Here is a 288,358-nt window from a genome sequence, read left to right on the forward strand (position 1 = left end):
TCTCCAATCGCTCGATCTATCCTGTCTCTTATTTCTTTGGGTCATACTCCCTGCTCCTCCTAGATCCTCTTCACTATCCCATTCTATCTGTGGAGTAGGGTGTATTCCTAGCTGTTCGCAGAATTCTCTGAGATCCTCCGGGAAACGTAGAACCGCAGATCGTCCGTCTTTTTTCCCTATGAGACATGCCGGAAATCCCCATTGATATGGGATCTCGGCTGCTCTCAGTAGTTCCGTTAGTGGTTTCAATCTTCTCCTTCTTCCAAGCGTCTCTCCCGCTAAGTCGGAATAGATCTGCAGTTCCGCGTCCCCGTAGGTCACCCCTGGCTGTATTCTAATTTTTCTCATTACCTGCATTTTTTCTGCTACGTGATGAAATCTTGCTATGACATCTCGGGGGGTTTCTGATCTAATTCCAAAAGGTCGTGTCATTCTGTGTATTCTATCTAACTTTAATGGGGCTGTGGCTTCTCTGTCTAATAGGGGGTTGAAGATCTGTTGGGCTATCTCTCCAAGGGTAGATGCGCTAATTGTCTCAGGGAGACCTTTTATTCGTAGGTTCTTTCTTCTGCTTCTATTCTCCTGATCTTCTAATTTATATCTAATTATTCTATTTCCCCTACGGAGAGCTGTTACCTGTTCTAGGATTCCATCTATTCTATGCTCCTGGGCCTCTATTTTGTTTTCCACCTCCTCTACTCTCCCCAAGACCAAGCCTATGTCCTCCCTTATAGTTGCGATATCTGCCCTTAGAGAGACCTCCATTCTCATGAACATCTCTGAGAGCATCTCCCTAATCTGTGGAGACTGGGGGGTTTCCCCTTGTCTGTCTAGACCCCTTTCTCCTACCCCCAGATGTTCTGACCCCTCCCTTCCTTGAGCCTCATTCTGACTACTATCCCCACTTTGAGAGTTTGTACTATTTTTTTTTTCAGTTGGCTTAATAACCGGGGTTTTTGTCCCTCTACTGTCTTCTCCCTTCTGTCTACTTGGGCCCGAGCGGAGCAATTTTTCCATCCTGGGGCTGCCAGCCTCTTCACCTGCCCTTATACTAATGTTCGCGGCCATATATTTTTGGATTCCGACCGGACTTGCGGCAGGGGTTATTTGTTTGTTTGTCTTGCCTGCTTTCCCTCTCATCCTGGCAGGGCTATCAAAGCTTGACTCTCTTCCCACTATGACAAGATATTGATATAATTCTTTACCACCACTTTATATACCTCCCCTTCAATAGACCCACCTAACCAAAAAACATCAATCACAATATTATTACATTCGTTTGGTGGTGATCAGTACCGATTCAATTTCATCAACCAAAATGTCCACAAAAAAAAAAAAAAAAAAAAAGGGGGGGGGGGAGGGGGTATTACTCAATAATCAATAACCTCCTGATGTCTCGAGCGTTGTTCAATTCCTAGTGACCCCAAAAAAAAGATTATTTCTTTTCTTTCCCTTCTTCTTTCAAGAAGGCCGTTTGATGGAAAACAAGATTTATTATCTTTTCCGCTGCTTCCACTTTTCTATATTGGGCACGTCTAGTAATTAACAATATCCATTGGATATGTCCATATCGTAGATTCTCTAAACCATAGAATATGTTTCCGGGGGTATCCTCCAAAAAAAAAAAAAAAAAAAACTCAGGAAAGTGCAAATCCTCTTGTCAGCAGCAGAGGCTATTACAGCTGCGTTTAGATTCCTCCAGCAACTGTTATTAATAGCATAACAGGTTTCCACCTGCAGATTTTATATAGCTGATTGTATACATAAAAAAACTGTCCCTTATAACCAGGGGGGGAGGGGTGTACAGAGAGAACCCCCTTTAGGTAACAATATCTTTTCCTTTTCTCTCCCCTGGCAGCAATACCATCTAGAGCCAGATCAAACAATCATTCCATATGGGATTCTGTCAGGACAGCTTATTCCTTAGGCACGGAAAGAGAGAAGATAGGGTAGGCTCCAGTTTACCTAGGGGTATACCCCCTTATCTAGCACAGTGTCTATATCCTTGCCTCTCACCGATCCAGCAGACACTCCAGCAGAAACTCCCCCACTTCCCCGTCCCGCTGCTTGCCTTACCGCTCTACCGGGTCTGTAGGGACTTGTGTCAGACAGCCTCACCCTGTGCTCCAGTATGTTCTAGCAAGGATCCTCACCCCCCTTCAGGGTATGCAGCTCAGGTCCCGTCCCGCCATGTATCGGCGTCTTGCGGTGCTCCGCCGCTGTACTCCTGGGCAACCGTTCCACTAGCGCGAGCTGCAGCTAGGTTTGGCAGGGTCGGATCTCGTTCCCTGGAACCGCAATGTCCGGAAGGCTCGGGCGCGACTCGGGAGCGTGCAGTGCAGGCTATGGGGCTGTGAAGAGGTGCGTGGCGGAGGGAGGTAGAGTGAGCGAGGGCATCAGGAGGCTCGGACGGACGCTCAGATGGACGCCTGTCTCCTACGTCATAGCTCCGCCCCTTGCAGAGTTCCCACTGTGCAACTTCTTAATGATTTATGAGTAGCAACTTTGTTGAAAGAACTTGCATTTGAAATAGGGTTTCTGGTCTGTGTAGAGCAACAGAGAAGACAGAAGTATTTCCACACCATGGGTAGAGGTCGTGACGATAAAGTTTCAGGTTGGCACTGACATAGCACATTGGTAAAAGGGTGCACTCTAACTAGATCATGATCTTATACATCTTCTAAGGTGTGCCAAGACGTACAGTGCCTTGAAAAAGTATTCATACCCCTTGAAATGTTCCACTATTTGTCATGTTGCAACCAAAAACGTAAATGTATTTTATTGGGGTTTTATGTGATAGATCAACACAAAGTGGACCATAATTGTGAAGTGGTAGGAAAATGATAAATGATCTTAAATTTTTTTTACAAATACAGTAAATATGCAAAAAGTGTGGTCTGAATTTATATTCAACCCCCCGAGTCAATACTTTGTAGAACTACCTTTCACTGCAATTACAGCTGCAAGTCTTTTTGCGGATGTCTCTACCAGCTTTGCACATCTAGAAAGTGATTTTTGTTCCCATTTTTCTTTTCAAAATATCTCAAGCTCTGTCAGATTGGATGGAGAGTGTCTGTGAACAGCAATTTTCAAGTCTTGCCCCAGATTCTCAATTGGATTTAGGTCTGGACTTTGACTGGGCCATTCTAACACATGAATATGCTTTGATCTAACCCATTCCATTGTAGCTCTGGCTGTATGTTTAGGGTCAAAAAAGTTTCATCAGCGCTAAAACTGTGTATCAAAATAAATAAAAATGCCATACATTTTTCCCCTATTTTGTAGATGCTATAACATTTGTGCAAACCAATCAATATACACTTATTGAGTTGTTTTACCAAAAATATGTAGAAGAATACATATTGGTCTATATCAATGAATTAATTTTTTTTATATATATATATATATATTTTTTGTTTTGGGATATGTACTATAGCAGAAAGTAAAAAATATTGGGTTTTTTTTCTCAAAATTGTCAGTCTATAGCACAAAAAATAAAAACCACAGAGGTGATCAAATACCACCAAAAGAAAGCTCTATTTGTGGAAAGAAATGGCCTGGTCATTAAGGGGTAAATCCTTCCGGGGCTGAAGTGGTTAAACCAAAAGGTGGTTCAATAAAATACTCATATAAGGGGGTGATCCTTTTTCCAACTCTGTGATTCTATTTTGATTTTTTTCTGACATATTGTTATATCTTTCACTTGGATGACATAAGTAAATACAGCTGGATAAAACAAAAACTGTGTCTATCTTTATTTCAGTCTGCAAAGCAACAACATGTGATTATTTTAAAGGGAGGTGATTCTTTTCTATACCCACTTTAATGTATAGATTGCAGGGGTCAGGAGTAAGTAACAAACAACACAACATCTAGAGTACAGCAGTCAGGATGAGTGCCATGTTCACATCAGAGCCCTCCCTTACATCATAGTCCCCAGCATTCTCCCTATACATCTCAGTCCGCAGATTCCCCCTTACAGTAGGGCCCCCAGAGTGCCATCTTAAGCAGAGCCCCCATAGTGCCACCTTACAGCAGTGTCCCCAGAGTGCCACCTTACAGCAGAGCCCCCAGAGTGCCACATTATATCAATGTCATCTTGCACACACCTTTTCACCCTTATGCTTTGTCCGGAAAAGACTTTAAAAAACCTACCTGTTGCTGGCTCTGAATTGCGCATGTGCAATTGTGGAGCCAGCTGAATGGTGAACTGCTGTGGTCGGCTTCGGATCGGCAGTGGGGTATGTGAATAAAAGTTGCGTTTGATTTTTTCTGTGATGTCACTGCAGAGCACGCGCCCAGACCTGCCCTGCTGCCTGATCTGAGGCTGAGCTTGGCAGTTAACCAATCAGATGGCTCTGAGTGACAATAAGTGAATTTTTAAAGGCATTTTTCTCCTCTCTGTGGATGGTTGGCAACACAGCAGCTGATTGAGCAGCTTTTTTCCGATATGTCTGTTCAACAGAAGTCAATCAGCAGTGGGCACAAATAAATAATACAGTATACATACACATAGACATACACACACACACACACACACACACACACACACAGACACACATAGTATGCATATACACGCACACACATAGTACATAGTTACATGGTTACATACAGTAGTTACATAGTAGGTGAGGTTGAAAAAAGGCACAAGTCCATCAAGTCCAACCTATGTGTGTGATTATACATCCCTGTATGTTCTGGTCGCTCAGGTGCTTATCTAATAGTTTTTTAAACTATCGATGCTCCCCCGCTGAAACCACCGCTTGTGAAAGCGAATTCCACATCCTTATGCTCTAAGGAACCCTCTACGCAGTTTAAGGTTAAACCTCTTTTCTTCTAATTTTAATGAGTGGCCACGTTTCCTTCTGCAGAAAAGTTTTATCCCTATTGTGAGTTCCTCAGTATGGTATTTGTAAATTGAAATCATATCCCCTCTCAAGCATGTCTTCTCCAGAGAGAATAAGTTCAGTTCTCGTAACCTTTCTTCATATCTAATATCCTCCAGTCCCCTTATTAGTTTTGTTGCCCTTCTTTGTACTCGCTCCATTTCCAGCACATCCTTACTGAGGACTGGTGCCCAGAACTGGACAGCATACTCCAGGTGCGGCCGGACCAGAGTCTTGTAGAGTGGAAGAATTATCATTTTATCTCCAGAGTTAATCCTCTTTTTAATGCACGCCAATATTATGTTTGCTTTGTTAGCAGCAGCTTGGCATTGCATGCCATTGCTGAGCCTATCATCTACTACGACCCCCAGGCCCTTTTCCATCCTTGATTACCCCAGAGGTTCTCCCCCCAGTGTATAGATTGCATTCATATTTTTGCCACCCAAATGCATTATTTTACATTTTTCTACATTAAACCTCATTTGCCATGCAGTTACCCACCCCATTCATTTGTTCAGGTCTACTTGCAAGGCTTCTACATCCTGCGGAGAAGTTATTTCCCTGCTTAGCTTAGTATACCATTATCCGCAAATACAGAAATTGAACTTTTTACCCCATCCTCCAGATCATTTATGAACAAATTAAATAGGATTGGTCCCAGGACAGAATCCTGGGGGACCCCACTTTCAACCCCTGGCCATTCCAAGTACTCCCCATTTATCACTACCCTCTGAACTTGCCCCTGTAGCCAGTTTTCAATCCATGTACTCACCCTATGATCCATGCCAACGGACCTTACTTTGTACAGTAAACGTTTATGGGGAACTGTGTGAAATGCTTTTGCAAAATCTAGATACACCATGTCTGCCTGCCTCCCTTTATCTAGATGGCAGCTCACCTCCTCATAGAAGATTAATTGATTGGTTTGGCAAGAACGATTCTTCATGAATCCATTCTGATTATTGTTAATGATATAGTTTTCATTACTAAAATCTTGTATATAGTCCCTTCTCATCCTCTCCAAGAGCTTGCATACTATTAATGTTACGCTAACTGCTCTGTAATTCCCAGGGTTGTATTTTGGCCCTTTTTTTAAATATTGGTGCTACATTGGCTTTTCTCCAATCAGCTTGTACCATTCCAGTCAGTAGACATTCAGTAAAAATTAGCATTACTTGACTGAGTTCCCTTAAGGACCCTCGGGTGCAAGCCATATGGTCCCGGTGACTTATTAATGTTAAGTTTTTCAAGTCTATTTCTAATTCTGCCCTCTGTTAGCCATGAGGGTGCTTCTTGTGATGTGTCATGAGGATAAACATTGCTGTTTTGGTTACTGAAGCCCCCCGATTACCTAATGAAGACTGAGGAGAAATAAATTCAATACCCTCACCATCCTTTGTAACTATATTTCCTTCCTCATTCTTTATGGGGTCAATATGGTCTGTCCCCCCCCTTTTTCTGTTTATATACTTAAAGAATTTCTTAGGATTTTTGTTTGCTCTCCTCGGCTATGTGTCTTTTGTGTTTTATCTTAGCTGCCCTAATTGTACCCTTACATAGTTAGTAAGGTTGAATAAAGACACCAGTCCATCCAGCTCAACCTGAGTGAGTGTCTACAATTGTCCCTATCCCTGTACATTGCACACTCACATCGGTCCCTACCCTCAACGAGCCCACAATCCAAGGTCCCCATTCATATACCAGGGCCAATTTTGGACAGAAGCCAATTAACCTACCTGCATGTCTTTGGATTGTGGGAGGAAACCGGAGTACCCGGAGGGAACCCATGCAGGCACAGGGAGAACATGCAAACTCCAGGCAGGTAGTGTCGTGGTTGGGATTTGAACCAGCGACCCTTCTTACTGCTAGGTGAGAGTGCTAACCACTACACCACTGTGCTGCCTTACATTGCTTGTTGTTTTCTTTGTAAAGTTTGAATGCTGATGATGATCCCTCCGCCTTGTATTTTTTGAAGGCCTTCTCCTTTGCTTTTATATGCATTTTTACAATGGAGTTAAGCCACCCAGGACTTTTGTTCACTCTTTTAAATGTATTTCCCAATGGGATGCACTGGCTCGTGCCCTTATTTAATATGCTCTTAAAGAAAACTCATCTCTCCTCTGTGTTCTTTGTTCCTAAGATTGCATCCCAATTAATATCTTCTAGCAAGGTTTGTAGTTTAGGGAAGTTGGCTCTTTTGAAATTCAGTGTCTTAGTATTCCCGTTATGTTTCTTATTTGTGTGGTTTATAATGAAGCTAATTGACCTGTCTAAATTGCGCAGTATTTCCACATCCGTGAACAGGTCTGTATTGTTGGTAATTAGTAGGTCTAATAATGCTTTGTTTCTAGTTGGTGCATCTATCATCTGACCAATGAAATTGTCCTGCAAGACATTTAGGAATTGGCAAACCTTAGACGAATGCACTGTTCCTTCCACCAAGTTTATGTCTGGATGTCTGCATATAGCACACTCCCACTATTACTTTCCCCTTAGTTTCATCATTTGGAGCTCTACCCATAACGATTCCACCTCCTTCGTAGCTCCCTTAGTGATGTAATCTCTCACATTCCATTGTACATTATTCTTGATATACAGGCATACCCCTCCCCCTTTTTTACCCTCTCTATCCTGCGTTAAAGGGAATACTCTTGAACAGTTGCCACTCATGAGAGCTGCTGAACCAAGTCTCTGAAATTCCCACAAAATCGAAATCCTCCCCATACAACAGTATCTCTACTTCTCCCATCTTGTCCGCCTGGCTCCTAACATTGGTGAACATGCCACGCAGTTTAGACTACTGTCTTTTTTTTTTTCCCCGCATACTGTCTTCTTATTGGGTGTTCCAAGGTTGCAAATAGGACTTGTTATTATACTTACCTCGGGTTTATGTGCTTTAGTCAACCTACCACTAATGCCCCCAATATTACCCTCTGGAATATGTTCAGCGCTGACTATCTCTACCTCTGGACCCTGCCCCCCGTTGCCTAGTTTAAAAGCCCTCCACACGGTATACATATGCCCTTCACACGGTATACATATGCACAGACATACACACACAAGGTACACATATGCACAGACATACACACACACATGCACACATACACAGACATCCATGCACATTCACACATACACAGCCATGCATGCACACATACACAGACATACACACACACATGCACACATACACAGACATACATGCACATGCACACATACACAGACATACTGTACATGCACACATACACAGGCATACATGCACAGATATACATGCACACACCAGCACCTTTCATCTAAATATCAGGCTGATCAAACACACTGCTGCTGCCACCTCTCCTGGCATGCTGGGACTTGTAGTGCCCCAGCATTTTACAGACATGCGAGGTGGTAGTGCAGGAGAGGAGGAGGAGACTGTGCTTGTTTACTGGTAATCAGGCAATGAGTAGGGAGGTGTAGCAGAGATTGGGGCAAACAATGCAGTGCAGTTCTCCTTACACGTAAAATCAATCCTCAGAGACAAGAGAAGCCCTGCTAGATGAAACACAGCCTCCCCCTCCCCCCTGCTCACCAAGGTAAACCACTGAAAAAATTACATTTAGCTCAGCTTGCCTTCTCCAAGCAGGCTGCAGCCCCTCCCACACTGCAGACTGTCTATTCCTCCCTGTCCTGTCCTCCACCAGTCAGCATCTCCTCTTCTAAAGTCAAATAGGCCACACTGGGGAAGGGGGCAGGTACACTGTGTTCCCATTGGCTGAGGAAGCAGTGCAGAGGCGGAGCAGCTATAGCCTCAGGATTGTTACAGACAATGGATGACAGTAACTGACTTTTCAGAGACAGAGATAAAAATCTGCGATAGTAATGAATTTAGTAATGAACTCAGTAATGAATTTACTGAGGTTAGCAAAACGATGGGGCCCCCGAATGGCCCCGGGCCCTCAAGCAGTGCCCCAATGGTCAGTCTTCTCTGAGTAGAACTGGGGCTTTACAGTTTCCCTTCTTCTTTTTATTTCCCTGGGATATGTCGGACTTTACAGCAGGTGCCACCTGGCCACCTGTCCATTAGACTTTATCGGGCGGCAGTGGCACCCTTAGAGCAGTGATTCCCTGTGTGGGTGACATCCCCCATTGTGCCCCTTTTGTTGCCATGCCAGGGATATTTGCCCCCCTACACCCCCCCCCCCCCCCAGTTTAGGCCCTGAGTGCAATACTTAAAGTTATTATAAAAATAATATTTTAGCAGTCTACACTATTGTTGTTTATGCTTCTTTTCCTTTTGGTGGCCTTCACTCCTAGGAGTCTGATGATCACTGACATAAGTAAGTCTGGAGAGGGGCAACACGGGTTGATATACCAAACAGGCACGTTTGACTTCCTACCTTGATTGAGGGGGTTCTAGAATAAAGGTGAGGAGATACCGATGAGGTGGGGTGAAGGGCACTCGGGTGCTGTATCTGTGTTTTTGCAGTAAGACTTGTCAGAAAATATCAGATACGGATTTGAGGTTTGTACGGAGATTGCATGGTGTATGGGATTTTCACATGGGACATATTAGGAATTGTATATAAAAAAGTTTTTATGATCACATATTTTTGGGGTACACTGATATATGGAAATTGAGTGTGCTATGTACAATATATATATATGTGTATATATATATATATATATATATATGTATATATATATATATATATATATATATATATATATATATATATATATATATTTATTTATTTTTTTATGACAAAAAAATGGTTGGCATAATGGTCTGACAGAAGTGGGGAGGAGACAGATAAGCAGAGCTTCTAAAGGCTGAATATTTGTTTTACCTTCATGCACCTTCATGCAAACCTTCTGTTTGCAGCTCCCCCTCCAGCCCCCCTTATACTTACCCAAGCCCAGTCTTGATCCAGCGATGTGCATGAGAACAGCAGCTCTCCCTCCTCATTGACTCATTGGCTCTCGCTGCTGTCAATCACAGCCACTGACGGAGGGGGGGGGGGGGGTTGGCTGAACCATGATCTTTGCAGTGCCCCAATAGCAAGTAGCTTGCTACTGGGGTAGTCAACGGGGGGACAAGCCAGAAGTCATAGCCAGTAGTATATATAATACTGATTGTGCAATTGTGACAGGCAGATCATTTACAATAACTGTTCTAATATTACTAGCTTAAAAAATGTTTAGTGAATTTTTTCTGGGGCCAATGAAAAATGACAAAAAAAAACAACAAAACAATATTATTGTGAAGTGTAACAAATGTATGTTAATATATTGTTGCTGTGCTGGTGTAGTTGTGACAGACAAAATGTTACTACAGCTATTACAGTATTCCTATTTTATTTATTTTTGTTAAGTGTTTGTTTTATGTGGGGTTGTTTTCCTGGCAAAAGAAAACTGTATAATAACAACAACAAAATATTAATAATAATAAATATTATTATATAAAGTTGTAATTAATGTATATATACATTTTGGTGATTGTACACATTTTACAATTGCGGGTTTCTTGCTGGCCAAAGAAAATGACATAATAGCAATAATAACAACAAAATAATAAGAATGGTAGTAGTAGTATTCCTAAAAGTGTGCTGAAGTTTGTACCAGGTCAAAGAACAATAAAATAATGATAATAATAGTAATAACAAAAATAACAAGAATTGTAATTAATATTTAATAGTTTATATTCTGGTTATGGTGTAATTGTGACACAGAAAATATTACAATAATAACTGTTGCACAATTTTAGTGGGTTTTCCTCAGCCAGAGAAAATGACATGTAAGTAAAGATGAATGTGAATTGTATCATGTATGCAGTCTTAATGTTCCTGTGCCTTGCCTTTTCTGTGCTTCTCCCATTGGAATGTGGCTCAATGAATGTGCTTCCTCCTCCCCCTCACTTTAGTGCATTCCAGTCCGCATCCCACATATTATCCACTCCACATCTTCTTTCCAGCCCAAGTAACCACAGACAGCATGCTGAGAACTGAGAATCCTCTGGGTCTCCCCATCCCAACCACACACAGTGCCTAGTCTGACTGCTCAGCCTTTAACGTATTCCCAAAAATCAGAGCAAAAGACTCCAAAAGCAGAGGAAATGCTACAACTTTTTTACTGTTAAGAGACAACTGTAGCTTGGAAGTACAGGAAAAGTTACAGTTTTAATTCCTGAGCCCAGGGAGGAGGCAGAATTCAGAGAGATCAGCTCACTCCTCTCCTGCTTCAGGGTGGTCCTCCTGTGAGAATGAAATATTTATAACTGCAACCAGAGGACAAAACAAGCACAAACTTTGCTGAAAACTCTCTGCATCTTAAAGGGTTAACACCAAGGGAGCAAAGGCGGCGCAAAAGTAAACATTTATTTTTTATTTTTTGTTTTTTTGATAGTTTTTCAAATTTTACATACTTGTGCTGGATGTTTCATTCATTTAAACTTGTGCAAAAAGTGGATTTTTAAGGATCATTGGACCTCATATGAGTTGGAGGACAAGCAAAGTGACACTGGAGTGAAAAGTTGGAAGCCACTCTACTTCTTCAAGGTAAGATAACTTGGCAATACTTGTGCAGGACAGGGAAGAAGGGCTTCATCCTCACATGGGCTGTGTTGTTGTTTTGCAAGCTGATAAGATAGGACTTTTTTTTTGAGTCAGTGGGGTACTTTTTCTTTTTTGTTAGGATGTTCAAACTGTTATGGCTGTGAACAGTGAAGTCATACATACTACATGTTAAATTATGAAGTCATGCCACTTGTCAGGAAGACAAGCACATTTGCACGTGGGTGTACACTTTATCTTGGTGAAGTCAAGTTGTTTGTACAATGCCAAATGTGCTTAGCATTAATATAGTCTACTGGTTTGCCACCAGCATAGCTAGTAAGAGAGGTTCTAAAGATAAAGGTATGGACTGCATATTGTACCGGGATATGTTAAAACATAATCAGCGCGGTGAAGAAGTTAAGCTGGCCATATCCTTTGCACGTCTTCAGATGATTACGACAAGAGATCTGAGGACGCTACGTCATAATGGTCACTGTAAAAGGCAGTGGGGCCTATTTACAAAAACTGGGGAAAATAAAACCACAGCAAAAGAAGAGCAGTTGACCACAGTAACCAATGAAGCTTCAGCTTTTATTCTTTGGGTAGATCCGTAAGAAAATCTGATTGGTTGCTCATGGTGACAACATAATTTTCGCTAGAACTTTCTTTTTTCTTCTTTTCTGTTTTTATTTTTTTTTATTTTATTTTTTTATAAATCTCTCCCACTGAGTTTTGCTTGATCACAAGCAATTATTTTCTTTTCTCATATTTTTCACATTAACTTCATGCTGGTGTGACAGATTTGTTTCAGGAGGCTGGGTAATTTAACAATAGAATAAAACCATTTTTATCACTTCTGTGCCTTTGTTATCATTTGTTTGTTGACTCATGCAATATCCAAATGGGAAATTGTTGAATTGCTTGCAAAAGTCAGTTTGTTCATCGATCAATTCTGCCTTTATAATCAGTAGGTGCCTTTGCTTAATAATTTATTTAATTATATATTTATTATTGTTGTTTTTACAGAATATTCACACAACTTTCACTCATTTTGTAATGGATTCAAGTGAAAAAATGTGTAGATCCAGGGTGAAATTTGCGACTCTTGTGAAAACATTTATAGCTAGACCCCATGTGATTACTTCTATACAGTATGGTTTTATGGTTTGTCTTTAGATACCTGCTTTGTATAGTGTCTACTATGTGTCAAAATACATTTTGCGCCAGACTAACAAACCTGTATTGTTCTGAAGGAAGAGTTAAAAAAAAAAAAAGAGTTTTCACTTTAGCTTGATTGAGGGTTTGAATAAAACACAGATTAACTGCACTTAAGTAAAATTTATAGGTGCACCTTAAGAAACCACCTTCTTTGTTTCTAACATTTATTAAACTCCTCCTGGTAGTATAAACTGTTACACAGACCAACAGCTACAAAAAATTTTCAGTGACAGTATGCCTTCTAGGTTTTGGCAAGTACATTTCAGATAGTCCGTCTTGTCTCAGTGATGGTAAAACTTCACCTGTTGTCTTTCAGGGGGGTCTGCTATGTATTATTACAGGCCTAATTATACAATCCCCTGGCCTGCTTAGCAAAGCTGTCAGAAAGTATAGCGCATATGGTCAATAATCTACAGTCTCCAACAGTACTTGACGCCCATCAAGAATTTTTTCACTTTTACAGTTTGAAGGCTAGGATATTACAATCAGTGGAAAGTGCTTGTGAAGGATACATACTGTCCATGTGTCAGATAAAACCAAGGTTTTATTCTAAATCCAGAGTGTTGAGGGTTTTTTTTTTTTTTGGTCTTCACTAAAAAAATAAGTTTCATGGATTGGCTTTAAAACTGTGACTTGCTTTTATTGCTAGTTGGAATTCAGTTATAACGTTGTTTTGGTTCCTTGCCATTTAATGCTGCAAAATTCTTACTGAGGATAAGCAGTGTGAAGGTTCAGTGACTGGTAAACAAGAGGTGTTTAATATGCTTTCTCTTCTAAGTGCGTCACTATTATGCGAGATGTTGGAGGAGGATAAGGACCACTTGGCCAGCCTCTTTATCAGTCTATCATTCAGATTTATAGTGATACTACAGCCTTCTAGACTCTCCACTTCTCTGTTTTTTCAGTGGTTTTTGCTGACTTACAAAGCCCCTTTTTAAAACAGACCCAAGGTACCATATTGAATAGACAGTGAAGCAAAGGAGTGAAAAGAATGCACTTTCATAAAACAAATAGAAATCACACGTTCTGCATTAAATAAGTGTCTGTGGTGGCTCTCGTAACAAGCTACTCACGCCTTACTAAAGACTGAAGTTGTTCAAGAGGTCTGACCTATGACAGTTTCATAAAATGAGCACGTAATGCCGATTAAACCAATGTTCAACCAATTAGAACAAAAAACAAAAACGTTGGTTTTCCTAAATATTTTATTACGTTATTTCTTCTAATACCAGTTGGTAGCATGATTCTGCAATAGGTAGGACATGTGATGGTATTTGCAGTTATTGTAATGAGGTAGCTCCAACTTATTAGCAGTCAATTATTGGAAAGCAAAGTCTCCACTTGTAGGGTATTGCCTACTTATTATATAAGTACATTATAAAAGAAAAAGCTAACGTCTAAGAGGTTTTTTTATTTTAACTAAATTAAATTGCTAATGGAAAGAAAAGATAATGTGGATTTTTTGATATACCTAGATATTTTATTTTTATTGCACAGGCAATCAGTGCCTCCCCCAGAAGGAGCTTACATTTTAATGACCCTACTAAAGTTATACATCAACATAGACTAGGGCTAGGTAACCCACCCGTCTGTTTTTTAGATAGGGACATGATTTTAGTGTACTGTAAGAAATCAACGGGGGGGGGGGGGGGGGGTTACATTTACAATTTACACAAATAGGATCCATGGAGTAAATTCAACCCAAGATCCCAGTGCCAAAAAGCCATGATTTTAATTAGCTAGCCAGTAAAGCAAATATGCGTGCTTTCCTAGTATCGTAAGATAACCCAGTCTTCACCCTTTAATTCAGATTTTTTTTCTACTTTCTCTAGTCTTACGACTTCCTTTTATAGAGTTATTTGCTTTGATAAGCACACTACCCCCACTGCAGTGCTGTATCCTTGTGTTTACAGTATGGAAATGGGAATAAACAAAGCAGGCACTGGATAAATAGACCAACTGCATTAGTAAAATAAAGTATGAAGTCAACTGACATTTATTAACTGTGAGGTTGTAACAGTTACATGTTGCACTAATATTATAGATAGGTTGAAACAACTTGCTAGTCGCTGACTTATAATACCTGCAGTGGATTCTTGTTGTGTCATGCATTGTCATTGTAGTCTACCGTCTATAAGCGTACAGTAAAAAGTTAAGCTTGCCAACAAGAGGAAAATAAATTGATAAGTCAATAAACATTATAGCTAAATAAGAAGGCCTTTATTAGCAACATATTATTATTTCATATATCCCTATAGTTAGGTATACCCTTTAACTACATTGAAAGAAACATTAAAATATAAAGTGGAAGCATATTTTACGTTGTGGATGGATTTTCTATGACCATATTAGGACTCAAGTCCATAAGCCAAGGGTTTTAGATGTGGCCACAGATCTCCAAGGTGACCCATGTGCAGTTATTGTATGCTACAACATACTAGTTTTCCAATCAGTACTAAGTTTATGACCTCAAAACTCATCTATTATTGAAAATGACTAGGGAAAGGGCAATAAGAAGTCTGATTTTTAAAATAGATGATTTCAAGGTCTTGAACATATTGCAAACTTAACATACCGTATATACTCGAGTATAAGCCGAGATTTTCAGCCTCTTTTTTGAGGCTGAAAGTGCCCCCCTCGGCTTATACTCGAGTCATCGCTGTCTGCCCGCTCGATCAGCGTGTCGAGCAGACAGACAGCGGCCATTCTATTCAAAAGCCGCGCCTCCGGCTCCGCCTTCGCCTGTGATAGGCGGAACACTGAATTTCCCAGCAGCCTGTGTTCCGCCTATCACGGACATCGTATCATCCTCGTACTACGGACGAGGATGATACGACGTCTGTGATAGGCGGAACACAGGCTGCTGGGAAATTCAGTGTTCCGCCTATCACAGGCGAAGGCGGCGGCGCAGCTTTTGAACTTTACAATGGCCGCCGACGAAGAGGGCACGGGACGGCACGGCACGGGACGGGACGGGACGGGGGCAAGGCAAGGCACGACACGGGACGGATGCAAGGAGGCAAGGCACGGCACGGGACGGAGGCAAGGAGGCAAGGCACGGGACGGAGGCTCGGGACAAAGGTAGGCTGGACACACACACACACACACACACACACACACACACACACACACACACACACACACACACACACATGGATGGAGACACACACAGGGATGGATGGATGGATGGATGGAGACACACACACACAGGGATGGATGGATGGATGGATGGATGGAGACACACACACACAGGGATGGATGGATGGATGGATGGAGACACACACACACAGGGATGGATGGATGGATGGACACACACACACACAGGGATGGATGGACGGACACACAGGGATGGACGGACACACAGGGATGGACGGACACACAGGGATGGACGGACACACAGGGATGGACGGACACACACACAGGGATGGACAGGCATGTCTCACCCTCGGCTTATACACGAGTCAATAAGTTTGCCAGTTTTTTTGGGGGTAAATTGGGGGCCTCGGCTTATATTCGGGTCGGCCTATACTCGAGTATATACGATAGCTATTTCAAAAAATAGCAGAGTATTTTCAATTTCATGGAGCTTTGGATATTCAGCAATAATGGTACCCTCTTATAAAGGAAATGTGTTTGTCATTTTCACTGTGCCTCTGATTTAAAGTAGTATGACCCAACATTTGATGGCTTATCTTGTAATTATCAGCCAGCAAAAGTTGAACTGCCAAAAGGGAAAAGGGAGATAAACCGATGAAATAAAAAAAGACATGCTTAGGTTGCTTTCAGGAAAGTTTCCTCTCCTCTTACCTTTTGCACTAGGGTGGTGTACATATTATCAGTTTTGCTCTGTGCACAAAATGATAGGCAGTCCTTACAACTTATATATGTGCAATTATACCCCACATTTTTTTTTAACAATATATGATAAACAAGGAAAATTAGGGAAAAATAGCCCATAGCTGTCTTACAGACTGTTAGACAGAAAATTGTATTTCCAATGAAGCAGCAATTCTGTTTATAGCAGGCCATAGATGACTAAATTTATTTTCCTTCAACCATGGGTAGATGAAAAGAAAATGACTTTCCTCCCCCATTATTACAGCCAGTGTTGATAGGGGAATCCCTCCCACAATGCTATTGTGTTCTGTCAGCAGAAGTCTTCCCGCCTGGCAGAGAACAATGATTACTGCTAGCGGCAATAGCCATCAGAAGTACTTGCATGTAAGAAATCCAACAGGCTGGTCGATGGACTGACTTGGGTACAAGCAACCTGCCCATAGGTGTATCAAATCTCAGCTGAGCCCTGCCAAAATTCAATTAATCTATGGCTGTCTTAAGCCTCTTGATCTTGGGCAATACTTATATTTTGATTTACTTCTTTCTCCATTGATTTTGAAGGCTATATATCCTAAATACAAAGTTCAAGAATGAGAAGTCATATCCGTGCTACCTTACCCTACCAGTCTGAAAATAAAAGATCAAATACTTGTTTAAGGACTAGTGGGTGAACATGCAAATGTCATTGTGGCCAACTGTGTATACAGAATTGGTTTACACAGATAACCAAATATAGTGAGCCAAATATTCAGCTTGCATACAGCTGTTTTGAGTTATAAGGACTCATCAGTACATGAAATGCAACAATAGCTTCTTTGGTGTGGGGCGTCCAGACACTACACCCACTCAAAATTGTCGTTAAAGGGAACCTACCACCAAAGAAGATAATCATGTGTATAAAAAAATGTGATTGAATCAGTCGTTACCAGATCCTCTATACTAAATTCAGTTATGTCACTGCCCTTACACTGTACTCTGTAATGAAGAAATAGCGGCCTACCTCATAGCCTTATATTTTGACTCAAACAGAATTTGTTTGCAGGGAAACTGCAATATTTAATATTTTTTATACATGCATGTGAATTTGATCAAATCATTGTGTGCTCATAAAATCTTGCTGGAATGTAGAGTTGGTGATAATGCAAATATATATATATATATATATATATATATATATACAGGCATACCCCACTTTTATGTACACAATGGGGTTTATTTACTAAAGCCGAAAAGGGCAAAATCAGGCTCACTTCTGCATAGAAACCAAAGAGCTTCCAGGTTTTATTACCAAAGCGTAATTGAACAAGCTGGGGTTAGAAGCTCATTGGTTTTCTATGCAAAATTGAGCCTGATTTTGCACTTTCCAGCTTTAGTAAATAAAACCCTATTGTGTACTTAACAGTGGGGTATGCCTGTGTATATATATATATATATATATATATATATATATATATATATATATATATATATATATATATATATATATATATATATATATATATACGTATATATATATATATACGTATATATATATATATATACGTATATATATATATATATATATATATATATATATATATATATATATATATATATATATATATATATATATTAACATCTCAATACATAGTCACCATGGAGAAGTAAGTGAAAGTATAGAGGAATATACATCCAGAGGCTGCAGCACCAACATGAAAATGTATCAATCCAATATGCAAGTTGCTCATGCGTATCTGCTTGCATGTTGGATCAACACATTTTTTATGTTGATGCTGCAACTTCTGGATAATTTATACAGGATATATATATGTATGTATATATATATATATATATATATTAATATTGTAAGTTAATTGCACATAATGTGATAGGTTAAGCTGGTAAGGCCTTTCCCTACCTATTTTCCCTATGTTCATTTTTTCAGTATCTGAATAGTAAGGCGTCAGATTAGAGTGCCTAAAAATTGCAGTCATTTATCCTTAGAGAACTGTCATATGTAGACAGCGCACACCATAAGTACAAATCCACATGTATTTATACTGACACATAGAGAGTTTTTTATCTATTGAAAAAATGGTAATAAAGCAAATATTAGCATGTTTCTTGACAATGCTGTTTGTTCTGTCAACATTTATGTGGAGTGTGTTTGTAAGACACTTATAGTATGCTGTATGTAAATACTTGAACAGGAAACAGTAGATAAAAGCATTGATCTAATCCAGATAGCTGACACTTCATCTAATACTGATCACTAATCATTCCTGCTTCTGTTTGTTGATGACATAGAAGCTATACATTGGAGATCTCCTGCAAGGACAACAATTTTGTTTGAAAATGTAGCTTTCAGAAATATGTACCTTATACTATATTTGACAAAAAGCACTTGCCACCATTGAAGTGAATTTGGAACAGCATATAGGAGTGTTTTCCGCTGCATTCTTTGCAATAGCTTTCAGACCACACAGCTTACAGCCCATCAGTAAAATATTTTATTTTAGATATTTCAGTTCAAAACTAACTGTACACGTGAAGTCTCCAAAGTGTCTTCTCACGCAGTATTACATAATTGTGCACATAGTTAAAGTAAGACAGAAAAGCATTTGTTTGTACTATTTTTGCCTTTATTTCAAGACTTAATCAGACATGTAAATAGCTGCACCTTGCATGTAACTACTACAGCCAATCAGAATCAAGCTTTCATTACCTCACTTGTGATAGACAGAACAACACTATTTGGTGATTGGTTACACGTTAGAACAAAACATCTGTATGCTCCTATATTTTATGATTGTCACAGTTGCTGGACATTTTATGTTTCTCTTCATGTTTTGTTCAGCTTTAAATAATCCTGTTCTTGCCAATAGCATAGGGTTAAAGCCGAACCTTTCTTTTTTAACATTGCAGGAAATATGCCTAAATTCCAAGCATAAACAAACACAAAGTGCGTCATGTTGAGTACACGCGGCTGGCTTGGAATTAATTCTAGAAGGAAAATGGCAGCAGCTTTAAAGGAATAGGTTTGGCGGCCTTGTGGTTAGACCATTCACTTGTGAAGTGGTAGATTATGAGCTCTGTTACACCACAACCAATGTCATTTCATTTTTGTAAACCCTGTCTGGACTTAAAAAATGTACCCATAGCATTCGTTGGAGAACACCACCTCTCAGCAATATATTAACCATACATGTTAACAGTTCAAGCGATGTGCCAGAGACTGCACAGAGAGAACTTGCAGAGCATTTACTTTAAATTATCTATACAATTATTATGGGAATTATGGGAATATGGAACATATCAATGACTTTTCGACTGCACAGATTAAAACAAGATGAATGAGTACATAAACATAAAGTATACATAAGTGAATGTAGCATTTATTTTAGTCTTATGCTTATTTGCTTCCAAAAATATTATGTGCGTTAATGTAATTTTGAAACAATAATAATTGAAGTGTATCTAAGGCCAAAACCTTTTGTAAGGTCTAAAAAAAAGTGGAAAAAGCCCCTTACAGATTTACTCTCTTTTTGTATTAATGTCTATTTTCTATTTACAACACTTCACTGTCATCCTTCCTAGACAAGCTCACCCCCCTCACTACACACAGAACTAGGCAATGTCCCCTACAATCTTGGCAAACAGATGCCACTAGAAGTCTGAAAAAACATAGCCACGCACTTGAACACCTGTGGCGTAAGACTCAGAAAGATTTCAACCATTATAAATCTGCTCTACAAAAATACAATTCCTGCCCCTCACTGCCAAGCTGACCTATTTTATTACTCTCATTAACAACTTATCATCCCGTCCCTGTCAACTCTTCTCTACCTTCAACTCTCTACTTCGTCCTCCACTACCTCCACCCACTAACTCACTTACTGCCCAGGAGATCACCAATCACTTCAAACATAAGATTGATGCAATTCGCGAGGAGATCTCCACTATACAAATGCCTTCTCCACCTAACACCCCGTGTCCAATCATTACTTACCTCATTCAACCCCGCCACTATAGACAAGGTTTCTAAACTTTTCTCCTACATCCATCTTTCTACTAGCCCCCTGGACTCTGTTCCCTCACAATTGCTACGTTCACCTTCTAGCTCTATTCTACATTCCCTAACTTACATCTTCAATCTCTCCTTCTCTTCAGGCAGCTTACCAAACTCTATAAAACATGCATTCGTCAACCCCATTCCTCACTAGACCCCACCAATCTTAACCACTTGCCTACAGGGCACTTACACCCCTGCTCCTGCCCAGGCAATTTTTCAGCTTTCAGTGCTGTCACACTTTGAATGACAATTGCATGGTCATGCTACACTGTACCCAGATGCCTTGTAGCTTCACAGCCAGCTCCCTACTGCTCATGCCCGAATCACGCTAAGCTCTGTGAATGGCTCGGCGGTGGGGGGAAGGAGGAGGACGGCAAACTTCCGGGGGACCTCGCCACATTGCCAAACAGATACCTGCTCTCCCCCAAAAGGTGTCAAATGTTGCAGTGGAGGGAGGAGGAAGCAAACAAGTGGATCTTCTTTGGGTGGAGCTCCATTTTAATTGTATTTACTATTTTATTTATATGTAGATCAGTAACTCCATATTAACCCTTAGTTAACAATTATCAGCCATTATTACCGCTTCCTCCTTTGCTACCCTTAGCCATTCGTTTTATCCAAAAAAAATTCTACTTTTACAATTAATATTTATTTATTTTTGTTTGCATTTGTTTTGTGTTGCATTGAAGGAAAAAAAAACGTTTTTTATTTGCAAATAACTTTTGCCATCCTTTGTACCAGAAATTGCTCTGGTCTTTAATTTATGTACAAGTACGAGAGCTGAAGTGGTTAAAGGATAATAAAACCTTTTGTAACATGCTACATGTTATACCCATATTCAGGGTGTAACATGTAACATGTTACAAATCCACCATCCCCCGCACATCCCTGGCCCCACGATGTCCAGGGGCGGCAGGGAATCTTCTCACCCTGCTCTCTGTGAGAATTTTCAAAGAAAGTGGCAGCACGGTGCTCTGCCGCCAATGTCACTCATTTGCAGTGTTCTGTGAATTGAAAACTACAAGGCCCAGCAGCCTTTGTGGCTATTGGCTTGTAGTTCTCAATGAACTACCCCTGCTCTCTTGAGCGCTGTAGTAGTTCATTGATGCTTCCTGTTAATGTGTAACTGCTTGGCTGTACGATGTATGGCCAAACAGCTTATGCACAGAGCCTGCAAGAGCCCTGCATAGCACTCACAATCTGCTGATTGTCCAATGCTTTCCAGGTTCCCAATAAAAAAAATATATAAATGCACATTTCTACCTGCAAAAAGATGTGCATTTATTATTTTATTTTAAAAGGTAAACTCATCCTTTAAGGAAAAGGGTGCAGCTCCTCAAACAGACTGTTGCCTATGTGGCCTCCTCATAAGTATGGTCCTATTGAGTTCAAGCCATTCTAAAATAGGGAAACACCTTTTTTTTTCTTGTTTTACTGATAAAGCTGAACTCTATTCAGATATAAAAGACACACTCTTCAGCTCTGCAATCAGTAAATACATCATCACATGTATTTTTTTAAATACAGACAGTGTATGTACCTGAGTGTGACCTGGAATCAGCCACTTGCATTCTTACATTCCCTGTAAAGCAGACGAAGAAGTGAGCAAAATAAGTAGAACAAGGTGCCTGTCAGTTCATGTGCTGACAAGAAGTGTACTTATAGGAAGAGAAAATAGACTGACAGAGATGAGCTCATCATTTTGCTGCTTTTTCTTTCACTGTCCAGTCACAGGCTAGGGCAGGTCCAATCCAACCGGGGCTCTGTGGAAATGGGTTGAATGATGATAACCATCAGACTGAGAATATTGAATGGCAGATAAAAAATACTGCAAGGTAAATCTCTAAATTGAAAAAGAATGCAGCATTTTTTTTAATCTAATCTATTCCTTTTCATCTTTTATTTTTGTTCTGCTTTAGTAACATTAAACTTGTTTGTTCTGTTATCTTCCTAACTTTATTTGATGGTAGACAACTGATAATTTTGAGATGAAAATTTAAACCCTGATAAACTATTACACTAATTCTATACAAAACTATTAGTCATTTTAGGATGTAGGGTGCTCTAAGACTGATCTAGTAGTCTAGAAACATAGGCATTTGTCAAAATATATTTGATATTGAAGGCAACACGGTACCTATAACCCATATTCCTTTTATAATTGGTGTCTGTTGTAGGGGTTGATTTACTAAAACTGGAGAGTGTAAAATCTGGTGCAGCTCTTCATAGAAACTAAAGCTAAAGTTAGAAGCTGATTGGCTACCGTGTGCAGCTGTGTCAGATTTTGCATGCTCCAGTTATAGTATAGTATATAATATATATATATATATATATATATATATATATATATATATATATATATATATATATATATATATATATATATATATATATATAGTATATAAATTACCCCAAAGTGTACTTTGTGTTGAGCATACAATTTTTTATTATTATTAAATGCTTAAAGCCGGAGTAAACGCGCTGACTTTTTTTTTTTTTTTTTACCTGCAAGGGAAAAGTCATAATGAGCTAGTATGCACCAAGTTAATCCGGATAATCTGACAGTGTGTGGGCTCCATCGGACTGTTTCCGTCGGAGTATCCGACTGACCAAGTTTTCCAGCTGGGCTATAAAATTGTCCGACAACATGATCCAATCGGACTTTGTCCGATCATGTGTATAGAATTCCGATCGGACAAAGTGCCACGCATGCTCGGATCAAATTCCTAGACCAAAGCTATTGGCTACTACCCTGAACGTAGTCCCATCCTAACGAAATAATGTCATCACGTTAAGTACGATCGGATTTTCTGACAACTTTGTCCAACTGTGTGTATGCAACAGTTTCGGACAAAATCCATCGGACAAAATCCGTCAGACAAAATCCGACGGATTTGGTTGTCGGAATGTCCGACCGTGTGTACAATGGCTAAGAGTCATCTAGATAAATGTGTGACACGATTTTCAAGTATAGGTTCCTTCAGAGTTTATGATACACCCAGTGATATACAGACATGCAAGTAATATAATATATCCAAACTGGTCTTGCTTGGACCCTATACCTCATGACAAATGTAATTGGCTATGACATATGATTTGTTCATACTGTACCATTTCTACTCCCCCACCCTCCCCTACTCATTCTTCCTTCTGTACCCTTGACTTGTGATATGAAAAATCTTCAATAAATTCACATTAAATAAAACTTAAGCCTATCCCCGTGGCTTCATTCTGCCATCTGCGATATTGAAGAGTGAGAGGGGATGGAGATAGCTGATGGGCATACTTCAACAAAGGGGGGCTTTAGAGAAAAATATCATTTTGAATTATGACTTATATTGAATGTTAATACAGTTTTGGTATTCTACCTGAGAATGTATACTTTTAGGTTGTGTTTATCTGTAAAATGTGTTCATCAGGTCTGTGCCTGAGAATGCTGAAAGTGCTAAGTGCATCCAGATGTTTATAAATCACTATACGAGCAAGTGATAACTGTGCCCTTTTCCAAAAAATAAATAAAGCTCTAACATTGCTCACCATGCATTTGCTACCTGTATCAACATATCAACCTGTTGGCCAATTCTGGGTGAATACTGCAGTGGGTTTTCGCTGCTTCTGTACTTTTCAATATATCATTTCATGCTGATAGGTAGACCTGCTCTAATGTTTTAAATGGAACTGCGTACTATTCAAGTTTCATTGCTTTTTTTGTTAAGAAGTTGATTGGTTGCAGAGATTTTCTCACAAGCTTCAAAGTTTCTGAAAGTGATAGCAAACAATCTTTTTTTTTCAAAAATGCTCCTTATTACTCAGATGCTCAAATAGGTCACCTCATTTGACAAAAAAAGTGGATGCTGTAGAAGAGTAGGGCACTGAGTACAATGTAATTGAGGACTCATTGAAGTAAAACCAAAAAAGTAAAAAAATAAGCATTGTATCGCAATGGAAAGTCATGTGATATCATCATACAAGTTTGGCACCACAGGTTTCCAGCACAGCCAGATTTAGTTACAATGTTCTAGCCTATATGCATCCACTGAAAAGGAGGCATAGAAATTGGAGAAGGTGTGTGTCTGGGGAAGGTGGGGGGTTTGCAGGGGTTACTTAGTTACTGTCATGCTAACATTAACACAAGATTCCCATTTATTGACAATAAGTCTTCCCTACCTCTGTTGCAGATCTAATGTTTCCCAAACTTGGGGCATGCCCTAAGGTAACCCTTTCAGTAAGAGAAACCAATTTCAGTTTCACAATCTGAACACAGACCTGTATGCTTCTATAACAGTCTGTTATATAAAAGATGATAATGATAGCTGAACTCCAGCTATATATATATATATATATATATATATATATTTCTCACATCATACAGGAAAAACTATAGTTATAAGTTTGCATTTTGGTGGCTTTTTTACCACTATTATTTTTTGGGGCAATGCACATTTAAAGATTGCTTGTTTAAAGCGGGAGTCCACCGGGACTCCGCGTTTTTTTTTTTTTTAAAAGCCAGCAGCTACAAATACTGCAGCTGCTGGCTTTTAAAATAGTGACACTTACCTGTCCAGCGCGCCCGCGATGTCGGCACCCGAAGCCGATCGCTAGGTCGTCTGTCGGGTCCTGCCGCCGCCATCTTGGGTATGGGAATCAGGAAATGGAGCCTTTCGGCTTCATTTCCCGGTTCCCTACTGCGCATGCGCGAGCCGCGCTGCGCAATGAGGACGGTCCCCGCTGCCTCTGGGAGCTGTGTGTTTCCCAGCAGGCAGCGGGGCACTTGCTGAAGGGGGCGGGCGCTTGCGGAAAGGGGCGTAACGTACGCCCCTTTCCGCAGAGAGCTAGCCCGGAAGTGGGTGCAGTTACCTGTATTATCCAGGTAACTGCACCCCCCTCCCCCCTGAAAGGTGCCAATTGTGGCGCCGGAGGGGGGGAGGAATCCGATGAGCGGAAGGTCCATTTTAGGGTGGACCAGTGGACAGTTTATTGTCATAAGTTAAATGGAAGCCAGCGTTTAAGCAAAGGTTAGGGTGTTTATTGTCAAAATTTTCAACACCCAGCTTAATATGTTCAATAAGCAATTTACAGATTGGCACTCTTTTACTCAGCATTGATTAGGCCAGGAAGGTGATCTTCCTGGCACAGCCTAGAGAATCAGTGAAGTCACCCTATTTAAAGTGATTCTAAAGCTTATTTATTTATTTTAATAATAGGCATGTCATGCTTACCTGCTGTGAGCAATGGTTTTGCACAGAGCTTTCCCAATCATCCTCTTCTGGGGTCCCCCGCCACTGTGCCTGTCTACTCCTCTTCGGCGAGTGCCCCATAGGAAGTCACTGCATCTCAATCTCCATAGACACAGACAGCACAGCTCGGCTCAAGTTGTCTACCAAAACCCCTCGGACTTTGAGGCAGCAACCAATCTCAATCTCCATAGACACAGAAAGCATAGCTCGGCCCAAGCTGTCTACCAATACCCCTTGGGACTTTGAGGCAGCAACCAAACAAAATTAAACATCTTTAAAAGAACATCATTTCATTTGTACATGGTTAGAAGTAATTACAATGGGATATCCTAAAATATGTGATTCCAGTATGACATATTCACAATACAATATACATTAGTCCTGATAAAATATTGGTGATCATGGGTAGAAAACGAAGTCTCATAAAATATACAGGTGAAAGGTTGACACATTTTGTTTAAAAGATTCTAGATCAGAGAGCATGGCTGGATATCATAATGCACATAAACAATGAATGAACATGACCAGAAATATTAAAAGAGCAGACACCCCCTCCGAACCACCGAGCACCAAAGCGGACCAGAATACCAAACAAGGAATCCTCAAATAGTGATATGGACCCAATATGCTAATGGGGAAAGAACAAAACCACCCCCACGCAACAAATGCAGAAGACAGGCATATTTAGGTCATCTCATGCACACAATTGTGCGTGGCCGGCGGAGATCGTGCCCACAGGCCACGCGCATCGGGTTCCCCACCATGCAGTTGCCACCAGAGAGGCAAGTGGTTAAAACTCCATGTTGAAAGGATTTAATCATTTTTGAAATCCCAAATACACTTGTCTGTATGTGCTCAGGTAGTGTGGATCCCTTGGAGAAAGGCCCTGCCCCCTGCTCCCTTATCACAGGATTTGACTGACAGCAGCAGGAGCCAATGGCTTCTGCTGCTGACACTCTCCTGTGAGGAAGGAGAGATCAGAGAGAGCCAGAGCTCTCTGGCATAGCTCTGGCTCGAGATTGGGCTCAGGTAAGAATAAGGGGGGCCAGGCGGGATCCTAATAACAGAAGGTCTTTTACCTTAATGCAGAGAATGCATTAAGGTAGAAAAAAACTTAAAATTATTGTAGTCTTGTTTTTTTTCCTATAAAATAAGCAAACATGTTATACTTACCTGCTTTGTGCAGTGGATTTGCACAGAGTATCACAGATCCTCCTCTTCTGGTGTCCCTCTGTGGTGCTTCTGGCCCCTCCCTCCTGACAAATGCCCCCACAGCAAGCAGCTCGCCATGGGGGCACCTGAGCCGAGTCACAGCTTCTTGTGTCCATTCAGACATGGAGCTGTGGCCCGGCCCTGTCCCCTCTCTCTCCTGATTGGCTAACTGACTTTGAATGACAGCAGTGGGAGACAATGGTGCCACTGTTGTGTCTCAGTCAATCAGGAGGGAGAGTCTCGGAAGGCCAAGACACTCATGGATATCGCTGGACAGAGATGGGGCTCAGGTAAGTATTACACACAGAAGGTTTTTTTTTATCCTAATGCATAGAATGCATTAAGATAAAAAAAAAACCTTCCTGCCTTTATGCCTTAAGGACCACTTTAATGGCATCCTGATGCCTTGCCTCATGCCATGCCATTTTTAAAGGAATAATGAAATGGCCCCAATATTATTCCTTCATGTGGCTAGCTTTTTAGTGATCCACACTGAACAGTGAACATGGAAATCTCCTCTCATGAGTTAAAATTACATGCTGATACCCAACATTCTCTAATATGTAGGCAGAAAGAATTTAAACATAACCCTTTTTTCTTATTTATCATCAATCAACTTCATAAGAGCGCACTTCTGCCAAAATTCCCAGTTATTCTCAACTTCTTACTGCTGTGTAACTCAATTCATTATGTTTAATTGGTTTACATATATCAAATGATCATAGATAAGTTTCACCGCAACTGGAAATCACCCATGTAGCCTAGCCCCCTTTTTTTTAAACATAATCAAGCTCATAATTACAGTAAAAAAGTAACTAGAACACATAACCACCTGATCTGCTACCATCAATCTTTGAAAAAAATGTATTCTATGTTTAGGATCAAGCTGTCACCAATTGAAGTAACTTCCCAAATTATATTGGAGTATTCAGAAAAGGACATAGGGGTTAGTTTGCAAATCTGTTGGATATTTGCATGTGACTTTCTCCCTATTCCACATATTTAGGAAGTGAGCATTAAAACTTTAGAAATCTCATGTGAACTGGCCAGGCACTCCATGTTGCTCCACACCTGGAGTCATTTGTACACCTATTGACATGCAATGAAAGTCCTGCCTTAGGGGTCTATTGTGTTCTAATGTCCATCAGTTGTATGACAAAGGACTACATTAGGAAGCTTGGTGCTGCAAATTAATGACGATCCCTCCCACCACATTCCAGCATTAACCCCATTTTTGTACCACTTGCATGTTATCCCTTCAAGGAAGTTGTCAAGGATTTGAGATGAAGAGTCATTGTAGTAAATGATGGGAGGTAGCAGAATATGGATAGACATCATGGATAGCATTAGACAGGATGGCCTCTGCCCAGGGAAGCACCAGGAATTCCTAAGGTGGCTAGACTATGCTGGGAAAGGTTGGGACAAGGTCACTTACAGGTTTCTTAAGTGTTCAGGAAATGACCTCCAGAGGGATAAAATTAGAGGCATGTATTGGTGTTGAAAAGGGTCTTCATTTTTAACAGGCTATATTCAAAACCATCATATTGTCTCGTACTATGTTCAGATTAAGCTACAGTGTGTACATTTTACACTTTAAAATGTTTACGGCACTTTTAACTGATCACAGTTAACGGTAAATTGTAAGCATCATACTGAATACTTAGAGTGTCCTCCTGTCGGAGTGTGTTTCCTCTGGTTACTTAGACTTTCTATCTCAATTCAAAAACCTATGTGAGTACTTGTTTGATAGGTGAAGAGCTATATTCTTTATTATTATGAATACCGTATGTAAAGGGAATTGTTTCATTGTAGTCTTTAATGTATACAGTATTCATAAGGCACACAGTAAACATATTGTACGTGCATTGCAAACAATAAAGAATATCAAATGAAACAAAAGCATTAGAGCTTAGGTTGATGAGCAAATGTTATGGTTTTTATTGGTGTTATAAATGTGAATATTCACCTTTTATTGGTTGTAAAAAGTGCTCAAATATACGGTATATGCATTTCACAATTCTCAGACTGTTTACAGCCTAAAAATCCATCCCCATTATTGTAAACAATACTGATGCCCGGTAACATTTTTGTTACTGTCACTCTAAAGCTTAGTACACACAATGGGGTTGATTTACTATAACTTGAGAGTGCAACATTTGGTGCAGCTGTACATGGTAGCCAATTAGTTTCTAATTTCAGCTTGTTCAATTAAGCTTTGAAAAAAAAAAATGGAAGCTGATTGGTTTCAATGCAGAGCTGTACCAGATTTTGCACTCTCTGGTTTTAGTAATTCATCCCCGCAATGTGTCAAACAAGTGTGAAAAGTGAAAAGTGACAGTGGCAAGGGTTGAGAGAAATTATTAAACAGTTAGGGTGCATAAGCAGTTGCAGCAAAAGTAAAAAAAAAAATCCATGAGCATGAAGGTTCCTGTTTTACACAACCCTGGAAGTATCTGCTGGACAATTTCACACCCCTGTAGCGCATCTGCCCCCCCCCCCCCCCAACTTCAACTATTGACTAAATCTCCTTCATGCTGGTTCTAATTTGCCCCCACTTATCTATATGTCTTTCTATTGGTTAATGGGGAAGTAAAAATAATAAAACATATTAGGTAGGAATGGGTAGGCCCAGCATCAAGGACATCTTATTGTTACTTATAGGAGGTCAGGGTTTAGGGGTCCTTGGATACACTTTAGGGAGAAAGAGGTTATCTGCAGGCACCCGGTAGTACCTGCTATGTACATTAAGTGCCAATTTAGACAGCCTCCTGAATACTTAGACTGAATATTTTGATTTTTACATCCACGACTGGTTCTCTTTAATCCATTAGAACATTACTTAGAAGCAGTGGGGTTGATTTACAAAAACTGGAGAGTGCAAAATCTGGTGCAGCTCTGCATAGAAACCAATCAGCTTCCAAGTTCTTTTGTCAAAGCTTTAATTGAACAAGCTGAAGTTAGATGCTGATTGGCTACCATGCACAGCTGCACCAGATTTTACACTCTCCAGTTTTAGTAAATAAAACCCAATGCATCCTATAGGAACAAAAGTGTTGTGTGATCATGCAAAATGAATAACTACAGTAAATAGACCTTAGGCAGATTGCTTTATAAATGTAATAGAACTCAGAGGTTCTATTAAAATGAACAAACTCGGTATTTCTGGTGTGATTGTACACTCTGCTCCCGAGGCACAGCTTACGGGTCTTGTTTTCTCTGCTTCTAGGTAAGAGCACAGGTATGGTAATTATTCACAGTTTAATGAATTACACAGTCATTATTTCTGTTAGATTCCAAACCTGCTGTTGTCACACCACTTTTTTCCTTGCTAATTTTTTTATTCAGTGACTCTTGTACTGTCATGGTATAAACTGTGCCTATACTTAAAAACTATATTGTAGACAATGCAAGTTTTTTTACCAGTTGCTAATAATTAAAAATAATGATAATACCCAAAGAAGGCAAACAATATACAGTGTTTACTCAGCTGTTGCAATTGTTTCTTACTATATGACACAGAGAAGAATCCCCCTATACAAGTGTCTGGGATCTCTCCATCGTGCTATTATGTTAATGAGGTGTATTGTTCTTAAGTGATTCTCTCTTCCTCCCAGTAAAGTAATGCATTGTCCTTCCTCTCCTTTCTCACCTACCCCTGCAAATTCCCATCACAAGTGGAAGCAGCTCAGGTTCCTCTAATCTACCCATGGGAAGTTACAGTAGCTTCTTTTGTAGGCTTCTTAAACGCTGTTTGCAGTGCGCACCTTGCCTTTCTTTTAATGAAGTGTCAATGAAGGGTGGAAGGGTGAGACATCATTATTTATTCACCGATAGATAAATATAAATTCATGTATTGGTACAGTGATATTGAAGTTGTAAGGTAGACATATGACAAGCATAGCTCAGTACATATCTTTTTCTTAACACATGTATTCAATATTATTTAAAAGCTTATGATCTTAACTTGCTTGATGACCAGTAGCATAGATATTTAAAGATGTTTTTCCTACATATAATGCATATTTAAACCCAAGAACAATTGAATATACAACAACATAATAAGGTACAATCAAATAGAGGGGGACATTTTTTTTCTAAATTACATTCAAGGTCTTACCAACTCGCCCAAGCCCCCAGGATAGTTCAGGTGACTGAGGGAAGCCTCCCCCGGTGGCTGGGAGAGGTATTAACCCCGACATTAGCCGATATCTGTGTAAAGATATTTATGTTGACACTTATTGATTCGTAAACTTGCCTCAAGACATTTCTCGAGTGACAAAGAGTGTAAAAATCATCTCAACCACCAAAGATGAACCAATATGGTTGAGAGAAAATAGATGTGCTTGTGAAATAGGAAAAACCACGTGGCTGCCCACGGGTAAAAATTAGTGTGAACAATGAGTAAGACCACATAACTGAGGCTACCCATAGGTGAGAAGTGGTGTGAAAAAATATAGAACACATCATGAGAGATAGCTGTGAGTGTGAACACGTGAGAAAAGGTGAACACATGCCAAAGTGAGAAAATCAACCCCATAATAAACGGTGTATAAGACAGACCATGATAGAAAACCACAGATGTAAACAGAAATGATGAAAAAAAAGGGGAATATAGGAGAAAATACCCCATGAGTATGGTGAGAACAGAATATGATAAGTGAGATATTGGTGAAACCTACGAAGGTAGGGGCAAGAAATCAATATCATTATACATAAAATGATACACGTTAGTACCTTTAGGGCCCGGAGGGGGTAACGGGGCTGTCCACCCATCGATAGATAAGCAAATCAACCCCGCTAGCGCGAACAGTGTACAAAATGGAAGAACATCCGCGACATCAAAGTACTCTATATATGGGGAGTCATCCGTATAAACATTAGCAGGGTAATCTGTCAGTCTATAAAACATTACTTGATATTGAAGATCACCATAATAGCGCCCAATCCAGACTGTACTAGCTTACCGATCACAACACACCCTAGGTTCACCGGGTCACATCGGCATACAGGGTAGCGGAAAAAACGCTATAAATACCCCTCAACCCCGCTAAATGACTCCAGCGCCATGTCGCCGGCGCACAGCGTCACGGGGTCATGGGGTCAGTGATGTTGACAAATGTTGTTGACAAATGTTGACATTTCTGGTTGGGGACCAGATTTTTCAAAAAAAAATTACTCTACAGTCATTAACTGAAAAAGAAACAGCTGTGTGGGAGGCCTAAAACTGGATGAGGAACAGCCAGACTCTGCTACTAAGCTGAGGTTGTGGAAGACAGTTTCATGTCACAGGTCATACATCATGGCAAGACTGAGCACAGCAACAAGACACAAGGTAATTACAGGCATACCCCACTTTTAAGTACACAATGGGGTTTATTTACTAAAGCTGGAAAGTGCAAAATCAGGCTCACTTCTACATAGAAACCAATGAGCTTCTAACCCCAGCTTGTTCAATTAAGCTTTTGTAATAAAACCTGGATGCTCATTGGTTTCTATGCAGAAGTGAGCCTGATATTGCACTTTCCAGCTTTAGTAAATAAACCCCATTGCGTACTTAAAAGTGGGGTATGCCTGTAAACTGCATCAGAAAGGTCTCTCTTAGGCAAAGATTCCAAAGCAGACTGGGGTTTCAAGATGTGCTGTTCAAGCTCTTTTGAAGGAGCACAAATAAACTGGCAATGCTGAGGACTGTAGATGCAGTGGTCGGCCAAGGAAACTTAAAGTATTATTAAAGGTAGAATTGTTTTGTTTAAAATAACAAACATGTTATACTTTCCTGCTCTGTGCAGTTATTTAGCATGGATCTTATTCTTCTCCTGCCCCCCCCCCCGCCCATGTTCCTGGCCCTTCCCATCTGCCAAGAGCTCCCAGATTACACAGCTTGCTGAGGGGAAACCCAAGCAGGCTCGCTTCCGATCTGCTGCTCTGTGTGTCCATTCAGACACAGAGGCATGGCTCGGCCCTGCCCTGCCGCCTCTCACTTTTCATTGGCTCACTGGCTGTGATTGACAGCAGCAGGGACAATGGCTCCAACTGCTGTCTCAGCCAATGAGTAGGGAAAGTCCCCAGAGAACCAAGGCTCTTGGTGCACATCACTGGATTGAGGTGGGGCTCAGGTAAGTATTATTCTGCTGCACACAGAAGTTTTTTTTACCTTCATGCATAGAATGGGTATTCCTAGGGTATTCTGCCATTAATCAGATGATTTGAACATACTATATGATTGAAACTTGCTATATGTCTACTATTACCTCTATTGTTGCAAATAACCCTAAATAACAGTCATTGGACACAGATGGGTAAATGTTAATACTGTTGACGGCTAAGTCAAAGGAGACATTTTCAGTCTACACTTTTTTTATTCAAAAATTTCCCACATGGCTGATGAATGCTCCATCATTTCAGATTTGAGGAAGTTGGTAAAAAAAAAAAATGTACCGGTCCTATAAGACATGCATCTTACTTTGGGAGAAGACCCTCCAGCATCTCATTGGAATTTAAGTATGAAATCGTAGGAGTAGAAAGCAATCATGTAACTTTAGCTAATTATAGTCTAACGTTGGCAGGCTAATGAATGCTAATTCTTGACTGGTTGCTATTGTTACAATACGCATTTGATATTTCTACGCTATTATTTAGTAAGTCCATCTTTAATGACATGGTGTTTTCTGAAGAAAGTTATACTCCAGCTCCATGTATTGTAGATGTCTTTTAAAATATCCGCTCTTCCTCTTTGTGCCCTCAGCTGTAGTCTTCACAGCAGAAGACTCGTGTGAGAGGTTATTTTAGAGGAAACTTTCACTTCTATGAGTGCTGTGTTTGTGTTTGTATTGCAAGCACTAAGAGCTAAGTCCTTCAACAAACACTCAGTACCAACAAGGGAAGCAGCTTTCTCTTCTGCTCTTTGTTGACCTGCTTTCTTATATACTTTTGCAGTAAAGTTATCGCTTTTTAAAGGCAAGTGATTAAGTGGCACTTTGCCAGAGTTCCTCTTTGCTGACCTGTGCGTTGAGGAACTCATCCTATTCTTATATACAGTGAGATTCCCTTATGACAGCCACCCTACTTTTAATGAGATGTGCAATTTAAAAAAAAAAAGTTACTTGGTACATTTACGGATTTCAATTTGAGTATTTCTTTTTCTATATGCCACCAACAGAACGATTTATTGAAATGAGCAAATCGTATTAAAATATATTTTTAAAAAGTTGAGAAAAAAAGAGAAAACGAGAGTTGAAGATGATAAAATAAATAAAATACATCACTACCTAAAATAAAGTGAGTTGCCGTTTCTTTGGACTCTTTAATATTAGAGGCCCTTTGATATGTATGTATTAGACACCAGATATGTTTTTGTGATTTTGCCCTGCAGTTATATGTCTTCTAGCACATTTATGCGTTTTGCAAAAAAAATATTTAGAAATCTTCATATAACATATGTTGATTGAGCTGATGCTTGTATGTCCATGGAAAGAAATCAAACAAGTCCAAAGGTCTGTTTTTTTAATAAAAATTGCTATATACTACTATCTACTATATATATAGTGTATATGGATTTTACAGTCCCTTGAAAAAAGTATCCATACCCCTTAACATTTTACATATTTTCAAAAGCATAAATGTATTTTATTGGGATTTTATGTGATAGACCAACACAAAGTGGTACGTAATTGTGAAGTGGAAGGAAAATGATAAATGGTTTTCAAATTGTTTTACAAATAAATATCTGAAAAGTGTGGTGTGCATTTGTATTCAGACCCCTTTACATCGATACCCCTAACTAAAATGTAGTGGAACCAATTGCCCTAAGAAGTCACATAATTAGTAAATAGTCACATAATTAGTCCACTGTGTGCAATTTATTCTTATTAAATACAGCTGTTCTGTGAAGCCTTCAGGGGCTTGTTATAGAACTTAGTGAACAAACAGCATCACAAAGGCTAAGGAACACACCAGACAGGTCAGGGATAAAGTTGTGGAGAAGTTTAAAGCAGGGTTAGGTTATAAAAAATATCTCAAGCTTTGAACATCTCACAGAGCACCGTTGAATCCATCATCCGAAAATGGAAAGAGTATGGCACAACTGCAAGCCTACCAAGACCTGACCATCCACCTAAACTGACAGGCCATGCAAGGAGAGCATTAATCAGAGAAGTAGCCAAGAGGTCCATAGTAACTCTGGAGGAGCTGCAGAGATCCACAGCTCAGGTGGGAGAATCTCTCCACAGAACAACTATTAGCCATGCACTCCACAAATCTGGCTTTTATAGAAGAGTGGCAAGAAGAAAGCCATTGTTGAAAGAAACCCATAAGAAGTCCCGTTTGCAGTTTGGTCCGGTAAGACCAAAATTTAACTTTTTGGCCTAAAAGCAAAACACTATGTGTGGCGGAAAACTAATACTGCACATCACCCTGAACACACCATCCCCACCGTAAAACATGTGGATGCTTTTCTTCAGCAGGGACAGGGTTGCTGGTCAGAGTTGATGGGAAGATGGATGGAGCCAAATACAGGGTAATCTTAGAAGAAAACCTGTTAGAGTCTGCAAAAGACTTGAGACTTGGGTGGAGGTTCACTTTCCAGCAGGATAACAACCCTAAACATACAGCCAGAGCTACAATAGCGTGGTTTAGATCAAAGCATATTCATGTGTTAGAATGGCCCAATCAAAGTTCAGACCTAAATCCAATTGAGAATCTGTGGCAAGAATTGAAATTGCTGCTCACAGACACTCTCTATCCAATCTGACAGAGCTTGAGCTATTTTGCAAAGAAGAATGGGCAAAATGTCACTCTCTAGATGTGCAAAGCTGGTAGAGACATCCCCGAAAAGATTTGCAGCTGTAATTGCAGCAAAAGGTGGTTCTACAAAGTGTTGACTCAGGGGGGCTGAATACAAATGCACACCATACCATTCACATATTTATTTGTAAAAAAAATGAAAACCATGTATCAGTTTCCTTCCACTTCACAATTATGTGCTACTTTGTGTTGGTCTATCACATAAAATTCCCATAAAATACATTTAGGTTTTTGGTTTTTGGTTGTAACATGACAAAAATACTTTTTCAATGCACTATATAAAAAATACAAAGCAGATAATAATTTGATGGCAGAGAAACAGGAGTTCCTTATTCCTCATGTCTTACTGACATGATTGTATTTTATGAATTGGCAATTACAATACATAAGCTAGAAAAACATTCAATATTTCCCTCATAAAACTTGGTTTAGAAGTTGTGGATGCTGGGACTAAGGAAGAATGTCTGTTGAATAAAACTTAGAAGACATTTACTGCAGGAATAGAACATAGAATATTCACTTTGTAAAATGTATGTTTACGTAGCTTAAGGAATGAGGTTAAGCTGTGTTTGCTTGAATTATCCAATCATTTACAAGCAAAAATCCAATTTTTTGGTATTTTCCATGCATATGATTGGGTACTCAGTGTGAACACATATTCACTCAATCTACTAAGCTAAGTGAGCATACATTTTGTAGAGTGATCATTCAGTTTGCTAAGTAAACAGCTGCTACTCCTTTAGTAAATCACCCCAAACAGTCATCAGAAAATAAACATATTCAAAATGTTCTCACTTTAGCCAAATTGTGATTAACAATCAGTAATTGATCAATTGTTTTTTATTCTTTTAAATAAACAACCTGGTGGATGAAATTGGAATTGCTTTTCTATTTTTCACAAAAATTGACTCAACCCTGGGCAGAATTATTTTGATTCATGTGGTGGAGCAATATTACAGAAAGATCTTGAGAAAATGGTAGCATGCAAAGTTAAACTTGTAGATAAAATCTGAACGTAAAGAGGAACTGCAGTTGGCTCATACAATTTGTTATAAAACATCTTTGCCATTCTGAAGCTTCCCTCCAACCACTTTGCAAATTATTTTATATATACTGTGATTCTGTACTTGCCAAATATGCTGCAGAAATCTCCCTCCACTGAGTCTGGCTGCATCCATTTTAACTGTGGGCAGCTGAAGCTGCTGCCTGTTCACTTTCTGGATTTACACAGACACACAGAGGCACACCTCCAGCTCTGCAGCACTGCAACTCTCATTGGCCCTCTAATGAGACCCCCCCACCCCCTTCCTTGCAAACTCTCACAAGCGTGAGAGAGAGAGCTGTACATAATTTCATAAGCCTAGACTTTTTTACCAGACAAGAAACAGGAAGTAGACTGTATAAGGTATTTACTGGCAGAAAAAAATGTTTTACTATCCAAAGTTAAAACAACAAGGGCAGAAGATTTAATAGAAGGAAAATTGAAATAATTACTGAAGGTCTGCTTTAATGAACCTAGGCCTTTGCAATAGCATTTCCCATGCACAATGCAATACAGTTGGGAAAACAAAATATTTGGGAGTGCTGGCTAAGCAGCAGTGCGCAATATCAAGTAATTCCCTCAAAAGTAAGCCAAAACTGTGTATAAAAAGGGGGTTAAAACATATGTTGCCTGTCCTCTTTTGGCATCCAGTCTTATTTTTCCATGTTAGTAAAGCAAATACAGTATGATCTGTTTGGTTGTTATCTATGAGCACAGGTATTTCCTTCTTCTGTTTCTTTCATACACTTGGTGCATTCAATGTGGAAATCAATTGCCATATTTTTCAAGATATTGGCCATAGTTGTCAAAACAGGGGACTCTTTGTCCCATATTTTTCAAGATATTGGCCATGGTTGTCAAATAGGGGACAAAGAGTCCCCTGTTTTGACAACTATGGCCAATATCTTGAAAAATATGGCAATTGATTTCCACATTGAATGCATCCTAAGGCCAGGTGTAGACAAAATATATTATGTATTCATTTTATATTCAGAGTTTTTATGAGCATTCAGCTTCACTTTCACTGTGTGATATTGAAATAAACACAAAGGGCATCAGCTGTTGGTTCCAACACTACATTCCTCTTTCATTAGCATTGTTCCTGAGGAATGAACCTTTTCCCATAAAGTAAGTGTTTGAAAGCATCACCACCATTTTCCTCCTGGCGCTAAATGTGCTTCTGCATCCAGCATCTCAGTGTAATTAGCCCAAGTTTGGACAAGTGTGTTATAGGTCTGTTATAGGAGTCCAAATAAATGTAAAGCTCAGCAGAGAATTTGTCGGTAGGTTTAATAGCTAGTTGTTGATGAGAAATAATGAGTGTGCTTGTCATATTTAGCTTGAAATACCTGTGATGAGTGGTTCTGTTCTTTATACAGTATAACTTTGTACAAAGATCCTGACCTATCCTAATAGCTGTATACACGTTAGTTCCGTTGCTTTTCTTGATGTTTTTATTTGTATATTCTTTTGGGTCTGTAGATTGTCTGTAAACAGCCTGGAGCAGAGCTCATTCATCAGCCTCCACCGTTATGACATGCGAGTTTCCACAGCTCATTGAGAATTCTTTGCTCACAACTTTCAGTCTTTGAACAAGCAGGAAACATGTTTTTTTCAGCAATGAAACTAACGTGATAAGGTAAAGAATATGTACATCCCCCCACACACACCTGAAAAAAAAACCACAACCACCAAGAGAAAGATTCATGTAAGACTATAAAAAATTCTAATGTCCAGACAACACAATCTACTCTTCTACATTCACTAGGCTATTCAGATTTGGGCAACTATGAAGTATAGCCAGGGCTTTTTTTTCTCTAACAATAGGCGGTGGAACTTAACCATGGCCCCAAAAAACCCCTCCACCTGCACACACCCTTTAAATGACATCAAATAGTGGGTGTGTTTAGTCAAATTTCACAAAAACAGTAGGAAGGTCTTAAAGGGGCATTAAATACCAGGATTGCATTACATACAGAGTGCACAGCCGTCACTTGTAAACACAGAAACCAGACTTCTGTGTTTACAAGTGATTGTGGTGAGCAGGCACCAAAGGGTCTAAACCAGACGTGGTGGAACTGATTTCCCTCAAGTTCCCCCTGAAAAAAAAGCCCTGAGTATAGCATTCCTTTTCCATCATCAAAAGTTTTTTTTAATGTCATCACTGTTATAAGAAAAGAGCTTTTATTCTACATTTACATTCTATAAATCTCTGTGGCCAAATGTCCATCCAGGAATTCTGGTTTATAGTAGAGATATAGCCTAAAATACAGGACCAGTTTTATTATATCAAAATAGTGTGATTATCATCAACAGGTCCTGAAAAGCCGATGCCTTCAAGCGCATGCCCTAAATTTTGTTGGATTACTGGTTACAATTTCTTTGAAGAAAAATTTATATTTCAGTTACATAATTTTGGAAAGTCAAGCTTGAGGGATTACATTTCTGTTCTTCCATGTTCTGTTACAGATATATTTTCTGGCCTTCCTAATAGTACTCAAAAATACATGGATAGTATTATTGGTTGCTGCCATTCCATGTATTATTGTATTGTTGCGATGTGTTAGTGGTGCTTACCATCTTATATTTCATTTTTTCTCTGAAGGTAATCTACTAATTTTCTTTTCTGAAACTATGAGCTCAGAGCATTGTTGTTTGTTCATATAATCTTACATGTAGGCCAATTTGTCTTGCAAACCTGCCTAAATTATGAAATTTTCCATTTCAGCCAGCTTTCAAGCCAACTTGCTGATCCCTCGTTAGGGCTTATTCACACTAGTGGCTGCATCATACTGTGACTTTTCACAAATTTTGTTTACAGGGGAGCATTGTGATGTGGGTACAGTGTGTGGCAACACCCTGCATTTAAAAAAAAAGTAGTGTGCGTTCTACCTCATTTCAGAGCTTGGCAAGGCAAAGGTGTGAATCAGGAAACACGGCAATTTGCCTTATCTATGCATAAGGACTGCATTGTGCGCTGTATGAATAGCATATTGTATAGCCCCATACACATGTGCCAAATGCCAGGTGGCATCAGTCGGTTCAGTAGAAACCAGTCAACATTCGCTAAGTGTGTACTGTAGCCGGTCCGATAGAAGTTGTCGAAGGGGCATGGCCGAAAAAGGTCTGCCAACTGGCTCATGGTCAGTGATCTCATACAATGGCTGAGAGCACTGACCAGAGTGTTCTAATCTGTCAGAACACAAAATACAGCATGGGAGATCGCTGTACTAACATTGGGTTTTTAATGCAGCAGCTCCGACCTGAGCCGTCAGTTATTTTTCGTTCAACCCAGCGGGCTGAATGAAAAAAAACTAACAGTGTGTACTAGGCTTATTAACAGGCCCATAGAAGCACAATACGTTTTTGACAATTAACCCCCCTGGCGGTATTCCCGAGTCTGGCTCGGGGTGAAAATTCAGAACCATTAGCAGTAACCCCCCGAGCCAAACTCGGGATTGCATCGCAGGATCCAGCATGAGTGTGCTTACCTTATCCCCTGGATCCAGCGATGTCTCCCCGCAGTGCGAGCGGATCGTCCTCCGCTCGATTCATCACGGAGCCAAGATCCGTCCCTGCGAGCGTTGTGATGCGCGGGGACAGAGAACCTCGTCAAATTCAAAAAGTGAAACACACACATTACATACAGTATAATGTAATCTGTAAGATGACATTACTGTATGTAATTATTTCACATCCCTTTTGTCCCTAGTGGTCTGCCCAGTGCCCTGCATGCAGTTTTATATTATAAAAAACTTTCTTTCTGCCTGGAAACTGGAGATTGTCCATAGCAACCAAAACTGTCCCTTTACATCAAAAGTGGTTTTAGACCAGCTTGAAAACAGCTGTAATAAATAAGAATCACAAGCAGAATTGAGTGATAGTGATTTATGGGGAGATCCATCATCAAACACTGAACATTAATGACAGCGACAATTCTGCAGCTGAGCAAATTTCAGTGTTTTTGATTTGATTACATTATTGAATAATTTTTATTATTATTATATTATTATTTGGTATAATTATTTATAGTTATTTGTTATATTTTAATTTATGATTTTGTTTTTCAAATGTTATCATACCCGGGATGTCTACTAGACTCTGGTTTGGACAGATTTAAGTGAGTTATTCCTAAGAATTACAGGACTACAATATAAAACGCCAAATTTCCATGCAAAACATTGTACCTCTTTTAGCACCTAAAATCCAACATAATCATACCGCCAGGGAGGTTAACCAATGCAGGTAATATATATAATGTTAGTATTTAGTATAATATTAATTTTTGCCCAGTAAAAGTAACAGTGACAGCTATAACACTGTCAGTCTTTGCAATTACTATTTATTAATAATGTTTAAATCATATTTTAAATAAACTGCTCAAGCACCCCTGGCAGATTTATAGTTTGTCCCACCCTTGTCACTTTTATTGGACAGCTAGGTCTGCATGTAATTGTGGGGGAAACATAAATAAAGGAATATAAAATGGCTTGGATACTAGAGTTAAATGCAGTATATTTTTATACATTTAAATAAAGTATTTTCAGCATTGCTTCAGAGAAACCAGATTCATACTTTTATAGTTTTTTTCAGCTGTTATTTTCCAGTATTCAGTTGAATATGATTGACTACTGAGTGGTAATAAGGAGATCTTTCTGAAAGGCAATTTGTTAACTAAGACCCTATTAGGTCCTAAAGTGCTAAGTGCAAAGTGTGATAAACCATTCACTTCGATTTAGTTCAGTGAGTGGCCACAGTAAAATACTGCTTTTACAGTTTTTATCATTATGCCTTCATTTTGCCTATATGTTAAAATGAGTGTGTTCAATAATCCCGAACCATCCTAGTAATAAAGTAATACTAGGCTAGCAGTGGTCTTCAGGACTAGGACTGGACCCCCTGAGAAGGAGCTTAGGCAAGAATCCCTTAAAAAGTCCAAATGATCCCTCACCAATGAGCTGTAAATGCTTAGATAAGTAATTGTGTGGCACACACCTTCCAAACTGATCTGGACGGAAACCCTCTATTATAAACTCCTAAATCCTTTTGTCAACTTATTAGAGAAGGCGTGAACAACTGGTGTGATCCTTGCCTTTCCCTGAGGATGTTATGGAGTCGCTGTGTGGTTTATAACGGGAGGTGAATTTGATGGGAAGTGAACTCTCAGGTTGCAGTTCAGCTAGCTGTCATAATGAAGTTACATTTGCTCTAGATGGAAAGCCAATTTGTAAAGCTAGATTGTAAACATTTGCTTGTCTGAAAGTTAATCAGGGTTATAAGTTATACAGGTTTCTTGGCTTATTAAATCCAGTCCATGCCTTACGTGTGTCTAATCAACCACAGAACTAAAAAACACCCATCAATCCAGTTAAGATTGGCATTACACAACCATGTGTATTTCAAAATGTTGTTGGTATGTAACAAGGGGGTTGATTTACTAAAACTTGGGAGTGCAAAATCTAGTGCAGCGGTGCATGGTAGCCATTCAGGTTCTAACTTCAGTTTGTTCAATTAAGCTTTGCCAAAATCCTGTGAATGTACTGGTTTCTGTGAAGAGTTGCACCAGATTTTGCACTCTCCAGTTTTAGTAACTCAACCACAGTGCTTGCCTTGCCAATAATGTGGCACCATTCCATCCATTGACAATGATGGGGCATTATTCCTCCAACTCATACTAACACTGTGATACTATTCCTCCTAATAAAACCAATGATGGGGCACTGTTTACTTCCACTGATGCTGGGGCATTTTTAACTTCCACAGTCCAGCCCCCTAAAGACTGAAGGACAGTAAACTGGCCCTTTGGAATGTTTTGAGACCCCTGGCCTAGATCAGTGGGGGAAACCCCAAAGCACAACTAATACTTTTGTCACTTATATTTTAGCCTTTTCCAACCATATTGGTGGCAAAAAGGGCAATGAATCCCCTTGGGAGTCACAAGGTTATTCTCTGCTCAAGTAATATGCAGCCATTTTGTCCTGTTCTCTGCATGTAAAGCAAATTGAAAGTTTCCTTCACTTATACAATCTGGTTATCAGGAAACATGGCAGGTGAATAGGGCAATGTGTACAAAAGTATGTTATTATTCAAATTACTAGGGATAAAGACCTGTATAATATAGCTCTGGATAAAACTCTTATGTCCTACATTGCTATGTAAGAATAGCAATAGCTTTTAGCTCCATGGGATAGGTATTGTGATGATGTGGTGCACAGGCTCCTGGTGCATGAAAAGACAAGAAGAAGTGGTTATTTGGCGTTAGGGATTTGTTTAATAGTGGGGTTAGATTAGTGTTAGGAGCAGGGATCAGACGATTTTGTTTTGCTCTTATGCCCTGTACACACGATCGGAAATTCCTCCAGCAAAAGTCTGATGTTCTGGTTGGAAATTCCGACTGTGTGCATGTTTGGACTTTTGCTGGTGGAATTCCCGCCAGCAAAAGGTTGAGAGCAGGTTCTCTATTTTTCAGTCGGAAAAAGTTCCAATCGGAAATTCCGATTGTCTGTACAAATTCCGACGCGCAAAATTCCGACACATGGTCGGAAACAATTCGACACATGCTCGGAAGCACTGAACTTTATTTTCTCGGCTTGTCGTAGTGTGTATGCAAGTTAAGCTTGACCAGAATGCCATCGGAAAAACCATCCATGTTTTTTCAGACAGAAAATCCGTCTGTTCGGGTCATTAGGGTTAAAATAAGTGTCAGATTATAGTTTCAGGTAAGTGTTGGGGAATTTAGAATAAGGACTTCACTTTAGTTATTAAATATGAATACATTTTTGTTTATTGATATTATTATTATTGATACTATGTATATCTTTGTTTTACTCTTTGCATAAAATCTTTATTTTGCAAAAAAAAATTTTGCTAGAGACAGAACAGCAGTAATGAATTGCATTCAGGCTGTCTCTCTATAGATGAAAGTCAGTGGAAAGAAAGAAGGGGATGAGTGTTGATTCCCTCCTCTGACAAGGTTTGAGTTATTGAGATCTGTAAACAATAGATTATTTTAAACAAAGCCGTTAATATACTCAAGTAAACACGTTAGAAGAGGCATAGTGCTTCACCTGCTGTTTGAAATTGAAGATCTGAATTGACATATGATAGTTCATATTTACATGAGAATATTTATTTTTTTAATGGAGGATTAGGGTCAGGGTTTAAGGGTTAAGTGTTGGGGGAGGGCTTAAAAGTTAAGGGTTTATTTTAGGGACTTGGTTGGGTGCTACGTCATTGGGTAGCAGGAGGGATAAGTGTTACAGACATACTTTAGTGACACTTTGGGAAGCTTGGTGACTTTACTTCAGCCTGTTGCTGAAATGTAACATTGTTAGGCTCCCAACACTGAAAACTAACTTATGAAATTTGTGTTCTTGTCTGTAGACACAAGAAATAACACATAGGGCCATATGTCCTATTAGTAACACAGACTTTATGCTTTCAATCTTCCTGTATTAAGTAAGTGCCTTGCTGAAAGATGAGACTGAAAGACATCTATGTGTGTGATTTGAGGTTACCTTGATGTGGTGTATAAGCTTATCATTCTCTGCAAAAACTATGTAACTGAAACCTCATGTTGAACTAAATGCTATGTTGTGTACAGCAAACTGTCTATATGAATTAGCAGATGACAATGCGCAAAAACCTTGATTTAAATTTTTGCAATGCTAATCCTTTTTTGTGGAGGGAATAGAGTGACTACTGTTAGTGTATACATGTCTGAACTTCTACTGTTATCAGATGCTGTAAAACTTTAGCTGTACATTGATCGGAATTCATACAAATACTTTCAAAATTAAAAAAAAACATACAATCATATTCATTTCTCTATACTGCATGCTTAAGCATAACATATAGAGAGGCAGATACATACATGCATAACCATCCCTGTTTTCCTCTGCATTTTTTTCTCTTTGGACCACCCTGAATACTCGCTGGCTCTGTGCCCCTTTACTCTACAGGATCAAATTCCTTACAGACTCCCTGAACCATACACAATCTGCTTTCAGGCAGCTGTCCATCCTGCAGAGATTAGTAGCTCAGGAGAGCTCTTAGGAGGGGCATGGAAGTAAAAAAAATGGTGAGGATAGGACACCTTCCACACTTCCAGGAAAGTTCACAAGGCAGTTTGTGTTTTGACAGGAAAATAGATAAAAAAAATTTGAATCATCAAAGACATATGCATTGTCATCCCCAGCAATGCAGGAGGTACTAAATGAACACAAGCAAAGAGAATTTCCAAATTTATAGCAAAAATGAATTGGAAGAAGTTACGTGTTCTGTCTCAGATTGTAGTAGGCTTTTTGGTGTATTTTTCTAGGCTTTTTGCATGTAGGTGAAAAACAGCCACATTTGTAGCATTTCTTGTTTTTTTTTCTTTTGTTAGGACAATGCCCACAGCTGCGTAAAGATGCCAACAGCTGCATAAAGATCTGTAATGCAGCGATACGTTCAGAGCCTTAAAAAATTGAGCATTTTATGTTTGTGTACAGTAATTAATTGGCAGCTAGAAGAGGATGAAAAAGAATTCTAAGCTTGTATATGCAAACACACATTAACACACCTGTACACATGTATACACAGTGCCTTTACAGAACATAATTTAAAGTGGTTGTAAACCCTTTACAACTACTTTATACTACAGGCAAGCCTATAATTAGGCTTACCTGTAGCTACACTGGATATCTCCTAAACCTGCACGGTTTAGGAGATATTCTGTATGCACATGTGCCAACATCATCGGCACATGCGCACTTAAACAAACTGAAGCAATGGCGCGTACGTGTCGTTGCTTGAAATGTACTGTGCCATTACCAGCGGCTCCCGTGCGCATGCGTGGGAGTGACGTTATCATGGCTCCGGCCAATCACAGTGCCGGAGCCGCGATACCTGGTAATAACCTCCCAGGGAGATGACGGCCGCCGGAGTAGTGAATGAGGACCACTGCGGGGGCTTCAATCTCAGGTAAGTAATTCATAATGAGCTAGTATGCTATGGATACTAGCTCATTATGCCTTTGTCTTGCAGTTTTGTTTTTTGGATTTTTTAAAAACGGGTTTACAACCACTTTAATGTGTAATTTTTTACTCAGGATCTTTCTGCCAGCCTCTGCCAGTGAGATCCTGCAAGACCTATATAAAACTTGTATTCACAATACTTGAAAGGTTGAGGCTACTTAATCTTTCTACCCCATCCTTTCTTTAGATTGTAAGCTCCTCCTATTCCTTCTGTATTGTACTGTATTGTAATTTTACTTTCCCCCTTTATATTGTAAAGCGCTGTGTAAACTGTTGGTGCTATATAAATCCTGCTTAATAATAATAATAATCCTTTTGATAATGGGTTTTTGAAAATGTCTAATTTCAAATGTACAACCACCCTAATTTCCACAAATTTCAGCTAAAGAAACATGTTTTTTTATTAAGCAACTAATCAAGTCAAACCCCCATTTAGCCAACTGTTACACGCTGTATTATTTTCATTTCTGAAGCTGTTTTATATTTTTGTTTTCTTTCATTGTATTAGGCCTGATTCACAAAGAAAGTGCAAGGCTCTGTTATTTAACCATGTGACTGTTATTTTCAAAGCTCATTGGACTGAAAACAACTGTCACTTTTTAACATTAGTACTAATATTTGGGTGTGTTAGCTTTGTAAATTGATCCTATTGCATTTAAATACCCAACTTTTTTTCTGAGTGATTTCCTATACATCAAGAACAGTGATGTATTATATAGCGTTAGATACAGCGTATGATCAGTCTTTATGTTACATTAATAGCATTATAATGTCACTAGTCAACTAACCCAGTCAGGGTGGGCTGATAACAGGCCATGGAAATAGGACAATGTTATTCCTAGGACACCTAAGGTTAAATCAATCAGACTGACCCCAAGGGGTTTTGTTAGGATAGCAGAGGTCATGACTAGAATTTGTCTGTTTGGGGGAAGCCGGGTAGTATAGCTGATTGGACCTCTAGATTTTTTTACAGAATTTTATATGGCCTGAACTAGGCAACACATAGCACTCTCTATAAATAGTTAGAAAAAATAAATAAAAAACATTGGCTTTAATGCTGAAAGAAGGCAACATTACTGTAGAAATAACACCTTTCCATCTTAGTTTCCTGAACAGTGGTTGGAAATGTGTTTGTGGTCAGCAAAAAATCTTAGAAGTCTACCCAAAACATGAGTTAGATAAACTGGGGTTGGGTTGAAGCCCCTGCCAGGTTTTTATGGCTGTCCAGTCCCTGTGGGGGAGATATCACATTGTGGGAATCTGCAAACAATAAGTTTACAAACTTTAACATTGTTCCAATTAATATAAGTAGGCTAGATTGAATTGAATTACAATGTGGAAATTAATATATTATTTTACATTTTGACCATAGATAGTGAGCAGAACAGTAGTGCCATCACTAAACCTCACCCCAACCCTCATGAGACTGGCAATCAGAGGCTCAAATGCCTCTCCAATTGCAGGAATACAGCTAAGATTCTCAAGGCATGGGAAGTGCACTTCTATTTTTCAGGAGAAATCAAGGCAAAAAGCTATTTTTGCAGGAAAATGATTAGGCGTAGGGAATATTCCCAGATATTCCCTTTAGCGAACCTTCACTTTGAGTTTAGGTCCACTTTAAATGTCATGGCTGGCCCATACATAAACAAACTGACATATAACCTCTAAAATGGCTATTTTCTCTGATAAATGTCCATGGGTGCACACCTTCAATGATATTCACAATCGGTGGAACTTTAAGAAAGAAACTCAGACTTATTTTTTATTTTTTTTTATTGTTTTTAGTTAGAAAGTTTTTCTTACAATACAAATCAGAATATAAAAGTGTATAAGGAGTACAAAGGGAGGAGTGAACTCTGTAAGGCAGGATAATAGAGTCATTCTTATAGAACAGATAAATGTAGGGAGTAATCCTATTATATTAATAGTATTGCAATAGTATAGAAATCAAACTAACAGTGAAATAATAAGAAAGTGGAAAAAAAAAGAAAAATGAACATAAATCTAAAAGTAAAATACTGTAGGAGTCAATATGAATATACAATGAAGGTGGCGTGAGGTGTACATTAGAAAGCTATTAATTGGATAGGAAAAAGCTGTTGTGAAGAGGTGTACTTGCAGTTATCAGTACAATTCCGTTAGAGCAAGTATATTAATGATCTATATAAAGCAATTCCCTCCAGATCTTCCACTGTTCATCAAATATCTTCTTGATGTTATAATTGGTAGAAATGAAGGATTCATAAGTGTAATGAGATTGCGTCATGTCATGGACGTCCCATACATTAGGTGCAATATTGGATTTCCAGTGTCTAGGTCAGTGATGGCGAACCTTGGCACCCCAGATGTTTTGGAACTACATTTCCCATGATGCTTCACTACACTGGAGAGTGCGTGAGCATTATGGGAAATGTAGTTTCAAAACATATGGGGTGCCAAGGTTTGCCATCACTGGTCTAGGTATTAGTGACCTAGCTGCAAGTAAGATATGTAAAATCACTGTGTGAAAGCATGGAGGGAATTTCTCAATACCCAGGGTTAATAAGGCCTTCCTAGGATCTGGAGAAGTGAGGATTCCTGTAATAGATGAAATTTGCCTGAATATGCCATTCCAGAATCTGGTTAAGTGTTTACAGGACCAAAACACATGCATAATGGGTCATACCTCACCACAGTCTCTCCAGCATAGAGAGGAGTTAAATTGGGATATTTTGGACATGCGGTATGGTATGAGGTACCATGTCAGTGTTATTTTTTGGGAAGATTCCCAGTGGTTGAAAAATCTGGAGGCTTTAAAGGCTGTTCTAAGGGCAGATTGCCATTGTAAAGGTGTGTAGGTTTTGTTCAAGTCTGCTTCCCATTTTTGATAGGGCGGAGATTTGATAAATGTGAGTTTGTTTTGGAGGAGATTGTAGAAAAGGGATATTCCTTTAGGGGGGTATGGTAGATGATGTGTAGAATCAAAACTCAGATATTTTAACATACTAACATTTTAGCAGCAACTGGGGCTAAGGTATAAGTAACAGAGCAAAAAATGGTAAATTCCCCATAACATTTAATCAAACTCCAGCCATTTGAAACAATGAACTGAGCTGAGTTTCACTGACTCATCAGTGGTTAGTCAATCAAGTAAAGCATTATTCATGCAGCACAAACCTAAACTGAGCACCTGACATTTAGCTGCTGACTTTCATTGACATACATGTGCTAAGCAGTTGTTTTGTCACCCTTGTACATCTACCGCAAAACCTCAAATCTTTTCTTCATCCTTCTTATCATTCTAGCTTATAGGAGTCAATACACACCATCCAGAAGTTACTTGGCACCATGATCCATCATTGAGCTATATATGATCTCAAGGTTTCACTAACAAATAGCTATAGCCAAACTATGGGATACATAAATAAAGTACATAAATAAAGGCAAATGCTTAATTCACATTAATTTTATAGGAAACCTTTCATGTGGAAGTATGGAAGCCGGATACACCTAGTCACCTAGAAGTAGGTTGACAATTGTCTCCTTTATTTTATCCCTCAAAAAGACTGAATGCATAAAGTTGTTGACTATTTATTCTCCTTCCACAGACTGGGGGATAGGTGATATGATCAAACTGTTCAATTTTTTGAAAAGTAACTGAATACTGCAGGGAGCCCATTACAACATCATCCAAGGTGGCACTGCCTAGCTCCTGGTTCCTGCAAAGGGAAGACACTATGGTGTTGATTTACTAAAGGCAAATAGACTGTGCACTTTTGCAAGTGAAGTTGCTCTAGAGCTTAGTGAACGAGGGAGAGCTCTGGTGACTTCCATCATTCAATCAAGTGCAAGCAAAAGTGCGTTTTTATTTTTATTTTCTTGCATGTGATTGGGTATTCTTTGCAAAGTGAAGCTTTACCTCATGTACTAAGCTCTGGAGCAACTGCTCTTGCAGAGTGCAACTGCACTTCCAAAAGTGCACAGTCTTTTTTGCCTTTGTTAAATCAACCCCTCTGTCAGCTTACAACAGCTATAATGCTACATAGTTCTTTTACATTTTATTTTTAAATTGTCTGAGGCCCCATTCACACCTGAGCGTTTTGTAGCTTGAAGTCCAAAGCTACAAAACGCTGGAGGGGAAAAAATCTATTATTCTCAATGGAGATGGTTCACATCTCCACTCCAAGTCGCCTGAAGCCAAACGCCTGAAGCTCAAACAAGTTGTGGACCCTTTTTTGTCACTCGAATCGGGCAGATGTGGACATTTTTCTTCTTTTTACATTAGTGACCTTTCGCCCTGCACAAAATCGTGTCAAAACACGGTAAAAAATGTTTCAGAATCGTGGTAAAAAACGCAGACAGAAAACGCTGCAAAATCGCGGTAAAATTTCCTGATTTTCTGCCTGAAAACGTTATGCTCAGGTGTGAATGGGGCCTAAAAGTGCCTTTTCTTTTTGTTATTATTATTTAATAAATATATATGTGAATATTTTCTGCTTAAAGCAACGTCTGCTTCCTGCTTAGTAATATAGCACCGATTGTATTTTTCTGCTCTTGTGGCTTTATGTATGTCATTTTCTCTGTTAATACATTCTAAGTGGCGGGGCCAGTAAATTATTTTATTTCAGGACTTTGTCAGAAAAGGTGATAACCGGTCACATCTAAAGCTGGCTATACATGTAGATAATTTTGGCCAATTCCTGGTGAATTTTTTTATGGCCTTGGGAAAGCTGACTGCCTGATCTGCTCTGCTCTGAACATTGAAGGAGTTGAGTAGAAAATTGAAAAGCGGCTGCATCCAGTCAGTTCCAGTCAATGTTCAGTTACACTGACAGCTATGGGTGCCAGCTGTCAGCATACAATAAATGGTATGGGGAGATTCCTCCATCCACTTTGATAGGGTCCATTCACACCAGGGTGCTTTGTGGTAAAACCACTTTCCTGTGCATGTTTTCTGCACTGTGTACAAAACGCTCTGGGTGTAGGATCTATTGCTGTGGGTGTCGGTGTAATCCTTACTACATCCCAAATGCAGGTCTCAAACACAATGCTTTTGCCTGCACCAGGTCTCATGGTACTATAGCATTATGCAATCCAATTACAATGTGTTTTTAAAAGTAGTAGTAACACTACTTTCGGTGCGATCCAGTGCTATTTCAGCCTATTCAAATGAATGAATTGAAAATTGGACCAGAATTGCACTGGGATCACACAGAAATGCAGAGCACATTTACTGTTGGTTAAACGAGGGACATCTTACAATGTACGGAGAGCGTAAAGCATTTGTTAACCCCCCCAAAAAAAAACATATCCTGTTCCCTTAAAGCATGTTTTACAGCACAGTGCTTGTGCTGGGCAATTTGGCCCCCTGTAACACCTAAAAATCCTGGCTCATCCTGCCTGGGTATACCCTCCCCCCGTAAGCTGAACATGGTGTATCATGGCTGCTGAGCCCTGACACTGTGGTCAGTTTACGTGCCTCCATCATCCGCAGCCCTACTCTGTCCTCCTCTGTCCTCTCCCCCCTCCCTCCCTGCCAGTCTGCTTGTGTTAGCGCCCACCCCCTCTGCTCCTGTTGCTCTCATAATTAATATAAAATTCTCCTATACCTCTGTAATATAACAATAATTGTGTCCCTGTGCCTGTGTTATATAAAAAAAAATGCTTATCTGTACCTATAACACAGCGGCTCCCAGCGATCACATGACTCCTCGGATCTCTCTCTCTCCTCTCCTCCCCAGCTGATGTCAGCTGCAGTGCTCAGCCCCGCCCACTGGAGCTGTCAGCCAGGCAGAGGAGAGAGCCGAGAAGTTACCTGATTGCTGGGGAACGCTGTGTTATAGGTACAGATAAGCATATTTTTTATAGAACACAGGCACAGGAGCTTTTTATAGAAGTGAGTTAACAACCACTTTAAGATCAAATTTTGCCAAGCTGGCTGAATTGGTGCCAACAGGACTACCCACAGTTCGAATTTTGGGCAACTCAGCAGGACCTGAACAAAACTGTAGTAGTGCTTCTATCTTAAATGCATCAAACTAGAGAATAAAATGCATATTAGCATGGTTAAAATAACAATAAGGCCTCATTTACACAGTCATACAAAAGTGTACACCAATGTGAGAGACATTTTTTCCTGCTCAGAAATGCACAGGGGTTTGGAGCATCCCTGTGCAGGTAGTCCCATTCATATCAGTTTGGGCACAACGGCTGCATGGACACAGCAGATGCTCCCAAATTTTCAGTCCAGGTGCATGCGGGTGCATGTCCCTAATGCCTACAGTTTGGGGACACGCGGATGTCAAACTGGGAGCAGAAGCCTTTAACGTGCCACCAATGGGGAAAACACAACCCTCGCATAGGTGTACACAAGTAAAGCAATGTGAAGGAGGCCTAACAACTTGTAATGCATTTCCATAAAAAAAAACAAAAAAACACTGCTGCTTCTCTTTAAGATTATTTGCGTCATAATGAATGGTGTTTCACTCTTGTCAGGCCACACATGTAGAGAGAACTGTATGATCTCACTTAGTGTGATCATATCACAGATGCAACACATTCATTCTTGTGCAGGTAACTTTACATTCTGTCAATAGACTAGCACAACATTTACCCACATACCAATGAAAACCAATGCAGGTGTTTTAACTTGGTATCTAACAATATGCTGCAAAGAGGAGACATAGGTAGATCCCTGACATTAATATGTATCTGAATGTCGTGACAATTTGTGAAGGCCCATACTTTTATTCTTCTCTTTATACTAAAACAATGATTCATTTGCCGTGTGTGGAGGAAAAGGATCTTTTTTTCTCATCTTGAGAAAGCTCTATGACAAATGCTGTTATTGGTTTGGGCAAGTAATTTAAATCATTTATCTGAAGTGTTCAGATTCAAAGCTGCCAGCTCTGTCCAAGGAAAAAAACTTTACATTTTTGATTACTTGGCAACATGGCACATGAAATTTAGAGACATAATTCTTCTTCGATTCTACTTTGATCTTGTTTCGTGTGTGATTTATTTGACTTGACTTGAAATGACTTATGCTAAAAAAGGAGCATTTATAAATATATAAATATATATATATATATATATATATATATATATATATATATATATATATATATATATATATATGCACACACACATAAACACACACCCATTTCCACTTGCAAGCAGCGTAGCACAGGCAAGGCTGTAACTTGTAACATTCCCAGCTTTTGACTTCATGTTGCAGAGCAGGCCACACAAGTTGAAAGCCTATGGGCATAAATCTAAGAGCAGTTCTGAGGCCTTCAGACGCAAGCAAGCTCTTCCCCTGCCTGTTCCCCAGCCAAGAATCCAAAATGAGACACACTCTCTCCTCAGCTTGCCTGCCAAGAAGGGGGATGTACCTCCACCTCCAGGAATACCAGGCTATGAGCAGTGAAGGAGGACAGACAGGCAGACTTACGGACAAAAACAAAATCTACTTATGGAGTTTGTGCCAGCCTTGTTTTTTTTTTTTTTTTTTTTTTTTTTTTTTAAGTATGTGAGTAGTTTGTGGTTTATTATACAGATTGGTTCGGTGAAGCCCTTCACTGAACAGCACAGAAACTTTCTATTGCTGTGATCATTTTTGCACACCAGTGTGGTCAAAGTACGATGAAAAAAATCGAAGGGGTCTATTTTTACTCTATTTCCTCACACGTATTGGAATTTTGTATGCTAGATGTTTTCTTCCACACTTAAGCCCCATACACACCATCAGATTTTCTGCTGATTTTTTGCTTCAGATTTACCAAAACCATGTAATATGAGGTCATACCTTAGGAGTTTCAATGTGTATGCAATCAGGCAGGCCCTTGCACTACATGGTTTTGGTAAATCTGAAGACAAAAATCAGCAGAAAATCTGATAGTGTGTATGGGGCTTTATAAAGGTTCAAAGATCCTATCTGACATAATGAAAAAAAGTAGGGTGGAAAATGTTAACAAAACATGTTGAAGTAAAAAAGTGCTGAATTTTGGTTTAAAAAAAAGGGGCAAAAACACCTGCCGAACAGGAGCAACCTTGCTGAAATTAGAGGATGTGGGAGAGGCTGTATAAGAAGTAATTTTGTCCAACAGTGTCATAATGCCCTACTAAACCCAGGGAAATTCGATAAAGCATTCACAGCATTTTTCTGCCAGTAGGTCCCTTCAAAACCTGTGCCTACCTCAAGCAAGCATATGCAACAGTTTCTGTAACAGTATATATGCAACTAATTCAGGTAGTACTTACTACCAACACTTTAAGAAGCTGTCACTTTGGCTCCAACAGATTCTTAAAGAATTACTGTCAGTTGGCATATTAGGAAACTGGTAGCAAATAAGATCAATTCTGAGCCGGCATACAGAGAGACGCCAGTGCCCAGAGTGGGGCATTTGGTGTTGGGAAGCTGTCATGAATGTGCATATGCTAGCTAGGGTGCTGATGACCCATGGCTTCCTACCAACCGATGACTCATCCCTAGCCCTATTCAGCTTCCAGCCGGGAGATTCCTTGGCCAAAAGCTGAATTCAAATAAAGAGTATGGGGACATTGCCTGATCCCCCATCAGCCTCCACCCAACTACATACCTGTCCACTACCATGCACTGTCGATCATAGGCAACGCAGACCTGACGGAAAACTATCTGTCTCTATCCAACCCACTGCAAAACTCCTCATCTATCTATTATGGGTGCAGAGGCTGTGGAAGGAGCTCAGTAATATTGAGATGCACTGAGGACTGAGTGTCTGGTATTAGTATTTGAAATGCAACAGAAGAAGAAGGGGGGTGGCATTAACAAAACCTAAAATTTGTTTAAAAGAGAAGTGCAGGGTCCTAAAAAAAACAAATGTACATACTCACCTAGATGTTTGCAGCATGGATCCAATGCTGCAGCTGTCCCCTGCCAGCTCTACACAAGAACTGAACGATCAAAGACCACTGATCACTCAGTTTTCATGGTCCACTCTGAGCACAGGGCAGCTGTGTGCTCTGCCCCTCCAGAGCTTACTAGAGTGCTGGACTGTGGAGGGGGTGGGGTGGCTGGCCCTGACTCTAAGCCACATGTTGAGAGGCTGAGCCAGCTTCCGGTCAGGCATGTGGGTGGATCCCAACATTAATTTCAGGATCCCTACAGAGCTTGGAGCAGCTCTGTGATGTTATTCAACAGTTGACTTGTAGCCTGCTGTCGGCTGAATCTGGGTCAAAAGAGTGCAGAACTAAGTACACTCCTGTTAAATTACAGGAGACGTATGGCCAGAGCTTTGGTACCACATTCGGACAAAAACTCCCTATCCTACAAAGAACTACAGGACTTTAGATAGCAAACTATACATTAATCTTTTTGCAAAATCTAATTTTTTACTTTTTCAATGTAAAACTTAAAAAATATATGCTGTTTATTATATAAACATCTTAGAAAAAACATAATTTTTACATTTCTGATCTCTCAATACCTTGATTTACAGATCATTATATACATATTTCCATAATAGATATGTATCGGGAAATCAAACTTCAACACAATTCTTGGGCCAATGCCAGCTTCTTCAGGAAGTTGGGGAAAAAATTTCTCAAGAACAACAATGAAATACTCAATGCAAAATCAAAATAACAGGACGATGTTCTCCACCAATAACAACGTCGATCTCTCCAGTATATTGACCACAGAGAAGGGGCTCCATATGCCAGCCAGTCATTCTCTGTGCTACAAAAAGTGTTATCGTTTCTTTGTTTCCATTAAAGGGATTTCCTTCCCTTCCTGTCCCTGTGACAATATCATCAGGACATAATAAGAGAGTAAGTGTTGGTTCACACTACCGCGACTTGGGATCCGACTTGTCAGCCCTCAAGTCGCCCCAAGTCGTTTGACATTGGGAATTACATTATAGTCAATGAGAGCCGTCTTAATCAGTACACTACAGAAGTCACCAAGACTTCAGAAAAGGTTCCTGTACTTCTAGGCGACTTGTACCCATAAAATTTAATGGAAGTTGCCTCCAAGTCGGATCTCCATCTATATTGAAGCAACTTTACAGGAAAATAAATGAGTTTACCCAGGCAAACCCCTCCCTCCCAGAGAGCTGATTATTCTGTGATTGGCCACAGCATAAGTCGCCTGTCCTGGAGGCAACTTTAAGTCGCGTTGTAAGTTGCTTAAAGTCGCGCTGAAGTCCCTTCCAAATCGCCTTGCAAAGTCGCGCTGTAAGTCCCTGTGTGAACCGAGCCTTAATTCTCAAAAGGCGGACACAGGAAAAATTAGACAGATTTCTACTTCATTTAGAACTAAAAAAAAAAATTTTTGCCAGAGTTTGACTTTATTAGCAATATAAAAGGTACATATGAGTGAAGGATTTAAAAAAAAAAGTCTGCAATCACTCCGTCTCCTCCTCAGTTGAGCAGGTCTAAACCAGTAAAATGGTAAACTCCAATAATGCAAATTGAGCTGTCACATGCTTTATGCAATCGGTGTGTAAATCAGTAAGATGCAGACATATATAGATATTTATCAGGGTGTCACATCCTTAGCTGCGTATTAGCTTATCTCCCATGGCAAGGAAAGGCTGGATTTCAAGAAATTTCTAAAAAATTAAAAATAAAGATTTTGATGAATACAGAGCTGGCCTACAGCAGTCTAATACATGTAGGAAGTTGCTGCAAATCCATCCGTAAACAAGATGACTCAGCTCATAATAATGTTTCTAGAATTTAGAAAAGATAGGAGGAAACACAAAGTCATAGGCTGTGTTATTTTTTTTTCTTTTTGCCTCTTGCACAGCAAAAAGAAGGCAAAGCCAAGTTGTCAATCAGAGCCCTAATGTCAAAGACACATCTGTCCTTCTCATGACAGTCATGAGTTACTACTCAGTGCAAGCAGTAGGCATATGTTAGTGGCCGGGGGGTGGGGGCGGTGATTAGAAACGGAGAGGTGGTTAAGCGTTTGACTTTTGACAAAAATGTAAATTTGATACCAGCGCTGTTATGTGGTAAAAGAATGAGCAACTATCAGTTCATGTGCTGACCAGGAGCATGCAGATAGGGGGAAAGAGCAGGGTGACAGAGAAAGAGAAACAGAGAGATGAGCTCATCACTGTACTGCTTCTCCTTTCATTTTACAGTAACAGGATGGGGCAGGTCCAGGACAACCTGGGCCCAGAGGAAGCTGGTTGTTTGATGCTGGATGTCAGACTGAGGACATCTAGTAACGGAAAAGGAGTACTTTTGGGGGGAACTCTGGATTGAAGGTGAATACTGCAACAAAATATTTTTTTTTAAATTTATCTTTAAATGTGTTATTAAAAGAGAAGTATGTTTTTTTTTTTTCCGAATCATACTTACCTAGGTGTCCCCCGTCAGCTTTAAAGTGATTGTAAATCCTAAAAAAAAAACAAAAAAAAAAACTGCAAGACAAAGGCATAGCATACTAGCTCATTATGAATTACTTACCTGAGATCAAATCCCCCGCAGCAGTCCTCATTCACTGCTCCGGCGGCCGACATCGTTCCTGGGGGTTACGTGGCTCCAGCTCTGTGATTGGCCAGAGCCACGATGACTTCACTCCCGCGCACGGCAGTGTAACTGAAGCAACAGCACATAAGTGCCAATGCTTCAGTTTGCTTAAAGTGGTTTTGCCACCAAAAAATAAAAAAGTGTTTAAAATTGTTAAAAAAAATAATAATTGGCAAAAAAAAAAAAATGTTTTACTCACCTCTAAATACCTGTTGCTAGGGGGTCCTCGTAGTGTACCTTCTTCCTTGCCCGGGCTGGTGACATCACTTCCCCACGCACCGCACAGTCATCTGGGACCTGTCACGTGTCACAGGTGACTGTGCAGCATATCACGGCGCCCTGCACCGCTCGCGCATGTGCAGTGGGTGTCCGGCTGTGAAGCCACAGCCGGGTGCCCACAGTACGAATGACGGCGCCGCGAGCAGAGCGGGGAACAATGGGGGGCTTCGTTCCCCCGCATCGCTGGACCCTGGGATAGGTAAGTGTCCGATTATTAAAAGTCAGCAGCTGCAGTATTTGTAGCTGCTGACTTAAATTTTTTTATTTTTTTTTAGGGGCACCCCAATTTAAATGCGCATGTGCCGATGACGTCGGCACATGCAAATACAGGGGATATCTCCTAAACCATGCAGGTTTAGGAGACATTCAGTGTAGCTACAGGTAAGCCTAATTATAGGCTTGCCTGTAGTAAAAAGTGGTTGTAAAGGGCTTACAACCACTTTAACACTGAGAACCGAGTGATCAAACACCGCCAATCACTCAGCTCTAATGGCTCCCTGAGCAGAGAGCCGGTGGCCGTCAGTGGAGCGCTGGGCTGTGGAGGGGCGGGAGCAGTGGTCTCAGGCTCTTAGTGACTCGCTAAGAGGCTGAGCCGGGTGGCGATCCAAACACGTGGGCGGATCCTGACTTCATTAATGTGATCATGGCCAAGCCTGGACTGGCTCTGTGATGTCAGCTGACAGCTTCAGCCCGCTGTCTGCTGAAAATGGGTCACAGAAGTGCAGAACAAACTACACTCTTGTGATCCACAGGAGGAATACAGCCAAATGAGCTTTGGCTGTACTTCTCTTTTAATTTAGTTTTAGCTGAAGTTAGCCATGTTATTAAAAGGTGAGTGGTGCAGCGTAGCCATGACCACATTTTGCTGACAAGGGTGTCCCGAGGCCCCTGCACGACTTCTCTGGCCAAAAAAGCCTCAGTAAAGCTACACTGTATGACTGATCACTATCTCATTTATTTCTTCATAACTACCGTCAGTTATAGAACAAGGAAAATACTACAGGGTTCCATTAAAAACATTGAAGTAGAATGACTGCTACAAATAAACATGATTGTTAAGAGGTTATATCAATATTATATATTTATTTTACGCTACAGTAGAAGGAACAGCTGCTAGGAGTTTAGGGTATAAAGCAACAGTTACCCTGTGAGCGCATTGCAGGCCCCAGCTATACAGGAATATAACATATTTACCATAGCCTGCTTACAGTCTAAACATTGCTGTCCACAGATGTCCTCTGGGGCCTTTATCCTAACAACGTGGTTTCACCCTTTCCCTTCAGAAGGCTTTTATCACAAGTTTATGTGTGTCACACGAGATTCTACAAACCATTGTTATCTGTCCTTTCCTCATAAGCTCACTGGCAACCAATAAAAATAGTGCCTGTATAATAAAGGGGCATAATGGCATTTGTGCCAAACCTACAAGTAGGGCTATAAGCATATAGTGTGTAGAGGCCCCATTACCAATCTGTCTGAGCCCTTGTACACATGGTCAGAGATTCCGACAACCAAATCCGTCAGAGTAATTCCGACGGATTAATTCCGGAAGAGGTCTGGAAGTGATGTTGCATACACACGGTCGGACTAAATTGTCGGAAAATCCGATTGTACATAACGTGATGACGTTATTTCGTTACGACGGGACTACGTTCATGCTAGTAGCCAATAGCTTTGGTCTAGGAATTTGATCTGAGCATGCGTGGCACTTTGTCCGTCGGAGTAGGCTATACATGAGCGGAGTATGTCTGATAGGAGCATTTTGTCGGAAAATTTTACCGACAAGTTGGAAGACTTGGTCCGTCGGATATTCCAACGGAAACAGTCCGATGCAGACCACACACAGTCGGAATATCCGACAAAACGGTCCGATAGGACACATTCCGTCAGAATCTTCGACCGTGTGTACAAGGGCTAAGGGTTCCCTATTTCTTATCTTCATCTCAAATCAAATCCTCTCGTGATACAGAATATTAATTGTTTTCATAGAAATAATATAGAGATTACCTAACTATATTTACATTCATTTTATTCAAATGTATTTGCCAAATGTTAATGCAACCTACATACAACATTATGTAGCCAGACAGCTCTGCATCTTTTGTGCTTCTGGGCTCCATAGCCTTTGAATGGTCTCTTATGTGTAAAGATATGATATATAAAAGGGGAGGAGCAGTTCTATTGACTTGTATGTGGTGCTACAACTATGTGAAATTGCAGCTACACACCATACAGAGATAGGGACAGTTTCAAATGATTTGTCTTGTACTGATCAACACTGAAGCCAGCAATACACACAACCTTATACCCCGTACACATGATCAAACTTTCCGACAACAAAACCGTGGAATGTTGTTCAAAGGTTGTTGGCTCCAACTTGTCTTGCATACACACAGTTACACAAATGTTGGCCAACAATTACGAACGTTGGTGACATACCAAATGTACTACATGGCTTTTCAGGTCTTTAGCTCCACCCTTTGGGCTCCTTCTGCTAATTTAGTGTTAGTAGAAGTTTATTTTTGTGGTTTTTATTTTGCGCTATTATTATAATTATTATTATTCTTCTTGATATCACTTGAAAAAAAGGCTTTGAAAATTTGTTTGCAATAACTCCATCAGTATCACCAGCAAAGCAGCTTCATTATTATCCCATTAAAGAAGAGAATTGTGCGCTGCATCTGGAGATTTCCTAATTTGCCACGTCACAAATGTTAATTCTCCATTACGAATGATAGTTTACAAGACCGGCCGCTTCTGTTCTGAGCAAGCGTGGACTTTTGTGCGACGGACTTGTGTACACAGGATCATAAAGTCCGACAACAAAAATTTGTTGGTGGAAAATTTGAGAACCTGCTAGCCAACATTTGTTGGCGGAAAGTCAGACAACAAATTTTTGATGGAGCAAATACACGGTCGGAATTTCCGCCAACAAGCTCACATCAAACATTTGTTGTCGGAATATCCGTTCGTGTGTACGGGGCATTAGACTTTTAGTACAGCATATCATAATACTACTGTGCTGGGCGGCACAGTGGTTTAGTGGTTAGCACTCTCACCTAGCAGTAAGAAGGGTTGCTGGTTCAAATCTCAACCACGATACCACCTGCCTGGAGTTTGCATATTCTCCCTGTGCCTGCGTGCTGCGTGGGTTTCCTTTGAGTACTCCAGTTTCCTCCCACACTCCAAAGACATGCAGGTAGGTTAATTGGCTTCTGTCCAAAATTGGCCCTAGTATATGAATAGGGACCTTGGATTGTGGGCTCCTTGAGGGTAGGGACCGATGTGAGTGTGCAATGTACAGGGATAGGGACAATTGTAGACACTCACTCAGGTTGAACTGGATGGACTGTTGTCTTTATTCAACCTTACTAACTATGTAACTATAATGCACAGTTAGTTATCTAAGGCAAGAGAGTTTTTATTGTCAAAGAATTTTTGAGTTAACGTTAGAGGCGTTGTATTATGTTATTTTAATATGTGTTGCTTGAAGACTTATTCTAATTAAGTCATAAACTTTCCACAATACAGTTTTGTATGCACTGAACTTCATTTGTACTTTGAAATGTGTCAAATATTTTTTCAATGCGCCTGTTTTCCTAACACATTTCTAAATATAAAACATGAACCAAATGATGTGACTTTGGTCATGCTCATATTTCTGAAAAATTTAAATCTATCTCATATCTAAACAAGGACTAATAGCACTGTAGAGCTATTCATTCCTGTAAATTGGCTGCAAAGCAAAGGCAACTAACACAAGATTTACCAAGTAAAGGAACGCAAGAAGACTTACTGAGAGAGTAATGCATTCAGTGCATTTTATTTGCACTAGTGTTTGCCCTGGGCTACTGCCAATGAATACTCATAAATGAACCTAGAGGCACAAAACAAGGTCTGTCGTATGTTTACAAATGTTTGGCACTTCCAAATATCTGCTGTGAAATACATTTTGCTTATCATTTTTTTTTCATAGTGTCCAGAATTTGTTTTATTCGCGTTTTTTTTTCTTGTTATAGCATGGTTAGAGGTGTTCATATTTAAGATGATTTCCCATTTTATATTCTTGTTTCTTGTCATTAGGCATTTGTATTGTGATATTGGTATGATAATTGATGAATTCCTGAATCCTGAATTAACAAAAAATCCCACCCGTCCTTTCCAGGGATCTCTGCTAACCATATATGCAGGGCCTCATGCTGAATAATTGGAGACAGCAAAAAAAAAAATGAATGTGTTGCCCATAGTAATTAATTTATTTTTTGCATGCATTGCAAAAATGTAAAAATTACATCATAGACTTTTAGGGGAATATTTAAAAAGCTGGCATTCACCAAACATATACTGCAGGAGAACCTTCCTAGTACATGCTTTACATGATAGGGATTGATTCATCACCAGTGAATGGTTAAATTAATATTCACTACTTGAGACAATTTTGTTATATTTTATTTATACATATTTAAACAGATTTTTTATATTATATATATTTATAATATATAGTATAAACATGACAAAGTATTCCACAAATACTGTAGGTTATTTAAATCGAAGGTTTTTCTCTTGATTCAAAAGAAGAATTAAAAGAGAAGTTCAGGATTAAAAAAAAAAAAACACTCACCTTGTTGGATGCAGCATCGATTCAATGCTGTACCTGTCCCCCACCCGCTCTATAGTGAGAACTGATTGATCAAACACTGCTCAGTTCTTCCCCCCCCCCCCCCACTCTGAGCAGAGAGCCATGGATGTCAGTCAGCTGCTCTTTGCTCCCCCCTCCAGTGCTCACTGGAATGCTGGGCAGTGTTGAGGGGAGGGTCTGGCTCAGGCTCTTAGTGGATCGCTGAGAAGTTGAGCCAGGTACTGGTTCAGGCTTTTGGGTGAAAACTGACCATATGGTAGGAATTTTTTTCTGAGCCGGGACCGGCTCTGTGATGTCAGAAGACAGCAGGCCTCGGCCCTTTAGTCCCTTGTTGGCTAAAAGTGGATCACAGGCGTACAGAACAAATTGCACTCCTGGGATTCATAGGGGAAGTATAGCCAAAATAACTTTGGTTAAATAACACTTTGGTATAACAGAGATAGATATCTTTTTTTCACATTTTACGGTATCAGTCAAGACAAGCCCTACATATTAAACTCTGCGGTTAGTAATAAATGTATTGCAGGTCCCTTCCTATTGCAGAAACAGCATTAGACATGGTTGAAGTCGTTATTTCAAATACATGTTGAAAAGTCACAAATAAGAATAATATACCAATTTGGCTGCATAGGTTTGTTAGTGCACATTGTTACCAGTTGACATCTTTGTTGATGTTTTGTTTTCACTCTCCATAACCAGTTAGGGAATTGTGGATTTGGTCTTTTTACTATATCTGAGGGCACATTTAGAGGATACCTTTATTTGAGAGACACTGAACTCTGCTACAACAAAGTACCTTCTATTACTCTCAGTCTCTTTGAAATCCCCAGATACCTTTTTTTTTTTTTTGCTGTTAACTTCCTGTTAGAGCATGGCTATGTTCATTCTCCATGGTCCCACTGGGGTTGATTTACTAAAACTGGAGAGTGCAAAATCTGGTGCAGCTCTGAAAGTCATCTTCCAGGGTTTTTTTTTTTGTCAAAGCTTAATTGAACAACCTGAAGTTAGAGCTGATTGGCTACCATGCACAGCTGCACAAGATTTTGCACTCTCCAGTTTTAGTAAACCAACCCCACAGCGTGTAGGAATGTAGCCACCCTTTCTTGCTCATTGTACTATGGAAATTTAGTAAATAGTAAATTTAGTAAATTTGTAGTGTGCATAAAGCAGCCTTTTTCAACCAGGGTACCTTGAGATTTCTTCAGGTGTGCCTTGACAAAATGCCTAAAAATTGCCCTCAAATTGTATACAAGTGGGTGAGTGGGTGAAACCTGCCTTTTAGTTACAAAAAGCCACAGGTTTTCATGGTGCACCATTACAATTTCCTAGCTGTCAACCTCCTAACGAAAAATTACATTATCAGTTGAGGAGGATGTCAGTTGCCTGCATATTATCCTTGTTTGACCCTCCCTTCTATCTCTCCGTCAGCTTTGGTGTCTCATTAGTTAAGTGATGAAGAAAAACCAAGGGAGAAGAGAAATATTGGCATACTAGTCAGTACCAGTTTGCAAAAGTGTATTTGCTTTGGAAGAATATTGATGTTGGTGCATTATGAAAAACCAAAAAAAATCGGAATAGTTTTTACATTTTAGAATAGGGTGCCTCAAAACTGTTCATAATTTTGGAGGGTGCCTCAAGATTGTCCATAATTTTAAAGGGTGCCTTGACTGAAAAATGATTGAGAAACATTGGCATAGAGCAGTGATGGCAACCCTTTTTGAGCCCGAGTGCCCACACTGCAACACAAAACCAACTTATTTATTTCAAAGTGCCAACATACTGTATACAGAACTTGATGAGAATGTGCTGTGATGTCTGGGGGTGAACATGGGACACATCAGAAATCATTGGGCTGTGTCCTGATGAGGAGCAGTGATCTGATTATAGCTATGTATATGTGTAGCCCCTTAACAAATACAGTATATAATACGCCATATTAAAAAAAGTCCATTATTCAATGATCTCCACAGTCCAGTAATCACCCCGGCCCCAGAGCCCTTTGGGAGATATAGTTCTATGGGAGGGGGTGTAGTGTGGACTAGATATATCTCGTATAGGATTTTCTCCCATGCTCACAGAGAGGGCTCTGCGTGCCAGCTGTGGCACGCGTGCCATAGGTTCACCATCACTGGCATAGAGCAATGCACATGCCCACAACTAATGTGCACTGCTCATTCCAAACAAACACAAGTGACAAGACAAAAAAGGAGAGGTTTGGAAACTCACAGAGGATGTTACAAGGGTTCATAAAAACACAGTAATAAACAATTTTATGGAAAATAGATTACAGAGTCATTCAGTAGTGAGTGCGTACGGATTATTTTTGGAGAATCTGGTTATTATTTATGCAAACTTTCAGGATAACTCAGATCCCTTCATCAGGCTTTTTTTTATCTGTACATTTCTAAATGTAAATAGCTTGATGATCTGAGTTATTCTAAATGCTTGCATCTTTAATAACTCAAGATCCCTCAATCTCCAAACTTGCAGCATTGCCCCTAGAATCCTGTTCTTCATTTCTTTTGTAAACCTTGCACTAGAGAAAAAAAAAGTTTAAACTGATTGTTATAACCAACACAGACACTATCCTTTCAAACTCTCGTTGCTATCTACAGCATGTGGCCAGATTTAGAGGTGGAAAAGTAACATATGTCCATTTTGAGCAGAAGCTTACACTTGCCCCTCCTTTTCATTGTCCTATATTGAGGACAGTGGCTGTTTAGTAGCCCGTCTCTCACCTGGGAGATGTAAACGATGGTGAGAAAACACATAGAAACTCAGACACCACCTGGTCTGTTAGATGTCACCGAAGTGATCCACGCATAGATGAACAGGTGGGGCTAGCTTTTGTCCTCAGCAAATAACAAGGGACACAGACTGTGTACATGTGAACATCCCTCACTCCTCTCACTCCTTTGATTTGTGTTAATGTTTTACTAATGGTACACTTAGAATAAAAGATAAATCAAAAAAACATAGATACCAGTAACTTCTTAGAATTTGTATTACTAATGCCACTTAAAAGAGGCATTCACTCGAATATTGATCATATATACAAGAAATGCATGTGAATGCAGTTACAGAAAAAATATCTGCTTATCAGATTACTATGTATGGTTGTTTGCCATCAGATTAGTGTAATTAAGGCACTTAACAAGGTTTTTTGGAAATAGCAGAGATTTGCTTACAAAATTCTATTTCGTGGGACTCACTGCACGCAACATTATGTTCTTACTGATTATACTGGAGTGTAATTTGTGCTATCTTACTTTTTTGTCAGCTTTGTTTACTTAGGAAAACCATGTGTTCCCTTTTGGTCTACCCTTAAGAGCCTTCAGTCTCTCTCTGCATGTCTTTTTCTATTCCTTTCGCTGTGCAGGTCCGTATTTAAAGTGCATACGCCCTAAGCACACTAGACTGAAAACATAGCAGCAACAGATTCAACAAAAATACAACACCTACAACTCTAACAAAACCATCAACAGAAGAGTCACATCAAACATGCCATATCAAGCATTTAGAATCATTCAGTCAATCAGTTAACCAGATAAAGTCTTTTCTGCAGTGCCTTATTGGATATTCTTATTCTTTGTACGCCATCCCTAATTCAGAAAGTAAATTAATTGATTCTTCTCCTGTAATGTTGTATTATTTTTTTATTCAGCTCGGCTGTGATTGGCTCTGCCTGCACAACCATGCCATTCATTAACAGATCCATTCACACCGATCTGTGAATACTACAAGTACCATCTGCCTTCACTACAGAGGAACTTGTAATTCTCAAATAGCACAGGTGTGGTGATTTTATCGCACTTATAGTCGATTGATTACTTCCTGCAGCTCCATATCCCAAGGTCCTTACCTATGTCTGAACCTGGGGCTGGAAACTTTGTAATACACCCACAATGCACTGATCACGCTTGCAATGTTCTACAGGCTCTAATGTAAAAAAGATAATAAACGACCCAACCATGACACTCCTGCCTGGAGTTTGCATGTTTTCCCTGTTCCTACGCTGGTTTCCTTCAACACTCCAAAGACATGCTGGTAGGTTGATTGGCTTCTGTCCAAAAGTGGCCCTAGTATATGAATGTGAGTTGGGGACCTTAGATTGTGGGCTCCTTGAGGGTAGGGACCGATGTGAGTGTGCAATGTATATGTGGAGCACTGCGTAAATTGACGGCGCTATATGGGTACCTTAAATAAATAATAATATAATAGATGAGCATCTTAATCAGACACAGTGTACAGGGTGAGGGACAATTGTAGACACGCACCCACAATCACTCAGGTTGAACTGGGTGGACTGGTGTCTTTATTCAACCTTAATAACTATGTATGTAACTATGTAAATGCACAATTTTTCTATCTGCAATATGGCTGCATTTATTATTATTATTATTATTATTATATTATTATTATTATTATTATTTTTTTTTAGAAAAGGTGGCATATGCCTTTAAATAACATTTTTGTGGCCAACATGATGCAGGCACTGGCTCCAAAACACACACGTAGCAGAGAAACTTTCAAGTAAATTAATCCCTGATTATTGTATTGTAATAGTGCTAAAGCACAAAGACTTTATCAGTGATTTCTCCTCAGCGCTAAAAGGCTACCTTCTGTCCTCTACTTATGTGCCACAGCAAAGGAAAATGGACAGAAGGTGTGGTCTAAAAGATTAACATTTCTCCCAGCCATTTAAAATGCTCTAAGTCGAAGATCAAAGACGATAATGCTGAGACCCTTCCTTGTAATGAACAATTCCTCAGCGGCCTCGTCCATTCACTGGCTACCCCAGGCTTAGCAGTATTATATTCTACTCCATCATACATTACGGCAACCTGCTTCTCCCCATGGCTAGCCTATTCTTCCACATGCTAAATCTTTTCTTATGGGTTTAATCAAACCAGGGGAAAGTATAATTCCCTGGCTTTAATGAAAAATCCACTTGAAGATAAAACTTTTCATTGAAATTACACTTCACCTTTTTTTGTATTATGTCTGTATATATACTGTACTCACTGTATTCAGTTTTAAAACAAGGGCCTTATGCCGTTGCTTATGCTACTACTTTTTTCACCAATATATTTATCTAGGGATTCAATCAAATTACGACATCTATGCATACAACTTTCTGTTTAGAAAAACTCACAAATAATTATGATCTTGAATTATCGCTACAATTATAGTAAACATACCCATTACGGGTTTAGGAAATACAGAAAAATCATAGCAAAATCCAATAATCCTTATTGTTCTTATTTTGGGTAACATTTTCCATTCTCAAAGTAGTTACAAATGGTACTGAATATGAAAACGAGTCTGTTTCCTCTATGGAAAGCTCTGTTTGGCCTGGTCTTTCCTGCAGATCACCAAGTTGTGTATGGGCTAATAAGTGAGCAATAAGCAAATTCCCGTTTAAAACAATTTCTAGTGGAACCATTGTTCACTTTGTAAGATTTTCACTTGTTCTGGTGACAACTGTAAAATGTTGAATTTCTCCTTACTTTCTGTTGTGGTGACCAAAGCAAATAGAGAAGGTGAATCTTCTTAGCAGGGACACAGACAGCAATAAAAACTTGACAGAGGTTGGAAACCTTCCCTACTCTAATAAAAACTTTTTTATTTTTACATTTGGAAATGGAAATTGGAAATTACGCCTGCAGTTCATTCTGAGACCACAGTAGTCCTGACAGTTTCTTCACAGGATGGGTAATTCCACGAGCAAGAATTTGAAGCTTGCTCTGGGAGTTAGCATCCAGCTTTTCTTTTGCACACACTGGGGTTAATTTACTAAAATTTTTGCAAAATCTTGTGCAGCTGTGCATGATAACCAATCAGCTTCTAACTTGAGCTTACTCAATTAACCTCCCTGGCGGTACGATTATTTCGGATTTTAGGTGCTAAAAGCGGTACCATTATTTTGCATGAAAATTTGGCGTTTTATATTGTAGTCCTGCAATTCTTAGGAATAACTCTCTTAAATCTGTCCAAACCAGAGTCTAGCAGACATCCCGGGTATGATAAAGTTTGAAAAATTAAATCATAAATTATAATATAATAAATAATAATAAATAATTGTACCAAATAATAATATAACAATAATAAAAATTATTCAATAATGTAATCAAATCAAAAACACTGAAATTTGCTCAGTTGCAGAATTGTCACTGTCATTACTTTTCAGTATTTGATGACGGATCTCCCCAAAAATCGCTATCGCTCAATTCTGCGAGTGATTCTAATTTATTATCGCTGTTTTCTAGCTGGTCTAAAATCATTTTTGATGTACAGTGACAGTTTTGGTTGCTATGGGCAATCTCCAGTTTCCAGGCATAAAGAACAGTTTTTATTATATAAAAGTGCATGCAGGACACTGGGCAGACCACTAGGGACAACGGGGATGTGAAATATTTACATACAGCAATGTAATCTGTAAGATTACATTATACTGTATGTTTACTGTTTGTTTCACTTTTTGAATTTGGCGCTGATCTCCGTCCCCGTGCGTCGCAACGCTCGCAGGGCACGGAGATCGGCGATGTAATGCATCAAGCGAGACACGGCTCGCTTGCACAGCGGGGAGACAATGCTGGATCCGAGGGAGAAGGTAAGTAAACCTCCTCCTGGATCCAGCGATGCAGTCCCGAGTCTGACTCGGGGATACCGCTTTTGGTATGAAAAATCCACCCCGAGTCAGACTCGGGAATACCGTCAGGGGGGTTAAAGTGGGAGTAAACACGCTGAAATTTTTTTCCCCAGACCTGTAAGGCAAAAGGCATAATGAGCTAGTATGCACCACACTTATCTTAGAATGAGGCTCCAACATCTCACCCAGTGTGTCTTCCAGGTATCGCAGCTCCCTCGGCGTGTCTTCCAGGTATCGCAGCTTCCGGCGCTATGAGTGGTCATTAGAGAGAGAGAGAGAGCATTAGACACATAAACATGGCAAGTGACTGAAAGGGGCATAGGACATGTCCAAGGAGGGGGATCAGGTGGCTGTTAATGAAGTAATAATTGTGCACTCCCCGACAGGAAGTTCAGGGAAGCTGCGCACACAGAAACACAAAACTGCAGCAGTAATAAAATATAAAAGTAAGTGTTTCAGAACTTATTTTTTTTTTTATCAAGGCATACATTGGGGGTTATTTACTAAAGGAAAATCCACTTTGCTCTGCAAGTGCACTTGGAAGTAAAGTCGCTGTATATCCGAGGGGGACATGCAAGGAAAATAAAAAACAGCATTTTAGCTTGCACGTGATTGAATGATAAAATCAGCAGAGCATCCATTTATTTCAGATCTACCTCTTATGCCACGTACACATGATCAGACTTTCCAGCAGACTAGAATTCAATCGTGCGTGGGCTCCAGCGGACTTTTTTTTCCCAAAAGTCAGATTGACCTAGAAATAAAACATGTTTCAAATCTATCCGACGGATTCAAGTCCGACGGACTAAAAATCGGGAAAACCGTTCGTCTGTGTGCTAGTCCGACGGACCAAATACGACGCAAGGGCAGCTATTGGCTACTGGCTATTGAACTTCCTTGTTTAGTCCGTTTACGTCATCACGTTCAAAATGAATGGACTTTCGAACGGACTTAGTCCGGTTGTGTGTGGCCAAGTCCGTTTCGTTCAGAAAGTCCGTCGGAACCTCCGCCGAAAGTCCATCAGGAAGGCCGTCGGACCTAGTCCATTGAAAAGTCTGGTCGTGTGTACGCAGCATTAGATTTAGCGCGACTACACTTTCAAGTGCACTTGCAGTGCAAAGTGGATTTGCCTTTCATAAATAACCCCCATTGTGTTGTGCTGAATTTGTCTATACTAATTTATTTAAGAAATAAAAACTGAGCTTTTAACACTACTTTAATAATAGAATTGGCGGAATCTGTTGTAGAAAACTCCTGCCTCACCAAAAACTGGGTAAAGCATCCATCTGACATCTGCTTAAGGGATGCATGTGGTACTAATTTGGTGAAGACACACAGTAGGGGTCAGGAACCCCTGGCTCCTAAAATTTTACTGTTGTCTGGTGTTTAGATATTTCACATCCATACTATTTTCGAGATTTTCTTACTGATGGAAGAAAGGATGTCTAGCAGTTTCTATTTTTTCCCTATTCTAAAAAATTACATTTATGCAACTCACAGTGGGTTAACACCGTATTGACTTTGTTGGCCAAATAATATCTTCTGACCTTATGTATAGCCCAAACTTTTTTTTCTAGGGATGGATGATCAAAACCCCTGTCAGCTTTTTATTACTGTCTGTGTACTGGAGAGTCACCCCTGTTTTTGTCCTGGTGACTACCGGTATCATCGTTGAGACAGAAAGTGATGGGAAAAACACAATGGGGTCACCTGTTCTGGTGACAACTGCTTTAGAGGGAAATTTATTATACTTTGTATGGACTTGCTCTAACTTACTTATTAACTTAACTTACTTACATTAACCAAAACTTAAAAAAAAAGTTTGGGCTATACACAAGCTTTAAATTTCCTATGTGAAATATGGAGCCTTAAAGTGTAACTACTGCCAAAACATTTTGTTACATATTGGATAGAAAGGTTAGGCCTGCTAAAGCCATGGTAAGGAAAATTCACATATATACCCATTGAAGTGACTGGCCTCAGGTCACACGCAGAGATGAAACAAATCCTTCTACATAAGTTGGACCTGTTTATTTGCAGCCATTTGTCCTGTACATCCTTGTAAAACTCAGAGATTAAAATAATTTTTCAGATTTAGGAAGCTGCAGTTACATACTTTACAAGAGCTCTGACAGTTGAGTTGAGGCTGTCAATCGCAGATTGATCCCTCCCCTGTTACCTTTTTTCTCTTGTTATCAGGAAAAGTTGGCGGAGGTGACACATGCGGATAACAGAGGAACTAGACAGCAGAGAGAATTGCCCCCCATTTACATTGACTGTGGCTTTGAAAACGTGCAACTCCATCTGAAATTGCACAATTTAAAGCACATGTCAATCCAACTATGGGTGTGACTTGGAAGACATCTGTGCGGCTTCATGCACAGATGTATATGCAAGTCGCTCCCAAAATCAGCAAAAGTAGTGCAGGAACTATTTTTTCATATCGGTGCGGCACCGCAAAGTCGGTTTTGCACAAAGTGATTGCCGGCAATATGGTGTGACTTGTCATGCGATCTGACCTGTCAAAGGGCTCCAATGTGAACGAGGGCTAAGTGGTTTGGTGAGAGGCAAGTAGAAACAATAGAAATATGTGCTTTATTCAGATTTCATGTCTGCGGGTTAACTACTTAATTTTGCGGGTCTGAGAGAGCTTGTAAATTGCTTGCATTCCCACATCTGCAGCTAAAACGTTCTTCGGTTTAGCAGACATGCGATTGTGTCATAAATTCTTAATGCGACACCCCCACACATCTAAAAACATGCTGCATTTTTGGGTGTGTAAACTACATGGTGCCGCAGCACCGCGCAGTTCCCTGTGGCTGCTCTACGGGTGCGTTTTGGGAAAAAGTTTGGGAATCTTTTTTTCTGCATTTCTCACAGGTACAGCAGTTCATTCAAATAAATAGGATACTGTGCTCATGCAAACTCACAGGGCCACAATAGGGCCACAATAGCGTGATCCTAGCCAACGTGAAGATGTGTCTCTCTAAAAGGGGCAACAACTTGGAAAAAACACTTTTTTTTTTTTTTTTAGCAGAGTGGGGTAATGCTGTAAACTTTGGTTTTTAACCTCCTGCCAAGCAGCCGCTGCAATTGTACTACGGCAGAATGATACGGGCTGGTGAATCGCCTTCATGTTACGTCGTTCCTTCTGGTGGCCACTACGCCCACAGCTCGCCCCCGGAGCCTCTGCGAGTGCCGCTGGGCTCCCGCGATCGCTTGTAACATGGCAAGAACTGGGATCTCTGTGTCTAAACATAGAGATCCTGGTTCTCTTAGGGGAGAAGTGACACAAAGTATGAACAGCGATCTGTCATCTTCCCTAGACAATCCCCTTCCCCCTCCAGTTAGAACACCTCCCAGGGAACACAATTAACCCCTTGATCACCCCCTAGTGTTAACCCCTTCACTGCCAGTGAAATTTTTACAGTAATCAATACTTTTTATAGCACGGATTGCTGTATTAATGCCAATGGTCCCAAAAATTGGTCAAAATTGTCCGATGTGTCCACATCGAAGATCGAAGATCGCCGCCATTACTATTAAAAAATAATAATAATAATAAAAATGCTATAAATCTATCCCCTATCTATCCCCTATTTTTATAACTTTTGCGCAAACAAATCAATATATGCTTATTGCAAATTTTATTACCAAAAATATGTAGACGAATACATCGGCCTAAACTGAGAAAAAAAATTAGCTTTTTTTAAAAAAAAATGGGGATATTTATTATAGCAAAAAGTAAAAAATATTGTGTTTTTTCAAAAAAAAAATTGTTTATAGCGCAAAAAATAAAATCCACAGAGGTGATCAAATACCACCAAAAGAAAGCTCTATTTGTGGGAAAAAAAGGACGTAAATTTTGTTTGGGTACAGCGTCGCACGACCGCGCAATTGTCTGTTGAATCGACGCAGTGCAAATCGCAAAAAGTGCTCTGGTTGGGAAGGGGGTAAAATCTTCTGGGACTGAAGCAGTTAATTGCGGTCTGTCTCTCTATAGGAGATTCAAAAAATGTTAATCATTATATACATCTAAACTGACAAAACAATGTGCTGTAACTTGAGAAAAATCAAACCTTTTCTGCAAAAAAAAAAAAAAAAATGCTGTTTCTTCAAGTGATTCCTATAGTTCCAACAGTGGAAGAATAAAAAAAAATAAGGCTGTGTGTGGCCATTCTGTCTCGTCAGCTGTCAGAGGTAGGGGAGGGCCACAGACGTGTCACGTCACCCACTGACTCACATTGATCTTAAACCAAAGCATGCACAGGCAGCACATTATTCTGCCTGTCTGGTACAGGAGATCAGTAGATTTGCATATTAGATACCCTCCACTTTTCAGAAACTGGAACAAAATTGCTAACGGGTTATATTGAGAGATCTAAACAATTAGAAACTATAGTAAAGTTTTTGTTTTGGCTTTAGTTTGTAACTACCGTCTGGAAAGACTTCTTAGTCCTATTAACAGTGTGTGGAAGCAATCAGCTTCCACTGGTACCAAACAATTCAAGCTGGTGCCCTTAATGACATTGTGGTGTGTCTTTAAAGAAGACGTATGCTTTCCATATGCTGGCAAGTCCTTTCCTTTATATATATATATATATATATATATATATATAGCGAAAGATCAAATATTTTTTCCATTCTAAAAAAAAATCTTTTTTTTTCCATATAGATATATTTCCAATCTTCTCTGTTTTCATGTAGTTGCCAGTAACATGCAAATACGTGTTTTGAAGCAAGTATCCTGCAAATGTATTTTACCCAAGAGTCTGGGAGTCCAAGAGCACTGATATTCCACATACAGTAGTGGTAAGCCGCTGGTGGCTAAATGAAAAAAAAAAAAATCCTACTAAGGCAATGTCATAATGTGCTAGTATGAGAAACTTACCTTAGAACTAAGCCCTCCTGCGCCCGATGTCAACGCTGAGATGGCTGACATCTTCCCTCTGTCTTCCTTCTGGGTTCGTGGCCTCTGGCTACATGTGTGGCCAGGGGCGCGATGATGTCACTTCAGTGCATCACAGATGTCAATATATGCATCAATACTATATTTATTTATATACGCTCACTTTATTGCCCTGCCCCGGTATATCCGCTCAGCCCCTACCCCAGGGGTCTTCAAACTATGGCCCTACAGTTGTTCAGGAACTACAATTCCCATGTCTGTGAATGTCAGAGTTTTACAATGCCTCATGGGATATTTAGTTCCACAACAGCTGGAGGACCGTAGTTTGAGGATCCTTGCCCTAACCTGTCTACCTTTAGGAGTACTCTGCAAACTCACTTATTCAGGGAAGCCTATCCCATACCCACCTAACAACTGTCCCTGAGCCACCCCCATCATTCCCTGCATCTACTACCTTTTGTACCACCACCCCCTCCCTTTAGATTGTAAGCTCTGTGAGAAGGGCCCTCCTGTCCCTTCTGTATTGAACTGTACTGTAATTGTGCTGTACCCCCTCTACATTGTAAAGTGCTGCGTAAACTGTTGGCGCTATATAAATTGTGAATAATAATTTATTTCTAAAATTACTCTGAAATTCAACACATAGCTGGGTGTAGTAAGATGTCCGCTGCCTTCTTCTGACTGCAGGTGTTCTGTCAGATTAGCAAACCTGGTAGCGGTGGAATGCATGCGCAGCTCACGGAACATCACTTCCGTTACATTATCTGACGGCTTCGCTCATCTGACAGTACACCGGCACTGTAAGCCGGATCTTCAGAGCGCATGTGCTGATGATGTAATTAGCTACATGCACTCTGAATATCTCCTAAAATGTTTATGAGATATTCACAGTGCCTACAGGTAAGCCTTATTATAGGCTTACCTGTAGGTACAGATGGTGTAACAGAGTTTAGTACCACTTTAAGATGATATTTTCTAATTAAAAGGAAAGAATAATGAAAAGAAAATACAAAGACTGACATTTGCTGACCTCATACTGAAAAGGTACAGTGAGGGTTATTTACGAAAGGCAAATCACTTTGCACTGAAAGTACACTTGCAATTGCAGTTGCTCTCAATCTAAGGGGTAGATCTGAAATGAGGGGAAGCTCTGCTGATTTTATCATCCAATCATGTGCAAGCTAAAATGCTGTTTTTTATTTTCCTTGCATGTCCCCCTCAGATCTACAGCGACTTTACTTTCATTTTTATTTTATTTTATTTATTTCAGTTACTTATATAGCGCCATCAATTTACGCAGCGCTTTACATATACATTATACATTCACATCAGTCCCTACCCTCAAGGAGCTTACAATCTTTTTATGTGCTCATCCTTGATCTGCCTGTCCCTGGCCATCCTCATGATCTTACACACACAAACTTCAAACATGTTGGAACCTCTGTAATCAGTCACCGATTGGTCTCATAACTTAAAGTTGAACTCAGGTCTCAGTTTAAAGTGATTGCAAATGATCACCTTGTAAAACGACCTTTTCAGCTTAAAATATAAATGAAAGGCAAAACGTTTTTGTATATAGAAAAACAAAACAAAAAACTTTCTAAATATGCTTTTCCCTTTTTTATAAGTGATCACATTCCCTTTGTTCTCAGCTGCATTAGAGCGGGGCGGAGAATAAGCAGCACACTGAGCTTGTCAGTGAATGGCTATGCAACGCAGTGTTAATTTCATTGACTAAAATATTTTCATTGACTAAATTATTCTATTTTAGTCGACTAAAATACGACTGAAACTAAAACTATTGAAATGACTAAAATACAACTAAAACTAAAATAACATTTTAGTCAAAAGAATAAAATAGGACTAAAACTAAAATGGCATTCTAATCAAAAGACTATGACTAAAACTAAATTGAAATTTGACGTCAAAATTAACACTGCACTGCCACATATGAATATACTAAGCTGCTAAACGAAACAAAAAAAAAAATTAAGAAAAAGTATTTTCTTTTTTTATTTTCTTTATATTTAATGTCGGTCATATATTCAGGTAATATGTGCAATGGTATTACAGCTAAAATAGTTAATTTTTTGGGTTTTTTATATTTTCAAGTTGTACTTCTGATGAAATGTTGAAAGAGAGGTGAGAATTGCGGACTTTGCTTCCGCTTTAACCCAAAGGGAAACAAATGCATGAAGTGTTGAAGAATTATTTTTATTGTTGACTGCAACATAGATACCTCTCTATGGGGTTGATTTACTTAAAGTGGAGTTCCACCCAAACATGGAACTTCCACTTTTTGGAATCCGCCCCCCCCCCCCACCCCCTCCGGTGTCACATTTGACAAATTTCAGGAGGGAGGACGGAGCAGATAACTGTCTAATACAGGTATTTGCTTCCAATTCCTGGCATAGATCACCGTGTCGTTCACAGTGACCTATGCCACTTACTCTGTTCTCCCCCACTGTCTTCTGGGAGACAGAAGACAGCAGGGACCAGTGAGGACGTGTAGCGCGACTTGGACGTGTATGCGCAGTAGGGAACCAGGAAGTGAAGCCTTATACTTGATTGGATTATGGAAACCAGCAGAGCCAACCCCTCATTTACTAAGCTCTGGGGAAAAATTCAATTGCAAAGTAAACAGTTTATCTTTAATAAATCAGCCCCTATTTGTCTTGATGCCTGAATTGATAGTATCATGTCACATTCGGCTACCCATCAAATTTTGGTACCCGCTGGAGTGCACATGCGTGATGCTGCCATATGAGTTCCAGCACTGGGCCCCTCAAGGGCTCGCTTTGTTCGACACACTTCGGGCATAATTATATTCTGACTCTATGTCCACTTGGATGGTGGGGCTTGAACCTGGACTCAGGGGTGGAACGCATATGGCGTCGTTGTGCATGCACAGTCCAGCGGGGAGCCAAATGTGATGGGTCGCCATATATGACGAAACACTGGCAAATACAAAATCTTCCAATAGGGACATCTGTTCTGGTGACAACTTTCTACTATGGAGTCATTTCCTTTGATGTCTCCTGACAGAGGTTTTAACTTTCCCCTCCTCTATCCAAGACTAAAAAGGGACTTCAATTGGCAGAATTTTGTCTCCAGTGATAATTACACTGTAAGGTTTATCTCAATTCAAAACCAAGACTATTGGTCCTTGGTGTGGTGGCTGCATTTATTTTCTTTTTCAAGCCTCTTTTGCTTTATTTTCTCCTGGCAATCCTGCAAATAACACAGTTCCTGTCCCTACATCACTCCTCTATGGATCTGTGGATAAAGCCATGGTTGCTACAACTAGGCTGCTATCCTGAACTGCAAACACGTCTGTAACTCTTCATCTCCATTACATAGGCAGGGCAATTGGTAGTTTACAACTAGAAGGGGAACGTATTCTTCAGGGCAACTCAGAGGAAGTGACAAGAACATTGCATTATTGGCAGGATTAAGAGGCATTTTCTGTATTTTCTAAAAATGTTCTTAGCGTGAAAAAAAAGGGAAAACAAATTCAGCCGCCACATCACAGGACTGTACACTGCAGTATATTACATTTTTGCTCTTGCGTTCAGCTATCCTTTAACATCTAAAATTCAGACCTGCTGCTTCTGTAACAGTAAGTAAGCTTGTAAAAAATCCAGGAAATATTTTCTGCATCTGTTTATTCAGACATCCAGACTGCGTTTCCTAAATGAAAACAGTGTGTACATGGTAAAGTAGATGCAGCTGCCTAAACTGAAGTTGCTCACTAAGCGATAAACAAGCGTATTTTGTGAGGGGCATAAAGAATTTTAGTAAATAAGGCGAAGTTGTTGTGAGGCCAATTAACGTCTTCGTAAAAAAATAAATAACCACTGTGACTTTTAAAGCAGCAAACGAGTTAAGAATTACTGGTACCTCATAAAAAGAGAGGGAAAAAAAACAGCTTCCAATGATCTGGAAGAGAAATGTCACCACCTGGAATAACACAGCAAACCACCCTGAATGTATGGCACAGCAACAGGCAGAACAGCTAGCCCACCTCTGCAAACAAATGAAACCACCCTTCATCTGGTTCTCATGAAACCTATTTCAAATCTGATGCAAGGGTTGGGGAGTTAGTAGTGAGTTATTTATATACCCATATTTACATCCTTTGGCCTAAATCTGACATTTGACACTTGCGTCTCTGAAGACTTAGGTTGGCAATACGTGTAAAGACATGAAAAGCATAGATTCCCCCATCCACACTAAACCTAAGTGGATGGATGAATCTTCTGCTGCTGGCTATTGCAATCTGGCACCTAGCACCCCCAAGTGTTACAATACCCAAACAATGGGTGCAGCTGATTGGCTTCAGATGTTGTTTGACCAACTTTTTTGTGCCCTGTAACTTTGATTTCCCACCAGTAGTGTATTTAGGTTTTGTGCTGCCTAGGCCTGACTAAATTTGTCCACCCCCTAATTTTATTATGACCCACCCCTTCCTATCAAGGTCACACCCCTTCCTGTTTAAGACCCGCCCTGAAATTTTCGAGTAGGGACACTAGTTCTGAGGACCGGGCAGTGGATACCCTTAATTTGCATAGATTTCCTCTCACTTCCTGCTTGGCTATAGGGCAGGAAGTAAAAGGTAATCTCTGCAATGGGATAGTAAAAAATAAAAAAATAAACTGGCAGGGGTCATAAACCTCCCTTACTCTATCCAAAATAAAAAATAAAAATGTTGTTTATAGTTCTACTTTAAGCACAAATTTATGATCATTTTATGGAGAGGACTAAGAAGATATATCCATGCCAATGGTGCAGCAGAAAACAGCACAGTGAGGAAGGTTTTAGGGGACAGTCAAAATTAGAAGCGGCGCTCCACCCCCACAGTTGCCGAATGTCAGCCGCCTGCATACCGGAAGCAATGAGGCCCTTTATGGGGGTGCTAGACTAATTTGCCTCTCAGCCCAGCCCATAAGACTGGTGCTACACTAACAGTGTAGCGCAAGCCGGCTGGGACTCTTTCCCTGCTGCCCCCCTGCAAAGTTGTCGGCCTAGGCCAGGATACAGTGTTGTTTCCCAGTCTAAGTTTGTCAAGCCAGGTTGTGTCTGCAGGGCAACTTACAGCTCAAAATTCAAGCCATGTTTGGCCAGCTTAAAGCAGATGATCTTCACCCTCCCCTCAAATTTTTTTTTTTAAAACCCGTTTTTACCAGATGGTGTGTTCTGCAAAACATTTTGCCTTTAGTTACACTTTTAGAGCAAACCCCTCATTGTAAGTGACAGTTAGAGGTTTTAGCCCTTGTACACACGGTCGGACATTCTGACAACCAAATCCATTGGATTTTGTCCGACGGATTTTGTCCAAAACTGTTGCATACACACGGTCGGACAAAGTTGTCGGAAAATCCGATTGTACATAACGTGATGACGTTATTTCGTTAGGACGGGACTACGTTCAGGCTAGTAGCCAATAGCTTTGGTCTAGGAATTTGATCTGAGCATGCGTGTCCGTCGGAGTAGGCTACACATGATCGGAGTATGTCCGATCGGAGCATTTTGTCGGAAAATTCTACGGACAAGTTGGAAAACTTTGTCTGTCGGAGTCCGATGGAGACCACACACAGTCGGATTATCTGACAAAACGGTCGGATAGGACACATTCCGTCGGAATCTCCGACCGTGTGTACAAGGGCTTAGAGGCGTCTGTGACAACAACTCTAAGAAGAACTATCGCAAGTATCTCTCCTGGGAAAAGGTAGGTTTACAACTAGAAGAGAAGCTATTAGGAGACGTTGGGAGGGTAATGGAAATGCATCAAATATTAGATCCAAAAGGAACTCAAAGACACATTTTACTGCAGAAATATTACGACACAATAATTACACATGTGACACAATCAAAAATTTACTCCAACATTGTAAAGGTCTTATTGAACTTCAAACCAAATGACCCAATGTGTGAGCCTCTGAGTCTCTTAGAAGGTGTATAAGTCCTCAATGCCAACCGCTATGAGTGCCAGTCTGGGAAGGAGCTCAACCTGACTCCTGTAATCACTGGGTATGAGAAAGGTCTCCCTTTAGCCGCACATCGGAAAAATACATACGATCAATGTTTTAGTGGCAACCTCAGCCAGGACTCCAACCAGGCCACGCCCCCAACATTTTCCACTCTGCCCCTTGGAGCTTAATCATTTAACATCACTTTCCTTTTCACCCATTAGGGCAATATTTCTTTATGACTTTTTTGCAGAAATAGCAAATATACTTCAAATGTGATAAATAAGAACAGAATTTTTCATATACGTTGATACTAACAATGGAAAAAATCACAGGTTTACATGAATTTTTAATAGCCCCATTGTGTTTTAGGTCTTTATAACTTCATTTATGACACGGAAAGAAATCCTGAGATTATAAATTTCTTTATAATCACTGGAATGGGGAGAAAAGTAACTATTTTACACAGGCACTCAGGGGGGTGCAGGCATCCATTAAAAGTCAACACAGTGGTTAGTATCACTAGGGTCATCAGTAAAAATCCCAAACAGGGCACTACATGCCTAGAATTTGTATGTTTTCCCTGTACCTGTGTGGGTTTCCTCTGGGTACTCTGGTTTCCTCCCACTCTCCAAAGACATGCTGGTAAGTTAACTGTCTCCTGTCTAAATATGGTCTTGTATATGTATGTATAAATGGGAGTTAGGGACCTTAGATTGTAAGCTCCTTGGGGTCAGGGACTGATGTGAATGTACAATATATGTGTAAAGCACTGCATAAATTGATGGCTCCAGTAGCGGCTGATCCATAAGTGGCGCAGGGGCGCCGCCCTCCTAATTTGCATGTGGGGATGCATGTTGGGCACCAGACTCAGAGGTTTCTATGAGTTTTGTATTTCTGCAAGCCACATGATTAAAGCCTGAGGCTATAATTGGCTTGAAAAAAGCTTGGGCTTGGGGCGCAGAGCACTTTTGACACTAGCGAATCAGTATCCACTAAAGTCTTCTGGCTTCTCCTCCCAGCCAATCAGAACAGGAGGCGGCGCTGCCACCTGGGACCTGGGTGAGTGCAGACCTCGGGGGGTTTGTTTGCCACCCCCCCAAACAGTTAAGCACCATCCGCCACTAGATGGTGCTATACATAAGCACCTGTAATAAATAAATAAACTGTACTAAGACTACAGCAGTCCTTTAAGTCCTGTTGGGTCTTTAAAAAAACAACCACATGATCCAGTACACTAAAATAAATGCAATCAACTATTTACTTACGTTTATTTTGTATTTCCTCATAACAAACACAGGCATGGTGAATCAGGGTTCTGCTTCTAATTAGCAGCACAAAGATATGTTGAGCATTTTTTCAAAGTGTGAAAGTTGGGTTCACACTGTTATGCTGTGAGTGCAGCCTAAAAGGAATCCAAACCAGACATTGAATTATGAGTGATGGCAATACATCTTGTGTGTGACATTGTATGACAAGATAATACAGCTGTCAGCATTGCTACACTAGTTTATTACTTCATGCTAACCATAAACAGGCAGATTTGCGGAAAAAAAATTAAAGTGGAACTAAATGTAAAAAAAATTAAATAAAAAATGAGAACGGGCAGTATATTTATTGCAGAAGAGACATGCAACACTTACCTGCACTCACCTGCCTATTTGCAATCCTCTGTGGAATATACACTGAAGTTTGAAGTGAATTCACAGCACCAAGAGAGATAAATGCTTCTTTATTAAATACCTCCCCGAACCTTGCACGTGATTGCGTTTGTTAAATGAAGCCTTACCTTATTTACTAAGTTCTGGAGCAACTGCACTTGCAGAGGACAGTCTATTTGCCTTTAGTAAATCAACCCGATACAGTTGATAAACATAAACTGAGTTGTGCTCTCCAAGATTCAAGATACACTAAAGGAAGAGCTAATCGGATGGTTCTACACAACTACACATGTATGCAAAATATACTATATGTTCAAAGGCTTTCTTATTCGAAATATATACATAACAAATATGTCAAGGAGTCTACAAGGTATCTGATCTGTGCATAGACATCTCTAGGTGCCTGTTATGCATGGCTACCTGTAGTGGAGGGGGTTTATGGTAAACACGGGTTACCTTTAAACCAGCCATAAACAAATATTTCTTTAGTAACATTGCATAATCAGAACAGTCTAATACCCACAGCAAACCTGTGAGTTCTTATTAGAAGTCATATGATTATCCTTCTGCTGCTCCGCTGAATGAATTGCACACACAATTTCAAGCATGCTGAAAGATTTCTTTAACTGTTATTATTATGTTTAGCCCACATGCACACTAGGTGTTTCACCTGTGTTTAGGCAGGTGTAGTCTTCTTTTTCCCCTGCAGGTGGCTCTCAAACTGCAACGACATTGCAGAGGGAGAGGAAGTCAAAAGGAACAAGGTTCCTCTATGGTTCATGGGTCACTGGGGCAGCTATCCGATTGGATGCTGGCTCTTCATGTGACTCTTGTGACCATCTTGGGTCAGGCAGAGTCTATTTAGGACACAAAGCATGCAATCACTTCCAACGCTCTGATATCCACCAAAGACAAAAAAGTACAGAAGATCATGGATGGCAAGGGTAACATTTAGGAATGCTCCACCAGTGCAGCCCTCCTCAGATCAAGGAATAGAGTGAAAACTACAAAAAACGTGCTGGTCAACACAACGGTTTTGTTTGTCAGGCTACGCGATTTCCACACTGGATTATGTGTCATAGTTTTAATGCCTTCTACTTTTGTGAGTATTCATTTACATCTTTTACAATAAATCTCTGGTAATGGACTAGGCGTTTGCGCCCTCCTGTGTGTTTTTTGTAAAGTCTATTTAAGACCCTGGCTCCCAGGCTTGGCATGCATTTTGCGTGTGGGTAGTGTAGGGACAGGTCACCCATGTGTCAGGAACAGTGTTTGGCAGCAAAGAGAAGTTCCATAGGGAATATGCAGGGACATGCCATGCTTCCTGGAAGCCTCCCCTTGAGTACGGACTGGCCAGGCCCCATTCCGCTCTTCAAGACAGACACAGTGGCAGTACGTAAGACCTACTGCAGAAATTTGAGGTCGCAGTTGCCCTGCCAACACCACCTGGCTGTGTAAATTTTGAGAAATTGAAATAATTTGGCTAAGAAAAGTCAGCTGAACAGTGACTGAAACCTATTCAGATATTCTGGCAGCCACAGGTGACAGTTTTCAGAATACAATAGCCAACAGTGGGTGATTTGTTCATCTATGGTATTTAGAATAGTTGGGAGACTCTATGGATGGTGTGTGTCACTGAGATTGGAAAACAGACAAAAATGAAAATTTGACAGATATTTTAACCTTTCCCCACTCTATTAAATATGTGTGCTTTTCTGTCTGAGAGATATTATATGTATTCCTGTCATTCTGGCACATTATTACTGCGAGGGAAGTGAGAGTAAATCCCCTCAATGGGTACAATGAGAGTAATAACAATCTAGAGATGTTCGAACCCTTCCCCACTCTATAAAATGCAGAACGAAAGTTTTGTCTGGAGTTAGTCTTCATATGACCTCATATGGAAAACACATGAGTAAACAGATATAGAAAACGCTGGACAAGCATATTGTCACCATCTTGTAATTAACAAATCTAAAAATACTAAAGTAATAAAATAACTGCTGTAACTGTCCACAATTGAGGTGTCCAGCCGTGGATTAAAATCCCAAATTCCTTTTTTTGTGGTTAATAGAATAAATACTTATAGCATTTATTTTGTTGGGAACCACATCCATTTCTCACACAAAAACAGCAAGCTGGACCTTAGTGCCCCTACAACTGCAAAGGTTTTGAGGACCTCTCATCTAAGGGATTCTTAATTTGTATTACTTATTTTCCAATGCGTCTCAAGGTTTGTGAGTTCCTTCAAAGCATTTAGTATGAGCCCCATATGAATGACATTCACGTGCAGAGGCCACAGAGAATTTTGAGAACAACAAAAGCCCATCAAGTGGAATGAAGGCTCTGAGAACTTACACTCTTAACCATCCATTCTTATGCACACAAGATTGCCCACTTAAGGCCAAATACCATATAGTCCAACATCTTGAGGTTTTATTTACAAAAAGATACATTGAAATCGTGTGGAAATGAATGGCAATCAAGAAAGCCAAAGTGGCAACAGAACATAGGCTGACATCCTCATACAGATTTTGATTTGCTTGCTTGACAAGGTTTTCAAAACATTGAAAACCAATTAGGTTACTTTTATTATTGACTAGAAAAAAAAATAAGTAATTCATTGAAGTGGCAGGTTGAGTTGAAAGAAAGTAAAAGAAATGGGTTAAAAAGTGAAGTAAATGGTAATAAACGTCCTCTACAATTAATTCTTGTAAGAATGCAGCGCTTATTAGCACCCCCTTTACCGCACACTGAGAACATGGGCTGAAATTTTTCGTGAAAGAAACCATTTTAGAGCAACCAACAAGCAATGAGAAATGGTATAAACAAATCCCTTTTATTTATAAAATGTATTATCTACCCATCATATAACAAAGAGAAAATGGTACACAGCTCATCAGTATGTAACTTGCAAAGGGGGTCCAGCATTCAGTCTTGCTCTACAGTAGAGGGACCTAATTAAAACCTGCTTCTAGCATAAAGATAAAGACTGGGTTTTAGGTAAAATACATTTGCAGATATACAGTATCTAACTGACATTTGCCTCAGCTGGAGCTAGGCGCTCACCAACAAACTAGCCATTTTTTTGCTAGCTACCTGCAGTGTTGTGAGGCTGTGCACCAAAGCAAGTAGGGGCAAAGGGGGGGGGGGGTGGTGTAGGCATCCTACACTACATTACAGATAATGTCACAGGGAGATAGGACAAAGTACTACATGTACTGTGTCAGTGCTGCCTTGGATCTTTACAGCACTTTGTAGCAAGCTCCCCTGTCATATACTGCTGTAGCGGGAGCTTCCTTCTGATTAGGGATGAGGTTCAAGTTTGTGATAGCACCTAAAGGCATCATTGGTTGCTAGGACAGCAGCTGTCGCACAGTCACCAATTTTTATGGTACATCATAACAAGCATGCATCCTGTCTGGCCAGAAAAGGATGTACCCTTCCCCCTGAACCATTCCAGGTCCCCGGCAGAGATTAGAGACATGGAAGACAGGTAGTTCCAGATGTGCCATCCAAGCTGTTTTGCAGATGCACAAAACACTAACACAACATTGAGGTAACATTGAAAACGAGGTAGTTGTCAAAGGAAACTAATGCACATCATGCTGACTTCCCTTTGCAATCGGAAGATGTCCAATGACACCATGAGCTCAGATCTAAAAGAAATTGATAGGACCCAGGTACACCCGTAAACAGTCTGGGGAGGTCTGATCAAAAATTTTATTTTTGAAAGATTTGAGGCTGAAAAGTCATATCTCTGACATAGATAGGACAAGAAACTTGCCTATACCAAAAAAGAACAATACATGACATACAGATTAATAGACAGCAGGTTCTCTGGACTGTAAAAATTTGAAATGTTTGACTGTAACAAAAGGACATTTGTTCACCAAAGGCGTAGAGAGCAGACATGGTTAAGTGTCTTCAGGCAATAGTGAACCATGGTGGAGGTTAATTGCAGGTTTGGGGCTGCATTTATGCACATGGAGTTGGAAATTTGGTCAGATTGTCACTCAACACTGAAAGGTATAGGCTGATACTCATCCATAATTTAATAACATCAGGGATGTTTTTGATTGTCTGACAATTGTCAGTAGTGAGTGGAAAATCTTTGTAATGGAGCCCCCGATAGAAAGGTTATAATCTTTTCCCACTCTATCCAAAAGTAAGAAAATATGTTTTTCTAGACCTACATTTTAGGTTGTCCGCTTCCGAACCACCCCACGCACATTTACTGCGGCGGGGCAATCCCCAAATCACGTACCACGCGCCGCCGATGTGTTGCTTCCGCTATGATTGGACACAGCGGGAGCCAATCAGTGGGTCCAATGGCCATGATGGCCACCGAGACCCACAAATCGTTCACAGGAGAGACAAATCAGCTGTCTGCCTGTGTAAACAAGGCAAACGGCGGATCTGTCAGGAAGGGAAAGATCTTGTGATTCAGCTAAGCTGAATCATGAATTTCTCTTTTCCTTCAGTGTGACACTGCCCCACACAGTTAGAAAGCACCTCCCTAGGGAACATTTAACCCTTCGATTGCCCCTGGTGTAAACCCCTTCCCTGCCAGTGTCATTTATACAGTAATCAGTGCAGTTTTATAGCACTGATTACAGTATTGGTGTCACTGGTCCCCAAAAATTGTCACTCAGTGTCAGATTTGTCCCCAAAAATGTCACAGTCCTGCTAAAAATTTGCAGATCGCTGCCATTACTTTTTTTTGTTTAATAAATGTTTATTAGAACATTAAAAGGCAATCTACAGACAATTGCAGAGAATATGCAAATTTTACATGTAAAGTGCAATAGGTTACCTGAACAATTTATAGCCTCTAGTAACCAGATGCAAATACAAGTGAACGCTATGCTTATTAAAGTTTCCGCACCGGTGTGTATGATGTTTGGTCAGGTAAAAGTATGCTTCTATGCATATATTCGAGGCAAAGAAGGTATATAGAGTTTATCAGGAAAAGGAGAAGAAGTTCAGGGAGTGAGATGGGAAGAAATGGGAGAGCAATAGGGAAAGGGGAAGAAGGGGACGGGGATAAGGGGAATGGAGGTAGGGCCGTGGCTTGCATGGCAACATATGGAGAGTAGGAGTGACTAAACCCTTAGGGTCATGTAAGAGAAGAATCAAGCCTAGACTTTGAGAAAGATAACCTTCGGGCAGAAGGAGCAGTCAAAACATTTTTTGGGAAGGTGGTCGCATCTCAATGAGTTTGTGTTATGAGATCTGTGAGGAGTAGCTGTGAATTCCAGCCAAGGGGTCCAAGTTAAAGCATGTCTCTGTGAGGTATTCTTATTGTTGTGGGTAATGTCTTCCATAAGGTGCACTTCCGTTACCTTTTGCAACCAACTTTTCATTGATGGAATCTTGGGTTGGCCCCAAAGGGCGGGTATTAAAGCCTTGGCCGTGTTTAACAAGTGAGGGACAAGTGAGCGTTTATATGTTCCAATAAGTTCCGTGGTAGCATGGAAAAGGATGATCCAAGGGTCGTTAGATGCCTGAAATATGCCGTATAAGTTGTATAATGTTGGATCAGAAAGGTCGGATGCTTGGGCACGTCCACCAAATATGTGCATGGGTTGCTTTGATCCCACAATTCCTCTAGCAAAATGGGGAATGATCAGGGAACATCTGATGCAGCTTTGATGGGGTGTAGTGCCATCTGGTGAGTAATTTATAATTGACTTCAGCCATTTTTGAAGCGAGGAATGAGACGTGGGTTAATTGTAAAACCTTGCTTTTTTGGTTGTCCGTGAGACAAGATTTCAGATCTGATTCCCATTTGGCTAGATACGACGGATGTGTATTGTTTTGGAGTTTGATAAGAGCTTTGTAGAAGATTGAGATGCAGTGTAAAGGTGGATCTTTTGGGTTGAACACTTCTTCAATGTCGTTTAAGTCTTCAAGTCCTCTTAACGGCTGGGGGAGCGTTCGAAGGAAGCGTTGTAATTGAATGAACCTCCATTTGTCTAGGAATGTGGTTGGTTTAGAGCCGAGGATTTCAGGTAAAGGCTTGATGGTATTCGCTCAAAGGACATGGTGTAGTAAAAGGGGTCGGTCTGGAGACCATGTCTTAAAACCTGGGTCTAATAAGCCTGGTAAGAAACAGTTATGGTTAAGAAGCGGTAATCGCCGCCATTACTAGTAAAACATAAATAAAGTAAAGTCCCTAAATCTATCCTGTCGTTTGTAGACGCTATAACTTTTGTGCAAACCAATCACTATACACTTATTGGCATTGTTTTTTTTGGGGGTATGTATTATAGCAGAAAGTAAAACATATATATATATATATATATATATATATATATATATACATATATATATATATATATATATATATATATATATATATATATATATATATATATATATATATATATATATATATATATATATATATATAAAAAATGTTTTAAATTGTCAGTCTTTTTTTGTTTATAGTGCAAAAAATAAAAAGTTAATAGGCAATCAAATACAACCAAAAGAAAGCTCTATTTGTGGGAAAAAATGTCATCTATTTTATTTGGGTACAGCGTTGCATGACCATGCAATTGTCAGTTAAAGCCATGCGATGCTGTATCGCAAAAAAATGGCTTGGTCAGGAAGTGGGTAAAATCTTTCGGGGCTGAAGTGGTTAAAAACCTGCATCTTCAGAACTGCAAACCCACAGAGGATTTAGAGAAAGGCAAAAACCATTGTACCGTATGATACAATTTGCTTTACAAATTCCTTCCTGATCTCCAAAGGCAATTAGATACAAATCTAAAATGTTATTTCTAAACAACAATAATAGTCAGTTATGTTTTGTGCATTTTAGAAACGTGTCTAGCCTTTTTCTGTAGCAATCTACTGAGTTGGCTAGAACTACCTCCCGTGGAAGCTTCACAGCTTTCACAGCTTTTACTATTAAGAATTATTTCTGTATGTAGAGGTTTAATGTCTTTTCCTCCAGTTCTTCAAGTTTTGCAAAAACTTAGGCTAGGTTTGTATCTATGCCCAGTGTTTCGTGTGCATTGATATACATGTTTAATTGCGTATACATACACTATATTAGGACAGCCCGTTCTTTTAAATGGGCCGCCTACCACACCAAAATCGCACCAAAAGAAAGGCATGTACCTTTTTATAAAAACATAGTGCACCACAACGCATGGCAATAAATTACCATGCAATGATGTGCTCTGCAACACACATGCATTTGGGTGGCTTTAAACATGAAAGACGCCTCAGCGCACCAACAACAGAAACACTTGTTTACAGGTAGTGTATTCCCACAATGCAAAGATGTGAATGGAGCCTTAAATTAAATGACTTTATGCTTTACTACGGTGGACCATTATGTATTTATACTAGGAAATAATATCCACCCTTAATAGTCTGTTCTAAAGAAAGAATAAATTCAGTTTAGATAATATTTCCTCGTAGTTGAAGTCCTAAATGTCATGTATTAATGTATTTGCCATTTTCTGCACTCTTTAGTTCTAAAACATTCGTTTGTGATTGTTGTGGCCTTTATGTTTTTTTTTCATTGCCTTTAAATTCATAGAACCATTTCTGGTAATCCGGTGCTTTTATTTTTTATTTCCATAGTCCTACAAATCATTTCCACATGTCCAACATTATAACCATTTGGCAGTGTCTGTCTACACATATCAAGCATAAACTTCACTATAAAAGTGCCACTCAGCCCACAGAGGTTATACACAAGGAATCTTTTTAGTTCCACCGTCTTAAGATAACTGATCTGAGCATTCACATCTAACAGGAATGTGACTGTTCATCTGCAAACACCTATAGCAGCCTTTCTGAATCTTTTCAACACGGAGGAACCCTTGAAATAACTTTCTGATGTGGCCCCTGTTAAAGCGGAGGTCCACCCTAAAGTGGAGCTTCCACTCATTGGAACCCTCCCCCCCCTCCGGCGCCACAATTGGCACCTTTCAGGGGGGAGGGGGGTGCAGGTACCTGTACAGTACAGGTATCTGCACCCACTTCCGGCGTAGATTCTGCAGAAGGTACGCCCCTTTCCGCAGAATCTACGCCCCTTTCCGAAGGTCCCCCGCTGCCTGCTGGGAAACACACGGATCCCAGAGACAGCGGGGACCATCCTTATTGCGCAGCGCGACTCGCGCATGCGCAGTAGGGAACCGGGAAATGAAGCCGCAAGGCTCCACTTCCTGATTCCCATACCCAAGATGGCGGCGGCAGCACCCGAGAGACGATCGAGAGATCGGCTTCGGGTGATGACATCGCGGGCGCGCTGGGCGGGTAAGTGTCATTATTTTAAAAGTCAGCAGCTGCAGTATTTGTAGCTGCTGGCTTTTAAAAAAAAAAAAAAAAACGCCGGACTCCCGCTTTAAATATTATTGTGTACAACTCATGATACATTGATGTGATGGTCAGTGGGAAGAACGTTCCTTACACTTGTGGTCTGACGGAAGCTTTTCATCGTATATTCTGATCATGTGTATGCCCCATCTGACTTTTTTTTTTTCAAAAATTCTGACGAATCTATAAATAGAACATGTTCTAAATATTTCCGACGGAACCAATTCCTATCAGGAAAACCGTTCGTCTGTATGCTGTTCCGACGGACCAAAAAGGAGGCATGCTCTGAAGCAAGTATGAGACAGAAGCTATTGGCTACTGGCTATTGAACTTCCTTTTTCTAGTCCCGTTGTATGTGCTGTACATCACCGTGTTCTTGACGAACAGACTTTGGTGTGATCGTGTGTACGCAAGACAGTTTCAGCGGAACTCCATCGGAACTCAGTCGGAAAAACCTTCTGAGTTTATTCCGACGGGAAAACCGGTCGTGTGTACAGGGCATTACCCTCTTTCAGATGGCTAAAACGATCAGTGGTGTCAGTGGGAACTTATCTGAGAAATGGAAATTGCTTATTGCTCAAGTAACCCCTAGCCATCTCTGGAGGAACCCTAGTATTTCTTAGAACCCTGGTTGAAGAGCACCTGACCTATAGGGATGAGATTGAACCTTGAACAGTTACTTAACCCCTTGTCTAAAACATATATATGAACAGCACTGTATAGACAGGAACAGAAAAGATACAGTGAAGACACAGCTGCTACATTATTACTGAAACCAAAATCTATCCATTTCTGAGGATGTGTCTATGGGTGCCAGCTGGGGGCACACATGTAAAGGTGTCTCCATAAGACAGTGCAAGGCAAAGGTGCCAACCGAAATCTGGACATCGTAGCCAGTGCTATGAGAACCATCTAATTTGAATGGAAAGGCAAACTTAACAAGATCAAGGAGGATTACACTCTGTAAGGTAATTCAACAGCATTTGAAATAGATACAAAAAATATCCTTTTATATCTTAATAATTTAAAGAACTACTTAATATCTGACAGCAATCTGAATGACAAAAGAAATAAAAAATGTACCTTAACAATTGACATCAAATTCCTGGATGTTAGTAATGCTGGACAACCACATAGGTAGTCATAATATAAAAGTAATTGTAGTGACCAATGCTCAGTCATTCTTGTGTATTTTTTAAAAACAAACTGCAATGTTATAAGAACTAATATATAAAAACATAATTTAATATCCCATGTTTGACCTTTAGAGGAGTAATCCCTCACAAGTTACGGTGAAACATTTGTTATTCAGGGGGCATGGTATGCACGTGGTGCCCCTGTGGTTAATACTCACTGTCAAGCCTCAAGAGGATATAGCGGTGTCACTAAAGGCTAGGTGTCAAGTGTTCACAAAAGTGGGAAGTACAGAACCTTTGTACAAACAGTGTAGCTTCAATCCAAAAGATATCTGTTACATTATATCTTTACAAGGAATTCTGCTTGCCTATAAAACAAGACCTCGACTGCTAAAATAAACTGGCTAAAACAGATCTGTGGTTCATGATATTATTTATTATATGCTTAAAGGGTAACTCCACTTTTGTCGGGGAAAAAAAATAGAAAATAAAGAATAAATAGTATAGCATATATAACTGCGACACAAGTCATATTGTAATCGAATGTTACTAAAAATTACCTTTCTTTTTCAATCTTCAGCTCTGTCATTTTCTGAAAATGCAATGCAATATGGCTACCTGGGGGTGTTCTGTACACAGAATGTATACAGAACGCCCCCCCCCCCCCCAGAAACATAATTTCCTGCTTGTGTGATTGGCTCTCTGATTTTCTCAGAAGTCTGCACTAAGGCTGGCATGGTCAAATTTCAAAATAATTATTTTTGAAAATCAGAAAATGTGTGCATTTTGTAATCGGATGATGCCACCATTGATTTCGAAATTCGGCCAACTGAGCCTTCAATTTCACCGCCTGTTGCTACAGAAAAGATTTTTCGTGGCTGGGAATCTTCTTTTCTTTTCTTGCACATGCGCATTTCTTTTTTGATTACATTTCTCATACGATTCTCCCATCAATGATTAGAAAATCTTTAATTTTTCAAAAAATTTCCAATATGTTCGATTACTCAAATTCGATGGCCGCACAGAAATCGGCTGTTGCTGCAGCCCACTAATGCTGCGAAATACGAACGAAATTAGATAAGATAATTAGATAAGATTTTTTAAAGAAATTTTTTTTGAAATGCAACCCATGTATGGCCTGTCTAAGATACAATTTGGATTTCAGGCATCCCCTGGAACAAACATTTCTTTTTTGGTGAGATACTCCCAATAGGAACACGTCTAAAGGGATGCAGACCCAGCAGATTTCCTCATTAATGGCCTGCAGGTGCACAACTGATTGATAATTATGGAACCACTCCCATTAGATACATTTTCCCACATTGACACTGACAAACACACATGGATTTCTTCAGAATAACAAAAGGTAAAAATCTGCAACAAAGTTTGTTAAAATCCTTGTAATGCACATAGAGCACTCAGAGGGGAATGCTTTTTTCTCAACAAAAGTGGAGTTACACTTTAATTTTGAAGCCACATTATTTAAAAGGAAAACTTGCTGTTTTGTGTATATCCGATTCATAGATTTATGTAAACTAGACAAATAAATTAGGGCTGTTATTGATTAAAATTTTCGTGTTCGATTAATCGATTTTTTAAAATCTATTTTAGATTAATTATAACGCACATACAGATCCAACTACTTTTAGCTGATCTCTTTGCATTGCAACTCTGCATTAGATAGTGGTAAATGTGGTATACACTATATACAATCACCCGACACTAGTTCGTTTCCACAATTCATGACTTAACTTCACAGTTCACACAAATATGTTTTAAATTCAAACTGTAGCACTGACGTAAGTATTTTTTTTTCCACAGTAGCATGACAATCCCTCCACCTCCGGTCTAACTAATCACTCTCACCTTATGGCATGGACCCCTGTGCAAACAGGTGGTCATGCAAGCAGGCATCAAAAGGGTTAACATGGACCATAAACTTCTCTCATGTCTCCTTAGATCTCAGCAAGGACTCCAGGTCATGGGTAGAAAGAAAAGACCTAAGTGCTCACCGCTTAAGATTTAATTTTTGTGTTCAAACACAAACTGCTCACATAAAGATGATAAAAACACAGCATGTAAAGCCGACAATCGTGTTAGTTCAGTAAGGCAGCAGCGGGTGACATGGGGAAGGGGGGAGGAGTCCAGTGATGTTGATGTTCGTGACGTCACTGGATCTCTGAACACCCTGAAGACCCGGAAACCGGCGGAGAGGTGAATACCAAAACAAAATTAATAGATTAATCGAGGAATTAATCTTTAATTTCCACAACCAGACTTATAGAGTTGTTGTACCTCTAAAATGCTATAGCTTATCAATTGTGTATGTATAATATTAGATCCCTTTAGTAGCAATATCTGCATCAATAAGTACCTTACCAGTTGAATTGTTCCTCTATTTCTAGATAACATCATTTACAAAGGCAGGCACCCTGCATATAGTATTATTAAAAAAACAAAAAAAAACATTACAGGTAACTCTTTAGATAAGTAGGTGCCCAGGACTCACCACTGACATAATATGAATGAAAAGGATATCTTCTTCTGTCGTATAACACTGGAAACACTTTTTATATATTGCTTGATTTCCTACCCTTTATATATACCGTATATACTCGAGTATAAGCCGAGATTTTCAGCCTCTTTTTTGAGGCTGAAAGTGCCCCCCTCGGCTTATACTCGAGTCATCGCTGTCTGCCCGCTCGATCAGCGTGTCGAGCAGACAGACAGCGGCCATTCTGATTCAAAAGCCGCGCCTCCGGCTCCCCCTTCGCCTGTGATAGGCGGAACACTGAATTTCCCAGCAGCCTGTGTTCCGCCTATCACGGACTTCGTATCATCCTCGTACTACGGACGAGGATGATACGACGTCTGTGATAGGCGGAACACAGGCTGCTGGGAAATTCAGTGTTCCGCCTATCACAGGCGAAGGCGGCGGCGCAGCTTTTGAATTTTACAATGGCCGCCGACGAACGAAGAGGGCACGGGACGGAGGCAAGGCACAGGACGGCACGGCACGGGACGGGACGGGACGGGACCGGAGGCAAGGCATGGCGGCGAGGCACGGCGGCGAGGCACGGAGGCAAGGAGGCTCGGCACGGGACGGAGGCTCGGGACAAAGGCTCAGGACACAGGTAGGCTGGACACACACACACACACACACACACACACACACACACACACACACACACACACACACACACACAGGGATGGATGGATGGATGGAGACACACACACACAGGGATGGATGGACGGACACACAGGGATGGACGGACACACAGGGATGGACGGACACACAGGGATGGACGGACACACACACAGGGATGGACAGGCATGTCTTACCCTCGGCTTATACACGAGTCAATAAGTTTGCCAGTTTTTTTGGGGGTAAATTGGGGGCCTCGGCTTATATTCGGGTCGGCCTATACTCGAGTATATACGGTACTTCCAAAGACATAACAAAAGACATGCCACCTCTAAAATAATAGTTATGACTTGAATTCAGATTTGGAGAGTAAAAGAACAGATAGTTTTTACATTTATCACAAGATGCACTTTCTCTAAAATATCACTCTGGGTAAAAAAATAGCCCCCACAATTATTTTTATTGTATAGATTTGAATTTTAGCAACTGGAAGAACTGACATTTTCATAATTCTCACAAAATATTATAAAAAAAAGCATTAAAATCACAAGTGTATTAAAATACTTCCAAATGCTCTAGCAGCTCTCCACCTCTATCATTCACATAAAATCACCCAGTGAAAAATTTGGGTAAATGAAGTCCAATCATAAAGTGTGTACAGTGTCTCTAAGAAAGTCAATAAATTGGTGTACTGAAGTCTTGATGTTCACTATTGGACCCGTGACCCGTGACTCCAACCACCAAAGAGACACCAATTGAATGCCGCTCCCCTTTGAGATCACACTCACCAGAAATGGCTGTAACAATAGCGAGTTATCTTTATCGCAATAATTAATCCATCAAGAGACTGGTAGTCCAGAGCACATGGTCATCATACACTAAAACTCAAACATGAAAAAACAAAACCACATAGTGTACTCCCGTTCAGTTTTTTTATTTTAAATTAACCTCCCCCTTTAAAATCGCACTTTCAAGAAATGCATAAAATACATGTTTTACTCTAATCCATACTTCAACAATCAGATTGGCCTTATAAGATCTGTGACTAACGTCTCACCACAATCGTGGCCACTGTTATGCCACATCTGGTAGCGTGATGCCACTTCTAGTCGCTGTATGGTCCCTCCCTGATGTGCTTCGTCATTACAACTTTGTCTGAGGGTGTCTGACACTGCAACATGGGGCTGGGACTGTGCTGAGATGCTAGTCACAGATCTTACAATGGCAATCTGATTGTTGAAGTATTCATGTAATGCGAGTATTTTCTTGTAAGCGCTATTTTCAAAGGGGAAGGTTCATTTAAAATTAAAAACCTGAACGGGATTGCACTATGTGGTTTAATTTTTTCCTCTTCAAGTTTTAGTATATGATGACCATTGCGCTGTGGACTACCAGCCTCTTAATGGATTAATTATTGCAATATAGATGAACCGCCATTGTTACAGTCATTTTTGGGGAGTGGCATTCACCGGGTGTATCTTTGGTGGTTGGAGTCACGGGCCCATTAGTGAAGTTCAAGACCTCGATACACCAATTTATGGACTTCCTTAGTGTCAGGAGCGTGTACGCTCTTGCTCTGTCATAGCTGCTGGTTCCAGCATTCTGGTTTTGGCTGTGGCATCTCCTTGTTGGTCTGTCCACCTGCAAGGTGATTGATTGTGGCCTAACTCTGGGTGGAGACCAAACCTGATATAAGCCAGCCAAGCCTGCAGTGTCATGCTTGTGATAGCGTGTGTAATACCTGATCAAGTTACCTGTTTGTCTGCCCTGCTCTGATAGATTGGATTTCCCTGTTTATGGCCCTGGATCGGATATCAACTATTCTCTGAACTCTGCCTGCCTTTTACCTGGACTGTCATTGAACCACTCTGCCAACCGCAAGTACCTGTTTGCTTTTCTCAGTTCGCGGCTCCCCTAGCATGGTAGCCAGACACTATAGCATTGTGCATATGTCCTGGGGGCAATGGAGTATCGGTAGGCCTGCTTGCCTTATGGGAAAGGGGGTTGCTCTAGGTGATGAACACAGAAGCCAGCTATGGTGTCTGACCATCTGCGTTAGGAGTAAGCGTGACACTTATAGGCACTTTACCCACTTTATGAATGGACTCTATTTACCCAAATGTATCACTGGGTAGTTTTATGTGATGTGAATGAAAGAGGTGGAGTGCTGCTAGAGTGTTGAAGTATTTTAAAACACTCATGGTTTTGCTGTTTGTTTTATATATAATAGTAGCACCCCACCATAAAAGGGATTGATATTTTTAGATCACTCTATCCTCCATGAGCGCATAGTAGTGTGGTTCAATTATTTGGCCACAGCTTGGTGTTATTATAAATAAGCATTATCTATAATATACTGGCTGTGTCAGCCAATATGCTTGTGCTCCCGTCAGGGTTTTTGTATTACTGTGGCAACAGGCCTAAAGGACATCGCTTACCAATGAAAGGCACTTCAGAGGTCAGCAGACAATAATTGCAGAGAAAAAGAAGTGCTGGGTCAAAGGTTACATTCTAAACATGGAAGGTAGACATTAACAGATTGGCCAACATATGATACCCTGAGCAGACAGGACCTTTTGAGCATATAACCTTAACATTGCAAGACACTGCTTCCCCGTGTTGCTACCAGTCAAATTCCTTCCCCAATATAAGACAAAAATAAAAGGGCTAAATATTCATGTAAAAAGTATTATATTAAGAGAAGCAGAAACCCAAAAATACACACAAAGACAAGTGATAGGGATATGAAATATTTAAAATGAATCAAGTGCCATGTATATGTATGTATGTATGTATGTACTGCACTATTTTGATTGTTAAATATCTAACGCAGGGGTTGTAACACATATATATTTGAAGCACCTATCACTTTAAGGTTTTATTAAAAAGTTACAGCACACAAGAAAAACAAGCACTCATCACTTCAGATATTTGCTAATAATTTTTAGCTTTGTATATCATTTATTCTCTATTTATGATGTCAATTGTTAGCATCAGTCACCCTAGATCACTCCAATCCTTATAGTACATCCAAGTTTATTCTAAATCACATTGCAAGGCACAGATCTTATATGAACAGCGCCACACCTACATCTCCCAATCAACTCTTGTACTCCACCCAGGTGGCTGTATCTGTAGGGGCAGCAGTTTTTTTTTTCTCAAACCCATTGCGAGGAACCACCAACATCAAATTTGAACCCATTTTTTCATTTTTATAAAACATATCCAATGAAAAAAAATTTAAATCAAATTTCTTCATAAATATTTGCTACATATTTTTGGTAAAAAAAAAAGTTCCCAATAAGCGTATATTGATTGGTTTGCACAAAAGTTATAGCGTCTACAAACTATGGTATATATACTGGAATTTTTAGATCAAAGGCTTAACTTTATGCATAGCCAGTGTTTTGGTGTACTATGTGAGGTGCTTTTTCCAAAGGAAGTAATGGATTTTACTTCCCGCTTTGTAGGGAAAGAAAATCCATAACTTCCCTGCTGACGGGACAGAGCTCTGCCTTGTTTACATACTTTCTTATACTAGTAATGGTGGTGATCAGCGACTTATAGCGGAATTGCGATATTGTGGTGGACAATCGGACACTGAATGAGACTTTTGCCACTTTTTGGTAACCAGCAACACTAATACAGTGATCAGTGCCAAAAATATGCACTGTCACTGTACTAATGGCACTGGCTGGAAAGGGGTTAAACATCTAGGGCGATCAAAGGGTTAACTTTGTGCCTAGCTAGTGTTTTGTTGTACTATGTGAGCTGCTCTAAGGGAAGTAATTGTTTTTATACCCTGCTTTGCGGAGAAAGAAAATCCAAAACGTCCCCACTGACAGGACAGAGATCTGCCTTGTTTACATAGGAAGGGCTCTGTCCTGTTTGTCTTTTCAATGATTGGTGGGTGCCAGCCGTCATCCATTGGTTGGCGCCCACTGCTCGGCATCTGCTGTCTATAAACACAGTAGCCGGTGGCCCCCTACCGGAAGTGCTGACATTGTACCTAGTATGTAATCTGGCACAGCTGAGCCGCCTTGCCGCTGTACATGTAAGTGATATGGTCAGCAAGCAGTTTGTGCAAAAAGCAGTGACGTCCTATGGCTAAACAACACCGCTGAGAACATTTAGTGCCAGGCAAGTTTTAAAGGCTTTAAAGGTTCAGTTTACAAAACAAAAAACAAACAAACATGTCATACTTACCTCCTCTGTGCAGTTGGTTTTGCACAAAGTGGCCCGATCCTCCTCTTCTGGGGTCCCTCAGCGGTGCTCTTGGTTCCTCCCCACATTGAGTGCCCAGTTGGAGAGCCGCTCTCCCTCGGGCACGTCTTGTGTCCTGCTTTATTGCTCTTGATTTTTTGCTCTTACTTATTTGTCATTGATTTTGGGCTGCCATTTTTAAGTTCTGGTCCTGCAATGCATGTTTCTTAGATGTCAGCCAAGGATGACTACATGTTAGTGCAGAAATTCAAAAATACTTAAAGGGGTTGTAAAGGCAGAAGGTTTTTTTTTTTAATCTTAATGCATTCATTAAGAGCAGGTAAGTATAGCATGTTTGTTATTTATTTTTTTACAATCACTTTAAAGTATATGTGAACCTTTATCTTGTAAAACATCCCATTCAGTTTAAAATAGAAGAAAGGCAAAACACGGTATTTTCTTTTTCTATAAGTGATTATATGACCTATGTTCTCAGCTGCATAAGGGCCTTAGAGAGCTGTGGGTGGAGACTGCTTCAAGGGTGTGTCAGCAAGAGGCAGAGAAACAGCAACACACTGATCTTCCTAATGAAGGGGGGCGTGTCAGCACAAGTCTGATCATGGGATGCCAGGCAGGCTGTTCTCCCAGCACAGCAAGAAAACTGACCATGCTGTGTTCTCATAAAAACACATTAGCATTAGCACATTAATGTGGTCAGTTTGAAATAGGAAAGACTGGCAGGATCACCAGGTATTTCACACACAGGAAGCAATGTAAAGAAAACAGGAAACATTTAATTCAAGTAGATGGTACAACAGATATATATCAGGAATATGAAATATTGGGGTAACATACTCTTTAACATCTGCCAGTAACTCTCTTTTTGTCCTCATGATGACAACACTCTCCCATTATACTATACAGGCATACCCCACTTTTAAGTACACAATGGGGTTTATTTACTAAAGCTGGAAAGTGCAAAATCAGGCTCACTTCTGCATAGAAACCAATAAGTCCTTTGGACAGGGCTACAGAACAACCCTCTCCTCCGATGGCGGCTGTTGCTCCATTCTTTTGGGGCGGGTGGAAAACACCCCCCCCCACACGCAGGTTCGCCAGCCTCGCCTGCTAGCCCCACACACACGCTCATTAGCCCCGCACTTACCTCATCCAGGTCTCGGGTGGCTTTGGCGGTTTACCCAGCTTCTCCTCCCGGCCACTGGAAGTTGGAATCCACAGAAAGAGCTGGGAACAATGATAACTGATAAAAGTGCAGAGCAGCAAGAAAATGAGTCAATGTAGCAATTCTAAAGACTGGGAGGTTTATCACAATGCTGTAATACACATCAACAGCAGTCCCAGAATGCCTTTTAGTAATTTGAATCAAAGTGCTTAGCAAATGATCAGCCCACAGGATTTCTGGAGGAATCAACAGGTATTTTTTGCACCTATAAAACAAATATAACACAATGCCTTCAATGGCCTTCAGGACAAAAGGGAGCAAATGTTTTTATTTTTTCATTGTTAGGATTTGTATATACTTTAAGGTAATTTTTCCCACTGTCTTGGAACTCTTTTCACTCATAGGATATGATATTACAGGGAAATTGTGACCACTATATTTCCTGTTAGTAACCACAGTAATCAGGGCTATGAAATCTCATCTCATAGTGAACTGTTTATAACTATGTACCAATACACCGCTAGCATTTTCTGTATCAGCCATAGAGTAAACAGGGTTAGGCTTCTGCTTTATGGATCCCCGCTGTAGGTCTGTTGTGAAGGGATATGGGGTCCATATGACTTAGGACAAAGGACTTGGGGGAACTTATTTAACAAAAACAATTATCTCTCTCAGATGTTAATAAGAAAACTGGGTGACTAAAGCTCAAGCTGGTCAGTATTATAACCAGCTGGCTTTTTGTTTTGTTAACCTGTGGCTATGGGGTGGCCTAGATTACTGTGGCATTACCATGGGGAACTGAAGCAACCATGTTCTGCAAACATATTGACAAATTGGTGAAAACAATTAAATGTATTAAATAATAATTAAACCAGCGTCTTTTTACTGGTAAGTAAAGAGGAAGGCTATGGAAGTCCCTCCACCAATACATTAATATTGTTGGTGCTGTGATCATTTAGATAGGAGTCCTTTGGATTCCTATACCACATCACTTTTCAGCAGAAGTGAAAAAAATCAAATGGACACAAAAAAATGTGCACTTTTACATGAATGTACACAGCCCAAACAGCAAAAATAATACAAAAATGCAAAGTTTAACTTCCACTTTGAAAATTGAATGTCTCCACAATACTTATGGTTACAGAGAGGAATTATGGCTTTCTTTGAACAGCTTTTAATTGTTGTTTAGAATATGTAAATACTTTAGTGTACACGATCTGTACACAGGTTCACATTTATAGTAACATAATAACCACTTTCATAAGTATGGCATAGATTACCACCTTTCAGTCTTATAACCAGGCCCTTTACTCTTTACCTTGTGCCTGCCTATACTTTATGTTTTGCTTCTGCTATATAACACTTTCTTTGTTTTATCCTTTTATTTGCCTTTTGAATCAGTATGCAAATTGAAGAAGATATTTACAAAGACATTCACTTTAGTCATTCTAAAATAGAGACAGATGTGTTGGTGTTTGCTGTGGAATGTGCCACTTTTGTCATCATTTCAATAAGAAGTTTTTGCTATGTGGCCCACCCCTTGGCAATACTCCAAAAGTCTCATGTTGCTGATAAATGGTTATACTTTATGTATAATATTGAACGTATGTCTTTACCTTGGTAGTTGCATAAAATATGGCCATGCACTGAACTGTAAACACAATCTATCTATTGATCCATCTAAACTAGAGAGAAACTTTGCAACAGAGCTTCCTCCTTCTTTTTTGGCATATTTTCTTTCTGTCATTGTGATTCAGCCCACGGTCACTAACTGCACAGGCCTGTGTTAAAAAGACAGTTGCAAAGGTTTAGCTTTAAATCACACAGCTAATAAAACCGACCCTTAGCCCGTCCAATTACAAGATACAGAAGAGCCTGACCATTGTCATGCAGAGAGTTGTTTGGCATGGTTATATGTCTGTGCAGAATGCTGTCCAGTGGATAAAAAGGAGGGTATTCAAGACAACGCCAGGAAAGATAGGGAGGAGAAAGTTCGAAGAAAAGAGTAAACAATTTACTCAATTACAAGACAAACTTTCTAAGTGGCCCGGCAAACTCTTTGGAGGATCTTGGAGTGCCTTGGGTTTAACTGTATGATTTTAAGGCTTTGGCCTCTGCCGTCTTGACTTCTAAAGCAGCCTTTTACTGGCACCCACTTTGCCGCTGAAAAGATTTGCTCTTCAAATATCCCGACAGAATTGTAACACTTTAAGTCTACATTTATGGAAATCTACAAAGCTAAGGTTGTGATGGATCGTGAACCAATTTTTACTGATTGGTCCATATGCGGATACTTTCAAACTTTTTATATTTGAACCTTTTTTAAAGTTTGTCTGCCTGTTTCTGACTGATATTGAAATGCCAGGAGGTGAGGAAGTCTTCTTTGTATACATCTTACTGTTTAGTGCATGTTCAGGCTTGTGAATTATCCACTGTTACCCTTGAAAGAGAATCAAACATTACTGTTCGCTCATGAACCGAGCTACAGCTTCCTTTATTATATGCAATTGTCTACCAAATAATGCTATGGACCCAGCATTGTTTATGAAGATATCAATTAAGAGCAATCAAGAATCCACAGATCCCATTGGGTGTAATGCATACTTCATCTTTGTAGACATTAAATAGAAAAAGAACATGATTAATATTAATTAAAAGCTATTTTTTTTATTCTTAATTACAGTATTACAATTAACTGAAATGTGGTGTTAAGTTTAAGTAACTTCCTCAACTGGTGCTGGGATGGAGAGTTTCATCAAAGTGAATATGATTAAAATTTTAAGTACTGCTAAAGAATGTTGCTCCTATTTTTTGCCAAACAGTAAAAATATCAGCCATCTTTTTCCATAACAGCAAGCCAATAATTTGGTTATTGTATTCATTAATATTAATTACATCTACGGTGCCAAAGTATTTTTTTTTCTTAAAGTTGTTGTAAAGGCTGAAGATTTTTAAGCCTTTTAATGCAGTCTCTGCATTAAGGTAAAAAATCTTCCTCTGTGCAGCTTAACCACCAGACCCTGCCCCCCTTATACTTACCTGAGCCCAAACTCAATCCAGCAATGTCATTGGCTTCTGCTGCTGTCAATCACATCCAGTGAGGAGGGAGCAGGGGGCATGGCCAAGTCGCGCTCTCTGTGTCTATGGACACACAGAGTTGGCTTGGTAGTGAGCCCACACATTTGCCCCCATAGCAGGCAGATTGCTAAGGGTGGGCACTCGGCTGGAGCGAGAAATCAGGAGTGCTGGGAAAAGCAGGTAAGTATGACATGTTTGTTATTTTTTTTAAAGTATATGTTCACAATCACTTTATCATAAAAAGCTATAATAACACAATTTATAGAACCAACACCTCATAGTGTTTATTACATATCCAGCAGCTAAAATAAGTACTGAACGCGTCACCATTTTTCAGGGTAAATATCTTTCTAAAGGTGCTATTGAAATGAACTCTTCACCACATGTCGGTAACAACCTATGCAATCCATACATACAAAGAAACCAAACCAAATACATTTTAGACATTAAGTTATGTGTAATAAAACAGAATGACACAGGGAAAAAGTATTGAACACATGAAGAAAGGGAGGTTCAAAAAGGCATTGGAAGCCAAGACACCAACTGACCTCTATCAATAATTAGAAAGCAGCCCTGCCCCTTGTCAGTGCAAAATAATATTAGCTGGTTCAGTCTCAATTGATGGCCTGTAAAAGTGTCTCATTACCAAGGTGTCACACAAAAAATAAATCTCATGATGGGCAAAAGCAATAAATGAGCTCTATCAAAACCTTCACAACCTTATTGTTGCAAAACATACCGATGGCATTGGTTACAGAAGGATTTCTAAACTTCTGAATGGTCTAGTGAGCACTGTTGGGGCCATAATTCGGAAGTGGAATTAACATAATTTTACCATAAACCAGGCCACTGCCAAGTGCTCCTCTGACAGATGAATGAAAATAATTATCAGAAGAGTTGTCCAAGAGTCAAGCACCACTTGTGGAGAGCTTCATAAAGACCTGGAATTAGCAGGTACAATTGTTTAAAAAAAAGCAACAAGTAATGCACTCAACCTCCATGGTCTGTATACACGCTCACCATGTAAGACTCCATTGCTGAAGAAAAAGCATATGAAGCTGTCGGGTGCTGCTGCCATCTCCTTTCAGCTTCATGGCTGGTTCCCTACTGATGTGCAAAGCAGGCTGCGCTTTCTAATTGGGCAGAGGAAGGAGGGGCGGCGGCCCCGTCTCCCGGAAGTGGGGACAGGTAACTGTTAAAAACAGGTCCCCATTCCCCCACCCCCCTGAAAAGGTGCCAAATTTGACACTGGAGGGTGGGAAGCAAATAAGCGACAGTTCCACTTTTGGGTGGAACGCCGCTTATTAACCTTATTTGTTTTGGTTTCTTTGTATGTATGGGTTGCTAGTGACATGTATTGAAAATTTCATGTCAATAGCACCTTTAGAAATATATTTACCTAGAAAAATGGTGACATGAATATTTATTTTACCTGCTGTGTATAAATATATACAGTATCTCACAAAAGTGAGTAGGCCCCTCACATTTTTGTAAATATTTTATTATATCTTTTCATGTGGCAACACTGAAGTAATGACACTTTGCTACAGCGTAAATTAGTGAGTGTAAAACTTGCATAACAATGTAAATTTGCTGTCCCCTCAAAATAACTCAACACAGCCATTAATATCTAAACCGCTGGTAACAAAAGTGAGTACACCCCTAAGTGAAAATGTCCAAATTGGGCCCAATTAGCCATTTTCCCTCTCACTTTCTCATACTAGTCACTGGAAGTTCAACATGGCACCTCATGGCAAAGAACTCTTTGAGGAGCTGAATAAAAGAATTGTTGCTCTGCATAAAGATGGCCTAGGCTATAAGAAGTTTGCAAAGACCCTGAAACTGAGCTGCAGCATGGTGGCCAAAACCATACAGCAGTTTACCAGGGCAGGTTCCACTCAGAACATGGTCGACCAAAGGTGTTGAGTGCACATGCTCAGTGTCATATCCAGAGGTTGTCTTTGGGAAATAGATGTATGAGTGCTGCCAGCATTACTGCAAAGGTTGAAGGGGTGGGGGGTCAGCCTGTCAGTGCTCAGACCATACGCTGGAATGGAATGGAAGGTGGAGGAGCCCAAGGACTCTAACATCCACCAGCTCTGTGATGTTATTATGGAAGAGTGGAAGAGGACTCCAGTAGAAACCTGTGACACTCTGGTGAACTCCATGCCCAAGAGGGTTAAAGCAGTGCTGGAAAATAATGGTGGCCACACAACATAATGACACTTTGGGCACAATTTGGACTTTTTCACTCACTTTTGTTGCCAGCGGTTTAGACATTAAAGAGGAAGTAAACCCTGATGGGTTTACTTCCTCTTTTTTTCCCTGCAAAGGTAAAGCATAATGGACTACTATGCATCGCATAGTAGCTCATTATGTGTCACTTACCTGACACAGGAGCCAGCGAAGTCGCCGCTGTCACCTGTAGTCCGCCGCATCCATCTTGGTTGTGGCGTCTCTCGCAGCTCCGACGAATGACAGCGGAGAAGCCGCGATGACGTCACTCCCGCGCATGCGCACGGGAGTCGCGTCTCGGAGCTCCGACGCTGCCATTCGCCGGAGCCGCGATGACGTCACTCCCGCGCATGCGCACGGGAGTAGACAAATTTGGCAAATCCATTCTTGGACTTGCCGCATTTAGTGCGCCTGCGCGCCGCTGTCTACGGCGCATGCGCCGTAGACAGCGGTGCCCATTTTCGGGCAAATATCTCCTAAACCATATAGGTTTAGGAGATATTACTTGGACCTACAGGTAAGCCTTAATCTAGGCTTACCTGTAGGTCAAAGTTGTTTGGAAGGGTTTACTTCCATTTTAATGACTGCATGCTAAGTTATTTTGATGGGACAGCAAATTTACACTGTTATACAAGCTGTACACTCACTACTTTACATTGTAGCAAAGTGTAATTTCTTTGGTGTCACTTGAAAAATATAATAAAATATTTACAAAAATGTGAGGGGTGTACTCACTTTTGTGAGATACCGTGTGCATATATATATATATATATATATATATATATATATATATATATATATATATATATATATATATATACAGGGCCGCTGATAGACCAGTACAACTGGCCCTGCTGTACTGGGCCTGACCAGCAGGGGGGCCCGGGCAACCTGAACTGCAAAATGTTATGTAAAAAAAAAAAAAAAAGTTCCTCCTCCACGATCAGCGACCGCACCCCCGTCACCCAACCACCCCCCCCCCCCCCCCCCGTTCGGTAATTTTTATTTTATTTTTTAAATGTGCTATGCGCTGTGTTCATTCCAGTATGCGGCTGCAGGGGTATATCTTTCCTGTATTTCAGGCGCGGAAGAATACGTCTTCTGCACCCGCTCCGCACACCGCACAAGTCCCGGCCAGCATATAATGTTATGGTGTTGCGGAGTGATATTCCCAATCCTCTCTCTCTCTCTCTGCGTGACAAGAACTTAGTAGCAGAGTGAGAGGCGACTCAGGCGAGCAGAGAGAGCAGGGGCCGGGCGAATCGATCGAGTCGAGATCTTGTGGACAATTACAGGTGACAAGGTGAGGTGTATGCTTGCTTGGAGGGGGCTTGAAGTTCAACATCTGCAAATGCAATACATACCCTGCCAATACCCTGCCAATACCCAATACTCTGCAATACATACCCTGCCAATACTCTGCAATACATACCCTGCCAATGCTCTGCAATACTTACCCTGCCAATACTCTGCAATACATACCCTGCCAATACTCTGCAATACATACCCTGCCAATACTCTGAAATACATACCCTGCCAATACCCTGCCAATACTCTGCAATACATACCCTGCCAATACCCTGCCAATATCCTGCCAATACTCTGCAATACTTACCCTGCCAATACCCTGCCAATACTCTGCAATACTTACCCTGCCAATACTCTGCAATACATACCCTGCCAATTCTCTGCAATACATACCCCGCCAATACTCTGCAATACATACCCTGCCAATACCCTCCCAATACTCTGCAATACATACCCCGCCAATACTCTGCAATACATACCCCGCCAATACTCTGCAATACATACCCCGCCAATACTCTGCAATACATACCCCGCCAATTGTTTCAAGGCGGGGTCTGGGGAGGGGCAATGTGTGGTGCCAGGGGTGGGGCTGAAGGAGGGACCAGGGGCGGGGCCAGGGTGGAGCTGAAGGGGGCCCCATCAGGTAGGCTGAATATATATATATATATATATATATATACACACATACACACACATGGTATATACTGTATATGGCATTGTGGTGCATTGCCATCAGCTCTGAATGGATGGGGTGGCAACACTGCTCCTCCAGTGAGTGAGTGTTGTCGACCTAGGACAGGATCACTAACTGGAAATCAAGAGAAAAAAAAGCCTAAAAAGAAAATGAATGCAACCTCCACATCTAAGGACTGGTATACTGCAATATATAGTATGTTTATTCTAGGGTCTAGAGACACTTTAGGCCAGGTCTACATCCTTTTTCTAGCCCTGAAGTCAGCAGCACAAAATTATATTTAAATTTATATTTTCCCATATTGTGCTTGAAATTATATTAAACTATTTTCCAGACATCCTTTAGCTCCCATTACACCAGACTGTGTTGTGTAAGCACAGCATAAATAAGGCCTGACAATATTTTCTTTTCTGGCTGAAGTTTAGCATCATCAATCCTCTAATTCGGTATAGCCGCTAATATAGTGACCACTGTCAGTTTTAAGGATATTTAGTGGTGTGTACAAACAAAATCATTCAAGTAGTAGTTAGTGGGTGAAAAAAGCCAAGTGTGTGCGGACAGCTGCTTCCCAGACTGTGAGGAGTGATACTTCCCTTTTAATGATGTATAAATAAGGCTATATACAGCATCTATTTCTAATTAGTGAAAATTTGCAATTCAAACAAAAAGGACGATGTACACATTCTTCATGACAAAAGGCTTACCTACCCAATCCTCTTACTGGGAATTATCTCTCACTTTCCCTCTCACCAGGTTCATCCACTGCCATTACCATAAAACAATGTGCAGCTGTACAGACATTCGAACAGCCCACCACATGAAGCAAACGGCAGTCACCACACAGGCCTTGCATATGTAGAGTGTGATAGGCTTTCAATGAAATCTATCCCTTCTTGTGTGATGTACATATACGAAGAGCAGCATAATACCAACAGCTATGATAGTATCAAGAAGCCCATTGCTGTGTTCAATTTGTGGCCTATTCCTCCTCACCTTTCATATTAAAGTTCAGAACAACCAAACACCCATTTTTTAGCAATGGGTAGATGCTGGTGGGTTAAATTACCTTCTGTCTTTTTATATCTCCCAAAGACTCGAGTAGTAAGATCTTCCTAATGTCATGATTCAACATGTGGTAGCCAACTGTAACTAAGGTTGCCGCCTCATCCCTTTAAAACTGAACACATTTGAATTACACAGGTTCTGAGGCTAATTTAATTCAGATAAGGCACCAAGTGAGTTTAATTACCACCTTAAAAAGGAAGTAAACCCTGATGGGTTTTACGTCCTGTTTGTTTCCCTGCAAAGGTAAAGCATAATGGGCTACTATGCATCGCATAGTAGTCCATTATGTGTTACTTACTTGACACAGGAGCCTGCAATGTCACAGTTGTCCCCTCTTCCACGAAGCGTCCATCTTCCCTCCGGATATCATGGCTCCGGCACTGTGATTGGCTGGAACCGCGATTATGTCCCTCCCGCACATGCGCATGGGAGCCGCCACTAACGGCACGAGCGCCGTTAAAAACAGCGTGCTCAGTGCACCCAGTGCATGCGCTGTAGACAGCAGTGCCTGTCTTTTGCAAATATCTCCTAAACCTTGGGATAACAACCGATGCGGCTAAGAAGCTACTCGGCTGTTATCCCCAAGTAGTGCCCCCTCCCGCTGCCTTCTGCAGCTCTCCCATCCCACTGGGAGGCCCAAGGGACCAGCTGGCACATCTGCCGGTTGGCCAGAGACCCAAATAAAGCCGGAATAGGCTTAGTTTGGGTCTCGGATTTAGAAACCCAGAAGCAATGTCATGACATCACTTCCAGTTTACAGAAGACTTAAAGGCGCCAAATGAAAATGAAAAAAAAAATAACAGTATTCAAAACAGCCAAACTTGGCACTTTGAATGTTTTTAAATGCAAAGGTGGGATTTTGGGGTCTTATAGACCCCAGGTCTCTCCATAAAGAGTACCTGTCACTGCCTATTACTGTCACAAGGGATGTTTACATTCCTTGTGACAGCAACAAAAGTGATCAGAGAAAACAAAAATTAAGGGACAGTGTAAAAATATATATAAATAAATAAATAATAAAAAAAATACATTTAAAGAGCCCCATCCCTCCATGCTCGAGCGCAGAAGTGAATGCATACATAAGTTGCGCCCGCAAATGTAAACAGTGTTCAAACTACACATGTGAGGTATTGCCGCAATCATTAGATCGAGAGGAATAATTCTAGTACTAGACTTCCTCTGTAACTCCAAACTGGAAACCTGTAGAATTTTTTAAATTGTCGCCTATGGAAATTTTTAAGTACCGTAGTTTGTCGCCATTACATGAGTGTGCACAATTTTAAAGCATGACATTTTAGGTATCTTATTATTATCTTAATTTATTATGAGGCGAATGCGGCCCTCCATTCATTCACAAACATTAAATCCAGCCCTTAAGTGAAAAAAGGTTGTTGACCTCTGATTTAGAGCTTTGATAGGTTTCAGAGAACAGAAAGATAAATTTATGTCCTGTTTTGGTCCATCTTAGTACACTACAGAACTGGCCTATGTTATGTGTTGAAAGTTTTTATCATATAGTACAAGTCCTATATGTGTCAGAGCAGTTTATTACAGACATGAGGAATGGAGCATCAAGTATATGTAAACGTAATCACTGAGATCTCATATAAACTTTGACATAAGCAATCGACAAAAAGAGTGCCAGCTGGTTAACTTATGAGTCCACAATCATTTATTGCTGATAAAGCTGAAATATCAGGAAAATAAAAAGACCAAAGCATTTTGGGTGCCAAACAATTCCCCTGTACCAGGGCTTAAAAAATAAATGAAAAAAAGTTTTCCTATAGGACTTCTTCATATCTATAATGGCCCCTAAAAGAAGTTCTGTTTCAAAATGTAGCATCATAACTCATGCCACGGATGTCCTTTATACATGTCTATTGTGACATATAATGCCCAGACTATGGGGGTTGTTTGACCCTGTAAAACATTCTTTTAGCTTCCTGTTATTTCAATTCTATAAACATAAACAGGAATATGGACTTTTAAGATGACCGGCTGGTTCTCCTAGATTTCTAAGTGAATGCCATTGCCCCTTTTTGGGGGGGGGCTAAGTTTTGTGGTAGAGCTGCTGAGGTTCAGTCATCAAGCCCAACAAATTCAACCTGATTGACAGACAGGAGATCCAAGTGCAATGCCCCATACCCACTTTTTCTTGGATTAAATTTAAAGGCCACATGTACACCTAGGCGTAGCAGAAACGTGGACAGAAACAAGCATTTCTGTGTTTCTGTAAATACATGCTAAAACATATAGTGTTCTTCATCATTTATTAATGGCACCCCAAACGCAGGTAGCAGTCACATGAAAAACCCACAAAAAAAAAAAACACAACTCAAAATGCGCTTAGCTCATGTCCAAAATTTGGTGCATGAGCTTCTTTAGCATGTTTTTCGAGCGACGGAGGGCCCATTCAAATGAATGGTGCAACTCCAAAAATTTGCTAAAAAAGTGCAAATAAACTGCTCCAAACCGTGTAAACGTGGTCTAAAATGTCAAATTTATTTCAAAATGAGTTTTGACTATTTCTAAAAGAACAGCTTTCATTTAAAAAACCTTTCAATACAATAAAGCTACTCAGTAACTTACTTTTCGATGATTCTTATTATCTATATCACAGGATACAGTAATAACATAAAACGTGTTTCGGTAAAAGCCTTACTCATAGAATAAAATTAATTAAAATAATATATTGTAATTCTGCCATGAACATCCGTGTACAGGGCCTTCCTGTTATAGAGAGGCAGTGCTCTGCTCCAAATTCAGCTTCAGCTTGGGAGACACATCCCTTGACAAAATCTGACATCAAATGATGGAACACGATGATCAGTACATATTAGTTAATTACATTTATCTGTCATTTGTCTGCAACCCTTCTGGGAGTAGATATAAGCAAATGTTTGTTTCCTTATTTAAATTTCAAAACTATCCACAAACCACATGGAAGGCCTCAAACTGCCTGTTCAATCAACCCCAACATATTTTCCTATAGCCCAACTTTAGGCAAAATTTTATAAAATGTGTCCACTCTTCCACGAAGCGTCCATCTTCCTTCCGGATATCGTGGCTCCAGCACTGTGATTGGCTGGAACCGCGATGATGTGTGTAGAAAATTAAAACATGTTAACAATCCATTTTTGCAAACCTCCCCCCCCCCCCCCCCAGCTATATGCAAACCTTGACACTTAAGCTGAGCATCTTCCATTGTTTTGAAGGTTTATTTTTTTTTGTTTGCCTGAAGCTTGAAGATTTTTTTTTAAATTATTTTGTAGCTAGTGAAAAACTAGTTAGCGGGGGAAAAGCGCATGATATGCACAATATGTGCATAATTTTTTGCATGTTTTTGCATGGTTTTAGGCACTCCCATTGAACTCTATTGGGGCCAAAAATGCTACTTAAATCAGAGTTCCGCTGAAAAATTGTTTTTTAAAAGTCAGCAGCTACAAATACTGCAGCTGCTGACTTATAAAATATGGACACTTACCTGTCCAGGGCGCCCGCGATGTCCTCACCTGAAGCCGATCTGTCCCTCGGCTCTTGGGTGGTGGCACTGCCATCTTCGGTAAGGGAATCAAGAAGTGAAGCCTTGTGGATTCACAGCCTGGTTCCCTACTGCGCATGCGCAAGTTGCGCTGCACGTCCTCACTAGTCCCTGCTGTCTTCTGGGACCTGTGTATCTTCCAGAACATAGCGGAGGGGGGACGGAGAAGGGTCCGGACATGGCATAGATCACTGCGGAGCCTGCACTGATCTATGCCCGGAAGTGGGAGCAATACCTGGATTATACAGTTATCTGCTCTCCCTCACCCTGAAAGATGCCAAATGTGACATCGGAGGGGGGGAGGAATCCGATCAGCAGAAGTTAAATTTTTGGGTGGAACGCCGCTTTAAAGCTGAAAAAAATCTTATATACACTATACTGCCAACAGTAATGGGACGTCTGCCTTTTTTTACATGCACATGGTTTAGAAGTGTGTCTATAGGGATGTTCGACCATTCTTCTGGAAGAACATTTGTGAGGTCAGACACTGATGTTAAAGGAGAAGGCCTGGCTCGCAATCTCCGCTCTAATTCATCCCAAAGGTGTTCTATTACGAGAAGCCAGGCTCTCTCATCCAACATCAGTGCCTGACCTCAGAAATGCACTTCTGGAAAAATGGTCAAACATTCCCATAGACACACTTCTAAACCTTGTGGACAGCCTTCCTAGAAGAGTGGAAGCTTTTATAGCTGCAAAGGGCGGGCCAACTGAATATTGAACCCTACGGACTAAGACTGGGATGCCATTAAAGTTCATGTGTGTGTAAGGGCAGGCATCCCAATACTTTTGGCAATATAGTGTACTTTTTCAAGCTATAAGCCTCAAAGGCCAAAACAATACACTCATGTGTGAACAGGCACTATTAAAAGCCATGGGATTTTGGATGTTGAACATTTTGGAGCTCTGATCTTTGAGCTACAAAACACTCAGGTATAAATGGGGCCCAAGTCAAAATAATCCTTTCCCCCTCCTATATCCAAGATGGAGCTATTTCATGAGGGCAAGTGCTGACAGCACATTGCTAGTTAAACTTATTGTTCCTCAACTTTATTATATTTTGTTTTTCACAACAAATAGTTACCAAGTACTCAAGTAGATTTTCTCTGGTAAAACTGAGGAACAGGATGTGAGAGTAAATCTCTCTATAGCTCCATTCACACTGCCGCGTGGCGTATTTTTTGGGTGACACTCATCTGACTCACTTTGACATTTCAAAAAAGTTAAAACTGAACTGCAGGTGTGATTCTAAATGCATAGTTACATTGCTCCAGCTTGGACCAATGTAAGTTTTCATACCTAATACCTGATGGACTGCTGAGGAAATTGACAGTCATTGTAGTAGCCCTTCACTACTACAGTGATCACAGATAGCTTTGGATCCTGTGCCATTTACACAAAACCTTCTTCTTCTTTTTTATTTATTTTTTATTCAAGACATTCTCTGATTGGATGAGGAGGAGATCATAATGCCAAGGTTCTGTCTCTACACCTTATACAATAAGAGAATGAATATTCATTGAAAACAATTTAAATTTTAATTCAGTAAGCAGTCTTTACCGCTTTAAGATCAGCAGTAAAATAGCTCATAGCGTTTTTCTAATTTATTTTAAATTTTTTTGCAGTTCCCTAAAGAACGGAAAAAAGTTACAGAGGAAATCTAGTACTAGAATTATTGCTCTTGCTCTAATAATTGCGGCGATACCTCACATGTGTAGTTTGAACACTGTTTACATTTGCGGGCAGGACTTCTGTATGCGTCCACTTCTGTGCTCGAGCATGGAGGGATGGGGCTCTTTAAATGTTTTTTTTTCCTTATTTATTTTATTTATTTATTTTTTTACACTGTCCCTTAATTGTTTTTCTTTCTGATCACTTTTATTGCTGTCACAAGGAATGTAAACATCCCTTTAGTGACAGTAATAGGCGGCGACAGGTACTCTTTATGGAGAGATCTGGGGTCTATAAGACCCTAAATCCCTCCTTTGCACTTAAAAGCATTCAAAACACCAAGTTTGGCTGTTTTGAATACTGTATTTTTTTTTTAAATTTGGCGCCTTTAAGTCTTCTGTAAACTGGAAGTGATGTCATGACATCGCTTCCGGGTTACTAAATCCGAGACCCGAACCCAGCTTCGTTTGGGTCTCCGGCCAGCCGACGGATGTGCCAGCTGGTCCCTCGGGCTACATGCTCAGATAAGGGTTTAGTATGAATTTTGGGGTGAACCCTCACACAATTTCTTTCAATTTTAGCATGGGGTCCCCCTCAAAATCCATTTTTAAATCTTTTTCATGCTGACTTTTTTGTGATACGGCACTGCGTTATTTTAACTGACAATTGCACAGTCATGCAACTCTGTACCAAAACAAAATGTATGTACTTTTTCTCCCCACAAATAGAGCTTTATTTTGGTGGAATTTAATCACCACTGCATTTTTTTTATGCCTTGCGCTATAAACGGAAAAAAAATGATAATTTTTAAAAGTGGCCGGCACCCCCTGATCGGCATCTGCTGTGTATAATCACAGTACAGCATAGCTGGGTCTCCTGCGGGGCGCACACACACCCCTCCTACCCAGAAGTTCTAGATCATGTATCAAATACACCGTATATGTAAGTGATACGGTCGGCAAGCAGTTAAGGATGCAGCGGGTGCTGGCTCCTTAACAATAAGTTATTCACTGGTTGTTAAGGACACCAGCGGGTGCCGGCTCCTTGGCAACCAACTGAAATTAAACATTCTTTAACACATGCCCAGACCACTACTTATTTAACACATGCATTTATTTATTTATTTGTTGATTTCCTTAAGTGAATTGACGTTAACACTGTGGTATTTACCAACCATTTTTTTTTTTTTTTTTTAAAGTGAATACCGCATAAAGGGATAATAAATTGACATTTTAAATTTCGCATACGTTATTTAGCAAAAATTTGCCATGTGACCCAAATACTAGATACTATATTCTTTAGTGAATTGAGCCTAATAAAAGTTATTCTGTATTGGAGGCAGTGCACAGAATAGCACCCGGAATATAGCAGTGATCACTGCGGTTGTGCCAAATACGACAGTGATCAATATATCTATGCAATTAGTATCATACCTGAAGTTCAGCTTAACGTGTTACTAAAGTCAGATTTTTATTTTAAATTAAAATAACAAACATGTTATACTTACCTTCTCTGTGCAGTGGCATTGATATACCTCCCAACATTTGAGATGGGAATGAGGGACACCTACTTGCAAACGTATGTAGGCATAGGACACGCTCCCTGACACACCCCCTTGAAGGAGAATTAACCAAAAAAATGTATAAATCCACAAGGACTTTTTTTTGCCACTCCTATTCCTTTATATTGGCTTTTAACATTTACAAATGCAGGAATTTTAAATTTAGATGAAAGGTTTAGCACTGGGAAACACTTTTTGAAAGAAAAAACGTGCATTTTATATACAACTATATGGATCAGACCAAAATGAGGGAGAAAGAGATGGACTTTTCTCCAAATCAGACACAGTCCCTCGAAATTAGGGACATTTGGGAGCTATGGACTATTGCACAGAGTGGCCGTGATCCTCCTCTTCTGGGATCCCTGGTGGCAATCTTGGCTCGTCCTCTTCATTCTATGTCCAGCGTAGCCAGCTGCTTGTTATTGGGAGAAACGTGGTCTGCGCGCTCCTGAGCTGTGTGTCTACAGAGCCATAGACTTACACAGCGGGACCGCCCCCCCAAGTTCCTCTTCACTGCATATTTGAGCCAACATCCGACGGAAAAAATCCCATGGATTTTGTTGTCGGAATGTGCTATCGTGTGTATGCGGCAATACTCTTCACACAGGGGAAGGGGGACACAGGGAAACTGAAAAAGTTTTTCACCTTAATGCAAACAATGCAATAACGTAAAAAAAAAAGTTTTTAGGTTTAGTAACAATTTAACAAAAAAAAATATTAAGGGTCCGTTCACACAGGGGCAACTCCGATCCAACTTCAGGTCGCCCCTAGTCGCCTCAGGTCGGACAACATTTAAAAAGCAATGTAAGTGAATGAGAGCCCTCTTAATGCACACTACTGAAGTCGCTCCGACTTCAGAAAAGGTTCCTGTACTACTTGAATCCGACTTGGAGGCGACCTCCATTGAAATCAATGGGTACCGGTCGCCTACAAGTCGGATTCAAGTAGTACAGGAACCTTTTCTGAAGTCGGAGCGACTTCAGTAGTGTGCATTAAGAGGGCTCTCCGTTTATACGGAGGCGACTCTGACAGAATTATCAGCTCTCAAGAGGGCACTCCACGCCAAATTTATGAAAAAAATTTCCCCCTCCGAGAGCATACCAGGCACTTAGGTCTGGTATGGATTCCAAGGGGAACTCCCTCATTTGGCGTGGGTCCCCCCCAGATTCATACCAGACCCTTATCCGAGCACGCTACCCGGCCGGCCAGGAAAGGGGGTGGGGACGAGCGTGCGGCCCCCCCCTCCTGAGCCATACCAGGCCGCGTGCCCTCAACATGGGGGGTGCCTCGGGGAAGGGGGGGCCGCGCGGCCCCCCGACCCCAAAGCACCTTGTCCCCATGTTGATGAGGACAAGGGCCTCTTCCCGACAACCCTGGCCGTTGGTTGTCGGGGTCTGCGGGCGAGGGGCTTATCGGAATACGGGAGCCCCCTTTAATAAGGGGGCCCCCCCGGATACCGGCCCCCCACCCTATGTGAATGAGTATGGGGTACAATGTACCCCTACCCATTCACCTGGGAAAAAAAGTACAGAAAAAACACAACACACAAGATAAAATAGTTTATTGCACAGCTCCGAGGGTCTTCCGTCTTCGGGGGTCTTCTCGCCGGACTCCTCCGCTATCTTCTTGTAGCTCTTTTACTAGCAGAGGAGCCCGGCTTTCTTCCTCGCCGCCGCCCTCTTCTTCCGACTTCGGGGGTCTTGTCCCCCTCTTCGGTTCTTCTGCCGGGCCACCGCGCCTTCTTATAGCTCTTTTACAGGCGGTGGCCCGGTCTTCTGTCGCCGCCGCCTTCCGTTCTTCTTCTTCTTCTCCTTCTTCTCCTGGAGATGTTGACTCAACGCTCTCTCTGGCCGCAATGCCAGGGACGCGCTGCGCGGCGACTTATATAGGGACAAGGGGTGGGGTCATCGGTGTATGTCACATGGGTTGATGTCACATGGCGACAGTCCCAGCATCCTCCGGGACCATGTGACACCAACCCATGTGACATCAACCAATGACCCCGCCCCTTGTCCCTATATAAGTCGCCACGCAGCGCGTCCCTGGCATTGCGGCCGGAGAGAACGTCGAGTCAACATCTCAAGGAGAAGAAGGAGAAGAAGAACGGAAGGCAGCGGCGGCGGCGACAGAAGACCGGGCCACCGCCTGTAAAAGAGGTATAAGAAGGAGCGGTGGCCCGGCAGAAGAACCGAACAGGGGGACAAGACCCCCGAAGTCGGAAGAAGAGGGCGGCGGCGAGGAAGAAAGCCGGGCTCCTCCGCTAGTAAAAGAGCTACAAGAAGATAGCGGAGGAGTCCGGCGAGAAGACCCCCGAAGACGGAAGACACCCGGAGCTGTGCAATAAACTATTTTATCTTGTGTGTTATGTTTTTTTTTGTACTTTTTTTCACAGGTGAATGGGTAGGGGTACATTGTACCCCATACTCATTCACATAGGGTGGGGGGCCGGCATCCGGGGGGCCCCCTTATTAAAGGGGGCTCCCGGATTCCGATAAGCCCCTCGCCCGCAGACCCCGACAATCAACGGCCAGGGTTGTCGGGAAGAGGCCCTTGTCCTCATCAACATGGGGACAAGGTGCTTTGGGGTGGGGGGGCCGCGCGGCCCCCCCTTCCCCAAGGCACCCCCCATGTTGAGGGCACGCGGCCTGGTATGGCTCAGGAGGGGGGGGGGGCGCACGCTCGTCCCCACCCCCTTTCCTGGCCAGCCGGGTACCGTGCTCGGATAAGGGTCTGGTATGAATCTGGGGGGATCCCCACGCCGTTTTTTCGGCGTAGGGGGTTCCCCTTAATATTCATACCAGGCCTAAGGGCCTGGTATGCTCTCGGAGGGGGAACCCACGCCAATTTTTTTTCATAATTTGGCGTAGAGTTCCCTCTTGAGAGCTCATTCTCTGATTGGCCGCGGCAAAAGTCGCCTGGTCTGGGGCGACTTAAAGTTGTGTTGTAAGTCGCCCCAAGTCGTGTCCAAGTTGCGTCCAAGTTGCCTCCAAAAGTCGTGTTGCCCCTGTGTGAACGGACCCTAAAAGGTGAAAAGTGCCTTGGATTGTAACAATACCCCCCCTCCCCCCCACTGCTGGCACACAATGGGCATTACAATTTTAAACTTAGTATACTGGGTTAAGTTTGCACATAAATACCGTAAGTGTGCATGACACAGGTAGACAACTCTGTACTACGGTATTCAGATCTTCTACATGAGAGTGATGGTGGTCTATCTGAAATGATAAAAGTGTGATGAAGAGTGCAAAAAAAGTCACGTATTTGCCTAAATAATTGTTTCTAAAGTTCTCCTTCTTTCTTGACACATAAAGTTGGAAGGCCAGCTCATTCCAACCTGATGGCCGGTTTGTTCCTTTTAACCCAGCTCTCAGCTTTGACCCCCGTATTTGAGCAGTTCAGCAGTTGAAGAGTTAAGCACCCCCATTTACCATTCTAATATTATTCAGCTTCATTTTCCTTCTTGCCCCCTACCTTTAAAAGTTGCCCCTTCTCCTCTCTAGTCTTATCCTTCATTCACTCAGCACAATCACAATGGTACCAGGCCGCCTCTGAAAGGGAGATGCCACGCATAAAAACTCCCTGAAAAACTCTTTTATTTTGGTCCTTTTCTCCCTGTCTCTCCTCACTGCAGAGCTTGGCCTTTTTCCCTCTCCCCCTCTCGCTCTCTCTCTCTCTCACTCTCCCACTACGTTTTATATTTCTTTTACGCTTTCTTTTTCCAGGCTTGCGGCAGGGGTGGGGTGGGGGAGGGAGGGCAGCCAGTGAATCATTGAGGTCTTGCAATGCCACACACAGACTTTCTCCCTTCCCCCACCTCACAGATTTTTCCAATTTGCTTTTACATGCAGCTGCAGCTCGCTGTGTGCTTGGAGATTAATTGGAGACAAATGTAATCAGATGGATGTTGCCCCCCCTTAAAAAAAAATTAATGTGTGTTTTTTTTTAAAAACAATGCACCATTTTTCACAAGTTTGGTTTAGTCTTTTCTCTCACCGCTGGCCTTCTTATACGAGTCTGGCGTAGCCGACTGTTGGATGGAAAATGTTCTTACCTGCTGTTGGTGAAATAGTTGGACCCGTTGAATGAAAGCATCAGCATTCAGAATTGGAATTCATTCTCAGGCACCGCTAAGATTTTACGTTTTAGGAAAGCTCTGGATCTAAATGGTAGCTGTGAGGACATAACGCTCTATGTTATGGTGGCCATACATACATCAATAAATGATCATTTTCTTTTTTCCGATCATCCTCTCCTAATAGCAATAATTGATCAATAGTCAACATTTCAATTAATAGTTGAAAGGTACGATAGTAAGTTATTTATTGTACCTCTGTTTCCTCCAGGGAATCTGTAATCTATTTAATCAAACTACAATCAAATAATCTCCGTGCTGCCTATTTATGCATAGTTACTTGGTTACTTGGTGAGATTGAAAAAAGACACAAGTCCCTCAAGTCCAATCTGTGTATGTGCTTTTATGTCAGTATTACATTGTATATCTCTGTATGTTAAGGTCGTTTAAGTGCATATCTAATAGTTTTTTTAAATGATCTATGTTCCCTGCTGAAACCACTGTTTGTGGAAGAGAATTCCACATCCTTACCGCTCTGACAGTAAAGAACCCTCTACACAGTTTAAGGTTAAACCGCTTCTCTTCTAGTTTTAGTGAATGGCTGCAAGTCTTTTTAAATTCCCTTTCATAGAAAAGTTTTATCCCTATTGTGGGGGTCACCAGTACGGTATTGGCACATCATAGCCCCCTCTCAAGCATCTCATTTCCAGAGAGAAGAAGTTCAGAAGAACCTCTCCTCATAACTAAGGTCCTCCAGTCCCTTTATTAGTTGTGTTGCCCTTTTCTGGACTCTCTCCTTGTCCAGCACATCCTTCCTGAGGACAGGTGCTCAGAACTGGACGGCATACTCCAGGTGCGGCCGGACCAGAGTCTTGTAGAGTGGGAGAATTATCGTTTTATCTCTGGAGTTAAAGTGGTTGTAAACCCCCCAAAAAAAATACAAGAAAAAAAAAATCTGTAAGACAAAGGCATAATGAGCTAGTATGCATAGCATACTATGAATTACTTATCAAAGCCCCAGCAGCGGTCCTCATTTACCGCTCCGGTGGCCGACATCTCTCTCGGGGGTTACTTCCAGGTATTGTGGCTCCGGCGCTTTGATTGGCCTGAGCCATGATAACGTCACTCCCACGCATGCGCGCGGAAGCCGCCGGCAACGGCACAGTCTGTTTGCTTAACTGCTCATGTGCCGATGACGTCGGCACATGCAAATACAGGGATATCTCCTAAACCGTGAAGGTTTAGAAGATATCCAGTGTAGCGACAGGTAACCCTAATTATAGGGTTTACAACCACTTTAATCCCCTTTTTAATGCATGCCAATATTCTGTTGGATTTGCTTGCAATGCAAAAAAATCAATCATTTTTCATCCCTGCCAATCAAATCAGTTTGATCGACTCCAGTCTAAACCAAGTCCCAATCGAGCAGAAGAGAAGTTATGGCTATTCAATCGGTTTCCAATTTGATCACTTTGATTGAATCAAATATCAGTCAATTAAATAAAATTGAAGCATGTATACAGTCACCATTAGGCCTCGTTCACATGGGCATACTGTAGAGTATTCCCAATCGAAAGTCATGTTTGCCTGCATGGGGATGCACAGGTGTTCCGTGCATCCCCATGCAGGCAGATATATTATTTCAGTTGGGATGCAGCAGCTGCACAGAAACAGCTGCTGCTCCCTATTTGACAACCATGTGGATGAAGGTACATGGCCCTGAATGCACACTGTCTGCATTCAGGACCCTGCACTGCACACTGTGTGAATACAGCCCAGAACTGAACATACACCATGATTGTGTCATCTCTGTGCCCGTATCTTAATCCAGATGTAGATTCGGACCTAGAATAGTGCCCAAACAAAGATAGCTTTGTCTTTTTAGAGAGAAGAGGCATTCTGAGCGGCAGTGGCGGTGGGTGCATAAGGGCGCACGGGCACCGCCCCCTCTCTCCTGCCACCCCCCCTCTAACACCAATAGATAGATTCATGCATTGCATGAATCTATCTATGGCCACCGCTGCCACCAGGGGCATTTCTAGGTGGCAAAAAGACTAGTGGCTTCAGCCCGAAGTCCAAGGCCAGCATGGGCGGGGGGGGGGAGTAGTAGGCGCCTCAGTGGTTTTTGGCTGGGCGGTGGAGTTGTGTGGCAGGGGGTAAGCTCACTTGCTGGTTGCTGCCTGGCTTACTTGTGCCCATCAATGCTGACCACTAAACTCCTCTGCCTGCCGCACTGACCTACCTGACATACACGCTCCCTACCTGACACGCACTGACCTACCTGACATACATACACTAACCTACCTGACACGCACTGACCTACCTGACATACATACACTGACCTACCTACCTGACATACATACAATGACCTACCTGAAATACATACACGGACCTACTTACCTGGCATACATACACTGACCTACCTGACATACATACACTGACCTACCTACCTGATATACGCTGACCTACCTGACATACATACACTGACCTACCTACCTGACATACACTGACCTACCTAACATACACTTACCTACATACCTGACATACACTGACCTACATACACTGATGGTAGTGACACACATTGACCTACCTGACCAGGAGACTTCATGTGTTCTGCAGCAGCAGCACAGCCGGGGTGTGCAGTGCGTGCCCAACTTCAGAGCAGGCAACCGGAGGAGAAGGAGGAGAACTGTGTGGGGATCTCACACGGCTGCTGAATTGTAATTCCCACCTTCTGGAGCCTGCAGCACCTATGACTGTCGTCACACATCCCGCGGTCCTACTATTGGACCAGTGGGATGTACATCAGGGATGCAGCCTCCAGAAGGTGGGATCTGATATGTGACTCAGCTGCAATCGGCGGTGCTCGGGATAAGATTGGTCCCCACTCGGCGGCGCTCGGGGTTATAAGTAAAATTGTGCCCACTCGAGACTCTGGGATTTTCAGGACCCACTCGGGGCTTCAGCCACGATGAGCCCCCCCCTGCTGACGCCTATAGCTGCCACCCCCTATTCAGGTGCCGGCCCCTGTTCGCCTGAATTACAGTGGTGGGGGGTGTTTTTGAAGCACCTGATTAGATCCAGAGGCTCTAATAGGTGTCAAAATAGGTGATCTGGGAGGGACATGCTGGGTGCTCACAGGTCACTCAGCTGTGTTAGAAAAGCAAATGAATAACACTAGCCGCCTCTCCGCCAATCAGGTGCTTGGATCTGTTACCCATCACCTGATTCGCTGAAATGACGGGTACTGTGATTGGACGCCAGGTGTTCAATCATAGCAGAGGAAAGAAAGCAAGGACGGAAGAAGACATCGAGGAGCTGTCCCACGAAGACAGGTAAGTGCAGGTGGGGGGCTGGCGGGGGGCACACTGGCAGCGTTTTATGGGGCACAGTGGGGGCAATTGATGGGCAGAGTGGCTGCATTTTGTGGGGCACAGTGGCTGCGATTGATGGCACAGTGGCTGTGATTGAAGGTACAGTGGCTGAATTTGATGGCACAGTGGCTGTGATTGATGGTACAGTTAGGCTCCAATTGATTGTTTTTTTTTCAGAATTTTTCATTTGATTGTGCCCCCCCAAAAATTTAGAGCACCAGCCACCACTGGTGAGCGGGAACAATGTGATTTCTGTAATAGGTAACAAATACTTGTAAGTGTTTCAACCACATGTTACTTAGCATGCATGTACTTAAAGCGGTTCTTCACCCTAAAGGGGAAGTTCCGCTAATCTGATCCCTCCCCCCTCCGGTGCCACAATCGGCACCTTTCAGGGGGGAGGGGGGTGCAGTTACCTGGATAATCCAGGTATCTGCACCCACTTCCGGGCAGACCGCCGCAGACCCCCGCAGACGCCCGCCCCCCCCGTTGTGTTCTGGGAAACACACAGTTCCCTCTCTCCTTGTGCAGGATGACTGGTCTTGTCTCCGCCCCTTCCTGTAGATTTCTACAGGCAGCCTATAGTGTGTGGGACAGGCCGGGTCCCACCCTTAGCTCTGCTCTCTGCAGCACAGTCATGATGTAAAGTTTTTATGTATCTTATGAAGAAAAATATCTGATGCTAGGTCCACTTTAAAACTGAAAACATTTCTATGATTTATATTTGACAACTCTGCAAAATCTGTATTTCTAACTTGGCCACAGTACTTCTTGAAAGTATTCAAAAGTTATTTGTAGAGATAAATAGGTACAGTGCGTTCAAACAATCCATTTCTTAATTCATATATGCTGACTATATGAATTGCATGCTTTTTGATCCAGGTATTAACTATACTCTTCTGAAAGCAGAAGATGTTTTAGTTGAATGTGTGCGTCACACAAGGCATTCTGCATGGAAAGGTGACCTGAGCTAAAAATACATCCTTAGTTTTTATTTAAAAACAAAACATCTGTTTTAATCTCTTTTGACCACCCCTGAGATCGCCACTGATGTAACACTAATTTCCAAATGATGGAATGCACATAATCACAAGAAAAGCAACTTTAATGACTTTTGCAATGCCAAAAGATTTATGTCAGCAATTTTCTTAACAATTTGTAGGGGTGCAAAAAAGGCAAAAAAGGCAAATATATACATCTCTCCTGTAGCACCCATAAGACTTTCACTACATGAATGTATTTTTGGAGGCCCACTATTCAAACTTATAATAAATCAAAATGTGTCTTACATTTTATACAGTGGTCAGATTTTCCTTCAAGTACTGTTAAACCCTCAGCATTTGTAGCCCAACACACTGCATACAATGAAATAAATATCCCAAGGCATATACTTGATAAACGTCATAACCCAGCGTTTGCAGATTACAATTTTCAATGCTGATGGCTTCTGCTTTCTCAGTGCTGCTTCCCGGAACCTCCAGACTTCATAGGAAAGTGTTAAGCCCCGTACTCACGATCAGAAATTCTGCCAGCAAAAGTCGGATGTGAGCCTTTGATCGGAAATTCCGACCGTGTGTATGCTCCATCGGACTTTTGCTGGCAGAATTCCAGCCAGCAAAAGATTGAGAGCAGGTTCTCTATTTTTCGGTCGGAAAAAGTTCCGATCGGAAATTCCGATCATCTGTACAAATTCCGAAGCACATATTTCCTACGGAAACAATTTGACGCATGTTGGAGCACTGGACTTAATTTTCCCGGCTCGGCGTAGTGTTGTACATCACCGCGTTCTTGATGGTTGAAATTTAAGAGAACTTTTGTGTGATTATGTGTATGCAATGCAAACTTGAGCGGAATTCCATCAGAAAAACCATCAATTTTTCTGACGGAATTTCGGATTGTATGTATGGGGCATTAAAGTGGAACCAAAACCTTTTCAAAGAACATTATTTTAATCGTTATGTTGCTAGTATTAATAAATAGACATAAAGATATATCTGATTGCCTCTTGGGGGATCATGAAGGATTTATTTTTTCCGCGTTGAGAAAATTGGATCATGCTTTATTGTTTTTGCTCTTTTTTTGCCTTCCTCTGAATCAACTGTGGGTATAGAATTGTGTATATGGAGGTTTGTGTGTGCGTTTTTTCTCTGTGAGTTGAACCGGATGGTCTTGTGTCTTTTTTTCAACCAGACTAACTACAGCGCCTTGAAAAAGTATTCATGCTCCGTGAAATTTTCCAAATTTTGTCATGTTACAACCAAACCCGTAAATGTTTGTTATTAGGATTTTGTGTGATAGACCAACACAAAGTGGCACATGATTGGTGGAAGGAAAATTATAAAAGGTTTTCAAACTTTTTCAATATAAATATCTGAAAACTGTGGGGTGCATTTGTATTTAGCCCCCTTTACTCTGATACCCCTAACTAAAATCTAGTGGAACCAATTGCTTTCAGAAGTCACCTAATTAGTAAATAGGGTCCACCTGTGTGTAATTTAATCTCAGTATAAATACAACTGTTCTGTGAAGCCCTCAGAGGTTTGTTAGAGCACCTTAGTGAACAAACAGCATCATGAAGGCCAATGAACACACCAGACAGGTTAGAGATAAAGTTGTGGAGACGTTTAAAGAAATGTTAGATCAAAAAAAAAAATATCCCAAGCTTTGAACATCTCACATAGAGCGATGTTCAATCCATTATCCAAATATGAAAAAAGTATGGCACAACTGAAAAACTACCAAGACATGGCCATCCACCTAAAAATGACAGGCCGGGCAAGGAGAGCATTCATCAGAGAAGCAGCCAAGAGGCCCATGGTAACTCTGGAAGAGCTGCAGAGATCCACAGCTCAGTTGGGACAGTCTGTCCACAGGACAACTATTAGTCGTGCTCTCCACAAATCTGCCCTTTATGGAAGAATAGGAAGAAGAAAGCCATTGCTGAAAGAAAGCCATAAGAAGTCCTGTTTGCAGTTTGCGAGAAGCCATGTGGGGGACACAGCAAACATGTGGAAGAAGGTGCCCTGGTCAGATGAGACCAAAATTGAACATTTTGCCCTAAAAGCAAAATGCTATGTGAGGCAGAAAACTAACACTGCACATAACCCTGAACACACCATCACCACCATGAAACATGGTGGTGACAGCATCATGTTGTAAGGATGCTTTTCTTCAGCAGGGACAGGGAAGCTGGTCCAAGTTGCTGGGAAGATGGATGAAGCCAAATACAGGGCAAGCTTAGAGGAAAACATGTTAGAGTCTGCAAAAGACTTGAGACTGGGGTGGAGGTTCACTTTCCAGCAGAACAACGACTGTAAATATACAGCCAGAGTTACAATGGAATGGTTTAGATCAAAGCATATTCATGTGTTAGAATGGCCCAGTCAAAGTCCAGACCTAAATCCAATTGAGAATCTGTGGCAAGACTTGAAAAATGCTGTTCACAGATGCTCTCCATCTAATCTGACAAAGCTTGAGCTATTTTGCAAAGAAGAATGGGCAAAAATGTTACTCTCTAGATGTGCAAAGCTGGTAGAGACATCCCAAAAAAGTATTGCAGCTGTAATTGGAGGCCAAAGGTGGTTCTACAAAGTATTGACTCAGGGGGGCTGAATACAAATGCACGCCACACTTTTCACATATTTATTTGTAAAAAAAATTGAAAACCATTTATCATTTTCCTTTCACGTCGCAATTATGTGCCAATTTGTGTTGGTCTATCTCATAAAACCCCAATAAAACACATTTACATTTTTGGTTGTAACATGAGAAAATGTGGAAAATGTCAAGGTGTATGAATACTTTTTCAAGGCACTGTATGTACGGTAACTATGGGGTTGATTTACTAAACCTGGAGTGTGCAAATTCTGGTGCAGCTCTGCATAGAAACCATTCAGCTTCCTGGTTTAATTATCAAAGTTTAATTGAACAAAGTGAAGTTAGAAGCTGATTGGCTACCATGCACAGCTGCACCAGATTCTGAGTGCTCCAGTTTTAGTGAATCTCCCCCTATATGTAGCTATGTATAGTATATTTACTTTATATATATTATCCTTTATATAAAAAAAAAATCTTCATTTGCTTTCTGGTTTCTGGCCTAGGTCAGAATAATGCCATACATCCCAGGATTCTTCATGGGCATTTCATGGACATCCTCCTGCCTGTATGCCTGATCTAAGGGCAGATAAATTCTAGTAAGTAAATCATTTATGAATCATCTGCCCTTATTCAAGATGCCACCAGCTCGAAATACTAGGGAGGTGTTTATCAAAGTAATTTCTCAACAAAATAAGGCATGGAGAAATGCATGGGTAGGTGAGTTTGCATTGAATATTAAAGATGAATGAATAGCCTTTTTAGTTTGGGTAGCTCAGATACAGTTTAGTTCTGCTTTTACAGTGGACAGTGCAGTCTCCAACCAGTCATTTTAGAGAAGGAAGGGCGAAGAGTAGGGTAATGTATTGCCATCCTGAGCTACAGGGCAGAGTGTTTTTTTTAATGAAACAATTATACAAAAATCTGCTCAATAATGTTGACGTTTTAATGTACAAATACCGCTAAAATGTAATTAGTACAAGGGCACTGAAAAGCACATTTTCAGCAATATCATATTTACTGTCAGAACAGTATTCGCTCACAGATCATAGTTGAATGTTCTTGGAAGCATTTCGGAACCCATGGCAGTAAACAGAAGCTGCTTCTTCAATTTTCTGATATAGATTAAATAAGGTGTGACTTATACTTGTATATGCATGCCAACATCCCTAAGATTTTCAAAATACAATCATTTTTAGGGTATATGTGGGACTTTAAAGTCATGTATAACACAACACCAAATATATATGAAAACATGTTTTATTACAGTAATTTTATATTTCAAATAATAAAATCATTACCTGACATAACATGAATACACTCATCCCTTTATATAGAGTTTCTCTATGTTTTACACTTAGTTCAACTGTGTTGTGCATAACTTGCGTATGAGGAAAGCACCCAACACGTTTCAACAAATCTTCATCAGGGGCAGGAGTAAACTCAAATAGAACAGGGAAAGAATTAATACTTATCAGTCAAACAACATTTAAACAATCCCAGCTTATGGACCCAGAAGATGTCCAGTCAGATGTGTGGGTGGTGAAACTTTTGCCGTTCCCACCAGGACGAGTATGGCCAGTCTGGACTTTGGAATACCCCTGAACTCTGTTTACATTTAGTGGTATTATGCAGCTGTTCGCATCTCTCTGAGGTCCTTGTAAGCATTTTATTTATACAGAAATCAGTTCATTTTTATAGCACTGATCTCTGTATAAATGTCACTGGTCCCAAAAAAGTGTCAAAAGTGTCCGATCTGTCAGTCGCAATGTCGCAATACTGCTAAAGATCACTGATCACTATCATTACTAGTAATTAAAATAAAAATAAATAAAAATGGCATAAATCTATCCCTATTTTGTAGACACTATACTTTTGCGCAAAGCAATCAATGTACGCTTATTGCAATTTTTTTTTCCAAAAATATGTAGAACAATACATATTGGCCTAAACTGAGGAAGACATTTTTTATCTTTTTGTTGGGATATTTATCATAGCAAAAAGTAAAAAATATTTTATTTTTCAAAATTGTCTCTCCTTTTTTAAACAAAAATAAACACCGCCAACATTGTACGACCACGCAATTGTCAGTTAAAGCGACGCAGTCCCGTATCACAAAAAAATGGCCTTGTCATCAAGGGGGTAAATCCTTCTAGTCCTTAAGTGGTTAAAGTAGAACTATAAGCAAAACTTTTTTTCCATTTTGGATGGAGTAAGGGAGAGTCATAACTAGAGGTGCGCATCTTCACTGGTCTCATGATTCGATTAGATTACGATTATCTGGTCAACAATTTGATTTGATTCCATGATGTATTACAATGCATATGATTACTGCCGATGGTTTCAATCAAAAAGAAATTCAAGCATTTAGGAGAACTCCATTATTTTAATTGTACTTGCTTTTTTTTTTTTTAAAGAGTCCAGGATACTAGGGAGGGGTAGGAACTGAAGGATGGAAGAATCCATGAATAGAATGGAAAGATGGAAGAGTCTGGGGATGGAGGAATCCCTGGATAGAGAATGCAAGGCTGGAGGCATCTGGATATAGGAACTGAAGGATGGAAGAGTCTGGGGATGGAGATGGAGGCACCCATGGATAGGAACAAAAGAGTAGAAGAATCTGGGGATGGAGATGGAGGAATCCAAGGATAGGAACAGAAAGATGGAAGAGTCTTGGGATGGAGATGGAGGAATCCATGGATAGGAACAGAAGGGTTGAAGAGTTCAAACATAAAAATGGTGGTGGTGAGGAGGGGACTGAAGGGAGGTAGAATCAAAGGGAGGATGCTAAGATGGTCATCAAGGAGTCCTACAGGTGAGGAATATCAGAGGTAGAGGATCTCCTGTGCTGTGTACATGGCAGGGTTGGAGTGTAATGGTCTTCTCCTGGAGTCCACCGTACTGGCTCCATGCTGGGAGTTCAGCTCGGCTTCCCCGTTTGCACATTGCAGTACACTAGGAGTTTACACAGTGGGAGGTGCAAATGGGGAAACCAGGCAGAACTCCCAGCACAAAGCCAGTACGAGTTGTAAGTAGAGTACAAACTCATATGCACTCTTACAGATGTTAATCTTGCTGTACATTAAGTGCTCCACTGTACATGCTTTCCTCTCCCCTCACTCCTTCCGGCTGACATCAGCCCCACCCACTGTAACCTGTAAGACCAGGGGAAGAGAGGCGGGCCAGGAAGTCACATGAGCACAGAGGGACACTCTGAAATGCGGTATGTAGCTACATATTTTTTAAAAAGCATGTGGGGCACTTAATGTACTGTAAGATGGGATTCAATAAGACACAGTTAGTTCAGCATGTGTAAGTAGAGTATGTTGGGAGTGCTCTCCCAGGAGAGGCAGGGCAAGTTGGGATGACGTCATTCACCAATCGATTATGCCAGCTTTAGCATTGATGCAGAATTGTGGACAGCTGAATCATCGTGCATCAATGCTACAATTATATTCAACACCCCTAGTCAAAACCCCTGCCAGATTTTTTTTTGGGCATCTGTGTCCCTTTTGGGAGATTTCTCTTCACTTCCTGTCCTATAGCCAAAACAGAAAGTAAGAGGAAATACTTGCAAATTAAAAGAATCTCATGGGGGCCCCTAGGTCACCAGAACTAGTGACTCCATTAGAAGATTTCCCCCCTATTATTGTTCTGGGGACAACCCAAAATTTTGGATTTTCTTTTACTTTCATTTTCAGTTATAGTAATGGTAAACAGGAGGACAAATAGAGAGGGTGAATCTCCCTAACAGTGACAGAGGTAGCAAAAAAAGCTGACAGCTATTCCCATCGATCTCCACTCTATCCAAAGTGAAAAAAAGTTTTGCCTCAGATATACTTTAAAAATTGCAAAAAAAATTGTGGTAAAGAATTACGAACATTTCATCTACTATTTCAAAAAACGTATTTGTAGCCTGAGCCAGAGGCCCATGACCATTTTATAGTATATATTCTCACAACACAAAGGTTGTACTTTGATTTGTGTTTTGGACAGCAACTCCATATTTGCATCAGTTTTCATTAACCAGGAGCCAGTCATTTGAAAATGTCACACAGGTCCAACATGTCAGAGTAGTAGGATGGTTAGCACGATTTCCAATTATGATGTTATGTGGTCAGTTCCTTTCAAGGTACTCTGTGAATGGAGTTGGTACTATCTCATCTTTGGGGGTGTTTTTTTCGTTTTGGATAAAGCAGGGAATGGCTAAGATCCCTGTCATTTATTTTTTTCCTTTGTTGAGAATTTTCTTCAGTTTTTGTCCCAGAGACAGAGCAGAAAGTACGTAAGAGTAGATCACTCCAAAGCAAAGGGATGTCCTCCTTAGGCAGTTGTCACCATCACGGATTTACCCATTGGAAGATTTCCCTTCAATTCCTCTTACTGTGACAACTTAAAATGTTCAGACTTCTAACTATTTTCTGTACTGGAGACAATGGTCATTAGGAACAATAATGGAGGCAAATCTCCCTAGCAAGGAAAAAAAAACAGCAATAAAATCATTAGAGGGGTACTAACCAATTTATATTCAATCTAAAATTGAATGTGGAGTGAAGCTGTGCGCTCAATGCAAGGGTTAACTGCTTGTTTAGGTCTAGGTGGCATGAAAAAGTAGATGTACTTACCAGACCCTCTGCTCCTCTACACTGCTAGACTGGTCCTGGCAGCACCTACTACCCCATGCTCCAGCAGTCTAAAGGCTTTATGAGGCAGGGTCTGTAGCCCTGCATAGGACATGGGGATGCTGAGGGACAGTCCACTGCTGGAGCATGGGGGGGGGGCACCATCTGCCAGGAGAGAAGAAGATCAGGTAAGTAAAAGTGCTCTTCCCTAGACCTAAATGACGAGTCATTTTCATATTTTCCAGGATTGGGCTTCAAAGTCACTGATGCCTCACATGGATTACTAGCTTTTACGGTGTTGCATAGTTTACCAAAGCTGGTTTCCATTGTACATATAGTCCACACAGGCCTCAATATATATTATTGTTTAGTAACAACATATTAAATGTGTTGTTTTGATGATGGTCTAGTGGTATTCTTTAACTTGTTGCTAGTTTTTATAACATAAAGTCTTCAGTAACCGGCATGTGTGTTCTTAGGCCTGTACATAATCTCTTTAGGGAATATTGTGCCGTATTGGTTAAGTACTTCTGAAATAATTACTAGTCCTCAGTTACTGGCTTGGCTTCTTCCCAAAGCAAACCAAACTTGTGCTATGTCATAACGGGACTGCAGCTACAAGCAGCCCATGGCTGTCTGTATAACATCTGCTTCCAAACCAAAACTAGCCGTGAACACCCACCTCGCATGTAACAGAATTAGTACAAGAGCACCACCCTCCTCCATTTTTCTACTATCAAAGCTTATGTACTGTACCGCCGGTAATAGGAAAAGTCTATTCTGATCATTAGAGCCAATCAGATCCCAACTGTCATACTGGAAATATAGTACAGAGCTTATTTTACAGGAAAGAGAAGTCTATTTTCAGATAAATCTATAAAATATGTTGGCCGATTGAATAAGTAGATTGTTTTTATGTATATAAACCTAATAATATGTGTTTAAGGTTTAAGAAAAAAAAATATGGTTTCTCTGTGTAATTTAATATATATACGAATATCGATAAATGTATAAATATAGAAATATATATATATTGATTGGTTTGCGCAAAAGTTATAGCGTCTACAAAATAGGTGATAGATTTATGGCATTTTTATTATTATTTTTTTTTACTAGTAATGGCAGCGATTTTTATTGAGACTGCGACATTATGGCGGACACATCAGACATTTTTTACACATTTTTGAGACGATTGGCAATTATACAGTGGTCAGTGCTATAAAAAATGCACTGATTACTGTATAAATGTCACTGGCCGGGAAGGGGTTAACATTATGGGGCAATCAAGGGGTTAACTGTGTTACCTATGTGTGTGTTACAAGCATCAGCACCCCCGCAGTGCAGCAGGCACGCGCGCACGCCTGCTATCCTGCTTTGAGGGGCCGACGTATAGCTACGACAGCTCGCGGGATCGTGCCGACCTGCCGCAGTATGATGAAGGTGGCTGGTCTGCAAGTGGTTAAAGCAGAACTTTGCTCTCTCAATTAACATTAACTATTTATAACCCTTATGTTGCTATCATTAGTAAATAGTTAGGAAGGTATATTTTCTTGATTTAACCTTTTCTACATTTCTTCAGTTGCTTCCTGGTTTCTGGCCTAGGCCAAAATTATGTCATACATCCCAATCTTCATGGGCATTTTTTTCTTTCATGTGGAGAAGAGGAGGAGGGGCTTTCTCAGCTAAGCACACCCAACCTGCCTGCTTGACCTAAGGGCAGATGGATTCCAGGAAGTAACTACTACATGAATCATCTGCCCTTACTCAAGGTGGACATGGCTAAAAAATATTAGGGGGGCGTTTCCATGCATCCATTTGCTGGCAGATTGATTCCAGGAAGTAACTACTACATGAATAATCAGCCCTTACTCAAGATGGTCATGGCTATAAATACTAGGGGGATGTTTGTATACATCCATTTGCCAGCTTCCAATTCACTTTTATTGGAACATGCGGCTTTGTGGATAGCTGCTGGGTCCTAATATGACATTGGGGTGAGTGAGGGTCCCGAATGCACCCTGTATAAATTCGGGGCCCACACCCACACTCACTTAAATGCCATTTTAGAACACAGAAGCTCTCTCTGTGCAGCCATATGCCCCAATGAAATCAATGGGACGCCACCACAGAGATGCATGCAACATCTGTGCATCCCCGTACCAACAAAACATGGACCTGCATGGTAACGTGCCCCTTGTGAATGGATATTAAGCATACCTTCCAACATTTTGAGAATGAGGGACACCTACTTGCAAATGTATGTAGGCATAGGACACGCCCCCGACACACACCCCTAAAGGAGAATTAACCCCCAAAAAAAGGTTAATTACATCCACAAGGACTTTTTTTTACCACTACTATTCCTTTATATTTGCTTTTAACATTAAAAAATGCAGCCATTTAGAAATTGGATGAAAGGTTTAGCACTGGAAAACACTTTTTGGATGATAAAAAGTGCATTTTATATACAACTATATAGATCAGACCAAAATGAGGGATAAATGAGGAGGAATGAGGGACAAGGGGACATGGCTCCAAATCAGGGACAGTCCCTCGAAATCAAGGACAGTTGGGAGCTATGCATTAAATAGTAAATGACAATATCTGGTTACTCTATGGCTGATGACATTTATTCTGCTAGAGACGAATTGCCAGTGGCAAAATCGCTAAGGAAGCTGTCTGTCTGCCCCTACAGAATCGCTCCCTCTGTAGTTAGATGCAGCGAAATACTGCTGGTCTGCTCGCTGCCAAATCTCCATTGCTAGTGATGTGAGCGATATCTTTCTCACTTAGCTACAGAGGGAATGATTCTATATATGGACAAATGACAAATCGCCAGTGGCAAAGTCGCCAATGCGATATCAACCTAAGAGACACAAGTCTTGTGCGCAAGTTTTATAAAGAACCTTGTAAATTTCTTTAGAGAACTTATATAAATCTGTTTATTCTGCACAGCTTTGCTCATGTTGTGCAATCCAAAGCCATTCTGTTTTCCTCAAATCTCCTTAAAAGTTTTTCACTTACTTTTCCCTTCTTGTTCTAATATAACAGTCTGTCGCTTTCCTGACTAGTTCCCTGTGTTAAGGTACGTCTTAAGCTGCGCGTTCTCTGGGCCTGTCCCTGTCTTCACGCTGGGTGGCTGAGCAGGAATGCAGAGGCAGGGTGTCAGCGTCCTCTCTCGCAGCTCTGAGGCCTCTTCCTTTCCTGCCTCAGTCCATTAAGCGGTTTTTCGGAATGTCATCTCAGCACATTTATTACCATAGCAACGTTTCATGCGCCTACCTTCTTCTTTATTTAATGTTACTTAAGCGTGTATTTGGGTAAAATAAATATATTTTTTGGAATTGTCATGGGCCAGGCAATAGCTAGTCTAAACATATTTCTGCACAACCATTCAGTCCACATAAAATAAAGTGCAGCCAGAGAGAACGGGTTTTCCAGGCCTGGGCTGTCCAGCTCTCATCCTGTGGCATGAGGTGGCCACGGCTGTGGGTTTTTCCAGGCCCATATCTGCCGCTACAGATTTTACTGTCAGATGTCTTTTTTTTTACAGGATTTGTATTAGTAAAGTGTGATTCCCCATCTTTCCATCATTCTAAATAGTTATGTACCAACTACCACGTTATGCAGTGGAATAACATCCTTATATGATGTCTCCAACTTACAAGCCAACCTCAATGCACTGTTTAATTGGACAACTAAGAAGCAGAGATTTAATGTTGATAAATGTAAAGTTATTTACTTGGAGGCTAAGAATATGCATGCATCATACATGCTAGGGGGAGTACAACTAGGGGGAATCAATGGTGGAAAAGGATCTGGGGGTTCTGATAGACCATAGACTTAATAATAGCATGCAATTCCAAAGCAAGCAAGATGCTTTCTTGTATTAGGAGAGGTATAGATACCAGAGAGAGAGATATCATGTTGCCCCTGTACAAATCATTAGTAAGACCTCATCTGGAATATGCAGTTCAGTTTTGGGCACCAGTTCCTCAAAAAGGATATTGGGGAACTGGAGAAAGTGCAGAGAAGGGCAACCAAACTGATGAGAGGCATGGAGGAGCTCATCTATGAGGAAAGATTATGCCCCGTACACACGAGTGGACTTTTCAACATCCAAAGTCCGACGGACTGATTCCGTCAGACTATTCGATCGTGTGTGGGCTGCAATGGACTTTTGATTCACCAAAGTCTGACAGACTTTAGAATATGGAACATGCTTCAAATTTTTCCGACGGAACTCCGCCGGACCTGGCCCCTTCGAAAAATTTGCTCGTGTGTATGCTATTCCGACGGACTAAAACCGACGCTAGGGCAGCTATTGGCTACTGGCTATGAACTTCCTTATTTGAGTCCAGTCGTACGTCATCACGTTCGAATTCGTCGGAGTTTAGTGTGATTGTGTGTGGCCAAGTCCGCTCAGTCGAAAAGTCCGTCAGAACTCTGTCGGGAACTCCGGCAGAACTCCGGCAGAACTCCTTCGGAAGTCTGTCGGACATAAGTCCTCTCGTGTGTACGGGGCTTTAGAGGAACTGAATTTATTTTCTCTTGAGAAGCCTATAATAAGGCTTACCTATAGGTAGTGTAAATATCTCCCGTTTAGGAGATATTCACATTATATGCAGCCAATGACACCACTGGTGCACCATCACCGGTGCCGTTCCCTCCAAGCCCTGTGCCATGAACTACGGCTCCCTCACGCATACCCGGGAGTGACGTCTTTGCGGCTCCAGCTAGCAGCTAGTCACAGAGCAGGAGCCCACAAAACCGAAAGCAAAATGGGTGAAAAATGGAAGCGGCTGCAGCGCTGACATTACAGAACTGGAATAGCTTTGTTTTAAGGTAAGTTACACATAATGTGCTAGTATGTGATGCATACTAGCACAATATGACTTAAATTTGCAGGAAGAGGAAAAAAAACGCCATGCAGTATACAACCGCTTTAAGGTCATTACAGAGGACAGGGGGGTGATCTTTATGTCTAAAGGAAAAGAGATTTAATCTCCAAATACAGATAGATTTCTTCACAATAAGAGCTGTGAAAATGTGGAATAGACTCCTTCAAGAGCTGGTTCTGTCCAGCTCAGTAGATTGCTTTAAAAAAGGACAGAATTCTTTCCTAAATGTACACAATATAACTGGATACTAACATTTATAGGTAAATCTGATCCAGGGAATATTGATTGCTTCTCGGGGGATCAGGAAGGATTTTTTTCCCCTGCTGGAGCAAATTGGATCATGCTTTGCTGGGGTTTTTTGCCTTCCTCTGGATAAATTGTAGGTATAGGATTGTATGATTTTTTTTTATTTTTTATTCGTTGAACTAGATGGACTTGTGTCTTTTTTCAACCAGACTAACTATGTATAAGAAAATATATATATATTATAAAACTTCCCTTGCATGCAATTGGATATTCAAAGTGATCATAAATTTTAGCTGCTAACAAGCTGCTGATAAGGCCTACTCTTGTAATTCACGTTGGAAAAAATACAATTGTACGACCAGTTCACTTCTGGTTTGTTCACATTGTTACCATGCCCCAAAGAGGGTGCTTGGATCCCTGAACCACGTTGGCTACTTTTTTGGATTACACCCCTGACTTTTAATGGAATAAAGTTGTATCCGGACATCTTAGCAGTGATGTGGCACTTCAAATTCAATTCTCGTTATATTCAACTTTATTAACACCATGACAAAATAGCAGCTATGGCAACCCGCTGTTTTTAATGCAAACTGTTAATTTGGTTGGTTGCAGACTGGCTGTAAAGTTGAGCTGGGAATTTTCTCCGTTTTTTTTCTACATCCGTTGCCCTTCCATGTGCTCCTTGCCATGACAACCATTTATAGGTGAGGACAGTGGCCATTTGGTTGTACTATTGGAATACTGGTGAGGGGACACACTAGACACATTTGCTGCCAATGTGCTATATGATGGGTGTCCAACATATAAGGTGGGCTCCTTCCAGGCTCACCTGTTCTCTGTTTATCTATTATAATGCATGTGCGTCTACTATGGAAGCTCTCAAAAAAGTATAGAGTTAGGACTGCGGATAATAATGGGATGCCTTATCACGGCCTCCGCAGCTTACGCATGTATTTGGAAATGTGTGCAAACTAACTGTTAGGTTAATTTGGTTGGTTGCAGGCTGTCTGACAAGCTGAGCTGGAAATTTTCTTTGGTTTTGTTTTACATGCATTGCCCTTCCATGTGCTCCTTGCCGTGAAGGCCAGTTATAGGTGGGGCAGGGGCCATTTGTTTGTACTGATGGCAGCTATATGGTTCAATATTGAGAAATGTAAAGTTATGCACTTTACCAAAAAAACACATGCAAATGATACATTCAGAAGGGCTCTCCTGGGAGAGTCAATGATGGAAAAGGATCTGGGGGTGCTTACAGATCACAGCATAGATCACACATCGCATGCAGTGCAAATCTGCAGTTAACAAAGCTATCAAATACTGTCATGCATTAAAAAAGGGATTAATCAATAATTCTACCCCTTTACAAAGTGCTGGTCGAGCCTCATCTTGAACATGCAGTTCAGTTTTTGTCACCATTCCTCAGAAAAGACATTGTTGAATTCAAAAGAGTTCACTGAAAGGAAACAAAATGAATGAGGGAGGTGGAAGAGCTCGGCTATTAGGATTGATTACACAGATTACAGTTATTCACTCTGGAGAAGAGGCACTTAAGAGGGGATATGATTACAATGTACAAATATATTAAAGGTGAATTCAGTATCTGTGATAAACTATTTACTCTAAGGTCGATGAAGAGCACACGCAACCACGCTTTGAGGTTATAGGTGTAGCGCTACCCCCCGAAGGAGCCTCTTGGTAAACTGGGTTCTCTGTTCTGCGCCTCAAATCCAAGGATAACCTCAGCCCCTCTGGCACGCCTGGTTGAATGAAAGTTACTGCACGCACTTATAGGAATACAAGTGTGGGTACCTTTAACTTGACTGTGAATTACTATCAGGAAATAGACACAAGACAGGGTAGTGGTAAAGTAACTCAATGTTTTGGAACGGGTTTGAATAAATGGTGGTTTGGGAATAAATGAACACACAGAAGGTATGTCCAGACACAGTCTGCTAGACAGTAGAATCACTAAGCCAACTTAACCTAGAATATAGTTTTGTACCACTAGACTGGAAGTAACTCATGAATAAGCAAAGTCAGAAATAAACAGTGCATATATGTCTTAACTACAATTAAAAAATGGTACTATAACTAGTTTAGAGTTCACCCTAGGGGAATAGCTAGGATATGGTGCAAGGTGCTCTGAAAAGTACCTCTTAGCACAGGAAATAAGTAAAGGTCTATGTGAAGAAGCTGTAAAGGGTAGTCCTTAGTAGTGATGGCCGAACGGTTCGCCCGGCGGTCGTTTCGCGGCGAATTTCCGACATTCGCGGTCCGCACGTTCGAACGCCTTTTTCCGTCGTTCGCCGCGGCGGACTTACGTGTTTAATGTATACAAGAGCTTTAACCTTTGGTGACACGTTTATCATGTGATACAGGACAGCCAATTGAGACATGACAGCACATGGACACTTGTACATTCCCCCTAACCTATAAATACACCCGATCCGGTGGCCATTTTACATTCTTTCTTCTGTTAAGATAGGGACAGGTTCCTGTGTGGAGTAGGGAGAGATAAACCACTAGCTATTTGGTACACAAAAGTTCTTTTCAGGACTGGTATAGGTGTTAGGTGTTGATAGGTTTGCTGTGCTGCTGATTCTTGCAGCAGCCTGAGTGTCTTTTGTTAGTTTAGAGAAAGGGAAAGGACGGTGTATGCTACAGGGACAGCCAGATTAGTCTTTCATCATCATCATCATCATCATCATCATTAGCTGTTACTATCAAGGTCCACAAAAGAGCTGTTCCAGTAACCACTAATCGTTCTCTTTTTTTGCCAATTTGTATAGGGACAGGAAGGAAGCAGTGTTGTCAGGCAGTGAGGGTAATTTTAAAGACTTGCTGTTATTATTAGTTCCACAAAGGTTCTTTTCAGGACTGGTATCAGTGGTACAGTAATAGGCTTGTACATGTATAATATTCTTTCTTCCAAATATAGAAAGGATATTATACTTGACTGCTGCCCTTCTGCTGCAGTCTGCTAAACATTCACAACTCACTTGTTCCACAAAAGTTCTTATAAGGACTGGTAACTTGGTATAGGGTGCTACGGTACATAGGCTTGAGTGCGGTACAGTCTGCTGTTCTGTAAGGACCGCTATCGGTCCACAATAGATAGGGTTGACGTGCACCACTGCTGACCGCTGCCCTATACTGCAGCAGTCCTTCAGCGGTATAGGGACTGACGTACAGTCTGCTAATCACTAACACACAACCTGCTTGTTCCACAAAAGTTCTTATAAGGACTGGTAACTTGGTATAGGGTGCTACGGTACATAGGCTTGAGTGCGGTACAGTCTGCTGTTCTGTAAGGACCGCTATCGGTCCACAATAGATAGGGTTGACGTGCACCACTGCTGACCGCTGCCCTATACTGCAGCAGTCCTTCAGCGGTATAGGGACTGACGTACAGTCTGCTAAACACTAATACACAACCTGCTTGGTCCACAAAAGTTCTTATAAGGACTGGTAACTTGGTATAGGGTGCTACGGTACATAGGCTTGAGTGCGGTACAGTCTGCTGTTCTGTAAGGACCGCTATCGGTCCACAATAGATAGGGTTGACGTGCACCACTGCTGACCGCTGCCCTATACTGCAGCAGTCCTTCAGCGGTATAGGGACTGACGTACAGTCTGCTAAACACTAATACACAACCTGCTTGGTCCACAAAAGTTCTTATAAGGACTAGTAACTTGGTATAGGGTGCTACGGTACATAGGCTTGAGTGCGGTACAGTCTGCTGTTCTGTAAGGACCGCTATCGGTCCACAATAGATAGGGTTGACGTGCACCACTGCTGACCGCTCACCTATACTGCAGCAGTCCTTCAGCGGTATAGGGACTGACGTACAGTCTGCTAATCACTAACACACAACCTGCTTGTTCCACAAAAGTTCTTATAAGGACTGGTAACTTGGTATAGGGTGCTACGGTACATAGGCTTGAGTGCGGTACAGTCTGCTGTTCTGTAAGGACCGCTATCGGTCCACAATAGATAGGGTTGACGTGCACCACTGCTGACCGCTGCCCTATACTGCAGCAGTCCTTCAGCGGTATAGGGACTGACGTACAGTCTGCTAAACACTAATACACAACCTGCTTGGTCCACAAAAGTTCTTATAAGGACTGGTAACTTGGTATAGGGTGCTACGGTACATAGGCTTGAGTGCGGTACAGTCTGCTGTTCTGTAAGGACCGCTATCGGTCCACAATAGATAGGGTTGACGTGCACCACTGCTGACCGCTGCCCTATACTGCAGCAGTCTTTCAGCGGTATAGGGACTGACGTACAGTCTGCTAAACACTAATACACAACCTGCTTGGTCCACAAAAGTTCTTATAAGGACTGGTAACTTGGTATAGGGTGCTACGGTACATAGGCTTGAGTGCGATACAGTCTGCTGTTCTGTAAGGACCGCTATCGGTCCACAATAGATAGGGTTGACGTGCACCACTGCTGACCGCTCACCTATACTGCAGCAGTCCTTCAGCGGTATAGGGACTGACGTACAGTCTGCTAAACACTAATACACAACCTGCTTGGTCCACAAAAGTTCTTATAAGGACTGGTAACTTGGTATAGGGTGCTACGGTACATAGGCTTGAGTGCGGTACAGTCTGCTGTTCTGTAAGGACCGCTATAGGTCCACAATAGATAGGGTTGACGTGCACCACTGCTGACCGCTCACCTATACTGCAGCAGTCCTTCAGCGGTATAGGGACTAAGAGTTTTGTCACAGGGTCATTTAAAAAATGACATGCAGAGGAAGAGGCAGGCCCTTCCGCAGGGGTGGTAGGGGTAGGGCAGGAGCAACAGGCTTGAGCCAAAGTGGGAAGTTGCAGAAGGTGCGTTCAATTACTTTAAAGGATGCACCAGACTTGGTTGAGTGGCTCGCTCAGCCTTACTCTTCTGCACCCTCCTCATCCTCTCGATCTGCACCCTCTTCTTCACTCTCTGCTATGTGCACCCCCAAAGACACTACCACCAACAACACGACCACCACCACCACCACCACATACCTTCCGCTTGAGTCACTGGAATTATATTCCGATCCATATCAAGAGGACATTTCTGATGCGCAGCCACTCTTGGTATTGGATCAGGAAGAGGAGGTAGCAACAAGCGCTACTCAGCAGTCTGACGCCAGTACCCAGATCAGCCCAAGGAGGAGGTTGGTCCCCGGTGTTGCTGCCTACTCCGAGATCTCTACTTATAGCGGTGGGGAAGGTGACGTTGATGATGACGTGTCTAGTGATGTCACGTGGGTGCCCACAAGAGAGGAAGAGGAGGGGAGTTCAGAGGGAGATATGGACCAGCAGATAGGGAGGAGAAGCAGCAATGACTTACATTGCACAGCAGGGACAAAGCAGACTGCAAATGTATCAGGAGCGAGTCATCGACCATGTACGGTCACATCTGGCGCTCCCAGGACACCGGCACATGGCTCCGCAGTGTGGGCTTTTTTTAACGTGTCCGCTGCTGACAATAGCGTTGCCATCTGCAATCTTTGCAGTCAACGCGTTAGTCGCGGTAAGCCCAATACTCACCTAGGGACGACCGCCTTAAGAAGGCACATGAGCAGCCATCACCGAGCCCAGTGGGAGCAACGGAACACACAAAGCCACACTGCAGGCTCTCACCGTCCAGCCTCGTCTTCTACTTCTCCTTCTCCTCTCTCCTCACAATTGTCCTCCACTCCACCTTCCATCACGCCAAGCTCACATTTTTCTGCAAAAAGGCAGGCTTCCGTGGGCCTAATGTTTGAGCGTAAAAAAATGATGATGCCGGATAACCCTCTTGCCCAACGGTTGGCGGCTGGCTTGTCAGAACTCATAGCCCGCCAACTACTGCCATATAAACTGGTGGACTCGGAGGCCTTTCGCAAATTTGTGGCCATTGGAACACCACAATGGAAGGTCCCAGGAAGGAAGTATTTCTCAGAGAAGGGCATCCCAGAGCTATATGGCCATGTTCAGCGGCAAGTGAATGTATCTCTGGCACACAGTGTCGGTGCCAAGATACATCTGACCACAGACACGTGGTCTAGCAAACACGGGCAGGGAAGGTATATCAGTTTTACTGCCCACTGGGTGAACCTTCTGACGGCCGTCAAGCATGTAACCCGTGGCACCCGTGTAGATTTGGTTTTACCGCCACGGATTGCATGCAGGCCTGACTCTTCTTCTCCTCCTCCTACTCCATCCTCCTCCCTCTCCTCCTCAGCTGCCTCCTCCTTTTCCGCTGCTAGCGTCTCTTCCACTGCACCGCCCAAGCTCCCCAGAACCTATTCCACATGCCAGGTGAGACGTTGCCATGCCGTGCTGCGTCTGTTGTGCCTGGAAGCAAAGAGCCACACTGGCCCGGCACTCCTTTCAGCTTTGCGTTCACAGGCAGATGAGTGGCTAACACCGCTCAATTTGACAGTTGGTAAAGTGGTGTGTGACAACGGTGCCAATCTGCTTAGCGCATTGAAACAGGGCAAAATCACGCACGTGCCGTGCATGGCACACGTCTTAAACTTGGTCGTGCAGCGATTCCTTGTCAAATACCCTGGGGTCCAGGACATCTTGCGGCAGGCAAGGAAAATCTCGGCCCATTTCAGAAGATCTTACACGGCCATGGCTCGCCTTGCTGACATTCAGCGGCGACACCATCTGCCGGTCAGACGTCTTATTTGCGATTGCCCGACGCGATGGAACTCAACCTTCTATATGCTTGATAGGCTGCTCCAGCAGAAACGTGCAGTTAACGTCTACCTGTATGAACTCTGCGAAAGAAACGGTTCTGGGGAGCTGGGTTTTTTTTCACCGCGCCAGTGGCTGCTCATGCGCGACACATGCAGACTTCTGCGGCCATTTGAGGAGATCACCAAACTGGTCAGTCGCAGCCATGGCGCCATCAGTGACATGGTACCTTATGCCTTCTTTCTGGAGCGTGCATTGCGTCGTGTCATTGATCAGGCTGTGGAGGAGCAGGAGCGGGAAGATGAGGAAGTCGCAATGCTGGATGAATTCCCAGGGGGGGCTACTCTATCTGAGACAAGTCAACAACAGGAGTCTGATGAGGAGTCAGAGGAGGATGGTGCCGGGGCGGATGAGCAGGAGCAAGAAGAGCATGCTTTAAACCTTTCTGGGATCCCTGTTGTGCGAGGATGGGGAGAGGAGAATGAAGAGGACGACATTATCCTGGATGATGAGCAGGAGCCAGGCCACCACACCGCTTCCACTTTAGTGCAAATGGGGGCCTTCATGCTCCAGTGTTTTAATAGGGACCCCCGTATAAAAAGCATGAGGGTCAAGGACCAGTACTGGGTGGCAACGTACTTAGACCCCCGGTACAAACACAAAATGGCGGAAATGTTACCGCCGTCGCAGAGGGCTGTCAGAATGCAGCACTTCCAGGCCTTGCTTCGAGAAATGCTGCATTCTGCTTTTGCGTGCGCTGGCAGAGGAGCAATTCCCACTCCCAGAGAAGGATTTGCGGGTACCAATCCAACAGCGCCTGCAAGAAGAGGCCGGTTTGAAGATGTGTTGGTGACTTCGGATATGAGGTCATTCTTTCAGCCGACCCATCGACAGGTGTCATCCGGATCCAGCATCAGGGAACGCCTAGACCGTCAGGTGTCCGACTACATTGGGTTAACGGCCGATGTGGACGCTCTGAGGAGTGATGAACCCCTAGACTACTGGGTGGGCAGGCTTGACCTCTGGCCAGAGCTTGCCCAATTTGCAATCGAACTGTTGGCTTGCCCCTCATCCAGTGTCCTGTCCGAAAGGACGTTCAGCGCAGCAGGGGGGATTGTGACCGATAAGCGTACTCGCCTAGCTCACCACAGTGTTAACTACCTCACATTTCTAAAAATGAATGAGGCATGGATCTCGGAGGAATTCAACACATGTGACCAGTAGACCATGTATATGTCTATAAACTATTTTTTTAATCAAGCACACAGACCTTCTTAATTCATTTGGCTCACTTCCTTGACCCAAAAAAGCACACCGTACTATATGCCCCTACCCTCCTCTTTGAAGAGGTTGAGCGGTGTCATATTTCTACTGGGGCTGCTTATGATATCCCTGTGCTGTGCTGACTTCCTCCTGGGGGTTCTTATTATGAAGGGATCACACTATCCCTGTGCTGTGCTGACTTCCTCCTGGGGGTTCTTATTATGAGGGGATCACACCATCCCTGTGCTGTGCTGACTTCCTCCTGGGGCTGCTTACGGTGCTGCTGTCAGTGCTGTATGTCACGGTGCTGCTGTCAGCGCTGTATGTCACGGTGCTGCTGTCAGCGCTGTATGTCACGGTGCTGCTGTCAGCGCTGTATGTCACGGTGCTGCTGTCAGCGCTGTATGTCACGGTGCTGCTGTCAGCGCTGTATGTCACGGTGCTGCTGTCAGCGCTGTATGTCACGGTGCTGCTGTCAGCGCTGTATGTCACGGTGCTGCTGTCAGCGCTGTATGTCACGGTGCTGCTGTCAGCGCTGTATGTCACGGTGCTGCTGTCAGTGCTCTGTATTACGGTGCTGCTGTCAGATGCCTCTATCACGGTGCATGTGTCATTCCGGTATGTCACGCTGCTGGTGATCATCTCCTGCACCCTCTTCTTTGCCTACCCTGGTCCCTGACCTTCCCTCTCCTCCATTGCCTTCATTAACTCCATAGTCCTGAATTGTTAGAACAATTTCCCAAATAAAATAAAAATGCTTGTAGTTATCGATCCCAAATTCACCTCATACATGTATTATGTCATTGTCCAGATGGTGGGACTACGTTTTACCCCCTAATAATTACCACGTGGCCGCAAATTCGACATGAAGGTTTGCAAAGTTCGCCTCCCATTGAAGTCAATGGGGCCCGCGGCGAACGGTCGGTTTCGCGAACGTTTGGGTCCGTTCGCATTTCGCGTTCGCGAAACGTCCCGTCGGAAGTTCGTCCATCACTAGTCCTTAGTCCTAACTCTTCAGCCAGCTAACGTTGAGGCCCAGTTGTACTGCTGCTGGTGCACACAAGTTTAGTCCCAGTCACCAGGCAGCAAATAAGGCTATTAGATGTCTGTATGTTCAGTTCCTAAAGGGCTTGGACTCTCTCTTTAGCAGCAAATAGTAAATACCCATAGCAGAAGCTCACCAGTCCCAGCAATAATTCATCTCACCATCCGGTCACACACAGTGATAGGCCCACTCTCTGCTCTGCACCCAGGTAACTCTGGCTGTCAGCACCCCAAACTCAGTGCTCCAGATTCTGTTCAGTTTACAGATATGCAACAGTGGTGGTGCACACTGGACAGCAATGTGCACTCTCCAGTCTCCCTCATGGCAAGAGGAAGTTATGTCATGTACAGCCCATGAAAATGCAACTCTTTGCACTCCTCCTGGCAATCTTCTCTCTGGGGTATGTCATTCAAAAGCTTTTGATCAGCCCAGGAAAATGCAGCTCTTTACCCTCCTCCTTGAAATTTCCTCCCTGGGGTATGTAGTTCCAAAGCTTTTATATTGAACTCTTCCTGCTTAGCAGCTCCCCTCTCTTGCTGAAACATCTGTTAACCAGTTCAGCACCACAGGGCAGCAGCTACTGAGAGCAGCTGCAGTCGGTGTTTCTCTCACACTCCATTGTTAGCCAAGCACCTGGCTACAAAAAGAAGGAGATTTAATATTAGATTGTGGAAAGGGTTCTTAGCAGTTATAGCAGTAGAAATACTGTATGGAATTCCCTCCACCAGAATTTTGTACTAGCTGTGAGTGTGGACATATATATAAAAAAACTTTTAGATGTCTTTCTCATAAAGAGGAAGAAACAACTGCAGTGTTTGGGGCTGGCCGGGGTGATGGAAGTAAGGTGCCAGCTGTACTACCAGGAGAGCTTACAAGTGATTATTTTATGCTTAACAGTTAAAAACAAATCTAATAACTATTAGTAGTAAGTGAAAAATATCTGTGCAAAACATATAAGATGTTGTGTTCAGAGTTCAGCTTTAAACAATGAACTCTGATATACAGTACAAATAAGATTAAAATTTGATGCTGGACCTCCATGTATGGAACGTGATATGTGATAAGTATGAGAGGTCTCTTTTCAACAAGAAAAACCTGTCTAGCTCCTACATACACTATCGACTGGAAGTTTGCTCTCTTACAATATTACAATCGCAGTACAAATTCTAAAGTATAACTTTAATCCAGTTATTTACTTATTTCTAGAAAATGTATACAGATTAATAATTAGTGTATTTGGTTCTTTTATATTTCTACCTGCTCCTGGGATAGACAGTAGACAGTGCCGAAAATGTGCACACATGAAAGGTTTATTGCACAGCCCTTTTCTGCAATGTTTGGTCTGGCATAAAAAGAAGAGTAATGCTTTAAAGAGGAAGTAAACCCTGATGGGTTTACTTCCTCTTTGATTCCCTGCAAAGGTAAAGCATAATGGACTACTATGCATCACATAGTAGTCCATTATGTGTCACTAACCTGACACAGGAGCCAGCGAAGTCACCGCTGTCCCCTGTAGTTCCGAGCGTCCATCCTCTTGGTGGGTCTCCGTGGGTCTCGCTGCTCCGGAGCAGCGATGACGTCACTCCCGCGCATGCGCACGGGAGCCGACACTCGCGGCTTATCGCCGCGATCTGCGGCTTATCGCCGCGATCTGCGGCTTACCCAGTGCGCCTGCGCGCCGCTGTCTACGGCGCATGCGCCATAGACAGCGGTGGCTGTCTTCAGGTAAATATCTCCTAAACCGTATAGGTTTAGGAGATATTTCTTGGACCTACAGGTAAGCCTTAATCTAGGCTTACCTGTAGGTCAAAGTGGTTTGTAAGGGTTTACAACCACTTTAAAGTATATGTGAACCTTTACCTTGTAAAACAACCAATTCAGTTTAAAATAGAAATAAAAGACATAACATTTGTGTATATAATAAAATCATAAATACCTTCTTTTTTTTAATCAAATAACCTATGTTCTCAGCTGCATTAAGGGATTGAAGAAGTGGGGGTAGAGAAGTAGCAGCACACTGATCTTCTAAGTGAATGGCTGTGCAGGGGGCGTGTCAGCACAAGTCTGTCCATTGGAGGACAGGCAGATTGTGCTGTGTGTAATAGAAAAATGTCTATGGGCAGACAGATGTAAATGGACACATGTCCATTTAAAACGGCTTACATCCGAGTCAGTTTACTTTATGCCCGCAGGAAAAAAACAAGTAAATTTTTGTGGACATAAACAGATGTAAATGGGTGATATAAACTAAACTGAACTTAACTACACTGAAGACGGGTGTGCAAACAGATGTAAACTGATGTCATCCGATCTAAATTGAATTGAACTGAACTGAAGACGGATATACAAAATAATCTTGGTGTTTAAAAACCAGAACAAAAATGTGTGAAAAATGTAGCCCTTTAAATCCTATGGAACTTTTCACATGAATGCACTATGGGTGTGGTGCGTTTTTAAAAGTCCTGCATGCTGCATTTTTGGTGCACCAAAAATACACCTTCCCATTAAAACAAATGGAAATGTGTTTTTTCAGTCACATGTACAAGTTTCACAGGTGCATGTTGGGAGTCAGGAATGCAGAAAACACACCAAAAACACATTGAAAACACATGCACAAGAAATGCAGACATTTTTACCTTGTTTTTTTTCAGTGGAACAGTGAGAAAGGGCCCTTAGGAGCAGATCCATGAGTAGATCCCAAGCTGAATCGAAGCTCAATGGGATAGATGTCAATTTTTTGATATCCATGCCTATTCAGCTTGTGCCCAGAGGACATGGGTGGAACCGTGACAGCTTTATGGCTGGCCAGATGTCAATAGGCACAAACTGAATAGGCATGGATGTAAAAAAAAAAATTACATCCATCCCATTGAGCTTCAAAGCAGCTTGGGATCTGCTCCTAATAGCCCTTTCACATGGTTCCGCTGAAAAAAAACAAGGTAAAAATGCCTTGGACCTCCGATCCATCATGCCTAGGTCCAGAAAAATGAAAAAGGTTGCAGTCCTTTTCTGTTTTTTTTTTCAGACCTGGATGGACTTAGAGGTAGGTGGTTGCAAGCGGCCACAAGTCCGTTTACATCCACCTGTCAAAATCGTTGCATGGAGCTTCCAATGAGGTTCGCCTGTCAGTTTTTCAGGCAGACCTGATCGGAAGCTCCATGCACAGGTGGATGTAAATGGACTTGTAATTCGGAACGGATTGTAATCGGAATCCATGTGTTCATGCCACCTCTGCATGTGTACAGCTGTGAGCAGCAGCATGTCAATTTTCAGGCCGCACATGTGACAGAACCCTTAGTATCATACTTAAAAATTCAAAATGCATGCTGGGGTTAGGGTAGAGATGCGAAAAGAAAGGTTTGCCCACCCTGTGTTAGTACACCTAGGACTGATGGCTGCAAGCATTGGCAAATGAACACACTACAGTGCTAGGAATTCAGTTCTACGTGGTTGGGGAACTATAAGTAATGCCCCATACACACGAATTCCGCCAGCAAAAGTCCAATGTGAGCTTTTGTATACTCCATCGGACTTTTGCTGGCGGAATTCCCGCCAGCAAAAGATTGAGAGCAGGTTTTAAATTTTTCAGTTGGAAAAAGTTCCGATCGGAAATTCCGATTGTCTGTACCAATTTCCGACGCGCAAAATTCCTACGCAAGCTCAGAAACAATTCAACGCATGCTCGGAAGCATTGAATTTATTTTTTTCGGCTCGTCGTAGTGTTGTACGTCACCGCGTTCTTGACGGTTGAAAGTTCAGAGAACTTTTGTGTGACCGTGTGTATGCAAGCCAAGCTTGAGTGTAATTCCACCGGAAAAACATCCAAGTTTTTTCAGATGGAAAATCCGGGGCATTAGCTGATTATTATTTCACCAACAAAAATACAAAGTCAGCAACAAAAGAGGACCCAGGCAGAAGGCGCTGGTAGGCAGGGCAGCAGTCAGGAGCCATTATTATACACTGTAACCTTGACAGTAACATCATGTGTGTCTGGATGTGTGCTGTCAGTGGGGCTGGGTTACTGGTTTAGATTGACACTTTACAGCTACCTAAGTAAAACTGAGCAGGTCAAACCTGCCCCCTCTGAATTTCACTGCTTCATTTTTAGTCTGGATAGGGGTGTAAATTGCTGAATGATGTTTAGATGATGTATTTGTAAGAAAATGACACAATATATTTATGGTTTTATAGGGGAAAAAAACATTTGAGAGGTGGAGGAAAGCTTGCAGTAATTTCCCTAGTGCTGCTACTGGAATGGCATCATGGGTCCACCTCACCAGGACAGTAAATTTGCAGAAGCGCCAGTTCCTAAGACTTTGCTCATTTGTTTATGTGTTCCGAATCTGAGGATTGTAAATGGCCTGGTCTACAGTCTTGTAATGGAGCTGGTTACTGGCTTCTGTCACACATACAGATTTATAAAGTTTATACAAGCGGAAAATGGCACCACGCTGTCTGTTATAAGCCATACACATGGCTAAAACTGGGTCCAGATTTTAAATAGGTTGCAAGTACTTTTCCTGTAACTGAGGTATCTTGCGTCAGCAGTTGTAAAGGTAAAGCTGACTGATCCATAGCATTCTTCTCTTTTACAGAGTGAACAAAAGCAACTTTTTTTTTATATCTAAACCCAATCACAAAAACCTCATATAAACATAACATTTTAATATAACTCCAAAAATTGTTTTCAATCTATTTAAACTCTGCCGCTTTTATTAAAAGAAAGTCTGATCTTACCATGAAGGTCTTTTTTTAGACACTACCTGTTATAGGGTGACAACTGTTTGCCAGTTGTGGTTCTCCGTCGTCACTCTGTCACATGATAGAGAGTACAAGTAACCCTCTTGACACCCTTTGCACAGGTATTGTCCACTGCTGTTACTAAAAGTAAGCAATTATGTGCAGACAAGGCTGGAAGTAGTGCATGAACCCCAGAGGCCCGGGCGCGATATTATGATGTCACATCCGGGACGGCAGATGTAAACAATGCCAGGGACTTGGCTGGAAAGGCCAAGACAGTTCATTTTTTTTTTTTATCTCAGTCTATCTTGCCTGGAGATCTGAGGCCATATAGACCCCAGATCTCTCTATAAAGAGGAGCTGTCACACACTATTCCTATTACAAGGGATGTGTAGGAATAAAAGTGATCAAAAAAAAATTAAGAGAAATTGGTAAAAATAAAAAAATAAAGGTAAAGCAAACAATAATAAAAAAAGTAAAGTGCCCCTGTCCCTGCATACTCGTGCACAGAAGCGAACGCATACATAAGTCGCACCCACATATGTACACGACATTCAAATCACACATGTGAGGTATCGCCATGTGTATTATGAGTGAGAGCAACTCCTAGTAGGATTGTGTCCCCTCTGCAGATTCCTAAACCTTCCAAAAAACTGTTAAGACACATACTCACGGCCGCTTGATGCCCGATTGCTCTCCACTGGAAGAGACAGACCCCCCAGGTTACAGGATAGGTTGGAGGCACATAACAGGGACTGGGAGGAATGGCATCATTATGAGGACCCACCGTGAACCAAAATATAGACCCCTGCTCCCTTCCCCTACCCTCCCCTCTTCTTATTCTTCCACCCTTTTCTTTTCCTTTCTACTCTATATGTCTTGTCCTCTCTTTCTTTTGCTATCTGGTCCCTCTGTAGCCCGGAGAGCAAAGATGGCGGAATGTTATTACGTATTGATAGCTGTTACAGTATGCTGAGCTTGTGTATTCTCCAACTAGAATGTTGTGTACTGACACCAAATATGTATGAGTTAATTTTGTGTCTTAGCATTGCTTTTGTATCACAATGCTCAGGCTATTTGCAGATGCTGTTTGATAACTTCAATAAAATGTTATTTGAAAAAAAAAAAATAGTGAGAGCAACAATTCCAGCCCAAGACCTCCTCTGTAACTTTAACCACTTCAGATTTTACCCCTTCCCTGACCAGAGCACTTTTTGCGATTCAGCACGGCGTTCCTTTAACTGCCAATTGTGTGGTTGTGCAACGTTGCACCCAAACAAAATTGGAGTCCTTTTTTCCCCACAAATAGAGCTATTTTTTGGTGGTATTTGATCACCTTTGAGGTTTTTATTTTTTGTGCTATAAACAAAAAAAGAGTGACAATTTTGAAAAAAAAATCAATATTTTTTACTTTTTGCTATAATAAATATCCCCCATAAATATATGTAAAAAAAATGTTTAGTTTAGGCCAATATGTATTCTTCTACATATTTTTGGAAAAAAAGTTGCAATAAGCGTACATTGATTGGTTTGCACAAAAGTTATAGCTTCTACAAAATAGGGGATAGTTTTATGGCATTTTTATTATTATTATTTTTTATTAGTAATGGCGGCGATCTGTGATTTTTATCGTGACTGCAACATTATGGCGGACACATCGGATACTTTTGACACTATTTTGGGACCATTGTCATTTATACAGCGATCAGTGGTATAAAAATGCACTGATTACTGTGTAAATTACACTGGCAGGGAAGGGGGTAAACACTAGGGGCGATCAAAGGGTTAAGTGTGTCTTAGGGAGTGATTCTAACTTTTGGGGGGTGGGCTTCCACTCACGTGACAGCGATCACTGCTCCCGATGACAGGGAGCATTGATCTCTGGTCATGTCACAAGGCAGAACGGGGAAATGCCTTGTTTACATAGGCATCTCCCCATTCTGTGGCTCCGTGGCACGATCGCCGGGACACCGGGCACGTTAACGCTGTACGTGGCGGGTGCCAGCGCACCCACTTTTCCCCCCGCTAATTAACCACTTTCAGACCGGACCAATTTGCTGGTCAAAGACCAGACCACTTTTTGCGATTCGGCACTGCATCGCTTTAACTGACAATTGCGCGGTCATGCGACGTGGCTCCAAAACAAAATTAACGTCCTTTTTTTCCCACAAATAGAGCTTTCTTTTGGTGGTATTTGATCACCCCTGCGGTTTTTATTTTTTGCGCTATAAACAAACATAGAGCGATAATTTGGAAAAAAACGCATTATTTTTTACTTTTTGTAATAATAAATATCCCCCAAAAATATATAAAAAAACATTTTTTTCCCTCAGTTTAGGCCGATACGTATTCTTCTACATATTTTTGGTAAAAAAAATCACAATAAGCGATTATTGATTGGTTTGCGCAAAAGTTATAGCGTTTACAAAATAGGGATAGTTTTATAGCATTTTTATTAATAATTTTTTATTATTTTTTTTTTTACTAGTAATGGCGGCGATCTGCGATTTTTATTGTGACTGCGACATTGTGGGGGACCCATCGGACATTTTTGACACATTTTTGGGACCATTGTCATTTATACAGTAATCACTGCTATATAAATGCAGTGATTCCTGTGTAAATGACACTGGCAGTGAAAGGGTTAACCAGTGGGTGGCAGTGTAGGGGTTAAGTGTTCCTAGGGGTGTGTTACTAACTGTGGGGGGGTTGGGCTTTCATTTAGTGTACACTGATCTCTGCTCCAATCACATGGAGCAGAGATCAGCGTCACTAGTTGCTAGGCAGAATGGAAAAATGTTGTTTATACAGCATTTCCTCCATTCGGCCGCTCCGTGAGACGATCGCGGGGATGCCCGCGGCGATCGCGTCCGCGGGTCCCGCGACCGGACTCACGGGGGTCCCGACCAGCGCGGGAGCGCGCCGCCGGCGGCGCGCTCCCGATGGCACGGCGGCAACGAATATTGGACGTACATGTACGCCAATATGCCTGCCCGTGCCATTCTGTCGACGTACATCGTCGTGCGCTGGTCGGGAAGTGGTTAAAGGGGACGTATAGGTATGCCCATTTTCCCACCGCTGCCATTGTGCCGACGTATATATCGGTGTGCAGTTGTTGGCAAGTGGTTAAACTGGTAACCTGTAAAATATTTTAAAGCTTTGCCTAGTACCAACGTTTGGCACCATTCCACGCAACTTTAAATCGTGACAATTTTAAAGTGTGACATTTTAGGTATCTATTTACTTGGCGTAAAACTATCTTTCACATTGTACAAAAGAATTGGGCTAACTTTACATTTTTTTTTTTTTAATTCATGAAACAGTTTTTTTCCCAAAACGCATTTGAAAAATGTCTGCCCAAATACCGTGTGATGTAAAAAGTTAAGTAATTTTCTAGCAAAAAAATGATGATTTTTTTACATGTAGGAGAAGAGTGCCAGAATAGGTCCGATATGGAAGTGGTTAAAGGGCAATAGAAAATCCATGTACGGCTAGGCCGGCTCCATGTTTTGAACTCCCATAACTCTTTGTCAAATAACAGCAAGGCCTTCCTATTGCTGCTTAATACATTATTTTGAAGATAAGTCTTGCCAGTCAAATACAGAGTTCCATAGACAACAATTGTATACAATGGTAACAAACCAACAGAGAACTTCAAAGCACAAGCAAAATCGAATCCAAGCCTACTGTCCCTGATGAGGGAGGGTGGAGGGGAACCTGTGTTGCTATACAGAGGGAGCCTGATATAAAACTGGATCACCAGTGCCCCTGGAATCCCTGCAAAAAAGATTCCCATGTTTGGGAAAATATGACGTGTGCACCTAAATCCCAGTACAGCCTTTACATGCGTATATCTGTGTACACTGAATTTTACCATTCAATCCATGGACAGAGTTCTGCAGCAGCTGGGGTTCCCAGGCACTGCAAATACAGGCATAATTTATACTGTACGCCAATGGGCCTGCAAGTACATCAGGAGCCCATAGCATTTGATGTATCCCACATTTCTATATCTTCTGCAAGTACAATCAGGACAGCTGTTTTCCTCATTCAACTAGAATAGAAATTCTCTTCATGTAGCTTTGTTTTTAGTTGTCTGAAATGGCATACAACGAAAATAGCTGACAGAAAGCTGAGACAACCAGCCACAAAACAGTTACGAAGGGAAGCATAGTAATGGGAAAAGTGTTATTCGTCTGCTCTATAGAAAGAGCTACACAGGCATACCCCACTTTTAAGTACACAATGGGGTTTATTTACTAAAGCTGGAAAGTGCAAAATCAGGCTCCCTTCTGCATAGAAACCAATGAGCTTCTAACCCCAGCTTGTTCAATTAAGCTTTGGTAATAAAACCTGGAAGCTCATTGGTTTCTATGCAGAAGTGAGCCTGATTTTGCACTTTCCAGCTTTAGTAAATAAACCCCATTGTGTACTTAAAAGTGGGGTATGCCTGTAAACAGATTGAATGTACAGGTACAAGAGCTAAAAAAAATCTAATAATTCACTGTCAGATATGTTGAGAGAAAGGAGCTCTGTTGCACTAGGCTGGATTGTGTTATGTCTTTTCACAAGTTAACGTGCATTGCATTAAGGCAGCCAATTCAAATGAATGGCCTGGCAATGTACCAAAATGTCCAAAAAGAGGACATGCATCAGTCGCGGCAACATAGTGCACCACAATGCATGGTAGTGTGTTATCATGCATTATGGTGATTAAAACACATGTGCATCGCCTTACTGCATTAAAGTATCATTCATTATGCATGGTACGGCAACACCATAACACGTAACACAGCCTTTTGCAACCAGGATGCCTTGAGGTTTCCTCAGGGGTGCCTTGGCAAAATGCCTAAAAATTGCCCAGAATATGTATACAAGCCAGTAGGTAGATCAAGCCTGCCTTTTAGTTACACAAAGCCACAGGTTTTTATTAAGCATCATTTCGACTTTCTAAACACTGGCATCTTAACAACCAATGACATCATTAGTTAATAAGGAGGATGCCTGTTGCCTCCACTGTATCCTTATTTGACCCTCCTCTGCCCCTCTCCCTCAGCACTGGGGTGACATTAGCTGATTGATGGAAAGAAGTCGAGAGAGAAAAGAAACATTGAAATACTAGTTAGTACCAGTGTGCAAAAGTGTTTGCTTGGGAAAAATAAGTCACCTCTAACATTGGGTGTCCTACGTGTGGATGTTGCTGCATTGTGTACAGCTATTAGAATCGTTTTCTACATTTTAGAATGGGGTGCTCTGAGACTGTCCATAATTTTCAAGGGTGCTTTGAGATTGTCTATCATTTTAAAGGGTGCCCGACTGAAAAATGGTTGAGAAACACTGATGTGACATAGCATGTTCCTGCAACACACCGGAGCAGAAAAGTGTAGGGAACCTTCCCTTTACTTTTCCACGGCCCAGTTCACCAGCTGCAGCTCTTGGTACTTCCGGGTATGGAAGGTGTGGAGGGTGAACTTCTCGACATGTGAAAGCTTCCTGTCTTACCTCACCATTAAGCCTAGTACACGCGATGGGATTATCGGACAAATGATGATCTGTTTTTTGGTTTTTCAGAAATGGTGTAATGTATTTGTATTGTACTGATTAAACAAAAATCGTACAAACTAGTATCGTATGAGAACATTTTCGTTCCTGTGGAAAATTTCACACAAAAGTTGTGTACTAACAATCAGATAATTTCTACGATCGCTTCAAAAGCAGTATTTGTTTGTTCAATATTCTGATATGGGGTGTGTATGGGGCTTTAGGCTAGGTGCACACTTGTGCATATGCATTTTTGTGCATTTTATGCACTGTCTTTAAAATAATTTATGTAAAGCATAAGGACCATCTATACTAATTGAGCTATAGGAACCAGTTATGCTAACTGAGTCATAGGGTCAAGCTGTGCTAACTGAGCCATAAGGACCAGCTTTGCTAGCTGAACTATAGAGACCAGCCATAGCTAACTGAGCCACAGGGACCAGCTAAGCTACCTGATGTCTTTAAATTAATTGATGCATACTATAGGAACCAGTTATGCTAATTGAGCCATAAGGACCAGCTATGCTAACTGAGCTATAGGGACCAGCTATGTCAACTGAGCTATAAAGACCAGCTATGCTAACTGAGCTATAGGGACCAGCTATGCTAACTGAACCATGAAGACCAGCTATGCTAACTGAGCCATAAGGACCAGCTATGCTAACTAAGCTATAGGGACCAGCTATGCCAACTGAGTCAAAGTTACCAGCTATGCTAACTAAGCTATGGGGACCAGTTATGCTAACTGAGCCAAAATTACCAGCTTTTCTAACTGAACTATAGAAACCAGCTATAGCTAATTGAGCCACTGGGACCAGCTAAGCTACCGACTGTCTTTAAATTAATTAATGCAAACTATAGGGACAAGGTATGCTAATTGAGCCATAGGAACCAGTTTTGCTAACTGAGTCATAGGTACCAGCTATGCTAACTGGGCCATAAAAAAACAGCTATGCTAACTGACCTGAGCTACAGGGACCAGCTAAGCTACCTGCTGTCTTTAAATTAATTAATGCAAACTAGAGGGACAAGCTATGCTAATTGAGCCATAGGAACCAGTTATGCAAACTGAGCCATGGGGGCCAGCTATGCTAACTGATTCATAATGACCAACTATTCTGCCTGAGCCATAGGGACCAGCTATGCTAACCAAACTATAGGGGCCAGCTATGGCTAACTGAGCCACAGGGACAGGCTATGCTAACTGAGCCATAGGGACCAGCTATGCTAACTGAACTATAGGGATCAGCTATGGCTAACTAAGCCATAGGGACCAGCTGAGCTAAATGAGTCATAGGGAGTCATTCTAACTGTGTTATAGTGACCATCTATGCTCAGCCATAGGGAATGGCAGTGCTAACTGAGCCATAGGGAATGGCAGTGCTAACTGAACTCTAGGGACCAGCTATGCTAACTGAGCCACAGGGACAGGCTATGCTAACTGAGCTATAGGGACCAGTTATGCTGACTGAGCCATAGGGGATCAGCTATGCTAATTGAGCCACAGGGACAGGCTATGCTAACTGAGCTATAGGGACCAGCTATGCTAACTGAGCTCCAGGGACCAGCTATGCTAACTGTGTTATAGCAGTCAGCTATGCTAACTGAACTATAGGGATCAGCTATAGCTAACTAAGCCGTAGGGACCAGCTGAGCTAAACGAGTCATAGGGACCAGCTATGCTAACTGTGTTATAGTGACCATCTATGCTAACTGAGTCATAGGGACTGCCAGTGCTAACTGAACTCTAGGGACCAGCTATGCTAACTGAGCTGTCAGTTTTTTCAGCAGGACATGACCAGATGTTCATTGTTAGTCTATGGGCAAGGAGATGTAAGCAACCATTTCCATCTGCTTTCCTCGGAGTCTGCCTAAGTCCAAAAGAAAAAAGAATGGAAAAGGTTTGCATCTTTTTCTGTTTTTTCTGACCTAATCATGACAGATCGGAGACAAAAGGTGAAAAGTGAAAAAACCTACCGAGGATATTTTTAAGCTTTTTCCCTCAATCAAAATTGAACAGATACAGAAGTTACAAAAGTGACATTTGTTCTGCTTTGCTCTGATTCAGCAGGGGACCTGTTCACGGATGGACTCCTCCTGTATGAAAGGGCCATAGGAGTAAAACAAGTTACAGAGATGAGATGTAAACATTGCGCTATAACTTGGAGGGAATGGCCATGCCAGGTAGGCAGAATGTAGAGGAGCGGTGCTCCTACACTGAGGAACTCATACAACAAGTAGTATAACATTATCTAGGTCTTTCTCCTTCTCCAGCTTGTCAGGAAGTGAGATCCCTTCAGGGAGCTGCTGAATGCAGCTTGTCCATTGTTATGCTGACTGACTGGGATGCCTGGCTTCTCTCAGGCTTCCCTTATACCACCCAAGTAGAAGGAGGAGCGTAACCACAGCGTCAGATGACCTGCTCCTCATTATGAAGCTTCTCAGCTGTTAAACAGTTCAGCCTGAAACATTAATGTCTCTCTTTGACCTCCCTTGACCCAAGCAGATAGTTCCTGTAAATACTGTAATCTTCCCAATAATGATGTGTGCTGAGGAGGGTTAAACCGGTCAGTGAAAGGTAAAAGTGGAAGAAATGTTGCAGACTACATCTCATTGACCAAGGCATCTCCACAATTATTGGTCCCTGACTTTCCGTTCTTTCTAGACCTGGTGTTTTCAATAAAGAGTATAATGTAATAAACAAGACTAAATTGAATGGACTGCTTTTAACGGCTTACAACACCCAATAAAAATGCAGGGAAAGTACAGTTTTCGTTTTTTTTTTTTTTTTTTTTTAGCAGCAGCTTGTTCCATTTCAGAGCATTAGTTGGCTGACGTACTTGAAGCCAGCTATGGTACTCTCATGTTACTCTTCTGTACGTGTACGTAGCAGAGCATTTCAGTCGTCTGTAATAGCCAATCAAATTCTAGCTGCAGGTTAGCAAATGAAAGCTGGAAAATAAATGATAATTATACAGGAAGCAGTGTTATTTGTGTCTATTGTCAGCATTTTCAAAGCCAAGAAAACTGCGTTCAGGGCATAAGTCTGCACACGTACTTACGCAAGTACCGGTTCATACACGTATACAGCCGCATCTTGTAATTGCTGTCTATGGGCAGTCATATGCCGCAGTTGTTGGTCCCCTCTGGGAAGTAGTCCTTAAATGTGGTGAATGCATTTGTTTTCTTTTTTCAGCCTGGAAGTACAGAAAAGTCCATGTTGATCCCATCATAATTGAATTATATTTGTAACTTCTGTGCACTAAACTGATATCTCAAATGCTGTTATCTATCTAGCTACCTAAGACCGGCCATGCATGGTTCGAATTTCACTTGTTTCAGCAGGAACTGGCTGAGATTTGAACCGCTAATGGGCAGGCTGAATGCAACAAGTTGATCGACTGATCAACTTTGGTACAACCAACCTGGTAGATTCACTTCCGATTATCGCACGTGGCTGCTATAGTTGCTAGCAATAATCACTGTCCTGGCCTGGAGAGGACAGCTTCCATGCCTTTGCCCCCTCTCCCCCTGGGAGAAGACAATCAATCGGCAGGAGGGATTCCCCCGTCATCACTGTCTATGTTGATGTGGGAATCGTGCAATTTTTTTTCCTGCAACAAAAGAAATTCATACCGTCGATGGGCTGCCTTATTTGCACTACAGAACACCTCCCCCTATGTAAAGGAGAGGAGTAGGTGATTGTATTCAGTCAGAAGCTGCAGGACACAGTCGCTGTTCCCAATTTGACATCCGTGTGGGGGAGACGGTGTCATGTGAGTGTGTTTGGGGCCCTTCACCCACACAGATGTCATACTGGACACCATGGCTGTGTCTGTGCAGCTGCTACATCCCGATTGACAGCAATGGGGCTACCTGCACAGAAATGCATGGAACACCCGTGCATCCTGTGCAGGCAAACAGGGCCTTGCTCAGGGCACAGATTGAAATACCCCTTTTACCTCATTCACAGGGGCACTGGCACCCGTACTACGTGAATGAGGCATTTGTTTTTGTGCCTGCGTGCACCCCTGAGCTGTGTGCAGGCAGCCTATGGAAGTGTCTGCAGATGCAGTACTGTGACAGGTGTGCAGGAGTGGGTACGCAGCCCCCGCTCACAGACAGTGTGCCACTGATAATGGGTGACTTGTATCATTTCCATTATAGGCTGAAATTCTAACAAACTCTATCATCAGATCCCACAAAACTTAATATCATTATGATAATTAGAATAATATTTTCATTTTAAATGTGTTTGTTTTATTTCATTGCGTCTGGGGTAGATAATTTCAGTTAATTACTCATATCCTCAGTCACTTTCTGGTTTTACACAGGCCACCTACAGACAGTGAAAGAATTTAGGCATCATTAAGATGTGTGGAACAAGCCCATGTTGTTACAGATGTTACATCAGTTACATGATCTGAGCCTTTCCCATAACATATGCATACCTACAGTTATAGCACCACCTACTGTTCAAAGTGTACATTGCTCCGGCTAGCTGGTGGAAGAAAGGAGGCCACTTTTATTAAAAGGTCTATATGGAAGTGAGAGCAAGAATGAATAGTGGGTGATGTTAGAAATAATGATATGTCTGAGTACTAAATAATGAATGATAAAGAAAAATCTATCAGCTTTTTAAAGTGGCTCTAAACCCTAACTGGATTAAGTTGGCTAAAGTGCTGTGTTTCCTAAACCATTGCCATGATTTCACTTTCATAAATACTCTTTTCACTTTTTTTCCCAGTATTTTTCATATTTCAGTACTGCTGATTTCCTTCAGCCTTTTTCTGCCAGTCACTTGTTGCTTTGTGCCAAATGTGTCAGCACATCCACCTATAGGGGTTGCTTTACAAAACACAACTAGGCTGATCATTTTGGAAGTGTATTTTCCCTTTCCTTAGTGAATGGGGCGAAGCTCTGCTAATTTCTATCATCCAATTATGTGCAGGCAAACTGTTTTATTTTATTTACCTTGCACATGATTGGGTATTCTTTCTAAACGCAAATTTCCACCATATTCACTAAGCTAAGGAAAAATGAAAAAGAAGCCTCCAAATAACTTAACTAGAGGGGTAGAGGGTACCATCGTCCAATTAGCAGAAGCCTATCCCACACCCACCTAACTGTCCCCGAGCCACCCCCATCAAATCATTCTCTGCAGCTTTTACCTTTTGTACCACCACCCCCTCCCTTTAGAATGTAAGCTCTATGAGCAGGGCCCTCCTGTACCTTTTGTATTGTACTGTAATTGTGTTGTCCCCCCTATACATTGTAAAACGCTGTGTAAACTGTTGGCGCTATATAAATCGTGAATAATAATAATAATAATAATAATAATAATAATAATTAGCAATGGTGAGTGAGTGCAAGATTATTCTTGTATAGTGATAGTTATGTGCTGCCACCTAGTGGTAGATGAATAAAAACACAATGTGTGAAATTGGAATTAATAAGCTGCTGCCATCACCTGAAAGTATTCACAAAACTGCAATAGGTATAATATATAAAGTGCGATAGCTCTGCTACAAACTGAATAATAAATCGCGTCAATACATCTTAAATAATAAAATGCATACAGCCAAAGTTCAAATGCAATATACTGTGACAAAAAGGACATATGATGAAATAAATGAATAAATTCTTCTTATGAGAAAAAGTGCAATGCAAGCTTCACTGTTTAGAATCGTGTTTCATAACTCAAAACGGCACTCGATTATAAGTGCTCCCTTCACCAGGTGCAATGGACACTCATCTAATTTTTAGACCCTGATAGGGACAAACATGCTGAAGCTCAAAGTGATTCACATCAGCATGGATCCACATTGATCTCCAATGGCTTCTATAAAGACCCTGTAGGGGTCAAACATAGTGCAGTTCACCAGCAACTCCAACCCGACATAAAAAATATAAAGTGCTTCCAATAGTGCAGTACCAACTGTAAAGCTGGCCACACATGGTCAGATTTGGAAAGAATTTTCTTTTGAAAATCAGAAAAAATTTGCGTTTTGTGATCCGATTGTGCCACCATTGATTTCGAAATTCGGCCAACCAAGCCTTCAATTTCACCTCCTTTTGCTACAGAAAATAATTTTCCTGGTTGGGAATCTTTTTTTCTTTCTGGGAATTTTCTTTTCTTGCACACGCCCATGTCTTTTTCAATTACATTTCTCGCACGATTCTCCCATCATTGATTAGAAAATCAAAACATTTCTAACATGTCCGATTACTCAAATTTGATTGCCGCACGTAAATCGGCTGTTGCTGCAGCCTACTAATGGTGCGAAATACGAACTAAAATTCTTATGCCGTGTACACACGGTTGGACTTTCCAGCAGAAAATGTGGTTTCTTCAGATATTCTGATCATGTGTTGGCTTCAGCGGACTGTTTTTTTTTTTCTCGAAAATTTTGACGGACCTAGAAATACAAACATGTTTTAAATCTTTCTGACGGAATCAATTTCTATTGGGAAAACTGTTCATCTGTATGCTGTTCCGATGGACCAAAAACGACACATGGACAGCTATTGGCTACTGGCTATTGAACTTCCTTTTTCTAGTCCTGTCATACGTGTTGTACGTCACCGTGTTCTAAACTATCGGACTTCGCATGATCGTGTGTAGGCAAGTCTGTTTCAGCGGTACTCTGTCGGAAAAACCGTCAGAGTTTATTCTGATGTAAAAACCGGTCATGTGTACACGGCATTAGATAAGATTTTCGAAAGAAAGTTCTTTAAAAATTTGACCCATGTATGGCCTGCCTTAAGTGGAATAAACCTCACACCCCAGCTTCAAACATTAAACTCACATTTCATAAGGTATAAAAACAGCATATAAGATTCCAACAAGTCTCACGTGTCTCACCGCCAGGCTCTACCTCCCTACAGGGTCTTTATAGGAGCCATTGGAGATCAATGTGGAGTCATCTGCTGATGTGAATCACTTTGAGTTTCAGCGTGTTTGACCCTATCAGAGTCTAAAAAGGAGGTGAGTGTCTATTGCACCTGGTGAAGGGAGCACTTATCACAGAGTGCCGTTTTGAGTTTTGAAACACGATTCTACACAGTGAAGCTTGCAAGGAGATTATTTGCCACCAGAAATAAAATGTAATTAAATAAAAATATGTTTTTTATTTGTACAAAATTCATATTAAAAATCAAGAAGTATTCAGATACAAATATACAAAAAAACTGCATAGATTAATAAAACCTTACAATGCACACTTTCAGTAGTACTGAATAAACTCCCTTGAAAGGTATGGGAGCTGTAGTGTTCCTTGCACGAACATCCTCTACATGTTTCGCGGTCTTAAGCCGTTTCTTCAGGAGGAAAAAATAAATAAAATCTAGGAATAGAATAACAAAGTATGGATGTTAACAATCACAAAGTAATACATGTATGTAAAGAAAAAGGAGGGTAATGGGGGGGGGGGGAAATAAAAAAGATGCAGTTGCTTACCCATGAAGGCCCACATGCAGCCGAAGGCCAAGTAGCAGTATCACCAAATTTTCCCTGTGGCGGACATGGGGGACAGGATAGATGGTGGCTTGACTAGGCCACAATGGCCACTAGGAAAAAATCTTATATAAAATAATTTATCTTAGTGCGGGGGTATCCATGATAATGTGACACATAAAAAGGAACAGGGGAAAAGAAAAAACCAAACAAAAACACAGAATAGAAAAAATAAAAACAAAAAGTAAAGAGAAATTGAAAAGCAAAAATTGGAAAGAAAAAAAGAAGAAAAGAAGACGCTAAGGAAAAAGGTCCTTGCAAATTGAACAGACAATTTGCCTTTGATAAATCAATCCCGTAGTCTCAACTTGGGAAATATGTGACAGGGTGCCAATGCAAAATGCAATTGGGAGAGGGTCGTCATTCCATAACAGCAAGTGCCAGAACACGGGCCTTCATGGCAGAACCACCACACATTATTTAATAAAAGCTGCAGGTCCAAAAGAGATTGAAAACAACTTTTAAACTGCATTACCATGTTATGACTTGTATGAGATGCTAGTGATAGGGTTTAGATCTATTTAACCACTTCAGCTCTGGAAGGTTTACCCCCCTCATGACCAGGCCATTTTTTGCAGTCCTGCAAAGCTGTACACAAATAATATTGATGTTCTTTTTTTTCCCACAAATAGAGCTTTCCTTTGGTGGTATTTGATCACCTCTGCGGTTTTTATTTTTATAAACAAAAAAAGGCCGACAATTAAAAAAAAAAAAAAAACTTTATTTTTTACTTCTACTACTAAAAAAATGTAAAAAAATATATGTTTTATGTTTTTTTTTTTGCTAGTAATGGCAGCGATTAGCGACTTATAGCGGGACTGCAATATTGCGGCAGACAAATTGCAACTAAGTGACACTTTTGACACTTTTATCGGGACCAGTGATGCTAATACAGTGATCAGTGCTAACATATATGTACTGCCACTGTACTAATGACAGTATAAGGGAAGGGGTTAACATCAGGGGCGATCAACAGGTTAAATGTGTCCTTAGGAGGTGCTTTCTAACTGTGTAGGGAATGCTTGTACTGTGTGAAGACAGAGATCTGTGTTCCTGCTTAGCAGAAACACAAGATCTCTATCTTCCCTTGACACAGAACGGCGATCTGCCTTGTTTACATAGGCAGACTGCCATTCTGCCTCTCTCAGGAATGATCAATGAGTTCCGGCAGACATCGGGTCAGCCAGACCTGCTGGCTGGCTCCCGCTGTGTCCAATCACAGCGAGAGCGGGTCTCTGGCAGCGGAAGAGTGGAAGAGTGAAATCACGTACAGGTACATAATTTCGGGGAGGTGGGCCGCCATACGTGGGATGGTTGGCAAGTGGTTAAAGCAGTATTAAACCCAAAAGCAAACATTTATTATATTGCAGTTTACCATATCTTAGATGTAATGGCGGCATTGGTTTTATTTTTTTAGGCTTTCTTTCTTTTATTTTTCCTCTGGTGAGCTATCAAGAGGGTCAGAGGGTTGAGACGAACCATTTACAATGGTGCTTACAATGACCAGCTTTTGTTTATTTATGCAAAACCTTTATCCTAAAAGGAACAAAACTGATGCAGTAACTGCCTAAATAGTGTTAGCTGGAGTTTAGCTTACACTGACAGCCTGCAACAGTCCTGCATTGCACCCTAGTAAAAAAAAAAAAAAAATGCACATTTTTTTTACCTGCAAAGAGATGTGCATTTATTATTTATTTTACAAAGGTGAGCTTATTATTTGGTTTTGGGTTTATTACTGCTTTAAGTATGGTATCTAGATCTTGCGCAGCATTTCAAGGATGTATGCTGAACTTCAACAAGCTGAAAACAGCAAAATTATTACAATTTCAAAAGTTATTTACGATTAATTAAAACAATGAAAAATCAGTAATCAATAAAGTATAAACATAGTCAGTTACTGTTTGGCAGAATGGGAATTGGCACATATTAGACCATGCTACTAGGAACCCCAATGTCTACCTGTGACACAAAGGTTTCTGTGTGTTCTCAGAATAACATTACCTTTTGCAGCTGGAGTAGTCTGAGTCAAAAGCAGACTATGTAAACCAAATGTGTTTTACTTTTTATTTGTATACTCATGAGGTATGATGTAATACATACTGTATATGTTACATGTATTATATGCTTGTATACTGTATAAAGGTTTCAATATTTGCAGCTAACATAATTCTAACATATTCTCTTGCAGAAGTTCTGAAAAAAATATAAACAGATGTGTCAATGACTAAGGGCTGTCCATGATGGCATCCCGCCAGTGCCCCCCTGCTATGTTCAACTCCATGAATCCTCCTATGAACAGCTATGTAGAACATTGCTATCTGAGGTCCCCCAATGTCATGGCGGAAGGTTAGTATACAGAATAATTGCTAATTAAAGAGTAACTTTGCTTTGCAACAAATATAATATATGTATTTTCTATACAAAATATTTAGCATTTATTTTATTATATATACTGCAACGTTTTCAAATTGTTTGGACATTCTGCTGTTGGTATAAGATTAAATAGAACTAAAGCCAAATCTTTTTTTTTATTTTGGATAGAGTAAGAGAGGATTATGACTCCTTTTTATATTTTGTCCCATTGGATTTACCTTCATTTCTTGTAACCACAACAGGAAGCGAGAGAAAATCCCTCCATATTGAGAAACCACAACGTGTGTCACCTTTTGAAAATTTCCCTTCTATTCTTGTTTTGATGACAACCTAAATTTGGGATTTTCTTTCAGTGACATCGGTTACCAGAACAAATAGAGAGGGGGAATCTCCCCATGCGGGAGCACAAGAAGCAATACAAACATGACAGGTGTTTTAATCCCTCTCCACTCTATGCTAAATTGAAAAAAAACATTTTGGCTTTAGTTCTACTTTAGTTCTACTTCAAAGGATAAGTTCACCTTTGGGAACATGTTTCATGTTCCACCCGATTTTAGGGTGGAACATGTAACATGTTCCCAGTGCTGTAGCCGCCGCCCGCTGCCCTCCTCCCCGTGGGAACAGTACCTGGAAAAGTTCCCCGTACTAACTGCCACTGTTTGAAAACAGCGTGGGGCTCCATTGAGTCATTGAGTCTTCCTGTAAGAGGGTATCAGCTTACCCATACGGGATGTATGGGTAAGCCAATACACTGACAGTGTACAGGAGACCTGCATGGCATCAACAATCTGCTGATCGCGGGTGCAATGCTTTCTCCAGGCACCTGCAACAAAAAATAATAAATGCACATTTTTTTTACCTGCGAAAAGATTTGCATTTATTTTTTATTTTTTGATTGAACTTAGCCTTTAAAAGAGAAGTATGGCCAAAGTGCTTTTGGCCATACTTCTCTTGTGAGTCACAGGAGTGCACTTAGTTCTGCACTCCGCTGACCCAGAATCAGCCAACAACAGGCTAAAGCTTGCAGTCGGCTGACATTTCAGAGCTGCTTCAAACCCTGGAGGGATCTCAACAATAATGTTGGGATCCACCCAAATGTCTTACAGGCAGCTGGCTCAGCCTCTCCGCATGCCACCCCCTCTCCTGCCTGGCACTGCAGTGAGTGCTGAAGGGGCAAAGCACAGAGCAGTCTCTGACAGTCACCACTCTCTGCTCAGAGCAGACCTGAAAACGGAGCGATCAACAGTCATGTGATCACTCAGTTCTTGGGCTCAGCCGTCAACGGGGGACAGCTGCACCAGGTAAGTATATATATATATATATATATATATTATATATATATATATATATATATATATATATATATATATATATATATATTTATGGTCAAAGCCCTATGGCCGATACGGATATGAACAAGTAGCCTCTACCATAAGATTAACCACATGAAATGGACCTGAAGTGTGCCCTGGTCTGATGGTCGGTATACCAAAATAAGGGGGCATACCCTAGATTAGAAATTAATATATGTGAAGAGAAATGAATTTGAGAAATGCCCTGGAAAGGGGAAGGGAGGGTGGGTGCCGCGCACCGGAAACCGACAAAGACCACAGGCAAGCGGGCTGGTTAAATACCCTCCGGGCTCCTCCCATAAATTCAGGCCACCACACTGGCCTTCTTACTTATGGTCAAAGCCCTATGGCCGATACGGATATGAACAAGTAGCCTCTACCATAAGATTAACCACATGAAATGGACCTGAAGTGTGCCCTGGTCTGATGGTCGGTATACCAAAATAAGGGGGCAAAACATTCAGGTAGGGGTGCAGTTTTATTAGTTTTAGCATAATTAGTTGAGCAAGTTTGGTGAACGCTTGTGCCATTTCCACCCGAGGATTGGGAATGTACCGGGCGAGGTAGGCAGGGTCCCAAGTGCTTAGTCTTTCAATGACGTGCCTTGGGACCCACGCCAACATGCTGCCAAGGGTGCTCAAATACTAAAGAGTGTCCACGGTATGGACCGGGGACGAGGTGTAGGCTGTGTAGAAGAACCCCATGTGTTTGGGAAACTGGCAGGTACACAAGTGTTGGCACGAAAGCAATAGGGAACTAGAGTCTACGCGTTCCGGTAGGAGTGACAGTAGGTAGTCAAGTGCGGTTACTTGATACCAAGCCCTGCTTCTCTATAGAAATGGACGTCCATCCTGGAGTCAGATTGCTGGGTTTTAGACACTGCAAGGAGGAGGATGAAATGAAGTTGGTAGCGAGCCAAGTAACGACTATGCAGAACTTGGCCTGCGGGATTGCTGAAGGCCTGGAATGAACATACAATGGACATTAACCTGGTGCCACCGGGCTAACTGCAGCGGTCTGCGCAGGAAGGACACAACCGAGATCGGTCCAGACCTGGCTTCAATAACAAGATGAGCCTCGGCCCAGTTGTCGGTGGTGAAAGCCACAGCCTGTCCTGTCCTGACATGACCCCAGATACGAGAGGCTGTCATGACCGGGTATAGTCTGAAGAGGGAGGAAGTCCAGGTAACCGGGGTTTAGGAGTATCCCTGATGCCATGGTCCTGTAAACCAGTGGTGGCCAAAAATTTCCGCGAAGCCTGTGTAGGCTGTGGCATCTGTCGCTACCAGGGGCGACAGGGGCATCGTAGACGGTTTAAACACCGATACATCAATCCATGCAGTAAGGAACCTTCCGACATTGACAGGTCTGCTATTGCCACGGCATCTAAATTAAGGATCTAAGAAGGGTCCTGTGTCCGTGAGAGGAGGACTAGGAGGCGTGACATAAAGATCGATCCTGGGGAATGGCCCGTATTGCAGATTTGAACATTCGTCAGGTAGTGTCTGTGTAGAACCTGGCTGCCAGTGCTACCAACGATAAATTGGCTAGGCCAGGGAATTCATGTCCCTAAAGATGGCAGTTGTGATGGGCGAGCGTTTTCCGTTGGCTATGGGTGATGCCTCTGGATGCCTCGAAGTGGGGATCTTGCTGTATGAGCCATAAAGACAGGTGGCTCTCCGGGCCCTGTAAGGATGAGAAATGCTGAACGCTGGCTAGGTATAGCCTGAGCGTGTTACAGGAAGAAGCCAGTTGCGTGTGTCAACACGATCCAGGTGCTGGATGGAAGTTGAACTCAACTATCCTAAGGGAGAGACCGACAGACAGGAAACGGTGAGTGACTTGCAAGAAAAGCCACAGGAGATAAGTGGCCAACTAAGTGCTGCTGAAAACGACGTGTAGCCAGTTTGTGTGCCACTGAGAATGTGTGTTTGCAAAAGAATGATTGCAAGACGTTATGCTAAGTCGCGAGCCTTGGCACGATTGCAAAAGTAGTGTTTAAACGTGTGCTTGCGACAATTGCGTGGGAGTTTGTCACTGGAAATGTGTTCATAGTGACTGTGAGAAATTCGTGTTATCGCATGTGCTTTGCGAAGACTGCAGGAGTTGTGCTTGAACATGTGTTTGGGTGCGTGCTTGCAACGATTGCAAGATGTTATGCCAAGATGCGTGCTTGCAACGATTGCAAGATGTTATGCTAGGATGCGTGCCTGCAACGATTGCAAGGAGTTACACCAGGATGCGTGCTTGCCACGATTGCAAGATGTTATGCTAGGATGCGTGTGTGCAATGATTGCAAGAAGTAATGCCAGGACGCGTGCCTGCAATGATTTCAAGGAGTTATGCCAGGATGCGTGCCTGCAACGATTGCAAGAAGTTATGGTAAGATACATGGGTAGCCAGGTCGGAAAAGACAGAAGTCCATCCAGTCCCAACCACAAATCAAACAAATAAACATCGCACAACCCGACACACCCAACCCTACACCCACAGCTGATCCAGAGGAAGGCAAAAAACCCCAGCAGAGCATGGCCCAATTTGCTACAGCAGGGAAAAAATTCCTTCCTGATCCCCCGAGAGGCAATCGGATTTTCCCAGGATCAACTTTAAAAATAAGTACCCCGTTACAATGTACCTTTAGGAAAGTATCCAGGTTTTTCCCAAAGCAATCTATTGAGCCAGCCGGAACTGCCTGCTGGCAATGATTGCAACAAGTTTGTGCCTGGACATCTGCTCGCAATGATTGCAAGAGGTCTTATGCTCGAATGCGTGCTAGCAATGATTTGCCAGAGGTCTATGCCTGAATGTATGCTTGCAATGATTGCAAGAAGTCTATGTTTAGATGCGTGCCTGCAACGATTGCAAGAAATCTACGCTTGGATGCATGCTTGCAATGACTGCAAGAAGTCTACGCATGGATGCGTGTTTGCAATGATTGCAAGAAGTCTATTCTTGTATGCGTGCTTGCGACGACTGCCAGACTTCCATGCTTGAATGCGTGCTCGCAACGATTGCACGAAGATTATGCTTGATGCGTGCTTGCAATGATTTGCAAGAAGTCTATGCTTGGATTCGTGCTTGCAACGATTGCAAAAGTCTACGCTTGTATGCGAACTTGCAACGACTGTACGACGTCCATGCTTGAATGCGTGCTCGCAACGGTTGCCAGAAGTCTACACTTGAATGCGAGCTTGCAACGCTTGCGAGAAGTCCAGGCTTGTATGCGTACTCGCACCAACTGCAAGACGTCCAAGCTTGACTGCGTACTAGCAACGATTGCAAGAGGTCTATGCTAGGATGCGTGCTTGCAACGATTGCTAGAAGTCTACGCTTGGATGCGTGTTTGCAACGATCGCAAGAAGTCTACGCTTGTGTGCGTCCATGCTTGGATGCGTGTATGCAAAGATTGCAAGAAGTCTATGCTTGAATGCGTGCTTGCAACGATTGCCAGAAGTCTGTGCCTGGGGATGTGTTTGCATGTCAGATGCGACCGACTCGAAACGGGGCACTGTATACTACGGTCCATATAATGAAAACCTGTTATGACAGAGGCATAAGCCGGTCATGCCGTGACTGTGACTGACGATGAACCGGACTCTGGAGCATGCGCTGAAATGAGGCTAAAGCACTGGGGCACACCGTAACGAATCGGTGCATGTACGCAACTGGATTCGAAACGGAGCGCGGTACGTGGCGGTGAAATTTATTTGATTGCCATGACAGAGGCATGAGTCGGTTGTGCCGCTGTTGCGACTATCCGTTAATCGTGCATGCTGTAAAGCAAGTACTGGAATGTGGCTGAAATACCTGGGGCGCCGGGACGAATCGGTGCCTCGTAGATGCGACTGGATTCGTATCGGACGTCCTACGTGACAGTGAAATTGATTTCCCATGACAGAGTCATGAATCAGAGAACCGAAACCTGCAACCAACAATGAATCCTGACTCTGGAGCATGTACTGAAATGAGGCCGTAACCAACTGGGGCACACCGAAACGAATCGGTGCATCACGGATGCGACTAGATTCGAATCGGAGCGCGGTAAGTGACAGTGAAATGAGTGACAAAAGTATGCCATGACGGAGGCCCGAATCGGTCGTGCCGCAATTGCGACTGACAACGAACGGGACTCCGGAGCATGTACAGAAATGAGGCCGAAAATACCTGGGGCACGCCGGGACGAATTGGTGCATCGTAGACGCGACTGGATTCGTATCGGAACGTGATATGTGACAGTGAAATGATCCCATGACAGAGACCCGATCGCTTAGCAACGAGCGGGCTCTGGAGCATGTACCGAAATGAGGCCAACACAACTGGGACACGTCGATCGAACCTGTGCGTTTACCTGAGAAATGCGACTGGTTTCGACTCGAACGTACTAGGTGACAGTGAAATGATTCCCATGCCAGAGACCCGATCGATTAGCCACGAGCGAGCTCTGGAGCATGTACCGAAATGAGGCCAATGTAACTGGGACACGTCGATCGAACCTGTGCATTTTCTGAGAAATGTGACTGGTTTCGACTCGAACGTACTAGGTGACGGTGAAATGATTCCCATGACAGAGACCCGATCGATTAGCCACGAACGAGCTCTGGAGCATGTACCGAAATGAGGCCAACGTAACTGGGACACGTCGATCGAACCTGTGCGTTCGAGAACTGCGACTGGTTTCGATTCGAACGTACTAGGTGACAGTGAAATGAATTCCCATGACAGAGACCCGATCGATTAGCCACGAACGAGCTCTGGAGCATGTACTGAAATGTGGCCAAGCAGTTAGGGGCACACCGGAATGAATCGGCGCATTTAGCGGATGCGACTGGATTCGAATCGGAGCGCCGTGCGTAACAAAATGAGTGAAATGATGAAATGACCTACGTGAGCCAGCCATGGCAGAGGTAGGAGTCGTTGTGCCGTGAGACACGACTGGCAACGATTTTGACTGTGGAACACGGTAACGAGACTATAACAAGTACTAAAACAGTGCAATTTTTTCCTACCAGCAATGTCTACCGAAATGACGCCCGTGAAATGAAGGGCGCTGCGAAATTGGAGCGTATTGAGTGATAACAACCGGTATCATAACGAACGATTCGATATTTCAGGTTTTAACGACACTAAAAATAGTACAGGAAGGTCAATCGAGACCCTTACCTGCGGCAGTCGAGCTGGCGACGTTGTACAGAGCCGGCGACGTTGTACAAAACGAACGGGAAAGAAAACCACGAGAGAGACGTTTTGTCCGAATGGAAACGAAACACGAGCCGTCGGCCTAGTGACGTAGTGCCGCGCACCGGAAACCGACAAAGACCACAGGCGAGCGGGCTGGTTAAATACCCTCCGGGCTCCTCCCATAAATTCAGGCCACCACACTGGCCTTCTTACATATATATATATTTTTTTTTTTTTTTTTTTTTAAACATTCCCACACTTCCCCTTTAACATTTCTCTTTACCGCACACTAGTTTGTAGGAAGCATTTATTTCCCCTGGATGCTCATCCCCATGTTCTGTACATGGTTCACTAAATGTCGCACAACGCTATAAAGTGGCATCTTTTCTGATGTGCCTAAGGGATCATATAGAAGAGCCTTCATTTCAAACATAGCCCTTCTTTTTTAAGTCCTGCCTAACCTCATGCATTCTAATGCAAACTGCAGCACTTGACAAGAAAGGCTGCATCTAAACTACTTGAAATCCAAAGACACCTCAGTAGAACCTACAGCATCCAAGGAAAAATAACACTAATTCCACGTACACACGACCGGACTTTCCAGCAGACTAGGTCTGAAAGGGATTAGTCCATTGGACAATCCAATCGCATGTGGGCTAGTCCGATCATTTTTCGTAAAATAAATCCGACGGACATAGAAATAGAACATGTTTCAAATCTATCCGACGGATTAAAATTGGGAAAACCGTTCGTCTGTGTGCTGGTCCGACGGACCAAATACGACACAAGAGAAGCTATTGGCCACTGGCTATTGAACTTCCTTGTTTAGTCCCGTTTACGTCATTACGTTCAAAATGAACAGACTTTCAAATGGACTTAGTCCGTTCGTGTGTACGCGGCATAAGCAGGTCACAAGCAGACTTCGAATGTTTGATGTGTAGGAAAAAAACTCCAGTGAAAATTGACAGTATCAATAGAATAAAACTTTCTAATAAACTAGAAGCAATATCTGGAAATAGGTAGAGGTTTCAGTAAGGTTTGAAAATGTATATGATTAAAATTTTAACATGAATCTAGAATTTTACATAATTATATCTGCAAGAGGAACTGTCTGCATTGGCAACAGCAATCATTTGTATTACAAAGTTACAGTATCATCAAATCTGGGAACAACTAGTGTCCATCAAGTTCATCTTTACTAGTGATGGACGAACTTCCGACGGGACGTTTCGCGAACGCGAAACGCGAACGGACACAAACGTTCGCGAAAACGACCGTTCGCCGCGGGCTCCATTGACTTCAATGGGAGGCGAATTTCGCAAACCTTTAGGTCGAATTTGCGGCCACGGGGTAATTATTAGGGGGTAGCACGTAGTCCCACCACCTGGACAATAGCATAATACATGTATGAGGTGAATTTGGGATCGATAACTACAAGCATTTTTTTTTTATTTGGGAAATTGTTCTGACAATTCAGGACTATGGAGCTAATGAAGGCAATGGAGGAGAGGGAAGGTCAGGGACCAGGGTAGGCAAACAAGAGGGTGCAGGAGATACAGAGCACTGACAGCAGCACCGTAATACAGAGCACTGACATCAGCACCGTGACATACAGCGCTGACAGCAGCTCCGTGACATACAGCGCTGACAGCAGCTCCGTGACATACAGCGCTGACAGCAGCTCCGTGACATACAGCGCTGACAGCAGCTCCGTGACATACAGCGCTGACAGCAGCTCCGTGACATACAGCGCTGACAGCAGCACCGTGACATACAGCGCTGACAGCAGCTCCGTGACATACAGCGCTGACAGCAGCTCCGTGACATACAGCGCTGACAGCAGCTCCGTGACATACAGCACTGACAGCAGCTCCGTGACATACAGCGCTGACAGCAGCTCCGTGACATACAGCGCTGACAGCAGCACCGTGACATACAGCGCTGACAGCAGCTCCGTGACATACAGCGCTGACAGCAGCTCCGTGACATACAGCGCTGACAGCAGCTCCGTGACATACAGCGCTGACAGCAGCTCCGTGACATACAGCGCTGACAGCAGCTCCGTGACATACAGCGCTGACAGCAGCACCGTGACATACAGCGCTGACAGCAGCTCCGTGACATACAGCGCTGACAGCAGCTCCGTGACATACAGCGCTGACAGCAGCTCCGTGACATACAGCACTGACAGCAGCTCCGTGACATACAGCGCTGACAGCAGCTCCGTGACATACAGCGCTGACAGCAGCACCGTGACATACAGCGCTGACAGCAGCTCCGTGACATACAGCGCTGACAGCAGCTCCGTGACATACAGCGCTGACAGCAGCTCCGTGACATACAGCGCTGACAGCAGCTCCGTGACATACAGCGCTGACAGCAGCACCGTAAGCAGCCCCAGGAGGAAGTCAGCACAGCACAGGGATGGTGTGATCCCCTCATAATAAGAACCCCCAGGAGGAAGTCAGCACAGCACAGGGATGGTGGGAGCCCCTCATAATAAGAACACCCAGGAGGAAGTCAGCACAGCACAGGGATGGTGGGAACCCCTCATAATAAGCAGCCCCAGTAGAAATATGACACCGCTCAACCTCTTCAAAGAGGAGGGTAGGGGCATATAGTACGGTGTGCTTTTTTGGGTCAGGGAAGTGAGCCAAATGAATTAAGAAGGTCTGTGTGCTTGATTCCAAAAATTGTTTATAGACATATACATGGTCTACTGATCACATGTGTTGAATTCCTCCGAGATCCATGCCTCATTCATTTTTAGAAATGTGAGGTAGTTAACACTGTGGTGAGCTAGGCGAGTACGCTTATCGGTCACAATCCCCCCTGCTGCGCTGAACGTCCTTTCGGACAGGACACTGGATGAGGGGCAAGCCAACAGTTCGATTGCAAATTGGGCAAGCTCTGGCCAGAGGTCAAGCCTGCCCACCCAGTAGTCTAGGGGTTCATCACTCCTCAGAGCGTCCACATCGGCCGTTAACCCAATGTAGTCGGACACCTGACGGTCTAGGCGTTCCCTGATGCTGGATCCGGATGACACCTGTCGATGGGTCGGCTGAAAGAATGACCTCATATCCGAAGTCACCAACACATCTTCAAACCGGCCTCTTCTTGCAGGCGCTGTTGGATTGGTACCCGCAAATCCTTCTCTGGGAGTGGGAATTGCTCCTCTGCCAGCGCACGCAAAAGCAGAATGCAGCATTTCTCGAAGCAAGGCCTGGAAGTGCTGCATTCTGACAGCCCTCTGCGACGGCGGTAACATTTCCGCCATTTTGTGTTTGTACCGGGGGTCTAAGTACGTTGCCACCCAGTACTGGTCCTTGACCCTCATGCTTTTTATACGGGGGTCCCTATTAAAACACTGGAGCATGAAGGCCCCCATTTGCACTAAAGTGGAAGCGGTGTGGTGGCCTGGCTCCTGCTCATCATCCAGGATAATGTCGTCCTCTTCATTCTCCTCTCCCCATCCTCGCACAACAGGGATCCCAGAAAGGTTTAAAGCATGCTCTTCTTGCTCCTGCTCATCCGCCCCGGCACCATCCTCCTCTGACTCCTCATCAGACTCCTGTTGTTGACTTGTCTCAGATAGAGTAGCCCCCCCTGGGAATTCATCCAGCATTGCGACTTCCTCATCTTCCCGCTCCTGCTCCTCCACAGCCTGATCAATGACACGACGCAATGCACGCTCCAGAAAGAAGGCATAAGGTACCATGTCACTGATGGCGCCATGGCTGCGACTGACCAGTTTGGTGATCTCCTCAAATGGCCGCAGAAGTCTGCATGTGTCGCGCATGAGCAGCCACTGGCGCGGTGAAAAAAAACCCAGCTCCCCAGAACCGTTTCTTTCGCAGAGTTCATACAGGTAGACGTTAACTGCACGTTTCTGCTGGAGCAGCCTATCAAGCATATAGAAGGTTGAGTTCCATCGCGTCGGGCAATCGCAAATAAGACGTCTGACCGGCAGATGGTGTCGCCGCTGAATGTCAGCAAGGCGAGCCATGGCCGTGTAAGATCTTCTGAAATGGGCCGAGATTTTCCTTGCCTGCCGCAAGATGTCCTGGACCCCAGGGTATTTGACAAGGAATCGCTGCACGACCAAGTTTAAGACGTGTGCCATGCACGGCACGTGCGTGATTTTGCCCTGTTTCAATGCGCTAAGCAGATTGGCACCGTTGTCACACACCACTTTACCAACTGTCAAATTGAGCGGTGTTAGCCACTCATCTGCCTGTGAACGCAAAGCTGAAAGGAGTGCCGGGCCAGTGTGGCTCTTTGCTTCCAGGCACAACAGACGCAGCACGGCATGGCAACGTCTCACCTGGCATGTGGAATAGGTTCTGGGGAGCTTGGGCGGTGCAGTGGAAGAGACGCTAGCAGCGGAAAAGGAGGAGGCAGCTGAGGAGGAGAGGGAGGAGGATGGAGTAGGAGGAGGAGAAGAAGAGTCAGGCCTGCATGCAATCCGTGGCGGTAAAACCAAATCTACACGGGTGCCACGGGTTACATGCTTGACGGCCGTCAGAAGGTTCACCCAGTGGGCAGTAAAACTGATATACCTTCCCTGCCCGTGTTTGCTAGACCACGTGTCTGTGGTCAGATGTATCTTGGCACCGACACTGTGTGCCAGAGATACATTCACTTGCCGCTGAACATGGCCATATAGCTCTGGGATGCCCTTCTCTGAGAAATACTTCCTTCCTGGGACCTTCCATTGTGGTGTTCCAATGGCCACAAATTTGCGAAAGGCCTCCGAGTCCACCAGTTTATATGGCAGTAGTTGGCGGGCTATGAGTTCTGACAAGCCAGCCGCCAACCGTTGGGCAAGAGGGTTATCCGGCGTCATCATTTTTTTACGCTCAAACATTAGGCCCACGGAAGCCTGCCTTTTTGCAGAAAAATGTGAGCTTGGCGTGATGGAAGGTGGAGTGGAGGACAATTGTGAGGAGAGAGGAGAAGGAGAAGTAGAAGACGAGGCTGGACGGTGAGAGCCTGCAGTGTGGCTTTGTGTGTTCCGTTGCTCCCACTGGGCTCGGTGATGGCTGCTCATGTGCCTTCTTAAGGCGGTCGTCCCTAGGTGAGTATTGGGCTTACCGCGACTAACGCGTTGACTGCAAAGATTGCAGATGGCAACGCTATTGTCAGCAGCGGACACGTTAAAAAAAGCCCACACTGCGGAGCCATGTGCCGGTGTCCTGGGAGCGCCAGATGTGACCGTACATGGTCGATGACTCGCTCCTGATACATTTGCAGTCTGCTTTGTCCCTGCTGTGCAATGTAAGTCATTGCTGCTTCTCCTCCCTATCTGCTGGTCCATATCTCCCTCTGAACTCCCCTCCTCTTCCTCTCTTGTGGGCACCCACGTGACATCACTAGACACGTCATCATCAACGTCACCTTCCCCACCGCTATAAGTAGAGTAGGCAGCAACACCGGGGACCAACCTCCTCCTTGGGCTGATCTGGGTACTGGCGTCAGACTGCTGAGTAGCGCTTGTTGCTACCTCCTCTTCCTGATCCAATACCAAGAGTGGCTGCGCATCAGAAATGTCCTCTTGATATGGATCGGAAAATAATTCCAGTGACTCAAGCGGAAGGTATGTGGTGGTGGTGGTGGTGGTCGTGTTGTTGGTGGTAGTGTCTTTGGGGGTGCACATAGCAGAGAGTGAAGAAGAGGGTGCAGATCGAGAGGATGAGGAGGGTGCAGAAGAGTAAGGCTGAGCGAGCCACTCAACCAAGTCTGGTGCATCCTTTAAAGTAATTGAACGCACCTTCTGCAACTTCCCACTTTGGCTCAAGCCTGTTGCTCCTGCCCTACCCCTACCACCCCTGCGGAAGGGCCTGCCTCTTCCTCTGCATGTCATTTTTTAAATGACCCTGTGACAAAACTCTTAGTCCCTATACCGCTGAAGGACTGCTGCAGTATAGGTGAGCGGTCAGCAGTGGTGCACGTCAACCCTATCTATTGTGGACCTATAGCGGTCCTTACAGAACAGCAGACTGTACCGCACTCAAGCCTATGTACCGTAGCACCCTATACCAAGTTACCAGTCCTTATAAGAACTTTTGTGGACCAAGCAGGTTGTGTATTAGTGTTTAGCAGACTGTACGTCAGTCCCTATACCGCTGAAGGACTGCTGCAGTATAGGGCAGCGGTCAGCAGTGGTGCACGTCAACCCTATCTATTGTGGACCGATAGCGGTCCTTACAGAACAGCAGACTGTACCGCACTCAAGCCTATGTACCGTAGCACCCTATACCAAGTTACCAGTCCTTATAAGAACTTTTGTGGACCAAGCAGGTTGTGTATTAGTGTTTAGCAGACTGTACGTCAGTCCCTATACCGCTGAAGGACTGCTGCAGTATAGGGCAGCGGTCAGCAGTGGTGCACGTCAACCCTATCTATTGTGGACCGATAGCGGTCCTTACAGAACAGCAGACTGTACCGCACTCAAGCCTATGTACCGTAGCACCCTATACCAAGTTACCAGTCCTTATAAGAACTTTTGTGGAACAAGCAGGTTGTGTGTTAGTGATTAGCAGACTGTACGTCAGTCCCTATACCAATGAAGGACTGCTGCAGTATAGGGCAGCGGTCAGCAGTAGTGCACGGCAACCCTATGTATTGTGGACCGATAGCGGTCCTTACAGAACAGCAGACTGTACCGCACTCAAGCCTATGTACCGTAGCACCCTATACCAAGTTACCAGTCCTTATAAGAACTTTTGTGGACCAAGCAGGTTGTGTATTAGTGTTTAGCAGACTGTACGTCAGTCCCTATACCGCTGAAGGACTGCTGCAGTATAGGGCAGCGGTCAGCAGTGGTGCACGTCAACCCTATCTATTGTGGACCGATAGCGGTCCTTACAGAACAGCAGACTGTACCGCACTCAAGCCTATGTACCGTAGCACCCTATACCAAGTTACCAGTCCTTATAAGAACTTTTGTGGACCAAGCAGGTTGTGTATTAGTGTTTAGCAGACTGTACGTCAGTCCCTATACCGCTGAAGGACTGCTGCAGTATAGGGCAGCGGTCAGCAGTGGTGCACGTCAACCCTATCTATTGTGGACCGATAGCGGTCCTTACAGAACAGCAGACTGTACCGCACTCAAGCCTATGTACCGTAGCACCCTATACCAAGTTACCAGTCCTTATAAGAACTTTTGTGGAACAAGCAGGTTGTGTGTTAGTGATTAGCAGACTGTACGTCAGTCCCTATACCAATGAAGGACTGCTGCAGTATAGGGCAGCGGTCAGCAGTGGTGCACGTCAACCCTATGTATTGTGGACCGATAGCGGTCCTTACAGAACAGCAGACTGTAACGCACTCAGGCCTATGTACCGTAGCACCCTATACCAAGTTACCAGTCCTTATAAGAACTTTTGTGGACCAAGCAGGTTGTGTGTTAGTGATTAGCAGACTGTACGTCAGTCCCTATACCAATGAAGGACTGCTGCAGTATAGGGCAGCGGTCAGCAGTAGTGCACGGCAACCCTATGTATTGTGGACCGATAGCGGTCCTTACAGAACAGCAGACTGTAACGCACTCAGGCCTATGTACCGTAGCACCCTATACCAAGTTACCAGTCCTTATAAAAACTTTTGTGGACCAAGCAGGTTGTGTGTTAGTGTTTAGCAGACTGTGCGTCAGTCCCTATACCGCTGAAGGACTGCTGCAGTATAGGGCAGCGGTCAGCAGTGGTGCACGTCAACCCTATCTATTGTGGACCGATAGCGGTCCTTACAGAACAGCAGACTGTACCGCACTCAAGCCTATGTACCGTAGCACCCTATACCAAGTTACCAGTCCTTATAAGAACTTTTGTGGACCAAGCAGGTTGTGTATTAGTGTTTAGCAGACTGTACGTCAGTCCCTATACCGCTGAAGGACTGCTGCAGTATAGGGCAGCGGTCAGCAGTGGTGCACGTCAACCCTATGTATTGTGGACCGATAGCGGTCCTTACAGAACAGCAGACTGTAACGCACTCAGGCCTATGTACCGTAGCACCCTATACCAAGTTACCAGTCCTTATAAGAACTTTTGTGGACCAAGCAGGTTGTGTGTTAGTGATTAGCAGACTGTACGTCAGTCCCTATACCAATGAAGGACTGCTGCAGTATAGGGCAGCGGTCAGCAGTGGTGCACGTCAACCCTATCTATTGTGGACCGATAGCGGTCCTTACAGAACAGCAGACTGTACCGCACTCAAGCCTATGTACCGTAGCACCCTATACCAAGTTACCAGTCCTTATAAGAACTTTTGTGGAACAAGCAGGTTGTGTGTTAGTGATTAGCAGACTGTACGTCAGTCCCTATACCAATGAAGGACTGCTGCAGTATAGGGCAGCGGTCAGCAGTAGTGCACGGCAACCCTATGTATTGTGGACCGATAGCGGTCCTTACAGAACAGCAGACTGTACCGCACTCAAGCCTATGTACCGTAGCACCCTATACCAAGTTACCAGTCCTTATAAGAACTTTTGTGGACCAAGCAGGTTGTGTATTAGTGTTTAGCAGACTGTACGTCAGTCCCTATACCGCTGAAGGACTGCTGCAGTATAGGGCAGCGGTCAGCAGTGGTGCACGTCAACCCTATCTATTGTGGACCGATAGCGGTCCTTACAGAACAGCAGACTGTACCGCACTCAAGCCTATGTACCGTAGCACCCTATACCAAGTTACCAGTCCTTATAAGAACTTTTGTGGACCAAGCAGGTTGTGTATTAGTGTTTAGCAGACTGTACGTCAGTCCCTATACCGCTGAAGGACTGCTGCAGTATAGGGCAGCGGTCAGCAGTGGTGCACGTCAACCCTATCTATTGTGGACCGATAGCGGTCCTTACAGAACAGCAGACTGTACCGCACTCAAGCCTATGTACCGTAGCACCCTATACCAAGTTACCAGTCCTTATAAGAACTTTTGTGGAACAAGCAGGTTGTGTGTTAGTGATTAGCAGACTGTACGTCAGTCCCTATACCAATGAAGGACTGCTGCAGTATAGGGCAGCGGTCAGCAGTGGTGCACGTCAACCCTATGTATTGTGGACCGATAGCGGTCCTTACAGAACAGCAGACTGTAACGCACTCAGGCCTATGTACCGTAGCACCCTATACCAAGTTACCAGTCCTTATAAGAACTTTTGTGGACCAAGCAGGTTGTGTGTTAGTGATTAGCAGACTGTACGTCAGTCCCTATACCAATGAAGGACTGCTGCAGTATAGGGCAGCGGTCAGCAGTAGTGCACGGCAACCCTATGTATTGTGGACCGATAGCGGTCCTTACAGAACAGCAGACTGTAACGCACTCAGGCCTATGTACCGTAGCACCCTATACCAAGTTACCAGTCCTTATAAAAACTTTTGTGGACCAAGCAGGTTGTGTGTTAGTGTTTAGCAGACTGTGCGTCAGTCCCTATACCGCTGAAGGACTGCTGCAGTATAGGGCAGCGGTCAGCAGTGGTGCACGTCAACCCTATCTATTGTGGACCGATAGCGGTCCTTACAGAACAGCAGACTGTACCGCACTCAAGCCTATGTACCGTAGCACCCTATACCAAGTTACCAGTCCTTATAAGAACTTTTGTGGACCAAGCAGGTTGTGTATTAGTGTTTAGCAGACTGTACGTCAGTCCCTATACCGCTGAAGGACTGCTGCAGTATAGGGCAGCGGTCAGCAGTGGTGCACGTCAACCCTATGTATTGTGGACCGATAGCGGTCCTTACAGAACAGCAGACTGTAACGCACTCAGGCCTATGTACCGTAGCACCCTATACCAAGTTACCAGTCCTTATAAGAACTTTTGTGGACCAAGCAGGTTGTGTGTTAGTGATTAGCAGACTGTACGTCAGTCCCTATACCAATGAAGGACTGCTGCAGTATAGGGCAGCGGTCAGCAGTAGTGCACGGCAACCCTATGTATTGTGGACCGATAGCGGTCCTTACAGAACAGCAGACTGTACTGCACTCAGGCCTATGTACCGTAGCACCCTATACCAAGTTACCAGTCCTTATAAAAACTTTTGTGGACCAAGCAGGTTGTGTGTTAGTGTTTAGCAGACTGTGCGTCAGTCCCTATACCGCTGAAGGACTGCTGCAGTATAGGGCAGCGGTCAGCAGTAGTGCACGGCAACCCTATGTATTGTGGACCGATAGCGGTCCTTACAGAACAGCAGACTGTAACGCACTCAGGCCTATGTACCGTAGCACCCTATACCAAGTTACCAGTCCTTATAAGAACTTTTGTGGACCAAGCAGGTTGTGTGTTAGTGATTAGCAGACTGTACGTCAGTCCCTATACCAATGAAGGACTGCTGCAGTATAGGGCAGCGGTCAGCAGTAGTGCACGGCAACCCTATGTATTGTGGACCGATAGCGGTCCTTACAGAACAGCAGACTGTACCGCACCCAAGCCTATGTACCGTAGCACCCTAGACAGACCAAGTTACCAGTCCTGATAAAGAGCTTTGTGGAACAAGTGAGTTGTGAATGATTAGCAGACTGCAGCAGAAGGGCAGCAGTCAAGTATAATATTCTTTCTATATTTGGAAGAAAGAATATTATACGTGTACAAGCCTATTACCGTACCACTGATACCAGTCCTGAAAAGAACCTTTGTGGAACTAATAGTAACAGCAAGTCTTTAAAATTATCCTCACTGCCTGACACACTGCTTCCTGCCTGTCCCTATACAAATTGGCAAAAAAGAGTAGGCTGGAACGATTAGCTGGAACAGCTCTTTTGTGGACCTGATAGTAACAGCTAATGATGATGATGATGATGATGATGAAGAAAGACTAATCTGGCTGAGCTGTCCCTAAAATAGCAGCATACAGCGCTCTGTCCCTTTATCTAAACTGACAAAAGAAACTCAGGCTGCTGACCTAACACCTATACCAGTCCTGAAAAGAACTTTTGTGTACCAAATAGCTAGCGTTTTCTCTGTCCCTACTCCACACAGGATCCTTTCCCTACAGTGACAGAAGAAAGAATGTAAAATGGCCACCGGATCGGGTGTATTTATAGGTTAGGGGGAATGTCCAAGTGTCCATGAGCTGTCATGTCTCAATTGGTTGTCCTGTAACACATGATAAACGTGTCACGAAAGGTTAAAGTTCTTGTATACATTAAACACGTAAGTCCGCCGGGGCGAACGACGGAAAAAGGCGTTCGAACCCGCGGACGGCGAAAGTCGGAAATTCGCCGCGAAACGACCGCCGGGCGAACCGTTCGGCCATCACTAATCTTTACCAAACTTGTGCAGTTTTAGGTCTGGAGGAAGGTACATGAAAATACTTTGAGGAAACGTTTGCCAATTTTGCCATATGGAGGAAAACAAATTTCTTCCAGATGCCCCAACCATTGCCTGAACAAAATTTTGCCATGCCAAACTTTTGTACTTCAAATTTTAGCTATTATTCACTGCAAGAAAATCATCTAGTCTTTTTGCTTTCAGATTTGACGCAAGCTGATTGTTTGCGTTGGGCAATAGCCTAGGTTCTTACTTCAGACACCACCCTTGAGAATGTTAGGTGCAGATTATGAGGTCTTGGTACTCCCACTTCTCAGCATCAATATTAAAACAGTCAGTATGAAATGATTTTGTAAATACACTTGGCATTAAGTCCCATTTCTGATCTATTTTTGCTATGCTTTATTACACTACCAGAATTGTAGCATTTTTTTCTCATTCTGTGTGTTTTACCTTTTGCCTAAATACACTGACATTGTTACATACAGTGAGCATGGATATTATTATTGTGCTATTTTACCATGATAATGCAGTATTTTTGTATTTATTTTATATGTGCAGGCATGAACGAGATGCCCTATTGCCATCAGAACAACCTCATAACTAGCCACCATAGCTTTGGACTGGCACAAACCAATGAGCACATGGCTGGGGCAGATGGTAAGCATTTAAAAATGGCTCTCACCAAAGAGGACACAAGCCAAATTTTTATAGACACATCATCAAATTTTACAAATATGCATGTCCTAGTATGTCCTAGATACAGGGGATAATTCACTAAAGGCAAACGGACTGTGCCCTTTGAAAAGTGCAGTTGCTCCAGACCTTAGTAAATGTGCAGAAGCTCTGCTGACTTCCATCATCCAATCATGTTCAAGCAAAAATGCTGTTTTTTTTTTTTATTACACATGATTGGGTATTCTTTGTCATGGGAATCTTTACCTCATTTACTAAGCTCTGTAGCAACTGCACTTGCAAAGTACACAGTCTTTTTGTCTTTAGTAAATCAACCCCAGTGTGTTTATATCATGCATTTTACTAATTGTACTAATTTATAGAGTACATTTAACCAAAATCAGTCACTATGTCTACCATAAAAATACCACATGCTAATATCCATACTACAGCATATACAAGCCACACCAAACCCATGCAGACACAGGGAGGACATATGCACTCCCTGTGGACAGTTCTCAATGGGAATTAAGCTCAGGAGCCTAGAGCTACCAGAAAAGAGCACATACATACAAAAAAACAATGATATGTGTTTGTATATCTAATTTGTCTCCCAACTGAGCCTGCCAAAACATTCACAAGGTTGACCAAGAGAGATCTTATCTAAGAAATGTACAATATTTATCATATTTAATATAGTAATAAAGTAGTGTCAGCAAACTCACATCATGTAATGACCATTACCTGTTTTTCTCTGATAAGGGTCTCGTTTTTCCACTCCACGAAGTTCAGTGAAGCTAAGCAAGAAGAGAGCCATGTCTATTTCCCCTTTATCAGATGCCAGTATCGATCTTCAGACCATGATACGAACATCTCCTAATTCCCTGGTAGCATTCATTAACTCCAGATGTTCCTCAGCCAATGGTTCCTATGGCCACTTGTCAATCGGGACTATAAGGTATATATAGAAACATTTGCTGTAATATAGTTAAATAGTTAGAAGTAAATGACCTTGGTAAGGCAATGGCTGGATTTTCAAAATAAAATATTCTGGGAAGTTTTAATTGCTTATCCCACAGTGATGACAGTTTATTGTGGCATTTCCATTTCTAAACCTTTGATATGATATATATATACATGTATAAAAATAATTACAAACCCAGAGAGATAAAGAAATATGGTAACGTAATAAAACAATGTGCAGTTCAGCCACCCCTAAATGTTGCCAAGGCCTGTTTAAATAATTATTTATATCCTAAGCCATGATCCCACCAAAAAAGACTCTTCAAAAATGGTGCTGTAACATGAATGTAATATTATTGGTTATTACTGCTTTGAAATATTGAAATGTAAACTCTACTGATCACATTACCTTTTATACCATGTCGCTTTTGCTTTCAGCCCCTCACTTGGGTATCAAAATTGCCTTAACCATCAGAGACCTCAGGGCTCCTCATACGGATCAAACAGCCATATGTCTTACAACTCACATGAACACTTGGCCAGCAGAGGAATGGGCACCCTTCAATCTCGCACCTCAATCAAGCACTGCCAGGTGGGTTCAGGCCATCCGTCCATGCTAAATAATCAAAATATTGAAATATCAGCATTGACAAAATGATGCATATCAGCTGTAATGCTCGTTCCAGGTCAGTGACTATCAATAACTGAAAAAGATTGAAAACCAGTATAGGGATGATAGTAATGGAACATACACCTTCAAAGGCATGTAAACAGTGGCAGATTCTAAAATTTTAGGCTAACAGATTCTTATTAAGGGCTACATTGTCTGCCTAAATTTGATATGTCAGTACTCTTACAGCTAGGGATGGTGCAAGAATTGTTGACACCCTAGACAAAACCTCATATTGCCGTCCCCATTGGCTCTGCACCTGACTCCACACCCTTTGCCCTCACCTTGTAACATGTGACCTACCATTACACACACACTGACCCACCTACCTGACACATACACTGACCCACATACCTGACATATACACTGACCCACCTACCTGACACATACACTGACCCACCTACTTGACACATACACTGACCCACCTACCTGACACATACACTGACCTACCAATCTGACACATACACTGACCCCCTACCTGACCCAATGTAGATGGGGAGGATCCATCCTCTTCATTATCTCTGCACTTCTTTGACCATCACATCCTGGCTCTCCTCAGGACTGGGTGGGCAGTATTGCTATGGTGTCCCCACCAGCGCCGCCAGTCATCTGCTCCATAGTGTCCCCGTTGGCCAGGAGGTCAGCTAACAGATGCTGCACCTCTCAATGCACCCATCTCCACAGAGCCCCGCCTCTCTGCTGCACTCACACAGACACACATCGCTGCACCAGAGGGACAGGCTGGAGCAAAGGAGTCCCGGAGCGGTGCTGTGAGATATTACTCTGTGAGGAGATGTGACACATTGGGGGATTGGCGGCATGCAGTAGATGTGTTCCTGGGACATCTGGCCCGCCACTGAACAGGAGCAAGCTCACATAGGTCTGGAGGTTCCCCCGGGACAGAGGCCGTGGCTGCGCCCTAGGGGGCCCTAGGTGGCTGCCTAATCCGCCTACTTACAGCTCAACAAATAACATATTTGTTTTAAAAAAATGTAATCTGTGTCATTGCATTGCCCATTTTTTCACTTTATTTAATCACACTGGTCATGGTCATCCACACAGATGAAATCTGAGCCATTATCCAGCGCAAACTTAGACACTATGAATACCAAACGACTGGAAGATGGATCAGAGGGGGATATATCAAGTCCGGCTTCTGCAGGAACGCAGGTACCAGTATAGTAGAACATAAGCTTATAATTATTGTATTACCATTAATGTTTTCATAATCTATTCTTAAATCATCATCGAAGTTTAACTAATGTCATTAAATGGACCTGTAAAGACCTGCAAAGAAGAGCCCATTTGCATTCAGATATTAAAGACAGACTTACCCATATTGGCCCCACCCTGACAATCATCCTTAATAAGCAACTCCGAGGCTTCCAGCACTAGGCTTTTTTCTTCACATTGCTTGCACTGGCTTTTCTACAATTCTGCTTAAGTTACTTTTTAAGGAATTGTAGCATTTTAGATTTTTATGTACATTTATTTTAAGGACATTAAGGTAGTCAGGTAGTGTCCATATAAAACATTTTCAAACAAACAAACTGACCAAGCACATTACATAAGGTATGACCAACATTTTATTTAATTGCACATTTGCTATTTGAGTTTATTTTTCCTGGTCAAAAGATTGTCTGTGGGACTAATAACATAAAGGCATTTTCACATACTGTGTATTCTTTTCACCAACGAAAAGTAATGATAACTGTTGTACAGATCAAAGTTGGATATTTGATATGCACACTCCTCATCTCAATAATAAACTTGAGTGGAAGGCAATATTTATTGCAGGGATCTCAACTACAGTTTTTAGAAAAAATTTATGTAAATAAAAAGAGCATAGATCTTGTACCTGCTGTATACGTGCTTACATTTTAGTAGATCATGCAACATGCAGATAAAAACAAGTTTCTTCCAGCCACCAACTATTATCTCACATGCAGCCCCATGTTTTTTTGGGCATCCCTTAAAGCTTTGCTCATTTAAAATCCTTAAAGGTGTATAAGTCAATTCACACCTCCCTAGTATATGTCTGTACAATCCCTCCTTGGTAGAATCCAATCACCATAGCATGTCAAAATATTTCTTAAACCAAACTGCTCAGCCCCAACGGTGCATATTTGCCTTTTTTATTTTTCGGTCCCCTTCAACTTTGCTCAGTCACCTTCCATGGGATATTCTGATTTCTTTTTATTTTATAAATAATACTCATGATGGAAGGGGTAACGCCTATTAGACATGAAATCAATATTCTCTGCCTGATTAGTGGCAAGAAATCAAACTACTACTAGATGACCCATAACCTTGAAAACCTTTAAGGCTCATTCACACCAGCACAGTTACATAGTTAGTCTGGCTGAAAAAAGTCCATCCAGTTCAACCAAACACTGCTCCATTGCCAAAAGAAGTCAATTTGTTAGGTCTTACGTCCCATGACTTTGGTTCACACCAACGTGCTGCATTAGTGTGTGCTAAAAAAAAAAATATAGGAAATGTTGCATTTTTGAGCAGCACGGCACTTTCCAACATGCTGCTATACACCACAAAGCACTGCAATGCATAGAATTACATAGAAGTTTTTGAAAAATAAGAAGAAAAGAGCAAACACTGTAAAGTGTTTTAACAACACATTTTAGTGCCTGGCAGCACATTTTTACTAGACATGTGCAAAAGGAAAAAATTTGTTTAGTTTAGTTTCGTTTTATTTCTTTAATTTATTAATTTCGTTTAGTAATATTCGTTAACTTCCTTAAATTCGTTTTCGGATTTCGTTTAGTTTTCTAGCGAATTCGAAAAATCGGCCACATTCGAAAATATTTCAACGAAATTCGAAAATATTTCTACCAGATTCGAAATGATTTCAACATGATTCGACATTATTTCAACCACATTCGAAAATATTTTGTGACCCGACTTTAGGGCCATGTATCTCGGGGTCACTTGGTGCTAGAAACTCCAAATTTGGATATGTTGTAGTGCTAGTACTATTGTGTTTGCATAACAAATTTGGGGTTTCTAGATATAAGTGACCCCGAGATATGTGGTCGCAAAATGTTATTAGTTAATAGAGCAGAGAATTACATTTTGCGACCCGATTTTGGGGCCACATATCTCGGGGTCACTTATATCTAGAAACCCCAAATTTGGTATGAAAACACAATAGTACTAGCACTACAACATATCCAAATTTGGAGTGTCTAGCACCAAGTGACCCTGAGATACATGGCCCTAAAGTCGGGTCACAAAATATTTTCGAATGCGGTTGAAATAATGTTGAATCATGTTGAAATCATTTCGAATGCAGTTGAAATAATGTCGAATCATGTTGAAATAATTTCGAATGCATTCAAAATTATTTCAACATGATTCAACATTATTTCAACCGCATTCGAAAATATTTTGTGACCCGAATTTAGGGCCATGTATCTCGGGGTCACTTGGTGCTAGACACTTCAAATTTGGATATGTTGTAGTGCTAGTACCATTGTGTTTGCATACCACATTTGGGGTTTCTAGCTATAAGTGACCCCGAGATATGTGGCCCCACATTACATTTTGCGACCCGAATTTGGGGCCACATATCTCGGGGTCACTTATAGCTAGAAACCCCAAATTTGGTATGCAAACACAATAATACTAGCACTACAACATATCCAAATTTGAAGTGTCTAGCACCAAGTGACCCCGAGATACATGGCCCTAAAGTCAGGTCACAAAATATTTTCGAATGCGGTTGAAATAATGTCGAATCATGTTGAAATAATTTCGAATGCGGTTGAAATAATTTCGAATCATGTCGAATTCATTCGAATTCATTCGACTTCATTCGTTATATTTCTTTCGTATTCGTTGTAATTTGTTTTTTTATTCGGACATTCGGATGCATCCGAATGTCCGAAAGATGCAAAATTCGGCCGAATTTCGATTCGTTACGAAACGAATTGCACAAGCCTAATTTTTACCCCACACACCAGTGCACACATTTTATACACATAATTGCACATGTTGTGTGGTGTGAACTAGCCCTTATAGATATTTTCAATGCCGATATATTTCTGACTAAAGCAGCATATCTTCTAGATACATATCTGGGTGTAACTTTTATTCAGTCCTAGAAAAAGTTCAGCAAGTTTATGAATATCTGAAAAATTCTACTTTCAACTTATACTGGAAAGTTTATCATTTATAATTTCTCTTTCAAATAGGATCCATTGCTAGGGTTGCTAGATGGCCGAGATGACTTGGAGAAAGAAGATGGGAAACATGAGCCAGAAGCTGTGTATGAAACCAACTGTCATTGGGAAAACTGTACTAAAGAGTTTGATACTCAGGAACACCTTGTGCATGTAAGAGATGATTCCCTTTGTAGCTCTGCCATTTCCACCTGCTTATTTGGCTACTCTAGTCTACGACAAGGCTTCTAAACATTATCAACTTTTACAAGGCCAGAAAACAAATTCCAAGTGTTTTTTTAATTTACATTAGTTATATAGTAATTGTTTTTCATTTAAATGTCTCTTCCACAGCACATTAACAATGAACACATCCATGGGGAGAAGAAAGAGTTTGTGTGTCATTGGCAGGATTGCTCCCGAGAACTGAGACCATTCAAGGCCCAGTATATGCTTGTTGTCCACATGAGAAGACACACTGGAGAGAAGCCCCACAAGTGCACAGTGAGTTTTGCAGCCATTCATATTAAAGAAAGTTCAAAAAGATCTCTGTATAAAACATTATTGGTTAATTACAATATAGTGGGACTTTAATATATGCCTCAAATGGTACTGATATTTAAAATTGAAAAAATAAAGAAAGAAAGCCTGCGGCTTATAGATTGTTTTCATCATCAGCAAATTATTTTTAAATGATAGAATTTCTTGTTTAAAATCCTAACAACTACGGTAACTACGGTACATTTTCTGCTTCATGTGTCTGAAATGGCTGTTTCCAGAGTTTAATGCATTTATAGAAACACAGAAGGTTGTGTAGCATATGAGTGTATATTACCACAATAGTATAGACTTATATGAGAATATGAGAACTAAAATAAATAGCAACATTCCTGCAAGTATACTACCAAAACTTTTTTGCCAATACCGGGAGTTTTTGTAGGTATCTGTACAATACATAATTTTTATTTATTTCATCAAAGACAAATAAATATTTGTACAAGTTACATAAAATCATTTATATTGTTTTTTACCCAGTGCCCCCTCCTTCCCTTCTTCTTCAAAATAAGAATCCATAGCTATTACTGACTGCATAAAACATTATAAATATATTGTAGGAAGAAGGGTGGAAGTTTCAGGGATTTACCATGTTTTCCGATATGGCTTGGTCAAAAATGACCCAAAACTGAGAAGACTACCTAGTGCTCTAAAAAATATTGTCATCGCGCTTTCTGTTTTACAACGTTCTCATGATGAATGCTGAAAACCACAATGTTGAACCAGAGGATAGCTAGCTGTATCAATAAGAGCTGTTGAGGACATTCTAAAGGAAGACTCATACTACAAATTGCACCTGGCAACAAAGAAACAACTTTGGAGACCATTTATTTGTTTCTTGTAGAAATGGTAGTTATGTTGGGAATATAGGCCTTCTATCATAGAACATTTGCAGTTCAAACTGTCATTCATAATGTTTTTGTAGCCAATGGCTCCCATTACCTCCATAGGTAGCAAAGACAACTTTTAAGCTAACTTGTACGTGGGACCAACAAAAGATCGAATGCAATTTGTGTAAATTTGTACCTAAAATCCACAGCCGGAAACATTATCCTATACTCTATAACACTCATCTCAGCCCTCTGAATAAAAGCATACCTATTGGTGAATTTTTACGTATTAAAAGAATCTTAAATGGAGGAAGAACTTGGTAAGAAAAAGATCACTGGTGCCATGCAACTTAAAAAAATTATTTTGTTTTTAAAACAGCTTTTAGCTTATAAAATTAAAATTATATCATTTTGAGTTCCTAAAAAGTCCCAATATTGGCCAAAAAGTGATAGTATTCAGAAAATAGCTGATCTAAAAATTGAGAGCAAGTATTATCCATGAAGGTTTATTCTAGCTCTCATAGCTCTCTGTTCTATATTAGTCTTTCTGGATACTAATACAACACATGTCCTGTCCAACTTTTGATTTTCTACCATTCACAATAAATGAACTAACCTGACGATGAGCTCTTAGCAGAAGCAGCCGTTTTTATTTTTCAATCAAGAAGGAAGGTATGGCTCCTTTTCCCCTCTTTGTTACACTTTTACCTTACCATCCTGTTCAGTAAATAGTGAGTGACAAAAGGTAAAGGCAACAGAGGCAGCACTAAAAATAGACATTTTGGTAAATAGAGTACATTAGAACATTTCATACATTTTATCAATCTTGCTGGTGAAAAAAGTCACCCGTAATACTGTACAAGCATAATTAAATGATTTTTATCTTTGTTCTGTATTTTTCTTTTTTTAGTTTGAGGGTTGTAACAAAGCATATTCACGTCTAGAAAATCTGAAGACCCACCTGCGTTCCCACACAGGAGAGAAGCCATATGTGTGTGAACATGAAGGCTGTAACAAGGCATTCTCTAATGCTTCTGACCGAGCCAAGCACCAGAATCGCACTCATTCCAATGAGGTAGGAAAGAGCTTTGTTGGCATTTGTGCAGATACATGGTCAATACAGTAGTATGAAAAACTCATCTAAAGTACGAAGACCAAAATACAGAAAAGCAGTACAAACAGTACATAAACAGCACTACGACACAATAAGGTCCAAAGTATTTATCAATATTTTACTCAAACACATGTACTATGGAAAATACAGCTGTTTATTTAGAAGCTAAAAGTTCTCTGATATGAAGGCTTGCAATGTAGACTGCTGTACTGAAGGGTACAGTGTAATATAGTCTATGACATATCCCTAATTTTCAACCTGGTTCTCTATGGCCCTGGTTACAGTTTATTGTAATGTTGTTCACGTGCTACTTCTTTACATATCTGTTCGATGTCGCCCCTGCGTGGGCAAACCATGGCTTGTTATGAATTTTGTAACTCCAATAAAAATATTGAAACAGAAGTTGAAAGTTCTTAAACCACCACCCTGCTAGATAAGTATTATTATAAGGACAGTCTCTTTTAACCAATGTTCTTAAGAAATCACAGGAATACAAGTTTCAAAAGCTTTCTTCTACACAGTCTGCTATTACTCTCCATTTCTCTGAACGTGGGGGAAACCTCCAAAGTCCCCAACAGAAAGCATTAAGTTGTTTGTAGACAATTACCAAAGCTTTAATACATAAGGAGATCATAAGACCAGAAACTTTGTATTGTCTGCTGTGGGCAGCCCAAGTTGCAATAGATTTGGCCACTTACAGTTAGTTACATGTGACCAGTTTAGGCACTTATTACCTACTGGGTATGTCTCGTTAGTGCTGGAAATTGCTATATACATACATATACTGTAGTATCTTATCTCAATTCCTGGCTGTTTAGTATGAAATATCAGAAATTAGCCATATTTAGCTGATTTTTAGGAAAAACTGTCTGCATTAACCTGTATTAGCATTTTGAATAATATGGCATAGCGCATTCATTTAAATGTGCAAACTATTCAATTGAACAATATTTATATCTCATTCAGAAACCATATGTGTGCAAAATCCCAGGCTGCACAAAGAGGTATACAGACCCCAGCTCTCTAAGGAAACATGTGAAGACAGTCCATGGTCCTGAAGCACACATCACTAAGAAACACCGTGGGGATGGCCTGCCTAGAAGTCATGGCACACATGAGGGTACTGGACCTCAAGGGATGAAAAGTGACATTCAGCAGGACTTAGATCCAAACTCTGCCCAGGCACGAAAGGAGGAGGGAAGACTAACTGTGCCAGATATGGCTATGGTGAGAATTGTTTGAGATACGCATAAAAAGTTTTGCTTTTGACATAAGAAATAATTAGCTAATAGTAATTACATGACAAAAAGAAGAAACCAAACACAACATGTACATAATAAGCACGACCATCACTGTTACATATTATATGATTAGATGCTAACCACCCTGTATATGAAGATAACGTAAAATGTGTTTAACTATAAAGCCTCTAAAGCTCCTCTATTGCTATCTTTTTACTATTGTGATACAGAAATCTCAGCCCAGCCCTGGAGGACAGTCATCTTGCAGCAGTGAAAGATCTCCTTTGGGTAGCACAAACAACAATGACAGTGGTGTAGAAATGAATGCCAATGCTGGTGGTAGCTTTGAGGACTTGTCCACATTAGAAGATATTCCTTCAGTAGAGTCTATTGGAACTGCAGGAGCTTCCGCCCTCAGGAAGCTGGAGAACCTCAGAATTGACAAATTAAATCAGCTGAGAAAAGCACCACCCTTAGGAAAGTCTGTAAAACTGCCTGCTATCCATAATACTGGTGAGTCATACTAGTAGATTGTAAATGGACATTTTATTTATATGGTGTTGACACATTTCTGCAATGCTGTACATAGAACATACAATCACTTATCTCAGTCCCTTTTCCAAAACTAACTCACATAAGGGCCGGTTCACACAGCGGGCTCCCGCAAGTCGCCCCCGTTCTGTACAATGGAACCGTTCTGAGAGGAGCGACTCGAGTCACTCCGACTCAGAAAAAAGGTTCCTGTACTACTTCTGGGCGACTTTGGGGGCGACTTGCATTGACTTCTATACAGAAGTCCTCTGCAAGTCGCCGCCGAGGCCGCCTGCAGTGTGAACCGGCCCTAAAGCTGACCTTTAGGAAGATATAAAATGGTGGGCACAATGTATTTTTTAAATGCAGCTTTTCTAAATACGTGGATTTGTATTGGTATCAGCCTTCTGCAATCCCCTATGAAGTAGCACTTAGACTGGGAGAAGAAGAGAGATCTCTTGGTGCTAATCAGTTTTGCCACACACCTGTGCTGATAGGCATGCCAGGGACCTAGGATTTTTCATTAACCTAGGATTTTTCCTAGGATTCTGTAGCAGCGAAATATCAGGTCACCACAATGTCTGTACTGTTAGGTGGAGCTGTGTAAATTTTAGGACTAAATAGGCAAAACACTAATCCTTTGGCAGGTAAAATATTTTCGAGTGTGTATTTAATTGATTGACATTCAGCTTTAGGGCTTCATTTAGTAAGCTATAGCAATCATTCTCTGAAATAACAACCATTATTTTCAGCAATCAAAACCAATGAGAGCTGCACAGTTATATGGCTAAAATAATAATAATAATATTAATATGAACTGTAGTTTAGTCAATGCTTAGCCAAAGATTTTAGCAACATTAAAAAATAAGAAAATAGAATAGACAGGTTACAGATTTGTTAGCATGACCATAGACAGAACAAAATTTAATTGATCTGACTAATCTTTTATAAATTATTTTATCAATTCGTCCATTGTACTGTACGTAAACAATTAACTGGAAAATTATTTTCAGCAGATGATAATTATCAAGGAATATTAGCAATGCAAACTTGTGGGTAGTAGAATTACTGTGACATATGTGTAATATCTGCTGTATCACAGAACATTTACCATTTGGGCAGTTTCCAGGAAATCTTGAAATAACGTTCATTTGTGTTTATTTTTTATGAATTATACATACATGAGCAGCTCGATTGGTTAGTCAAATCTTATTTAGATAGTTGGTTAGTTATGAGCAGTTTCCAGGAAATCTTGAAATAACGTTACGTTGTCTTTTTTTTGTTATGAATTATACAAACTTGATTGGTTAGTCAAATCTTTCTTTCAGAAAAAAAAAGTTCAATCTTTGAATTGCTTTTGTTAGCTAAGCTTCATATATAGTCCAGTGAAGAGCGTATGGAGAAAATGCTCAAAGATAATATAAAATGTTTCCTGATTAAAGAAAGCATTTTAATTTACTATTTAGTTACTATTTAGTTAACTTGCAAATGGGTATAAAAGTAGTTAAGCATTCTTGAAACATATTTTACAGATATGAACTTTACTTAAAAATGTTAATACCATTTACCCATTAGAAAGCCTTTAAAAAAAAGGACTGCCCTTCATACAGTTTATTACCCCTAACATGCCTTTGGATTTTAAAGGACCACATTGTGCAACCAAAAGACTTAAAGTGTATCTAAACCCAAAAGCAAACATTTTATATCTTTATATTACATTTTTGTTTTTGGGTTTTGATATGCTTTGATGTGTATGTAAGCCCTAACAATGAACTTCTCTTCTTTGTGCCCTTTTGGTTTGTTAAATGCAATATTAAAGGAGAAGTAGGGCCAAATCTCTTTTGGTCTTACTACTCCTGCGGATCACAGGAGTACACTTCATTCTGCACTCCTGTGACCTGTATAAAGCCTGCTGTCGTTTGGCGTCACTCAGCTGGTCCAGGCTCTGTAGAGACCCCAACTTTATTGTTGTGATCCACCCAGACATCTGCCTGCTGAGAGCCCAAGCCAGCGGCTCCCCCCCTTTAGAGCCCAGCTCTTCAGCGAGTGCTGAAGGGACAGAACAGAGAGCTGGTGACTGCCAGCCAGCAGCTCTCTGCTCACTGAAAACCAACAACTGAGCAATCATTGCTGTTTGATCATCAGCCTGAAAAAAAGAAAATGAATGCAGCTGTATCATCTAAAGACCAACAAGCTGCAATATATTACAATTTTCCTTGAGTTTAGATACACTTTATATTTAAAAAAAAAAAAAATACTATTGTTATATCAATGGAAGAACTTTCCATCTTTAGGTGGTGTCAATTTGATTTGCAATTTTTGATTTAGTATCTTTTTATTTAAATCTACAGCTTCTCAGGGAGAATTGCAAGGAATGTGCAGTCCACTTGGCATCCCCCACAGCAATCACCTAATGGAATTGTCTTCTAATGATCATTTAAATCCACTGAATGACAGACGCAACAGCACTACAAGCACAATGAGTTCAGCTTATACAGTCAGCCGTAGATCTTCTGTTGTGTCACCATATCTATCCAACCAGCGACCAGGTGAAGTTGGGAACATGGTGGATACATATGACCAAATGACCTCAGATCCTTCGAGACATTCCAATACCATGGGGCTTCCAGGCCTAACTCCGGCACAGCAGTACAGACTGAAAGTAAAATATGCTGCAGCCACTGGTGGTCCACCACCTACACCGCTTCCCAACATGGAGAGATTGAATTCTAATAATCGGATGGCTTATCCTCCTGGAGACTGCCGAGGGCCATCAATTACTTCGGTTTTAGGTAGTAACACTCAAAGAAGACATAGTAATAATGAATACCATAGTTATGGTACAGGAATAATTCACCCAGCCCAAGCTCCAGGGGCTGGAATAAGAAGAGCTAGTGACCCTGCTAGACCTGGGGTTGATCCTCAGGCAACATCTAAAGTTCAGCGGTTCAAGAGCATGTCCAATATGAATACAGCCATGATGGGAAGACACGCCATTGGCCAACAGCAACATTATGGAGGTTCTGATGCAAATATTCAGAGACATATCTTTTCACCCAGACCACCCAGCATTAGTGAGAATGTGTTTATGGAGGTAACCAGCACAGATGGACAGTCTCACAATAAAGAACACAATATGATGGCCCCTAATGAAATGCAACACTATATGAACTATCAAGGAGGATCTCAAATGGGTACTCCTAGTAGCCAGATGAACCCAAGCCTTCAACTTCATGGGTTAGATGTTCAAACCCAAAATGCTTATTCAAATTCTCAGAGAGCAATGGGTGGAATGCACATAAATCCACACAACCATTCTGGCCAGGACAATATTTTAGGTCATTCTGAATTCAATCAGTGCCAAATCACAGCTCAGAGTGAGCCTTACCAGAATCAAAGACAAATGACCAATAATTCCAATTTACCTATTCAATGGCATGAAGTAAGCTCTGCATCAATAGATGTGGCTGCAGGTCAAAGCCCCAACCATCATGCGATGCAGTCAAATCTATCACCAGGAAATCAGTGCCATAGCCATTACTCCAATCCAGCATCAGAATCAGCCAAGCAAGTTTCCATTGGGAACAACAATTCTTGTCAACAGAGTATGCATGTAAATAATCCAAGGTACAATCACTTAGGTCAGGTGCATATCAAACCAGAACAGCAGTTTCATCAATCCATGTCATCTATGATGTCCTGCCAGAACATGAAGCATCATGCAGCTCAGCAACATGTTTTCAATCAGCCAAACACAGTGCCCATGTCTCCAGGGAAAACAATCTGTGATTACCCAGGTCAGCAAGACAACCAGCAAAACACATGCTACAATGTTGGCCTAAACCCCAGTATGTTAAGTCCTCAGGGGCGAAGGTCACAAACCCCCATGATGCAAGTGAAAGAGATGATGGTAAGAAATTATGTTCAATCTCAACAAGCACTAATGTTGGAGCAACAGCCCAAGCATATTCCAATGATGAATAACTCTGGGGAGGATGTTGATACTGGCCAGAATCAGCACAGAAATGCACCCAATGCCCAGGCATACATGAGCCCTAAATATATGAATTATCAGGGCAAACAGACACAGAGCAATTTACTGAGTCCAAATTCACAGGATAGCCAGTCAAGCCAATCTAAAACAATGAGGAGTCCTGGAAATCAGTGTTACAGTCTAGATATGGTTCCTCATCCACCCAGTGGCCCAAAACCATTAAGCCGGCAGCACAGTATAGCAAGCCAGTCAACATACATGGGTAGTCCACCTCAACTTAGTCCATCTTTCCATTCAGCTGAATCCAGTCCTAGAAGAATGGTTACCCTGCCCCCCATCCATTCTCAGCCAGACAATAATGACACCACTAGTATGATGTATTACTCAGGGCAAGGTGAGATGCATCATATAAAAACAGGAACCCAAAGGTTTGTACCACCACTAAACCATCAAAACAGCTGCGATGGACTTCAGCATGTACAGTTCAATTCTAACCTGAATTTCATGAAGACAGACTCCATTCCATACAGCAGTCCGTGTCCAGCTTCCAATCCTTTGGACAGTCTGGACTTGGAGAACACTCAACTTGATTTTACTGCCATCATCGATGAATCAGACCACACATCTTTAATGCCAGATAATATAACTCCAGCTGGCATGCCAGGACCATCTCAACCTCCTTCACACTTGAGCACATCACGGAATCCAACATCCATGGTTCCAAACATGGCTGTGGCAGACCTGAACTCCATGCTGTCTTCTTTAGCTGGCGAAAATAAGTTCCTCAACAATATTTCTTGAGCAGCTTAGAACTTCATTCATAGGGACATAACCGACAACTGCCCAGATCTTAATGATCATTTATGGTGCAGAGCTTGCTCATTATTGCTCTTTGTGTTCAGAGTATGCTGGGTCATTTTTATATAGTGTGCTTACAGAGAATGCAAGATATTAGTTTTGATGGTACTAAAAAGTGCTCTCTTTCTATTAAATCTCTATAATTATGCCTTGTCTTTCTGTCATAGACTTACTAATTATGACAAAAATTTGCACATTTGCCCTATATCCTTATATTTGTAAGATGACTGTACGATATTGGATAGTGTTTGACTATTTGTTGACTAAACATGGATCCCAATACATTTCTGTCTAGGATATCCGGTGAGATTCACTAAAATAGTAAACTTGACCTATTTTATTTAGAGGACAGCATACCGTACATGTATTTTTATAGATACTACCATTCTGTTACACAATGGCATGGTAACATGTTGTAGCTGAGTGATAGCATCTCACAGGCTGCTGCATGTTACATGTAGGCATCTCTTTTATACATAAGGGGTTTATTTATTAAGGCAAAGGCAAGCATGCAAAATACAGTAATTTAATCAGCAACTATATTTCATTTTTTTAATGTGCTTACATATTGGAAGGTGAAAGTTTACTGGTTGCTGTGTATTATTATACTGTGTATATTTTGATTGCTATTTACACTGCCTTATTTAATAAGCTAATGTGTATATGTTGGTAGATGCTAGGGGATAATTTCTCAGGAATATTGATGAATCCTACAAAGTGAAATTTTCTACTGCCAATAGGTCAGGCAAAGGTAACCTTGTTAAGCAAACTTATCAACATTCCTAGGTCAAATATAAAGTCAGAATAAAACAAATAGTTTAAATTGTTTCCTATTGAAATGCATATTTTGGGGCTGCTCTTATCTTGAGCTACTTGAGCTTTAGTCTTTCTTTTTACCTTGTCGGTGAACCGGTATAAGAATGAAGCCTGTCAGTTTGCAAGGAGATCATCATTAAAACTTCAGCAGTTTTTCTTCAACAATAAAATAAAGCAATCTTGATATGAAGGATCTCACCACTACCCAATCTGCTATTGCAATATATAGGAGCTGAATACATGATCTGCTTAATTATAAATTCTGTTAATTCCGCTAATCCATAAACAATTATTCAGACACCTTAGAAGCTCATTATCCATTGGGATTATTCTATTTACTGCATTATAGCAGTTATTACAGGCAACTACTACACACTGGTTCTAGTCTTATAACATTCTCCTTATCATTAGCCCATTCATGATCCAGAATGTTGATTCTTTCATAATATAAACCACCTACATATGAAAAAAAATGTACTACTCTGCATTCTTGTAAAAGAGGCTTCTCACAAACATGTTTTAAAAAAAATAAATAAACAAGATCTGTCTTGGAAGCGCAATTCCCAGTTCTGTACTTCTGCTCTGTCACATAGTACATTGCAGAACATTGCAGAACAGTTTGTAAATTCATCAACGGCAAGTTGAATTCTGATCATTTGCTTAGTGGAGATTATTTATTAATGACACAAAACATGTCCAAAACCTTGGCAGGCTGAGATTGAAGGCTGAGGCTGTTACGCGGGCTTTTATCTCCATTTTGAACTTGAAGTCAAACAAAAAATAGTCTTGTTTAAAGGGAATCTGTATATGTAATGTATGTAATGCATGCATATGTTGCCATTCCTAGCTATGTACCCTAGCTGTCATAATGGAAATCTGATTCGCTTATCAGTAAGTCATGACAGGTACTGAATGTCCACAGGATATCCAATATGCTGAATGTTTGTCCTTTGCTGGTGATGTATTAGCTATCACAGGGGCTACAGGACAACATTGAAGGCAGAAAACTAGCATCATTTAAAGTAGATCGACAGCTTAAAAACTAGAATTTCCATCAGGGTAGGTTCCTTTAGAAGAAATACCAAAGCACATCAGTCATCGATGAAACACACTTTTTCTTTCTATTACTGTATATTTTTTGTTTTTACTGTTTTTATTAAAGAACTATATCGGTAAAATGTAGAGAATGAGAATAATTCTTGAAGATGCTATAACTTTATCTCTGATCTACATTCAAAGGTTTTAAGAATGTTTTATGTAAAAAAAAAAAATAATAAAACATTGAAAGGTTTTATTTTTAACAGCTCGAGGGAAGCTTGTAAATCCTTCTGTTTTGTACAGTGTGTATTTTTATATTTGTAAATTCCTTTTTTGCTAGTCTTTTTTCATAAGACAATAAAATATGTCTCATTGACAGTATTACTTTATATAAGATATTGTATGTGTTTCATTTGGTTGTAACTACCCTAGATTTAGATTTAGAGTGGAGGAGAAAGAAAGTTTGCTTGCATAGGCCCCCAAGGAGAGCATCTTGACAGCCATTGACCAAGTTGATCAAAAAAAGGATTCTTATCTGTATCAAGTTAAGGACCTGTTCTCATTTCGCAAAGAACAGACGCACAATTTTTTTTTAGCTATTAACACGCATTTCTGAGTGCTGCTCATAGAACAGCTAATTCTCTTGGGCTTCACATTCCCACTCGGGGTATTTTTTTGAGTGATTTACACACGTTTCCAGAATATACCTTTCTGTCTATAGATTGCAGGAAAAATAATAATTTTTGCAAGACAATATTGCTTGAAGAAAGTCTTATGTATTTGTAATCTTAAGGGTTAGTTCACCTTTACTTACTCACCAAAATCTCCCTTGCATTAAAGTGACTTATGATAAAGCAGAACTGCACTGATCTGAGCAGCACAAACCCAAATGCTATTTCATTTATTATTAATTACGATTAAGTATTCGGCCCCATTGAACTTTTTAACCTTTTGCCACATTTCAGGCTTCAAACATAAAGATATAAAATTTTTATTTTTTGTGAAGAATCACCAACAAGTGGGACACAATTGTGAAGTGGAACGAAATCTATTGGATTTTTGAAACTTTTTTAACTAATAAAAAAATGAAAAGTGGGGCGTGCAAAATTATTCGCCCCCCTTGCGTTAATACTTTGTAGAGCCACCTTTTGCTGCGATTACAGCTGCAAGTCGCTTGGGGAATGTCTCTATCAGTTTTGCACATCGAGAGACTGAAACTCTTGCCCATTCTTCCTTGCAAAACAGCTCGAGCTCAGTGAGGTTGGATGGAGAGCGTTTGTGAACAGCAGTTTTCAGCTCTTTCCACAGATTCTCGATTGGATTCAGGTCTGGACTTTGACTTGGCCATTCTAACACCTGGATACGTTTATTTGTGAACCATTCCTTTGTAGATTTTGCTGTATGTTTGGGATCATTGTCTTGTTGGAAGATAAATCTCCATCCCAGTTTCAGGTCTTTTGCAGACTCCAACAGGTTTTCATCCAGAATGGTCCTGTATTTGGCTGCATCCATCTTCCCCTCAATTTTAACCATCTTCCCTGTCCCTGCTGAAGAAAAGCAGGCCCAAACCATGATGCTGCCACCACCATGTTTGACAGTGGGGATGGTATGTTGAGGGTGATGAGCTGTGTTGCTTTTACACCAAACATATCGTTTTGCATTGTGGGCAAAAAGTTCGATTTTGGTTTCATCTGGCCAGAGCACCTTCTTCCACATGTTTGGTGTGTCTCCCAGGTGGTCTGTGGCAAACTTTAGACAAGACTTTTTATGGATATCTGCTTTCTTCTTGCCACTCTTCCATAAAGGCCAGATTTGTGCAGTGTACGACTGATTGTTGTCCTATGGACAGACTCTCCCACCTCAGCTGTAGTTCTCTGCAGTTCATCCAGGGTGATCATGGGCCTCTTGGCTGCATCTCTGATCAGTCTTCTCCTTGTCTGAGCTGAAAGTTTAGAGGGACGGCCAGGTCTTGGTAGATTTGCAGTGGTCTGATACTCCTTCCATTTCAAAATAATCGCTTGCACAGTGCTCCTTGGGATGTTTAAAGCTTGGGAAATCTTTTTGTATCCAAATCCGGCTTTAAACTTCTCCACAACAGTATTACGGACCTGCCTGGTGTGTTCCTTGGTCTTCATGATGCTCTCTGCGCTTTCAACAGAACCCTGAGACTATCACAGAGCAGGTGCATTTATACAGAGACTTGATTACACACAGGTGGATTCTATTTATCATCATCAGTCATTTAGGACAACACTGGATCATTCAGAGATCCTCGCTGAACTTCTGCAGTGAGTTTGCTGCACTGAAAGTAAAGGGGCCGAATAATTTCAGTTTTTTATTTGCTAAAAAAGTTTAAAATATCTAATAGATTTCGTTCCACTTCACAATTGTGTCCCATTTGTTGGTGATTCTTCACAAAAAAATAACATGTTATATCTTTATGTTTGAAGCCTGAAATGTGGCAAAAGGTTGAAAAGTTCAAGGGGGCCGAATACTTTCGCAAGGCACTGTATATAAATTAATCAAATTGAATTTAATCAAAGCAAATTCACACATCCATCCATGTCTCCATGCTTTATTTTGCCCCCCCCCAGCATTCCAGGCTGTGGCCATCTTGAGTAGGGGCAGATAATTCATGTAGCATCATATTTTTTTTCCACACTGCACAACAGTGATTGAGACTGAAAATGCCTTAAGCTGCAGAAGGGTTGTGACATGCTTATGGATGAAGTATAAGGTGCCACATGTTCATTAGATGCCCAAGGTATAAATTCAGACCTGTTCATGAGCAATAAATGGATTTTCCTTACAGGAACCTGGCTGTCTTCTGCTTAATACTGCTTAATACTTTAAAACATTGACTTGGAACAAGCATCAGCATCAAGAAAGTTATGAGGAAGTTACATTTTTCATTTCCCACGCTGAGTCTGTGATTTACCTGGATTGCTGGGTTAACTTCAAAACACATACTTGCCTGTTCAATGAATCCAGCCTTGTTCTGCTGCAAAAGCCTGGGTCCTGACAGCCAGCTGCAAATGACACACTGGGCTTGTCCTGTGTGCCTGCTCCTGCAGTCTACTGAGAGATGTGGTATTAGTATCCCAAGAGGTTGCAGGACCAGGAAGACATCATTCTGGTCTAAAAAAAAAAAACACACCCACAAAAAAACAGCTTTTTGTGCATTCCAGGTTACATCTATATTTAGGGTGTAACATGTAACATGTTCAGCAGCCCCCACCTATTAATGTTTGAACTACAAGTCCCATCTACTACCACAGCAGACAGTTTGTAGTTCTTATTGTAGTTCTAAGGCTGGGTTCACACTGATGTGAATTGGATGCGGGTTTCCCCTGCATCTAATTCGCATGACAGGAGATTGTGACCGACTCTTAATAGAGCCGATTCACACATCTCCGGGGTGGCCGTGAAGCGGATTGCACAGGGGTCCGAATTCAGACCTATTAATGACAGTCAGGCGGGAGCACACTTGTCCCAGGAGGACGTCATAGAACATTCTCCTACTCGCGCGCCTATGAATGCCCTAGAAGGCATGAAGCAGCACAATCTATAATCAATCATTGTACCGGGCTGGCCCCTGTACCATGTAAACACTGTGACCAATCACATGTCAATAGCACACACAGGGGTTAATTTACTAAGGAAAAATGGGAAGCAATGGTCACTCTACATCTAGTTACTCTCATTTAAGCCAAATAAAATTTCTACTAGGTGAACATGCAAATGAAATGCTATTTCAATGCGAACATGCCTTTGTATATGTCAAATTGGCATATCCACGAATTTGCAAGTGGCAATTGCTAACCAGTGTGCTATATAGAACTGCACTGCAGCCATGATCAGATGTATAGTGCTTTGAAAAAGTATTCATACCCCTTGAAATTTTCCGCATTTTGTCATATTACAACCAAAATCATAATTGTATTTTATTGGGATTTTATGTGATAGACAAACACAAACTGGCACATAATTGTGGAAGGAAAATGATAAATGTTTTTCCAATTTTTTTACAAATAAATATCTGAAAAGTGTGGTGTGCATTTGTATTCAGCCCCTTTTACTCTGATAACCCTAACTAAAATCTAGTGGAACCATTTGCCTTCAGAAGACACCTAATTAGTAAACAGAGTCCACATTTGTGTATCTCAATCTCAGTATAAGCACAGCTGTTCTGTGAAGCCCTCAGAGTTTTGTTAAAGAACCTTGGTGAACAAACAGCATAATGAAAGCCAAGGAACATACCAGACAGGTCAGGGATAAAGTTGTGGACATGTTTAAAGCAGGGTTTGGTTATAAAAAAATATCCCAAGCTTTGAAGATCTCACGGAGCACTGTTCAATCCATCATCCGAAAATGGAAAGAGTATGGCACAACTGCAAACCTACGAAGACATGGCCATCTACCTAAACTGACAGGTCGGACAAGGAGAGCATTAATCAGAGAAGCAGCCAAGAGGCCCATGGTAACTCTGGAGGAGCTGCAGAGATCCACAGCTCAGGTAGGAGAATCTGTCCACAGGACAACTATTAGTCGTGCATGTGCACTCCACAAATCTACCCTTTATGGAAGCGTGGCAGAAAGAAAGACATTGTTGAAAAAAAGCCATAAGAAGTCCAGGTTGCAGTTTGTGAGAAGCCATGTGGGGGGGCACAGCAAACATGTTGAAGAAGAAGCTTCAACAAGGTGGTCAGATGAGGCCAAAATGTAACTTTTTGGCCTAAAAGCAAAACACTATGTGTGGTGGAAAACTAACACTGAACATCACCCTGAACACACTGTGAAACATGGTGGTGATAGCATCATGTTTGGGGATGCTTTTCTTCAGCAGGGACAAGGAAGCTGGTCAAGATGGATGGAGCCAAATACAGGGCAATCTTAAAAGAAAACCTGTTAGAGTCTGCAAAATATTTTAGACTAAAGCGGAGGTTCACCTTCCAGCAGGATAACGGCCCTAAACATACAGCCCGAGCTACAATGGAATGTTTTTTTATCAAAGCATATTCATGTGTTACAATTGCCGAGTCAAAGTCCAGCCCTAAATCCAGTTGAGAACCTGTGCCAGAAAATTGCTGTTCATGGATGCTCTCCATCCAATCTGACAGAGCTTGAGCTATTTCGCAAAGAAGAATGGCCAAACTCTCTAGATGTGCAAAACTGGTAGAGACATTCCCAAAAAGACTCACAGCTGCAATTGCACTGAAAGGTGGTTCTACAAAGTATTGACTCAGGTGGCTGAATAGAAATGCACGCCACACTTTTCACATATTTATTTGTAAAAAAAATTGAAAAACATTTATAATTTTCCTTCCACTTCACAATTATGTTCCACTTTGAGTTGTCTATCACATAAAATCCCAATAAAGTACATTTACTTTTTTGGCTGTAACATGATAAAATGTGGAAAATGTCAAGGGGTACGAATACTTTTTCAAGGCACTGCATGAGAATAAAACTATCTTATGTGAGATGTGCTCTACCTCGTGTGCATCTATTTATGTATATTCCAATTCATTTTCCTAGTTTGTTTTCTTATTTTGCTAACAAATGCAGTTATGAATGAGTATTACAGAGTAATGTCTGCTATTCTGTAAATGTATTGAACATTTTCAGTTACATATCTGTTATATGTTTTTTTTTTTCATGTTAATTTTGTTTTTTATGAGACTATAAAGCAGTAATTATTTTATGTTCATTCTTTAATCATATTACACTATCATGCAGGTCTTAATGTACTTAGCACAATGGCTTAGTGGTTTGCACTGATGTCTACAAAGCACTCAGGTAATGAGTTCAAATCCCAGCCAACCTACCGCCTCAGGTAGCTGTGTTGGTTTTCCTAGTGCACAAGCGAATTGTTGTAGAATCTCATATTAGCCATGTATTTCATATTGATTTGCATATGTTTTATTGATAATATAATTATTATTATTAATATATAGTAGTGGTCTTATCAATATTATTATTCAATAGGAAAGCAATAGTTATGAAATCTTAATTAATGTACACTTTGATATTCTAAAAATATAGAGAATGTCTTCATTTTTAAGTGCTGAACTTTAGATGACCTCTCTGCTTCATGCTGGTATTTTTTTTATAAGACAGTCACTTTACACATGTGTTCTTAAAAGTGTATTGGGATAGTTCATTTTAAGTTCTCTAATTAGAGAAGAAACATTTTGACAACAGTTATATTATAGCCTGATCAGATAAGATAGTCTTCAAGGATAAGTGATAAAACTTCTTCTGCTTTGGGGACAAGGGCCTCTTCCCGACAACCCTGGGCTGTGGTTATTGAGGTCTGCGGGCAGGGGGCTTATCAGAATCTGGAAACTCTCTTTAACAAGGTGGCCCCCATATTCCCTTCTATGTGAATGAGTATCGGGCACCTACCCATTCACCAAAAAGTGTCAAAATGTAAAAACCACAAAAGACAGTATCTGATTTCAAGTGTAACTCCACGCCAAAAACCCCAAAAAACAAAATGGTGTGGAGTCCCCCCCCCCCAAATCCATATCAGGTCCTTTGGGTCCGGCATAGATTTCAAGGGTAACTACAATTGGAGTTCCCCTTAAAATCTATACCAGACCCAAAGGGTCTGTTTTTGGGTAAGGGTGAGTTTAACAACATAGGTAGAACAGGCAACTACTCTACATGAAGTGGCATGTTTGGGATTTGAATCAGTAGCTCCAGTGCTGCTAAGCAGAAGTGCTAACCAGTTAGCCACTGTGCTGCCCGTGAATGTGGGCTGCATCTCTGTGGTGTCAAACAGTCCTAAGGGGTACAATAAGTTAATCAATGCAGATGTACTGTGGAAGGCCAGAGAACCATTGAACAACCTTTTTCTGGCATATGCCATCTGTTTTGAAGGCTGAGTATGGCTGATTACTGTCAGCATGCTGCTAGAGAAACATCTATAATTGTGTTGCTTTTTTCTTGGTAAGAGGCTGCAATTAGTGCTGGTGGGGAATTCTTAAAGCTGATTATTGTCCTTGCCCATTGAAAACATATGACACGGTTAGCAATGGTGGTGGAGCCCTCCTACACATAAATACTACATTTAGACATAATTTGGGTAAGGACATGAGTTATGTATAACATCATAGGGAGAACAGACAGCTACTCTACATGAAGTGGCATGCTTGGGATTTGAACCAGCAACCCCAGTGCTGCTAAGCAGATGTGATAACCAGTTAGCCACTGTGCTGCCACATAGCAGTAGGATGCTAGCTCTATGGTGTCAAACAGTCCAAATCATTACAGATGTACTGTGTAAGGCCAGAGAACCATTGAACAACCTGTTTCTGGCATGTGCTATCTGTTTTGAAGGCTGGGTATGGCTGTTTACTGTCAGCATGCTGAACTATTTAGGATTTTGTTGCTTGGTAAGAGGCTGCAATTAGTGCTGGTGCGGAATTCTTAAGGCTGATTATTGTCCTTGCCCATGGTAAACATATGGCATGATTTGCAATGGTGGTGGAACCCTCCTACACATAAATACACAAATACTGAATGTCTTTGGACATATACCTATAGGTGGTGGAATGACATTAGTCAGGAGTTATGCTTCTTGATTTATTCTGGTGATGTTTGGTGGTTCTTGGTGTGTGGGTGTAGAATAGTGATGTTACCCTCTGAATTTTGGGAATGACATTTTGATTTCTGATGTTGGTACACATCTCACATTTTTTGTGTAAAATTATGATCATTTGGAAATACTAAACAACACACAAAATTGTGACTCTTTTAAAATTTGCATTAGCAATGGTATTGTTTGTGGTTTGTGAAGACAACTGTGGGAGTTTCGGATTAGATTTTTGTGAAAAATATATTTTACTAAAACATGAAAACATTACACATTGTGATGCCGCTTACACACGATCGGATTATCCGGCGACGTCCGCCGGACTTTCAAACGGACGGACTTGGCCACACACGAACACTCCAAAAGTCCGGCGGTTTCTAACGCTATGATGTACAGCACGTACGACGGGGCTAGAAAAAGGAAGTCCAAGACCCAGTACGGCACCCTTTGGGCTCCTTCTGCTAATCTCGTGTGTATCTCGTGTTAGTAGAAGTTTGATTAGAGACGATTCGCGCCTTTCAGACTTCAGCTTAATTTGTTCGTTTTATGCAGTTCAGTCTGTGCTTTCGAGGTTTGTATCTGCTGTTCAGTGTGTGTGGATCAGTTCGTACCTGTTCGCAGGCGCTCATGGTCCACTCGTTCCTGTTTTTCAGGTCGTTCTTCATAGGCCTTGCTGTTCTTCAGTGTGTTTGGTTAAGTTTGTTTGACCAGCCGACCATTTTGAAGCCATGGAGCGTGAATGTATTCGTTCTCAAGTTCGTGCTTTATGGGGGCTTGGTGTTGGGGTTAATACCTTGACCCGAGCCCAGTCCATGAACAGGGCGAGGAGGAGTTCATGGACGAAGAATTGGCTGCACCAGCGTGACCAATTCTCACATATGCCTTTGCTCCGTGAGAATAATCCTGAGGATTTCAGGAATTATCTCAGGATGATAGACCCCATTTTTCACCGTCTTCTGGCTTTGCTGACCCCTTATATCAGCGGGCAGGATACCTGCATGCGGCAAACCATCACTCTAGAGCAGAGGCTAGTCACCATGTTGCGGTACTTGGTGACAGGGAGAAGCTTGCAGGACCTCAAGTTCACGACAGGCATCTCCCCCCAGGCTCTGGGGATCATTATCCCAGAGACGTGTTCTGCCATTATTCAGGTCCTGCAGAAGGAATATATTAAGGTAAGTTTTATCCTTTAACATTGCATTATATGTATTGTATGTTTGTATTCATTTCATCATTACTTAATATCCATGACAGGAATATGCTGTGAATGTCCCCTTTATATCCATGCATGCATTTTTCAAATTTGTTTATTTTTAATTTCTCCTTTTGTGTCCTACATGCATATTTGCCTTCACTAACGTCCCCAGCATGCAACCCTGGGCCCATATACACCCATAGCCTAGTCCCTTTTTCACAATTCATATTGCCAGCTCCATTGTACTGTTTTACCACCCCCACCCTCTTTTAAATGTCTTCAGGTGTAATGTGTGGTCTTCTAATTAATTAGAACCCCCCACCCTCTTTCAAATGTCTTCAGGTGTAATGTGTGGTCTTCTAATTAATTAGAACCCCCCCCCCCCCACCCTGTTTTAAATGTCTTCAGGTGTAATGGGAGGGCTTCTAATTAATTAGAACCCCTCCACCCTCTTTTAAAGTCTTCAGGTGTAATGTTTGGTCTTCTAATTAATTAGAACCCCCCCCACACCCTCTTTTAAATGTCTTCAGGTGTAATGTGTGGTCTTCTAATTAATTAGAACCCCCCACCCTCTTTTAAATGTCTTCAGGTGTAATGTGTGGTCTTTTAATTAATTAGAACCCCGCCCTCTTTTAAACTTTTAAATGTCTTCAGATGTAATGTGTGGTCTTCTAATTAATTAGAACCCCCCCCCCACCCTCTGTTAAATGTCTTCAGGTGTAATGTGCGGCCTTCTAATTAATTAGAACCCCCCACCCTCTTTTAAACTTTTAAATGTCTTCAGGTGCAATGTGTGGTCCTCTAATTAATTAGAACCCCCCCACACCCTCTTTTAAATGTCTTCAGGTGTAATGTGTGGTCTTCTAATTAATTAGAACCCCCCCACCCTCTTTTAAATGTCTTCAGGTGTAAAGTGTTGTCTTCTAATTAATTATAACCCCCCCCCCCCCCCCCACACACACACACACTTTCACCCACATAAATTATGTTCCATGGGCCATCAGAGGGGTGAGGAATCTGAGAATTGGGCCTTATCTTAGATTTTTTGAAAGACGACTTATAAAAAATGTTTTACTGCTGTTCCAAAATGTTTTGGTTTCATTTGTTAGCAATTATTATTTTTTTAAGTAATAATAATATTTTTTTCTCTGTGTTTGACTCCACAGTTTCCTTCAATGCCACAGGAATGCCAGACTGTGGCTTCCCAGTCCGCTGCCCGTTGGGACTTTCCCAACTGTGGAGGGGCGATCGACGGGAAACATGTGCGGATTGTGCCACCACCCCATTTGGGGTCTTTCTACTGGAATTACAAGGGGTTCCATAGCGTGGTGTTAATGGCAGTGGTGTTGGCACAATACGATTTTTTATATGAAGATGTGGGGAAGAACGGCCGGATGTCACAAGGAGGAGTGTTTAACCAGATGGAGTTCTGCCACTGTCTCCAGACTGGTGGCCTGGGATTGCCACCAGATGCAGATAATGTGGAGGGACTCCCCTTTGTTTTCATTGCCGATGAAGCGTTCAGTTCAGAGTGACCATCTGATGAGGCCATTCTCACAATGGACCCTCACCCCGGAGAGGAGGGTTTTTTAATTACCGGCTGGCCAGAGCAAGAAGGCTTGTGGAGAATGCCTTTGGGATTATGGCCAGCCGGTTCTGTCTGTTTTTAACATCAATAAACCTTGCAGGGTACAAACTGAACCACGTAATCCTCTGCTGCTGCATTCTCCATAACTTTTTATGAAGACAGTCTGGAACATATTACTTGCAACCAATTGGGCTTGAGGCCGGACAATCACCACAACTCACAGGCCTGGATCCTGGCCGTCCTGGCTTGGCCCCCCAAACAGCACGTCAGGTCCGTGACCAATATGTCACCAATATTAATGGTAGGGGGGCCATTCCAATGCCAGCTGAGCTTTAAACATTTACTTTTATTAAAAAATAAATTGTCTGATAAAATCTTTAGTTTTTCTTCTTGTTTGCTTTTCTTTGTGGCTGTCTCCTAGGTTCTCCTAGTGCATTTGTAGTGAAAAGTGGTTTTCCCTTTAGTAAATAAGCCCCATTTGTCACTGAAAACACAAAATGACTTCCCAAACTGGTGTTGAGTATTGAAAGAAGAAGCCACACACACATATTGTTGTTGTTAAACATTTTTAACCACTTACAGACCGGACCATTTTGCTGGTCAAAGACCAGACCCCTTTTTGCGATTCGGCACTGCGTCGCTTTAACTGACAATTGCGCGGTCGTACGACGTGGCCCCCAAACAAAATTGACGTCCATTTTTTCCCACAAATAGAGCTTTCTTTTGGTGGTATTTGATCACCCCTGCGGTTTTTATTTTTTGCACTATAAACAAAAATAGAGCGACAATTTTGAAAAAAACACATTATTTTTTACTTTTTGTCATAATAAATATCCCCCAAAAATATATAAAAAAAACATTTTTTCCCTCAGTTTAGGCCGATACATATTCTTCTACATATTTTTGGTAAAACTGATTGGTTTGCGCAAAAGTTATAGCGTTTACAAAATACGGATAGTTTTATGGCATTTTTATTAATAATTTTTTATTATTTTTTTTTTTACTAGTAATGGCGGCGATCAGCGATTTTTATTGTGACTGCGACATTGCGGCGGACAAATCGGACATTTTTGACACATTTTTGGGACCAGTTATCAGTCAGTTATACAGCAATCACTGCTATATAAATGCAGTGATTCCTGTGTAAATGACACTGGCAGTGAAGGGGTTAACCAGTGGGTGGCAGTGTAGGGGATAAGTGTTCCTAGGGGTGTGTTACTAACTGTGTGGGGCTGGGCTTTCATTTAGTGAACACTGATCTCTGCTTCAATCACATGGAGCAGAGATCAGCATCACTAGTTGCTAGGCAGAATGGGGAAATGCTGTTTGTGGTAAACAATATATATATATATATATATATATATATATATATATATATATATATATATATATATATATATATATATAGATATATATATAGATATATATGTATATATGTATATATGTATATATATATATATATATATATATATATAATTTTTTATTTGGTAAACAATATATATTTTTTTGGTAAACAATATTATATATATATATATATATATATATATATATATATATATATATATATATATATATATATATATATCTTTTTTTTTTTTTTTTTTTTTTTTCAAATTTAAAACAGGGTTTGTGTTATACAAAAATATAAAATACACAACTCTGGAACTTATAAAGTTCAACAAGAAAAAAAAAAAAGGTTGAAGATGCACACAAATTGGTAATGTCAACATGTACTATCTCCCATCATGAGTGATCAATGGACGTGTTTTGTGGGTGCAATCCCTTCCTCTCACCTACTAGAATGAGGAAGGGGTTGCAAACACAAAATGCGTACACTGAGATCCCCTGATGGCACATAGCACATGTTGACACACTGTGTGTGCATCTTCAAAATTTGGCCTCTAAAATCTGTCAACAATTGCTGAAACAAATAATGTTCATATTTTGCAAGGAAATGAAGAACATGATCAATTGTGTTTTAGGGAAAAGGGGATTCGATTCTCCCCAAAACATCGATCTTGTTCTTCATTTCCTGCTGCATGGTGTCCAACTGACTCTGCATAATGTCCATTTGGTTGTACATGGTTTGGATCCGGTTGAGCATATTATCGATGTGGCCATTCCAGGCCATGATCTGCCCAATAAGTCTCTGGGCGCTGTCAGTCGAAAATGGGTCTGCGGCTTGCCCTTCCACAACCAGATCATCACCTAAAAATTGCGTAGAGAGGGGGGCGTGGCCTGCGAGCGCATGGAGTAGGATGCATCTCACGGAGCTCCGCTTGATTATCCTACTATCCACTGCATCCTGTGTTCTGTGGCTAGCAAATAGTCGCGCTACCTACCTGATTGCCTACCCCGTACGTTGAGCAACATGTCGCCATCAAAATCGCAGAAATTCGCGGCGGCGAAGCTGGCGCAGTATCGCTAGAGAGATTCGGCTGTGCATGGGGAAGATGGCGGCGGGGAGCAGGAGGAGGATGAGTGGCCTGCTGGAGATACTGCCCTGCTGCTGGATGCCATCACCCTATGCCGCACTTCGCTTACCTCGCATATTGAGGAGGTTAAAGGGGACATATCTCACCTCCGCCAGGATTTCCACAAACTCCGTGACCGGGTAAAAATGGCTGAGAATCACCTTAGCGCCGTGGAGGATGCATTGCCGCCGTTGCAAACCGAGGCAGAGGGCCTGCAGCAGCAAATACAGCAACTGTTCTCCAAGCATGATGAAATGGAGAACAGGCTCAGGAGATGTAATTTGAGGCTGATCGGATTACCTGAGGGAGCTGAGGGAAAAGACCCGGCTGGGTTCTTAGAGCAGCTGCTAATTGATACCTATGGCAGAGTGGCGTTCTCCCCCATGCTGGCGGTGGAGAGAGCCCACCACATGCCGGCCAGGTCGCAACCTCAGGGGGCCCCACCGTGCACATTTATAGCCAAGATGCTTAATTTTAAAGGTAGAGATATGGCACTGCGACTGACCAGGTTGAAGGGCAACATAGAATTTGGCAATGCTAAACTTGCACTCTTCCCTGACTTCTCCTCGGAGGTCCAATGACACCGCTGCACCTTCCTGGAGGCCAAGCGCAGGTTGTGGATCCAAAATTACAAGTATGCCATGATTTTTCCAGCTAGGCTGAGCATGATGGGAAGGTGTCCTTTTTTGATGAAGCAGAAGAGGTGATTGCTTGGCTGAAGAATCCCCCAGCAGGGGCCAGGAGGGACTGACGCTGGAGTGAGTATGTTGTTGACCCCCATTTTTGCAGTTGGGCTGTTTGAACCACTTCACAATATGCCTGTTTGCCCAGCATACCAGACGCCAAACCTTTCTCTCTTACACTTACCTCACTGTGTGGGGTGGGCAAAGGGGCGAGGAATGTGACTATATTCTGATGCTACCTGTCACCTCTATTGGCATATTAATGAGCCACCCTGCCCACACCCCATTGTACAGAGTCTTTGCTGCACCAGCCCTACAGACACAACAGTTTCCTGTGAGTATTCTTAAATGCACTATAGTCCTCCTAGGGACTGGATGATATATTTTGTCATATCCGTAGCGGGAGCCATGGGAGTGCAGGAGTCCTACCGGACTGGTGTGTTACGCAGCGCAATTTACCCCCACTCACAACCTGGATCCTGTATTCTACTGACAGTGGCTATGGCAGAACTATAATCATCTTAAAACACCCATTCTGCTGGGACCTCTGGATCCATGCCAGTAATGCCTCACTGACATTTCCTACTGTAATGCATGACGTCCCACCGGGTCTGCCTGTGTTCCGCCACTCTTCTCCGATTATGACCTTTATTTTTCTAATGGACTTTGGGTCTGTTGTAATTGTTTGGTTTAGGGTTGATGGCCGCATTGGTTTGGGAGGATGCAGGGCGGGGAGGGGGGGGGGGGTAGTTTTCGTTAAGGTTCAGATAGTTAAACTGATATATATGGTACAAAGAGCGTGGAGTAGGTATGATTGCCTATGGTATGGTAAGTCTGGATTGGTGACCCCGAGGGTAATGCTAGCAATGATGTGGTCGCATTGGAAATGTGTGATTGAATTCCCCCCGATGGTGGAGGAGCCCGAATTCACTGTCTGATGGAATATCTCTTAATATGTATTTGGTATAAGTTATGGCGTCACTAAAGTTTCTTACATGGAACGTGAGAGGGTTGCGTGATAAAATTAAGCACGCAGCGGCTTTCATGGGTCTCAAAAGGTGCAGAGTGGACATGGTAGTACTGGTGGAGACCCATGTGGAAGGGAGACTGCAGATGGCGCTCCGCCGCCCCTGGGTGGGTTGGGGATATCATTCAACCTACACGTTCCACTCGAGGCCAGTGTCAGTGTTGATCGCCAAGACGGTTCACTTTGAACTGGGGGAAATTGAAACTGACCCATTTGGTCGCTATGTCTTTATAAATGCGAAATTTAACAGGCCAACCCATGCTTGTTCTGGCCTGTTATGTGCCCCCTCCATTCTGCACCTCAGTCCTATCAGCGGGTTTCTCCTTTATGACAAAGCATGGCGCGACACCGGCCGTGTGGTTGGGGGATTTTAATGCTACTATGAATAATTCCCTGGAGCGATTGCACTCCGCCCATGCAGGGTCTGCCTCCTCGGGAGGTAGTGCTTTGTCCAAATTGATGACTTCCTTTCAGATGGTGGACACATGGAGGCACAGGTTCCCTTCTGCTCGTGCCTTCTCGCGTTTCTCCCCCTCTCATGATACACTGTCAAGGATAGATTATATTTTTGTTTCGCAGACTCTCACCCCTAGATTGCTTGAGGCGTCCTTTGGACCCCGGGCCTTGTCGGACCATATTCCATACCAAATATCCCTTAGTGTGCCTGTGAATAAACCTAAACGAGCGTGGCATTTGAACCCCTTCTGGCTTACTCTCTTACCTGAGGAGGATGAGATCGGAATGAAGTGGGAATTTTTTTTGCTGATAATGACCACTCAGCGAATCCCTCGATGGTCTGGGAGGCCTTCAAGTTCCATGCCCGTGCAACGCTAATTTCCCACATAAATAGGATCAAGGAAAAGGCTATAGAAGGATTGGAGGCGGCAGTGGTGAAGTTGGCTGAGGTGGAACACAATTTAATGCAAGATCCCCCGACCGCTAACGCAGTCCTTCTTAGGCTCCAAACTAGAGTAGTAGAAAACATACAATATGAGAAGGCTAAACAAAAACAGTTTTTTCTCAGACAGTTGTTTTTTGAACATGGGGAAAAAGTGAGCAGGTTACTATCCTACCTGTCCCGTGGAGAGAATAGAACCCCAGTGGTTATCTCCCTACATGGCCCGGGAGGCAACCGACCCCCCAGAGGTAACACTTAAATTTAGGGAGTTTTTCTTGGAGTTATACTCATCCACGGTGCCCCCTGATGGTGGTTCCGTGGATGAATTTCTGGGAATGGTGGAACTTCCTCGGCTAATAGCGGAACAAACCGCTATCCTAGAGGCGCCGCTGGCAGTGGATGAAATTACCACAGCCATTGCAGACATTGCACGTTCCAAGGCCCCTGGTTTGGACGAATTGCCGATAGAGTTTTATGCCCAGTTCTCTGAAACCCTCGTTCCCAAATTATTACTGTTATATAATCACCTCTTCCAGACATTTGAGTTACCTACATCCATGAGAGAAGCCACTATAATCCTGATACCCAAACCAGAGAAAGACCCCTTATTTCTGGAATCTTATCGCCCGATATCATTGCTGCAAGTAGATAACAAAATACTCGCAAAAGTCCTCTCCCTGCGTCTTAACCAGGTTATACTTTCACTTGTCCACCCTGATCAGGCAGGCTTCATGCCGGGACGCAACACGTCCTTTAATTTTAGGAGGTTCTTCATTAACTTACAGGCGGAGCATGAAGAGGTGGGTACGCGAGTAGTTGTGTCTCTTGACACAGCGAAAGCATTTGATTCTGTTGAATGGCCCTACTTGTGGAGATGTCTGCAGGGGAACAGGTTTGGTCCAAATGATCTCAAATGGGTGCGGCTCCTCTACCATGCTCCGAGGGCTAGGGTGGTGGTGAACGGAGGGCCCTCTTTGATCTTTAGTCTAGGTAGAGGCATGAGGCAGGGCTGACCGTTGTCCCCGCATTATATGCTTTGGCTGCTGAACCATTAGCTGTGGCTATTAGAACGGACCCGGAGATCAGGGGGCTGAAAGTGGGATGAACGGACCCGGAGATCAGGGGGCTGAAAGTGGGATGAGTTATAAAGAAAATCAGTCTCTATGCAGACGATATGTTGCTATACCTTGCGGACTTGGGCTCGTCGCTAGCTAAAGCACTACTACTTATAGAGCAATTTGGAGCATTCTCAGGCCTAAAAATGAACTGGGACAAGTCCCAGATACTGCCACTGAATGCCTCCCCCCCCCCACGTACTCTCATAATACCCTCCCTCTACAAAGAGTCGCAACACTTAAATACTTAGGACTGAACATCTCCAGAACCCCAAGTGATTATATTGCCCTAAATATTGAACCCCTTTTCTCTATGATTAGAAGTAAAACGCACGCATGGTCTCGCCTCCCCATTGGAGTGTGGGGGCGCATTAATCTTATAAAAATGATAATTTTACCTAAAGTCATATATGTCCTCTGGCACTCCCCGATCTATCTTTCATTTAAATATTTTAAGAAAATAGAGGCCCTCCTAGGTCCATTTGTATGGGGGCGAAATTGATGTAAACTCCCATGGCAAGCTCTAAAAAGCTCAACAGACAGGGGAGGCACGGCACTACCGGACTTTAATCATTATTACATTGCAGCGCAGCTCTCTCAATTTTTCCATCTGGATAAATCCGATGGGGAACGGTTCATGACATTGATCTGCCCCAAATGGGCCCAACAAACAGAAGACCCCTTATATGCTATTGCCGCGGGTTCAGGAGCCTCTGGCTTGGATGGAGCTCTTGCTCCAATCCTGCAACAGTACAGGCGTATCTGGGATATAGCTTCCCACAGGCTGGGGACCCCGACCCATAATGATTTTACACCTCTGTGGGCCAATAAACATATGAATGAATTTCTTACTCTACAAGGACAGGAGGTATGGAGAAAGCAAGGCATATACTATCTACAGCACTAACTCATGGATGGGGCCCTTAAGACCTTTAGTCGAATAAGGGAAGAATTTGGGATCCATAACAGAATGCACTTTCCATATATGCAGATGCAGCATGCGGCTTTGACGTAATTCTCAAGAGCGAGATACCCACAACCCACTCCCATCCCTATTGTGTCCGTAGCCAGAAGTGAGGACCCCAAAGGCCTTATCTCCTCCTATTATGCTATGTTGTCTACCACTGTAGCAAGCAAGTATGTATATGCCCCGAAACCGCACTGGGAAAGGGATCTAGGTCCCTTGGAAGATGGAGAGTGGGAGGAGGCACTGGAGACGTGTAGGGAGGTCTCTCCTAAGTTGTCAGATAGGTTGTCCCAAATTTATATAATACACAGAACCTATCTTACCCCTCTCAGAATAACAAGATATATAAAAGACTTCCCGCTCACCTGCCCAATGTGTAAGCTAAGTACGGGTACCTTCTTCCACCTCATCTGGTCCTGCCCTTGAGTTCAGGGATTTTGGGAACAAGTAGTACACTTTTTGCATGATAACATGGGTACACCTGTGGGATTAGACCCCAAACAATGCCTTCCAGGTATCTACCCTGAGGAAAGAAAAAAGAGAACTGCGCTAACCTCAAATTCCCAAAGTGAATGGGATATGTGTGTGTGCTAAACCCACGATATAAACCTTAGTGTCTTAATATCTCAAAGAATAGTGCATACAATTATATATACAAAAATGTAAAATTAGTACAAAATAAGACACAATCGCGTGTCAATAGTGTGAACCACCCAAAAACAACACAGATTGTATAAATCTATATGTATATACCCCTAAGGGTAAAAAATAATTTTTTTAAAAAAAAAACAAGCCCCAAAACTGAAAAAGTGCATGAAATAAATTCCCCAAAAAATTGTCAACTCTATATACTGTCCGTATGATTATATGACAAATTATTGCTGTAAAGTGTCCATATGGTAAACAAACACCAGTGAAAAGTTCTTCATATGAATAGCTGAATTGGAAGTGCACAAATTAGAAATCTTCTCCAGGAGTATAATGTGCTTTTCCCATCACCAAATAAATGAATTGGCTCCAAGCGACCCCCCGTTACAGAGAGTCACCACAGGAAAATACAATGAAAAGGATATCCGGGTAGCAGTTCCCCCTCAGGCGATCCCAGATCTTTCACACAATGGGGCTATGGCTGTTACTCCACATGTCACTCCCAACTCAACGTGGTATCACATAAGGAAAAACATAGGCTCCAGATAGTGTAAAACCAATGATTTTAATTTGCAAATAACGAACGTATACACTTACATAAGAAAACTTTAAAAGCAGGCTCAAAACAGAAGTGTGCGCCGGCCAGACACACGCCAACGAAGAGACCAACCCGTCCTTCCTGGTCTGTAATGAACGAACACGACTGGGGTGACGTCGACACGTTCGCTGTGTTCGTTCGTTCGACATTATTGTTTTCATTCCGTAGCGTAGTTTTTTCTTCTTTGCTCTTATCTACCCTGAGGAGCCTACTCAGTGGCGTAACTGGAACCTTCAGGGCCCCGATGCAAGAAACCATGAAGGGCCCCCCTGAACCCCATCCAGGGCCCTTCCCTTCGAGTCTGGCGGTGGAACTCCAGGACGTGGTCACAGGTATGACCTTTGTGAGCCCTGTAGTTCCACCACTGGCATCAGTAGTTTCTTTTTATTTATTTTTTATTTTTAGGTGCCCCATTGCGGGACTGTCCTTAGGCAGGATGGGGTCCCTGTCCCCAGAAGAGATGAGGTCCTTTTCTCCAAGGCAGATGAAGTTACTGCCCCCAGGTGAGAAGGGGTCCCTGTCCCCAGGGGAGATGGGGGTCCCTGTCCCCATGTGAGAAGGGGCTCCTGTCCCCAGAGGGAGATGGAGGGCGTAAGTAATGGTGTGTGGGGGATGGGATCCTCTCACTCACCTTGACCAAGCTGCAGGCCGCGCACTCATCCATGTTGGCCTGGGCTCCATCCAGTGTGCTGGACGGGTGATCAGCATATCTCCCAGAAAGACCTTTCATCATCTGTGTATGACGGAGGAGGAGGGGGGTTGGCAGACAAGCCTGCAGTGTCCTCCGGGGAGCCGGCTCTCATAGGGCTGCACTGCATCTGTGTGCTTAAAGTTTGTTTACCCGGGAGAAGTATGCAGTGCAGTGTGGGCCGGACCTGGGGGGGGGGCGGGACTCTGGCTGGGGAGAACAGACATCGGACTGAGCGGGAATGCATGGAGCAGGAGAGGGGTACTCTGAGGAGCCAGCCGAGGACACAGGTCATGCGGGCAATGCACAACTAAAGAGCAGCCAGTGCGATAGTCGAGCATGGAGCTCTGCTAGTCACCCTCCACCTCTAGTCACCTGTGTGCATGGTGCACTGGTACCCCTAGCTGCCTATGCTGCTGCCGGCCATATGTAGAGGGGGCTGAATGGGCCCCCTGCAGCACAGGGCCCAGTTGTGGTCGCGACTGCTGCACCCCCTATAGTTACGCCCCTGAGCCTACTAGACACATCAAAACATTTATACAGGAGACCTTGTTCTCAGCTAGAAAACTCATTGCTAGAAAATGGATGAGACCTACTCTCCCAACGTTGGCAGAGTGGAAAGCAGACTTCAATCTCACTCTTCCCTACAAAAAATGTATTTATAGTAACAGGGGTTGCCAGGCCAAATTTTATAAAATATGGGACAGATGGCTAAATGATGCAGACTCATGTGGATAGACATATGGTGGAAATACCATTATAGGCTTGCTGGTCGTGAATGGGCAATATCCGTCATTTCCATGTCTGATGCATAGATATTATCTTCTTGTGGGATTACCATTGATCAATGTAATTTGTGTTACAACATGCAGGTGTATTATACCATGTTGCAAGTGTTTTTTTTTCCTGTGTATTTATGTATTGTACACCGTGCTTTGACTGTTTGTACCTTTGTTTAATAAAAACGTTGTTTATAAAAAAAAAATTGCGTAGAGAAAAAATTGTGTAAAAACATGCAGCCATTAATTGATTACCTTAAGCTGGATTGTTGGACACTCACTTGGTGGGATGCATATCTCAGCCACTTCCACCACCTCTTCTTCCTCCACATCCTTGCATGGGCTTGGGCTAACTGCCCAATCAGGCTGGTGAGATCGGGGAGTCCTGGGATGCTCTGACTCATGTCTGAGTCTTTGTTCCCCTATGAGAATGAAACAAAAGGTATACTTTTAAGCACAGTGATAGTTGAGTCCAGAAATAGGAATATAAAACATTGGTTCGAAGTGGTGTACAATTATTAGCTGTTTCTTACAAGATCCTAGTTGAAGACATAATTAAAATTCCCTTTTAACCAAATTGCAATACTTTACATCTTTTGGCCAAGTTTCACAGACGGAGACACCCAAATCATCCCCTGGAGTCCCTGTGTGGGTTACCCTAAAAAATGTTCTATGATGTCCCACACTACACTAGTGCTTCCAAGTCCAGATGTTGAAACAGCTGCTGTGTCCTCTCCTTACATTATACTGAATAAAGTTCTAAAACATTTGTAGCTCTAAAGACATCTACACAACGATATCCTAAACTGAGTGTGACAATACAATTTATCCTGAACAATAATAAAAAGATAATAAATAATAATATAATAAATATAACCTTGTACCAGCTAAATACAGCGAATTTCTTCATGACAAACGAACGATCTTTACCAAACGCCATATGCAGTATCTGAAAATTGACGCTATTTACATACATTTGCCTATACGAAAGATATGTACGAACGATCAAGTTATAAGATATAAGAGCGCACTTTTTTAAAATCCTTTTGTACTGATCCGGCTCCCTCGATTTGATATGGGACCAGCGCTTCCTCAGTTGATTTTTAGCCCTTCGGACACCAAATTTCTTCTCCAAAGTGCTCACAATTGTAGACATTATTTTGTCATTCCGCAAATTGGGTCGGGGATAGGGGCCATTTTTACCATCATAGTCCTCCTTTCTCAAGATGTCAACCATCTCCACCATTTCTTTAAATGTCATGTTTGTGGCCTTAAATCTCCTCCTGGATCCGGATGTATGTGGTTCTGGGCTTTCTTCCACACTGCTAGTTGAAAATGCATCTGTCATCTTTCTCTATTTACTCTCCCACAGCAGAACGAAAGGAAAAGGGGCAGGGGAATTTGGTCACAAGGAACGTCAGGGGCGGGCGACGTGGGCGACGCAGGTGGAGCTTGACGCATGCACAGTGTATATAATGCTATTACGATGCCGAACGGAAGTAGCGAGCGGTCTGAATGGAGGTAAGATTCTAACATGGTACATCACAATGGTTTTTACTGTTTTGAGCTTTAGGCCTATACTAGGACAAAACTATGAGACTTTGTCCATAGATGTTTTACATTCTTGTGTGGTGTGTATGTGGTGGTGTGTGTGGGATGGGTTGGTGCGTGGGTGGGTGGGTGGTGTGTGTGTGTGTGGTGTGTGTGTGTGTGTGGGTTGGGTTGGTGGGTGTGTGGGTGTGTGTAGTGTGAGTGGTGTGTGTGTGTAGTGTGGGTGGTGTGTGGTGTGTGTGTGGGTGGTGTGTGTGTGTGTGTGTGTGTGTGTGGTGTGTGCATGGGTTGGGTTGGTGTGTGTGTGGGTTGGGTTGGTGTGTGGGTGGGTGGGTGTGTGTAGTGTGTGTCATACCTATAGTGTGAGAAAAATAATACTGTGAGTTTGGACTGACATTAGTGTTTTTGTTGTGTATATTATCTTTCAGAATACCAACATGGCAAGATATAATCCTAACCCCTTTAAGGAGGAGGCTTTTCTGACCAAGTTCATTGAACTTTATCAGATTCACAGAACCCTGAGGGAGGTAAAGAACCCTTTATAATCCAACCGTGCAGAATGGAAGGCAACACTGGTAACACTTTTGGAGTTTGTGAAAACTCGACTCCCCGAGGCAGACATTACATTTGTGGACTCCAAAATTGGGATCCTGCGTAACATGTATAGGCGGGAGCACAACAAGATCGCGAAGTCCCGCACATCAGGAGCAGCAGCAGATCAGATTTATGTACCTAAGCTATGGTACTTCAACAAACTCAGTTTTCTGGATGACCAGACGGAAGCCAGGCAGTCGCTTTCAACCCTTCCCTCCACCCCAGCTAAGGCGTCCCAGGAAGATCCAGGCCCTTCCATCCTGGAAGAAGTTGATGCGCCTAGCTGGAGCCAGGTATATTTTATTTTAGCAAATATTGATTGTCCTAATATTAATGATGTAAAGTTAAATATTTGAATTTCTTCCAAATCTATGATTTTATCCCAAATTATATTATATATACATATAACTATACAGTAGTTTTCATAAATGTGGATAAAATATTGGTGAACAGCTGGGGTCAAAATGATAGCCTTTTTGATTTCTGGAAAAATATATTTGCAAGTGAGAAATGGAAAATTGTCTGTGATTGATGAAGCAAAAATATAAAATGTCTTTTTTTTTTTACACAGGATGAGCTCACCCAGGAGGAGGCCGGGATCAGTGGTATGGAGGAGGAGGCCAGGACCAGCCACAGGCAGGAGATGGCTGGGCCCAGCAGGAGCCTGACTGAAAGTCAAGTCCCTCCCCTCCGCATAACCAGCAGAAGGCCCAGGAGGATGACACAAACGGAGGAGGAATCATGACCACTAATTTGTCAGGCTAGCCAATTCCTCAGCAAACCCCCCAATGCTGAAGAGGCCTACGGAACATATTTGGCCAGCAGGTTGCTGGAGATGGAAAAAGGCCAACGCCAATTATAGGAGGCGATTTTGTTTTACACCATTCAGAGGGGTTTGAAGGGCGAACTTACACCAAACACCCATCTATATAATGCAGACCCTACTGCTACTTCAACTCCTCCTCCTCCTCCTATCACAAGTCCACCACCAGAGGCACAGCCTCCAACGAAGCGTGAAGGGAAGGCTGCACGGAAGAGTCGGAAGTGATTGCCTGGCTTCAGTCTGGTCTGACAGAAGACGCATAGATGTCAGCTGCTGCTGTTCCTGGTCTGTGGGATTCCTGGACCGTGTTGTGCTCCCTATTTTATTGTTTACACAAGATCCCAATTTTCTTGGCCACTGACTTAATGTATGCCCTGGGGGACAAAAGGCTTCACAAACTCCAAAAGTGTCTCCAGTGTTGCCTTCCTCTTTATTTTGTTTTAACCAGAATACATGGATATTTAATTTTCCCCAAATAATATAATATATGTTTTTATTCCAAAACCATAGTTTGTTTGTGAGTAGTCAGGCACACGTCAAAAGACTATGGGGGTTATTTACAAAAGGCACATTCATTTTGCAATACAAGTGCTAACTACAAGTGCAATTGAAATTGCACTGCAAGGGCAGTTGGAAGTGCAGTCACTGTAAATCTGAGGGTAACATTTGAAATGAGGGGAAGCTCTGCTGATTTTATCATCCAATCATGTGTAAGCTAAATCCATCTAGTCCATCTAGTTCAATAGTTCAACCACAAAAAAAAAATTAATAATAATAATAATAATAACAATAATAATATAAAAAAAATGCTCTCTATCTATCTATCTATCTATCTATCTATCTTTCGTTACATAGTCAGGTTGAAAAAAAGACACAAGTCCATCTAGTTCAACCACAATTTTTTTTAAAATAATAACAATAATAACAATAATAATATTATCAAAAATAAATAAATAATAATAATAATATAAAAAAAATGCTATCTATCTATCTATCTATCTATCTATCTATCTATCTATCTATCTATCTATCTAATTCTAATATTAATCATAAGATGAGGAAAAATAAGGAATAAAGACATTTGTGATAACTCTGTTTGAATATAAGCAGCAAAGCAACGTCCTTCTTCTAGCATTATAAAGAAGAAAAGAATGCGCTGTATTAAAAGATCACAAAATTAGCACCGTGAGGAATGTGCTTGCTTCAATGCGAACGCTAGTTTTACTAGACCGAGCACTTCCTATACTTGCTTCTGAGCATGCGTAATTTTTAGTCCGCCAGACTATCACACAGACGAACGGATTGTCCGCTAGAAAGCCAAGTCTGGCGGGCAATTTTGAGTCAAAACTTCTTTCTAAGTCTGCGAGACTTTTAAGGGGAAATAGTCCGCTGGAGCCCACACACGATCGAATTGTCCAGCATACTCTGGTCCGGCGCACCAAGTCCACTGGATAATCCGATCGCCTGTACGTGGCATTAGCATTCTTAAATGTAAAGCCTTTTTATTATAAATAAACCTGTAACCAAAAGTTTTTTCACTATGTGGAGGCTTTCTGTTTTTTTAAGAATGATGTTAACCATAAACCTACCAAACTGTTCTCTGGTGGAAGGAGGTTATTTACCGTCTGGGACATTGTCGTCTTGATCCATATTCTCACATATTCTCACATGCCCGGTCAAGGCTGCTGAGGTGGCTGAGCTGAGGAGGAGGAATTGCACCACTCGCTATTAAATTCACATGCCTGATTGATGTTACCTTCTGGTAAGCGTATTTAAACTTCTCCCCTGGGTGGTGGATGCACATACGGCTGTGACTCCTTTAGTCCTACACTCCTGGATTCCTTCCCATCAATATATACTAATGGATTCATGTTTTAATCACCAATGGGACTATACTACTAATGTTGATTTACAATTTGCACAGTGCACTTTATTTAGAGACACTATTAACCAGTTGATGGTGTTATGTCCTGTACATATGACTGGTTTTCCCGTCGGAGTAAACTCTGAAGGTTTTTCCAACGGCGTTCCGACGGAATTCCGCTGAAACTGTCTTGCGTGCACGCCAAACTTTGACTGCCAAGAACACAGTGATGTACAAAACGTATGACGGGACTAGAAAAATTAAGTAGTAAAATGAAAAAGTTCAATAGCCACTGCGCCACCTTTTGTGCTCCTTCTGCTAATCTCGTGTTTGTAGAAGTTTGGTTAGAGACGATTCATGCTTTTCAGCCTGGTTTTCAGTGCGTGCAGTCAATTCGTATCTGTTTTTCAGTGCGTTCTTGTCCACTCGTTGTTGATTTTCAGCTCGCTCTTCACAGGCCTTACTATTCTTCAGTGCGTTCTGTTAAGTTTGTTCTGACCAGCCGACCGTTTTGAAACCATGTTGCAGGTACGTACTCGAAGGTAAAATCTTAACTTTGGTACATCAGTGGCCTATACTGCTTCAAGATTGAGGCCTATATTGGGATAAGATTATGAGAGTTTAGGCTGACATTAGTGTTTTTATCTTGTGTATTGTCTTACAGAAAATATGAGAAAGATGGCTACAGCATGGACGCCAATTGCCAGGGGGAAGTTCTGTGCTGGCTGTGTCCCTTGGACACACCCAGTCACGGATCGCTTAAAATGGCCAATCACAGCGGCAGTTTACAGTGCGATCAGCGTGTCCAATGGGAGATGATCTCATATGTAAACATATGAGATCATCTCTCATCGCCGGCTCTCCCTCCTCACACAGAGACAGCGTGTGAGGAGGGAAAGATGAACCGCTGCAGCCTGTGAGTGTAAAAAAGAAAAGAAAATACAGTGCCCACAGTAACTGTTAATGCCATCTGTCCCCACTGCCACCTGTTCCCAGTGCCATCTGTCCCCAGTGCCACCTGTTGTCAGTGCCACCTGTCCCCAGTGCCACCTGTCAGTGCCATTATCCAAAGTGCCACCTGTCAGTGCCATCTGTCCCCAGTGCCACTTATTAGTGCCATCTGTCATTGGTGCCACGTATAATTGCATCTGTCATCAGTGCCACATCAGTGCCACATGTCATCAGTGCCACATAGTGCCATCTGTCATCAGTGCCATATCAGTGTCACGTGTCATCAGTGTCACATATTAGGGCCATCTGTCATCAGTGCCACGTATCAGTGCAATCTGTCATCGGTGTCACGTGTCATCAGTGCCACGTATTAGTGCCACCTGTCATCAGTGACACGTATTAGTGCCACGTGCCATCAGTGCCACGTGTTATCAGTGCCATCTGTCATCAGTGCCACACATTAGTGCCATCTGTCATCAGTGTCAAGTGTCATCAGTGCCACGTATTAGTGCCATCTGTCATCAGTGTCAAGTGTCATCAGTGCCACGTATTAGTGGCATCTGTCATCAGTGCCACATCAGTGTCACATGTCATCAGTGCCACATATCAGTGCCATCTGTCATCATTGCCACATAAGTGTCATGTGTCATTATCCTGGTGCTCCAGGGCCTTCAAAAGTGTAATAGGTAGTCAACAAGTTAGATGTGTAATTTATGCTCCTAGAACACCTGATGGCGCTCCCTGCATGTTGGGCTTCTCTATGTGGCCAGGCTGTGGAAAAGTCCCACACATGTGGTATTGTAATACTCAGGAGGAGTAGCAGAATTTATTTTGGGGTGTCATTTGTGGTACGCACATGCCATGTGAGAGAAATAACCTATTACAATGACAATTTTGTGGAAAAAAAAATCTTTAATTTGCAAAGAATTGTGGTAAAAAATTACAACATCAAAAAGCTCACCATGCCTCTTACCAAATACCTTAGAATGTCTACTTTCAAAAAAGGGGTCATTTGGGGGATATTTGTACTTTCCTGGCTTGTTCGGGTCGCAAGAAATGAGATAGGCCACCAGTACATCAGATGTGATCAATTTTTTATGATTTGCACCACAGCTTGTAGACTCTCTTACTTTCACAAAGACCAAATAATTCCCATGAATTTGGGTTATTTTTACCAAGGATATGTAGCAGTATAAATTGTGGCCAAAATGTAAGAAGAAAAAATAATAATTTGCAAAATTTTATCACAGAAACAAAAAAAATGTTTGTTTTTTTTCAAAATTTTTGGTCTTTTTTCATTTATAGCACAAAAAATAAAAAACAGAGGTGATCAAATACCACCAAAAGAAAGCTCTATTTGTGGGAAAAGAAGGCAAAAAATTTATTTGGGTACAGTGTTGCATGACTGAGTAATTGTCATTCAATGTGTGAGAGCACCAAAAGCTGAAAATTGGTCTGGGGGGTTTAGGTGCCCTGTAGGCAAGTGGTTAAGGACCCTAAATGTATGGCCAGTCTCATTGACAAGTACAGGGAGATGAGGAATTTGTGGGAGGTAAAACACAGCTTATATTATAATAAAGAAGCTAGGAGGTCAACGCTGGAAAAACTTCTGGAATTTGTGAAGACTCGGGTCCCTGATGCAACCATCATGTTCTTGGAAAAGAAAATTGGGATCTTGAGGTACATGTATAAGAAGGAGCATAATAAGATCCAGAAATCACACCGATCAGGAGCATCAGCAGCACAAGTGTATGTCCCCAGGCTGTGGTACTTCAACAAACTGCGGTTTCTGGATGACCAGACTGAAGGCAGGGAATCACTTTCTACCCTTCCCTGCAGCCTTCCCTCAACCCCAGCAGAGGCTGACAAGGAACAACCTGGGCCTTCCGTCCTGGAAGAAGTGGATGTGCCCAGCTTGAGTGAGGTATATTATTTTTAGACATATTTATTGTCCTAATATTAATGATGTTAACTAGATGTTATAATTAATAACCAATTAATGATTTAAAAAAAGAAAAGTGATTATAGTGTGGCAGCCAGGAGGAGGTCGTGCCCAGTGGCAGCCAGGAGGAGGGCGGGCCCAGTGGCAGTTAGGAGGTGGCTGGGCCCAGTAGGGGCCTCACCCAATTTCCCAGATGCCTCCCCTCTGCCTTATAACCAAAAGGCCCAGGAAGGGAACGATGGCAGAGGAGGCAGCACTAGGCCTCATTAGGGAAGCAAGTTATGTCCTTACGAGCCCCCCCCCCCCCCCCCAACGCTCAAGAGGCCTATGGCTGCTATCTAGCCACAAGATTGCTGAAATTGGAGGCGGGCCAATGCCTCCTCTGTGAGGGAATTATTGCTGAGGCCCTTCAGAAGGAATTGAGGGGCCAGCTGACTGAGAACAGCCACATGAGCAAGCCCATCCTTCTCCTCCTCCTCCACCTGCCACAAGTCCACCACCAGAGGCACAGCTTCCAAGGAAGACTGCAGAGAAGGGTGCAGGGAAGGCTGCAGTGAAGAGAAGAAAGTGATAACCTGGCTTCAGTCTGGTCTGACAGAAGATGTAGGCTGGTGTAGTACCACAGCCTGGGAAAATATATGTCATCTGCTGCTGGTCCTAATCTCTAACATTCCTGGACCGGATTGTGCTCCAAATTATATGGACTCCTCAAGCTACCAATTTTATTTTCCACAGACTTGATGTGTGCCCTGGGGGCCAAAAGCCTTTGCAAATTCCAAAAGTTTCTCCAGCGTTGCCTTCCTCTTTATTTTGTTACCCAGAATAAATGGAGATTTTATTTTATAAATACTTGCCTATGTGTTTTTATTCAGATAGGACAGTTTGTTTGTGAGTGGGCAGGTACATTTCTAAAAGACCATGTAAAATTAACAAGGGACACCAACCTCCTTGAGGTTAATAAAAAATACAAGATATTGATCTCTTCGCTCCCCTTAGAATATTCACCAGCACAGTACCTTTTACACCACTCACAAATTTTGAAGAAAAAATATTTCAAATCAGTTGCAATGCATATGATCAATGCCACAAGGCTCTGCCTACCAGTTCACTGGAAATCCACTGGGATTCCATCCCTGAAAGAATGGACCTCACACATTGACCACATTGCAGGGATTGAGGAGTTGATCTTCGCTACTAAAGACAGAATTGCCAGTTTCTCAGCGATCTGGGAGACGTGGGTTCCGTAGGTCACCAGATTATCAAAATTTATTGAGAGACGATGGCCAATAATCTAACAGCTAATACACCGTATTAATACGGTTAATACGGTGTATCAGGCGGGCATACGGCCAAAGGAGGGAACATGCAAGAACAGATGAGCTAAGATACTCTGGTAGGGAGGGTAGTTGGTGGTGTTCCCACTCCCTCCCCAAAACAGGAAAGCTTGGCCCCTCCTCCCCTGATACTCCCCCCCTGTTCCTCTCCTCCCCTTCCTCTTTCCCCTCCCCGTCTTCCCTTTCCTGTGTCCCCCCCCCCCTTCTTTCTTTTTTGCTTTTTTTTATATGTTGTTCCTTTTTCTCTTTGGCTGGGAATTACAGGGGGAGGTGGTGCTCGGGGTTGACCTTCAGGTGGACCCCCGGTCCACTTTCCTCCGATGCATAGAAATCACAGACGCGGTGGGGTCCGACTCTCTACAGACCCAAACTACAGCGAGAACTGTCCATTATGAGAGTCTGACTCACGAACCAATTGGCACTCCTTGGCTTAAGTGCACTAGTCTACTAGACACAGACGATCAATCCAGCTTTGCTGGTATAGAATTAGAGTCTAGATGAGAACATATGACAGCACAAACTCTATTGTTTATTGTGTAATTGTTGCTTCTGGCCACTGTAACAATAGGGCCAAAATTATTGTATTAACTGTTGATTTATCTCTGTTATGCTTTGCATTATCTTCAATAAAAGAAATTCTTTATGGAAAAAAAAAAAAATACAAGATAATAATGTTATTGTGGTAACTTGACACACAAAAAATAAAATGATATATGGAGATCACTAGAAATTTTTTTTTCAATAATCCCAAAAAAAAAAGGAGATTTTGATGAAATAAAAAAATAAAAGATGATTATAAAAAATAATTGTAAAGATTACTATGGAAATCGTGATTTAAAAAAAATACAATATTATTCATGAGATCAGGAGAAATAATGAATAAATAAGTTTGTGAGAACTCTGTGTGAATATGAGCAGCAAAACAACTTCATTCTTTTAGCATTATAAAAAAGAAAAGAATGCGCTGAAGTAAAAGATCACAGAATTAACAGCGTGAGGAATGTGCTAGCTCCAATACAAATGCTAGTTTTACCACACCGAGCGCTTCCGAAGCACTTGCTTCAGAGCATGCGTCATTTTTGGTCCGTCGGAACAGCATGCGGACGAGTGGTTTTCCCAATAGGAACTGTTCCGTCGGAAATATTTATAACATGTTCTATTTCTAGGTCCGTCAGAATTTTCAAAGTAAAAAGTCTGATGGGGCATACAGACGATCGGAATATACGATGAAAAGCTTCCATCTGACTTTTTCTGTCGTACATTCCACTTGTGTGTATGCGGCATTAAAGTGTTTTGTATATGCTAATGACAATTTATTTTGTATATCACAGTATGTTGATATGTCAATACTTAACATTTGATTATTAGCGCTGCATTACTTCTACTTTATTCATTCACACAATTTTTTTTTAAATTGTAGTGCTGGATGCTATTATTTATTAAAGTGTATAACGCAGTCATTTTATATGAATTCCTAGTACATCAGGATTGATCAATTTTCAAATATACAGTATATACCATATAGTTTGTCGACTCTATAACTTTCACACTGACTAAATAATACACATTGATTTGGATCATTTTTTTTACCAAAGAAAAGTATCAGAATACATTTTGTCCTAAATATATGAAAAAAAAGATTATTTATTTGCAAAATTTTATAACAGAAACAAAGAAAAGGGTACTTTTTTTTCAAAATGTATTTTTTTTTTTTGTATTGCAAAAAAACAAAAACTATTTGAAAAATATCTGCCTCAAAAAGTGATAAAAAAGTTAATTTGAGTACAGTGTTGCATGACTGAGTAATTGCCATTCAAATTGTGACAGCGCTGAAAGCTGAAAATTTACCTGGGCAGGTAGAAGGGGGAAGTGTCCGGTATAGAAATAGTTAAACAAAATAAACTAACTTTTAGGAGCTAAGTTCCACTTTAAGCATTTTTTTTTCCATTGCTAATTTATACAAAGGTTTATCAATATGACCACCAGATGGCGACTAGGCACCATAAAATGTTTATTTTATCTATCACTAAGTGCAAGGCAACTGGAACACAGTTTTAATAAAGCTAAAATTATTCTTTTTAAACACTGAGATTTAGTGGCTTTGTTGAAACCATAATTTACCAATTGCTAAAGTGAACAAAAATTTAAAATATGTAAGATATTGGATAAGAAAAAGCATCATATATTTTGAGGAATGTTTTTACTACTGTGATGATATACTCTGTATCAAACAAGAAAACCTGATCTTAAGTTTCCTTTGCACAGAGTTTGCAGGAGTTTCATTTGTGCCACGTTTGGAAAACTGGATGTGGATGCCAAACACTGAAGGTATTTATAAAAGCAAGGACATTCAGGCTCTGTTCATACCTATGCAGTTGCAACGGAGCATGCATGCGTTTTTACGCATTTCTGGGTACACTACATTTTTTGAATTTTTTTAAACATATTAATAGTTAAACATACATGAGGTTTTGTATTTCACATATAATCACCAATGTTTTACAACATGTATACAATGTAAAAATATCAAAAGCTTATAAGAATAAATATATGCAGCTTAAATGGGAGGTCCGCCCACCCCACCAAAAAATGAAAAGTCAGCAGCTACAAATACTGCAGCTGCTGATTGTTATTAGTAGGACACTTACCTGTCCAGGGAGCCCACCATGTCGCCACCCCAGCCGAACTTTGGATTGGCTATCGGGTGCAGAAGTCCACATTGCTGGTATGGGAACCCGGCAGTGAAGCCTTTCAGCTTCACAACCAGTTTCCTAATGCGTATGCGCGAACCACTCTGCCAATTTCTAATTTGCCCGGCGCCAGAGGAAGGAGGAGGGGGCCGAACGTCTGAGAGATGGCGCTGCGGCTCAGTCTCCCCCCTTTCCCCTGAAAGGTGCCAATGGGGAAGGAGGCGAACAATCTGAAGTTCCACTTTTGGGTGGAACTTCTCTTTAAGATATACAGTTGTTCCATAAATGTATAAAAAAATAATAATAATAATATCGGATTGGACATAAATTATTAAATAATTAAATAATTAAATAATTGTTATATTAATTCAATGCCAAATTGACATTCAGTTATCAAAGTATATTAATACAAATATGTAACCAATTGGCCTTAAGAAAGTCTAATCATAGAATATAACCATTTAAGATGTAGTAGTAAAATTAGAAAAAAGAAAGAACCGAGTTTTTGCGCATTTCTACACGTTGCGTTTAGGGCAGCCCATTCCTTTGAATGAAGAATGAACTGAGTTCATGACCCTTTTGAAAAATTGCACCCGGCAACAAAGTACATGATACTTTTGAAAAACTGCCATGCAGACTAGTTAGGTCCATCTGTCAGTTTTTCAGGCAGGTCTGATTTACATTCGCCTACCTCCAAGTCCATCCAGATCTGAAGAAAAAAATAAAACAGAAAAGGACTGTGATTTTTCCCAACTTAAATTTGACAGATTGGAGGTAGTCTAATGTAAAGGACACAAGTCCATTTACATCCACAACCCATAGTGCTATCACCGGTTCATCCGTTTCTGCTGGATACAAACTGAATAGGCACTGATGTAAAAAATTGACATCCATCCTGTACAGCACTGTGGGGATCCGCTCACAGATCCCTTGCTGAAGAGAGAGGAGCAGTTCTGTGTGAAAGAGCCCTATGAACTGAACATTCAAAAGTTTACCACTGTTTTACTCTATTGGCGGAGTCACAAAGAGTTGAGGAACTGGGATTTTAAAGGTACCCCATATACACAAACAGACAACAATGTAAAAAAGCAATATATAAATCATTTATTAAACATAAACAAGATAAAAGTAAGTACCACAGTTACAGTCAACATTCTGGGTATAACATACATCCTAACCCTAACTGCCAAGAGAACTGGGGTCACATACAGGTTTATTCTCTTGTCCTACTATTTCAACATATTTCGCCAGGTTGGCTTCATCAGGAAAAGGATGAGAATATCCAATACACATAAAATGACTCTATTTGCGGAATGTAATTTTGAAGAAAGAAAATTGCAGTTTATCCTATTAACAAAGTTAAAAGGATAACAAGTCTAGTAAAGCATTGAAAGCAAGAAATGTCTCGTTAATGCGTTCAATCAGTGGCGGCCCATAATGCAGGGCGAAGGGGAGCCGCCCCACCATCGATACGTCTGGCCCCCTAATCTACATGAGGGGCGCCAGACCATGGCTCAAAGGACAGCCAATCCTATTGGCCGCCAAGGAGGAAGAGGGAGGAGACGCACAGCGGAATAGAAGGACGCCTTCCTGGAGCTCCCTGGATCCCAGAACCAGTCTCTCCCCAGCTTCTGCAGACTCATCTGCACCCCCTTAGCCACAGAGTGCCCCTCTGGTGCTCAGAGAGACTCCTCTCAGCCTGCCGGAGAAGAGCTCCTCGCCCTGCAGAACACTGCTGAGCAGCTCTGGTAAACCATGCTACAGCAGAAGAAGTGGATCCTTACTGACCAAGAGGCCATCTGGGAGCTCACCAGCAAGCTGAGCCGCTGCGAGAATGGCCTGGACAAGTGCTACCAGGAGGGGACCAATGGATGTGGTCCCAAGGAAGGAGCCATGGGAGATCTGCCCCTGGACTCCCCACAGTTGGTGCAGGAATTGGAGGAGGCGGTCGGGACGTTGAAGGATAGCATTGAAAAATTTGGGGTGAGCAGAAAAACTGACTCTACAATTAGTAATGAGCGATGATGTGTTGGGTGAGGAATGTTCAGACATGGGATGTCATCATATGGATTACATGTAGAAGGGGGGTTAATGACACCATGCTAAGATTTGTATTCATAACAAAATCCATGTCAGACCATCTATCCTGGCTGTCAGTCATACACAAAGAGGAGAAACACGGTCATAAATTCATCCCCATCACTTTACTCATGGTTACACCTGTGTCTACTCCAACCTGTTTGTTTTACAAAGGGAGGTGGTAGGAGCTATTATAAAGGTTCTGCAATTGCTAAATCAAATAAAAAAATGAAACATTTTCACCAAAAATAATGAATATATATTATCAGAGCATAATACACTGTGCTCAACAATGCATGGATTCCAATGGGTTTTTTTTTTTGAAGCACGTAACTAGAGCCAGAGGCTCTAATAGGGCACTGCTCCCCAAGCACACCCACTTGTGTGACAATAGTGGTTGATGGGTAACCCAACCAACCGACTAGGGGGGGGGGGGGGTTGTGTGGCTGCAGGCATCTGAAAGATGCAGCAGAGTGCTTCACATATGCTGAACTGGTGAGTAGTTCTTTAGGAGAATGTATAGCATGGCCCTAACCCCAGGAGAGAAACAGGAGCTGTCATAAGTTATTTACCTGGGTTTATTGGGAATCAATGTGAAAGAAAAAACCTTGCGCCAAGCAATAAATATACTAAGACCTTTTGTACAAAACTGCTCCCCAAAAAACTGTGAGCCTGTCAATGAGCAAGTGAAACAAGATAAGGTGATAGGGGGCGCTGAGTGATTATTCCTTATATGTCAATACCATGAACTAAAGTGAATATATGCATAAAGTGCAATATTTCCTTATATCAAACAGATAACATTCACGAAGTGAAAATATACATAAAGTATAATGAAAAAAACATATATAGATTGGTAGTGAAAAAACATTAAACAAATATTTTCTAAGTCCATATTTCCAATAAAGTGTCTTGATTAGTAGACCCACACCAAAAGTAAAGCCGTGTACACAGGATCGGATTTTCTGACAGGAAATGTGTGATGACAGGCTGTTGGCAGAAAATCTGACAATTTTACGGTCCATCAGACAATTGTTGTCGGATAAATGTTAGATGTTAGATGGCAACCTTTAAGATTTTCCTCAGACAAATGAGTGTTGTTGTATTTTCCGAGCACAAGTCTGTCAGACAAAAGTCCAAAGTACAAACACACGTGCTCGGAAGCAAGGATGAGCCAGAAGCGGTCGGTCTTGTTAACTAGCATTTGTAATGGAGAATTAACATTTGTGACATGGCAAATTATGAAATCTCAAAATGCAGCGCACATTCTCTTCTTCTTTAACCACTTGCTTACTGGGCACTTAAACCCCCCTCAGTCCCAGACCAATTTTCAGCTTTCAGCGCTGATGCACTTTGAGTGACAATTACGCGGTCATACAACACTGTACCCAAATGAAATTTTTATCATTTTTTTCCCACAAATAGAGCTTTCTTTTGGTGGTATTTAGTTACAGCTCGGAGTTTTATTTTTTGCTAAACAAACAAAAAAAGATGCAAAAAAAAAAAAAAAAAAATCATGTTTTAATAGTTTGTTATAAAATTTTGCAAACGGGTCATTTTTCTCCTTCATTGAAGTGCGCTGATTAGGCGGCACTGATAGGCTGCATTGGTGGGCACTGATGGGCTGCATTGGTGGGCACTGATGGGCTGCATTGGTGGGCACTGATAGGCTGCACTGGTGGGCACTGATAGGCATAGTTAAGGCGGCACTAATAGGCACAGATAAGGCGGCACCGATGGGCACAGATAAGGCGGCACTGATGGGCAAAGATGGGCACAGATAAGATGGCACGGATGGGTGGCACGGATAAGTGGCACGGATGGGTGGCACGGATGGGCACTGATAGGTACCACAGATAGATGGGACTGATGGGCACTGATAGGTGGCACTGATAGGTGGCTCTGATAGGTGGCACTGCTGGGCACTGATGGGCGGCACTGCTGGGCACTGATGGGCGGCACTGCTGGGCACTGATGGGCGGCACTGGGGTGCAGCACCTTTGAGGCAGATTGGGTGGCACTGTGGGTGGCACTGTGGGGTGGCACTGTGGGTGGCACTGTGGGTGGCACTGTGGGTGGCACTGTGGGCACTATGGGCACTGACAGGGGGCACTGACGGGGGGCACTTACTTTTTCTTTTATTTTACTTCAGGATGGCACTGCGGGAGGCAGGTGGGCACAGGCAGGTGGCAGGTGGTCCCTTTTATTGATGGCCGTGATCGGGACTGATGTCCCGATCACGGCCGCCGGTGATCGGCTTTTTTTTTCTCTCCTCGCGCTGTCAGCGCGAGGAGGAATAATAGCCGATTACCGGCTCCGTTCTATCACATGATCAGCTGTCATTGGCTGACAGCTGATCACGTGATAAGGGGTCGGGATCGACCCCTTACACGGATCGGTGATCAGGCGAGTCTCACGGACTCGCCGATCACAGAGCGCGCCGCGCGCGCCCCTCAGGGGGCGCGCAGGCCGCTCGTAACCAGGACGACGTCAATAGACGTAGTCCTGGAAATCTAGGTCCGCGCTAATGCCGTCATTTGGCAATAGCGCGGATCTGAAGTGGTTAATGGGATAATAATAAAGCTGCTTTGCTGATGATACTGATGGAGTTATTGCAAATGAGGCTTTTTTTTTCTAGTGATATCGAGAATAATATTATTATGCTTTTTTTTTTTGTGTTTTTTTTTATTGGTGCAAGTTACCACGACACCATTATCCCATAGTTTTTAAGATCAAAGATACAACTATGGGGAGCGTGGCTAAGATGGCAGCGGGATCAGACACACGGCACTGAAGCTTCTCGCCTGGCCTGCCTGATCCACTAGCAATCGGCACCCACAGCCTGAACATCATGGGCAAACACAGAGAGCCCAACATCCAGGGACCCAATACCAGGTCCTCCTCCACTCCACCGCCGCTTATAACTGAGTACTTTGGTCCGGACGCTACGGCAGGATACCACGCAGCCAAGATGGTGCCGGCCAAATCCTCTGCGGTCTCCTCTCGTACATCCGCATCTCTGGGAGCCGGGAACCACAGGTGTGGCTTGGAGGGGAACCTAACGGCAGTAGGCAATCCAGGGCCCCCTTCCGCTCTCAGGACGGGGTCCCTGCTCCTGCCAGCGGCCGCCTCATGGACAATCTCTCCCAGCTGCATCCCCCTTGCTTGGTAGCACAGGCCTCACTCTCCACAGGCACCTGTCCTGCAAGAATCCCTCCAGGAGCTGGGAAAAACAGACGCAGTACAAAGGGCAGCATTAGGGCCGAAAGCCTTGCAGGTCCCCCCTCCCATCCTCATGCAGGGGCCCTTGCTTCTAATATGGCTCATCCCCCGGACGGCCTCTCCCAGCCATTTCCCCCCATCTCTTGGCATTCATCTCATCCATGCCAGCGCAGCATGTCCATCCCTCCCCCAGGACTCCCTCACCCCTGAGTGGGATCCACGTTCCCTGCCACAGAGATCCCAGGGGCACAAAAAAAGGCCGGCCTCCTCTTCTTCCCACCAAGAGGATTTACTCCATGTCATAGCTTACTCTCAGCCCCTACAAACCATGGGGCAACCAGAGACACACCCCTTTCAGGGACAAGCTCAAGGCCCCACCGCAAAGGCAGAATTTCATGCCCCACATCCCAATCAATCACCTCCAGGAGACTACTCGGAGCAAGGAGCTGGGGCAGGCTCTGTATGGAGCACACAGGATGTCATGAACTTTGACACTGACCCTGAGCCATATACCTCTTAGCGAGACTATGTTCGCTGCATGCCTACAAAGCAGGATTTCCATATGCTCATTCAGGAGGTGCGTGAGACATGCAGATCAGAGATCGACATGCTGCGAAACAGACCTACACCATCTCTCCACCAGAGTCTCGTCACTAGAGCGGTGACATCAAACTTGAGATCTCCCAAATACACTCCCAACTCACCTTGCAAGCAACCACCCTCCGTGACTTTCACCGCCACCTTGAGGACGTGGATAACAGGGGCAGGCGCAATAATATCAGGGTCCGAGGCCTTCCGGAGGCGACCCAGGATGAGGATCTGCCTGTTACCCTACAAGCTATTTTTAACAATGTCCTAGGCTGCCCAGAACATCAAAAGGTTAAGCTTAACCAGGCCCCCCGTGCCCTCTGACCTCGGGGGACCGGGGCGAGACCACGAGATGTGATATGCAGAGTCCACAACTATGCCCTCAAAGAGGAAATCATGACAAAAGCCTGCAACATGCGCTCTCTTCCCAGATCTGTCATGGATTACTCTCCAGCAACGACACTCTCTACAACCACTTTTTTCCTACTAAAGGAACATGACTTCTGATACCACTGGGGCTTTCCTTTCAGCCTTACGGCAAAAATAGATGGGAGGTCCACCACACTCAGATTCCCGGAGGAGCTCCAGTCCTTCTGCAGAGACCTGGACATTCCCATACCACCTACTCCCGGCTCGGACCCTCTCCCAGTTCCTCCACCATGCCGGGTCCCATGGACCCAGGTGGCCGGAAGAAAGCGACCAGGATCTCGCTCATCTGACACATCTCCTCCCTCCCGCAGGCACTGAGTCCTGGCTTTCAGCTCCCAACCCCGGGTCACCAGATGAATCCTGACTAGGTTTATATGTTGAGAGCCCCCCTTCCCCGGTGCCCCTCCTGGGGGGCATCGGCTCAGGGGGCTTGCTTATGTTATACCTTGAGACTCTTTGTCCCCAACCCCTCTTATCTTTAGTGTGAACACTATACCATTGATAGTCCGAGGTTTAGATTTCCCCACAGCTCCCAACTGTCAGACTTCCCATACCTGACTGATGAGCCCGAGATAGCAGGGGAAGGCCTAACTTACGTGTCTGGTTTGCGGCCCCTTGTAGTATAGACAGGTTGCATGGGAGCGCAGAGTGGTATGAGAGCCTGGCGGGTTGCTGCAGGAGGAAAGGCCCAAAGGTCTTGATGCAGGTGGGTAGGTGATCACCAGGCAGCTGGATGCTGGCAGTGGATGCAGAGCAGGAGCTGAGCAGGCAAGTCCAATCACAGGCACAGTCAGCAACAGACAGGCAATGCAGTACAAGGTGTCAGGCAAGCACAAAGTCCAGTTAACAGGCAGGGCTGGCAACAGGCGGGCAGTGTGGCACAGAGGAGCAGGGAGGTTCAAGGTCAAAGATAAGCTGGGTCGTCAGGAGATCAGATGCTCAAGCGAGGTAACAGGTGCTAGGACTCGCTAGGAATGTCGCAGCACTGGATCAATAGGGCCTTGTTTCAGTAAGGTGAGCTGGTGGATACTAGAACCAGAACATTAAGATCATTCCAGGATCTGAAAGATGCATTCGATCTGCCCAGACAGGCTTTCTTTAGCTACCTACAAATCTGCCACTTTGCACAGTTTTTTACATCGAACTTACAATTCTCCACCTTAACCGAGTTTGAGAAAATATGCCTAGAGGGCTCGTCCCCCAAGGGTAGGATATCACGCACCTACCAAATCCTGGTTACAGATATGTCACCAATGGGACCTCGGCATACCTACATGCACAAATGGGAGCAGGACTTGGGGGAGACCATACCTTTGAAGACATGGCAGCTCATCTGGTCACGGGCCTCTAAGAGATCTATATGTACCCTATACAAAGAGAATCGATATAAGGTTTTACTTCATTGGTACCAAACCCCTGACCTCTCCACTCTATATACCTCTCGGCTGGCCGTCGCTGCTGGCGATGATCATATCTATTGGACCTGCCCACATATTACCCCTTATTGGCAGATGGTTCAATCTCTTCTTCAATCCATCTTTAAAGTACAAGTGCCATTTGACCCTAAAATGTTCCCTTTGGGCCTCCCTCCTTCCTCATTCTCGAAATCCTCCAAAAACTCCTAGCCCAGGTGCTAACAGCCGGGGGATGTCTAATAGCCCTGAAATGGAAAAAGAGAGAGCCCCACTCTTTGATCAAATTACATACCAGAATTAGGGATGTTAAATGATGGAATATTTGACAGCCTCCCTAAATAATACTCTAGATAAACACAACCGGCCTCTCCATATGCCCTAGCGGCTATTCTTCACTCCAATCATAATGCCTTACCACCTCATCTCAAGTCAAATGTACGCATCAGAGACACCATCACTGCTTGGAGAGAGATAAGTAAGTTGTTGGGGCTACCATCAAATGTCTCTAGACACTTGCCAATCCAAGGAAACCCTATGTTTCTCCCATCTACCCTACATAAAGCGTTTGACCAATGAAGAGCTAATGGCCTCACGACAGTTACATCCATATACCAAGACAAACCAGGAGAATTCAAACCCTTCTTGTCTCTATCACAAGAATTCTCCCTTCCACCAACGCACATCTTTTTCTATCACCAATTAACTGACTATCTGAGGTTCTGCTGTGGACCTAAATCTGATCCCTTCCAGAAGTCATTCATAGACACGGTTCTACAGACAGATGAGTATTCCATCACCAATCTGTACTCTTACCTTATCCAACACCAATCTGAGAAATATCACCTCAAACCGTTCCAAGCATGGTCTGTCCTCCTCGGAGATGATGACCTACCAGAAAAAATGTTGTTATCTCCTCCGATTCCGCAATATGGCTGGTTGACGAACCACACACATACATACACATATACTGTATATACACACACATACACACACACACACATATATATATATATAAATACACACATATAAACACATGCACACACACACACACATACACATGCATACATGCATACACACACACATACATACATATATGCACATGCATACACACATACATGCACACACATATATACATGCACACACACATGCACATACATACGCACATGTACATAGATACATACATGCACACATACATGCACACACACATACATACAAACAACATACATACATGCACATACACACACACACACACACACACACACACACACACACACACATAAACACACATACATATGGATAGCCTTTTAAAAAATGTCAGTCCTTTACCTTACCTCTTCCTGCTGGGTACTGCACTGTAGGGGGAGACAAAGAGCACAGCACACACTGTGCTTTCACTTTAGGTCAAATCAATGTGACGAGCTCCCTGCAGTGCCGATTACAGTTCAGCTGAGGATGGGGGAGCTCAGTCTCAGCTGCCCTTGCCATTCCTCCTATTGTGGTATACAGGGGCCCTAAAGGGCCCTCTGCAGCAAGGGGCCCGGCGACCTCAGCGACCCCTCTACTTCTGCCACTGGTTCGATCTATATAAAAGCAATATGACTTGACAGGCCCTGTATGTCCTGTTGCTTTTTGCTTTAGCAATCCATTTTTTGCTTAACATAAATGTATCCTGGTATCATCTGAGCATGATAAGATAAGAAGTCAGTCTGGAGACACAGCACAGGAATTTACAAGAGTAAGTAGGAGACAAGTGGAAGTGACAAGATTCACAGCACCAGGGCTCAGCATCTGACCATGAGAGAATCCAACAGTTGACAGTGAAAGAAATGGTGTAGGGTGCTGGGTGTCGCTGTATAGAAGCCATGACTCATCCATCCAATCGGGAAGTGGCAGCGATGACAGGGAACATCCTCCTTCGCCTGGTACCAACATCACTCAATGTGAATGCACAGTCAATAAATGTGTTTCCAGGCTTATCTGCCTCTTCATCAGCATGACTGGCTATGGCTACTCATTCATAAATAGGGGAAAAACAACTTCCCAATACAGAGCCTCCAGAGGCTACAAAAGCAGTGCGGACCTCACATCATGGGCATAGCTATGGCAGTGGGTCACATGGGCACCTAGTGGCTCCACCTGAACACAGATTCCACCTTTTGACAAACACTATAGAAAACAAAAGACAGAAGAATGCCCCCCGAAAGAGAATATCACTAAAGCCAAAATTAATAATCTAATGGATCTAGATTTTCTCACCCATTTTGTAGGCGGGATCAAACTATTTCATGGACTATAGCAATGGCCTTTATTTAAAAACTATGTGCAGTCAAAATAAAAAAAACACAAAGGATGTGTCCCTTGTGCTGATGTCTCTTCTGTTAACTGAAATCTTCCTCCATTGTTCCCCCCACCTCTGCCACCATAATCTTCCTGTGCAGTGGGGGGGTTAAAAGAACTGTTGGAGCAGTGACAGGCACTCATCAAGTGTGCCCGACTATGCCTGGCCTTTCCACCCAGCTCCACATTTCATAGAAGCCAGTACTACAGCTTCTATAAAGGAAAAAATGATCTGTGAATGGAGGATAGGTGGTTGATTGAAAGGTCTGCCCCCTCCATTTCTAGATCTTGTTTTATTCATAGAAGCTGTAGTAACTTGCTTCTATGAAAGATGGAGTTGAGCGGAAAGGATGGGCATAGTGATGAATGCCTGTCATTGCTCCGACAGTTCTATTAAGCCCTGCCGCATGGGAAGATTACGGTGGTTGGGATGAGGGGCATACATAGAGGAGGATTTCAGCTAACAGAAGAGGCATCAGCACAAGGGACATACCCTACTGGCTTTAATAGTGTTCCCCACAATGTACTCAAAGGACCATGGGCAAAGTCTCCAATTGCAATATGCAGCCACATCAACACCTACTTCCTGGGTCCCTGAGGGGATGTCCTTTGATTGTGACTAGGGATGAGCTTCGTGTTCGAGTCGAAAATACGTTCGACTCGAACATCGGCTGTTCGCCCGTTCGGCGAATTCCGAACGTTATGGGCCATTCGCGCCAAATTTGTGTGGCGCTCACGGCCCACAATGCACTGCGTCATCGCAGTGCATTGCTGGCTCATGATTGGCCAAGCATGCACTGTGACCCTGCATGCTTGGCCAATCACAGCGCCAGCAGCGAGGAGAGCCATGATTACCTGTGGCCAATCATAGCTCAGGCTGTATAGTACACGCCCCACACTATATAAGGTCGCCAGCGCGGCGGCCTTGTGTAGTGTGTTGGCGTCTGAAGCAGTTAGTGGGTGTTCTGTGTACCTTCAACACAGTATACACCGATCGTTATCGGCCGATTTTCGATCTTGCTCTTTTGTAGTGGTTGTTGCCTGCGTGCCCTGACCGCAGTATACACCGCTATATTCACCTCACCTATATAGCTAGTGATCTATCTTTTATAATAGAGCTTGCAGTCAGTAGTGTTAGGAGCTTGTGCGTGCTGTCTGTGTGCTCTGTACCCAGTACACACCGCTTTATCCACCTACATAGCTCTTCTCTATTTGAGCCCATTTGCCATCTGCAGGAGTTATTGGAAGTTGTGTGTGCCTCCAGCACAGCACAGTATACATCTGTATATACCCTTTTATCTCTGGTGTTCTATAATAAAGGCATCTGCAGGAGTTAGTGGGTGTTTTGTGCCTCCAGCACAATATACACCTGTATCTACCCTTTATTGCTGTTCTCTAATAGAGCCATCTGCAGGGCTTAGTGGGTGTTGTGTGACTCCATTACAGTATACCCCTTTATCTCTGGTGTTCTATAATAAAGGCATCTGCAGGAGTTAGTGGGTGTTGTGTGCCTCCAGCACAATATACACTACCCAACTGCTGTTTTGCCCAACTCCCTTCAGGCCATTACCATGTCTGGAAGGCCAGCAAGGAGAGGCAGACAGGCTCGAGCTGATAAAAGAGGGCAAGCAGGCTCTGTGTCTAGAGACAACAGTGCTGGTCGTGGACGCGGTGCATTGTCATCAGCACGTGGCCATGGGACACGCTTGTCCTTCTTTTCGGCAGTTGGACATGTTGAACCGCAACATGCCAACGACTTGGTAGAGTGGATGACCAAGCCCTCTTTATCCTGCTCATCCTCTCTCACCCAGTCTCAGGGTACTAGCAAAGCAGCTGCCAACGCATTGTCTTCCCTCCTCTCAATGTCATCATCAGTGACTCCTTCCCTAGACCCACCACGTCCTCCTGAGGAGTCTCCTGAACTCTTTGAGCACAGTGTTGGGTACATGCTCCAGGAGGATGCCCAGTGTTTTGTAGGCTCTGATGATGACACTCAGCTAGAGGAAGGCAGTAGCGTGAATGCAGAGAGAGGGGATGCTCAAGAAGGACAGCAATCTGGCAGTCATGTTCCACAAGCTGCAGCATATTGCCAGGTTTGCTACAGCGATGAAGAGGGAGGGGATGATGAAGGCACTGACTCCACGTGGGTGCCTGGTGGGAGAGAGGAGGAGGAGGAGGCACATGTCCAACGAGGCAGGATGCCCTCCGGGGGCCAGCTTAGGGGCAGCACACCGACTGAATCACACTGCAGAGCTCCGCCTGTGCAGGGCGCTGCCTCTGCACGTTATTCTAAAAGTTCTTTGGTGTGGGCCTTTTTTGAGACGAGTGCATCAGATCGCACCGCTGCTATTTGCAACATATGTCTCAAGCGTATCTCCCGTGGCCAAAACATCAGCCGCTTGACCAGACATATGTTGACCTGCCATGCAGCTCGTTGGCAAGCGTACCTCAAAGACCCACACCAAAGAACAAAGCGGACCTCTCCTTGCTCCTCATCAGCTGGCATCTCCAACCCCACTAGACCTTCAGTCCTCTCTGAAACCTGCTCTGAGAGGAATGAAGGTGTAGAATTAGGTGTGTCACAGCCAAGTGCTTGCGGGCACTCTGCTAGCAGTACACCCACGTCCGATTATAGCAGGCAAATGTCCCTGCCCCAGCTGCTGGACCGGCGAAAGAAGTTCACTCCCAGCCATCCACATGCCCAGCAGTTGAATGCTAGCTTGGCTAAATTGCTAGCACTTCAACTGCTGCCTTTTCAGTTGGTAGACTTGGCCCCCTTCCGTGAGTTTGTACAATGTGCGGTTCCTCAGTGGCAGGTCCCCAAACGCCACTTTTTCTCACGGAAGGCGATTCCGGCTCTCTACCGGCATGTGGAAGGCAATGTCCTTGCCTCGCTGGACAGGGCGGTCAGCGGTAAGGTGCATATTACCACTGACTCATGGTCCAGCAGGCATGGACAGGGACGTTACCTGTCTTTCACGGCCCATTGGGTCACTCTTCTGGCAGCTGGGAAGGATGCAGGACAAGGTGCAGTAGTGTTGGAGGTTGTTCCGCCACCACGCCTCCAAAATGCTACTATTGGTTGTGACACACCTCTCTCCTCCACCCCCTCCTCTTCTTCTTCCTCCATGGCCTCTTCCAGTGCTCTGTCCTCAGAACCAGCGGTGCTCCGTAGGCGTTCCAGGGGCTACGCAACTACGCAGGCAAAACGATGCCATGCCGTGCTTGCGCTGGTTTGTTTGGGGGACAGGAGCCACACTGGGGCGGATGATTTGTCAGCTCTGCAGGGGCAAGCCGAGAGGTGGTTGACGCCACGCCAGCTTAAGCCAGGACTGGTGGTTTGTGACAATGGCACCAACCTCCTCTCCGCCCTCCGACAGGGACAACTGACCCATGTGCCCTGTGTAGCTCACGTCCTTAACCTGGTGGTGCAGCGGTTCTTGGGCAGGTACCCCAGCTTACAGGATGTCCTGAAGCAGGCCAGGAAAGTCTGTGTGCATTTCCGACGATCATTTAATGCCTGTGCTCGGCTGGCTGAGCTTCAAAAGGAGTTGAACCTGCCCAAGAACCGCCTTATATGTGACATGCCCACCAGGTGGAACTCAACGTTGGCCATGCTGCAGCGGCTGCACACGCAGCAGAGGGCCATCAATGAGTACCTGTGCGACTACGGCACCAGGACAGGGTCAGGGGAGCTCAGTTTTTTCTCACCACGCCAGTGGGGCATGATCAGGGATGCATGCACTGTCCTGTCATGGTTTGAGGAGGCCACAAGGATGGTGAGCAGTGACAGTGCATGCATCAGTGACACTGTACCTCTTGTCCACCTTTTGGAGCATACGCTGCGTTAAATAATGGACAGGGCACTTGAGGCAGAACAGAGGCAGGAAGAGGAGGCCTTCCTTGCCTCTCAAGGCCCCCTTTATCCAGAAAGTGTTCCTGCTGTGCCACCCATCACACATGAAGAGGATGAGGAGGAGGAAGAGGAGGAGGAGGATGATTGTGTCAGCATGGAGGTGGAGGCTGGCACTCAGCATCAGCAGTCTTGTAGGGATGATTTACAGTCCCAAGAAACACGTGGACTTGTACGTGGCTGGGAGGAGGTAGCTGCGGATCATGTTGCCCTTAGTGACCCAGAGGACTCCGGACCGAATGCCTCAGCTAACCTACGCTGCATGGCCTCCCTGATCCTGCAAAGCCTGCGGAAGGATCCTCGTATTCTTCGGATCAAGGAGAGGGACTATTACTGGCTGGCCACTCTCCTTGATCCGCGGTACAAAGGTAAGGTTGCCAACCTTATCTTGCCATCGCAGAGGGAGCAGAGGATGAGACATCTCCGGGAGGCCTTGCAGAAAGGTCTGTGCAACGCGTTCCCAGAGACTGGGAGGTTACAAACTCCTGGTCCTGGACAACGTGTTGCTGAGGCATCGGTCAGAAGGAGCAGTGGAGAAGGTGGACGTCTGACTGATGCTTTCAGACAATCTTTTAGTCCGCAGCCCCAAGGTATGATCGGTTCCAGCAACCATCGCCAGCATCTGATTTACATGGTGCAGGAATACCTAGGGGCAAGGTCAGACTTACTTACTGGGTCTTGAGGATGGATCACTGGCCAGAGCTTGCACAGTATGCAATTGAGCTACTGGCCTGTCCTGCATCCAGCGTTCTTTCGGAACGCACCTTCAGTGCTGCTGGTGGCTTTGTTACCGATCACAGGGTGCGACTGTTCACCGAATCAGTTGATCGACTGACCTTCATCAAGATGAATCAGTCTTGGATCACCCACAGCTACCAAGCACCTGAAGCTGATGTAACCGAATACTTTTTTTTGAAATATCACATCCCTTCAAGACTGCCTTTGCTGATGCTGAGTGACTGTCCTGTTATGTTGATTGTCTATCCTCTTCCTCCTCCGCTGATATGTTGGAAGAACATTTCTGGTTCTGGGTGATGCCATCAGCCCAATTTTTCTGCCCCTGGCGTTTAATTACAATTTTGATGCAATGCTTTGCAGCAGGGCTAATTCCTGCAATAAAACTAGAGTATATGGGAGAGGTTGCAGTGTGGTGGCACCAGCACCAGTGCCTAAGGCCCAATTTTTCTGCCCCTGTTTAACAGGGGCGTTTAAGTACAATTTTTGATGCAATGCTTTGCAGCAGGGCTAATTCCTGCAATAAAACTAGAGTATATGGGAGAGGTTGCAGTGTGGTGGCACCAGCACCAGTGCCTAAGGCCCAATTTTTCTGCCCCTGTTTAACAGGGGCGTTTAAGTACAATTTTTGATGCAATGCTTTGCAGCAGGGCTAATTCCTGCAATAAAACTAGAGTATATGGGAGATGTTGCAGTGTGGTGGCACCAGCACCAGTGCCTAAGGCCCAATTTTTCTGCCCCTGTTTAACAGGGGCGTTTAATTACAATTTTTGATGCAATGCTTTGCAGCAGGGCTAATTCCTGCAATAAAACTAGAGTATATGGGAGAGGTTGCAGTGTCGTGGCACCAGCACCAGTGCCTAAGGCCCAATTTTTCTGCCCCTGTTTAACAGGGACATGTAATTACAATTCTTGATATAATATTTCACAGGAGGGCCCATTCCTGTACCCACCCAGAGTAACTGTGAGGACTTATAGTGTTGTGGCACCAGCACCACAACCACCAAAGGTACATTTTTCTACCACTGTTCAACAATGGCATGTAATTAGAATTCTTGATATAATCGTTCACAGCAGGGCGCTCCAGCGCCCACCAAGAGTCACTTTCAGGGCTTACAATGTTGTGGCAAAACCAACACCTTGTTCCGCCATTTCTGCAGAGCATATAGGGCAGGCCCCTACTTTTAAATATCCAACTTACAAACATCTCCTACTTGCAAATGGAAGGAGACAACAGCAAGTGAGATGAAAAAAGATGGACAATAAAACAAATTATACAGGGGTGATAACCCTTCCCTATGTTTTCCAAAAAGCTTAAAAATAGTTTTTTTGACTGGAGCTACACTTTAACCACTTCCCGACCGCCGCACGACGATGTACGTCGACAGAATGGCACGGGCAGGCATAAGGGCTTACATGTACGTCCCTGCCTTCCCGCGGGTGGGGAGCCCGATCGGGCCCCCCCCCCGGTGCCTGCGGAGGTCGGTATTCGTTCAGGATGAGGGGACGGCCATTCATTCATGGCCACCCCCTCGCGATCGCTTCCGACGAATGAAAATCCTCCGTGACATCACTTCCTCTCCTGTAATGTAAACACAGGAGAGGAAGTGATGTAATCTCTCCTCCGTGTCGGTATTTTTCGTTCCGACACCGAGGAGAGAGGATCGGTGAGTTGCACCAACACGACACTACACAGTAGAACATGCCAGGCACACTCACACCCCCCCCCCCGATCACCCCCCCAATTACCCCTGCCCCCCCAGTCACAGTGACACCAATGTCATTTTTTTTTTTTTTTGCATTGGTGTCATTTGTGACTGTAATAACTGTTAGGGCAGTTAGGGTTAGCCCCCTTTAGTTCTAATGTACCCCCCTAACCCGCCCAATAAAGGTTTAACCCCGTGATCACCCCCCGTCGCCAGTGTCACTAAGGCTGGGTTCACATTGCAGCGGTTTATGAGAACGAATGTGATTCGCACCGCACTGCAGTGCAAATCACATCCGATCTCTGTGCGATTCGAGTTCAGCCATACAGATAGTATGGCTGAATTCGCATCGCACCCGCCGCACCCGCCGCAAATTCGCACGGGACCCTTTTTTTGGCCCGCAGCAGAATCACACCATGCGATCCGAGTTTGCAGATCGCACTGCGATATGCGAACTGATCTGGGGGTGTCATTAACATTTCACTGACACTCCCAGCAGTTCGCATAGGGCAGTGTGAACTGCCGCCGGGAGGCATGCGATGCGGGAACCCGCCGCGGATTCGTGGCGTTCCCGCATCGCTCCAGTGTGAACCCAGCCTAATAAGCGATCGTTTTTCTGATCGCTGTATTAGTGTCACAGGTGACGCTAGTTAGGCAGGTAGGTATTTAGGTTCGCCGCAGCTTTTTATAGCGCCAGGGACCCCCATATACTACCGCATAAAGCCCCCTGATTGCCCCCTAGTTAACCCTTTCACCAGTGATCACCATATAACTGTTACAGGTGACGCTGGTTGGTTAGTTATTTTTTTATAGTTTCAGGGCACCCGCCATTTATTACCTAGTCTCACTAGTGTACCCCTAAATTTAGGGGTGTCTACTTTCCAAAATGGGGTCATTTGGGGGGGGTTTGTGCCATCTTGGCATTTTATGGCCTTCAAAACTGTAACGCCCTTAGAAAGCCTGAAGGCGGTGCTTGGTTTTCGGGGCCCCGTACGCGGCTAGGCTCCCAAAAAGTCCCACATATGTGGTATCCCCGTACTCAGGAGAAGCAGCAGAATTTATTTTGGGGTGTCATTTCACATATGCCCATAGCATGTGTGAGCAATATATCATTTAGTGACAACTTTGTGTAAAAAAAAAAAAAATTTTTTTTTTGTCATTATTCAATCGCTTGAGGCAAAAAAATAAAATATTCAATGGGCTCAACATGCCACTTATCAATTTCCTTAGGGGGTCTACTTTCCAAAATGGGGTCATTTGGGGGGGGTTTTGTACTGCCCTGCCATTTTAGCACCTCAAGAAATGAGATAGGCAGTCGTAAACTAAAAGCTGCGTAATTTCCAGAAAACGTACCTTAGTTTGTAGATGTGACAACTTTTGCGCAAACCAATAAATATACAATTATTGACTTTTTTTTTACCAAAGACATGTGGCTGAATACATTTTGGCCTAAATGTATGACTAAAATTGAGTTTATTGGATTTTTCTAATAACAAAAAGTAGAAAATATCATTTTTTTTCAAAATTTGTGGTCTTTTTACGTTTATATCGCAAAAAATAAAAATCGCAGAGGCAATCAAATACCATCAAAAGAAAGCTCTATTTGTGGGAAGAAAAGGACGCAAATTTTGTTTGGGTACAACATTGCATGACCGCGCAATTACCAGTTAAAGCAGCGCAGTGCCAAATTGTAAAAAGACCTCTGGTCATTTACCAGCAAAATGGTCCGGTCTGAAAGTGGTTAAAAATGTACCAGTTGAAAATTACAAACAGATTCAACTTAACACAACAAACCTACACAGTCCCTGTCTTGTTTGCACCACCTGTATACTGCTGTTCTGAGTATATAGGGCCTGGGGGCCACAAGCATTTCCTTTTTTTAATATGGGTACGGGGTTCCCCTTAATATGCGTACAAGACCCAAAGGGGCTGGTAATGGGCAGGGAGGGCTACCCATGCCATTTTTCTCAATGATTTTCAACCATATTGCAGGAACCAGATATAACATTAAAACCGCAAGCTGTTTTAAATGATGTTATTTTCGTTTAATGTCATTTTGTGCAGGGACTGTTCTAAACACGGGAAACACATGGCACTTCACAGGCATACTACAGACACCCCCCAGGCACCATATTTAAAGGAATATTTCACTTTTTTTTTCACTTTAATCGTCATTAAAATCAGTGCTCCCGCCAAAACGGACATTTTTAAAAACATTTTAGGCATTTACCCATGTCCCCTGGGGCAGGAGCCAGGTCCCCAAGCCCTTTTTAGGACAGTATCTTGCATATTAGCCATTAAAATTAGCACTTTTAATTTCGAACGTTCGAGTCCCATAGACTTCGAAGGGGTTCTAAAGATCGTACGAATTTGGGGTCCGTTCGAAAGTTCTGGTGTGAACCGAACCGGGGGGTGTTCGGCTCATCCCTAATTGTGACCATGTGTACAGTGTTTGTGACTGTGAGCCATCTTTGTAAGGGTAACGTGTGTTTGGATAGTTGAGAGCTAAAATACTAATTCTTTGGATTATAGTTTATATTCCGCTATAAGTGGTACGCATTTTCAAGCAGCTTTCTTTTATAATTATCTAAAATCAGATAGTCGCTGTGTAAACGTTTTTATAGGCAAGCGCACATTTCAGATTAGGTATCTAATGCTTTAGCTTATGTTTTATGATCTTATTTTGTTATTGCACTAAGAGAAATTATTCTCAGATGCCATGCGATATGGCAATATCATTTAAAATTTGCACACTCAAGAAAGAAAAAAGTTGCAGGATACTGCTGAGATTTCCTGTATTTCTATCTTCTTTTTAACCCATTAAGTGCTTTGTATGTCATTAGATGATGAGCACCACTAACTACTGCAGATGCCTGTATGATAGAACACCAGCAATAAAGGGTAGATACAGGTGTATACTGTGCTGTAGGCACACAACACCCACTAACTACTGCAGATGCCTGTATGAGAGAACACCAGCAATAAAGGGTAGATACAGGTGTATGCTGTGCTGGAGGCACACAACACCCACTAACTCCTGCAGATGCCTGAGAAAAGAACACACTGTTCCTGCCTATCTAGCTCTTTCCCTGCATGCCGGAACACACTACACAAGGCCGCCACGCTGGTGGCCTTATATAGTGTGGTGCTTGTACTAAACCCCCCTGAGCTATAATTGGCCACAGGGATCTTGCCTGTGGCCAATTGTTGCTCTCTTCTCTGCCAGCGCTGTGATTGGCCAAGCATGTGGGGTCACAGTGCATGCTTGGCCAATCATGAGCCAGCAATGCACTGCGATGGCACAGTGCATTGTGGGCCATGAGCGCCACACAAATTTGGCGCGAACGGCCCATAACGTTCGGTATTCGCCGAACGTGCGAACAGCTGATGTTCGTGTCGAACGTACGTTCAACTCGAACACAAAGCTCATCCCTAATTGCAACACTACAAAAAGAAGATAAATATACTACAATTAAAGACATATAAAAAATTCAGCAGGGTTGGGGGATGGGACTGTCCCCTCACCTTCCCTTTCCCCTTCCCACCTTTCCTCCTCTCCCCCAAACCCCCCCCCCTTTCTTTTATCTGTTTATCCTACTTTCCCACTGCTTTCTTTTTCCTCTTTCACAATCTATTCTGCAACCTGACAGGTTGACCCTTTGCCTTTATGGCAACACTTAATAGGGTTCCGGACAGGATACACCTATTCAGGGTTCTTGCAAATGTCTTTCAGTTGTTTATATCTATAATAATATCTTATCCTATCTTGTAATAGTAGGCTTGTTAATGCTTTATGTACATTGGTTGTTACTGTGCACCTTTCTTGTCCAGTCTGTTCTTTTACTTGATACTACATGATTACTTTTCAGTTGAACATCGTGAACACTGAAGTTTCTCTTTGTTAATTCAAAAAAACAAATATGAAGCAAAAAAAAAAAAAAAATCTGGTAAAAATTACAATGGTAATCTCCCTCCATCAAAATTACAACTTCTAAAGTGTCCTTCTCACTCAGCTAACATTATCAGAGGAAGTATAAACTGTTACAGTACATCAAACAAACCATAACAATGTGTCAAAACTCCCATGAAAATTACACCATTGATCTTCATCTATCACTGTGCAAACAACGTATGCAATGACTTTTTAAAGCCGGGTACACACTATAGTTTTTATTTTGTTCAATCCAGATGGCTAAACAAAAAAAAAATGGAGAGATTGCCGTACTATTACAAACGATCTCCCCCGCTTGTGCCTTTGTGTTCTGACAGGACCCCCCCTCTCGACATTGGCTGCAAGCACTGACCGGATACTGTATTTCCAGCATGTCCCTTTGATAAAAGCTGGGTCCTGTGAGAAACACAGCTGTACAGACTGACCAAATGTCGGAGAGTTTCTGTTGAATCAGCCAATACCGGCCAATATTTGGTTCATGTGTAGCCAACCTTAAACTCTTGATCTTCTGCTTCTTACACTGTGAAGCACCACAGCCTACAATTCAAAATACACTCACCCTCTCTTTTTGGCTCTGTGAATAAGACAGGTAAAAGCGTTCTTTAACCACTTTCCGACTGCCTCACTCCAATATACGTTGGCAGAAGGGCACATACAGGCAAAATCACGTACCTGTACATTGCCCTTTAAGAGGCGACGGGGGGCGCGCACGCTGCCAGCGGCACACACACAGGAAGCTCTGTGAGTCCGGTCGCAGGTCCTGTGGACTCGAACGCTGCGGGGATACCCGTAATCGCCTCACGGAGAGGAAGAACTGGGAGATGCTAGAGTAAACAAGCATCTACCTGTTCTGCCTAGCAACAGTGACACTAATCTGTGCTCCCTGTCATTGGAGCAGAGATCAGTGATGTGTAAAACACGGCCACACACCCCGCAGTAAGCAACACACCCCTAGGACACACTTAACCCCTAGTTGTTAACCCCTTCACTGCCAGTGTCATTTAGAAAGGAATCAGTGCATTTGTATAGCACTGATTGCTTTATAAATGACAATGGTCCCAAAAATGTGTCAAAAATGTCCGATGTGTCTGCCATAATGTCGCAGTCACGATAAAAATTGCTGATCCCCTCCATTTTAAAAAAAAATGATAAAAATGCCATAAAACTATCCCCTATTTTGTAAACGCTATAACTTTTGCGCAAACCTATCAATAATTTGCTTATTGCGATTTTTTACTAAAAATATGTACAAGAATACATATAAACTGAGGGAAAAAAAATATTTTTTATATATTTTTGAGGGATACTTATTATAGCAAAAAGTAAAAAATAATGCGTTTTTTTCAAAATTGTCACTCTTTTTTTGTTTATAGTGAAGAAATAAAAAATTCAGGGGTCATCAAATACCCCCAAAAGAAATCTCTATTTGGGGGAAAATAAGGATGTTAATTTTGTTTGGGAGCCACGTCGCATGGCCACGCAATTGTCAGTTAAAGCGACGCAGTGCCAAAAAAGTGCTCTGGTCAGGAAGGGGGTAAATTCTTCGGAGGCTGAAGTGGTTAACCATAGACAATTTCTGATCCAGTAGATCAACCTTCAATACCTTTCAAGCGCCTACAAGAGGTCCAGTCAATCAATTACCATTTCACATCACCTTCATGGACTGGAAGAATAGAAGTTGTCACATAGCATAAAATAATTAAAAAACTTAATTTACAGATGAATAAAATCACACATAGTCAGTAAGGGTGTTTCTGATCATTGCCACACCAGTCTCAGTGTGACCAGACCAGTGTACCCATCAACAGTGTTCCTGATCACAGCCACACCAGTCTCAGTGTCACTAAACCAGTGTAAGCCAGCAACAGTGTTGCTGACCACCTCCACACCAGCCCCATATGTCACCAGACCAGTGTAAGCCAGGAACAGTGTTCCTAATCGCTGCCACACCTGTGCTAGTGTCATCAGACCTTGGCAAGCCAGCAGCCATGTTCTAGATCACCGCCACCACACCCCTAAAGTGTCACCAGACCAGTGCGGCCAGCAAAGTGTTCCTGATCACTAGTTCCAGTGTTACCATAACAGTGTAAGTCAGCAATAGCGTTCCTGATCACCACCACACCAATCACAGTTTGACCAGAAGAGCGTAAACCATCAACAGTGTTCCTGATTGCTACTACACCAGTCCCGCTGTTGCCAGACCAGTGTAAGCCAGCAACAGTGTTCCTTTTGCTGCCACACCATTCCCAGTGTTACCAAACCAGTGTAAGTCAACAACAGTATTCTTGCCACACTAATCCCACCTGTCCCAATGTCACCAGACTTACAGCTGCCTTACAACTCTGGTGGATGTTTTCTGTGGGAGCAGCCATGATCTCCTTCTAATGTCAGCTGAGGAGATCACGTGGCTGCTCGTCTCCTCCGCAGAAGCTTTGTCTCGTAGCTGTAAAGCGGCCGCGAGACACTTGACCCGCCCGAAGACAACTCAAATTCGGTATTTAGAAGCTCGTTTTTTAAAACAACTTACATAGTGTGCTATGCCAGCCTCTAATAGAGGGGCTGGCAGTGACAATTGTACATTTTTTTTAAAGAATAGTGGTGGGGGATGGGGCGGGGCAGAGCTAGACATATAGAGGGAGATGACAGGCAGGAAGGAGGGGGTGAGGGGGAGAGAGAAGAGCAGAGGGGACAGTGCCGTATGATGCAGGGATGTACTCTGACCACGGTGGTCAGGGCTGAGCAGCCCTGATTTATGTGGTCAGAGAGGAGATACAGGAAGTGCCAGGTTCAGGGAGGTTTTTTTACAGTTTAGAGGGGGACAGAAACACTGTGCTGTGTAATCTGCTTTAAGGGACCAGGATCTGTATATTTTTTGGGGGTTAACAAACACTTAAAATTGACACGTTTGTGTAAAAAAATACATTTTCATTTTCTTTCGGTATTTTCCAAAAACTTGTGGCTAAATTAAATCTTCAGAAGACTCACTATGCCTCTTAAGAAATACATTAAGGGGGTTTATTCCCCAAAATTTGGTAATTCTGTGGGTGTTTCTACTATCCTGGTGCTCCAGGGCCTCCAAATGGTAGTCAGGAAATTAGATACATTATGTATGCCCCTTGAAAGCTTGAAGGTGCTCCTTGGATTTGGGATTCCTCTATGTGGAGAGGCTGCGAAAAAGTCCTAAGTATGTGGTATCTTCATACTCAGGAGGAATAGCAGAATGATAACTATGATAAGTAGTGTTGGCTGGGGAATCATTAATTAAGTTGTAGATGATTTGTTAAGTGAAATGCATGCTAGGTTGTTTAAAGGCCTACTAGCCCACTTTTATTAAACAATAGAAGACAGAACAAAAGTCCAACATGATGTTTCCCACGCAGGGGGTCTTCTCCAGCAAAATATACACAATACTGGAAAATACAGAGCCACCTGGCTTTCTGGTCAGCAGTACCTTTGCTTTGCACTGGCTATAGCAGTGACTGCTCCAACTCGCCTCTACTCCTCCACCTGCAACTCTCAGCAGACCATCGATATAAGGGCTGTGTGCACCTGGACACAGACCCTGCTGGATGTCCACAAAACCCGGACACTGGGTTGGAGATTTTTTCCCTCTCAAGTTACATTTCCAAAACACGGAGCCCCATCTGGAAATACCTAAATCTGAAGAAAGCTACAAAAGCAATTTTTTCCACTCAAAATTAATGCTCTGTGGTCCTGAAATCTTCATAGGTGCCTGACCAACTTCACAGTGACAGAGGTTCACCCTGTCACAGTAGTTAAAAAATGTGATGCATGATTTATGCCTCTTGCAATCCTGAAGGTGCTCCTTGAATATTTGCCCCCTCAGTACAACTAGGCTCTGAAATAATCTCATGCATGCAGTATCCCCTTACTCAGAAATAGTAGCAAAATGTGCTTTGGGGTTTAATTTTAGGTATGTACATGCAGTGTGGTATAAATATCTTATTAAATTACAGCTTTGTGTGAAAATTATTATTATTATTATTATTTTCTTTCTGCATTTTTCAAAAGCTGGTGGCAAAAAAATTAAATCTTCAAAAGACTCCCCATGCCTCTTAAAAAATACCTTGGGATGTTTATGAACATTGGCAATTTTGTGGGGGTGTTCTACTGTCCTGGCACTCCAGGGCCTCCAAACATATAATAGGTATTCAGAAAATGAGATGCGTAATTTATGGCGATTGAAAGCTGCTCCTTGAATTTTGGGCCCCATTAAGCAGTTAGGCTGCAAAAAAGTCAGACAGCAACAGAGTTTCAGATTGCTGCCAAAGTAGTCCCAGTGTTGGCACCCCTGTGTTAACCAGCAACAGTGTTCCTTATTGATGCCGCACCAGTCCCAGAGTCACCAGACCAGTCCAGCCAGCAACAATGTTCCTAATTGCCACCACAACAGCGCAAATGTTGCCAGACCAATGTAAGTCAGCAACCGTGTTCTTGATCACTAGCCACACTAGTCCCAGTGTCACCAGATCAATGTGAAATATCAACCATGTCCTGATGAAGTTCTGGTACAGGTGGGACGAAACATGCTGACATCACAGTTGTAATATCGGGGACCATTCAAGCCAGTCTGGAACTATATTTAAGGGCATGGTAGGCAAATAAAAGTCTGTAACATAAGGATTTCCCATGCAGGGGTTCTACTTCAGCAAATAAACACAACAGAAAAGGCTAGCCCACCTGGCTCTCTTTAGCAGTACCTCTGCTCCTTATCCTGGTCACACAGACCACAGGATTCCTCAGTGTGGATGGCATCACTTTAGGGCCCACAGTTCCACTCTGGCCTTAGTCCTCAGGCCATTGCACTGCCTCTTGCAGTCACATGTTCTGGCTGCCTCCTGCAGCCTCTCTGACTCCTGGAGACCTCCTGTCTCTCTTGGTGTGGAGCAGTCTCCAACTGGGAGCCATGAGTTCTTCCCATACCCTCATTATAAGTGCTGTGCTCACCTGAGCACACACCCTGCTAGTAATCTACAAAGTCTGGACACAGGGTTGGAGATCCCATCCCACCCAAGACACTATGGAATCTCCAAACTTTAGAGCCCCATGACTGAATATCAAAACCTGGAGAAAGCTGCGAAAATAGTTTTCTCCAGTCCACATGTATGCTCTTTAGCCTTGCACCAAGCAAATGTGCACGCCCTGTGTCCCCCAAACTATAAATTTTACCTTGGAAGCATCTCCTACTGTCACATAGTATACACCCCTTCAGGCCCGTGGCACCTCCCATGCTAAGCTAAAGTGCTTATCACTTCACATGACAGCCACACAGGCTTTCTGAGACAACAGCCCGAGCTCTGCACAAGTGCTTGGATGTACAGTACCTGCAAAGCGGACTTGTGAACAGTGGGTAAGACCCTATATGACAAGATCAGCATCCAGGCATGCCCACCTCATTGAACAGGGATGGATCCATCTGGTCTGCATCTATTTGCGTTTTGTCTCTGCTTATCCTCCAAAACAGATCCTGGGCAAATCAGCTATGGTCATTCCCTTCAATTCTGATCCTACAAGGACTGTACATTTACCTATTGCAGGATTGCAGTGGACTTATAAGTTTATCAACAGTATAGGGTGTTTGCATATAATATAAAGTATATTACACACACTGGATCGGTAGCTGTTTGACCTTCTGCGCAGAAACAATCATTAACCCTGAAATAGCCAATTTCACCCTCAGCCTGATGGCAAATCTTGTGATCATCTCTCCAGCTCTAATTATTCTATGTCATTCAGAGCTATTGATATTCTTGCACAGGCTGCATTTTATTGATTAATATGATTCAATGATTTGAAGGACTGTTCAGGCTTGTCAGTGTAATGCCCTGTACACACGGTCGGACATTCCAATGACAAAATCCGTCTGATTTTTTTCCGACGGATTTTGGCCCAAACTTATCTTGCATACACATGGTTGCACAAAGTTGTCGGAAAATCTGATCGTTCAGAACAAGGTGACGTAAACCACGTACGATGGGACTATAAAGAGGCCAGTAGCGTCGGAACTGTATACACACGATCGGAATTTAAACGATCGTATTTTGTTGTCGCAAAATTTTAGATCAAGATCTCAAACTTTGTGTGTTGGAAATTCAGACCGAAAAAGTCTGATGGAGCCCACACGCGATCGGAATTTCCAACAACACAGTCCGATCGCACATTTTCCATTGGGGGAAAAAAGACAGTGTATAAAGGACATAAGCCCTTTTATATGTCAATATATTATTGGCCTTTTTTTCTAGGAGGCAAAATATTTTCTGACTTTTTTACTCTTTGATACTTGATTTTTTGATTCAGCAGCCATAAGGTAGTGTCATGTTTCACATCTTCTTTTACTTGTTTGGTTCATTTGTCTTTCTGTGGGGACACCCACCAATGAGTGAAAAAAAATTGGTAGGACACTGCTATTATAGATTGTGGACTCCCAGGACCAAACTTTGGAATAGAGTGACACCAACCCCAGCCATGCTCTGCAAACAACTGCACTCCCAAAACCTCAGGAACCCCTTTGTTCAACTGTTGTTCAGCCTGCTGTATATGGCCAGTAATTATGACGATTCTGGGGGCACGCAGGAGTAAGCTAGCTTCCTTAGCTTTTAGGAACAGGCACTGCTATAGATAAATCTACTAAGCTAAGCTATATTCCCTGACCACTCATCCAGAGGTGAGAATTACAGTACACTGTTTTTCACACAATATAGGTTGCTTTTAGTGATACAACATCTGGTACATAATCAGTACAAACATTGAAAAAGCATATGGTATGACAGAGGTTATGCCTCTTACAAGACTGAAGAAGGTCTTTGGATTTGTGGACCCTCTATTCAGCTTGACTCCAAAAAAGTTCCACACATCTGATATACTTGTAGCAGAATGTGTTTTGGGGTGTATTTCTATGTATGCTGTAATATTTGGGGGTTATTTTAGCTTAAAGGTAGAGCTTACCAGTGAGCTGAGTCCACGCCAGATATGCAGTTTTAAGGGCTTGTAGGCCCACTTTTATTAAAGAATGAAAAGTCCAATAACAAAATAGTTGCCCACACAGGGGTTTCAGCTCTCCACAGCAATAATGTACGTAGAACCAAAAATACCAAGCCACCTGGCTCTCTTTAGCAGCACTGCTGCTCAGACTTCTGCTGCAGCCCTCTTGGCTCTTTAACAGAGTTCCTGTACACCCAGTACCTCAGCACTCTTTACTAGCTTCTTTTTCAGCCCACAAGCTTGGACCCTCTGTCTGCTCTGACAGACCGACCTGTGCAGACATGCACACTTCTTCTCCCTTACTCGCCTGGACTCCTCGGGAGGGTGGAGCCCAGAACCATGGTGTTGGCTCTGTTTTAAGCCCAAGACCCACCTGTGCAATCATCCAGCCAGACTGCTGGCTGTTCCCAAAACCCGGTCCCAGGATTGGAGATTCCGTACTACCACATATCCCCCCCCCCCTTTGTTTCGACCCAGAGGGCGGAACACCCAAGTTACTTTTGGCACCTCTGTGCCAGATACCATTTACAGAAGTACCCTCCTGTCCAACCTCGCTTCTCCTAACGGGGAACTCCACCCAATGCCTCCTTTGGAGTCTGCCTCTAAGCCTTACTGTCACTCTGCTATGAGCTTTGATGCGACCTTCCCAACTTTTCTTCCGAGTGAATTTCCATAAGCACTTCCTCTCCTGAAATCTTAATGGATTCCCGTTGGTCTTCCTACCAACCCTTCTGCCTCCAGGCTTCAGGTTCCCTGGTTTCCCCAAAACTTTCTCAGCAGTACTGTTCTGAGACTGTAGGGGGCCTATTTCTATAGTGTTTAGAACGGAAACCCACCTCTTATTTCTGGTAACTGCCTCAGCAGTCACTAATTGATTACCAGGTTTACCTGTACCTTTGGACACCACATCATCATGTACCATTAACACATTATTTGGTTCATCATTGACAGACATATTCAAACCAACATTAGACCTCTCAATGTTGCACATGTCACCAATGCCTTTTTTTTCAAAATTTGCTAGGGCAGAGTCTGCAGAGGGCACACATACCAGAGGGCCGCCATCACCCACAGAAACCTCACAGGATGCCACCTCCCCTGGGTTCACCCACTCTGCAGGCAGCTGTCCTACCACTTGACCCGTTCTGATGCCATCTGTATTTTTATCCACCGGAACAGGCAAGCTCTGGTCTGATCCACATACAATTTTTATCACACTCCTTGTCCATTCCCCTGTCCCGGGGACCTTATTAGGTTTGTCACCTAAACCAACCATTGGACTGGGGACCCCAGTCTCTTTAACCACCTTTGTTTGAGCCCTGGTCAGGATCTCTGCTGCTTTCAGGTCCACACATGGCCCTTCCACCTCATGTGGTTTTTCTACCGGTGCAGTAAACGCGCCCTTCATCGATAACTGACCAGCACCACCCTGAACCATAGCAGCAGAAATGCTTCCCATCTGGCTGTTAGGAGGTGAAACCACAGACATTTTAGGCTTATTTACCATTTCTCCAAAGTCTGTCTCAAGTATTTCTTCTGGACGTAATCCAGCAGCATACGTAGCGGCAACTTTTAACAAAAGTAGCAGATTTAGGAATAAACCATTCCTGTCCTGTATTGCTTTGCTCTGTACAGCCTGCCATACAATGCTCCACCTAGAGGTACTCCGCAGTACCAGACCATCAGACTGTGGAGGAGACACACTAGTATAGATTGGCTGTACATCCCAAAGTTCAAGCATCTCTTTTAATGCTTCAGTTATAAACCAGGCCCTTGACTCCAGACCTAAGTCCTTCCTGGGGTCTTTCATGACACTGGGGCTGCAGAGAGACCCACTTGCTGAGACTTGAAAAGTTGCGACGGTTAACGGAACCTCCTCCCGTCTGGAGGTAAACACAGCCTGGTGCTCCACCAGAGCGCTGCCAGGTACTAGACTCATACTCAACTTCTCAGGCTCAGCATCAGTGAACTGCTCCAGAACATTACCAGTGACGTCACGTTGACACTCCATGTCAACCTCAGTTTTGTGGGTCACGGACAATGTCTCTGCTGTGCCCTTATTTGGTTCATCCTGCTCACCAGGGTTAACCCCTTCAGCAGCCACCGCGCCCTCAGGTACAGGCTGTTCTGCAGCCTCCCCTGCCGGTACAGCAGAAACCGTGTCCAACTTATTTTTGTGCATAAAAGTCTTATCTATCAGGGAGATAAGATTTTCACTCCAACTATTCCAATCTGTTGTATGTGCGCTCCCTTCATCGGTACTCCTCAGCACCAATCCATCTGCCCAAGGAGACACATAAGAGCAGACTGGCTTAGTTGCAGACTCATTACACCAGTCATTGTAAATCATGTCAGACTGTGGTAGCACAGGTTGCAATACACCATATTCACCACCTTTCTCTGCTTGCATTTCATAAGCCTCACACACCTTTGCATTTTTCACAGGTTGTGTTAATCCACCATTTACCTGCACATTTTTAGTACTAGCAGCTTGCACTAACACATTACCATTACACAGTACAGTTCCATTCTGTCCCACCAGAGTGACATCGCAGTTGTCCAGGGCAACCTCTGACTCCAACACATGAAGTTCCCTGGAGATTCCTGTGGACAACTGTGCTGTCTTACCACCAGTTGCTACAGGCAACGGCCCATTTTTGATAACCCCAGGTTCTTTCAGAGCAAAAGTTTTCCCAACAGCCGCAAACTTTTCATTAACAGTAACACTTATAGCATTTTTCGCATTTGTAGGCTGTCCTAGCCCATGGTCAACTTGAGCCTGATAGTCATTAAACACAACACTTTTAGTCATCAACACAGGTTCTATTTGGATTTTAACCCTTGCATTCCCACTATATAGGGAAAAGTCATTCTCAAGTGCACATTCAGTGGCCCCACTAACTGGGGTCACTCTCACATCGTCATGGACAGTCTCGTAACCAGTCCTTTTATACATGAAATCAGTAGTTCCAGCCATCATTTCATTAAAGACAGTCTTACCCATCGCAGTAGTTGGGATCACCAACTTCATTTGAGTACATCGTCTTATGCACCAGTCCTCTGCTGCACGTTTACTGGCCAACTCCTCCTGGTGGCCATGGGATGAAACTACAGCAGGCATCTCCCACCGTTTAGCACCCCCTGCAGGCACAACAGGAAACTTCTTTTTGCTAGGGGTGACTGCAAACATATTTTCACCGGAATCTGGGCCTACAGACAAAACTTTCTCAGCAACATTATCTCCAGCCGTATTCCACAACCTAGGGCAAGAAAACATGCCATGCCCCAGCTGGCCACATTCCAGGCATGGTACTGGACGATTTTTTCCAAAAGCGATTCTCTCCTGGCGGAATGCACAGGCCTCTTTGTGGGGACGCTGAACCAAACCTCTACTGCAGCTCCTTTCAGGCATAAATTTCACTCCGGTTGCCATGGGAGACCGCACTCTCCCAGCAGAACTTTGCTGGCTCTCTCCAGCATGATAAATTGGCTCCTCCTTAAGCCACTTTCCACAATCCTTATTAGACATAGCCCATGGTACAGAGACAGCCCGCCTGGCTTCCTCTGCGTTGCTATGGGCAACCACTCTCATCCTCAGCCTTTGATCAGCCTCTCTCCTTGCATATAGCATGGGCTTCTCTCTGCTGGATCCCGTCTCATGCTGTGACACATTCACATCTTTCACAATAGCTGTTTTAACTGCAGCAGCTTTGCCAGGGGCAACAACAGCCCTCTTCCAGTTATGGACATCCAGCGGCTTTCCCCTTGCACTGAAGGTTGGCTTCCTTTCCTCTGTAGCTTGGTTCAGTGCTGCTAAATGCCGCTTGCACCAATCCACTGCAGATTCAAATGCTGGTGGACTCTCCAGAACAGCAGTCACCTGTGCACTCATTGCACCAGTGTTGCTAGGGACAACCCCAGCCCTTTTTCTCCTTGATAAACTCTGATCAGGTATGTATGGGGCTCGTTCGGGCGGTAACAACCCCTCCAACCACAGAGCTCTGTCTCTTTTAAAGCAAGTTGCTTTTCTCTTCATGCAAGCTTTCCTCACCTGCACATTGCACGCACTGATTGTGCTGTCTCATGCACACAAACACAGTTCATAGCAAGAGAAATTTTTTTTTTGACTTTTCATTCACAGGTACACCACCTGCAACACGCAATGCCTTTTGCCTGGCTGCACTTCCACACACAGCCAATAGTTCCTGACTTGAACTTACTGTAGAGCAAGGACCCGGATTCCCCCGTCTTGTGCCCGCATTCGAACACCACTTGTAATATTTGGGGGTTATTTTAGCTTAAAGGTAGAGCTTACCAGTGAGCTGAGTCCACGCCAGATATGCCGTTTTATGGGCTTGTAGGCCCACTTTTATTAAAGAATGAAAAGTCCAATAACAAAATAGTTGCCCACACAGGGGTTTCAGCTTTCCACAGCAATAATGTACGTAGAACCAAAAATACCAAGCCACCTGGCTCTCTTTAGCAGCACTGCTGCTCAGACTTCTGCTGCAGCCCTCTTGGCTCTTTAACAGAGTTCCTGTACACCCAGTACCTCAGCACTCTTTACTAGATTCTTTTTCAGCCCACAAGCTTGGACCCTCTGTCTGCTCTGACAGACCGACCTGTGCAGACATGCACACTTCTTCTCCCTTACTCGCCTGGACTCCTCGGGAGGGTGGAGCCCAGAACCATGGTGTTGGCTCTGTTTTAAGCCCAAGACCCACCTGTGCAATCATCCAGCCAGACTGCTGGCTGTTCCCAAAACCCGGTCCCAGGATTGAAGATTCCGTACTACCACAATGCTCATGCTAAGCGGTAGAAATATCTTAATAATTCACAACTTTGTGCAAAAAAATGCATTTTCTTTCTGCATTTACCAAAAGCTTGTGGTAGAAGAACACAATCTTCAAAAGATTTACCATGCCTCTTTACAAATACCTTGGGAGCATACATGTGGTAGTAACTCGGCCTAATTATGCCCACAGGACCAGTGCAAATCTATAAATATCACATCCACACAACAATGCCAGGAAAGAAAAATGACGGTACATATTTGACACAATTTTCTATTTTCCTGGCGCCAACATGGCAGCATACACATGGGCGTAGCATATGGGGTTCCAGGGGTCACAATCGCAACATCGCCCCTAGCTCCATGCGGCCACACAACAGTGCCAGGAAAGAAAAATTATGGTACATATTTGACACAATTTTCCATTTTCCTGGTTCCAACATGGCAGCATACACATGGGTGTAGCATATGGGGTTCCAGGGGTCACAATCGCAACATCGCCCCTAGCTCCAGGGGGTCCCTGCCTCCCTGTCATATTATCATATCCTCCAAAAAGTCCAGCTCCAATCTGCCCTAGGGCCCCACAGCCACGCTCCTATACTTGGCTTCCACTTTGCCTTCCACAGTCCACACCTCTCTGTTCTCATTGGCTGGGGAGAATCTGTGAGCTATTTCCTGAATGGAGAGGAGCACGCGGTGAGAACAGCCCAGGATGGGGAAGTGTCTGTGCTGTGTTCTGGCAACATGGAATGGTAACCAAACTCAGCGAGTTAAGAGGAGAAGAGTGCCATCCTGTAGCCACGATGGAACGGATGTTACTGGTGAGGTAAGACACCACTCAGTGTCTCCTATTTACCGGCTGGGATTCTTTGTACCCCCCCTCGGAGATGTCTGCTTACCCCACTTCCCTAACAACTGGGGAAAAGACAAACACCTATGGCAGGTGACTTTCCCCCAACACCTGCCAACACTGACAAAGAAACCTTCAGAAATTGCTAAAACAAATCCCTTAACATCTCCTGAGGGGATGCAGGCTCCAGATTTTGTGTCACATGGCTTTGTCCCCCCCACATCTCAGTTGCCCCTCCCCCATGCCCCCTGACCAGCCCCACCGCGCTGGATGCTATGCCCGGCTGCTGAGCTCCTTTCCCATTACAGCTCTCTATACTGCTCCTGCTCCGCGGGACTGAACTCACATTCCTTTACAACACAGCCAGTCAGCCATGATCTTCACAGTGTGTATCTACCTACTGCAACTGCACTGCCCTTCCGACCAGAGAGTTTCACAGGTTAGAACAGCAACATAAAAGTCAGATACACCCTGTGAAGGCTGACAGACTGTGTGTAAAGGAATGTGATTCCAGCCCTGTGTAGTGGGGGGGGGGGGGGGGGCTGTATACATGCTGGGATGGGAAAGGAGCTCTGCCAAGTAACCTGCTAGAGGTCCCTGTCCTCTGATTCTTAAGCTGTGATCCTTGTCCTCTGATGTAAGGAGGAACTCTGGGAACTCAAAACTCTTAAGCCACTTTGAGTATCTTGGCGTGTGGTGGGAGTATCTGCACTCGCGGTGGAAGTGGTGGGTGATAGTGGGGGGGGGGGGGACATGTCAACTTTTGCATCGGAGCCCACAAGCTTCAAGCTACGCCTCTGAGCATACATGTGATACACCAATAACTAGCTACCAAGGTGGGAAGTAAATCCTATCTTATAAGAAAGTGAAGAAGCTACTGCTTTTCAGCTAAAATCAGCTGTAGTGCGGACTGCCAAGCCGATTAGCAGTGCTGTTGTGGGAGTGTCATCACTTTACAACTATGCAATGGTCCTGGGGACAGGCGGAAGTAGGTGAGGATTCTACCACATGTATGGTGCCATGTTGGTGCCATAAATATGGTTTCTTGCAAAACAGATATGAAGATGGTCTTAATGATAAGGAAGCAGAAAAAGAGTGGTTGTATTTTTTTAAATAAAATTAGTAGAGAATTGCAAGTTTTAATTTTGAAAATAAAAATAAAAACTGGTCCCTATAGAGACAAAAATAGCAAAATTAAAATATAAATTAGAACCCTTTTAAAGAACTCCTGAAGTGTAACGAATTTCATGGTAACATGCAAAAAAAGGTTGGAGAAAATGGATTAAGAAGTAAAAAGGAAAAAAGTATCGGAGAGACTTGAATGATTTCAGAAATAAAAATAAAAAAAGTGTACCCTTGAAAAAGTTATTTGTGAAACGCTCTGGGGCGTGGTTTGGTAATATGAGCCATGTGCTTTCTGCTATCGCGATAGAGCAGACCGATCTTCAGTAGAAAACTGACAGTTACATAGTTAGTAAGGTTGAATAAAGACACCTGTCCATCCAGTTGAACCTGAGTGAGTGTCTACAATTGTCTCTATCCCTGTACATTATTGCACACTCACATCAGTCCCTACCCTCAAGGAGCCCACAATCCAAGGTCCCCATTCATATACTAGGGCCAATTTTGGACAGAGGCCAATTAACCTACCTGCATGTCTTTGGAGTGTGGGGGGAAACTGGAGTACCCAGAGGAAACCCACACAGGCACAGGGAGAACATGCAAACTCCAGGCAGGTAGTGCTAAGGTTGGGATTCAAACCAACAACCCTTCTTACTGCTAGGTGAGAGTGCTAACCACTACTCCACTGTGCCACCTGACAGTGGGGGGGGGTTGAAACAAGCAGTAGGATGCTGATGAGATATTGTGCAGCTAATTATACAAAGGGCTGATATACATGAATGTTTTGTAAATGTAATTTTATTCATCTGTTATTTAAGTTTTTTATGTTATTTTATGCTATGTGCAATCTTTTATTCTACCAGTCAATGGAGGTGATGTGAAATGGTAATAGATTGACTGGACCTCTTGGAGGGGATTAAATAGTACTGAAGGTTTAATCACTGGATCATAAATTGTATATGATTAAAGAGCGCTTTGCCTGTCTTATTCAGAGAGGCAAAATGAGAGGGTGAATTATTTTCAATTTTAGTTTGAGGTGCTTCATGGTGTCAGGTAGAGTAATGCAGGTCATACACAGAGTGATGCAGGAAAGCAATGGAAGGAAAGAAATTTGCTTAATTCCCCCATCAACGCAGACAGTATTGACAGGGGAATCCCTCCCCACTGGGAAAAGACCAGCCACTATTGATAATCACATGTAAAATCCGGCAGGCTTGATCGATCGATGCCCATAAATGGTTTGAATCTTGGCCAGTTCTTGCTGCTAGTCAAGAGTTTAAAAAAGGACATTGCATAAGTCATTTGCACCGTGGTGGTTGAAAAACAATGGTGTCATTTTCACAGGAGTTTTCACAGGACTTTTGACACGTTATTTATTTATGGTTTCTTCATTTTAACAGTTTATACTTCCTCTAATAATGTTAACTGAGTGAGAAGGACACTTTAGAAGTTGTTAGAATTTTGGTGGAGAAAGATTAATATTGTAATTTTCACTGGATTGTTGATGCATTGCTAATTGTGGTATATGAAATAATATATATATATACATTACAGACAGTACTCAATTTATTTTTCTGTGATTTTGTCAAAAACTTTTTTATGGGATTTAGGGACTTAGATAATTAGTGCTGCATCACTGAGTTATATTACCTTAAAGTGGTTGTAAACCCTTACAGACTACTTTGACCTACAGGTAAGCCTAGATTAAGGCTTACCTGTGAGTCCATGAAATATCTCCTAAACCTATACGGTTTAGGAGATATTTGCAAAAAGACAGGCACCGCTGCCTACGGCGCATGCCCATTATGCTTTACCTTTGCAGGGAGACAAAGAGGACATAAACCCATTAGGTTTTACTTCGTCTTTAAAATATCATATATATTTTTTTCATAAAGGATATTGCTGCACCCCTTCCATGTACTATGGCAGAAATTTAAAGTAGAACTAAACTTTAAAAAAAAAAAAAAGACTGTTAATTTGATAAAGCATATTTTTTCCTTCTTTATGTTTTAATGCTGTCGCTCTCTGTGCTGTGTGCACCCCGTAGACCAGGGGTAGGCAATCTGGGGCCCTCCAGTTGTTGTGAAACTACATTTCCCGTTCTGAAACAGCTGGAGGGCCCCAGGTTTCCTACCCCTGCCAAAGACTCTTTGTATGAATTAATGGTTTATGTGTACATGCTCTATTCCCGGCTCAACACCACAGTTTCACTGCAGTGACCACAACAAATATGCCAGCCAATTGTGTATTGGCTCAACTACTTGTAGTCCAACTTGAAAGAAGGCAGAAAAGGGTGATAATTCTACAGTTGAATTGCGTGAACATTGTCATCCTAGGGAAGAAAATGCCTGTGAATGCATTTCGATGGTAAAATCAACAGTAACCATTTAATTAGAAGTAACAAGTGTTTAAAAAAATCAAACTATTTGAAATGTAGCACTGGCATTAGAGTTTCCCTGTTCCTGATGTTAGCAACCCACCAGGCACCAGGGGTAGATCAGAGCTTACAATCTCTGACACTCTGTTCCTCTGAGGCAGGTGTTTTTGCAGCAGACCAGCACATAAGGAATAATGGACAATTTGCCACAGACCTCCCTCCTCCCCCCCCCCCCCCCCCCCGAAGTCCACCATCTAGCTTGGAATGACCATCGTTATTGAAAGGTTTATAATACCAGAGATTGAAATAATTTTGCCCATCCCACATAAATCAGACTGTAACATGGACATTTTCTTCTAGACTAGTCTTAAGGTTGTAATCAAATTTTTGACTGCATGTTGTAGTAGTGCAGCAATTCATTTTAACCACTTGCTTACTGGGCACTTAAACCCCCCTCAGTCCCAGACCAATTTTCAGCTTTCAGCGCTGATGCACTTTGAGTGACAATTGCGCGGGCATACAACACTGTACCCAAATGAAATTTTTATCATTTTTTTCCCACAAATAGAGCTTTCTTTTGGTGGTATTTAGTTACAGCTCGGAGTTTTATTTTTTGCTAAACAAACAAAAAAAGATGCAAAAAAAAAAAAAAAAAAAATCATGTTTTAATAGTTTGTTATAAAATTTTGCAAACGGGTCATTTTTCTCCTTCATTGAAGTGCGCTGATTAGGCGGCACTGATAGGCTGCATTGGTGGGCACTGATGGGCTGCATTGGTGGGCACTGATGGGCTGCATTGGTGGGCACTGATGGGCTGCACTGGTGGGCACTGATAGGCATAGTTAAGGCGGCACTAATAGGCACAGATAAGGCGGCACCGATGGGCACAGATAAGGCGGCACTGATGGGCAAAGATGGGCACAGATAAGATGGCACGGATGGGTGGCACGGATAAGTGGCACGGATGGGTGGCACGGATGGGCACTGATAGGTACCACAGATAGATGGGACTGATGGGCACTGATAGGTGGCACTGATAGGTGGCTCTGATAGGTGGCACTGCTGGGCACTGATGGGCGGCACTGCTGGGCACTGATGGGCGGCACTGCTGGGCACTGATGGGCGGCACTGGGGTGCAGCACCTTTGAGGCAGATTGGGTGGCACTGTGGGTGGCACTGTGGGGTGGCACTGTGGGTGGCACTGTGGGTGGCACTGTGGGTGGCACTGTGGGCACTATGGGCACTGACAGGGGGCACTGACGGGGGGCACTTACTTTTTCTTTTATTTTACTTCAGGATGGCACTGCGGGAGGCAGGTGGGCACAGGCAGGTGGCAGGTGGTCCCTTGTATTGATGGCCGTGATCGGGACTGATGTCCCGATCACGGCCGCCGGTGATCGGCTTTTTTTTTCTCTCCTCGCGCTGTCAGCGCGAGGAGGAATAATAGCCGATTACCGGCTCCGTTCTATCACATGATCAGCTGTCATTGGCTGACAGCTGATCACGTGATAAGGGGTCGGGATCGACCCCTTACACGGATCGGTGATCAGGCGAGTCTCACGGACTCGCCGATCACAGAGCGCGCCGCGCGCGCCCCTCAGGGGGCGCGCAGGCCGCTCGTAACCAGGACGACGTCAATAGACGTAGTCCTGGAAATGTAGGTCCGCGCTAATGCCGTCATTTGGCAATAGCGCGGATCTGAAGTGGTTAAAATAAAAGTGCACTTACCTTACTGAGGTGACACATGTTCTTACACAGTGTTATATATAGCCTTTGGATTGAAATTAGCATTGCAGACCCCTTCCTCTAAAAATGCAAGTTTCCTATCTAATTAAAAACCACTGAAGGGGTTTGTTTTTTTTTTTTGTTTTTTTTTATTGTTTTTTTGTTTTGCTTTTTGTTTATGTATTTATGTATTACATTGGGCCTGGGTATGCTCATTAGACTCTGTTTTGTATTAAAATGTTTCTTTAAAATTAAATAAAAGGATTAATGAAAAAAAAAAAAACTGACCTGGAACAAAACAGAGAAAGGGTGAATAGAATGATTCATGGAATCCTGCTGTCCCGTTTGTTCTTATCTTCTCCTCCTTTTTTAGTTCATCTACTCCAGTGGTTCAATCTAGTCACATTTATGCAGAACTTTTTAGGACCCCAAACTCCTGGGGTATACGTTAGAGCAAAGTACTGGGTCAGGTGGTAGCATCCTACCCACTCTATCAACATTTCTCTTTTGTCAAAGCCTTTTGTGGTTGCATCACCTTCTTTGAAGGTGGATAGTTGTCTACTGGGCACTTAAACACCCCTCCTGCCCAGACCAAATTTCAGCTTTCAGCGTTGTCACAGTTTGAATGACAATTACTCAATCATGTGTAGCGCTGGCTCCTGACGAGCAGGCGCTATATATTTTTCAAAGTTAAACTTTCCTGAAACCACAGTTTGGTTTTGGGGCTAATTCTCTAAATGTATGGTTTCAGTACCAGTCCAGCTGGGTTGCACTGGGTTCTCCTTGACCGCAGGTGTCGCTGTCACCGCCAGCAAGAGTAAGAACGCAGTCTAGCTGGGCGTATTGAATGCCACTGTTCTTTCGGAAGCAGCCCAGTGGAAGTGTTCTCCTTTCTGGGAGGTGGTATTTAAAGTACAGACATCACGTGCTTCAGGGTTCTATTCCAGAGAATATTTTCTGTCTGTTTGGTTCTGGTCCTCCTGACCAGCCCAGTGGCCCTCCTGGCCTGGGGTGTGGAACCATGCATTTCAAGTCTCGGGGCTGGCTAGCCCAAGGCAACGTAACTGCAGGGACAGGCCTACATGAATTTTCGAGGCCAATTGATCCAAAGGTAGTCCGGTGCCATCTCATCTAAGGGAGAGGCCCAGCAACTGGAGAAACCCCAGGGGAGGACTCTTCAGGAGAAGGCTGTGCACAAGCAGGGGCGGTGCTACCACTAGGCGGAGTAGGCAGCCGCCTAGGGCACACTACCCCCTAGGGCACAGCCGCTGCCTCTGTCCTCGTAAATCTCAAGACAAGTGTGAGCTCGCCCCTGTCCTGGGAACACATCTGCATGCCTCCAATCGCCAAAATATGTCCCGCTGAGTGCCCCACTGTCCCTTCTCTTCACTGAGTAAAATCTCACAGCGCCGCTCCGGGACTCCTTCTCTCCAGCCTGTCCCTCTGGAGCGGCGCTGTGTGTCTATGTGTGTGCAGCGGAGGGACAGGGCTAGGTGGAGATCGGAGCATCGAGAGGTGCAGCGTCTGTTAGCTGACCTCCTGGCCGGTGGGGACACCATAGCAATACTGCCCGCCCAGCGCTGAGGAGAGCCCGGATGTGATGGTTGATGAAGCAGAGGTAAGGAGAAGGATGGATCCTCCCTATCTACATCTAGCTGTGTGTGGGGGATGGGGGTGAGTAGTGCAGGAAATTGGAGTCAGGTAGGTCAGTGTATGTGTCAGGTAGGTGGGTCAGTGTATGTATCAGGTAGGTAGGTCAGTGTGTGTGTAATGGTCAGGTGGGTCACATATTGCAAAGGGGGTGGTGTCATGGGCGGAGCCAATGGGGGCGGCAAAATTAGGTTTCGCCTAGGGTGTCAAAAATTCTTGCACCAGCCCTGTGCACAAGGCTGGCTTCTCTGAAGGAGCCTGGAGGCTTAGTTGAAGGACACTACATGGATGTACACTCATATGGTATCGCCGGATCGGCTGAGAGATACCGGTACCGTATGATAGCTCTTCAAATTTGTCCCTCAGTAACGCTCACGTCTGTGGCAGAGACTTTCTTAACTATTCTACGCTCAAGTCTGTGGCAGAGAATTTGCTTAACACCCTACTGGCTGCTAGGCCTAGTAAGAGGAGGCCTATCCGGGGGTTGTAAAATCCAGCTGTGAAACGGTTGCTATTCTCTGGATTTTTATTATAAGAGACTTCATAACTTTTGCAGTCTAAAGTACCTGAACTTACTCCTAACCCTCTACCCTAAACTGAGAGACTCTGTGTCTGTTTCAAATAAATAACCCAAAAGATGATTCAGTGTCAGTTTCTACATTTCTTTAGGCCATCTACCACGGGAATCCCTAGACGGAGAAGCAGTCAAGAAGGTAACGGTAAGCCCAATAAAACCAGCAGCTCCTTCGGGAATCAGAGCTACACATGTAATATTGTACCCAAATTTTTTGTCCTTTTTTTTCATACAAATAGAGCTTTCTTTTGGTGGTATTTGATCACCTCTGGGTTTTTTATTTTTTGCGCTATAAATGAAAAAAGATGGAACATTTTGAAAAAAAAACAAATTTTTCTTAGTTTATGTGATACAATTTTGCTAATTATTAATTTTTCTTCATAATTTTTGGACACAATTTATACTGCTACATATCTTTGGTAAAAATAACCCAAATTATTGGATATTATTTGGTCTGTGTGAAAGTTAAGCCGCGTACACACGGGCGGATTGTATGGCCTACTTAGTCCGCCGAAACACATTTCAGCGGACAGTGCGCTAGTGTGTGGGCTTCAGCGGACTTTTTCAGCGTGCAGTCTGGCGTACTAAGTATTTCGGAATTTCCGTAATACTGTCCGTCGTACTTTGGTTTCAGTGGACAATCCGCTCGTGAGTAGGCTAGTTCGACGGACTAAGAATGGCGCATGCTCAGAAAGGATTTACACGGCGGAAGGTTGCATTGCTGTGTATTGGACTTCCTATTTCTAGTCCCGTCGTACGTGCTGTACACGTCATCGCGCAAGCTTTCGACGGACTGTTTGTGCATCCGTGTGTGGTCAAGTCCGTTCATTCGAAAGTATGACGGACTGTCCGTCGGATTGTATGACGGACTAAGTAGGCCATACAATCCGCCCGTGTGTACGCGGCTTTAGAGAGTCTGCAAACTGTGTGAATCATAAAAAATGTATCACACCTGATGTACTGGTGGCCTATCTCATTTCTTGCGACCCAAACAAGCCAGACAAGTACAAATGGCCCTTTTTTTGAAAGTAGACATTCCAAGGTATTTAATAAGATGCATGACAGATGGCACTGATATGTAGCACTGATGATATATGACGCTAGCAAATGGCACTGGTGACAGATGGCACTGATACGTGGCACTGATGACATGTGACACTGGCAGATGGCACTGATACGAGGCACTGATGTGGCACTGATGATACATGGCACTGATGTGGCACTGATGATATGTGACACTGATGATATGTGGCACTGATGTGGCACTGATGACACGTGGCACTGATGTGGCAGAGGGCACTGATAGATGGCACTGGCAGATGGCACTGGCAGATGACACTAATAGGTACTGTGGGAACTGTAATACTGTATATGTATTTGTTTTACACTCACAATCACTATCACTGAAGCACAGGTCACTCTCCCTCCTCACAGTCTCTGTGTGAGGAGGGAGACCTGGCAATGAGAGATGATCTCATCTGTTTACACTTGAGATCATCTCTCATTGGAGGCTCCGATCCCACTGTAAACGGCCACAGATTTTCCCCGATGCGTACCCTCAGGGGCGCACAGGAGAGAGTAAACAGGAGGACATCCAGGGACGCCCTACCGGCAGTTAGCGTCCGCGCTGTAGAAGGCTTTCGTCTATAGCGCAGGCGCAAAGTGGTTAAGATTTGACAGTTCTATCCCTTAGCAGTTTGAGCCCTAATGACTGATGTCATCGATGTCTTGATTGTTAATTTTCTATATGTTTTATTGAATATTTGTAAAGTTGAAATTAAACTATAGTAGCAGTTATTCATAATGATGTCTTAGTGGTTAAGGCCCCTCACACACAGGTTTTCCGAACAGGTTGGCCTGTCAGTGGAGTAAGTCTCAGAAATAGCATGTGAAAACAGACAGCGGATTCCATTTACTCCTGGCTACTCATAGAGCAGAGCGGGCTCTGCCCGTGTCTGCTCTGCAGAAACGGAGAATATGCAGATTCGTCCCCTGCCTGCTTTGCTTCAAACAGCAGGGGATCTGTGAACTGCATGGAGTTTGCATATTCTCCCTGTGTTTGTGTTGGTTTCTTCCAATACGTCTATTATATGCTGATAGGGTATTTGACTCCTATGTAAAATTGGCCCTATGTATAAACTTGAGTTAGGGACCCCATATTGCAAGCTCCTTGAAGGTAGTGACTGATGTGTATATACATTATGTAAAACAGTCTGTAAATTGTCAACTCTATATATAAACATCTGTAATAAATAAATATGAGATTTTATGCTTTGGTTTATTTGGGTCCAGCCTGCAATTCCATGTAGATAAGGACATCTGATATTTTCTGCAGATGAGTGACCCAAGCTGTATTAAAGTGGAACTAAAGGCAGCAATACTTACCTTAGTTTCAACAGTCCGATTCCTGCAAGGTCCCCCTGTCGGTGCAGGCAACATCTTCTCAGCTTCCTTTGAGTGCTGGTCTTTGGACATCTTGATTGGTCGATGGAGGATGATGTCACTTCTGCGAGTAGCGCTATATGATGCAATGTCCCCTGAGAGGTACCTCTTAGTAGAGGCAATAGGTAAATGCCTCTGTGTTGCAGCTGTAAGGGCATAGTCTTTAGTTTTAACTCTTCAGCTGGCTAGCACTGGGTCCCAGTTACACATGCAGTTCTGCAAGGGCTCAATCTCTCTAGCCCCCATAGCAGCAGCTCACCAGTCCAAACAATATTGCAGCTCACCACCCGGTCACAAACATTGATTAGTCCACTCTCTGCTCTGCACTCAGGTGACTGTTTCCCCTCTGCAGTTCAAAAGCTCTAGATTACAGCTGAGTCTCTCTCCTCTGGACTACAGTTCCCAAAGTGCACTGTTACTTGAGTATATTGATTGTGGCTGTTAACCTGTTCAGCACTGCAGGCCAGCAGCTACAGACAGCAGATGCAGCCAGTGTTTCTCTCACTCTCCATTCCTAGGCAAGCACCTGGCTGCACACACATGCATCATTCATCCCAGCCTACTGGCACTGTGCTGGAAATGTAAATGGAGCTGCGCATATGTGGGTCCATTTACGTTCTGCAGAGATTTGCAAACAAGAAGGTAAATATATTTTATTGCAGTACAGACATTGCATCCTCCCTTCAGTCTATTATGAATGCTGCTGCTAGACTAAAACATCTCACTAACCAATCTGTGAATGCTGCTTCTCTCTGCCAATCCCTTCACTGGCTTCCCCTACCCCACCATATACCCCACCATATAAAGTTCAAAATACTAACCACAACACACAAGGCCATCCACAACATCGCCCACAGCTAATTCACAAACCTCATCTGCAGATATTGCCCCTTCGCTCCTACCAGGACCTCCTGCTCTCTAGTCCCCTTGTTACCTCCTTCTATGCTCACCTTCAGGACTTCTCCAGAGCCTCTCCCATCCTATGGAACTCCCTGCCCCGGTATGTTCGATCAGCCCCTATCCTGTCCACCTTTAGGAACTGATTTATTCATGGAAGCCTATCCCACACCCACCTAACAACTGTCCCAGTGCCACCCCCATCAAATCATTCCCTGCATCTATTACCGTTTGTACCACCCCCCCCCCCTTAGAATGTAAGCTCTACGAGCAGAGCCCTCCTGCCCCTTCTGTATTAAACTGTACTGTAATTGTGCTGTCCCCCCTCTACATTGTAAAGTGCTGCGTAAACTGTTGGCTCTATATAAATCTTCTATATTAATAATAATGTATCTTCTGAAATAAACATCTGTTGCCGATTTTTTTTTTAACAATGCCTTTAGTTCACCTTTAAAGTCAGGGTATCAGCATAACAGTCAGGCAACTAGTATTTTCAGTTTATTTTTCTCAAGAAAATGTTTACTTTAAGATGAACTGTCTGATAACATATGCTAACAGATTATATTTAGCATCCTATCAGACGTGATCATCTCAAGTTTTGTGAAGACGAAACCACTTTTGCATACATATATTCTACATTTTCAACTTTTTTTATTTTAAACTCGCGTCCAGGAATTCATAAAACGGATGATACTACTATTGCTCTGCCAGCTTTCTTTGACTATTACCAGCTACAGATTCTCCCGGCAGACAACAGTTAGCAGTTCACGAATGCAACAAATTAGCAGAAGCTGACTTTTTACTTCACCCTATGAGTCACTGTCAGTGAGAAGGGTTAATGTATGTTGGCCAGCGGTTCATAGTGGGGTTTTGAATCACTCAAGGACAGCCCCTCCACATGTGACATCATTAAGGGAGTAGTGGGGTACTCCCCAGCATGTGTCTGTGTGTCAGAGACAGAAAGAGAAAGCTGCAGAAAGTTCGGCACAGATTGGATGTCTTCATGATCCCCACACATATACCATGTCTGAAGATATCAAAGAGAGGCGCAGAAAGCAGGTGCAGCCCAAAAGGACGCAAGGTGAGCAATACCACACCTGTGTACCGCACTCCTGACCACATGGCCGAGGCATTCTACTCTTTGTGGAATAACTTCACAGCACAGCCAGACAGCTGTTTGACACAATTACTTCTAACTGTGATGTGGTTAACAGGCCTTTCGGTACAGAGTGTGACACTTAAGACGACAAAGCATTGTTTCTTAGCAATTTGTTTTTTTTATTAAAACTACTGATTTTTATTTAGATATATAAAAAAAAATCTATTCAATTTACTGCACCTTCCATACCTTTTTCAAGTATGATAAAACATACATACGAGAGATTTTCTTATTATTTGTGCTTTTATTAGACAACGCAGCACCCGACGCTTCATTATTATCATTACAAAATAGATAGGGAGGGATGTGATAAATAAAATAAAAAAAGGAACAGTTGCTTATGCTGTCTCTTATCTGATTCAATTCTATAGAATACAGATGTGGCCTATTTTCTTATTAGATGGGAAGACAATGATAGACAGTAATAAAAAAGAAAAAACTTGTTGCCCTATAAAACTGGAGGTATAGATAATAGCTGCTGACACAATATTGTTGAGTGCAATAGAAAGTATTAAGAAAGTACAGTGTAGCGCTTTAAAGATATCAATATAATCAAATATATTGTGTTCCAAAAAGATGTCCCAATAATTACAGAAAGTCCATCTGTGCTATTCAAAAAGATGAAAGAAGGAGACCCTCACCAGCACTGCAATGATAGACAGTAACCTATAGCAACTGAGATGAAATAAGCCTTTCTGTGTTGATGGTTGCTATGGTTTGCATCATATGTTTGATCTTGGCAGCATGTAATTAAATATTTATGAAATTACACAATAGACGTACAACAAAAATAAAGTACAACTTTATCTAGACTGGGGAAGAATAATATTATTTTGTACATTTTTGGTAATAAACGCAAATGCAAAAGAAGATGGTGTCTAAAGCTGGCCATAGATGGATCGAAAGTTGGCTGGTTCAGCGGGGACCAGACAAATTTCGATCCATGTGTGGCTGCTTTCAAAACAAATTGATCCAATGACTGACTTCTGTCACACGGGCTTGTTGGAAAAATTTTCTGGATCAGCATTTGGAGCTTCTGATCAGTTTACTTTGAAAGCAGAGGAGTCCTGCTGTCAAAATACAATGTCTCGGCTGGAGGGGTTGTTTCTGTATCCACCTCGCTTGTATGAAAGGGGGAATCCATTCAATTTTTTTCTCTCAGCCCGCTGGCTGACTGAAAAAAAAACAGGTCATCTATGGCCAGCCTCAAGCCCCATACACACTATTGGATTTTCTGCAGATTTTTTCCTTCAGATTTACCAAAACCATATAATATGAGGTCAAACCTTAGGAGTTTCAATTTGTATGCAATCAGGCAGACCCTTGTACTACATGGTTTTGGTAAATCTGAAGACAAAAATCAGCAGAAAATCTGATAGTGTGTATGGGGCTTTAGAGTAGTTTGGCACAAGATTTAAATTACAGATACTCCTCGTTTAACGACTTACCTGTTTAGTGACCACTCGGACTTACGACCAGCTCTCCCCACCCGAACGACGCGCTATATATCATTGTATTGTATAGTACAGTACAGAATTTTCGTTTGTGTTCTGTACTTATGCAAATTAAAACAACGTTATTGAGCTGGAGTTGTGTGTTTTAGACATTTTTCCACAATACAGTACAGTATTATACATACAGCATACAGTTAAGGATGCTTAAAATATTGATTACTTGTGACTCCTCGTTTAACAACCAATTTGTTTAACGACCTGGTTGTTGGAACGGAAGCTGGTCGTTAAGTGAGGAGTATCCGTACTTATACTTTTGAAATACATGATGCCATTGTTCAATATTTGGCAGTAGAAAATGGGTCATTTTAGATCTTTTGTATTTTAACAAAGGCAATATGGTAGCCCCCACTCCTACATTGTAACATTAGTCCAAATGTATACAAAATTGTTAGGAACAAGTTGCTTTATCCAATGTATTTTTTATTTGTGATACATTCACTTTAAATAAAGGCTTTTTAGTTTTATTGAGTTGCACTTTACCTTGAATGGTGTCCATAAAAAATTATAATAATCAAATACACAGCAGTAACCAAAATAATTTGTGCACATATACTGTATATTTCATTTTTTTTATATTATATTATACTGTATTATATCTAATTGTGTCTTTTGGTAATGCGGTTCATGCAAAGAACATTCATAGATCATTTTCCTAATTTCGCATATCATATTTTTTTTAACTTCTTCATTTTCATAAAGCAATGTTGACACGTGTGAAGCTAGATCACCGTTTAGGGAGAAATTATTGACAGTATAAAAATCCCCTTTACTTCTGCATATATGCTGCTGTTGCTAAGTAAACAGCAATACAAAAAGCATAGGTTTTGGTAAGTTTTACTTTTCCACACCCAACAGAAAGCTGTGCAGAGCAACTAAACTTTTAGAGATAGATATGTAAATGAATTGAGAGAAGTATTAGTTGTTGTCAAGAGCAATAAGCTTCCACATTTAACTTTTTGGGGGGAAAAAAACTCTTGTAAGCCACCCTTGACCCGTAATTATGGCAAAAAAATAAATGGTCGCAGTATACAAATAATGATGGAATACACCAAAAAGGGAAAAAACACAAATACGAAGTGCACTGCTTTAGCAAATTTTCGTCAACAGCTAAATAATTTTCTACTGTAGAAGATAGATATCTGGAAGCTGTAAACAGCTTGACTAGTCCATTACACTGTGGTTGGACAGTCCCTTCCATTGTCTGTCTTTTCTGGGGATGCTCCAAACCCTTGTTTTGTGTCCTTCTTGCTTGGCATTCAAGCATCTTTCCTGCTAGCCACTGCCCTAGCAAGCCTGTTTATAACTCCATGTTATACCTTGGAGTGCCAAGTCACTCTTAAGGTATTGAAAATGGTGACACTGACTGAATATTGTAAGCTAAAACAAGTTACTACACCGATGATTCCCTAAAATAGGGGGAAAAAAGAGCAAACCTAGGGTTGCTATTAAATGGTGACCAATAGTTTTTTTTTTGATTTCTTCAGTTTTCATACATTCGCGCTGTGGTGTCTAATTAGTGAGTGAATGATGTGTAAAGGTCTTTATTTGTTGGAGACTGTGTAACTGAATACTAACTTAGAATGCTACTCCACAGCACTCAATAAAACAATGATCTGGGCTTTCAGAAATACCCAAAAAGGATCTCCGCATTAATAAAAAGATACTGAATTCTTACTTTTTTGGCAGCCAGTTAGTCTAAACCCCTTTTTTTAAAGTGGTTGTAAAGGCAGAAAGTTTTTTCTCTGAATGCCATTGGCTCCTGCTGCTGTCAATCAAAGTCAGTGAGCCAATGAGGATAGAGAGAGCGGGGCCAGGCTCCAGCTCTGTGTCTGAACGGACACAGGGTGCTGCAGCTTGGCTCAGGTGCCCCATAGCAAGTTGCTTGCTGTGGGGGCACTCAACAGGAGGGAGGGGCCAGGAGCGCTAAAGAGGGACCCCAGAAGAGGAAAATCTGGGCTGCTTTGTGCAAATCCAATACACAGAACAGGTAAGTACAGTATAACATGTTTGTTTTTTTAACCACTTCCCACCCGGCCAATGCATATATACGGCCGGGTGGGAGCCGTCTACTCCTGATAGGATGTTCCTGAACGTCCTTCAGAAGTAGCGGGATCGCGCGCGCGTGCGCGCGCGTGCCCGCGCAGCTGCGCGATCCCGATGTGCTTGTGTCACCCGGACACGGCACATCTGAGATCGGCAGGAGGGCTCTGTGATTGGCCCTCCTGATCACATGAGGGCCGTGTCCAATCACGGCCGTCATGTGATGTAAACAAACAGCCGGTTGCTAGGCAATCGGCTCTCCTCTCCTCACACGGAAGTCATCGCTGAGGAGAGGAGAGCAGAACGCTGCAGCCGGCTGATGATCAGTGAGTATGGGCTGCTTTTTACAGCTTTTTACTCACTGATCATCAGTCTAGTGTCAACACACAACACACCACACAGTACAAACACAGTCCCCACATATGTCCCCAAACCACACATGTCCCCAAAACATACATGTCCCCAAATAATAAAAACACATGTCCCTAATAATAAAAACATGTCCCCCACATATGTCCCACTAAAATCACATGTCCCAATGATTATCTGCACACATATGTACGTGATCACCTGCACACATATGTACATGATCATTTGCGTACATATGTCCGTGATCACACAAACCAATTATTATACAGTTAACGGAAATTTTTTTTACCAAAAACATGTAGCAGAATACATTTTGGCTTAAATTTATGACAAAATTTGATTTTATTGGATTTATTTTCAAATAGAAAAAAGAAAATATTGTTTTTTTTCCAAATTTCCGCTTTTTTTGCGCTTATATCGCAAAAAATAAAAAACGGAGTCGTGAATAAATAACACCAAAATAAAGCTCTATTTGTGCGAACAAAATGATAACAATTTCATTTGGGTACAGTGTAGCATGACCGCGCAATTGTCACTGAAAGCGCGAGAGCGCTGAAAGCTGAAAATTGGGCTGGAAGGGAAGGGGGTGAAAGTGCCCTGTATTGTAGTGGTTAAGAAGAAAAAAACAAGACTTTAGTATCACTTCAAGTAATACACATTCTGAAATTGCTGAATTCCTGTGTTCTTAACCACACGCCGTGGTTTCTCCTGCTAAGTCTACATCACTATAGGACACATTAGTGACATAGGGGCCTGCGGGAAGAACCACTGGGTGAACCAAAGGATCAGGCAACAGAAACACCCAGGAGTGTGTTGAATTTGAAAGCTTTGCCAGAAGCTGAATCACTTGACTACAGCAAAGTTCGAACTTATGCCCCGTGTAGAGATATGGTTGCAATCCTATGGTGGCACAGAGGGAAGAAGAGATAGTGGACCCTAGAAGAGGAGGATCGGGGACTGCTCTGTGCAAAACCATTGCATAGAGCAGGTAAGTATGACATGTTTGTTATTTTAAATAAATGTACAATCATTTTAACTAAGGAGCATCATTTTACTTTTAATAGGGAGACTTAATTGTATGGTAAATATATTCTCACACTTCCCACCTGCCCTGGCGTCCTTTTAACTAGGCTGTTATGCCTCAGCCTCAGCTTTGCACATGCTCTCAGCACAGCAACCCCTGCTGCCCATAGACACATACAGTATGCATAGAATGTGGCCGTTAAAGCCCATCCTCTTTGCACAAATACTTTACGTAGCCAGCAAAAGGTTAAAGCATATTTAAAGCTTATTTAAAGCTTACAGAATTACATTTAGTTTGATAAAGTACTGTGTATCACAATAAGTGCATTTTTTTTAACTGAATACTGTTTACTACCTGTATGTTTCGGTTATGAATGAACACAATGAGTGAGTGATCGGTACCGGCACATCCTTTTCACATGCCTATGTTGAGGAACCACAGTCAAGTCTGAATAATATGTCCGGGTTTCAGGCAGTCTGAAACCCAGACACATGATTCAAAACCCGGACTGTCCGTGTGAATCCCGGACTCTCACTGACACCAATGCTGGATGAGGGGGGGTCACTGACATCAATGCTGGATTGGGGGGGTATTTATAAGCTCCCACAAACACCAACGATGGTTAGGAGAAGTTATAAGCTCCCACTGACACCAATGCTTGGCAGTAAGGATGTTATAAGCTCCCACAGATAACAATACTGGGTGGGGGTGTAACAAGCTCCCACTAAAGCCAATTCTGGGTGGAGGGGTTGTTATAGCATTCACTCACTCCAATGCTGAGTGGGAGAGTTTAAGTAATGTAGCAATGACCCCAAGGAGCTGATAGATTTCATTAGTGGTCTTAAAGTGAGACAATAAAAGTGTAACATCCCTTTAAATTTCGTACCTGGGGGGTGTCTATAGTATGACTGTAAACAGTCTGACAGCAAAATTACATTTCTAAAGGGAAAAAAAGTCATTTAAAACTACTCACGGCTACAATGAATTGTCAGTCCGCAATACACATAAAAGTTAATTGATAAAAACGGCATGGGGATTTCTCCACAGGGGAACCCCAAATGAAATTTTTTTTAAAAATGCGTGGGGGTCCCCCTAAATTCCATACTAGGCCCTTCAGGTCTGGTATGGATATTTAGGAGAACCCTGAGCCAAAATGTAAAAAAAATGGAGTGGGGGTCCCCCTCAAAATCCATACTAGACCTGATTTTAAGGGGAACCCTGCACCAAATTTCTTTAAAAAAATGGTGTGGGTTCCCCCCAAAAATCCATACCAGACCCTTATCTGAGCACACAACCTGGCAGGCCACAGGAAAAGAGGGGGGACCGGAGCGCCCCCCCGAACCGTACCAGGCCACATACCCTCAACATTGGGAGGGTGCTTTGAGGTAGCGCCTCAAAGCACCTTGTCCCCATGTTGATGGGGAGAAGGGCAAGGGTTGTGGGGGTCTGCGGGCGGGGGTTTATTGGTATCTGGAAGCCCCCTTTAACAAGGGGACCCCCAGATCCCGCGCCCCCCTGTGAATTGGTAATGGGCTACAAATGTACACTACCATTTCACACAAAAAAGTGACAAAAAGGTTAAAAAAGATAAGAGACAGTTTTTGACAAGTCCTTTTGTTAAATTCTTTTTCTTTGCACTTCTTCTTTCATCTTCTTTCTTCTGGTCTTCCTTCGGTGTTCTTCTTCTTCATTTTCATCTTCTTCTTCATCTTCTTCTTTCTCCGCTTTTTCACATGCCTATGTTGGGGAACCACAGTCAAGTCTGAATAATGTGTCTGAATTTCAGGCAGTCTGAAACCCAGACACATGATTCAAAACCCGTACTGTCCATGTGAATCCCGGACTCTCACTGACACCAATGCTGGATGGGGGGGGGGGGGGGGGGGGGGGTATTTATAAGCTCCCACAAACACCAATGGTATAAGTTATAACGGGTGACCCCACCCCCCTCTGACAACATGGGGAAAGCCATAGGGAAGTCCCCACGCGTCAGAGGAGGGCGGGGCCACCCAGTGGCCCCACTCTCCGTTATTTAAGAAGTGTCAGAAGAAGCGAAGTGTCACACTGCTGAAGACTCCCACAGAGGTGGATCGTGCAGATGGCGTGGAGAAGAAGCCGGAGCAAGATGCGGGGGGCGGGATCTGGGGGTCCCCTTGTTAAAAAGTAATTTAAAACTACTCGCGGCTACAATGAATTGTCAGTCCGCAATACACATAAAAGTTAATTGATAAAAACAGCATGGGGATTTCTCCACAGGGGAACCCCAAATGAAAATTTAAAAAAAAAATGCGTGGGGGTCCCCCTAAATTCCATACTAGGCCCTTCAGGTCTGGTATGGATATTTAGGAGAACCCTGCGCCAAAATTTAAAAAAAATGGAGTGGGGGTCCCCCTCAAAATTCATACTAGACCTGATTTTAAGGGGAACTCCGCACCAAATTTCTTTAAAAAAATGGCGTGGGTTCCCCCAAAAATCCATACTAGACCCTTATCTGAGCACACAACCTGGCAGGCAGCAGGAAAAGAGGGGGGGCGAGAGTCCCCCCCGAACCGTACCAGGCCACATACCCGCAACATTGGGAGGGTGCTTTGAGGTAGCGCCTCAAAGCACCTTGTCCCCATGTTGATGGGGAGAAGGGCAAGGGTTGTGGGGGTCTGCGGGCGGGCGGTTTATTGGTATCTGGAAGCCCCCTTTAACAAGGGCACCCCCAGATCCCACCCCCCCCGTGTGAATTGGTAATGGGCTACAAATGTACCCTACCATTTCACACAAAAAAGTGACAAAAAGATAAGAGACAAGTTTTTTGACAAGTCCTTTATTAAATTCTTTTTCTTTGCACTTCTTCTTTCATCTTCTTTCTTCTGGTCTTCCTTTGGTGTTCTTCTTCTTCTCCATCTTCTTCTTCATCTTCTTCTTCATCTTTTTCTTTCTCCGCTTTTTCACATGCCTATGTTGGGGAACCACAGACAAGTCTGAATAATGTGTCCGAGTTTCAGGCAGTCTGAAACCCAGACACATGATTCAAAACCCGTACTGTCCATGTGAATCCCGGACTCTCACTGACACCAATGCTGGATGGGGGGGGGGTATTTATAAGCTCCCACAAACACCAATGGTATAAGTTATAGCGGGTAACCCCGCCCCCCTCTGACAACATGGGGAAAGCCATAGGGAAGTCCCCACCCTCCGTTATTTAAGAAGTGTCAGAAGAAGCAAAGTGTCACACTGCTGAAGACTCGAGGCGGATCGTGCGGATGGCGTGGAGAATAAGCCGGAGCAAGATGTGGGGGGCGGGATCTGGGGGTCCCCTTGTTAAAGGGGGCTTCCAGATTCCGATAAGCCCCCCACCCGCAGACCCCCACAACCACCGGGCAAGGTTTGTGGGGATGAGGCCCTTCTCCTCATGTGGCCTGGAATGGTTCAGGAGGGGGGGCTCTCTGTCATCCCCCTCTTTTCCTGCGGCCTGCCAGGTTGCATGCTCGGATAAGCGTCTGCTATGGATTTTTGGGGGGACCCCATGCCATTTTTTTTTACATTTTGGTGCGAGGTTCCCCTTAAAATCCATACCAGACCTAAAGCTAAAGGGTCTAGAATGGATTTTGAAGGGCCTGGTATGGAATTTAGGGGACTCCCATGCATTTTTTTTTAAATTTTGGTTTGGGGTTCCCATGTGGGGAAATCCCCATGCCATTTTTATCAATGAACTTTTATGTGTCTTGCTGACCGTCAATTCATTGTAGTCGCATTTAAATTACTTTTTTTTTCCTTTAGAAATGTCATTTTGCTGTCAGACTTCTAAACACTGCAAACATGCGCCCCTTTACAGGCATACTATAGACACCCCCCAGGTACGAAATTTAAAGGAATATTACACTTTTATTGTTTCACTTTAAGCATTATTAAAATCACTGCTCCCGAAAAAAAGGCAGTTTTTAAAACTTTTTTTGCATTGATACATGTCCCCTGGGGCAGGACCCAGGTCCCCAAACACGTCTTATGACAATACCATGCATATAAGCCCTTAAAATTAGCACTTTTGATTATTCATGTTCGTGTCCCATAGACTTTAACTTTTGCCTGTTTGCATGTTCTGGTGTGAACCGAACGGGGGTGGGGTGTTTGGCTCATCCATAGTGGAGAGCGACCACTCTTACACATCTTTGCAGATGCCCCCACAGCAAGTACCTAGGCTAGTGGAGTTACAACTGACAGGCATGGAATTGCAATTCTTAAAGTCTGCCGGAGAATTGCATTGATCCAATAAAGAGACGCTTCTTATTGCTCTACTGGCCCCAGTGACAGTTCCTAGCTGTTTACATAATGATCAATTCACCTTGTGAGTGAGGCCGCGTACACACGCGGGGACTGTTCGCTCAACTTTGTCCGTCAAACAGTTTCAGCGGACAGTCCGCTCAAAATTAGCATGGACGGACTTGCCCACACACGACGAACGAACAGTCCACTGAAACCGTGCGCGATGACGTGAACGGCACGTACGACGGGACTAGAAAACGACGTCCTATACACTGCAATGCAACCTTCGGCGTGTAAATTCTTTCTGAGCATGCGCGAGACTTAGTTTGACGAACAAGCCTACACACGGGCGGACTGTCCGCTCAAACCAAGTTTCAGCGGACAGTTTTTCGGAATTTCCGAAAAACTTTGTTCGTCAGACTGTCCGCTGAAACTGTCCGCTGAAAGCCCACACACGAGCGGACTGTCCGCCGAAACACTGTTCAGCGGACAAAGTTGAGCGAACAGTCCCCGCGTGTGTACGCGGCCTGAGAGAATGTGAGTTCAACTTTTTTATTGCTTGGTTGAAATAAAGTGACTTTCATGTTTCCCCTGGCAGCAGCTTTTCCAAAACTCACCGGTACATGATTCTGATTGTCTAGGCCAGGGGTCTCCTACTGGGATGAGCTTGATGTTCGAGTCGTTCACCAAACAGCGAACAATATGGGGCGTTTGCGGGAAATTCAAACTCAGTAGAATGCCCCATAAGGTACTATGAGATTGCAGTGCATTAGTGTCTGATGATTGGCCAAAGCATGCTTCTGACCTGCATGCTTTGGCCAATCACAGCGCGCTCTGCAGACAGAGCCATAATTGGCCAAAGGTAGGGTGCCTTTGGCCAATCATGGCTCAGGGGGACTAAGTCTACACCCCACACTGTAAAAGGCTGCATATATAGATGCCGTGTATAATGTGTGGCTGTGGACAGAGATTGAGCTAGATTAGGCAGGCAGGTTAGTTAATTGCAATGTATTTGATATATACAGTCAGTCTAGTATATATATATATATATATATATATATATATATATATATATATATATATATATATATATACACTCTGCATTTAGCGTAGACTATATATTCAGTGTAAACTCTATATTCAGGCGGTGTATTTATATATATATATATATATATATATATATATATATATATATACACAGTCTAATATATATATATATATATATATATATATATATATATATATATATATATATATATATATATTGTGTATATATATATATATATATATATATTGTATATATATATATATATATATATATATATATATATACTGCATTCAGTGTAGCCTATATACTATGTATACAGTGCATTCGGTGGTGTACAGTTTGTAACACACTTCAGGCAGTGTAAACAGTATATAATACAGTGCAGCCGATGTACCATTTCTAATACAGTGCTGTGAAAAGAAAAAATCCCCATCATGTCCGGAAGGCCACCAAGGAGAAGCAGACGCTCATAGGCCATTAAAAGAGGGAAAGCAGCGTCTGTATCTACAGTCAACATTGGTGGTTATGGACATGGTGCATTCTCTGCAGGTGGCCATGAGGCACGCTTGTCCTTTTTTTCTGCTGCTGGCTGTGTTTTTGAGCCACAACATGCAGAAGAGTTGGTGGAGTGGATTACAAAGCCGTCCTCATCCTCCTCATCCTATGTCACCCAGGCTCAGAGTAGTTTGCCTTCCAATGCAGCTGCCAAAATGGCCTATTCCACCGACTCCTTGTCCACAGTTACTCCTTCCAGAGACCGACCATCATGCACAGGGGAGTCCCCAGAATTATTTGACCACAGTGTGGGTTACATGCTGCTGTTGAAGGCTCCAATGTTGGTTCCCAGGTAGAGGAAGGGAGTAACTTGAGCCTAGAGAGAGGGGGTGCCTAAGAAAGACAAGAAACTGGCAGTCATGTTCCGCAAGCTGCAGCATACTGACCAGTTTGCTCCAGTGATGAGGAAAGAGGGGATGATGAAGTCACTGACCGTACTTGGGTGCCTGAGAGAAGAGAGGAGGAAAGTGAGGAGGAAGAGGAGGAGACACAACTTCAACAACATATGACGACCTGCCATGCAGTCCGTTGGCAGCAGCACCTGAAAGACTCACATCATAGAAAAGGGCAGACTTCTCCTTGCTCCTCATCTAGGAACTCAAACCCTACTATACCTCCAGTCCTCTCCAAAACCTGCACTAAGAGGAATGAAGGTATAGAAATAGGTGTCACAAGTTCTTGCAGCCAATCTGCTAGCAGTACACCACCAGTTGATTTCAGCAGGCATATTTCCCTACCCCAGATGCTGAACCGTAAAAAGAAATTCAGT

The 288,358-nt window shown here is 42.5% G+C and overlaps 2 protein-coding genes across 2 annotated transcripts in view; both read left to right on the forward strand.

The window, feature by feature from the left end:
• Nucleotides 1-10,828: 10,828 nt before the first annotated feature.
• On the forward strand, nt 10,829-200,204 carry GLI1 (GLI family zinc finger 1). The gene is made up of 12 exons (XM_077483592.1): nt 10,829-11,413; nt 164,379-164,536; nt 182,909-183,007; nt 183,785-183,980; nt 184,424-184,577; nt 185,718-185,825; nt 188,867-189,007; nt 189,188-189,337; nt 191,129-191,293; nt 192,299-192,559; nt 192,804-193,086; nt 195,456-200,204. The coding sequence occupies exons 2-12, from the start codon at nt 164,428-164,430 to the stop codon at nt 197,897-197,899; spliced, it is 4,110 nt and encodes a 1,369-aa protein (XP_077339718.1). The 5' UTR covers nt 10,829-11,413; nt 164,379-164,427; the 3' UTR covers nt 197,900-200,204.
• A 76,353-nt stretch (nt 200,205-276,557) lies between these two features.
• The window catches only part of LOC143983649 (zinc finger E-box-binding homeobox protein zag-1-like), a 153,150-nt gene continuing 141,349 nt past the window's right edge, over nt 276,558-288,358 (forward strand). The window contains exon 1 of the mRNA XM_077483593.1: nt 276,558-276,707. Coding sequence (XP_077339719.1) covers nt 276,650-276,707 — 58 coding nt within the window. The 5' untranslated portion in view covers nt 276,558-276,649. The remainder of the gene's footprint in view (nt 276,708-288,358) is intronic.

Source organism: Lithobates pipiens, unplaced genomic scaffold (assembly GCF_037356315.1).
Source record: "Lithobates pipiens isolate NorthernLeopardFrog02 unplaced genomic scaffold, aLitPip1_a1.2 Scaffold_16, whole genome shotgun sequence".
In the NCBI taxonomy this organism is placed as follows: domain Eukaryota; kingdom Metazoa; phylum Chordata; class Amphibia; order Anura; family Ranidae; genus Lithobates; species Lithobates pipiens.

Excerpts from the sequence above, each read along its gene's own strand:
- GLI1 (XM_077483592.1), top strand. The coding sequence starts at position 164,428 with ATGATGGCATCCCGCCAGTGCCCCCCTGCTATGTTCAACTCCATGAAT. Across the intron at positions 189,008-189,187 it reads CTCAGGAACACCTTGTGCAT|CACATTAACAATGAACACAT; the intron begins GTAAGAGATGAT and ends TCTCTTCCACAG. Across the intron at positions 192,560-192,803 it reads CTGTGCCAGATATGGCTATG|AAATCTCAGCCCAGCCCTGG; the intron begins GTGAGAATTGTT and ends ATTGTGATACAG.